This window comes from Hypanus sabinus, chromosome 4 (genome assembly GCF_030144855.1).
Source record: "Hypanus sabinus isolate sHypSab1 chromosome 4, sHypSab1.hap1, whole genome shotgun sequence".
NCBI lineage: Eukaryota > Metazoa > Chordata > Chondrichthyes > Myliobatiformes > Dasyatidae > Hypanus > Hypanus sabinus.
Window position 1 is genome coordinate 19,486,179 of NC_082709.1, and position 246,519 is coordinate 19,732,697.

A 246,519-nucleotide genomic window follows, 5' to 3' on the forward strand; every position below is an offset into this window, starting at 1 on the left:
TAATATAAATTACTGTAATTGCACATTGTACATCTGAACAGAGATGTAACGTGAAGGGTTTTACTCCTTATGTATATGAAGGCTGGAATTAATAAAGTCAATTTAATTCAACCTTGATCTTGGGAAGGTCCATTTAGTTCACTGGAATATATTCTTATTAATCCTTCTATTGCTTCCTTTATGATCTGATCTCTCCTTTTGATTTGCTCATCCACAACATCATCTGATGAATCCTCTGTATCTCCACTGACTCCTTTCTTTTCGGCCACCCATTTATGCAGCTGGGCTTTGGTTTTTGTATCTACTTTTACAAGCAGCTTTTTGTCTCCTACTTGATGCTCATGTAATAATCTTAATGCACACAGAGTAGATTCGGGTTCTTTATACTCATAAAAGCCAAATGCTTGCAGCTCTCCTGAAGCTCCTTGAATTCTCTTCCAGTTTAAAACTAAGCCACATTTCACAAATAACTGCCTGATTAACACATCAGAACCATTCTCAGATAAGCTGCCTACAAATCTGCTGCAGTCAGGCCACTGCTCTTGTTATTTTCACAATTCCTCTGAGCTGCACTGCCTTTCCTTGCTGCAATATGTTTTCCAACTGGAGGTACAGAGGCCGGCATCAACACCAGCTTGTTCTCTGTTAGGCAGTGGTTCATGGTGTTTGGCATGGAGACATTTGTGGCATCATTCAACACCTTTCTTAATTCACTTTCACTTGACTTTGTTGTGGGGATGTGGCATGCAACTGGTGGATGGATCTCCAATCAAGTTATAGTCATCTCAGTCAATCATACTCCCACACTGCTGGTCCTCCTGTTTTTACCACAAACAAGCTCAATGTGGCTTGTTGGCAGTTCACAGTTATAAACATCATTCCCACAGGAGTTATCTTTCTCCAGTATAACTTCTTAATTGGACATCTGCAGGCTTTAGCTTAGTACCTTTGAAATGCCATTCAAACTCATTTTGTGGAATGACCAAAACAGCTGTGTGTCTAACTCCATTTTAATTTATTTCCATACACTTCTGGCATAAGCCATATCGCTTGCCTATTGTTAATTTTCACACTTACATCTCAAGAAAACACAGTCCTGTGCCACTTCAAAGTACATTTATTATCAACGAATGTATAAATTACACAATCTTCATATTTGTTTGCTTACGCACAGCCACAAAACAAGGAACCTGAAAATTAAACACAATGAAGACCAACCTCAAATGAGCACAGAGAAAGAGAAAAAAAAACACTAATCATGCAAACAATAGAAGCCAGCAACAACAACAGCATTCTGAACCAAATGAGTCCTTAGATACAAATTTCCAGAGCGGCCTGGAGTAGGGCCAAAGCCTTGGTGTTCAGTTCATCATATTCGGACAAATTGCCACAAAGTTCGCAGATTTTCCATCAACAGCAAGCAGACAAGCGTTCCTTTTGAACTTCAACTTATATCTTTTTCTCTTCTCTGTGCGGTCCATTTATTTTTTTCTGCCCAACATTCTCTTTGTATTTATTCTACTTTGTTGCATTTTCTGCAAGTTTCACCATTAAATCTGCAATTTTTTTGGTGTCCATCAGCCCTTGCCACAGCAATAACACAATTTGTGCAGCCATGCTGGTTTTTGTTTGGATATTGCAATTTTGTTCACGCTCACTTTCATTCCTGACTGTACTCAATTATGTCCCAGTCTGTGGGTTCCATTGAAACAGTGATCTCCTCTGCTCCTTCAAATGTAAGCTGTGTTTCAGATAGGAGCCGTATTTAAATACGTTCTTTTAAGATTCCACAATCTAAATGGTCTCTCAGTGCTTTATTAAGCCCATTACCAATCAGACAATGCTCTGACAATCTCTTCAACTCAACCACATATGCTGAAGTAGATGTCCCTTCCTTTTGATTCCGCTTATGAAGCTGAAAGCATTCTACAATCTACAATGGCTTTGGTTTGAAATGTTGCTGCACTACTTTTACAATAACAGTTACTTTTACAATAAAAGCTCTTTTCTGACGGTTTGTTTGGAGCAGTTAAGCTTTGAAGCAAACTGTATGCCTTTAAACCCAATGCACTCAGCAAAACTGGCACTCTCTTCTCACCGGCTATTTCATTTGCTCCAAAAGATTGTTCCAATAGCTCAGTATATATGATGCAATTACCTGGTGCGTAATCAAGCTCGTCAATCTTTCCAATGCTGCCAGACATTTCAGCTTTTATTTATGATTATTATCACCAGGTACTTACTCTTAATGAGCCCATGAATTCTTCTGTATTCTTACCTTTTTTTTAACTCAATCATGTCTTCCCTTCCAAAGAACATATGCTGCTCTATTTTTTTTTGTAACTCAACTGTCTGCGTGTGCTGGGCAGCCTATTTCACTTGACGTTCCTTGTTGTGTTTTTTTTCTTTCACAGCTCCTTTAGTGTAAGCTATGCTTCATTTAGGAGGCTGTGCAATGTGACAGGTGAAATTAGTGGTCTTGTAGTTAGGGATCCTGTTGGAAAAAGGATTGATTGAGTATCTCATGCAAATGAAGGATGCAATAGTTTGATCGAAGACCAATTTATTATGCCTAAATAATGGCGACTACATTGGGATGAGGGAGGATTTAACTAGTATACACTGGGAATACAGGATATATTGAGGAATATTGAGTGGGACAATTGAGGAACAGTAGAAGACTTTCAAAGAGATTTCTCACGGTGTTCAACAAAAGTATATTCTAGTTAGAAGCAAGGACAGGAAGGGTGGGGAGAGCCAGCCTTGGATAACTAAGTAAATAAAAAAAGGAATCAAATTAAAAGCTTGTGCGTACAAATTCACCAAGAGTAGTGGGAAACTGGAAAAGTGGGAAAACTTTAAAAGGCAATGAAGAACTACTAAGTGAGCAATAAAGAAAGGAAATATAGATTATGAATATAAACTAGCACAAAATTTTAAAAAAGTAAAATTATTTATAATTATATAAAGCGGAAGAAGTGGCTAGGTTAATGTAGGTCCTTTGGAGGATGAGAAGAGGGAATTGATATTGGGTAATGAGGAAATGGGACAGGCTTTCAATGACTATTTTGTGTCGGTCTTCACAGTCCAACATGCCAAAAAAGGATGTTATGGATGTGATGGGAGGTGAGGACCCCAATACAATAGCTAACACTAAAGATGTAGTGCTGAGCAAACTTGTGGATCTGAAGATAGATAAGTTCCCTGGTCCTGATGGAATGCATCCCAGGGTAATAAAAGAAATGGCAGAATTTACAGTAGAGGCTTTGGTGATAATTTACCAAGATTCTCTAGACTCTGAGTGGGTCCCAGTGCATTGGAAGATGGCAAATTTCACACTACTGTTCAAAAAAGGGTGTTGGCAAAAGGCAGCTAGCTATAGGCCAGTTAGTTTAACAGCTGTAGTTGGGAAAATGCATGAAGCTATCATTAAAGAAGAAATACGGAGGCATCTGGAAAGAAAGGGATCCAGCAGGCAAATGCAGCACGAATTCAGCAAAATCAGGTCCCGTTTGACAAACTTACTGGAGTTCTTTGAGGATATAATGAGCGCAGTGGATAGAAGGGAACAGATGGAGCTAATTTACTTGGATTTTCAGAAGGCATTGAATAAGGTGTCATATAAAGACTTACACACAAGATAAGGTTGCATAAAGTTGAGGGTGATAAGGAAATGGTTAACTAATAGAAAGCAGACAGCTGGGATACATGGGTGTTACTCTGGCTGTCAATCATTGGTGAGCGGTTTGCCGCAGAGGTCGGTGCTGGGCCCGTAGCTGTTCATGATATGTATTAACGACCTGGAAGAGGGGACCGAGTGTAGTGTATCTAAGTTTGCTGATGACACTAAATTGAGTGGGAAAGCAAATTGTGCCAAAGATACAAAGAGTCTTCAGAGAGATATAGATAGGTTAAGTGAGTGGGCAAGGGTCTGGCAGATGGAGTACTATGTTGGTAAATGTGAGGTCATCCACTTTGGAAGTTAAAATGGAAGAGCAGATTATTATTTAAATGGTAAAAAACTGCAACTTGCTGCTGTGCAGAGGGAGTTGGGAGTGCTTGTGCATGAATCACAAAAGTTTGGTTTGCAGGTGCAGCAGGCTATCAAGAAGGCAAAAGGGATGTTGTCCTTCATTGCTAGAGGGATGGAATTTAAGAGCAGGGAGGTTATGCTGCAATGATATAGAGCACTGCTGAGGTTGCACCTGAAGGACTGTGTGCAGTTCTGGTCTCCTTACTTGAGGAAGGATACACTGGCTTTGGAGGTGATGCAGAGGAGGTTCACCAGGTTGATTCCAGAGATGAGGGGGTTAGATTATGAGGAGAGATTGAGTCACCTGGGACTGTATTTGCTGGAATTCACAAGAATGAGAGGAGATCTTATAGGAACATAAAAAATTATGAAAAGGATAAATAAGATAGAGTCAGGAAAGTTGTTTCCAATGATAGATGAGACTAGAACTAGGGACATAGACTCAAGATTCAGGGGAGTATATTTAGGACAGAGAAGAGGAGGATCTGCTTTTCCCAGAGAGTGGTGAATCTGTGGAATTCTCTGCCCAATGGAGCAGTGGAGGCTACCTCAGTAAATATATTTAAAACAAGATTGGATAGATTTTTACATAATATGAGAATTAAGGGTTATGGGGAAAAGGCAGATAGGTGGAGATGAGGCCATGGTCAGATCAGCCATGATCTTATTGAATGTCAGAGCAGGCTTGAAGGGCTAGATGGCCTTCTGCTGCTCCTATTTCTTATGTTCTTATTAAGTTGGAACATTTCACTGTGACTGAATATGTCAGTAGCCATCTCGGTTCACTTTAAAAATACCTCATCACCAATGTTGTGTTTTGTAACATTAAACTAGTTCAAAGGAAGACATGGGAGTCCAAAATGTGAGTCTAACTTTGAGTTCTCTTTAAGTGAGGTACTCATGGATCATGTGGTAGAGTGCTGACGGATTTATACATTTAATCCATAATGAATTATTTCAATGCTTAAGAATGCTTAATCAAACTATATATACTCAAGATTACTCAAATATTATAGGAATAGCAAATACACAAAAATGTACATCTCAAAGACTGCAACCGTTTAAGAAGACGAATTACCAGCACCTCCCTAAGGGCAGCTAGAAATGGGCATTAAATGCCATCTCACTCTGCAAAGTCCACATCCGTTGAATAACATAAAAACATGCTGAATGCTTTCAGCATTTTCTCTTTGCTCTATATTATTTTTTAAAAGCCAGCATTTCAGTTCTGTCAATATTTGGATTGAACTGCAATCTCCAGTAATCTGATAATTTCTATATATAATTGGACCAGACAGCTTAGTCAAGAAGATTGGAAGAAATACTGCCACAGAGCTAACAAAATCCAAGTTGGATTCAGTTCGAAGAGCTGAAATTAAATCTGCAGAATGTTGCTGTGGAAACAAGGAAAGGAAATCATCGCAGTATGATTTGCTTCTTCTTGAATATTAACTCAGGATCAAGGTTATAACTGATGAAGCCTATATGGAGCCTGCAAATCCTGCCACAAGTTGGTGAGGAGGTGATTGATGGCAGGAAGGCAAAGGGATAGCTCGGGAGATGGTGCAGTCCTTGCATTGTGCACACTGGCACACTGCATTCACATTGATCCTCATGAATGGATGAGCTTATCCTTGCCATCCCCAAATGCTCTTCTCCTTTTCAAATGGATATCACCAGAGATTGCCATGAGTTGGTGAGATTTAAATTTTCTTTAGGTGCTATTGAAAATGCCTTTGAATCGTTTCCTCTTTCTTTCTGGTAATTCCTTGCCATGATAGATCTCATGAGAGGCATGCTGATGATGTGGCCTGCCTACGAGAGCCAAATAAACATTTAGATGTTTGCAGATTAGGTGGCATCAAGCTCTGATGTCTGGGTATCTACTTAGGTCATGGTGGTATCACAAAACATAGGCGAGCTGATCTTGCAGCAGGAAGCCAATTAAAACAACTGGAATTAATCAGCTTTGCAGGATTAGTTTATTAACTTTCTCGTAGGGCAAGTTGAAAGTGCAGGCTGTTTAAAGGGCCTTTGAATGAACAGAAAAATTAACTCAATGATCAAATCAAATCTGTGAAATCAAAATCACAATGACTGAGGAGGAAATGGAAGATAACGTAGATGAATATACCTAATCAAAAACAGAAAATGAATTAAAGATAAAACAACGAAGATTAACAAAGAAAGTAAAAAACATGAATGTTAAAAGAACTGACTTTCTATATTTGAGATAATTATTTTCAGATTATTTGATAACACAATAATAACATTTCACCTAAAAGCTGCTTCAGTTTGATAGGATTGGTGAGCGTCATTCATATCTCTCACACAGATACAACTTCTTACTAGACAATCCACTTAAATAGTGAAATAGCAGGTGAGATGCTGTTCCACTGAAGTCATCTGTGACAAAAATCAACTCAGATGTTACTTTTTGGATCTTTGGTTTATCTGTGAAACTGTCCTCATTAGTAATTGTCACACTATATATTTATGAATAATGCAGCATCACTTTCCCCTCTGCCATTCTGATTGGAACATACATGAATGGATCACCAATATCACGTAGACTTTGCCATCTCCTATTGTTTGTCCTTGAGATTGATAGTACTTCCACTCAAAGCTCCACAATTCCTTATTTGAACTATTTAGTCTGATTTTCAGTCAGCATTGATAAATATTTTGGTTATTGATAGAAGCTCTTACAACTGCTTAGGCCCCCACAGCACTTCCATGGATAGTTATATTCCAGTCACCCAATTAAAAGAAGATTATTATAGCACTAGCCAATGGTGTAGTGGCATCTTCACCGGACTTCGAGGTGAGCAGACCAGGGCTTGAATCTGGTTGGCTCCTTGCACGCTTTCCGACCATTCTGGGTTGAGCATTGAGCTAGCAACTCAGCCTCATAAAAAAAAAGTCAAAAATGCTAAAGAAGCAGTAAGGTAGTCACCCGATGCACCGCATGGCATGGAAAGGAACAACAACGATGATAGCATTAGAACGTATAGAGAGGATATTTATTCCATTGTTTCAATGCTGGAGATATTTGTAATGAGCAAAGATTGCCAAGTGGAGTTGTTTTCCTTGGATCACAGGCTGAGGAGGAAATAAATGCAGGTGCACAAATGATCAGTCTTAGATTGGGTAATTAGGAGCAACCTATTTATCTTGGCAGGAAGTGGATAACTTGAGGGCTATTTAAAGTAATATTTTTTTAAAAAGCAATTAAAGAGGAATTAGGCTGGTTATTTTCATGAATATGTTTGAAAGAGTGATGGGTGCAGAAACCATTATCATGCTTATAAAGTACCCTGATGACCTTTCAATATGCCTCAGTTTACAGAACTGATTGAAGGTGAGATTATTCTGAATCACTTGTTATTTTTGTACAGTAGATTAAATAGCCTCCTAGCATTCTATTGACTTTCATTGTTCTATGTTACATTGTTCCACGTCAATTTATTGCTGAAGAAAAAGAAAATCATTTTATTTATTTGTTTGTATATTCACTCATTTTTTCACTCATTTATCTATTTACTGTATATACTTATCTATCTATTGAGAGATACAGCATGAAACAGGCCCTTCCAGCCTATCCGGCCATGCTGCCCAGCATCCCACCAATTTAACCCTAGCTAATCACAGGACCAACTAACCTACTAACCAGTGCGTTTTTGGACTGTAGGAAATAACTGGTGCACCCAGAGGAAACCGATGCCCCCATAGGAAAAATGTACAAACTTTCTTACAGAGGTCATTGGAATTAAACTCTGAACTCTGATGCCCCAAGCTGTCATAGTGACATGCTAACTGCTACTCGACCATAGTGCCCCATTTTAATGAACAGCTTATTCCAGGAGAGTTGTGTCCTACCCAAATCCAATCCAAGAGAATTAGACACATTCAGTCTACACTTAGTTATCAGTAAAATGATGGTTGATGTTGTGGACAGAGCAACCAAATAGTACTTAGTCACCAGTCATCATTCTGATGCCCATTTTAGTTTTTATTAGATATGATCCATTCCAGGCACTGTCAGTTCTTGAATCAAAGCAAATAATCTGCTAGAAAATAAATGGAATGACACTGTGGATATCATTGTCAAAGTCAGAGATAGTAATTACTGTATATAAGTGAACACTAATGAACATTGAGCAAACCCGGATGAGTGTAACGTCACTGAATTCTCTCTCTGTAGAATAGGTAAGGGCTAGCTATCTTGAACTAGTGTGCAGTAACCTTCAAGTATACAGTCAAATCTTCCATCAGCAAGAACATTCAGTATCATTCAACCTGGTTGGTGGCCCCCAATCACCTAAGTAGTATCTATAACAAGGAGAAGTCCAATACTTGGAAACATTGTTTTGATGTAAGTTTCTAGAGTCGTAGAGCAATACACACAAAGCAAGAAGGATGCTGGAAATATCCAAAGAAACGGACACTAATTATGGGCCACATGATGCTTTTTTAGATGTCATTATTGTACCTGCTGCAACCACTCTGTCTGGCAACTTGTTCCATATCTTCACCAACCTCCATGTAAAAATGTTGTCCCCTAGGTCCCTTTTAAATCCTTCTGTCATCTAAATCTATGTGCCTTAGTTCTGTACTCTTCTACCCTTGGAAATGACTATTACCTGTCATGAGCCCTGCAGGCCTCTGCAGCAAGCCCGGTATTTATTAATTTTGCCTTAACTAGAGCCATTAAGCTCATGGTTTACTGTGGGTCTTGTCAAGTTAAGTGTGACTAGTGTGAGTTTTCCACATTCTTTGTTTATTTAAAGTGGACTCCTACTTAGTGCTGATCACAGGATCCTTGTGTTAACATGATTCATCTCACAGTGTTGCTCGTTTATGCCGCTGATGTTCTGTTGGCTTTCCTATGTATAAATTCTTGTTTCCATCTCTGAACGGGAGTCAGTCATTTCCCCCACACCTGGATTCAATCGTTGCCAACACTCACCATGACGGTTACCACCAACCTTGCCTATGGCTTCTATAATTTCAAACATTTCTGTTAGTTTGCCCCAATCCTTTTACATTTCAAGGAATAAATACTCTGGCCAAACTCTACTTATAACTCTCACCCTTTGGCCAAGCAACACCCCTGTTAATCCTTCTTTTAGCAGGGTGACTAAAGCTGTTCACAATATTCCAAATGTAGCCTAGTCAATGATTTATACAACTGCAACATAATGTCCCACTTCCTATCCTCAGTACCCTGACTGAGGACAGGTGATGGTGTTTATGTGAAATGTTAACTGTGCATCCCTCCAGCTGATATATGACCTGATATGTGACCTGTTAAGTGTTTCCAGAATTTCCTGATTTTATGTCACATGCTCAATAGATAATTATTTTAACTGGCATATATCTTTAGACAGTCCACTAGAATGTCTCGTGAAGTATTATATGAACTCATCCATAGGTATTGAGAGATCCAACTAAATATTTTCACTAAATATCAGAAAGTTATTTCACTTTATATTTGTCCAAGGATGATAAAGGTAATTTTACACCCACACCATAAGTGGATATAAATTTAGCAACATGACATTGATTTATCTTACCCATATTTAGAAATCGTTAAACACTAGATATCCATGCTTGAAATGCTGGTTGCATCAATCATCACAGTTCACATGACCTAAACCAATTCCTACTCAATAATTCAATCTTTATAATAGCAAAAGTTCCTTTCCTTCTCTGTTATGAATCAAACAATAATAAAGTAACATCATAATAAGTAAAACACATCCATATACCAAAACGTAATGTAATAATATTTGTTGTTCTATGTGGTATTGACTTCTTTGAAGTTAAAACAGATTTTGTTCACTAATTGATTTTCTGTTTTGTTGCAAATTTACGAACAGTCCGCAGCTTAACAATCAATTTTAATTACTTATAAACAACTGATTAAAATTGAGATCCTGTGATAGATTCCCAGTCTACAAAACCAAGTTATTTATGTACATTTTTCAGCATTGTAAAATAAGTATTGCCTTGGGCTTTGATAATCATGTCAGTAGATACTTCATGATAAATGTATATAATTTAAAACTTTGTTCAGCCTTCTCCAATTTTCTTTTCAGTGTTCTCTTTTTCTTCAATTTAAGTAATGTTTTTGAAATCAATAGATAATCTGAATTCTTTTGAGCATGATAAGGTCAAGCATCCTGATCCAGAGAAGAAGAGAAGTTTCTCCAAACCATAGTTGGTATCTAGTTATGTCTCATTTGTGATTTCAAGTCCTAATATCTTGAGAGATGAGAATCAAAGACTAGTACCATTGTTGGGATTGATATGGTTCAAATGTTATGAAATCAAACATCCATAAACCCGTTATGTTTTCATGTGCAATTTGATTCTTGTTGATTGGTCCTTGTTGAAGATTTCCTGACAGCTCTGCTTTCTTATTGAATTCTTTTGGCTAATTCTACATGTGTTTTTTTCTTATCACCACAACGCACTCGTGACTGTTGTGCTGTTCCATGAAGCTGAATTGTGGTGAAGTAGCTGCCTTCTGCTCCTAAGTGCTCCCACATCTATTAATTTATTTATGTTTCACAGAAATAGAAATTGTTTTGAAGTAGTCTTTCCCCCCCAGAAGCAGTTTTCACTTGAGAGATTAGAACATCATGTGTGCATTTAGAATTTATGTAAATCTTCCATGTAGATCTTGCATCATAAGCTTATGTGGAATGGATACTATGTTCATATTACTGATCTCTGATTGATTAAAACAAAAACAAATGTGTAGATCTTATAAAAGCTGTTGATTGTCTAACTTCCACAGAGTTCCCACTAGACCTTGGCTACTTTGTCAGTCATATTGATTTAATCTTGAAATATTGGCAGTTGTAGCAATTTAGTGAGAATGAAATGGATGATACTAATGGGTTTAACCTCAAGGAACTGAGACAGCATTCACTCCAATATATTTGGTACACCAAGTTAGCTCACTGTTGGCAATCAATGTCTGAAACATTGAGTTCTGTAGAGAAGTGTTCACCTCCAGTTAGCTTATTTATTAGGTTTACCAGGCATCTTCTCAATGCCAAAATGATTACTTTCATGAGAAGAAGAAAATCATGGACTTCTCTTAAGCAACTAATTTTCCTTTTACTCCTAAGCTTTATCTCATCTTTATTACTTACCTAATTGGGCCCAGGAGTGTACCAGAGCAGCAGGATCTGGGTCCGAGAGTGAGGAATGACCAGAGGATCGGATGATTTAAACAGCGGACCAGATTGAAAGGTCAGTGTGTTGGAGCCAGAGGCAAAAGACGGGCTGATTCAGCCCATTACTCCATGAAGTTTACCTGTATCTGTATTGAACTGAGGCTGTGGCCCATAATTAGTGGGCTACTTGATCGGCTGCAGCGATGATTGACTTTGTGGCTATGGACTCACTTTCATGAACTTCAGTTGAATGCTTGCTTTTCTGTTTGCAAGATTTGTTTTCTTTCAGTATGTTAGATGTTTAACAGTATTTTTTATGGGTTCTATTGAGTTACTTTGTTTTGTGGCTGCCTGTAAGGAGATGAAGCTCAAGGCTGTATATAGTATGCATACTTTGATAATAAATGTACTTTGCCTTTGACAATGGCTTTAACTTACAAGATCTAATTCAAGAATTCACAGACAGCTGCATGAATAATGAATAATTCATTATTATTTAGAGCAACATACCAAATACTGGAGAAACTCAGCAGGCCAGGCAGCATCTATAGAGAGAAATAGTCGTCATTTTGGGCTGAGTCCCTTTATCAGGACTGTAAAGGAATGAGGATGAAGCCAGAATAAGGAGGAGGAATGATGGGAAGGAGCACAAGTTGGCAGATGATAGGGGAAGCCAGGTGAGAGTGGGTGAGGAAAGGATGGGGTGAAATAATAAGCAGGGAGAGTATATATAGAAAAGATAAAGGGCTGGAAAAGGAATTTGATAGGAAGGGAAAACAGACCATGGGAGAAAGGGCAGGAGGATGGACACCAGATGGAGATAATAGCAGGAGCGGCGAAGGGAAGGGGTTAAAAGAAAGCCAGAATGGTGAATAGGAAAATAGAGAAGGGGGAGGAGGAAAAATAACCAGAAATTGGAGAAACCTATGATCTTGCTTTCAAGCTGAAGGCTACTGAGTCAGAACATGAGGTGATGTTCTTCCAAAATGAGGGTGATCACCAGTGGCAGTCATAAACTGATAACAAGATTATAAGACTTAGGAAGGGAGGAGGTCCTGGAAGCAGAATACAGGAAGTTAGGAAGGAAGCTGAGAAGCAGGACCTTAAGGGTAGTAATCTTGAAATTACTGCCTGGAAAGACCTGGAAAGGATTCTTAGAGACAGGATTTACCAGCATTTGGAGAAGCATAATTAGATTCTGGATAGTCAGTATGGCTTTGAGAGGGGCCAATCATGGCTCATGAACCTGACTGAATGCTGTGAACAAGCGTCAAGACAAATTGATGAAGATAGAGTGATAGGTGTGATGTATGTGTATTATAGTAAGCTGTTCGGCAATGTTGCTCATTCAGAAAGTCAGGAGGCATGTGGTATACAAGGAAACCTGACTGCATAAATTCAGAATAGCTTGCTCACAGTAGGGAGAGGGAGATAGTAGATGGAGCATATTCTGCCTGCAATTAGATGTCCTGGGATCTGTTTTGGGACCCCTGCTCTTTTTGATACAGTATTTATAATTGACTTGAATGAGGAAGTGGAAGGATGGATGAATAAATTTGCAGATGTCATAAAGGTTGGTGTTGTGGATATTTGAAGGTTGTTATAGGTTACAATGAACTATCGATTGGATGCCGAGCTGGTCTGAAAACTGGCAGATGGAAATCATCTGGAAAAGTGGGAAGTGACTCATTTTGGAAGATTGGATTTGAAAGCAGAATACAAGGTAAATGGCAGGTTTCTTGGCAGTGTGGAGGAACAGATGGATCTTGGGGTCCATGACCATAGATCCTTCAAAGTTCCCATGAAGGTTGATAGGGTGGATAAAAAGTTGTATGATGTGATAACCTTCATTAGAATTGGGATTGAGTTCAATCACCATGAGGTTATCTTGGAAATATAAAACTCTAGTTAGACCACACTTGGAGTATTATATTCAGTTCTGGTTGCTTCACTAAAAGAAGGATATGGAAGCTTTGGAGAGGATGCAGAAGATATTTATCTGGATTCTACCTGAATTAGAGAGCATGAGGCCACGTTGAGGAAACTAGGCTTTTTTCTGTTTGGAACGAAGGAGATTGAGAGGTGTCTTGATATGGTTGAATAAGATCATAAGAGGCATGGATAGAGTGGCAGCCAGTGCCTTTTTTCCCCTAGGGTGGCAATAGCTAATTCAAGAGGGTATAATTTTGAGGTGATTGGAAGAAAATATATTGGAGATGTTAGAGGCTGTATTTTTACACAGAGTGGTAAGAGAACTGAATACACTGCTGGGATGGTAGTAGAGGCAGATATATTAGATCCATTTAAGAGACTCTTAGACAGACACGTGGATGAAAGAAAAGTAAAATGCTATGTGGGAGGGAAGGGTTAGATTGATCTTAAGGTAAGTTCAAAGGTCAGCACAACAACATTGACTGAAGAGCCCCTACTGCACTGTACTGGTCTATGTTCTATAACTTCTAGAAATCAGAAGTTTAATGGAATTTGCTCAACGTGCTTGGATGAATGCAGTTCTACAGTGGCGAGGAACCTATGGCACATGTGCCGGGGATGAAATGTGCAAATATTTTGTTGTCACTGGCATGCAGTGCTGCCCCTCGATGTTTTTTAAACCCCACCCGTAATAAAAAAAGTACATAATGATTGCCTTCACTGCCAAATGAAGCAGCAAATTATTTTTTACAATCCAAGAGCAGTGAGAAGATTCTATTAGCTGATACATTTTCAATCTTCACAGAGCTGGGGTGTGCATCAGTATTTAGATAGTAAGCAGTCACAATGCTAATCCTATTTAGAAATTATGGTATTTTCCATTGTCTTTATAAAAGAATTAATATTAACAATATTAACAATGTACCTATCTAAACTTCTCTTGAACGTTGAAATTGAAATCAGATCTACCAGCTGTGCTGGCAGCTTGGTCGACAGATCCCACCACCCTCTGAGTGAAGAAGTTTCCCCTCACGTTCCCTGTAAAATTTTCACATTTCACCCTTAACCCATGACTTCTAGTTGTAGTCTAACTCAACCTCAGAAGAAAAATCCTGCTTGCATTTACCCTGTCTATACCCCTCTTAATTTTGTATGCATCTATCAAATCTCCCTACAATCTTCTACATTCTAGGGAATAAAGTTTTAACCTATTCAATCTCTCCTAATGGCTCAGCTCCTCCACACTCAGCAACCACTTTGCAAATATTGTGAGTACGCTTTCAGTCTTTCCTTGCTAACAATTAGCCACTTTGGTCCTTGAACGTAGATGCAAGAAAACACTAAACTGTCAAACTGATAATTGAAAGGAATCAGACAATAAAGGCCTTGAATCCATAATAGACCCTGCAAAAATTCTCAGTTTACAGCACTGTACAACCATGACAATAAGCTTGAAAAATGTTATCCTGCTTTCTACAATTTGTATCTGAATTTGCTTCAAGTGTGATGTTACATCTTGGATAGCTATACACACATTGACTTGTGTATGTGCAACTGCTAATATATGCTAAAAAAGAAAATGCCTCAGTATGCTGCACAACCTAATTTTTTCTGACTTGGTTACTCTGTTGTGCTGTACTCTCCTTCTCTTTGCTCAAACCTGCTGTAGAAAATACTGCTGTCTGCACAGTTTCAGTTGCTTATTAACTCTCGTTGAAGTGAAGAGGAAAGAGAATAAAGTTTAATTGCCAAAGTAGAAAATGTTGATACATTTAGAGCAAAACAGACTAACTACTTATATATGTTAAAAATCAGTACCTGTGAGACTTACACTAGAGATGAAATGTCCCTCCCTAGTGAAGGCTTGACTAGTTATTATTGTTCTCTCAGCCTATATCACTGTGATGGCATGGGCTTGTATTAATTGGTTTGAAACATCTCTGCAAACCTGCAACTGACACTTTGGATAAATAGCTCCCTCAGAAAAAAAAAATCATTATAATTAAAGTGCTAACATTAAAGTTCTGAATTGCCTCTTTCAAAATTTTCTTTTCCTATTTGTGGGAGGTTTGATCAATTCCCACACAAATTAGATGAAGCATCATATAAACGTTGAAGTGTAACGGGAAAAAGGTGTTATTCCTTGACTCATCTTCGATAATTAGGTAGCTATTATTTGCAGACTTAAAGCATATTTACTAGCAAGTTCAGAGAATTGAATATGCCCAGGGAAAAATAACACAATTAACCATTACTTCAAGTTTCCTACCCATTACTGGTTTCTTTTTAAATGTGCTCTCCTACTGTGCCAAACACTCATACTTTAGAAAAAGGAGTAAACAGTATGACCTCTCAAGCCTGCTCCACCATTCATGAAGTTAGTAGCTGATCTTCTCCTTCATTAACATTGTCTTTTCCTGATAACCCTTTAACACCTATAAATCTGTTGATCTCTTCAAAGTACTCAAAGGTCAACCTTCCACAGGCCTCCAGAGAGTGCCAAAGATTCATCCCCCACCCTGCATTCACCATATACTTTTCTGGAGTTATTGAAAACAAGGTATGGTGCTAGTGAATATTGCCCTCCAGGGAGGTGGGTGACTGATCATAATAATGACATAAGGCAAGTTGTACATGCCTCACTGGATGTAGCATCTCCTGCACTGGTTTACCAGGATATGAACAAATTGCTGTTAAACCACAGATGAGACTGACTGGCAATTTATAAGACCAGCTTATGATCAGGATCTAGAGTCACTATTGCAGAGGATATTCTGTTTTTTTATACTTCACAGTTAAATTTCATGTAAAGCTCAAGCACTTGGTAAAATTTGGTAGAGCATTTGCAAAATCCCTTCTGTTTAATTCTGGCGAAAACCCCCTACCTGCACCCCTTGGATATTTATGGCCTACTGCGTCTATGGTTGAATCATTCTAATTCCTGGGGTCTACCATCACCAATACATCGAAGTGGGATAAACACGTTATGCCCATCACTCGGAAAGCCCAGCAGAGATTGTTCTTCCTACACTAATTTAAGAAACAAGAGCTCAGGGCTCATTCTGATCAATTTTCACTCAGCCATTATTGAGAGTATTGTGACCACCTTTATCACCATTGGTTTCCCACCACTTCCTCTCTCTCCAAGTCCAGGTTGCAGTGAGTGGTCCACTCAGCAGAGAAGATATTGGCTGTCAGCTACCAACATTAGAAGACCAGCTCATTGTCAGAGTGAAGAAAAAAAGCAGAAAAAATTACTGTTGACTCTACCCATCCTAGTAGTCACCTATTCACCAAGTTGCCAACAGGAAGATGCTACAAGACCACGATCACCAGGACTACACGTCATCTCAGAAGATTCTTTCCTGCAGCTATCAGCTTTTCAGAAAACTCATTCAGGTGTGATACCTTAACTGTTTATGCACAACATCCATTAAATGGTCTTCCCTGTTCTGCTTGTTCAGTTACTAATATTGATTCTTTTCATATGCTCACATTTAACTTTAATTATTGACATTTGCGCATATGACAGTTCCTCTAATTGTTGATTGCTCATGGCTGCTTGCACTATTGTCTTGTAAATTGCTGGTTGCTAATATGTTGTATTGGGTTCTATAGATTTGCTAAGCATGCCCACAGGAAAAAAGATTCTCAGGGTTGTATGTGGTGACATGTAACTACGTTAAACTTTGAACTTTGTTGTCTGAAATGGTGCTTTATGTTTGACACCGAACCACGATTCTGGTATATTTCACTTACTAGCAATGAAATGATTCTTATTATTGCATAATGCATTTATATACAGAGGCCCTGCATGCAGTCAAGTGATGACAATCAACACGATTATTTACTTCCTCACAATTTTTATTTAAGAATATAGTGCATGTGAATGGTGTGGACTTGAGAGTAGGAAAGGGCATTATTACCATCATGGTTCCAGTAGTGACCAGGATTTTATTGCAATCATTGTTCCTCAAGTTTCTATTTTCTTTTATTTTTCTAGGCTCACAGGAAAACCAGCCAGCACTTTTCATCTCCCAGGCTGCTTCTTCTGACAAATGATGAGTCACCTGTACTTCAAGACACATGATGTCTAGGCCCTCACCATTTGAGAGCAAAAATTCACCTAAAGTGGTCCTACCAGTTCAAGCAACAATTGACAATTGCCACTTTAGAGTCTTCTACAGTATTGGGAGATCATGGATGCAAATCATTCGTTATCCATCATTTCAGGCGTACATTGTGGTAGGTGTACCAAGGCCTGGGTCAACCAACTCCAAACTGTACATAGCTTTCTTATCATGCATATTAGAATTATACCAATCACCTCCATTACAGTCTCTACCACTTCTTCCAACTTCAGTCAGGGCATTGAATAAAACAATGGTGCTCCCAGGTTAATAAATTTTCTGTACTCACAGCTGCTTTCTCAGTCTCCACGATTCCATACTTTGCTGGTGAATGAGAGTTAACTGATTTGGCAGCTGCTACTGTAGCAGGAGTAGATTAATCTGATTATTTATGTGTAACATAAATCTGGGAAGCTTCTCATGTTGTGGGCAGATGGCAGTGTTGTAACAGTACTGAAAGGACTTGGAAGTTGGGGCATCTGCTTCTGAAGCACAAGTCTTCACACTTCCTCCTGGGGCGCTGCTTCCGTAGCCTTTCCTGCATCCACTCTCTCAACTATGTCCTGACACCATCTTCAGCAAATTGAGACTGGCTTTTGTGATGGAAGGGGAGGGATCTCAGGAGGAAGCTGAATGGATCATTTACTCTGCACTTTTAGCCAAACGTGCCTGAGACTGTGGAAGTGGCTACCATGTTGACTTTTCGAAGATGAGGAGAGTGAATATTTTGGTTTTTGGGACATGTCTTATGATTCAGTAAGAAATGCAGCAAGCACTTCAATATAAAAAAAATCATTGGTCACAATTCCACTAAAAACATCCTATGTTATCACACTTACTTAATTACTTCATTAAAATAGGATAACTGCAAATGAAACATGCTAATGTGCTTGAAATAGCAACATTTGAGTCATAGCTCCCAGAAGGGTGTATTGTTTTTGTTCAATTGCATAGCCTGAAGCTTTATGTTGATAGAGTTTCTATCACAAAGTGTGATTAGAAATGCACCATGGTAGCACAGTGGTCAGTTTAAGGCTGTTACATCTCGGCGTGCCAGAGTTTGGAGTTCAAGTCCAGCACCATCCATGAGGAGTCTGTCCATGGTCCCCATGGAATGCTTGTGTTTTCCTGGGGCGCTATAGTTATCATCCACAGTCCAAAGACAAGCCAGGTGCATTAACTGGTCATTGTAAGTTGTCCCGTGATTAGTTTGAGGTTAAATCGGGGTCGCAAGGGTTGCTTGAAGGGCAGGAAGGACCTATTCTGCTCTGTTTTGCTAAGTAAAAGTTATTAAATAAGACTAAAGGGAGTAAGCTGCTAGTAGTTTATCCTCGTGCCTTTTAAAACTCCATTTAACCATTTATTGCAGACACCAGGGTTTGGAGATATTGAAATCTAGAGCAACAGAAATATTCTGTTGGGTGAGCTCAGTAGGTCAAGCAGAGAACAAGCTAGATGGTAATAGTGGGTGAGAAAGGTAAAGGGCTGAAGAAGAAGAAGGAAGAAAACCTTAATATATTTTTTCTCCTTGGAATTTCTCCCTCAATCAGGAATTCTTCAATTTTAATTCTTCTATTAATTTGAATATAATAATTTCAGGAAAATTCATACTTTCAGTGATTTACTTCCCAATTTGCTATCTACACATCTCAATAAGGACTTTTCAATATAACGAGTTACTGAGTGTCCCTGCTCTCTTCCTTTACTCAGACATCCTCACACTCCAAACAATGCTAGAACAACAACTAAAGTGACAAGCTTGCTAAAATTCTCTGATCAATTACCTATCAGATAATCAACAAAACTATTCAAAGTTCAAAGTAACTTTCATTATCAAAGTACATAAATGTCGCCCTAAACAACTTTCTTTAGGGCATACTCAGCAGTTTTATAGAATAGTAACTATAACAGGATCAACCAAAGTGCAGAATGCAACAAATTGTGCAAATGTAAATATATTTAAACAGCAATAAATAACAAGAAAGTGAGATAATGAGATAGAGTTCTTAAAGTGTGATCATTGATTGTAGGAATATTGCAAGGATGGGGAAAGTTTGTATAGTTATCACCTTTTATTCAACTGTTCTTGAACCTGTCAGTGTGAGTCCTTAGGCTCTTGTATCCTCTACCTGATGGCAGCAGTGAGAAGAGACCGTAGCCGGGTTGGTGAGGATCTCTGATGATGGATGCTGCTTTCCTATGACAGTGTGTCATGTAGATGTGCTCAACAGTTGGGAGAGCTTTACCCTTCTTGGTCATATCCTTCCTTTGTTAATTAGAGCCCAGTGATGTTCCAACTAACATTGAACTTTAGAAACGTGGATATAACATAGATCATTCTTCATATCATACAAAACTACATTTACATGAGATTTTATTTACATGTAACAATCATTCACAAAATTCAGAATACGTAAAATTGGAGTGGTTATTTTTGAAAATGCCTTTTTAGAGTTGGAAGTCTAGTTTTGCATATAATTATCTTCCACAAGTACATAAAATAATAACTTTAAGAGGGAAGCTGTTGAAAAAAAAGTAGTCAAATTGTACATGAAGATCAATAATATGTATTTGTCAATTTTCTTACTTTCTTTTCAACCTTATTCCTGTGTTCAATCAACTTTTCCATGCATAAACTACCTGTGGCCAGACAACATTCAGGAAATCTCAGCTTTATTTATAAATATTTTAGGGTTTTACATAGCTCATAATCATACTTTCATATTTCTAGTAGTACGAATTGGGTGCCAACTTAACTAGTACTTTCCTTTTTTTAAAATTTTTTTAATCAGTTTTTCAGAACATTTTACAAATTAAAAACCCCAAATCCCAATGAGGAACATTAAAACAGTGCAAAATTAAGCATACAATAACAATATGTTACAAAGGAAGAGAATTTAGCAAAAAAAAACCCACCTAAATTAAAGACAAGTAAGCTTAGTGTCCTCCCCAAGCCCCACAACACAAGAAAAAACAACAACAACTCCAGACCAACCACAACACAATATAGAGAGTATAAGTCAGGACAGCCAAACTCCCAGACTGTGAATACACTCAGCAACAGAGGGTAATAATGCCTTCTACCAGAAAAAAAAGGAGCTGAAAGCAAGGGACCAAAGAGAAAAAAAGACCCTAGTCAAGAGGAAGGTTATGCAAGTACTCGATAAAAGGTCCCCAGACTTTATGGAACTTTAGATCCGAATTGAGAACTGAATAATGAATTTTTTCAAGGTCCAAACAGGCCATGATGTCGTTAAGCCATTGAGCATGAGTGGGCAGGGCAACATCTCTCCATCTGAGGAGGATCAAGCGTCTAGCCAGAAGAGAGGCAAAGGATAATATTCGGCATTTGGTCGGACCCAGACATAAATCTGTCTCGCCCCAAAAACCGAACAGAGCAATTAAGGGGTTTGGTTCTAGGTGCTGATTCAGAATACACGATAACGTAGTGAAGACATCTTTCCAGAATTTCTCCAAGCTAGGACAGAACCAGTACATATCGATGAGAGAGGCTACGCCCCTCTTGCATTTATCACAGAGCGGACTAACGCTAGGGTAGAATCGAGATAGTTTAGATTTAGACATATGGGCTCTATGAACAATCTTAAACTGTAAAAGGCAATGGCGAGCACAAAGAGAGGTTGAGTTAACCGATTTAAGAACTGAATCCCAGCTCTCCTCAGATAAGGAGATATTTAAATCCTGCTCCCAGGCCATTTTGATTTTATCCATGGGGGCCCGTCGTAAGGCCACTAGTTTATCTCGGATGATTGATATTAAGCCCTTACCTAGTGGATTCATGGAAAGAAATAGGTCCATAGCATTTTTCGCAGGCATTTCAGGGAAGTTAGGAATTAAAGGAGCAGTAAAGTGTTGGATTTGGAGATATCTGAAAAAAGGAGCATTGGGCAGATTGAACTTAACAGAGAGCTGCTGAAAAGAAGCGAAGCGATTATCAATGAAAAGGTCTTCAAAATGTCTAATGTCCTTCCTATACCAAACCTGGAATGCTGAATCGTATGTAATAGGTAAAAAAAGGTGATTATGAGCAATAGGGCTGGAAACGGAAAACCCCTGGAAACCATAGTATTTCCTGATCTGAGCCCATATATGCAAAGTGTGTCTAACAAGAGGATTAGCTATTGATCTGGGCAGACTACTAGGGAGTGCAGAGCCAAGAAGTGCAGAGATAGATAATTCTTTGGTGGAGCTCAGCTCCATCATCACCCAGTTAGGGCACTTGGGTTGGCCAAGGTAGCACAACGTATATTAGCTGCCCAATAATATAAACGAAAGTTAGGTAAAGCCATGCCACCCTCTTTTTTAGATTTTTGGAGATGGATTTTATTAATTCTAGAGCGCTTATTCTGCCACAGATATGACAAAATAATAGAGTCTAAGGAATCAAAAAAAGATTTAGGAATAAAAATTGGGATAGATTGAAATAGTTATAAAAATTTGGGGAGAACATACATTTTAACAACATTAATACGACCTACCAAAGACATAGATAGAGGTGACCATTGTACCAGACTCTATTTTATAGCATATGAAAGGTTGGCAAAGTTTTCACGAAAGAGATCTTTAAACTTCCTTGTGACTGTAATTCCAAGATAAGTAAATTGATTATGGACTACTTTAAAAAGGAGATCATGAAATGTTAGTTCTTGTGCTTCTTTATTAATTGGGAGAAGTTCACTCTTATGTAAATTAAGTTTATAGCCAGAGATCTGGCTAAACTGGTCAAGAAGTGAAAACATTAGAGATAAGGATGTAGACGGATTTGAGAGAAAGAGTAATAAGTCTTCAGCATAGAGTGAAACTTTATGCTCAACACCCCCTCTCCAAATCCCAGTCAATTCAGGGCAGTTTCGAAATGCTATCGCCAAAGGTTCCATAGCCAAATCAAAGAGAAAGGGACTTAAGGGGCATCCCTGGCGGGTGCCACGTTTGAGATTAAATACTTGGGTTTTCTGAAAATTGGTTAAAACAGAGGCAGTAGGACACAGGTACAGCAATTGGATCCAAGAGATGAAACTTTGGCCAAGGTCAAATTTTTCTAAAACTGCAAAAAGGTAGTTCCACTCTATACGATCAAATGCTTTCTCCGCATCGAGGGAAATAACACATTCAGGAATCCCAGTTGGAGGTGAGTATAAGATATTAAATAAATGCTGAATGTTAAAAAAAGGGAAACGGTTTTTAATAAAGCCTGTTTGGTCATCAGAGATAATGGAGGGAATGACGGTTTCTAATCTATGAGCCAAAACTTTAGCTAAGATCTTTACATCAACATTGAGCAGAGAGATCGGCCTATATGAGGAACACTCTGTTGGGTCTTTACCCTTTTTTAAAAGAAGAATAATAGATGCCTCATTGAAAGAGGGTGGCAGTTTGCCAAAATTAAATGAGTCAGATAATACTGAAAGTAACTGAGGAGAAAGAAGAGAAGAGAATGATTTGTAAAATTCTACAGGGAACCCATCAGGTCCAGGAGATTTCCCTGAGGACAGTGCAGAAATTGCAAAAGATATTTCTTCTAATGACATAGGCGCATTGAGTTTGGCTTTGAAGTCAGATGAAAGTGAGGGGATATTCAGATTCTGTAAAAATTGATCAACGGAGATATTGTCATTCAGAGATTCAGAGGAATAAAGCCGAGAATAAAAATTTTTAAATGCATCATTAATTTCTAAATGATCCGATGTAAAGTCTCCGTTCTCCTTCCGGATCTTTGTAATATGTTGTTTTGCTTTGGAACACCTCAGCTGATTGGCTAGGAATTTACCAGACTTATCCCCATGAATGTAAAAGCGACTCTTGCTTTCAAGAAGTTGGCGTTCGACGGGTTGAATGGACAGAAGGTTAAATTTAGTTTGGAGTTCAACACGCTTCTTGTATAATTCAGGGTTCTTAGTTTGGGCATATATTTGATCCAATTCTTTAATCTGGTTAATGAGGTCTAATCGATCTGCACGGGATCTTCTGTTGAGATTTGCTGTGTAAGAGATTATTTGCCCCCTCAGATATGCTTTCATGGCATCCCAGACAATCTGGGATGGCACTTCAGGTGATGTATTAGTGTTAAAATAAAAGGTTATCTGATCCTTAATAAATTTTATAAAATCATCATCCGATAGTAAAGTTGAATCAAACCACCAATGTTTATTCCTCTGAGGGAGACCAGGCAAATTTAGAGAGAGAGTAATTGGGGCATGGTCAGAGATCAGCATACTCTGATAGTCACAAGAGTGGGCAAATGGGATAAGTTGGTTATCGAGTAAGAAATAATCAATTCTAGTGAAGGTATGGTGAACATGTGAGAAAAAGGAATAATCTCTCTCCGTAGGATGGAGGAAACACCATATATCAGAGATACCATAATTAGAGAGAAACGATTGGATAGCTAAGGCAGATTTAGTAGGTAGTCTAGTAACAGAGGACGATTGATCCAAATTGGGATCTAACCAACAATTAAAGTCACCACCCAGTATAAGAGAGTATGAGTTTAAGTCTGGTAGTGAGGAAAAAGACCGTTCAAAAAAATTAACATCATCAAAGTTGGGGGCATACAGGTTTGCTAGTGCAACTTTAGTGTTACATAGTTTGCCAGAAACAATAATAAAACGGCCATTTATATCAGATATATTATTATGGAGTTCAAAAGGAATATTTGAGTTAATAAGAATGGAGACACCCCTAGCTTTAGTGGTAAAGGATGAATGAAAATGCTGACCTGTCCACCTTGACAAAAGCTGGGAGTTATCAGAACAACGAATATGAGTTTCGTGAAGGAAAGCAATGTCAGCTTTGAGTTGTTTGATATGTGAGAATACCTTCCTCCTTTTAACAGGGTGATTCAATCACTTTACGTTCCAGCTCACGAATTTAAGTCCACCAGCCATTATCGATTACTAATGCATAAAAGGCAGAAGGCATATAAAAAGTCAAGCAGTACAATAGCAGTCTGGGAGCAGAGATGTAAACATAGATTCGTAAAATCAAAACATATACATGTCCTGAGCAATAAAGAGATATAATATATATAGTGAGTGATGTTGGAACTAGAAAACCCACCCCACCCACACAACCCAAAACTGGACGGCTACCAAAACAAGTAGCTAGCTCTACCAAAAAAATTAACCCAAATACAACTTTCAGATCTGTGTCATTAACAGCAGTTCCGTGTAAATACTATAATAAATAGTAACTAGTTTATGCACTAAAAAAACATAACTACAGATTAGAACACCTTCTGCAGGAATATAAAACTTAATACAGAGAAAATCGGAAGAGGACCAAACCTAATCTGCCAGCGAAAAAATTATAGAAGAATAAAGTAAGAGAAAGGAAAAAAACAGGGATAAAAAAAAGGAGAGGAAGGGGAAAATTATAAATTCAAGACGAGTATTTATCAACCACTTACAGAGAAGAGAGAAAAAAATTCAGAAATTAGAAAAAGGGGTGAAGAAAAGAAAGAAGTATAATAAAATAAATAAATATAAAAAGAAGGAAAAATAGATCGGCAATTAAACTGTGAACCAACAAACAGGAAGGCCTTCACTGAAGACTTCAAACCTCCAAAACAAGTTAAAATCAGTTGTAGAACTCTGTAGATAAAGTTGTACAACAATAAAAGATAGATTGCACACACACCAAATCCAGGGAGAGATTGTCACCAGCCATTAGAGTTTCGATGAATAATGTCTGAATGATTCAAGTAAAGTCTGAGTCCAGAAAAAGTAATTTTACTACGAGAAGTACTTATCCACCATTTTAGGAGGTCTGATCAGGTTCCGAAGATGGCTGGATAGCCGGAAGACTTGCCACAAATGCTTCAGCTTTCCTTGGCTGACTTAAACCATTTGTATTTCCCAGTGTTAAGTTTGATTCATAGATCAGCAGGGGACCGAAATGAAGGTTTAAAACCACGATCAAAAAGCACTTTCATTGCGCCTTTAAACTCAGCGCACATCTTTAAGGTCTGGGGTGCAAAATCTTCCACAAAGCCAATGGTTGTATCCTGGAAAATAAAGGAACCTCTGCGACGTGCCTCTACGATCAGACGATGTTTTACCTGGTATTGATGGAAGCACAAGATTACTGGTCGCGGGCGGTTGCCCAGAATTCAGGCGGGAACATGGACCCGGTGTGCCTGTTCGAGCTCAGGCGGGTTCGGGAGCAAATCTTTCCCGAATATCTCACAGAGAAACTCGGCGAAAAACTTCACTGTTGATCCCTGTTTGGTGGCCTCTGGCAATCCAAGAATTCTAAGATTGCAGCGTCTGCTGCGATTTTCGAGATCCACCATTTTGAAAAGGAGTTTGTTAAACTTTTCCTCCAAGCTGGAACAGAGAGTAACTAGTACTTTCCTAACGTCAGGAGTTAATTAACAGAGGTTGAAGCTCAGAGTTCCGGAGTTGTTCTTGAGTATAAGAACATGGGGTTAATTTAAGAAAAGCCATATTCATCTGTCACTGTGAAAAACTGGTGTACTTGGCATAGCAATATAGGGGATTGATGCCACAGGTTCTTTAAAGTTCACAGTTTTACTTTTAATGAAATTGAATTAACTGCACAACTGTGTCCTAATTATCTACACAATGCGGCAGCCCCTTTGATTAAAAAAAATTGATACTTGATCTTCCCTTTGCTGTTATTTTTATCTAGCACTGATGTTTATTATAAAGAATTCTTAATGCAATTCAGTGGTTCAATGGTTCAACTTAATGGCAGAGAATGCATGGAGTACACAACCTGAAATCCTTAGCCTTTGCAAACATCCATGACAGAGAGAAAAAGGCAACTCCAAAAGAATGAATGACAGAAGCATTAGAACCCCAAAGCTCCTCTTTCCCCCGCACATGAGCAGAAGCAAAAGCATCAAACCTCAGCTCTCCCCCTTCCCTGATTAATTGTAAAATCCACTCTTTTAGAGTGAAATAAGGAAGATCATTATTTCTGATATGTCTATCCATGACCTCCTCTACTGTCAAGATGAAGCCACACTCAGTTTGAAACAGTAGCCTCCAACCTGATGGCATGAACATTGACTTCTCTAACTTCAATTAATGCCCCTCCTCCCTTTCTTACCCCATCCCTGATTTATTTATTTCCCCCTCCCCTTTTTTCTCTCACTCTGCCCATCATCTTTGCCTGTTCTCCATCTCCCCCTGCTGCTCCCCTCCCCCTTTATTTCTCCCTAGGCCTCCTGTCCCATGATCCTTTCCCTTCTCCAGCTCTGTATCCCTTTTTTCCAATCACCTTTCCAGCTCTTAGTTTCACCCCACCCCCTCCAGTCTTCTCCTATCATTTTGGATTTCCCCTTCCCCCTCCTACTTTCAAATCTCTTACTATCTTTTCTTTCAGTTAGACCTGACGAAGGGTCTCGGCCCAAAACATCGACAGTGCTTCTCCCTGTAGATGCTGCCTGGCCTGCTGTGTTCCACCAGCATTTTGTGTGTGTTGCTTGAATTTCCAGCATTCGCAGATTTCCTTGTGAAGGTCATAAATTATTACAGATTAAATGCAAGTTTTGCATTAATTTTCAATGTATATTCTCCTACATTTGTTTTGCATGTAGGACATGATTATGGGAGGATAATGATACGGAGAGCATTTATATTTTTTGTTGGATGACACATTCCTGCCATATTCTACATGGATTAATTACTGCAATGTTTTCTTTTGTAATGTTGCATTCCTGCTTACTGCTTCTATTAAATACAGCAAGTGATTAGTCCACATTATTTTCATGCAGCAAGCAGATATATCACACTATAGCAGACCAAAAGTAACAGCAAATTTATCTCACTTCCACATGTAACAACCATGCCTCAAACTACCACCATTTTGCTGCTCATATGCTTGTAGTGCCAATTAGCATAGTTACCATGGGAACATTAGTGCAAAGTGATACTCATGTCTAACATGCTGAGCTCTACATTAGTGGGCAATAGACACCATCAGTCTAATATCTTTCACCAGTTATCTGAGTAATTGACAAAACACAGCATTTCTTCAGGGTAACAATACATCACTTGTAATCTGAACTTTCGAGGAAGTAATTGGACTGCCAGTGAATTTTTTTGCCTGAAATAAAGCGCACTGGTGGAATGAAATGCAAAATCTCATGACTCCACTTTCACCAGAACTGTGCTGACTGCTGAACTCGAAGCAATAACTTTCCAAGTGTTCTTGGCATCAACCTGCAATAGACTTGGAAGTACATTTATTGGAGTCTTAACAGTTGTTTTAGAAATCCACTCCAAAGGCATCATTAACTAGTTGAAGCTGATCCTGCACTTACCCAGTTGGACTTTAGTAGTCTAAATACTGTTAAATAATGACAACTAGAGACACTACCTCATCTATAAATTTGTATTTAATTTTTCTCTATTAAAACCTGCAGGAGGTAAGCTATTATTCCAAGATCTACAATCATTCAAAGAAGATCCTTGGCCCATAACCCACCTACAATAGTTTTTTTTTTGAGATTACAGGCACAAATCTGAGTGGATTTTGTGCCAGTTGTTTCATAATGCCTATTTTACACTTATTTTCAGCATTACATAAATTGTGAAGGACACTATTTTACTTCTGATTTTTTTTATGCCACTTTTGTGAGCACTCGAAAACTGATTAATGCCCAGATGCTCAGCAGACAGATTGTAGGTTTCCATTTCTTCAAATCCTTTCTTTTTTTGGTAATTCAATCATAATAGCAGAACTTGAATTAGCTTTATTATCACTGACGTACAGTATGTTATGAAATTTGCTGTTCTGCAGCAGCAGTACAGTGCAATACATAAAATACTATAAATTACAATATATATAAAAATTAGAATACTTGACAGCAAGATATTTTAATCACGCGTAGTACCATGTACACAAACACACCATGCATTCATTAAATATTTTGGCATATTCCCTACTTGTCAAAAGTTTGCCTTTGAACATATACATTAATGGTAGAGTGTGTGTAGAAATAGAATACCATAGATATACGTAGCTGAAGTGATGGTACAGAAAGACAAGCTTTAGCTCCTTAGATCTTTAAGACTGCATCAGAACAGAGCTGCGACCAGTGTTCATCGGAGGAGGATTTGGAGATGATGGTACAAAAAAGTTAGCAAGAGATAAGTAGCACCAGGAAGAGTAATGAAAGGGGAAAGAATCAAGAGATAGTACGAATGGTCAAGGATGGGGTTACAGTTCATACAGTCAATGTAAACACAAGAAGTATGTTGCATAAGGCTGGTTTGCTTCAGGTACAGCTACCCATGTAAAATTACATTGTTGATGCAATCATAGAAACCTGGTTAGTTTTTGGTAGGAGGACTGAAAAGAAGCAATGTGAATAAGAGGGCACAATTCTAAATAGGATACCAGAACAAAGAGATCTGGAGTTACATGTACATATTTTTCTGGAAACAGCACAGTAGGTTAAAGAAGTAGAGAAAAAGACATACTTATTTCTCCTCCTTTTAAGCAGAGGCATTAGTACAAGGAAGTTAGGATGGACTTTTATAAACCAGCATTCTGGCTACAATTGGAATAGTTGCATCCAATTTTGGGAGCAAAATTTCAAAAACATACAAATAAGAGAGGGTCATTCAATTTGCTGAGTTTATAGTATAGGTCTCCCAACAGTCAGGAGGAATTAGAGGAACTGATAAATCAGCAAATTGCAGGAAAAAAAGCTATTATAGGGTTATAGTACTGAGGGATTTTAACTTTCCAAGTCTTTATTGTTCTTGTATTAGGGTAAGAGCCACCGATGGGTTGGAATTGTTTTGTGCGGTCAAGATAGTTTTCTGAGACCAAAGGAAGAGATTTACTTAACATAATCTTAGGAAACAAACGTAGACAGGTGGTGGAAGTGTTGGCAGTGAGCACGATGGGGACAGTGGCCACAACTCTGTAATTTTCAAGGTAGTTACAGCAGGGGATAAGATTAGTTCTCAGGTTAGTGTTCTAAACTGGGGAAGGTTGATTTTGATGGTGCCAGAAAGAACAGGGAGACAGCAGATTGTGAGAAAAAGCTTTTAGAAAATCAACACCTGCCATGTGTGGGACTTGTAAAAGTGAGTGGACAAGAGCTCAGGGACATTCTGGTATTCTGGTGAGGGAGAAAAGAAAAATGGCAGGATTAGGCAACCTTGGTTGACAAAGGTTCCTGAAATGTTAATCAGGAAGAAAAGGCTGCAATTAGAAATCAAGTGAGTCCTTTGAAGAATATGGAGATTATAGGAGAGAAATAAATTGGAAGGACTAAAAGACGCCAAGAAACATCATTGGCAGATAAGATTAAGGAAAATACCAAATCATTTTATAGTTATACTGTATTAGGAGCAAGAGGCTAGCTGTAGAATGATTTGATCCCTTTTGGACCAAAGTGGTAACCTCTGTATGAACCAAGGGACGTAGGTGGGGTTGTAAATGAAAACATAAAGGACGTAGAGAAAAGTGAGTACAGGGAGGGATATATTGATTTTTTTAAACAATGTAAATATTAAGAAGATTGTGGTGTTAAACACTTAGGAACACATTAATACATAAATTAATACATAAATACAAAAATACACATTAACACATAAATTACTATGGCTGGCATAGATTTTCCCAGACACAAGGATGCCAGATATAATTCTAGTCTCAGACCCCTTCCTTTTCAATCCTGATGAATTGTCTGGCCCAAAACATTGCCTGTTTATTTTTCTCCACAGATTCTGCCTGTCTTGCTGAGTTCCTCCAGCATTTTGTGTGTTTTGTTTGAGATTTATCACTGAATGCTGTTGGAAACAATGAAGAAGATTGTTGTGGCACTGATAGAGAATTTTGCAGCTTCATTAACTTCAGGTGTGAACTAGCAGAAGGCTAGAAGACAGTTAATGTTGTTCTTTTATTTATGAAGGGCAGCAGGGTTGCACAGAACATAGAATATGAAACAGTACAGCAAAGGCACAGGCCTTTTAACTAACAATGTTGTGCTGAATTAATTCAGAATCAGAATCAGGTATATGTCACTGGCATATGTCATGAAATTTGTTATGCGGCGGCAGTATATTGTAACACTTAATAATAAAAAATTGTAAATTACAGTAAATTAGAAGTTAATTAAATTAGTGAAAAAAGAGAAAAAAAAGTAGTGAGGTAGTATTCATAGATTCAAAGTCCATTCAGAGATCTGATGGTGGAGGGAAAGAAGTTGTTCCTGAATCGTTGAGTGTGTGTCTTAAAGTTCCTGTCCATCTTCCCTAATGGTAGCAATGAGAAGTGTGCATGTCCTGGGTGATGGGAGTGATGGACTCTGCCTTTTTGCGGCGTCACTCCCGGACACTGGAGAGGCCGGTGCCCATGATGGAGCTGACTGAGTTTTCAACTTTCTGCAGCTTCTTTAGATCATGTGCAGTGGGCACCCCCACCATACCAAAAAGAGGGCAATGCAACCAGTTAGAATGCTCTCCACAGTCTATCTATAGAAATTTGAAAGTGTCTTTGGTAACATACCAAATCTTCTCAAACTCCTAATGAAATACAGCTGCTGTCATGCCATTTTTGTAAATGAAAGGTTGGGTCCAAGATAGATCCCCACAGATGTTCACACCCAAGAACTTGAAGTTGCTCCCTCTTTAATTATTCAACTAATAGTTGCAAGCTTAACTAAACTAGTCCAGTTCACCTACAGAAATCCATATCACTCCATTACCTGCATATCCATATGCCCATGTTATGGATTTTGAAACAAAGCAAACAAATAAAGGGAGGCTTTTCTGGTTGCTGGCCTGTGAGTAGTGGTGTTTCACAGGGGCCTGTGTTGGGACTGTTTCCTTTTATGTTTTAGGTCAAGATTTGGATGACAAATTTAGTGGCTTTGTGACCAAGTTTGGAAACAATACAAAGAGAGGTGCAAGGGCTGGTAGTGTTGACAAAGCAGGGAGACTGCAGAAGGACTTAGACAGATCTGGAGAATTGGCAAAGAACTGGCACAAGGAATATAGTGTATGCACTTTGGTAGAAGGAATAAAGTCATTGACAGGGAAAAGACAGAGAAAAAAATTCAAAAATCAAAGGTACAAAGGAACTTCAGAGTCCTTGCACAGGATTCCCTAAAGGTTAACATGCAGGTTAAGTCTGTGGTGAGAAAGGAAAATGCAATATTAGCATTCATTTTAAGTGTACAAGAATATAAAAGCAAGGATGTAATGCTGAGGCTTTATAAGGCACCTAAGAAAGGATGTGCTGATACTGAAAGTTTCTAGAGGAAGTTCATGATAATAATCCTGGGAATGAAAGGGTTAGCATATGAGGAGCTTTTGAAAGCTTGGGTCTGTACTTACTGGAACACACACAGAATGCTAGAGAAGCTCAGAAGGCCAGGCAGCATCTAGGGAAAAGAGTATACAGTTGACGTTTCGGGCCAAGTCCCTTCATTAGGATTGGAAAAAATACCAAAGTCCAAAGTAAAATTAATTATCAAAGTACATGTCATCACATACAACTCTGAGATTCTTTTTTTCTGTTGGCATATTTTACAAATCTATAGAACAGAAACAGAAAATCTAAGCATCAGGAATTATTAATTGTAACAAACTGTGCAAATGCAGGATGAAATAAATAGCAATAAATAACAAGCATGAAATAACGAAATAAGAGAGTCCTTGACTGAGTCCTTAAATGAGTGTAGCTATCCCCTTTTGTTCAAGAGCCTGATGGTTGAGGGGTAGCAATTGTTCTTGAACTTAGCAGCAGCAAGAAAAGAGCATGGTCTGTGGGGTGAGGACCTTTGATGATGGATGCTGCTTTTCCATGGAAATGTTTCAGGTAGATATGCAAGTGTTTGGGAGGGTTTAACACATGAGGTACTGGGCTGAATCCACTACCTTTTGTAGGAATTTCTGCTCAAAGGCTTTGGTGTTCCTATACCAGACCACAATACAGCCAGTGAGCACACTTTCCACCACACATCTATAGAAGTTTGTCAAGATTTCTAATGACATGCCGAATCTCTGCAAATTCTTGAGGAAGTAGAGCCACTGTTGTGCTTTTTTCACAGTATATTTATATAATGGGTTTAGGAAAGATCCTCTGAAATGATAAAACCCAGGAATTTAAAGTTACCGACCCTCTCCACCTCTGATCCTCTGATGATTACTGGCTCATGGACCTCTGGTTTCCCTCTCCTGAATCTACAATCAGTTCCTTGTCTATTGACAATGAATGACAGGTTGTTGTTATTACACCACTCAGCCAAGTTAGAGCAAGAAGGTGGGGGGAGGGGAGGAAGAAGTACAAGGTGATAGGTGACAGGTGAATCCGGGAGAGGGGGAGGGGTGAGGTAAACAGTTGATATGCCATAAATCCTTTACTGAACGTGTGTTGGTGTGCTGGCTGTCTGTCATTTCTGATGATGCAGTAAAACCTGTATGGGAGGAGTTTTATAGTGAAAAAGCCATTTCACAGGGGCTGTTTCATTCTCCCAGCCTCAAAAATCTTGATCCAATGGTACAAAAATTCATCATGACTGGAGACTTCCTCAGCTGCAGTGGATAGCCGTGATGCCTTCTGTACCTTGACATGCCCTTTGCTTCCCACAAAGCATTGCAACATCACCTTCTTGGCCATTGGATCTTGTAATTGATCTCATCTGCCCAGTCTGCTGGAACTGGCTTCGAATGCTAGGGTAGGCATATCCCTATCTCACCGAGGTTGGAGGTCCCCTGCTACCCTCACTCAGTTTAATCCACCTATCAAGGTATGGCCACTGTTGCATGCAAATAGGTGAGAGCAGGGTGGCAGGTGGGGACCAAAGGTGGATGAACTGCCCCTGGGTGGAGCGCGACATGCCCTCCAGAGCTGCTACCACCCCCCTGGACACCCCATACTGTATGAAGTTGCCCCAGAGCAACCTCTTTAAACGTGGGGATGTACTTTTGTACATTTTATGGCCTATGTTTCCTCATTAACTTGTGTTGCAGTTCCCTGGGACACCTGCAATTCCTCTTCCATTGTCAGCACTTGCTGAGGGCTGCTTAAAAACAAGGTCACTCCCAGCATCTCCCAGCATCTCCCTTCCATTCTGCAGCCAGCACTACCACACCACACATCACCTTTTACCCCTTTACCTTAACTTTAATTTCATAAGTATCTACGGTTTGTAATTCCTACCGTGGCCTGACTTCCTTATATTACTTCCTGAGAGCCGAGGTTGTAACAGCTGTTACGAATATAGGTTGTAAATATAACAGTTATTGTGTATATTTAAAGTGGAGGTTGATTGGTTCTTGATTAGTAAGGGCATCAAGGTTATGGTGAGGAGGCAGGAGAATGGGGTTGAGGTGAATAATTAATCAACCATGATGGGATGGTGGAACAGACTCAATGTGCTGAATAGCCTAATTCTGTTCTGATGTCTGACGGTCAAAGTACCTCTATCATGTCTGCCTCCACTACCACCCCTGGCACACATTCCAGACATTCACCACTTTCTACATCAAACACTTGTCCCACACTTTTGTGAAATTAACCTGCTCCCACCTTAGATGCAAGCCATCTAGTGGTGGATATTTCAATCCTGGCAAAAAGAAACCGGATTTCTACTCTACTTGTGCACTTCATAGTCCTAGAGTTTTCTATCAGATCTCTCCTCGGCTCCGCAGCTCCAAAAAAAAACAATTCAAGATTGTCCAACCTCTCCTCATGGCACATGCAGTATAATCGAGACAGCATCTTTGTACAACTCTTCAGCACCCATTCCAAAGCCTTCCTAGAATGAGGCCACCAGAAAGGAATGCAATACTGCAGGTGCAGGATACCCAAAGTTTTATAAAGTTGCAACACAACTTTCCGTCTCTTGAGCTCAATCCCTCAAACGACAGGCATTTACTTCCTGGCATTGTCTAGGTTTTACTTCCTGCCTTATCGACTTTTGCAGAGCTAAGCCAGTTCATTACAGGCTGGTAAGCCTTACACCAATTGCAGAAAAATTATTGGAGGAAATTGTAAGGGACGGGATTTATATTCATTTGGAAAGACAAGGATTGATTAGGAAGAGTCGAAGTGACTTTGTGAGAAGGAGATCCTTTCTCACTAACTTGATTGAATTTTTTGAGTGAATAACTAAGGAGAATGATGGCAGAATAGTAGATGTTATCTTTATGGACTTTAGTAAAGCATTTGAAGCAATGATTCATTTGAACAATACTATAAAATACCTCCATTGAAATAATACCCTCTGCATTTTGGTATCAGTGGATTAGAAGTGATTTTTTTACATCCAGCTTCCATATTTGCTCATTTTATCAGCTTATCTTGTAAAATTATGATAATTTTAAGGAAATCTATATTTACAAACTCCTGGTAATGGTCACAGTATGGGAAGAAGCTATTTGGCCCATTAACTGAATTATAGGCCCTGTGACATCTGTCCAGTTGCGCAAACCGGTGATAAGTCTGCATGGAGACTGTGAGGTCATCTGCATCCAAAACAGATCTCAGCACTTCTGCTCTTCAATACCCTGATGCAGAAATTTGGAGCACATTAACATGCAGACCAGTAACCAGTGTAATCTGGCCCAGTGTTACAGTGGCTAACGAAATTACACAGCACACCATAGCACAAACTAGCTTAAATTCACAGGGCTCATTGAAAGTAGTTTTAATCATTAAAGCATAATAGTATAATTAATTATAATTCCCAAGTTGTCCCTCTTTCTGTGATATAACCTGTACAGAAGGCATGAATTGTTACCTGAAGCTCTTTTATAATTCCAAATAAATTTTGGAGACAATAGTGCTTCTCTTTTGTCAAATTCCTCAGAAATTAGGTTATTTATTTATAGTTCGGAACATATGACCAATTTCTTCTTGAATCATTTCCTCTAGAAAAATAATTGGACTAACTCCAGATGAAGAGGGGGAAGCAGATAATAAAGCTGACAGACTGCAAGAAAGCAAAGCAAAGGGTGTGGGTGTAGCTGTCTGCACAGAGAGATTCAAAAGTTAGGCGATGGATTTTACTTTGAGTCTTGACAAAAAGATTGAAAATGGACTTTGAACTTTGAACTTTATTTAGATGCTACCTGACCCGCTGAGTACCTCCAGCATCTTGTATCTTTTGCTCAAGATTTCCAGCATCTGCAGAATCTGTCATGTATATGAAGCTTATGTGTTTTCCCTGTGACTGTATGGGTTTGTGCCAGAGCTTCACTTTTCTCCCAGATTCTGTTGCTGTACAACGAGATTAATGGTTAAAGTATGTCTTAATGTAAGTATTGAAAAGAGTTACTAGGCTTGCTCAAGATTGGTGGTGTTGGGGATAGTGCAGAGACTGGTAATGGATACAATCAGATATAGATTTGCAAATATGGTTGGAGAAATGGCAGATGGAGTTTAAGCCAGCCAAATGTGAGGTGTTGCTCCCTGGAGGGTCAGGAGCAGAGGGGTCTTTGTTCATTGCTCCCCTGAAAGTTGCTGCACAGGTTGATAGAGTGGTTAAGAAGGCATAAGGCAAGTTTGCCTTTATTCCTTGAAGCACTGTGTTCAAAAGTCAGGAACTTATGCTGCACCTTTATAAAACTCTAGTTAGGATGCATCCTGCGTATTGCATGTGGAGGGGGTTTACCAGGATGCCGCCTGGCTGCAGAAGGCCTTTGCTACAACGAGAGGTTGGAGACACTTGGGTTGTCTCTGTGAAGCGGTGGAGGGTTAGGGTAGATCTGGCAGAGGTTTATAAGATTATGACTGGCCTAGATCGTGTAGCCAGACAATATCTTTTTATTCCCAGGGTTGAAATAACTAATACCAGAGGATGCGCAATTAAGGTGGGAGGGGGTAATTTTATGTGTAGGGCAAGTTGTTTATGCAGAGTTGTGGGTGCTTGGAATGCATTACCTGGCATGGTGGAAGAGGCAGGTACATTAGGAACTTCTAAAAGACATTAAATAGGCACATGAATGAGAGGGAAATCAAAGGATCTGGGCAAAATAGATTAATTTAGTTGGCTATTTGGTTACTAATTTAATTGGCTTGGCACAACATTGCAGGTTGGAGTCCCTATCCTGTGCTTCACTGTTCTGTGTTCACCACTTGTTCAAGTTCCGATATATTCTCTGTTGTGTAACACTGGCCACATGGGTTGCTTTACCCATAACAAATTCCGGCTGTCCTTAAATACTCCAGGCTGGCCTTCTGTGGTGCCAGCTTAGACAGGTAAACAGCATGCAATATGATCTCTGAGCCTGTTTTTGAGGGCTGCCCAATCATCCCAGGGATGCTTAATCACATGGTTTACATCAAGAATGATCTACTTAAATGGTTTAGCAATTTTCATGCGAGGTCTGCTTATTCTCTGCTAACAAGCTCAGTTGAAAATAGCATAAAGGATGAAGATAAATCAAGTATGGATTTTTGTATTCTGTACACAAATCACAGCTAGTTTAATTTTAAAATACAGAAAGATTAATGGTATACCATCAAACAAAATATCTTAATCATTCTTGAGCAGCATTATCAATCACCTCAGGAGGGTTTAAACTAGTTTGGCAGGGAAAAGGGAACTAGAACACCAGTTACGAGTGGGGGGATAGAAAGGAAGGTAGATGTCAGGTCCAGTAAAAACAGGCATGAGCAAAGTAATAGACATGATGGGAAGGATAGTTTGAAGTGAGTGTATTTCAACGCTAGGTAAACACAAAGTGCACTGCAGATGCTGTGGTCAAATCAAGACGTACAACAAAGCAGGTCGGGCAGCATCCATTGAAAGGAGCAGTCAATGTTTCGGGTCGAGACCCTTCATCAGGACTAAAGAAGGAGGGGGCAGGGGCCCTATAAAGACGGTGGGGGAGGGTGGAAATCCAATCGGAAAGATCAAGGGGTAGGGGTGGGGAAGCAGGGAGGGGATAGGCAGGAGAAGTGAAGAAGGAATCTAAGGGGAAAGCACTATGAAAACACATCGGCGACACCTGACGCAGATTGGGGGACCGCTTCGTCAAGCACCTATGCTCCGTCTGCCACAACAGACAGGATATCCTGGTTTTCACTCACTTCAACTCTCCTTCACATTCCCATTCAGATATGTCCATACATGGCCTCCTCTACTGCCATGATGAAGCCAAACTTCAGTTGGAGGAACAACATCTCATCTGCCGTCTGGGTAGTCTCCAGCCCCTTGGTATGAACATTGAATTCAACTTCCAGTAATTCCCTCCCTTTCCCTTCCCCCATCCCACCTTCACTCTGTCTCCTCTTCTAGCTGCCTATCACCTCTCATGATTCTGCCTTCGACTACTACCCATAGTGCTTTCCCCTGAGATTCCTTCTTCACCTCTCCTGCCTATCCCCTCCCTGCTTCCCCTCCCCCACCCCTTGATCTTTCCTCTGATTGGTTTTTCACCCGGCACATTCCACCCTCCCCCCACCTTCTCTATAGGGCCCCTGCCCCTCCCTCTTCAGTCCTGACAAAGGGTCTCGGCCCGAAATGTTGACTGCTCCTTTCAACAGATGCTGCCCGACCTGCTGAGTTCATCCAGCTGGTTTGTACGTGATGATAAGATAGATTCTTGGCCTCCCAATCTACGTCATATTGACCTTGCATCCAGCTTTTTTGTACGTTTCAATGCTAGGTGTACTGTGAGTAAAATTATGAACTTAGAGCATGTGCAACACACACAAAATGCTGCAGAAACTCAGCAGGCCAGGCAGCATCTATGGCAAAATGTACAGTCAGCATCTTGGACCAGTCCTGCCAAAGGGTCTCGGCCCGAAACACTGACTACTTTTTTCCACAGATGTTACCTGGCCTGCTGAGTTCCTCCAGCATTTTGTGTGTGTTGTACAAGCTATGCAGCATCTGTTGATTTTCTCCTGTTTGGTATTTAGAGCATGACTCATTATGTGGAATTATATTTTAGAGACTTAGTTGAGAGAGGACCAGGAATGGGTGTTTAATGTCCCAGCGTTTCAATGTTTTAGAAAAGATAGAGAGGGAGGCGAAAGAGTTTCACTACTAATCGGGGACAACATCACAGCAGTACTCTGAGGGGACATAACGGAGGGCTCGTCCACAGAATCTATGTAGCCAGAACTTAAAAATAGGAAGAGTGCCTTCACAATACAGACCCTAAGTAGCCATCGGACACTGGCCCACTCCAACAATGGCTACTCCCACAATGAGAGCAGCTTGTAGCTGCAGGGGAGTTGCTGGCTGCAGTCACAATTTATAGACAACAGTGACAAGATAGTAGTAGAAACCAATGCTAGTTTTAGCCCCAGAGATCTGAATGCAGATGCACAAAGGGTCCAATGACCTCACAGAACTGTTCTAAGTGAGTGAATCCATCTCTAAATGTCATGTCTCCTAAATGCACCGTGGTCTCTTGTCTGCCTTAAATCTCACAATATTCCTCCTAAACATAGTAAGGCTGAAGATTTCTTGGCTTGCTCATTCTGTCAGTAAACTGGCCCCATTATAGGCACATTTCCCAATCACAGGAAAGACAAGGTGGTAGGTATTGCAAGCATAAGCAGTTAACCAGCAGGAAGAGACACAACTGCTTCACTGTATCTTGTGAGCAAGACAATAATCATTGTTATTGCAGTCCATTATAGAAACTGTGGGCATTAGCTGACCTAAAATCACCACAACCCAAGGAAAGGCTGCCTCCATTGCAGATTTTGGTCTAATAGCATGCAAAACTTAAACAAGAAGGGAAGCTCGGCCTGGCTGCTTAGAAGGAGGCATTCAGAAAACATAATCTGAGGTCAATAAAGCAAGGACAGCTGCTGTCTCACAGCTCCCATGACCAAGTGAACTTTGGAACCCAGGAGACTGCAGACACTGGAATCTGGAGTAAAAGCAGTTGCTGGAGAACTTGGCAGGTTGAGGAGATCAGTGCGAGAGAAGGAAAGGAGGAAAGGACATTTCCAATAGAATCCCAGCATCATGCTTGTAGAGATTTTCAACCTGAACCATTAACAATCCCTTTCCTCCCACAGATGCTGCTCACCCCATTGAGTTCTTCCAGCAGACTGTTAGTCGTTCTCAATCCTGTACTGGTGCCTGGGCAGAGTTTGCCCATTCTGTCTATGAATACTCTGGGTGCTCAGGTCTCTCCCCATATCCCAAAACTTCTCTGGGCAGTTAGGATAATTAGTCAATGTAAATTGTCCCATGTTTGTGGGTGATGACGGAATCAAGGAGGTATTGATGGGAATGTGGGGAGCACAGTAATCTGGAAGGCAGATTACTATCTGGAAGGCAGATTACTATCTAAATGGAGTCAAGTTAGGAAAAGGGGAAGTACAACGAGATCTAGGTGTTCTTGTACATCAGTCAATGAAAGCAAGCATGCAGGTACAGCAGGCAGTGAAGATACCTAATGGCATGCTGGCCTTTATAACAAGAGGAATTGAGTATAGGAGTAAGGAGGTCCTTCTGTAGCTGTACAGGGCCCTGATGAGACCCCATCTGGAGTATTGTGTGCAGTTTTGGCCTCCAAATTTGAGGAAGGACATTCTTGCTATTGAGGGAGTACAGTGTAGGTTCACAAGGTTAATTCCCGGAATGGCGGGACAGTCATATGTTGAAAGATTGGAGCGACTGGGCTTGTATACACTGGAATTTAGAAGGATGAGAGGGGATCTGATTGAAACATATAAGATTATTAAGGGATTGGACACACTGGAGGCAGGAAGCATGTTCCTGCTGATGGGTGAGTCCAGAACTAGAGGCTACAGTTTAAGAATGAAGAGTAGGCCATTTAGAACAGAGATGCAGAAAAACATTTTCACCCAGAGAGTGGTGGATATGTGGAATGCTCTGCCCCAGAAGGCAGTGGAGGCCAATTCTCTGGATGCATTCAAGAGAGAGTTAGATAGAGCTCTTATAGATAGTGGGGTCAAGGGATATGGGGAGAGGGCAGGAATGGGGTACTGATTATGTATGATCAGCCATGATCACAGTGAATGGCGGTGCGGGCTAAAAGGGCCAAATGGCCTACTCCTGCACCTACTGTCTATTGTCTATTGTCTAAAAGATGGTATTAGTGCTAACAGGCACTTGGAGAGTCAGCATGCATTAAATGGGCGAATGAGCCTGGTTCTGAGTTCATTGATTCAATGCCTCCATGACCCTACTACAGAAAAATAATCCATGGTGGTCAGATGAAACTTAAAAGAAGACTTCCTTTCTTGCCTCTTAAATATACCCACACACAAATATGTCAGTTGTGAGAATAAATGTCAAAAGATAGGGATGTAAATACAACTTTTCTGTGCATTATGCAGGTTAATATATGTACAATAATTTGAACAGATTTCCATGCAAATGATGCCCAGGCTAAAACAGCATTTATAAATTATTCCCCACCCTGCAAATTATTTGATGTTCAAATTTATAAATTTAGCAAGACACCTCATTAAAGTAAGGAAGGCAAGGGAGAGCACAGTTCAAATCTACCAGAATACCTTCAAAGTGTAAATATGTAAATGAGAACAGCGATTGGAACTTCAAACATAAAAACCGCTTAATAGCAGTAAGATTGAAAAGATCTCAAAATTACTGCTGCCACATTCTAAATATTATATAATTAATTGAGATGTCAGGATTCTAAGACAGTAAGTGGAATGTAATACCAAAAACAAGATTTGCGTTGCTAACCTAATTGCATATGTGGCAGTAATTTTTTTTTTCAATGTATCACAAACACGGGAAAATCTGCTGATGCTGGAAATCCAAAGCGCTACACACAAAATGCTAGAGGAACTTAGCAGGCCAGACAGCATCTATGGAATAGAGTAAACAGTCGATATTTTGGGCCTAGACACATCATCAGGACTGGAAAGGAAGAGGAACTCCATGGTTTTCTATCCCCTCCTATCAGATTCATCCTTCTCTGGCAGTTTAACTTTTTCACAAATCAATTTCCCAGCTGTTTACTTCACTCCCTTCCCCCTCTCCCAGTATCACCTATCACCTTATACTTCTTCCTCCTATCCCTGCACCTTCTCATTCTGACCTCTCCACTTCCTTTGCAGTCCTGATGAAGGGTATCGGACTAAAACGTCAACTGTATTCTTTTCTTTAGATGCTGCCTGGCCTAATGAGTTCCTCCAACATTTTGTGTGTATTTTTCTTGTTTTTTTTTATTGTGTTTTATTTTGTGCTGTATCAGATCCGAACTAACTATTATTTAGTTCTTTACACTCATGGATTAAAATGATAATAAGCAACCTTGAATCTTGAAACTTGAATATCCACATAAAAACTACTCCGCTAAATGTGATAGTAACTTTCCGAAAAATATCATATTATTGAAATTTCTGTGATATGATCAACTGTTTTGATGAGAAAAAGGTTCTCATTATAGCTTATTGTTGCCATAGGCATACATATCCAAGCTATGAATACATGGAAGTTACCCACACAAAATGCTGGAGGATCTCATCAGGCCAGGCAGCATCTATGGAAAAGTGTAAACAGTCAACATTTCAAGCCAAGCCGAGACCCTTCATCAGGACTTAGAAGGAAGGGGGAAGATGCCTGAATGAAAAAGAGGTTAGTGTTTTGCAGCATCAGCTGTACAATAAATTACAAACATGCCAAACATAAGTTAACATAGACTTATATGTCATACATAACTGCAGGAACAAACTGAAAGGCCACACAGAGTTTCAAATATATATTAAAATTTTAAAAACCGATGTGTACCAGGACACCAGTCAAAACTGATCTACTTGAGCATGAATTTCATGCAGCTTTGGCATTCTCAGTTTATAAGATTACCAGTAAAGCTACATTTTGAAAACAGAATGGTGGTTACAGAAAGATGTAATTAAGTAACAGACTAGGCCCAGATTAGAGAATAAAATGATTCTCACAGGTCTAACAATATATCCAATTTTCTGTTACAGCATTAGGGTACACAAGAGCATAATTAATGATGTTCCTGAAATTTGGATGCTGTTACTACTGCATTCTGAAACAATGAGCGCTGGTAATGACAGGACCCAAGTGTGGAGGAAAGGCAGACTCCAATGTAGAGATGGTGACCACAGTTTGTTCATTAGAATTCCAACAGAACATCAGTGCAGAGCTGAGCCACATCATGAGATGTAACATTCTCAAAACTAGGACTCCACAATTAGTGCTCGCCAGGCATCTACTTAAATAATACAAGTAACACAAAATCCCTGAATCTATCAAAATAAACTTTACAACTTTAAACAGAAAGCGCCAAGTGACTGCATCACAAAGAGCGCATTGCTCAAGTAAAAACATTAGGAACTCTAAATGATTAATAACTTTCACTAAACAACAATTAATCAATTCAGGTCTTTTAAAAACCTTGGAGCCCAACACTCTCCAGCTCCCCACACAAACTTAAAGAGCTCATTATAACATCCTCGTCTCTACTTTTAGGCATGATAGGCAGCACAATCCACATCCCTATTTTCTGGTTATTAGCCCTCACTATATTTCCCCCACAACAATAACATACACATGTGTAAAAAAACAGAAAAAAAAACATAATAGCAGCGGTCAGGTTTGAGAGGGTGAAAAAGAAATATAGTTTAAGACGGTGTTAGGTGTTTCAAGTTGATTGAAGAATCTGATGGCAGTGGGGATGACGTTGAGATGTGGGTCTTCAGGTTCCTGTGCCTCCTGCTTGATGGCCCAGATGGTGTGGATCCAGATGAGGGATGTTGCCTTCCTAAGACTTCGCCTCCTGTATATGTCCTCAGTGATGAGGGGGCTGTATCTATGATGGAACGAGCAGAGTCTCCACTCTATGTAGTCCCCTGTGCTCTCATGTAATGGACTTTTCACAAAAAGTTGTGATTCAACCAGTAAGCATTTTTTCTACTGTACAACTGTAGTAATTTGAGGGACCAGAGAGTTTGAACTAAAAATAGAAAACCTATTTTTCCTGCAGGATATTTAATAATAAATGTGTTTTTGTAGCTATACAAGTATTTTGTTATTACTAGTTAAAATACAAAATGGTTTGATCAGAACTGACAAAAGTAAACGCCAACATCATTGAACAAATCCTGAATAACCCAAGGCAACACACCAAAATCAATAGGTAATAAAAAGAGAAATAAAATTAAATTTCTATCTTCATTGAAGGCAGATTGCATAAATAAAATAAATGGAATAAATGAGTAAAATAAATATATTTTAACTATATTTTGTGCAGACCTGATGGAGGCTTGGTGAAGGAGGCGGAGGAAGTGATGGAGTTGAAGAGTTATGGTGATTAGAGGGTCTCAATATCAGATGAAGGACTGACTAGTGGGGCTGGAGATCTGGCAAGAAAGAACCAGACATCAGATGTAGACTTTCGCAGTTATCTTTTCATAAGACCAAACGACACGAGTAGAATTAAGCAATTTAGCTCATCGTGCCAGTCCTGCCATATTTTTCCAGCAGTTCATGGGAATTCAGGATTCCACAATCTGAAGTTCTCTTGACTTACAATTAATATTTACTTAATCCTTTGCTTCTTTAAATGAATGTCATTAAACATGATACCTCTACACAACACGTTCTAGTTTGATAGCTGTGAGCCTGTACTTGCTGAAGTTTTGAAGAATAAATGGGGGATAGCTCTCATTGAAATCCATCTAAAGTTGAAAGGCCCAAATAGAGTGAATGTGGAGAGGATGTTTCTGAAAGTGGAGAAGTCCAGGACCAGAGAATACAAGGGTGTCGCTTTAGAACAGAGATAAGGAGGAATTTTTTTTGCTAGCTGGTTGTGTATTTGTGGAATTCGTTGTCACAGATGGTTGTGGAGGTCAAGACATTGGGTATATGTAAAGTGGAGACTGATAAGTTCTGGATTATTAAGTCCATCAAAGGTTAACGGAAGATGGAAGGAGAATGGGATTGAGAGGAATAATAAACAGGAACATGTGCATCCCTTGCCTTCTGAAGTCAATAAATGTTTTATTTTGTTGACATTGAGAGAAAAGTTGTTGTCATTATACCATGTCACTAAACTCTCTTTTCTTTCCTGTAATCTGAATCATCATTATTTGAGATTGTGTCCACTACACTGGAATCATCTTGTAGATGAGGATGCAACCTTGTGGAGCTCCAGTGATTTATATAAGTGTAACTGCCTACTCTTATAGATTGTAGTCTGATGTTCAGAAAGACAAGGATCCATTTGTAGAGGGAGTTATTAATTCCATGGTCTGGAGTTTGGTGATGAGCTTGCTTGGAATAATAGCTTTGAAGGTAGAACTGTAGTCAATAAACAATAGTCTGATATGGATATATTAACTGTCCAGATGCACTGAGATTAATCCAGGGAGATTGAATCTACGGTACCTGCTGTGGTAATGAACAAATTGCAGTGGATTGATATTTTCTGGAAAGCTGGAGTTCAATTTGAAGTCTAATTGTCATTCAACCATACATGAGTACCCATGAGATCATGTTACTCCAGGGACAAGGTGCAAAACACAGTACCAGCAGTCATACACAGCACATTTAGCACATATAAGATAGCAGGGAAATCCAGTCACACAAAAAATTACAGTCCATGTCACTGAGTCCATGAATGTTGTGGCAGTCTGCCTTCAAACAAACACCTTGGGGCAACATCGACTCCATCAGCAGGTCACACAACACTGCCTCCAGCACTCCGCTGGAGCGCTGGACTCCGATGCCTCTCCAGGGCAGCTGCAAACAGGCAACACCACAGTTTGAGGTCTAGTTCTCACTATGACTGAGGCCTTGCAGCTCCCCTGCCATTTGCCAATAAACCAATGAACTGTGCTTGCAACATTCCACACAAACAATGTTCAACAGGGTCCTGCAATCACAAGGAAAGCAATTAAGACGATCACTCACTTTTAGGCTGCACACCGGCTTCACACACGAATGCCTTTCTGACACAGTCAGCAATGCGATCCATACCAACTCCAGTTCCTTCAGTTTCTCTGCCAACGAACAAATCGCTGATGGGTTAGATCTGCAGTACTTTAAGTTCTTAATGTCCAGCAGGGTCTTGCAATCACAAAAAAAAATGTACTGCTGCCGCAAACAACAAATTTCCTGACATATGTCAGTGGTAATAGACCTGATCTGTTTCTGATTCTGGCTATTCTGGTGATGGCCGTACCAACTCTCTCTAGGGTCAAGTGCAATGACTTCTTCAGGAGATCGTAAAATTGCTAGTTTGTTTAGACAGTTCCAAAGTGCATTTCTTAAAGAGAAATTACAGGCTGCAGATTGCTGTCATTGTAGTTCAGAGTAAGTATATCTAACAGAGTGGTGGAAGCAGACATGACAGCAGTGTTTAAGAGGTTCTTAGAGAGACACATGGATGTGCAGAAAATGGAAGGATATGGATTGTGTACAGGCAAATGAGAATTAGTTAAATTCAGCATTATATTCAGCACAGCCTTTTCAGATCAGAAAAGCCTGCCCTGTATTGTACTTTTCTATGCTCTACCTGAGGACCAATGAGTTATTTTGAATTTATGATCTACATTTGTTTGTCATCAAAAGTACAATTGGTCCAGTTTGTATCACCTGAACCACCATGAGATTCTCTGAAGAATGGGAATTAATTATCAGTTAGTAATCTTAGAGTTAATTAATTCCATGGCATGTCTTTATTTTGTGGCCGTCTGTGGGAAGACAAACTCAGGGTTGTAGACTGCACACATATTTTGATAAGAAGTGTACTTTGAATCTTTGAATTTCTCTATTTTCAGGAACAATCTAAAGCTCCATTTTGTTTGGACTTCGTTTTCTTTATTACTGCAGACATTGAGACCTAGAATCTGACTTAATTCCAGCGAGCATGTGTGAAATCACTCAGGTAGAAATAAAACTCCGTGTTAAGTGAACTGCTGGTAAGTTCAGGATTCTAGTGGATGTATAAATGAATGTGAAAGCTGAGAACACGTACCCATTAGGGAACTTAGGACTTCAATCTGAAATTAGAGTCTCTGTGGAGACCAGTACTGGAGCTCAAGGATGTAGAAATTCCTGTCCAGCTAGAAAAGGATATCTATTCCAGCAGTCTGTTTGTAGAGTGGATTTGACACAGGAACAGCAGTTCCATTCATAGGAATGGAGGGAAAGTACACGAGGGTCTAGGTTTCAATTATTTTTGTTTTCAACTGTTCAAGTTAATCTATTTTCATAATTTTATTTAAGTAGCTCATGAATATCTTTGAAGTATTCTTGATATCGGAATAATTTTCTGGCATTCACTGCTTTTTATAGCTTTGACTGCCAGCTGCCAAGGACATCATTCAATGTTTTATCAGGAGCATATTCAAGCTGAAGATGGAGCCAGTCTTATCCAGGAAATTTGGCAGCCTTAGAAGCAGTCCACTTTTTCAAGAAAATCTGCACCAAGGAAGTATAGCTCTTTGTCTTCCTTTGGTAATTCCTTGTTATTAAGTGGATCTCTTCCAATCCACTTCTGTTGCACTCTAAGTTACTGATGAGGCTAATGTGGTATAAAACCCTAAGACCATAAGACATAGGAGCATAATTAGACCATTTTGCCCATTGCATTTGCTCTGCTCTTCCATCAAGGCTGATTTACTATCCCTTTCAACTCAATTCTCTATCTTCTTCCCATAATCTATGGTGCTGTGGCGGCTCATTTCCTAGCGTATGCGAACCGACTCACAATTAGATAGCCTACGGGGGTTTGCGAGCACAGAGCTTTGGAGCCTCTTCGCCATGGGGGGCCGGTTGACAGAGGCTTAAAAGTGAGGCTGAAGTTTTCGAATAAAGTTTTTCCTTCGACTGCAGTTACCGACTCCGTGTCGTAATTTTAGCGCTGCTTGTAGCACACCGCTACAATTGGTGACCCCGACGGTCCAAACGATTTTTGGACCAGAAATGACCGACGCCGCCTCTGTTCATGCGGTTTCGTTGAAACTGCCGGGTTTCTGGACACAGCGCCCGGACCTATGGTTCCAGCAAGCCGAAGCCCAATTCCACGTTCGCCGGATCACCTCAGAAGACACCCGCTACTACTACGTGGTGGGCTCCCTCGACCAGGACACAGCTGCCCAGGTCGCGGAGTTCGTACAGTCGCCCCCGGTAGACGGCAAGTACACGGAATTCAAAGCCCTGCTCCTCAGGACTTTCGGACTCTCACGGCGCGAGCGGGCTGCCCGTTTACTGCACCTGGATGGCTTGGGCGACAGACCTCCATCGGCTTTAATGAACGAGATGTTGTCTCTGGCCGAGGGACACACAGGCCTCATGTTTGAGCAGGCATTCCTGGAGCAGCTGCCCGAGGACATACGCCTGCTGCTGTCCGACGCGGATTTCAGTGACCCCCGGAAGGTGGCAGCCCGGGCGGACTTGCTGTAGAACGCCAAAAAGGTGAGCGGGGCGTCCATCGCACAGATCTCCCAGCCACGCTCCCAGCAGCAAACCAGTCCAGGCCCGGCCGCAGAGCCCACTAACCCCCGGCCCAATGACCACTGGTGCTTCTACCACCAGCGGTGGGGCGCAGAAGCCCGCCGTTGCCGCCCGCCCTGCAAGTTCCCGGGAAATGCCAGGGCCAGCCGCCGCTGATGGCTACGGCGGCTGGCCATCGGGATAGCCTCCTGTATGTGTGGGATAGAAGGTCAGGACGCCGGTTTTTGGTCGATACTGGTGCCGAGATCAGCGTTTTACCTCCGACAAGTTACGACACTCGCAGCAGGGCACCGGGTCCCCCCCTGAGGGCCGTGAATGGCAGCACAGTAAGGACCTATGGCACCCGTCAGGTGCAGCTACAGTTCGGCTCCAGCCAGTTCACGTGGGACTTCACACTGGCCGCCGTAGCCCAACCGCTTCTGGGTGCGGATTTTTTGCGGGCTCACAGCCTGCTGGTTGACCTGCCCAGGAAGAGACTGGTACACGCCGAGACCTTTCAGACGTTCTCCCTGGGCGCGGCCCAGTTGCCAGCCCCTCACCTCGGCTCCATCACGCTGTCCGACAACGACTTCACCAGGGTCCTGGCGGAGTTCCCATCGGTTCTGGCACCGCAGTTCACAGCAGCCATGCCCAGGCACGGCGTACAGCACCACATCCCGACACAGGGACCACCCCTCCATGCCCGTGCTCGGCGGCTTCCCCCGGACAAGCTCCGACTGGCGAAGGAGGAGTTCCAGAGAATGGAGGAATTGGGGATCATCCGGCGGTCCGACAGCCCCTGGGCTTCCCCCCTGCACATGGTGCCCAAAGCGACGGGGGGCTGGAGACCGTGCGGCGACTACCGCAAGCTGAACGAGGCTACCACACCGGACCGCTACCCTGTGCCGCACATTCAGGACTTTGCGGCAAACCTGCACGGCGCCCGGATCTTCTCCAAGGTCGACCTTGTCCGAGGGTACCATCAAATCCCGATGCATCCTGACGACGTCCCCAAGACGGCTCTCATCACCCCGTTTGGCCTCTTCGAGTTCCTCCGCATGCCGTTCGGCCTGAAGAATGCCGCACAGACGTTCCAGCGGTTAATGGACGCGGTGGGACGGGACCTGGACTTCGCGTTCATCTATTTGGATGACATCCTCATAGCCAGCGGCAGTCGTCAGGAGCATCTGTCCCACCTCCGTCAACTCTGCGCCCGACTGAGTGAGTACGGTCTTACAATCAACCCTGCCAAATGCCAGTTCGGACTTGATACCATTGACTTCCTGGGCCACAGGATTACTAAAGACGGGGCAACCCCTCTGCCCGCTAAGGTAGATGCGGTCCGCCACTTCCCCCGACCCACCACGATCAAAGGCCTTCAGGAATTCGTAGGTATGGTCAATTTCTACCGCCGCTTCCTCCCTTCAGCTGCCCGGATCATGCGCCCCCTGTTCGCCCTGATGTCGGGTCCGAGCAAGGACATTACCTGGGACGAGGAGTCCGCCGCCGCTTTCGTTCAAACGAAGGAAGCTTTGGCTGACGCCGCAATGCTAGTACATCCCAGAATGGACACCCCTACCGCCCTCACAGTGGACGCATCAAACACGGCAGTCGGTGGGGTGCTGGAGCAGCTCATCGCAGGTCGCTGGCAACCCCTGGCGTTTTTCAGCAAACACCTGCGGCCACCCGAGCTCAAGTACAGTGCTTTTGACCGGGAACTGTTGGCGCTCTACCTGGCAATCCGGCATTTCAGGTACTTCCTAGAAGGTCGGCCCTTCACCGCGTTCACGGACCACAAACCGCTTACCTTTGCGTTTACGAAAGCATCCGACCCCTGGTCATCCCGCCAGCAACGCCACCTGTCCTACATCTCTGAATACACAACGGATGTCCGGCACGTCTCGGGTAAGGACAATGTCGTGGCGGATGCGCTCTCTCGCCCTACCGTTCATGCCCTTTCCCAAGGGGTAGACTTTGAGGCACTGGCAGAGGCACAGCAGGTAGATGAGGAGATTCCGAGTTACAGGACTGCAGTCTCTGGTTTGCAGCTCCAGGACCTCCCCGTGGGCCCAGGTGAGAGGACCCTACTCTGTGACGTCGCCACCAGCCAGCCCCGTCCGGTCGTCCCCGCAGCCTGGCGGCGACGTGTTTTCGACTCCATTCATAACTTGGCGCATCCCTCCATCCGGACAACTGTCCGGATGGTTTCCAGCAGGTTCGTTTGGCACGGACTCCGCAAACAGGTCAGTGAATGGGCCAGGACGTGCATGCACTGCCAGACGGCCAAGGTTCAGCGGCACACCAAAGCCCCACCGCAGCAGTTCCATCCCGCCCACCGGCGTTTCGACCACATTCATGTGGATATCGTGGGCCCCCTGCCAGTGTCGCGCGGAGCGCGTTACCTCCTGACTATCGTGGACCGGTTCACAAGATGGCCAGAGGCGGTCCCGCTCACCGACACCACCTCCGAATCTTGCGCCCGAGCCCTGATCGCCACCTGGATATCCCGCTTTGGTGTACCAGCCCACATTACCTCCGACAGAGGCGCCCAGTTCACCTCCAGCCTGTGGTCAGCTATGGCCAGCCTTTTGGGGACTCAGCTGCACCACACCACTGCCTACCACCCACAGTCGAACGGGCTAGTGGAGCGTTTCCACCGTCACCTGAAGTCGGCCCTCATGGCCCGCCTGCGAGGAGCCAACTGGGCGGACGAGCTTCCCTGGGTCCTTCTCGGCATCCGCACAGTGCCCAAGGACGACCTGCACGCCTCGTCGGCCGAGTTGGTATACGGCGCGCCCCTGGCCGTCCCCGGGGAGTTCCTACCAGCCCCGAGGGGGCAAGAGGAAGAACCCGCTGCAGTCCTGGGCAGACTTCGCGAGAAGCTCGGTAACCTGGCCCCCATACCCACTTCACAGCATGGGCGGCACCCGACCTGCGTACCCAAAGACCTACGGAACTGTAAGTTTGTGTTTGTACGAAGGGGCGGGCATCGGCCACCGCTGCAGCGGCCATACGAGGGGCCGTTTACGGTGCTCCGGAACAACGGGTCCACGTTCGTGCTGGACGTTGGGGGGAAGGAGGAGGTTTTCACGGTGGACCGCCTCAAGCCGGCCCATGTGGACCTGGCGCAACCGGCCGAGTTTCCGGCGCCTCGGCGCAGAGGCCGACCTCCCAAGCAGGTTCTGGCCCAGGCTGTGGACATTGGGGGGTGTATCGCCGGTTCTGGGGGGGGGTTATGTGGCGGCTCATTTCCTAGCGTATGCGAACCGACTCACAATTAGATAGCCTACGGGGGTTTGCGAGCACAGAGCTTTGGAGCCTCTTCGCCATGGGGGGCCGGTTGACAGAGGCTTAAAAGTGAGGCTGAAGTTTTCGAATAAAGTTTTTCCTTCGACTGCAGTTACCGACTCCGTGTCGTAATTTTAGTGCTGCTTGTAGCACACCGCTACAGTGCCATTGATATTCAATAACCTATCAACCTCCACTTTAAATGTACCCAATGACTTGGCATCCACAGCAGTTTGAGGCAATGAATTCCACAGATTAATCAAACCACCCTTTGGCTAAAGAATTGCCCCTCATCTCTGTTCCAGAGGGATGTCTTTCTGTTCTGGGGCTTTTCCCTTTGGCCCTAGACTCCTCCACTGTAGGACTCTCCATGTCCACACTGTCTAGGCCTTTTAATATTCAATAGGTTTCAGTAAGTTCCCCCACCCCCCATTCTTCTAAACTCCAGCATGTACAAGCCCAGAACCATGCTCCTCATATATTAACCCTTTCATTCCCCAGATCATTCTTATAAACCTTCTCTGGATATTGTTCATTGCCAGCACATCCTTCCATTGGTAGGGGGCCTAAAACTGCTCTCAATACTCCAAGTGCAGTCTGACCACTGCCTTATAAAGACTCATCATTACATCCCTGCTTTTATATTCTAGTTCTCTCAAAATGAATCTTAACATTGCATTTGCCTTCCTTACCACCACTTATTCTGCATGTTAACTTTTAGGGAATCCTGCATAAGGATTCCCAAATCCCCCTGTACCCCTGATTTTTGAATTTTCTCCACATTTAAAAAAGCATCTATGGCTTTATTCCTCCTAGCAAAGTGCATGACCATACACGTCCCTAAATATTCCATCTGCCACTACTTTTCACATTCTCCTAACCCATTTACATCCTTCTGCAGACCCTCCGCTTCCTCAACACTACCTGTCCCTATACTTACCTTTGTATCATCTGTAACATGACCACAAAGCTGTCAATCTTATCATACAAATCATTGACGTATAACATGAAAACAAGTGGTCCCAACACCAACCCCTGCAGATGAACACTATTCACTGGCAGCCAAGTTAAAAACGCCCTCTTTAACCCCATTCTTTGCCTCCTGCCATTCAGTCAGTATTCTATCCATGCTAGTGTCTTTCCTGTAATAGCATGTGGTCTTGGTTAGCAGCCTCATGTGCAACAACTTGTCATTGGCCTTCTGAAAATCCAAATAGATCTGCTAAGTCTGCCAGGTAGGAAGGTGGGTAGTCCATGAGGTGCTGCACTCCTCCTGCCAATTGCACAATCCTTCTGAGTGCGTTCAGTTCATGCCATGGACCTGAAGTTCTCAGTGCCAAACTGAATATTCCTTCATCACTTTTAGTGGTCATGGTGGCAATTCTGCATTGTTTTGAAGAGGCTTTGAGGACATTCTGGAATTGTTTTCTCAATGCAGAGCTCACAGTAGAATCTGTATTTCGGGAACCTGGGGTTGGGATAGAAATTAATATGTTCAAATGCAAGGCCAAGAATGCAGGAGAGAGGCATATATGAAGCAGCTTTCTTGACAAGCCTCCACCACACTCTTGCAGGCTGATCCCAAGCACTCCAATCACAGGCGTAGGGAGATCACACGAGCAGTCCTCGTACACACAGACTTCGTTCATAATGCATATAGTTGGCATGGAAACCATTGGTGGTGTGTCTTCGCAGCATTTTTTTCTTCCTGTGAGGAATCAGCAACACTTTTGGGGATTCCATGTCAATCATCAGGGTACATGTGGGCATTTGAAAAATTCCATAAATATTTCAGAATCAGAATCAGGTTTAATATCACTGGCATATGTTGTGAAATTTGTTAGTGGCAGCAGTACAGAGCAATAAATGATAATGTAGAAAAAAATAAGTAAATTAATTACAGTAAGTATATATATTGGTATATTAAATAGTTAAATTAAAAATAGTGCTAAAACAGACATAATAATAGTTAGGTAGTCCATTTAGGATGGCAGAGGGGTAGAAGCTGTTCCTGAATCACTGAGTGTGTGCCTTCAAGCTCCTGTACCTCCATCCAGACTGTAACAATAAGAAGAGGGCATGACCTGAGTGATGGGGATCCTTAATAATGGACATATACTTTCTGAGGCATCACTCCTTGAAGATGTCTTGGATACTGCATAGGCTAATACTCAAGATGACTAATTTTACAACTTCCTGCAGCTTCTTGCAATCCTGTGCAGTAGCGACCAGCGCCACCCCTTCCCCCCCACCCCCCACACCAGACTGTGATGCAGCCTGGTTAGAATGCTGTCACCTGTGATTTTCGAGTGTTTTAGATGACAGACCAAATCTCCTCAAAATCTTAATGAAATGTAGCCACTGTCTTGCCTCCTTTGTAGCTGCATCCAGATGTAGGGACCAGGTTTTTTCCTCAGATCTTGACACCCAGGAACTTGACATTGCTCATTCTCTACACTTCTGATCCCTCTGTGAGGATTGGTTCATGTTCCCTCGTCCTACCCTCTCTGAAGACCACAATCAGCTCTTTGGTCTTACTGACGTTAAGTGCGTGTTTGTTGCTGCAGCACCTCTCAAGTGGTTGGTGTATCTCGTTCCTGAATGCACTCTCATCTCCGTCTACGGCTTTCATTTTATTGTTTGCCCAAAATGTCTCAGATTTGCTTATCCTCGAACACAGCCCTCATCTCTGTCCACCCAATGTCCCAGAAACTTCAAGATAGATCAGAACATCAGTAAACTGGAGGCCTCCCACTGTTCAGCAACTCACTTACTCAGAACACTTCAGCAGAACCTACGGCACAGTATATCAGAATCAGAATCAAGTTTGTTATCACTGACATATGTCATGAAATTTGTTGTTGTGTGGCAGCAGCAGAGTTCAAGAGATTAAAAAAATGACAATATGTAATGATAAGAATAGAATCAATAAATAACGAATGAGTGGAATAGTGAGGTAGTGAGTGGTAGCGGATGCCCATTACAATTCTAGCTCCCTGCAGTAAGGGACCAGTTTTGCCAGTAATTGGCTGGTCGGGAAATAGTAGCTCAGTAATCTTTTGTCAGCTCTGCCACTTTCTAACTTGAACGAAGGGTGAGTACTGTTCGATATATGAGTTGAGTGATCTGATCTGTTTCAGATTTATAACTGCGTCATTATCACACATTCAAACCTTTGCTAATGGCAGAGGTTATAAGGTCCATGATTTGCCATTATTTCTCCCTATCCTTTATTAAGTCATGATGTTGCTTCTCACTTTTCCAGGATCAAGGAAACATCGGAAGTTTGCCAATAATGCAACCCAGTAGTGCAGCAGCTACCAGGTTTATACCTGCGGAATGCAGTCTATGAAGCAGAGAGGCTCCGCACATTCTCTTGGCCTTCTTACTTTATTTTAGCGTTTTGTAAGAAGCAAAATAAATTATTCTATGACAGAGTTTGAGACTGATAAATGGTGAAGAAATTGAAGAAATTTCTACAAAATTTGTAAATCAGGTACTTTCATCATTGGTAGCTCATAATTTATCTTTATGTTCATTGAAAGTGATATTATCTTCGAGTGAAACAGATGAAGGCCCATTCATTTTACATCTTTTCCAATATTCATTTCCCTTGAAATTAATATATCCTATTGGACAGAATTCAAATAACACTCAAGAATTTTACTTAACCAAACTTGAATCATTGTTCATTTCCCAAACATTCCAGGCAAGAAAATGCCTTTCTTTGCTCTAAACTGTTTATATGCTAACTATTCCATACTAAGTAGAATGTCTGCTTTATTTATACTCATCATCATTATGTGCCCTGTTGTCTGATATGACCATAATTGATCTTGGCAAATTTTCTCCAGAAATGGTTTACCATTGTCTTTTTCTGGGCTGTGTCTTCAAAAGACGAGTGACCCCGGCCATTATCAATACTCTTCAGAGATTGTCTGCCTGGCGCCAGTGGTCTCATACCTAGAACTTGTGATGTGCACCAACTGCTCATTTGACCAGCCGCCACCTGCTCCCATGGCTCTACGTGACCTTGATCAGGGGCTAAGCAGGTGCTACACCTTGCCCAAGGGTGACCTACAGCTTAGCGGAGGGAAAGATCATATTACACCTCCTTTAATAGAGACTTATTTTCACCCCGCCACCCATTGTCTTGAAAGTAAACCCAGAAGTAATATTTGAAATTATAGAAGCATAAATCAAAATATAGACCATCCCTGGGTTACTGATCCAATTCTTCCAGTCATCCCCACTTCCCTGCCTATCTCCATACCCTTTGATGCCCTGGCTAATCAAGAACCTATCTATCTCTGCCTTGAATGCACCCATTGACTTGGCCTCCAAGCTGCGCATGGCAACAAATTCCACAGATTTACCACCCTCTGACTAAAGTAATTTCTCCTCATCTCTGTTCTATATGGATGTCCTTCAATCCTGAAGTCATGCCCTTCTGACCTAGAATCCCCTACCTTGGGAAATAACATTGCTATTTCTAATCTGTTCAGGCCTTTTAACATTTGGAATGTTTCTATGAGAGTCACCCCTCATTCTCCTGAACTCCAGGGAATACAGCCCAAGAGCTGCCAGACGTCCCTCATATGGTAACCCTTTCATTCCTGGAATCATTCTCGTGAACTTTTTCTGAACTGTCTCCAATGTCAGTATATCCTTTCTAAAATAAGGAGCCCAAAACTGCACACAATACTCCATGAGCAGTCTCACAAGTGCCTTATAGAGCATCAGCATCACACTCCTGCTCTTATATTCTATACTCTAGAAATGAATGCCAACATTGCGTTTGTCTACTTCACCTCTGACTCAACCTGACAGTTAACCTTTAGGATAATCCTGCACAAAGACTCCCAAATCCCTTTGCATCTCTGCATTTTGAATACACTCTCCATCTAACTAATAGTCTGCCTGTTTAATTCTTCCATCAAAATGCATGACCATACACTTTTGAACATTGTACTTGATTTGCCACTTCTTTGCTCATTCTGCTAAACTATCTAAGTTTCTCTGCAGGTTCTCTGTTTCCTCAAGACTACCCACTCCTCCACCAATCTTTGTATTGTTACAAAGGATGAACAACTCTGATGGGCAGAAGGGTGCAGAGTGGCCCATGTCCCCCCCCCCCTTTTTGGAGAATCACAAATCGCTACTATTTTGATGCTACTAACAAGGAAGTAATCTGCCAGGGCAGTTGTTATTGATAACAGCTCATGAAAGTTAATAAAAGAGAGACACAGCTAAGGTGGAACATCTCCTACTGACAAAAACCATTGATTTACTGCTATTGTCTTTTGGAGAGGATTGTTTACTTGGTACTGTTCTATTCATTGAAACCTCTCAGCGGACAACCAGAGTGGGCTGATTTGATGGGTTATATCATCCCAACCTGATTGACACCTGAGACCCCGTGAGTAGGGATAAAAGTGAGGTCTGGGTAACACCCGTGAGATGCACCAGGAGAAATGCTAGTGAGCATCAGAACCCCCATGAGACAGGGTGGGAGATCGGAGACTGAACAAAGGGTCGGTAAATTTTAATGCACAGTGTTTTGTAGCGAGACCGGTGGGGCTTGTGTGTGTGTCCACCCTTGCCTGGGTGACGAGTCCACCACGGAAGAACGGTCTAGCTAAAGGACGGAGGTGTCATATGTGAATGGCCACAACAACAATGCATCGACGGATCAAAATCGTAAAGGAAGGTTGGCAAGATAATAGCTGTTACTGTTCACACGTTCTCTCTCTCTCTCTCTCTCTCTCGCCAACAATTGCAACACATTGACAAACAACTACCGCAGCCTGCATGAACTGAACTGAACTTTATATTTCCATCTGACAATTCATTATCCCCTAGACAACAATAGAGCTTGTTTCATTAGTGATTATTATTATACCCGCACTTTTAGGTTTAGTATTGATGACGTATATTCTCTGTATATTTGCATTGATATTATTTTGTATATCTTTGCTAATAAATATTGTTGAAAATAGTATCTCCAGACTCCAATGGATACTTCTATCTTTGCTGGTAAGATGCAGTTATGGGGTACGTAACAGTATCATCGGCAAATTTAGCAAGAAATCCATTAATCCCATAGTCCAAAACATTGACATCCATCATTAAAAGCAGCAGTCCCAACACTGACCCCTGTGGATCTCTACTGGTAACTGGCAGCCAGCCAGAATAGGATTCCTTTATTCCCACACTTTGTTTTCTGCCGATCAGCCAATGCTCCACCCATGCTAGTAACTCCCCTGTATTCCATGGGCTCTTGCTAAGCAGCATCATGTATGGCACCTTGTCAAAGGCCTTCTAAAAATCCAAGTACATCATGTCTACCGGCATCTCCTTTATATACCCTGCTTGTAATTTCCTCAAAGAATTGCAGTAGGTTTGTCAGGCAGGATTCTTCTTTCAGGAAACCTTGCTAGCTTTGGCCTATCTTGTCATGTGCCTCCAAGTATTTTGTAATCTCATTCTTAACAATCGATTCCACCAACTTCCCAACCACTGATGTCAGGCTAACAGGTCTATAGTTTCTTTTCTGCTGCCTCCCTCCCTTCTTAAATAGCGGAGTAACATTTGCAATTTCCTAGTCATCCAGTGCAATTCCTGAATCTATCAATTCCTGAAAGGTCATTCCTCATGCCTCCGCAATCTCTCCAGCTACTTCCTTCAGAACCCAAGGGTGCATTCCATCACATCCAGGAGATTTATTCATCTTCAAGCTTTCTGAGCACCTTCTCAGTCGTAATTTTCACTGCACATACTTCACTTTCTTGACACTTTTGAATGTCCGGTATATCGCAGGTGTCTTCAACTGTGAAGACTGATGCAAAGTATGTATTCATTCAGTTCCTCTGCCATCTCTGCATCTCTCATGATAACATCTTCAGCATCATTTTGGTCCAATATCTACCCTCAACTCCTTATATACTTAAATAAGCTTTTAGTATCTTCTTTGATATTAGTCGCCAGCTTCCTTTCATAATTCATCTTTTCCTTCCTAATGACCTTCTTAGTTTCCTAGTACAAGTTTTTAAAAGCTTCTCAAGCCTCTATCTTCCCACTAGCTTTGGCTTCCTTGTATGCCCTCTCTTTTGCTTTTACTTTGGCTCTGAATTCACTTGTCTGCCACAGTAGTGTCCTTCTTCCATTCGAAAATTTCTCCTTATTTGTAATATATCTGTCTTGCACTTCCCTCATTTTTCAGAGGAACTCCAGCCATTGCTGCTCTGCTGTCCTTCCTGCTAGTGTCCCTTTCCAGTCTACCTTGGCCAGTTCCCTTCTCATGTCATCATAATTCCCTTTATTCCACTGAAATACCAACACATTGGAATTTAGATTCTGCTTCTCCAATTTCAAAGTGAACTTGATCATATTGTGATCACTGTTCCCCAAGGGTTCCTTAAACTTAACCTCTCTTATCACCTCCGGAACATTCCACGACACGCAATCCAGCACAGCCAATCACTAGTGGGCTCAACACCAAGCTGTTCTAAAAAGCCATCCCTTAGACATTCTACAAATTCTCTCTGTTGAGGTCCAGTACTGGCCTGGTTTTCCCAATCCACTCTCATGTTAAATTCCTCAACGATTGTCATGACATTGCCCATCTGACACGTCTTTTCTATTTCCTGCTGTAATTTGTAATCCACATCCCAGCTGCTGTTTGAAGGCCTGTATACAACTGCCATTAGGACCCTTTTACCATTCTCTCTCTCCTGTGTGCTGTAATCCTCAACATTAAATTAATGTAATTCATTAAACTGAGGAAAATTTAATTACAATTCAATGCAAGTCTAAAACACAGTACGATGATTAGTACAGGAAGTGGAATGATTCACATTTTCATAGTACAACTGCTTTGCTTGGAATGCCCATATAGTGCAGAATAGTTTGGCTTTAATCTCTGTCTAAACTGTGTCCATTTGACTAGTAATTTCTAAATGTGTGCTATCATCAATAGCATATAGGTATGTCATGAGGCCAGCAGGCCATTGCAGCATGCTATTGAGGTTGGGCTCCAAAGTTTCTAGAACACCTGTATTTGTTAATTATTGTCTTACTAGAGTCATTAAACCCTTGTGCTTTCTGTTTAATCATGTTAAGTTTATTTTGACTGACATGGGTTTTCTGCGTTTTGTGATTATTTGAAATGGACTCCTAATTAGCGCATATTGTGGGGTCCTTGCTTGAGAATGGTTCCTCTTGCAGTGTTGTTGGGATGAGGAATTGGAATTCCTCCGTATCAACTCTGGTTTCCTTCTCCGCACAACAGTGTGTGTTCCTTCACACCTAGGTTCTGATATTGCCAGCACACACCGTGACAAGGCTTCAACCTACGATACATTTCTGCAGGGTCTCCCAGCGTCTAGTTTTGAATCAACGATGAATGATCCAGACAAGCCTTGGAATCTCTCACCATTCCACCAGACAGTCAAAATAACATGACAATTAATATCATCCTGACAAAAAGCAACTGATTTCTCTCTGCAAGTTTCAGCTTGCTTCCTAGATTGCTTCTACAACATGCTTCCCTCTCTTCACATGCACTTACACCAGAGCTCAAAAACAGGGAGGACTGTGACCTGGAGAAACAAAAGAGGAAGAAATATCAAGGCAACTGGAAGAATGAAGACCAAAGGAAGAAGAATAAATTCTATGAGATAGGAGCTTGCTAAGCCTGATTGGAGTAGGTTGTTTGTGGGCAATTGGGAGGTTTTTTAAAGGTGAGTTAGTGAGAGCTGAAAGTCTGCATGCTCCTGGATCATGACATGTTGAGATATTATGATAAAGGGGCCTAGTACAACATCTCCAAGTATGTCTACTTCAGGCTGTTGCTTAACTGATTAAGGGACAACTCTCCTGGTGAACACCAGCCCTCAGATATCCTTGGGAAGTAATTTTCAAGGATGTAAGAGAATTTGATATACCTAACGTAAGTGCCAGATAATTATTATGGTTTTATTCATCTCTGCTTCTTCTCTCTATTTGGATATGCCACTCTCTGTGCAAAAGGTATAAATCCATTGACGTCATCAATATGTGCCATGCCAATTGACGTGAACAATCACGGTCTATCCATGACCACATTATTCTTTGAAAATTTTCCCAGAGAAGTAGATCGCCGTTGCTGCTTTTGGGCAGTGCCTTACAAGACAGGTGATCACAGACAGTAGCATTACTTTTTGGAGATTGCCTGCCTGCCAGTCACATAGCCAGGACATGTGATATGCACCATTTGCTCATACAACCATTCGCCACCTCCACCCAGGGTTTCATGTGATCTTGATCGGGGGGAGAGGGGTTAAGCAGGTACTACACCTTGCCCAAAGGTGACCTGAAGGCTAGAGGAGGGAAGGAGTGCCTTACACTTCTTTGGTAGAGACGTATCTCCACCCTGCCACCCCCCAAAAAAAATCCATAGACAACAAAAGTGATAAAGAGCAGAATACCGGTGTGCAGTAGGTATACATCCAGTAATACCTGACATGTACAATAATGTCTCAATCTGAACAGCAAAAACATTATGTCAGCATGTGTCATGGAGAAAATGCTGCAGTAAGTTTCAGAGAAAATATCATCTGATCCTCTGTTCAAAATCCAATTTTCACAAATGTTTAACGTCAAAATTGGAAGAGCTATTACCAAAGAAATATAAATATAAATAAAATTAACAAACACATAATATTATAATTTCAGCCATCTATGCATTTTCACAACGCTAGGTTAAATAAATGCATCTTTGCATTACTTTTCAATCACTACTACCATGTGTTTCTCGAAATAGGAAATTGATTTGGCTGAAAAATGCTTGAACCCCCAGGGAAACAACCACAAACAGGAGCACATTATTATTGATTAAAGAAGTTGGAGCTGGGCCAGGATTAGCTGTTCTACAAAATTACATTGACACACAAAATATGGATCACTTTGTGAATGTTGCTTAACCTGTTTTCAATACATTTAATGTAATACAGTACTCTGTCCTGATTACTAATTTAAACCATATAGTCATACAACACAAAAACAGGCCCTTCGACACATCCAGTCCATGCTAAACCATTTAAGCTGCCAAGTCCCATCAAACTGCACCCAGTCCATAGTCCTCCAGAACCCTCCCATGTACCTATCCAAATTTCTCTTAAACGTTGAAATCAAAATCATATCTACCACTTGCGCTGGCAGCTCGATCCATATTCTCAGCACCCTCTGACTGAAGAAGTTCCCCTCATGTTCCCCTTAAACATTTCACCTTTCACCCTTAATCCATGACCTTTTGTTGTAATCTCACCCAACCTCAGTGGAAAAACCTGCTGGCATTTACCCTACCTATACTCCAAATAATTGAGCATACCTCTATCAAATCTCCACTCAATCTTCTACATTCTAGGGAATAAAGTTCTAGCCTATTCAGTCTTTCCTTATAACCCAGGTCCTCCAGCAACATCCTTACAGATTTTCTCTGTACTCTTTCAACCTTACCTTTACCTTTCCTGTATTTAGGTGACTAAATCTGCATGCCATACACCAAATTGGGCCTCACTAGCATCTTATACAACTTCTACATAACATCCCAACTCCCATGTACTCAATACTGTGATCTATGAAGGCCAATCTGCCAAAAGATTTCTTTACTTCCCTATCCGTGACACCACTTTCAATGAATTATGGACCTGCATTCCCAGATCCCTTTGTTCTACCACACTCCTCAATTCACTGTAAAAGACCTACCCTGGATGGTTCTCTCAAACTGCAAGATCTCAAATTTGTCGGCCATTTTGCAGCCTGTTTTTTCCATTTGGTAGATCTCACTGCAAGCTTTAATAGTAATCGTGCTGCTCAGTCAGGACAGACTTGAACTGGTCTAGTGAGCCTTCATGGGTGGAAATGAGGCATAAGAAAGACATGACCATGTTAATAGAGCTATGTTATAGAACATCCGACGGACCATGGGATTTAGAGAAACAAATTTGTAGAGAGATGACAGACCATTGCAAGAAACATAAAGGAGTTATAGTGGTAGATTTTAACTTACCACATATTGACTGGGGCTCCTATACTGTAAAAGGTCTGGATGGGATAGGGTTTGTCAAAAGTGTTCAGGGAAGTTTCCTTGCCCAAAAGTTTCAATGAGAGATTGTGCAATTCTTTATCCGCTATTAGGAAATATGACAGGGCAGATGATAAAAGTTTGTTTAGGGGAATACTTTGCACTTAGTTATCACAAAGCCTTTTTTCAAGGTAATAATGGGAAAGGATTGGTCTGGTCCTCAGGTTGTGATTCTAAATTGGAGAATATCCAACTTTGATTATATCAGAAAGATTTGGCAAAAATGCATAGGGACAGGGTGTTTTCTGGCAAATGTGTACTTGGTAAGTGGGAGGCCTTCAAAAGTGAAATTTTTAGAGTAAAAAGCTTGTATGTGCATATCAGTTCCACCGACAAAGCTTCACTGGGCAAGTCCTAATGAGATGCTTTTTAATGCATACTTGCTGACCTGTGTGAGCCACCTCTTCTCTCCGATTGGTTGCTATTCAGACATGGAATTCAGGCCAATATATGACATGGAACATGTTAAGCTTAAGTCAAATATATAAAACTGACCATGTGGCGAAACTAATAGACTGTTTAGGAGGTGGGAAAGTAAGTAACATTGGGCTTGCCATGTGTAATTAGCCCAATCCACTTGGGTGCAGGAAACTGCATTAGAAATTCATTCTTATGTCTCATTATCATTGCTGGAGCTTCAATAGATATACCCATGTTAGCCTAATCATTTATAAGTACTCTTCAACTTTGCAAATGGCAGACATGAGGTAGGACAGCAAGCAATAGTAAACAAACTTGTAGTTGACCAAATCGAAGAAGGTAACAAATTGACATATAGGAGAAAGTTTGAAAAATGTGGTTGATGGACACCACAACAATAACCTCTCACTTAATGACAGCAACACAAAAGAGCTGATTATTTACTGCAGTAAGAAGAAGTGGAAGTCCATGAGCCAGTCCTTGTTAGGGAAATGGAGGTGGAGAGGGTCTGTAGCTTAAATTCCTTGGCCTCAACATATCAGAGGACCTATCCTGGGACCAGCATGTAAGTGTCATCATATAGAAATATCTTTACTTCCAGAGAAGTTTGTGCTGATTCAGCATGTCACAAAAACTTCTGACAAACTTCCATAAATGCATAATGGAGAGTATCCAGCTGGTTGCATCACAGCCTTGTATGGAAACATCAATGCCTAGGAATGAGAAAGCATACAGGGAGTGCAGAATACTGCCCAGTCTATCACAGCTGAAGCACTCCCCACCACTGAGTACACTTAAATGGGGAGCTGCCACTAGAAAACAGCATCCATCATCATGGAACACCACCAAACAAGTCATTCTGAATTCTCACTACTACCATCAGATAGAATGTACCAAAGTTTTGTAAGGTCCCACACAATCAGGTTCAGGAATAATTGTTGCCCTACAACTGTCAGGCTCCGGAACTGTGGATATTTGCATTCAGAACTATTTTGAACTGATTCTATGACCTACAGACTCACTTTCAAGGACTCTTTACAACTTATCTTCTCAGAATTATTTTCAATGTCACACCTCGTCTTCTTTTGCACATTAGTGTTTATCAGCCTCTGTCAGTTCAGGTATAGTTTTTCATAAAGTTCTAATTTTTTCCTGTAACTGCCTGCAAGAAAATGAATCTCAAGGTAGAACAGTAGATTCCAGTTAATTGGGACACATCAGGACCAGTATATTTTGGCACAATGAAGTGGCTGGACTAATTCACTGAAGTTTTGTGGAAATAATTTAAAAGGTCTAAAAAACAACAAACCCCATTTAACTGAGTAAGAAATTATGTATTTAAATGAAATATATAACAAATTAAAGCACTTACAACAGTACTATAAAATATGTATTACTTCCCAATTTTTATTGACAGAGGAATTCATCCAGTGTACACTGCCATGTTCTTTTGATTGACTATAAACAAACAAAATCAGCACTAATACTTGGTATAGATAATGGACTGCCTTCGTACAATCTTTAATGATTGCATCCCACAAACCTTCACTTTCATTGTAACATTCAAGATGATTGTCGAAACGTTCACATTCTTCATAGTGCCTAACTTGTTGAAGTAGTGAAATACAAACGTTTGTAGTTTCATTTGCACTCTTGGCTGTTTTTGGCATCTTCAGGCCTGAGTGATTGAAACTGCCATGAACAGTACAGGTCTGAATTGTCTTACTGCTTATTTCTTGCCAACTATCAGCGACAAAAATCATTGCTTTTTAAACACAAGCATACACTATTTAAAAACTGTTCACTCTAAATACGGTATATAGTCTAATGGCCCTACAAGCACACAGGTCTGACGCTAGTTAGAAGTAATTCAGCAGTAGTCTCCTATATCAACTAAGCAGCATAGTGTCCCAGGTAAAAGAAGGGAATCCCAGCTATTTTCTCAATTAATTTTTATTCTTTAATAGTTATCCTCAATCAGCAGCTGTTCCAATTAACCAATGGCCCAATGAACCAGAATCCACTGTAGATGATGACATAAAGTATATGTAAAGTGACAGTAGATTTATTTTGAACTTTGAACCTCGACCTGCAGCTTTCAAAGGGAAGTTACTTTGTGCAGCACATGGTAGTAGAACTTTTGCAAATGATGGCACAAGGTTACAGGTGGATATGTTTTATTACAGCAGGAAGGTAGATATTTTCCTTTGTTAGGGGTTCAAAAACAATAAAGCATTGATTTAAGGTGAGAGGAGGAAACCTGAATGGGGATCTGAGACTAAACATGTTTTACAGGTTGAAATATACAGCTCATTGCCAGAGAAGGTGATGAAACTAGATTCCATTAAAATTTTTAAGGGACATTTAGAAAGGCAATTGAACAGGTAACACACTGAACAATATAAGCTTAAGGAAGCAGAGGACAAAAAAATACAGTTAATACAGTTTGACAAAAAGTTAGATGTTGATGCGGTGGGTGGGCTAAAGGACCTGTTTCTGTGCTGTACAACTCTGTGAGTGACCTGTCATTCCTCTAATGCAGCACTGTCAATGAGGTGAAGAGAAAGAGAAACATCTTCTACTGAGGGAGCACAAAGTCATTAAAATATATAACCAAGTTCCACTGAGAGCATAATACTATGGAAGACAACATCAGGAGCCAAACACTAAAGATGTAGATCTATTATAGGAATTTTAATGCTCTCACGTGGTTAGTCAATTCAGTGGAATATCTTCTTTTCCCTCTCTCCTGCACTTAGCTAAAAATCCAACCCTCACATGTACACATCAACACACACAAGATGCTGGAGGAACTCAGCAGGCCAGGCAGCATCTATAGAAAAAAGTACAGCTGGTGTTTTGGGCCAAAAACCTTCGGCAGGACTGGAGCAAAAAAAGCTGAGGAGTAGATTTAAAAGGTGGGGAGAGAGAAATGCAAGGTGATAGGTGAAACCTGAAGGGGGAGGGATGAAGTAAAGAGCTGGGAAGTTGATTTGTGAAAGAGACAGAAGGCCATGGAAAAAAGAAAATGAGAGGATCACCAGAGGAAGGTGATGGGTGGTCAAAGAGGTAAGGTGAGAGAGGGAAGAGGGGATGGAAAATGGTGAAGGAGAGGTGGTGTGGGGGACATTACCGGAAGTTTGAGAAATCAATGTTCATGCCTTCAGGTTGGAGGCTACCCAAACAGAATACAAGATGTTTTTCTTTCAACCTAAGTCTGGCCTCATAATGACAGTGGAGGAGGCCATGGATAGACATATCGGAATGGGAATGGGAAGTGGAATTAAAATTGATAGCCACTGGGAGATCCTGCTTTTTCTGGTGGAGCATAGGTGCTCGTCAAAGCCATCTTCCAATCTATATCAGGTTTCATCGATATACAGGAGGCCACACAGGAAGTACTGGACACAGCGTATAACCCCAACAGACTCACAGGTGAAGTGTCGCCTCACCTGGAAGGACTGTCTGGGGCCTCGAATGATAGTGAAGAAGCAGGTGTAGCACTCGTTCCACTTGCAAGGATAAGTGCCAGGAGTGAGACCAGTGGGGAGGGATGAATGGACAAGGGGGTCACATAAGAAGAAATCATGACAGAAAGCAGAATGTGGGGGGAAAGGAAAGATGTGCTTGATGGCCATCTCCAACGGAATCCCATCACCAAGCACATCTTTCCGTCCCCCAGTCCTATCCTCCGTCTGCCAGAAAAAGTTGGATCTCCCAACAGCCACCCATTTTAATTCCACTTCCCATTCCCATTCCGATATATCTATCCATGTGCCCCTTCACTTTTCTATAGATGCTGCCTGTCCTGCTGAGTTCCTCCAGCATTTTGTGTGTGTTGCTTGGATTTCCAGCATCTGCAGATTCTCTCTTGTTTGTGACTGTCTTATATCTACGTACCTCAGTTTTTATATATTACCAGATCATCAGTCATGACAGGTGCATCTCCTGAATATATTAACTGACATTCACCATTCCTTCTTTCTTGCAGGGCAGTTGCTGCCAGCTGCAGCAGATTGGGTAACCATGGATTGAAGATGGAAGATCTTGGGTGTGGTCTTGAGCTCTCTGGAGTCCTTACCTCCTTCACACTGTTTCTGTTCTTGCTCCTTTACAGAGTGGCTTGCTCTCTCTTTCCCTGGGTCAGTTTGAGTCATTATTTAAAATGCAATTAATTTCTGAAATTCCCTATTCAGATATCAACAAAATCACCCTATTCACCATCTGCCCACCCACACTGTTCCTACCACATATCTAATACTCATGCATTGTGAAAGAATTTTAATTGTCGATGTACTACAATGATAATCCCTGGGTTTCAGGGAAAACTCACATTGTAAGAAATTTAGAATTCTAATGATAATATGTGCCCAATAAAGAAAAAAAGTATCAGTTATCAATATACCTCAGCAAAATATTATATGACATACATAACATTTGGTTCTGTTCATTTTAAGATCAGAGATTCTTCATCAATAAATCCCTCATCTAAATACTCAAAAAGTGACATCCAACTAAATTAATTCAGGTTTTTTGCAAGTAAGCTCTTTTTCCATATTGAGCTCTGATGGATGCCTGACTTAATTTTGACCAGACTGCATTTTCAGCGGGACTCACTGCAGATTCAAAGCAAAACAGATTTATTTTCAGGAAACCTTCACACTATTTAAATGGCAACACCCTCAGAATTTTCCTTGAATTATTAATGGTCAGTGGCCGTTCTAGATACACCTTGAATGAAATGTTTTCAGGAAGTATAACTCTTGATTCCCATCAATTTTTGCACACAGGAGAGTTTATTCTTCAGGCCTGTTCATAAAATACTTCTTTTCTCATGTAAGTGGAATGAACTCTGCTGAAATGAGATTTCTCAACCTTTAACAGGTTTCCATGGCTATGATATAGATATTTATTAAGTGGTGTCAGAGGCAACGATTTTTAATATGCATGATGAATCTGAATAGAGATAAATGAGTGAATCGTGTTCAGAGATGAAATATAACAAGCTTTATGGAAAGTAATGAGAGCACTTAATTGCTATCTCCTTTTTAACGGTGCACATGTTTGCAAAAGAGCAGACATCATGCATAAATGAGCTTAAAACATAATTATCCTTTCGAACTTGTGTGGTTAGTGGATCTTTCACAGTCTGTGGGTCTTTATACAAAGATTAAATTGTTACAGGGATTAATTATTATTTATTTTGTGTGTTACATCTCCAAAAAGACAAATAAGTAATTTTTCTCCAATAGATGACTTATTCAGTTGCTCATTTAATTTAGTTATGACTTAACCATAGATATTTAAATCTTAAAAATATATAGCTCACTCCCCCTCTATCTCCATCATCTTGTTCCCCCATTCTATGATTACCTTTATTTATTTATCTGTCTATCTATTTACTTAGAGACACAACATGGAACAGGCCCTTCTGGCCCAACAAGCCATGAACCACCTATTAATCCTAGCCTAATCACAGGACAATTAGCAATAACAATATTAAGCTACTAGCTGGCACGTCTTTGGACTATCAGAGGGAACCAGAGCAGCGAGAGGAAATCCATGTACACACTCGAAGAACATACAAACTTTCTTTCAGTGGATGCCGGAATTGAACTCTGAAGTCTGGAACACTCCAAGCTGTAATAGTGCCCCATCTCTTTACCTTCTCCTACTTCCTGTACCTGATCCAGTCCTTTCTCCCTTTACACCTCTCCTTTCCCTTCATCTACCCTTTCCTCCCTTTCCCACAACCTCACTCCTTTCTCACCTCCCTCGTCCCCTGTCCTTACTGCTCCCACTGTCCTCCCTCTTCCGTCACTCTGATCTCCTCTCCCTACACCTACTGATTTATATATCGACTTTCCTCCGTTTCTCCCTCCTCTTCTATCTCTCCAGTCCAGCACTTGTTTCATCGTCATCATGTGCCGTGTGGTATGACGTAGGTGATCACGGTCTATGACCATGATTCTTCTTGGCAAATGTTTCTACAGAAGTGGTTTGCCATTTCCTTCTTCTGGGCAGTGACTTTACAAGATGGGTGTCCTCAGCCATTGTCAATACTCTTCAGAGATTGTCTGCCTGGCGTCAATGGTCGCAGAAGCAGGACTTGTGATATACACCGGCTGCTCATATAACCATCCATCACCTGCTCCCACAGCTTCACAGATCCTGATCAGAAGGCTAAGAAGGTGCTACACCTTGCCCAAGGATGACCTGCCGGCTAGTGGGGGGGGGGGGGGGAGGAGGAGTGCCTATTACACCTCATTCACTAAAGATGCATCTACACCCTACCACACAACCACTTCCTTTTGTGGATTGTTACTGATGTCTGCCAAATATCTCTTCCTCCGCAGAAAAATGCACAATGAAAAGTGTGGAAGCATATTGTTTCAGTGTGTGAATTGTTTTTAAAATTCTAACATTATATGTTATTGTTAACATGTCTTTTGTCTTGATTTTTCCTTCTCACTTCATTTTGCTTTACTTGAAACTTCTTTTTATTCTCAAAAGCTGGGTGTCTCACTTTGTCTGCAAAGTTAAATGCTAAAACTGGAGAACAGAAATCCATGCTATCTTAAATGTATCTACTTATGGTTCCTCAAGAAGCTTTGAGGATTCTGCAACCCCTCTGATTTCAATTCATGCTTGTTAGTGAGACTACTACTCTTGAAAGGTTCTGCTTTTAACCTCAGGAGAGTAAACGGGCAAATAGAGGCAAGAAGGACCACATTCACCAATATTACAGAGCACTGCTGGTAAGTTAGAAAGACAAAGGCAGCCTGTGTAGCCACACTTTTATAATCACTCTCTGAGAGATTTATCATGGAAGCCCCTGTGATCACTGATATTCACCCATCACTGCTTCCTGATCAGCCTTGTGACTCTCACCACAATTTCCTCACTACCACTCTCATTCTCAAGCACATGAACTCTGGCACCAATAACAACTTGATACAAGAATGCAACTACTGCGTCTCAAGAGCCCCTCCTGCATAACAAACACAAAACCTGCCAGGCTGTATTAAAAGAAATCTTCACTCTGTGAAGGTAAAACCCTTCAGTGTTTCGAAAAATCTGCCCTTCCAATTTCTCAGCTGGAACTTCTCCCTCTCGATCTATTGCCCTGCAATCATTATCAGCATTATTTCCCTTTATTTTCCTGAAATGATATGGAAGTCTCCATATCTAATTCATCCGCACCTCTTCGTGATTTGGAACTGGAATTGGAATTGGTTTATTATCATCACATTGATGCACCATCAATAACTCTCTCTGAGACGTAAAGGCGAGATATCGGCTTTTATTGACTGGAAGAAGGAATAAACAGTGGTTGACCACCGTACTACATCCTGGAGACTGAGAGGCCAGGTTCAGGCCTCAATCGCCTTTATACCAGGGTCTGTGGGAGGAGTCACGGGAGCAGTCAGCGGGGGCGTGTCCAGACAGGTATATGTAGTTCACCACACACATGTATTGAAGTACAATGAAAAACTTGTCTTGCATACTGTTCGTACAGATCAAATCATAAACACAATAGATTTTGCAGATGCTGGAAATCTAAAGTAACACACACAGAAAATGTTGGAGGAACTCAGCAGCATTTGTGGAGATCTATCTCTCCTTGCTACAGTCAGAAGTTCACACCTGCTTCAAAAGAGCAAGAATTATACGTACCCAAGAAGAGCAGGGTGGTCTGCTTTAATTACTATCATCCAGTAGCACTTACCACTATGGCGATAAAGTGCTTTGAGAGGTTAGTCATGGCTAGAATTAACTCCTGTCTCAGGACCCATTGTAGTCTACAGTGGAGGTATCTCATTGGTTCTTCATGTGGCCTTGGATCACCTGGACACTACAAATATCCATGTCAAGATGTTGTTTATTGACTACAGCTCAGCATTTAAAACAATTATCCTAAAGGTTTGATCTAAAAGCTCTAGAACCTGGGCCTTTGTACTTCCCTCTGCAACTGGATCCTCGATTTTCTAACCAGAAGACCACAATCAGTGCAGATTGGAACTAACATCTCCACCTCATTGACAATCAACATTGGTGCATCTCAAGGATGTGTGCTTTGCCCACTGCTCTACTCTCTCTGCAGCCATGGCTGTGTGGCGAAGCACAGCTCAAGTGCCATCTATAAATTTGCTGACAGTACAACTATTGATGGTAGAATTTCAGATGGTGACAAGAGGGCGTACAGGAGTAAGGTGTATCAGCTGGTTGATCAGTGTCATTGCAACAGCTTTACACTCAACAGCAGTAACTGATCATGTACTTCAGAAAGGGTAAGAAGAGGGAGCACACACCAGTCATCACTGAGGGATCAGAAGTGAAAAGAGTGAGCAATTTCAAGTTCCTGGGTGTCAGTTTCTCTGAGGATCTAACCTGGATGCAACATATCATTGCAGCTTCAAAGAAGGCAAGACAGTGGTTATATTTCATTAGGAGTTTGGGAAGATTTGTTATGTCTTCAAAAACACTCGCAAATTTTTATTGATGTACAATGGGGAGCATTCTAATAGGTTGCATCATCATCTGGTATCAGGGTTGTGGTAGTGGGGGTAGAGAGTTAGTGCCCAGGAACAAAGTAAGCTGCAGAGAGTTGCAAACTTAGTCAGCTCCATCATGAGCACTGGCCTCCATAGTATCCAGGACATCTTCAAGGAATGATGCCTCAAAAACTCAGCATCCATCATTGAGGGCCCCCATCACCCAGGTCATGCCTTGTTCTCATTGCTACCACCAGGTAGGAGATACAGAAGCCTGAAGGCACACACTCAGTGATTCAGGAACAGCTTCTTCCCCTCCGCCATATGATTTCTGAATAATGATCACTGAACTCATGAACTCTACCTCACTACTTTTTTATTTCTATTTTTTCACTACTTATTTAATTTAATGATCATATATATATAAAATCTTGTAATTCAGTGTGTTTTCTATTATGTACTGCTGCTGCAAAGTCAACATATTTCACATTTGCCGGTAATATTAAACATGATTCTGATTCAGAGGAATAAACAGTCATGTTTTCAGGCTGAGCACCTTCATCAGGGTTGGAAATGTAAGGGGTAGAAGCCAGAGAGATCAAATCATTGAGGTAGAGTAGTGCAAGCTGAAGCAATAACAGAATGTAGAATAAAGTAAAATAGCTACACAGAAAATGCAGTGCAGATAGACAATAACTATCGAAATCACAATGAAGTAAATTGTGAGGTCAAGGGTCCATTTTATTATTATCAGGAACCACTCAATAGTCTTATAACAGAGGAAGGTGCTGTCCTTGAGCCTGAGAATTTCAGGCTATTTTCTCATTTTTCTAAGGGGAGTGCAGAGAAAGGAGAATGGAGTGGGTGGGATCTCTGTTTTACAGGAGCAGTGAGTATAGACAGAGTCTGTGGAGGGCTGACTGGTTTCTATGATGTGTGGAGATGTACAGTTTCTTGCGGTCACTGGTAGAGCAGTGACCATACCAAGCCATCATGCCTACAGATAGAAAGCTTTCTATCATGCATCACCTATAAAAATTGATAAGGGATAATGGGGTATGCCAAATACGTTTAGCTTCTTGAGGAAGTAGATGTGCTGGTGAACTATTTTGACCATGGTGTCTGAATGATTGGACTAGGACAGGCTATTGATGCTGTCCTCTCCTAGGGACTTGAAGCTCTTATCTCCTCTCAATGTCTGCACTGTTGATGTAGACAGGAGCCTGTGTGCCATCCCCCTTCCATTATTTCTCAATGATTTAGTCACTTTGGTCAAGATAGTTATTCCTATCAAAGACTCAGTTGCTCTGTCATCCTCTCTGTGAAATTACCAGCTTGTATTTCCTAATATTTTGTGAACAACATATTTTAAGATCTAAAGGTGAGCATGTAAATCTCGGATGGTACCAAATCTGGCAAAATCTGACCATGGGTTGTACAGAAAATGTTGGTATCCGAGAATTAATTAAGATAAAAGGGGGAGAAATGAAAGCTCATGGATCTTTAGCACTGACTAAATCATTAAAATAACTCAGCTTCACATTACAATCTGTTATCTGATCATTAGTTACCTTTCAATTTCATTAGCTTTTCAAACTATTTCTCCACTTATTCCAATCACGATTAGAGAACACCAATATAATGTGTAGATTCCTGCAGAAACATCTTAATTTGTTCCAATAAATTTAACAATGGCTTTCACTATAAATATGTGTAATATTTATGTAATGTGCAATTATGTGATGCTGAACTTCTATTAGACATTATTCAACTAATAAAATATTTCATAATCACTGTTGCTAGACACAATGAAATCGGGACGTTACAATTATAGATGTTCGCTACACTATTAATGTGATACATTGTTACAGGTGGAAAGATGAAATATAAAACTGCATTCAGTCCCTGAACCAAAGTAAAGTGTATCTGCTGAAGTGTCTCTTCCTCTATTAGTCTTTGGGAAATGTTCACATTCAGATTTATAATATATGGAGGAATATATAATTTAAAAAGTCTTTTCCACTAGAGTTACAATTTGGAAAATTGCCTACTTATTTAGCAGACAGTGCAATACCAATGTGTGATGCTTCCACTTTTCAAGATACAACATCAGCATGTTATTCTCTGCCCTCTTCCCTCGAGCATTCAACCAGCATTCGAGCATGGAGTCTCTATCAAGCTGGGCACAGAGAAGTCCTTGGCACAGAACTCACCAGGCACATATTCTACTTTGTTGAAGGTTTTTGGACACTTTTGATTGTGAGTTGAAGCTTTGCTCCTGCTGAGAACATACCACAATTGAAACATGGTGGGACAGAAGTTCATTATCTGTGTTCATTTGTTATGTGCCGTGTCGTGTGATGTCAGCGATCATAGTCTTTCCACGTCCGTAATTATTCTTGGCAAATTTTTCTACAGGAGTGGCTTGCCATTACCTTCTTCTGGGCAGGGCCTTTACAAGACAGGCCACGCCATTCATTATCAATACTCTTCAGACGTTGTCTGCCTGGCATCAATGGTCACATAAACAGTACTTGTGATATGTGCCAGCTGCTCATATGACCATCTGCCACCTGCTTCCATGGGTTCACATGACCCTGCTTCACCTCGCCCAAGGGTGACCCATAGGTAAGCGGAGGGAAGGAGCACCACCTTTTCCATCATCACATGCCTGAAGTGAGTGTGTGTGTGTGTGTGTGTGTGTGTGTGTGTGTGTGTGTGTGTGTGTGTGTGTGTGTGTGTGTGTGTGAGTGTGTGTGTGTTTTGAAATCAGTTTCTATAATCCTATTCTATTAGCCCCAATAGAAATGTGGAATTGAATTTACAAGGAGGGTTTTTTCCTTATATTTATCCATTATTCAGGATCTGGGATACGTCACCAGGCCCAGGTTCTCATACCCGTTATGAAACACCTTTGGAAAGGCAGTGTTGAGAACCTGCTGGAATAATGCTGTTGAGCAGCAAGCCCCAGAGTTAACAAGAACGTGGTCACGTACTGTTACGACAGTGCAGCCTGTGCTTTTGTTTAGGAATTTGCTGCTAGCAATCTTCACAAACACCCGAAGCCCTTATTTTGCCTGTTAGTACGTAGATCGCAAGTGTGGGACACCCTACAGAAGGAACCAAGGAAAAAGTAAGCACATGGGAGCAATCAGTTGATTTTTAAACAAGGTTGAGATATGCAGTGATGCATCCCATACCACCCCCACCCCTGCTATTAGAATTATAGGACAGAAGTGTAAAGATTAGAAGGAAGCTCTAAACTCACCCTCTTTGTAATGGCCCTTTATTCTTGGGTCATTGCTATTTACTGATCACCTCGATATGATCAACTGAATAGAATTCTGAAGTTCGAAAGTGTTGTTCAACTGCTAAAAATGCATCACTGACATTTTTGATAGTCTTCAGGTGCACGTAAGTTTTTGGGGGAATGAGCTAACACTAGGCAGTTTAGATTTTATGGGAATGGGGTAAGAATCAATTAACTTTCAGGAGCAGAGAGACTTGCATGGGTGTAAGGACTGGGAAAGTGCAGAGAGGCAGGAACAGGTAGTGGAGTGAGTGAGTATCCAAGATACATGGACTGAAGGTAGCAGCATGAGCTGCTGGAAAAGAAAGCTGACTTTGTAGAACAAGAGAAGCAAGGAGAAGATGATAAATCTTGGTAACATACTTAACAGGGTGTCATTGATATATTGTGGTCAATTCTGGGCAAAATATAGAGAAATATTGAGAAAAAAATCTGCAGCAATGCCATGATCTCCTATGCGCTGTGCTTGCAGCAGATTGAATAATCAATTTACAAAGATAATTAGATAAATACTTAAAAAGGAATATATTGTTGATTTATGGGTAAAAAGTAGAATGAAATTTATACCTCTTAAAGAGACATCATGGGCACAGAGAGCTAGAGGCTTCCCTTTTGCAGTATTTTTCCATGAATCTAAATTGAGGTGAATTCACAGATCATCTTTGCCAAACATCTGCTAAATTCATTGAGATAGATTTCTAGCATTGATGAGTACTAATATGCTTATGTCAGAATTGTTTAATATAGATCTTTTACCAATGAAGTTACATTATTCTGTGGATACGTAATAAGTACAATAATACTGTAGAACTACTTCAACATATAGTATAATAGGGAAGAAACTGAGTTACTTACAGAAAATGTTATTTGGGTTTCATCTTTGTGGTAAAATGATTAGAAATTGCATGTTGTATTGGAAACTTTCTCAATTCATATTATATACTTTTCAAAAGAATATAGTATAACAATGCACCATTTTGTCAGGGGTTCCCAAGCTGGGGTCCATTGCTTAATGATATTGGTCCATGGCATAAAAAAATGTTTGGTAGCCCCTGAGTTAGACTGAATGGACTCTTAAATACTTGCAGGTGTCAATTCAGTAATCAGGAGAGATGACATGCAAGCAGAAAATGTAAGATTATAGTATCACACTGGTACAAATGTAGACAATCCTCTGAAGCTCATTTTGGTGCAGTTAAAGAGAAGACTGCACCACATCTGGTCTGTATTAGAATGGAACTGTATGTTAGTGTGACACAGCATGCACAGAACAATGATTCCATTCTCCAAATTTGCACTGTTAAATGAGAAGAATCCAGTGGAATCATTAAAGCTACTCAGTCACTAGAGAACGTTGATAAAAGAAACCATAGGGAACATCTCATGCATAATTTATGTAATGAAAAGCTATAACACAAATGACATCCTGTTACCTTGAACCAAATACTGAATTGCTCTTAACAATTTCATCCTTTGCATCATAATTAAGCCTTAAATTCATTTTTCAAAACATTATTTTGTAATGGCATTAACCAGTAAAATTTATGGCCACATGTATTCAGGTACTTGAGGAGGATTTTTTTTCACTCATTTGTGAAGTGAGCTGTTGGCGTAAGTGGTGGGTGTGGGTTCGAAGGTAATAGTTAAGAGGGGTTTGGATAAGTGCATGAATGGGTGGTGCTTGAAGAGTGATGGTCCAGGTGTGGGTCAATGGGATGCGGCAGAATAACTGTTCAGCATAGTCTGTTACTGTGCTGTGACGATCGACGTCTGTGTGCTATGTAAATACAGTGCTTCATCATGTGGAAATTATTAGTAGAATTATAGTAGCTGTTGTGGGTTTGATTCCCTTTGGGGTGCTGCGCAATGTTCCATTACAAATGCTGAAAACTAATATTCTATTCCATTGGTCATCCATGCTAAGGTTTCCTAGCAACAATCTATTTTCTTACTGTACCACTATATCTCCAGAGCCTCTTAAGTAACTTGCCCTACAAAGGTTAGGTAAGGTTTTGTTAAAGATTTATAATGTAGTTAAAAGTAGGCATCTGAAGTAGAAATTTCTGACATCTCCAATGGACACATACATTTAGTTCTTACCTTGCAATATGCAAACTGCAATCATTTGAAGCATTATGACCCTTCTTCAAGTCAGGGTCTCAGCACAAAATGTGGGCTGTTTATAGATGTTGCCTGACCTGCAGAGTTCAGAATTTTGTGTGTGTTGCTTTGGATTTCCAGCATCTGCAGAAAATCTCATGTTTATAGTAAAATCTATGCTAATATTGCCCAATAGTGAAAATAACATAACAGGGACCAGAGCTGCACAGCATTAGTTTTTAGCACTAGGTTATCACATTGTACTCCACGCTGGTGTCAAAGGGTACAAACTACACATTTACAAGGGGCTTGGCCATAAGCCCTGAATAACTACCTACAGAATCAGAGCAGGAAACTTATGTTGTTAGTCAGTCTGCACTTTCAAAGTGACATCAATTCAGCCACTTGTGAACTCCACAGTTTAAATCTGTGCCCTAAGCCTATCTTGGCCAAGCAATGCTGAGCAAAATGGAGGATTCCCCATGACAGCTTCTTAAGGAATCACTGACAGGTTACTTGCTAGCTTATATACTTTGGCTAATTGGCCTAATGCATTTGATTTTGAAGCCTTCTGATGCACTTGAGTAGATTGGAATTGCTACAGGTAGTGATCTGAATAGTGTGGTAGCACATTACTGTTGGTTTTGGAGCTGATTCTGAACCAAATTGATTCCAGTTATGGATGACCTAATAGAGTTTCTTCTGAAAATTAGCAAACTGAGAAATATTCAGCTGGGAAAGGAAGGAAAATGAAGTGGACAGTTTATTGTGGTTCAGAATTACTGAGAGTCTTTAGGGAGAAATTCTTTTCAGCAAGAATCAATAGTTCCAATACCTTCAATTCAGAGACGGACTGTGACTGAAATTTGCAATGCTTACTATTCCTATAATAATTGGTCTACTCTTTGAATTACAATGGGTCTTAGGTGATTAGTTATTGCTATATAGCCTGAAATTAGCAGGCAACATCTTAAAAACATTAAAGATTATTCTGGAAGTTTTGAAAATGATCAAACTGAACATATAATTGACACTTAAGTATGTTTATCTGTGGCAGTTACCCCACTTAACATGCATAATAGTAGAGAACTACATTGCCAAGTACTTTTGAAGTTTCACTTTATTAAAAATACACGATATCCAGAGTTTGGGCTTGGAATTTAAATCATCAAATTAAATTCCAAGCCTAAATTCCAATGTTATGGCTGTACATCAACATTTTGTAGTCTGTAAGAACTGAATTCCCAGGGTGCAATGAACTGGATGAAAAGCAGCACTGAATCTGCTTAAGGTCTAGGAGAGTTTGTCCAAGGGCAGATTGATAAGTTGTCCTAAGTCTGGCAGTAAATGAAAGCAGTAAGAATGTATAACTAACAAGATGTTCATAGTATTATCCGTAGCCATTACGATACCCAGAGGCAGCAGGCATAATGACCAAGTTGAAGAAGGCAATTCTAGCTATGGGTGCTAGGTAAATATTAAGTCATGAATTAGGCATCCTCAGAGAACAGAAATTCACATTTTTAAAGTGAAGATAAACTAAGTACAAATTATACTGTTTTTGAACACTGGATTATTTGATGACCAAACAATTAAGTACTTCACAAGCTCCAGGAATTGTGAACGCAACTGTATCGCATCTGATTTTATGATGCCATGTCTGTTTAAACAGCAATATATTCTGCTTTCTATTTATAACTTTTCAAAGCACTAAAGTGAGGTTAATCTTTTATTATATGTTTCCTTCGAAGTTTTATTTTCAGTAGATTTATGCTGTCAGGAGAAGCAACATATTGCTATTGTTAATACTTTCATTTGTTCTGTTTCTGTTCATAAGGCCAATGCATTTTTCAATAGTTCACTTTGCTCTTGTTTATTGGTCTTTGATCATCCATTATACATAATGTCTGCCATTGTGCATCTCAGCTCTGTACTTCAGACTATTCAAACACAACCAATTTGAAACTGATTCAGCTGACAATAGCACAATACTCTTCAAGTATTTCAGCACAAGAACCATTCTCTGACTAAAACAGAAACCATTCAAATATTTAGACCTTCAATCAGAATTTGAGAAGGACTTACTGGATGGAGCAAACACAGTTAAAGTGGGAGTAGCATCCATGAAAATGGCTAAGTTGCCAAATCTGGGCAAAATGTATCTGAAGCTGTTAAAATACACATGGTAAGAAATTAAAGGAGCGCTGACTACTTTTTAATTCCTCCCAAGCTACAGGCATGGAGTTAAAGAAGTGGAGGACTGCTAAAATTGTACTACTGAGAAAAGTGAGAAGTCAGAGAGTATTATCCACAGGTCCCTCTTGGCTAGAGTTAGAAACAAGTTTTGCTTTTGCTTTAACTTGTTAAGTGAGGATTAACTCTCTTTGACCCGAAATGACAACTTAGTTTATCGTTCCGCATATACTGCCTGAGCTGCTGAGTTTTTCCGGCATTTTCTGTTTTTATTTCAATTTTTTTCCTGTGTCTACAGTTTACTATATTTTAATTACAGGTTTAAGTTTGAAAATATTGAAATCCTGATGGGCAGCATGATTCTTGGTTTGTACTGTCCATAAGAGCATTAGACATTGGAGCTGAATTAGGCCATTTGGCCTATGGAGGCTACTCTGCCATTTGATCATGATTGATCCATTTCCCTCTCAACACCATTCACCTGTCTTCTCCCCATAACCTTTCACACTCTGACCAATCTAGAAACTATCAACCTCCACCTTAAATGAGCTGGCCTTCACAGCAGGCAACAGATTCCACAGGCTCACCACCTTCTGGCTAAAGAAATTACTCCTCATCTCCATTCCAAATGGATGTCCCTATATTTGGAGATTATGCCCTCTGGTCCTAGACTCCCCCACTACAGGAAACATCATCTCCACATCCACTCTATCTAGGATTTTCAACATTCAATAGGTTTATGGAAGTCAGATTAACCTGAATTTGTTAAAAACTTGATTGAACTCTTTAAAGAAGTTCCGCAGCATGCATGTAGCCATAGATTTTTTTCATGACTTTTGACCAAATCCCTTTTGACAGAGATAGTAATATCCTATGGGATCCAAGAGGCAGTGGAAAACTGGATTCAAAATTGGGTCAGTGCCAGGAGCAAGGGGATTAGCTGGCAGTACTTTTTGATATATGAAGCATGCAAAAGAAGTTTGCACATAATATAAAAGTCAATAATGAAAAGGAAAGCTTGAGGCTGCAAAAAAAATAATTTGCTCAGTCGGGCAAGAAAATAGCATACAATTCGAAAAATGTCAGGCAATGCATTTGATACAACGTGCCAAAGGAATATATAATATGGGGGAGGGATGGTGTATAAAGAATTGTGGAACATATTTCTAAAGACTCTTACTGAGGATAGATCAATAAGTTAATTTATTGAAAAGAATACTTTATTAGTCAAGAAACAGGTTCACCATGCTATTGATTCAAAAGTGACAAGGATCAGAAGTGTGTGTAGTTGCTCTAACTAAGAAGTAAAGGGAAGCTGAAAGGTCTGAAGGTAGGTAAGTCACCTGAACCAGATGGACTACACCCCAGGCCTCTAAAATCGGTGGCTGAAGAGATTGTGAAGGCATTAATAATGAGCTTTCAAAATCACCAGATTCTAGAATGATTCTGGAGGACTGGAAAATCACAAGAATCACTCTACTCTCTAAGAAGGGAGGTAAGCAAACTACAGAAAGTTATCGGCCAATTAGAATGACTACAGTGTTTGGTAAGATTATAGAGTCCATTAAGAATGAGGTTTGGGGTATCTGGAGGGACACAATAAAATAGGCTGAAATCAGGATGGTATCCTTAAGGTGAAATCATGCCTGACAAACCTTTTGGAATTCTCTGAATAAATAACAGGCAGGATAGACAAAGTAGAGACTCAATGAATGCCATGTCCTTGGATTTTCAGAAGATCTTCTTACAAATTGCCAAACATGTGACTGCTCAAAGCCTATTGGCATTACAGGAAAGATATCAGCATGGACTGAAGATTGGCTGATTGCTAGAAGGCTAAGATAGGGAATAAAATGGGCCTTCTCTAGTTGGCTGCTTATGACTAGTCATGTTCTGCAGGTGTCAGTGTTAGGGACACTAAATTTTCCATGATACGTTAACAAACTTGATCGAATTGATTAGCTTGTGGGTAAATTTGTGAATGATACAAAGACAGGTGGAGAGGCTGGTAGTGTTGTGGAAACAGGGAGTCTTCAGAAGGACTTGGACAGATTAGGAGACTAGGCAAAGAAGTAGCAGATGGTATACAGTATAGGGAAATATATTATCATGTACTTTTGTAGAAGGAATAAAGTGGTAGACTGTTTTCTAAACAGGCAACAAATTCAAAAATTGGGGGTGCAAAGGAATCTTAAGGTTAATTTGCAGAGTGAGTTGCCAGTAAGGAAGGCAAATGTAATGTTAGCATTCATATGGAATATAAAAGCAAGGATGTAATGCTGAGACTTTATAAGCCATTGGTCAGATGACATTTGGAATATTATAAGCAGCTTTGGGCCCTATATCGAAAAAAAGCATGTACTGGCTTTGGAGAGGGTCCAGATAAGGTTCATGAGAATGCTCATGGGAATAAGAGCATTATATATGAAGAGCATTTGATGTCTCAGGGCCTATTCTCACTGGAGTTCAGAAGAATGAAAGGGTGATCTCATTGATAACTACCAAATATTGAAAATTCTTATAAAGTCGACATGCTGGGGATATTTCCAATAGTGGAAAAGTCTAGGATCAGAAGACATATCCTCATAACACAAGAACATCCTTTTAGAATGGAGATGGGGAGTAATTTCTTAATTGGATGGTAATGATCTATACTATTCATTGCCACAGACAGCTGTGAAGTCCAAGTCATTAGGTACATTTAAAGCAGAGGGTAATAATTTCTTGATAAATAAGGGTGTTAAAGTTTATGGGGAGAATGCAAGAGAATAGGATTGAGAGTAATAATATATCAGCCATGATCAAATGGCAGAGTAGGTTTAATGGGCCAAATGGCCTAATTCTGCTCCTATGTCTTATGATTTTATATTTATACAATCATCAAATCACAGGAAGCGTGTGATTGCACTGGAGAAGCTAACGGTGAGACTTAAGGATGTTGTTGAATGGAAAATGGCAACAATAAGGACAAATAGAAAATTAAGATTATTTCCTTTGGAGCAGAAGAGGCTAAGGGAAAAAATGAATTAAAATGCACAGGATTTTAAGCTTCACAAGTGGAAGAAATTATAAGGATTTAGCAAGAGGGATCAAAAACCAGTAGTCAGAGTTTCAAAATAATTGGTAGAAGGAAAAGAGAAGAGGTGAGGAATCTGTAAATTTCTGTGTGAGTATGAAGGTGCAGTCTGTACCTTGAAATAGTGTTTGATGCAGAAACACTCAACATTTTTAAATGGGACTTAACGTACCTCAAAGAGCCATGACCTACAGAGATATGGCCACTTCTGGCAGGTGAGATTAGGTAGCTTCTTTCATGATCAGCACAAACACAATAGTCCAAGTGGTCTCTTTCTGTCAAATACTTTCCATGATCGTATGAAATGAAATTTTACTGAGAAAACAAGTTAGGAAAGGAAAATCTGGGTCTTGCCAGTAATGATCCACTCTTTAACACAAAGACTCACAGTATCATTCGCCAAAATGATTTGATTTTCCATGACTCAGCCTTGATAGAATGTTGCTATTTTACACGATGTTTTATTTGTATCAATTTTGTTTAAGATAGTTTTATTAACCCACACTTCGGCTTAAAAAATTGGCTCCTTTACATCCATTATTAGGTGCTTCTGATACAAATATGCTTTATTTTGTAGTGATATGTAGATTATTGAGGATGACACACTCGGCATGCCAGAAGTATACAATGTAGGCAGATTATGACGTCAATTCTGATGACTGGATGCCAGTATTGGTGAATTGGACTTCAACAATGAAGCAGATGCTATGTGTTCAGTTTCCTTTAAAAGCCTAATATTTAGCAGCAGTAAACAACCTTCCAACCCCGCCACTGGGAAAATTTAAAAGGATAATCAATTAGTTTCCAGATTTGCTTCAGACTGGTTTAAGAATCAGTATCAGGATCAGATTTAATCTCACCAGCATATGTTGTGAAATTTGTGAACTTTACAGCAGCAGTTCAATGAAAAACATGATAAATATAGTGAAATATACTTCGTATAAATATATCTATTGAATAGTTAAGTTAAAATAAGTAGTGCAAACAAAAGAAATAAAAAAAAGTAGTGAGTTAGTGTTCATGGGTTCAATGTGTATTTAGAAATTAGCTGGCAGAGGAGAAGAAGCTGTTCCTGAATCACCTAGTGTCTTCAGGCTTCTGTACCTCATTTCTGATGGTAACAATGTGAAGAGGTATTGTCCCAGGTGAGGGGGGTCCGTAATAATAGACGTCACCTTCCAAAGGTACTGCTCCTTAAACATGTCTTGGATACTACAGAAGCTAGTTCTCAAGATGGAGCTGACTAATTTTACAACTTTCTGCAACTTACTTCAATTTTGTGCAGCAGTACCCCCTCCCCCATATCAGATAGTGATGCAGCCAATCAGAATGCTCTCCGTAGTACATTTGTAGAAGTTTTCTACGGTTTTAGTTGACAAACCAAATATCTTCAAACTCCTAATGAAATATAGCCACTGTCTAGCCTTCTTTAGAGCTGTATCAATATGTTGCATCCAGGTTAGATCCTCAGAGATATTGACACCCAGGAATTTGAAATTGCTCACTCTCTCCACTTCTGATCCCTCTATGAGAGATCAGAAATAAGTGAGTGGTCTTTGGAGTTAGTTAGCCTTTTATATATACCTGGCAGAGTGCTGAGACTCCCACATCTGCCAACAGTTTGGCATCTAGAAAATAAGATCAGAAGTGGGGATGGGCATTGATGATTGCACAATACTCCATTTCATGTGCCAGTCCTCAGCAAATTAAGCTGCCCATGCCCGCATGCAGCAAAGCTTCATCACACCATTGTATGTACAAGGAAGTGGTAACACCTATGCCAAAGAAGTGCCGGCTGTGACCATCTCCAGAAAGAAAGAATATAACTAGGTAAATAGTGTTACTATTGCTGACCTCACTCACAATCAACATGATAGTGTACAGTCTACAAAATCAGCAGAAACAGTCACAAAGCAGTTTCTACACTTCTAGGTTTTCCTAGCTGGAGGGCAGGGGACATCAATAACATTGCAGTTTACAGAAATGTCAGTGTTTTCACTGCAAGGGGATAGAATTCATCTTCTTCTCCTCTGACAGTGAACTATGAGCAGCAAGTGCATATAAATCTATCAGCTTTAATAAAGCTCAGTGCAGAGTCCGGATGTTCCCTGGTGAGTTACTCACCTCCAAACTCTTATTTCCATCAAGACACATGTCAGGGCAGTGATGGAAAGCCCTCTACTTCTTTCATCAACTAAAGGTCCAAAAGTCCTCAAGATCAACTTCAATAAAACAGCCCACTTGACTGGAATCTCAACAGCTTGCCGATGGATTTATCCAACCCCCCTCCCCCATAACCAGTATTAAATCCCCTCACTCCAGTGTTAAATTAGACAATAGACAACAGACAGTAGGTGCAGGAGTAGGCCATTTGGCCCTTCTAGCCAGCACCGCCATTCACTGTGATCATGGCTGATCGTACACAATCAGTACCCCGTTCCTGCCCTCTCCCCATATCCCTCGACCCCGCTATCTATAAGAGCTCTATCTAAATTCAAATACAAAAGTACAATGTGCCTAGGATAGTTTATGATATTGGCATCTGCGCAAAACATCTGGTCCCATTGCAGAAGGATGGAATTCATCTCCATTTCCTCCGACAGTGGACCGCGAGCGGCAAGAGTATATAAGTTCCTCAGTTTTGCAGGCTTTCTGAGGATGCAGTATGCATTGATTACTTTCCCATCTCGTTGAGGGTGCTATGTTTGAACCCTAGTATGACTCATAATTATGAGACCTTTCCAAACTTTTATGTGCATCTGGCCTGCACACATTATGGCAGTTACTTAGTTTCCAGTAATGAAGCTTGAATCAAGGCAGCAGTATCTTCATCTTTGATCTAGCACAACTAACCAAATGTTTGGATGAAGATGTGCTTTATTTTTGATATACCACATCTAATCAAAAGTAGTAAGTAGGTATGTAAGAGCTGTTTTCTGACTATCTGAATGTAGACTCCCATGTTAAATCCAAGTACAAAAGTAGAATGTGCATAGAATAGTTTATGATATTTGCATCTAGCCAAAAGCTTGGAAAATTGTTCCAGTATATTCAGTTCTCAAAAAGCAAAAACTAACTTGATTCAGCTAATTACCAGGCAATCTGTCTCTTCTCAGTCCTCATGATAATTACAAAAGGTGTCTGTAACGTATATGAACCTCTGGGCTCCTGATCTTTAGAGTATTAACAGGCAGACAATGCAGATAATACATGGGAGACACAGAGAGCTTTAACAGGCCTATCTGGCTTATTGTGATTGCATGAGGTTAATGGACTTGAGTATGATATAATTTTATCATATTTATATACTACACTGTTCCCTACTTCAAAAGAAAATAAAGAGTGGAACTTGCTAACAATATTTATACCATTATACAGGTAAGTTTAACTCACTAATTGGGTTGCAAGCTTTCCTCAGTATTTGTATGAGGCTGAATTAATTAGTTCAACTGGTTGAGTGGTGTCACAATTAGAAACTTACACTCAACATCAACACAACAAAATAAATGGTGTTGTACTTCAGAAGGGGAAGTCAGGAGCACAAACATCATTTCTCACTGAGGGGTTAGTGATGGAAAGGTTGAGCAGTTCCTTGTTACCAATCTCTACAGAGATCTGTCCTTGTCTGGAGGCTCTGTTGCATAGGATCTTCCATGGAGATAGTTAGGAGCACCAGGATTTTTGGAGTACACATCACAGATGATCTCACCTGATCACTGAATAACACATCTTTTGTCAAGAAAGCACAGCAGATTCTCAACTTTCTGAGAGATTGAGGCAAGTGAGGCTCCCTCTCCCCCAGCCCTCCCCCATCAATTTTTATGGGAGCACCATTGAGACTGTCTTGATCAGCTGTATCACCATCTCACTGCAAGACCCTACAAAGGATTGTGAGGACTGCTGAAAGGATCACCAGGGTCTCTCTTCCACCCATCCGAGATATGATAATAGCATTAGGACAAGACCTGCTGGGATGGAAAACAACTTTCTCCTGGAAGCCATGAGACTACTGAACTCCCTGCCACCACCCAGGTCTTGTCACATTTGAAGCACCAATAGCATTACATAGTTTACTTTTTAACTGTTGTCATAAATGCTCTATGTGCTAGAAATATAGCAAAAAAGGATTCCAAGGGGTGCAGTGGACTAAGGAGGCGTGTATGATCACAGCCAGGAAGTGTCATGTAGGGGAGATGAGCAGGGGTGGACTTTGAGAAACTATGACAGGTGCATAACAGATGGAGGCAGACAAAGAGAGAGAAGGAGAAAATGAAAAGAAAAACAACAGATGGAGCACCATGGGGGGAGTAGAGTGTAAATTGGAAGACAGCTGCAGGAGGGAAATAAGCAGGAACAGAAAAAGCTACCAATGCTGGCTTTACATAATTGAAAGAGTTGAGAATGGGAACCATTGGAGGAGAAGGGAGGGGTGAATGGCAGCTGGAAGTAGATGGGGGTGAGGTGTTGGGTCACCTGTGTGTGAAGTGGGTGGATGGAGCCACGGGGGGATGGGGAAGGGGTCAAAGAGAAGACCAAGATTGGTTAGAAGGGCTGTAGGAAGAGTGGAAAGGGGAAAAATAATAGGAGGACTGGAGGATCAGAAAGAGAGAGCGGAGAGTGGGGAAATAAGAAGTATTGCCTAAAATAGGAAAATTCAGTTTTAATAGCATTGAACTTTAGACTATCCAGGTGGAATATAACGTGTTGTTCCTCTAGTTTGCGCTGGGCTTCATCCTAGCAGTAGAGAAGATCAAGTATGAATAAGTCAGCGTGGGAATGAAAAGGGGAGTTGAAATGATCTGCAACTAGAATTCAGAATGGCTATTGTGGACTGAGCGTAGATAACTGCAAACTGTTTGCTGAGTCTGTGCATGGCCCAGCCGATGTAGGTGCCACATCCAGAGTACCAAATGTAGGCAGACAAAGTTGAAGGAAAGTTGGTGACCCCATCAAAAAACACAAAGCCGTGAGACAACTGAACTCCCTACCACCACTCAGGTCTCAACAATTATGAAGCTGCAGGAGTGTTAAACTGTTTACTTCTCAACTTGTGCTATAAATACACCTTATGCTAAATGCCAATCTTCAGAAATATAATTTATTATTTGTTAATTTCAAGTTCAATTTTATTTTTCATTCAACCATATAATGTGGACCATCAATAAGACAACATTCCACTGGACCAATTTGCACAATATTATTTGTGGTAGGATCACTTCATGTGTTGTGTCTGTGTTATATGTACTGTGTTACTGCATCATGACCTGGAAAAATGTTGTTTCTTCTGGCAGTATATCTGTATACAGTTGAATGACAAAGAACTTGAACTTGAACATAGATGTCAAGAGTTTGCATAGGGTGGTAGACTGAGCTAACTCTACCACAGGCACAATCCTCTCAAATATTGAGGACATCTTCATGAGGAAGTGCCTCAGGAAGCTGACGTCCATCATTACGAAGTCTCAGCATGTAGGACATGCTCTTTTCTCATTATTTCTCATTATTTAGGGAGGAGGCACTGGAGACTTAAGGCCCACATTCAATGAATTAGGAGCAGCCATTTCCTCTCCATCATCAGATTTCTGAATGGTCCATGAACCCATGGACATTAACTCTTTTTTTTTGCACTATTTATTTTGTAATTTACAGTTATTTTATTTCTCTGCACTGCACTGTTGCCATAAAATAATACATTTCACATCATATAGGACAATGATAAAAATCCTGATTCTGGATCTTATAATGTATTGGTGTTGCAACCATCCTTCAAAAATATGTTCAAACTTTTAACCTTCTCTACAGTGCTCTTTGTATCATATACTAGATCAGATCTATACACCAACCTTTCAGAATTTCTTACTGACTTTGATCTAAGAATAGCCAATTGCTTCTTCCTTTCCATAGCTGCTGACGGACCTGCTGAGTTCTTCCAGCATTTTGTATGTATTACTCTAGATTTCCAGCATCTGCTGAATATTTTGTGTTTATGTCTAGCTTCTGTTTCTTCTTCCCTCATTCCTGTGTGTGATCCACCTTCACGAGCTGAAGCTGCAGTGGAAATACTATTGTGAGGTTTGGAAAAACCCTGACATAGTATTGGAACATGCAAAGGACTGGGCATATATTGCCAACTACTTCGGCCTTGACAATGGCCTCAAACTTGACAATGATTTGTTATAAACCCTATGCATCTACCTTTACACCAAGATCAGCCATCGCTGCAATAACACATGTAGTTTTCTAGACTTTAACCTTAAACTTGTGAATTCTTCCGAATGCTCACTCAATTATTCTTACATCTTCCGCTGCTGAAGTTGATCTTAAAGCAAAATCTGTATTGTATAATGGTGCTGGACTCCTTCAAAAATGTTATCCTAAGTGATCTGAAATATATTGAGCAGAGGCACAAAGCAGCTTGGGCAAGAACATAGCTCTATAGATATTAATTGTTGGATGGTGTTGCCTTTATTTATTCATGTTTAATTGGGCATATATATCCAACTTAGGAAAGACCTTGATCCCTACCAACCTAACAAACAAGTGTGGAAACACAGAAAAGATGTTGTAAGGCATCATCAATAGAAAGGGAGTTAATGTTTCAGATTGATGACCTTTAATATTGTTGATGATCTTTCATCAGAACTTGAAAAACTCATTGCTTTCATAAAATTGTCTAGTTTACTATTCTGCACCACCCTCTTAATATTTTTAATTTAATGCTTTCTTAGTTTATTTACTAAGAACATTGACCATAGAACAGTACAGCACTGGGACAGGCCCTTCAGTCCACAATGCTATGCCAAGCCAATTAAATTAGTGATCAAATAGCTAACTAAACTAATATTTTCTGCCTACACAATATACAGATCATTCCATTTACATCACATTCATTCTTTTTGTGCAAACTCAATCTCACCAATTGTTTTTGTCACTATAACCCTCTGATAAGACTCATGAATTATCTTCTCGAATGTCTGCACCAACTGATCTCTTACTCTTCAATTTATTTCTCCAGTCCATCTCAGACAATTTTTTATATCATCGTAATAATCCCTACAAAATTTTAGCACATTAGTAAATGTATAAGGTGTGGTGGTCTATGACTATGAATTACAGAGATCTGATGCACTAAGTAATGGCTGAGGCTACAGCAGTAATTGGTAGGATACCACATTTTAACATTAATTAACAGACTTTGAGCATGTTTTTTGGATTCTTAAAAGTCTTATGATGCTGTATTTTTGTTGCTTTGGCAATATAATCATGACAATGATTTCTACAGTTATTCCTTCCCAATGTCGTTTTCCTGCAGACTTTGCTGCTTTCCAAATTCCCTCTTTGAAGAGGACATCCATAGTCTTCTCTAAATTGTCAGTGAAGGGTTTCCAACTGTAGTTTCCTCCACCAGTTGGTCACAAAATACTTTTTGATGGATGTTCACTATCCAGGGCCAGGGGCTCTTTCTTTTATGCCAATCTCAGCTTTCTAGCATAGCAGTTGAAACTTCTAGAGATCAAAGGGTTGCTTTAAGTAGGATAAACTTCCAACCAATATTAGTTATTGAGCTTCTTGCAATAAAAAGGAGCCAGTCTTCAGTTTTAATTTAAATTGCATGCAATAATGCATTTGAAGTTAAAAGGACAGCTTTGCAGACAAATAACACTCTCTATAGAACACAGGATGCTGGCCTATAACACCTGGGCTGGTTGCTCAGAGTGGCAGTGTAAAACAATGGGGTTATTCAATTGGGCTTGCTTCAAACCAGATTAACACTGGCTAAATTATTTAATTCAAGAAAGCTTGTAGAGCTGCTTCATACTATCACTTAGCACATCAAATAGGAACAACACCTTATATACTGGCTGGGTAGCCTCCAACCTGATGGCATGAACATTGACTTCTCTAACTTCCGTTAATGCCCCTCCTCCCCTTCTTAACGCATCCCTGACATATTTAGTTGTTCATTTTTTTCTCTCTCTCTGTCCATCACTCTGCCTGTTCTCCATCTCCCTCTGGTGCTCCCCTCCCCCTTTCTTTCTCCCTAGGCCTCCAGTCCCATGATCCTTTCCCTTCTCCAGCTCTGTATCACTTTTGCCAATCACCTTTCCAGCTCTTAGCTTCATCCCACCCCCTTCGGTCTTCTCCTATCATTTCACATTTCCCCCTCCCCCTCCTACTTTCAAATCTCTTAGTATCTTTCCTTTCAGTTAGTCCTGACTAAGGATCTCAGCCCGAAACGTCAACAATGCTTCTCCCCATAGATGCTGTCTGGCCTGCTACGTTCCATCATCATTTTGTGTGTGTTACATCAAATGGCTGATGTGTTAATAATTGGAGGGTTTGTATGCTCAGAGAGTGAATTTCACAGCATTAATTGTAGAAATCATGAAACTCTGTCTTCAGAAGTTTTTAAACAAATTTGTGTAAAAAGATATCTGAAAAAATCATATACAATACATGTGAAGTCACCCAAATGGCAGAAAAATAGCATAAATGTAGAGACAAGTCAGGCTTATTAGGAATGATCTGAGAACATCAAGAAGAATGACAGAAAGATAGGGGACTAGGATCGATTCCTCGGCCTCTGATTCCTGTGATGGACGATTTGATTGTCTGCAACATATTGGTATGTTTCTTTTAGCTTATAGGAATTGCACCTGTGTTTTTGAAATTCTTTGTGGTTGAGAAATTGTTTGCAATTTGGAATTTTTTAAGATAGAAAACCTCTGTGAGTCTTTAAGGTATTTTAAGAATCTTGTCTGGATTTAAATGTGTATCATTAAAAAATAAATGAACTGTGTTTGAATTACTTTGTTAGCTGGAAGTATCTCCTTCTTGGTAGGTGGGGGCACTGCTCAATAGAGGGTATTGGTAGCTATTCCCACCTTGGAGGATAAGCAGGGAAATAAACTAGTCTTAGAAGAGTAGATAATTATAATATAACCTCCCTTTAGTAAGGGTATATGTTGTTATCTATATTGGATAGGGCTTAATATCTTTACTTGAATTTAGAACATTGCTGTCAACAAACCAAACACCATTATTCCTTCCCTTAAAGATGTGCAGCTTAGCTGTGATAAGCACACTAGCTTGAACTGTTAGAGTTAGACCCTATGGAAAGTACCAGATGTTTTTGAATAATTGATGATAAATTTACCATGCAAACACCATGCGTGGCCCAGATCAGGTGTGGGTGATCACACATCACAAACCCTGTGTTTGTCTTCCGGAACTATCCTGCTTAGCCTTCTTGGATTTTACTTATCTATTCAATTGGTTAGATTTTTTTTTTGCTTTTAATCACCTCAGATGAGGTACAAAAAAAAATTTAGATTAGTTTCATATGATTTCTGGCACAACAAAAGATTGCCATCAATATTATTATAAGGGAAAATTTTAAAATCTATACTTGTTTATTTTCATATTGTTGATTATAACCTGATGCAATGTTGGGTCAGCTATCATAAAACAAATGCAAATCACTGCTGTACTTCTAAATCTGCTATATATCCTAGTAAATAAAATAATGCCATCAATAACCTTAAAATGATATTAGTCATTTATTACAAGTACAATATGTTTCAATTATTTTATTCCTGAAAACAACTAATCAAAAAAAAGCCATTTATTAAACTATTCCACTCCTCTTTTTTGTAATCCTATTTGTTTAAAAAAGGGTTAGCTATATCCTGAAGAAAAGAGTTTAAGCACTTGAACAATCATGGTGGCTGATCAGTAATCACACGGCAAATGGCTGGAAGGATCTAAAAACTAGAAGTCCAGGTAGTTTTGAAAATAAAGTTGAAGGACCTGCCTTATTTCATTTTTTAATAAAGTGCCAACATCTCAAGCATTATGATTCTTCTTTAAGTCTTGAAGAAGGGCGTCGACCCACAATATCAACTCTTTGTTCATTTCCTTAGATGCTTCCTGACCTGCTGAGTTCCTCCAGCATTTTGGGTCTGTGTGTTGCTCTGGATTTCCAGTATCTGCAGAATTTCTCATGTTTAGGTTTTCAAACATTATCTGTCAGTTAGGAAATTATTCTGTAAGGAACATTGATATAAAATATATATTTAAAAACTCAATTGCCTCCTGCAAGTATTGCAGTTTTTCTCACCTCCTCCTTCACTCACTTCCGGTCAGATGGTCCTTCTTTCATACGACTTCAGTATTCACCCAGGCATGCTTGGTTCCAATTTGACCACGTCTGCGTCACTATTGCAGGCACTGAAACTTTGGGACAAGTATAGGAGAAGTGTTCTACAGTTGAAATCTAAGGGTGCTATAAGTTGCCTTGCAGAAGTGGCCGCATTGCAATTAATTGATGTCAACATACAGTACACTTGATCATTGTGACAGCACATATCTCTTTACAAATATGAATCTAATGCACACAACTTGAATGGAATTTTTCACCATTGCCAAGACATATGTATCAAAAAATCCTAATTCATCACAGTTGAAAATTCAGCAAGGGTGGATGCTAGAATTCTATAATAAACTACCAATTCAAACGAGAATGTCATAGGCAAATTGGAGCTGGCAAATCCCTAGGTTTTTGTGTAAGGTAAGGGAGGAGATTAATGGGCCTCTGACAGAAATTTTGAAGTTCTTTCATCCCATATATGAATTGCAAGATGACTGGAGCAGAGGAAATGTAAAAAGAAAAATGCAGCCAGATATTGGACTGCAAACTGTTGTTTATTTCAGCACCTCACAACAAAAAATGTACTTTCACAAAGTGAAAAGCAAAGAGACCCGTTCTGAGTAGAAATTTGACTGGATATTTCCTGGTATGAGTGATGTTTACAGATAAAATTTAGTTTTCATACCAGAAATGTTTGCAGGTGCTATTCCCTGTGTTGTGCAGCAGCAAAACCAGGGAAGTGGACTGAGTTACCAAACAATGTCCACACCAGAGCAAACAGGTTTCACCACACCTGTGTTGAATTACGGTAGATCCCATAATTAATTTCTGTTCTTTGTATTCCCCATTCCACTATTTCAAATAACAGAAGGCACCATCAGATGCACCATCTGAGGATGGGGAGGTTGGAGAACAAGTGGATTCAGCTTGTAGGGAGTTTATGAGGAAGGATAGACAGATGATAGAGCAAAGGTGCACTCAGCCTAATGGTTTGAGATGCGTCTATTTTAATGCAAGGAGATCATAAACAAAGCAGATGAACTTAGAGCATGGATCAGTGTGTGGCACTACAACGTTCTGACCATTACAGAGACTGAGAAGTCTCAGGGGCAGGAATGGCTGCTGAGTGTGCCGGGCTTCAGATGTTTCAAAAAGAAAAGAGGGAGACAAAAGCTGTGTGGGGCATGGCATTGCTAATTAAGGACAATGTAATGGCTGCAGAGAAAGGAGTCTTGGAGGGATGGTTGACTGAGTTAGCGTGGGCAGAAGTCAGAAACAGGAAAGGGGGCAATAAATCCACTGGGTGTATTTTGTAGACTCCCGCAATAGTAATATGGATATCAAGGATCAGATAGTGATGCAAATTCTGGAATGGTGCAATAATAATAGGGTTGTTGTGATGGGAGATTTTAACTTTCCTAATATTGATTGGCATATCATTAGCTCAAAGGGTTTATATGGAATGGCATTTGTTAGATGTGTTCAGGAAGGTTTCCTGATGCAATATGATATATAGATAAACCAAGTAGAGGAGAGGCTGTACTTAATCTGGTATTGGGAAATGAACCTGTTCAGGTGTCAGATCTCTCGGTAGGAGGGCATTTGGAGGTAGTGACCACAACTCTATCTTTTTCACCATAACACTGGAGAGGGATATGAGCAGACAATTTGAGAAAACACTTATTAGGGATGGGGGAAATATGATGCTATTAAGCAGGATCTTGGGTGCATAAATTGGGAGCAGATATTCTCAGGGAAATGATGGCAAAAATGTGGCAAATGTTCAGAGAATATTTGCATGGATTTCTAAATAGTTATGTTCCATTGAGGCAGGGAAAGGATGGTGGAGTTAAAGAACCATGTGTCACGGTCCCGATTGTTTATTCCCTAGTTTCCTCTAATTTCCTTTGATTAATTTCCCAATTGCTTCTTATTTTCTTTGACAATGGCTCACCTGGTTTCCATCAGGACCTGCAGTATAAGAACCCCAGCATTACAAACCATAGTTGCTAGATCATTGGTCTTTTTCCTGTGTGATAACTAATGTTTCTTGACCACTTAGAACCATTTGTTCTAAGTTTAGCTCCAGTTTCAAGGTTTACCTATGAGACTCCATCTCTCTGAGTCATATCATGGCTCTGTGTCAAGATCCCTCCTGTTTGCTGTTCAGCATTTACACCCATGTAAGCATCCAGACTCAGTCTCCATGCCTGTGTCCTGCACGAGTTCGTCTCATTCGCCACATTCCAATGAAACACCATAGTGTACAAAGCATGTAGAAAATCTAGTTAAGAAGAATAGAAAAGCTTATAAAAGGTTCAAGAAACTAGGTACTGTTAGAGCTCTAGAAATTGACAAAGTTGCTAGAAAGGAATTTAAGAATGGAATTAAGAGAGCCAGAAGGGGCCATGAGAAGGCTTTGATGAACAAGATTAAGGAAAATCCCAAAGCATTCTACAAATATGTGAAAAGAAAGAGGATAAGACATGTGAAAATATGTCCAATCAGGTGCAATAGTGGAAATATATATAAGGGGTCAGTTAAGGTAGCAGAAGCACTTAACAAATACTTTGCTTCAGTATGCACCAGGGAAAAGGACATTGGCAATTGTGGGGATGACTTACAGTGGACTGAAACACTTGAGAGTATAGACATTAAGAAAGAGAATGTGCTGAAGTTTTTGAAAAACATTAAGTTAGATAAATCACCAGGACCAGATGAGATAAACCCCAGGCTACTGTGGGAAGTGAGGGAGGAGATTGTTGCGCCTCTTGTGATGATCTTTGCAGAGAATTGGAGGGTTGCAAATGTTGTTCCCTCAAGAAAGGGAGTAGAGATAACCCAGGAAATTATAAACCAGTGAGTCTGACTTCAGTGGTGGGCAAGTTGTTGGAGAAGATCCTGAGAGGCAGGATTTATGAGCATTTGGAGAGACATAATCTGATTAGCGATAGTCAGCATGGCTTTGTCAAAGGCAGGTCGTGCCTAACGAACCTGGTTGAATTCTCTGAGTATGTAACAAAACTCATTGATGAAGGTAGAGCATGGATATATTGTATGTGGGTTTCAGTAAGGCATTTGGTAACGCTCCCCATGCAAGGCTCCTTCAGAAAATAAGGAGGCATGGGATCCAAGGAGAACTTGCTTTCAGGATCCAGAATTGGCCTGCCCACAGAAGGCAAAGGGTGGTTGTAGGTGGTTCATATTCTGCATGGAGGTCAGTGACCTGTGGTGTTCTGCAAAGATCTGTTCTGGGACCCCTCCTCTTTGTAATTTTTATAAATGGCCTATATGAAGAAGTGGAAGGGTGGTAGTAAGTTTGCTGATGACACAAAGGTTGGGGGTGTTGTGGTTATTCTGGAGGGTTTTCACAGGTTACTGCGGGGCATTGATAGGGTGCAAAACTGGGCAAAGAAGAGACAGAAGGACTTCAAACCAGATAAATGTGAAGTGGTTCATTTTGGTAGGTCCAATTTGAAGACAGAATATAACATAAATGGTAAAACTCTGGCAGTGTGGAGGATCTGGGAGATCTTGGGGTCCATGTCAATGGGACACTCAAAGCTGCTGTGCAGGTTGACAGTATTGCTAAGAAGACATGTGATGTGTTGACATTCATTAAATGAAGGATTGAGTTCAAGAACAGTGAGGTAATTTTACAGCTATATAAGATTTTGGTCAGACCCCACTTGGAGTACTGTGCTCAGTTCTGGTCACTTCACTACAGGAAGGATGTGGATGCTATAGAGAGAGTGCAGAGGAGATTTACAAGGATGTTGCCTGGATTAGAGGGCATACCTTATGAGAATAGGTTGAGTGTACTTGGCCTTTTCTCCTTGGAGTGGCGGTAGATGGGAGGTGACCTGATAGAGGTGTACAAAATGATGAAGGACATTGATCATGTGGATAGACAGAGGCTTTTTCCCAGGGCTGAAATGGCTAAAATGAGGGGGCATCATTTTAAGGTGCTTGGAAATAGGTACTGAGGGGATGTCAGTGGTAAGTTCTTCACACAGAGAGTGGTGGGTGCATGGAATGCACTGCTAGCAACGCTGGTGGAAGGGGATACTATAGGGTCTTTTAAGAGCCTCTTAGAAAGGTACATGGAACTTAGAAAATAGAGGGCTATGCAGTAGGGTAATTCTAGGCAGTCTCTAGAGTAGGTTACATAGTCAGCACAACATTGTGGGCCGAAGAGCCTGTAATGTGCTGTAAATTTCTATGTTGTATTTAATGGTTTGACTTTAAATTCCTCATCTGTCATGTAAGAATACCAACTTGTGTCTTCCGATTAGTAGTTCAAAGCTCTTGGTATTAATTCAGTAACTTAAAGTAGTTTTAGTTTTCATCCTTAGCTGGATTCTAATTTTCAAGTCTTCATTCCAAGTAGAGATTTTTGAGAAAAAAGCATCATCACTTTTAATATCCAAAATCAAATTTTCATTTAAATTTGTTAAGTGTCAGCCATTTTTCTGCATTATTATTAACACATAACCCACCAGGGCTGCCATATATGATACAGGTTAAGGTGATATAGGCATTTCAAATATCTAGTTCCCTTATGAAATTCATTTTTGATTTAGTTAATGTCACTACTGGTGATACTGGTTTTTAATGCCTTAGTCAAAAATTCTATATTTTCTACTTACAAAATAGTACATTTTCCACTAATCCATTGCTGGAAACTACAGTGAGAACTATAGGCTTGTTATCATGTGGTGCAGCTTTCATATCTAATGGTTGGTGAAGCCCTCTAATCTTTGACAGAATAACTGTATTGCAAGTATGGAAAAGTTGTCTGACCTTAGGTGGTACTCAGCCAAGAATAAAATACTCTGACTGGCCAGATGATGGATGTTCCCTCACAAACTTACTGACACCATGATAATGCCCCAGCTGCTCCCTCGGAATCAAACCAGCCACATCTGAGTTCTTCCTCACCTGTGTTCCGCTGTTTCTAATGAGCTGGTCCGACAGCTGCCAGGTCACACAGTCAGAAGTGACTGAGGTGTCTGTTATACATGGCAGGCAGTTAGAGAAGCTACAGTTGAATCAAATTGGCGAGCAGAGCTACTGCCTTGGAGCACCAGTGACCAGGATACCTTCCTGACCTCCTGTGCCATATGGGTGCAGCTTCTTCCTACATCTCAAAGATTTGGGATTTGGTAGTTTAATTGGACACTGTAAGCTGTCAATAATGTGCAGGAGAGTTTTAGAAACATTGGTGGGGGGGGGGGGGGTGGTGGTACGTGATGTTGAAGGAAAGTTAAGAGAATGATTGTGGAGATTAGTGTAGGATGGCTGTATCATGGTCAGCTCAGTCTCAATGAGCCAAAGGATCTTCGTCCATTCTGAGCGACTCGTTGATATTCTTTCATTCGCTTGTTATGTGCCATGACGTATCCAACAATGACCATGATTGTCATTGTCTACAGAAATGGTTTGCCATTACGTCCTTCTGGGCAGAGTCTTTCCAAGTCAGGTGACCCCAGCCATGATCAATTCTCTTCGGAGGTTATCTGCCTGGCATCAATGGTTGCATAACTAGGGCTTGTGATGTGCACGGCTACCCATACGAGCATCCAACACCTGTTCCCCAGGCTTCACATGACGCTGATCAGGAACCCAAGCAAGTACAACACCTTGCCCAAGAGTGACCTGCAGGCTAGCGGAGGGAAGGGGCTCCTCACACCTCCTTCGATAGAGACATAGCTCCACCTTGCCACCTGAAAGCTGATATTACAAAATGGTGATACTCTGCATAAGGCCTTAGGAGCTGAATTAGGCCACCCATTCCACCGAGTCTGCTCTGTCATTCTATCTCAACCCCATTCTTCTGCTTTCTCCTTATAACCTTTAACGCCCTGACTAATCAAAAACTTATCAACCTCCAAATTAAATATACTCAATGAGTTGGCCTCACAGCTGTCCATGGCAATGAATTCCACAGACTTACCACTCTCTGGTAAAGAAATTCCTCCTCATGCACCTATTCTGAGCCTGTGCCCTCTAGTTCTAGACTCACCCACTATAGAAAACATTCTTTCCACATCCTCTCTATCTAGGCTATATTTTTAGGTTTCATAGGTTTGATAGGTTTCAATGAGATCTCCCCCTCATTCTTCTAAACTGCAGCAAGTACAGGCCCAGAGGCATCAAGTGTTCCTCGTATGATAATCCTGACATTTCCTGAATCATTCTCGTTAACCTCCTCTGGATTCTCTCCAATGCCATCACATGTTTTCTTAGATAAGGGGCTTAAAACTGCTCAGGATGCTCCTGAGTGTTGAGACCTGCTGAACGATCTGGGTCGAAACGTTGACTGTACTTTTTTTCCATGGATGCCGCCCGGCTTGTTGAGTTCCTCAAGCATTTTGTGTGTGATGCTTGGATTTCCAGCATCTGCAGATTTAGTCTTGTTTCAGAATACTCTGTGCAGTCTGACTAATGCTTTATAGAGCCGCATCATCACATCTTTGCTCTTATATCCTACACCTCTATAAATAAATGTTCATGTTGCATTTACTTTCCTTACCATGACTCAAACTGCAAGTTAGTCTTTAGTGAATCTGCCACAAGGACTCCCAAGTCCCTTTGCACTTCGGATTTTTGAATTATTTTCCCACTTAGAAAACAAGCGACACTTTCATTATTTCTACTAAAGTGACCATAAACTTCCCAAAGCTATATTCCATCTGCTATTGCTTTACCTATTCTACAAATCTGCCTAATTCCTTTTGCAGATAGAATCATAGAAAACCTACAGCACAATACAGGCCCTTTGGACCACAAAGTTGTGCCGAGCGTGTCCCTACCTTAGAAATTACTTGCCTTACCTATAGCTCTCTATTTTTCTAAGCTCCATGTACCGATCCAAAAGTCTCTTAAAAGACCCTATTGTATCCGCCTCCACCACCGTTGCCGGCAGCCCATTCCACACACTCACCACTCTCTGAGTAAAAACTTCCCCCGACATCTCCTCTGCACCTACTCCCCAGCACGTTAAACCTGTGCCCTCTTGTGGCAGCTATTTCAGCCCTGGGAAAAAGTCTCTGACTATCCACACAATCAATGCCTCTCATCATCTTATACACCTCTATCAGGTCACCTCTCATCCTCCGTTGCTCCAAGGAGAAAAGGCCGAGTTCACTCAACCTTTTCTCATAAGGCATGCTCCCCAATCCAGGCAACAGCCTTGTAAATCTCCTCTGCACCTTTTCTATGGTTTCCACATCCTTCCTGTAGTGAGGTGACCAGAACTGAGCACAGTACTCCGAGTGGAGTCTGACCAGGGTCCTATATAGCTGCAACATTACCTCTCGGCTCCTAAATTCAATTCCACGATTGATGAAGACCAATACACCGTACGCCTTCTTCACCACAGAGTCAATCTACGCAGCTGCTTTGAGAATTCTGTGGACTCGGACTCCACGATCCCTCTGATCCTCCACACTGCCAAGAGTCTTACCATTAATACTATATTCTGCCATCATACTTGACCTACCAAAATGAACCACTTCACTCTTATCTCAGTTGAACTCTGTCTGCCACTTCTCAGCCCAGTTTTGCATCCTGTAAACATCCTGCTATAACCTCTGACAGCCCTCCACACTATCCTCAACATCCCCAACCTTTGTGAAATCAGAAAACTTACTAACCCATCTGTGCACTTCCTCATCCAGGTCATTTATAAAAATCACTAAGAGTAGGGGTCCCAGAACAGATCCCTGAGGCATATCACTGGTGACCAACCTCCATGCAGAATTGACCTGTCTGCAGCCACTCTTTGCCTTCTGTGGGCAAGCCAGTTCTGGATCCACAAAGCAATGTCCCTTTGGATCCCATGCCTCCTTACTTTCTCAACAAGCCTTGCATGGGGTACCTTATCAAATTCCTTGCTGAAATCTATATACATTATATTTACTGTTCTTCCTTCATCAACATGTTTAGTCACATCCTCAAAAAATTCAATCAGGCTCATAAGGCTCAACTTGCCCTTGACAAAGCTATGCTGACTATTCCTGATCATATTATGCCTCTCCAAATGTTCATAAATCCTGCCTCTCAGGATCTTCTCCATCAACTTACCAACCACTGAAGTAAGACTCACTGGCCTATAATTTCCTGGGATGTCTCTACTCCCTTTCTTGAATAACAGAACAACATCCGCAACCCTCCAATCCACTAAAACCTCTCCTGTCCCCATCGATGATGCAAAGGTCATTTCCAGAGGCTCAGCAATCTGCTCCCTCACCTCTCACAGTAGCCTGGGTACATCTAATCCAGTCCCAGCAACTTATCCCACTTGATGCTTTCCAAAAGCTCCAGCACATCCTCTTTCTTAATATCTGCATGCTCAAACTTTTCAGTCTGCTGCAAGTCATCACTACAATCACCAAGATCCTTTTTCATAGTGAATACTGAAGTGAAGTATACATTAAGTACCTCTGCTATTTCCTCTGGTTCCATACACACTTTCCCACTATCAGACTTGATAGGTACTATTCTTTCACATCTTATCCTCTTGCTCTTTGCATACTTGTAGAATGCCTTGGGGTTTTTCTTAATCCTGCCTGCCAAGGCTTTCTCATGGCCTCATCTGACTCTCCTAATTTCCTTCTTAAACTCCTTCCTGTTAGCTTTATAATCTTCTAGAACTCTAACATTACCACCCCCCAACAATTCTAGTTTAAACTCTCCCCAGTAACCTTAGCAAACTTCCCTACCATGTTATTTGTCCCCCTGGGATTCAAGTGCAGCCCATCCTTTTTGTACAGGTCACACCTGCCCCAAAAGAGGCCCCAATGATCCAGAAATCTGAATCCCTGCCCCCTTCTGCAATCCCTCAGCCACACATTTATCCTCCACCTCATTCTATTCCTATACTCACTGTCAAGTGGTACAGGCAGTAATCCCAAGATTACTACCTTTGCGGTCCTGCTTCTCAACTTCCTTCCTAACTCCCAGTAGTCTGTTTTCAGGACCTCTTCCCTTTTCCCACCTATGTCGTTGGTACCAATACGTACCACGACCTCTGGTTGTTCTCCCTCCCACTGCAGGATATCATGGACACGATCTGAAACATCCCAGACCCTGGCACCTGGGAAGCAAACTACCATCTGAGTTTCTTTCCTGGGTCCACAGAATCGCCTATCTGACCCCTAACTATAGAGTCCCCAGATTCCCTGATTTCTCAACAGTATCTGCACCTTCACCTATGTTTGTAACATCTGCAACATGGCCACAAAGCCATCAACTCTATCATACAAATCATGGATATATAATGTGAAAAGAAGCAGTCAGAACAACGACTCCTGTGGAGCACCACTAGTCTCTGGCAGCCAACGGAATAGGCCCCTTTTATTCCCACACTTTGCTTCTGCTAATCTTCTAACCATGCCAGTATCTTTCCTGTAATACCATGGGCTTTTATTATGTTAAGCAGTTTCATGTGTGGCATTTGTCAAAGGACTTCTGAAAATCCAAGTAAACTACATCCATTGACTCTCCTTTGCCTATCCTGTCTGTTATTTCCTCAAGTATTCAAAAAGATTTATCAGGCAAGACTTCTCCTTAAGGAAACCCCGATGGCTTTGGTTTGCTTTATCATTTGCCTCCAAGTACCCTGAAACCTAATCCTTAACAATCTACCCCAACATCTTCCCACTGAAGTCTGACTAACTGGCCTATGATTTCCTTTCTTCTGCCTCCCTCCCTTCTTAAAGTGTGAAGTGAAATTTGCAATTTTCCAGTCCTCTTGAACCATTCCAAGATCTAGTGATTTTTAAAAGATCTTTACTAATGTCTGCACAATCTCTTCAACTATCTCTTTCAGAATCCTGCAGTATAGTCAATCTGGTCTAGGTGACCTGTCTACCTTCAGAACTTTCAGCTTCTTCTTTGTAACGGCAGCCTCAATCACTTCTGCTCTCGGGCAATCTCAAATTTCAGGCAGTCTTCTTATGCCTTCTACACTGAGGAGTGAAGTAAAATACCTATTAAGTTTGTCCTATTTAAGTAAAATACCTATTAATACCGGTTATTTCTTCGTCACCAATTTCTACTTCTCCAGTGCCATTTTCCAGCGGTCTTATATCCACTCTCACTTCTCTTTTACTATTTATACCTCTTAAAAAAAAGTTTTGGTATCCTCTTTTATATTATTGGCTAACTTGCCTCCAATTTTCATATTTTCTCTCCTTATGATTTTTAGTTGCCATCTAATGGTTTTTAAAAGCTTCCCAATCCTCTAACTTCTCATTAATTTTTGTTATATTATATGCCCTCTCTTTTGCTTTTATACTGTCCTTGACTTTCATTGTCAGCCACAGTTGCCTTATCCTCCCTTTAGAATACTTCTTCATCTTTGTATTATATCTAACCTGTGCCTTCCAAATTGCCCCACAGTATCTCCAGCCATTACTATTCTGCCATCATCCCTGACAGTGTCCACTTCCAATCAACTTTGGCCAGCTCCTCTCTCTTTTACTCCACTCTAATACTGATACATCTGATTTTACCTTCTTCCTCTCAAATTGCAGCATGAATTCTATCATATTAATATCACTGACTCCTGAGGATTCCATTACCTTAAGCTCCTTAATCAAATTTAGTTCATTACACAACACACAATCCACAATTGCCTTTCCCCTAGTGGGCTCAACGACAAGCTACCATTGAAAATTCATCTTGTAGACCTTCTACAAATTCCTTTTAGGATTCAACACCAACCTGATTTTTCCAACCTACCTGGATATTGAAATCCCCCATGAGTATTGAAACATTGTCCTGATTATTTGCCTTTTCTATCTCCAATTTTAATTTATATGCCTCATCTCGGTTGCTCTTATGAAGAAACTCCATTGGTCAGGGCGGACCATGGATGTTACCTCCTTGTAGTACGATATGGAGAGCAAATTGTTGCCCATACAGCAGATTCCCTGTCTCTGTACAACTGAGAAATCCAATGGAATGGCAAAGCCTGATACATTTTGGCACCAGCAGCATTGCAGGAATTACCAGTCAGCGTTGAGCTCAATGCTAGGGGCTGCCTTGCTGCCTTAGCTCTGGATTTTTCCTTGGGGTTTACTCCCAAAGCCTTCCCCATGAGTGAGGCAGCAGAGATTTGTGATCAGAGCTTTCCTTCTCCTGAATTAGCTGCCACCCATGACCAATGAGCTCCATCTTCCTGAAGAGATTGGTTTAAAAACACCAGTAACTCGCCTTTGCCCCTTTCCCTGTCAGTAGAAATGGATCCCCTGAGCTTAGTAGCTAAGCTACACTTATCCCCTCTTGCCCTCCCCCCAGGCTATGACAAACTTAAGGAACCATTTTAACTTCTCTTGACTCCACCTGCATCTTCTACATCTTCTGATCCTATGCCACCTCTTTTAAAGGATTTGATTTGACTTTTGTCTTCTCAATACAAGTTGTATCCTTGGATGTTAACTCACAACACTCCTTTCAGCCAGGACTCAGTGATGCCCATAATGTTATATCTGCCAATCTCCAAATGCACTACAAGATCATTTACCTTATTCTGTATACTGTGTGTGTGCAGTCAAATATAACATCGTCAGTCCTGTATTCATTACTCTTTTTGATTTTGCAGACAATATAGTGTCAATATAGAGAAAGTTAAACTGAGTTAATATTACAGATAGATGAACTTACAGAATAATTGGCCAGTTCTCATACCAACAAAGAAAGCAAGGTTCCTAACAACTTAACCTCTATCTTGCTCTTTGTTTTAGCAATCATTTCTAATTTGTGTCCTATTATTACTGTATCACTAGACGATAGGAACAATGTATAGTTATATTAATATATCAGATTATGGCTTAACTTTCTCTGCTCTAGGGAAAATCCTCTCTTGTATCTCTTGGTAACTGTAGCCCTGGCAACATCGGGGTGAATCTGTGCTGTAATTTTTCCAATCATTACGTACCCTTCCTGTTACAGGGTTTTCAATATTGTACACAATACTGTGTATTTGAACTGCAGCCTAATTAAAGTCATGCACGTGATCAATTCTACCTCTTTGCCTTTACATTTTATGCCTCCAGCTGCAGAATTCACTTTTCCTTCTTACGAGCTATGTTTGCACTGCCAAATTTAATAACCTGCCCACACATCAAAGTAATATTGCTCCTTCATTTAATTAAAAATATTGTCCTTTGAAATAAATATATTTTCTCTACTCACTAACCCCCTCTGCATCTTGCACTTGATACATGTGCACTTGTGAAAAAGGCCCTTGACTTACATAAGACTATTGTGGATGATTACATCAAGCTTGTGGCTTCATTGAAACCTAGCTTGCATATGTAAACTTCTCTTTTTGGGTGTTAGGTACCAGCCTGACCAATGATGCCCACATCCTTCAAGAAAATAAAAATAAATGACACCTCATCCAATCTATCGTAGTAATGTTCTGGCCTTTTTTCATAAATTAAGCATTTAGGCTCCTTCCTACTCCTTTTTCACATCCAGTGAATTTGTTCCACCTTTAAATAAGTTCCTTATTCTCTAACAGTGCTACCAATATCATACCAAGTTTTACACCAAGCAATACACTCATAAAGCTGGAGGAGCTAGAAAAATAGGGAAATTCTAGGCAGTTTCTAGAGTAGGTTACATGGTTGGCACAACATTGTGGGCCCAAGGGCCTGTGATGTGCTGCAGATTTCTACGTTTTTATGGAACTCAGCAGACTAGACAGCATCTACGGAAAAGAGTAAACAGTCAACGTTTCGGGCCCAAACCCTTCATCAGGACTGGAGAATTTTGCTTTTCACACCAATACATTTATCAATGCTTTCCTTAGAAAATTGTGGTTGGTGAAAATTATAGTAGCAATTAGAATTATTGATCAAGTTTCTTCTCAATCCTAATTTCAAGATTTTTAAATTCAAAATGCAGCTAATGGACATAATTCTAAGAGCTCATGGCCAAAATAAATACAAAAGGTTAGTAAAGCTCTATCTTGGATTTTTTTAAAGATATCAGCCTGGAAATATTGCTGCATAACTTCAATAGAAACTGCTGAGCAGAGAGCACATGCAAACATCTAGCTGAAAATACACCAGCCAGCTAGGTATATATATGTCTGTGTGCAGGTTTCAGGAGTATAGAATCTCTCCTTTCTGACTAGAGAAGAACTGGGTGGAAGTTAAAAGAAATTGGGTTAACTTACTTAGTGCCCATTATGCCACTTGGCAGGGAAAGTAGTGTTCAGGGCTTCCCTCATCATGTCAGTAGCATCCTCTCTGTTTTCACTGCTCTCCTTCATGCAAGTCCCGGGTGGAGACTCAGGAATACCATCACACTTAGATGCAGAAGGATTCATCATTGCTGTTTCCGTAACAATTTTGTTTTACCGATCCAGGTTGTTAGCCCTGAGCTGAACCCCCAAATCTGAAGGACTGGTGGACCACTCTTTACTCTATCTACCCTTCCACCTGCTTGGCATGGTTGATCCTACCAAGAGTCAAAGCATAAAGCCCTCACTCCAACCTACATAGCTCTCTGGGCCAATGAGGCCCACAAACCTCCAAACCTCATGAAAAGGTTATGGTCCTTGAAAGAATTTGGGTCAAAATGCACTTTAAATTGTGCTTCTTAAGGATTCCATTAAAGTTTCTAGTACAATGAATTTCTATATTTTTCCTATACAGCGCTGTAATTGAACATGTTTTATTTCCATTAAAAAATAATGTCATGTATTGTGAGTGCTAACCTGGTGCAGTTTTATTAATAAAGGTGAAAAGTCGGTTATCAGCAAAACTAAGCATTGCTAATAATATACAGTCCATCACTTACAATCAGCAGGACTTTAGGTAATAACTAAAATAGCCATACTGGAACACATCTAGAAATATTGATGTGCACAGTGTAGTTCCTTAGTAAATTAAATATTTTTAATGTGAAAAGATTATTCAAATGTGCAAATATGCTTTTTACACTGAATAAAAAGAGTATAATTTGAAGACCACTGCCAAACCAGCACAACTGAGAGTTTCTCACAGTTTTGTCCTGGGGTTACATCAAACTTGAGTGGACTTTAGGAAGGTACAGATGAACAATTTTCCCCCACTTGAATACATGGCTCCTTCATAGAGAAAGTTAAATGTATCAAGTTCCTGGGAATTCACATCACGGACGTCTTCACCTGGTCACTTAATATCACATCCTTGAACAAGAAGGCAGAGCAGCATCACCACTTCCTAAGAAGATTGAGGAAAGTGTGGCTCCCCTGCCCCCCCTTCATCTTAACTACATTTTACAGGAGCACCACTGAGAGCATCCTGACAAGCTGTATCTCCATCTGGTATGGAAGCAGCCAATCATCGGATCCAGAATTCCCTGCAAAGGACTGTGAGAATGGCAGAATGGATCATAGGGTTCTCACTATCATCAAATCATCAATTGGGAACATTTATCAGGAATGCTGCATACGCAAGGCTCTTTGTAAATTATGGATCCCACCCATCCACCCAGCATCTTCTTTGACTTTCTACCATCTGGCAGGAGACTCCAATGCATAAAAACAAGAACGGTCAGAATGGACAGAACAGATTAACCGGCGACACTTTGAATACGACACAGCAGGTAGTTCAGAGGCCTAATGGTTAATCAGTTCTGCAGCTTACTATATTTAATATATGCACTTTCCTTTGTTCATTTGTGTGCAATCCATCTGCAGATTTCATTCTTACTTTCGTAAGTTATCTTGTGTTATGTACAATATGCATACAACGGTACTTTACACCCTGGTTTGGAGAAACATTTTCTTGTTTGACGATATAGTTAAATGATATGACTTGACTTGAGTGACTTGAAACATAAAGCATCTCAGGATATTTTCACCTTGCACCTAATCCACTTAAATTTATAATTCCCCATTTTTCCCCAGAGTGTTGAAAATAAGTTGAATAAACCAGAAACTTGTCCCCAAAGTCTTCAAATGTTAGGCATTATGTTATTTTTAGAATGCATTTTCCATTTAGTCTGAAACTCCAGAGGCTGTTAAATGCACCAGAATATTTAGTCTTTTCTTGATTCTATTGCACTCGCTCAAACTGGGTTTCTCACTTTGGTGTTGCAATTACATGTTTTTATTACCGCAGAGTACATTCAAAAGGCTCCAGGGTGTCATGGAAATCAGGAACCTTGATTTAGTTTTTGCTGAAGAACCATATTTCTACAATGAATAATGCTAACTGAGCATGTTCAGATAAATAACAATTCAATTTCACTACTTCCAGCAAAAGCTGCATGCGGAAGGTTTCACAGAGGGCAAATATTTAAAATTCTAATTTGTTAACAACCAGGATTTGAATGCTAGTCTGACTTCAAATACATGTGGATTTTTCTCTCATCACTTCCTTGAGTAAATTATGAAGAATCAGATATCAGAGTGATTTTGACTGCCATGTTATTAGATTAGTTGTTCTTTTTTCACTTATTTCAATTATCATTTCTTGAAAGGGGTCGATAATGAGTGTTTAATCCAATATTGTTTACTTAGTAAAATTAAAATTAACCCTAAGAAATATTTCAGAGGTTTCTACAAAGATCATAAATTCTGCTTTGAAGATGGAATTGTGTAGCTATTAGTTGCTCATTAAGATTCTCCTTCTTTAAAAGAAAAAATGCTAAATAATAGATCCTTCTGTTGTAAGAGTTGAGTGTAGAGTTTTTCCATGATCTCACATAATATTCAAAAGTAGAAAGAGAAAATTAATTAGGGCAAATCTTGGGAGCCTGAGGCAGAACGTAGCTATTATTTTGACATGTAGCAATGAAGCTCTGGTGAAATAAGTAATATCATGTTCCTTTCCTTTTCTGCAAGTTTTACATTAGGGACTTATCGAACTTTATCCTTATCCAATATTATTAAAATTCCCGAATTTGTCCCACCTCCCCTTGGCCAAAATAAATTTGTGTTCCATTTCTAACACAAGAATATCTGCAGATGTTGGAAATACAAAGCAACACACATGAAATGCTGGAAGAACTCAGCAGGTCAGGCAGCATCTATGGAAAAGAGTAAACAGTCGACATTTTGGGCTGAGACCCTTCAGGGCCCCTCAGGCATTCAGGTTCGTCCAGCAGACTTTTGTGTTCAAGTTATTTACATGTCATAACTGCTGTAATTGAATTATGCGATACAAGGTGAGTCTTTTTTTTGTCAGTCAAACTCAATAGTGGTCTGCAAACATTCCAAAATCTGTCCAAAACTGTCAGGAGATGATAACTAGGAACCACAACTCTGGAGTGATCTCAGGCACTGAGCACAATAGATTTTCCTACACAGGGCAAATCATTGGTTTTATTACTTGATAACATAAGCTCTTGACCAATGGAAAAGGATGTCTGGGTCAATATTTTTTTACAAGGAATGGTAGATACCTGGAATGGACTGCCAGGAATAGTGGTGGAATTAGATATGATGGTGACATTTAAGAGTCTTTTAGACAGACACATGGAGTATGCAGGGAACGGAGGAACATAGATCATGTGCAGGACGATGAAATTTAGCTTAATTTGGTATTGCGCTCAGCACAGATGTTGTTCTCTAAGTTACAGGTTTGGACCAACAAGCTCTTATATAATTTGCCTTTGCTAATAAAAGAAAGCATCCTTTTTTGTCTTTCAAACATCTCATTATCTGTCTGGTTGCCTTTAAGGATTTGTGGACTTTCTATCCAAGGACTTTCTGTTCCTTCAACTCTCAGTAAATTGTTAGTTATTATATATTCGCTTGGCCTGTTGAGCCCTTTTGGCAATTTTCTTTTCTATCCAAACCAGAGCATCAAAATATTCCCAGGATTCAAATCTCCATATATTAAGAATGTTCTGAAGACAGTGGGGACAAAACTAACTGTAACTTGTCTATTTGCTGTCTTGAACCTGACTCTACTACACTTTTTAATGATTCTTAATATTGTTTTCAATTCTGTTAGAAAATTATAAACACTTCCCTTGGAACTGGACCCCCAAAGAGGATCACAACCTTGTCATGGTTTGAGCCTGAATAATCCAGAGGGCTCTGTTGGCTGGAGTCAGGGCTTTACACTTTGGCTCTTGGTAGGGTCGCCCATGCTAAACAGGTTCAAGGGTAGAGGACAAGCCAAAAGTGATCCACCGGTCCTCCAGGTTCAAGGATTCAGCTTAGGCTAACAGCTCTGACTGGTAAAATAAAATTGTTACAGAATTGGCAATGAAGGAACATTCTACATAGAAACATATAAAACCTACAGCACGATACAGGCCCTTCGGACCACAAAGTTGTGCCAAACACTTCCCTACATAAGTACTATTAGGGTTACCCATAGCCCTCTATTTTTTCTAAGCTCCATGTACCTATCCAAAAGTCTCTTAAAAGACCCTATCGTATCTGCCTCCACCACCGTTGCCAGCAGCCCATTCCACGCACTCACCACTCCCTGTGTAAAACGTTTTATCCCAAAATCTCCTCTGTACCTACTCCCAAGCACCTTAAACCTGTGTCCTCTTGTGGCAGCCATTTCAGCCCTGGGAAAAATCCTCTTACTATTCACATGATCAATTCCTCTCATCATCTTATACACCTCTATCAGGTCACCTCTCATCCTCTGTCGCTCCAAGGAAAAAAGGCTGAGTTCACTCAACCTGTTTTCATAAGGCATGCTCCCCAATCCAGGCAACATTCTTGCAAATTTCCTCTACACCCTTTCTATAGTTTCCACATCCATCCTGTCTGACCAGGGTCCTATATAGCTGCAACATTACCTCTCAGTTCCTAAATTCAATTCCACGAATTATACATCTGAGACTCCATCCAGGACTTGCATGTTTGACAGTAGTGAAAACTAAGAGACTAAACTAAACTACTGACATAATGAAGGAAGCCCTGAATACCGTCAGAGATGGAGCACCTCCATTGCAGCCCTACACGCCTGCAGCGTAACAGCTTCAAAATTGCTCTGCCAAACTGCTACTGGGAAAGCTAAACCTTGATAGTGAGGTACTAGCTAACTACAGGTCTAAATAAGATCTCCCTTTTCTGGGCAAGGTTCTTGAGAAAGTTACTTTCAGCTAACTCAACAACATTTTGAATGAGAACAATATTCTAGAAAAGTTTAATTCAGGCTTTGCAGCAAACCACAGCACAAGACAGCTCTTACCAAAATTGTTAGTGGCCTTGGGCTCATCACTGATGCCAAGAGTATCCCAGTTATAATTCTCCTAGAGCTAAGTGCTGCTTCCAAGATAATTGACCAGAACATTCTTCCAGGTCACGTTAAAAACTGAGCTGGCCTCTCTGGTAATGATCTTAACTGGTTTTGCTCACATACAGTATCTTGGAGAATTTTTTTTGACTGGTTTGGAGATCAGTTTTCTAAAAGATACACTGTACCTTTGGTCAGGGAAGCTGCCTAGGTCCCCTACTCTTCTCCTTATATATGCTCCCCTTAGAAGACATCATATGACAGCATAAACTTGATTTCCACAGTTACACAGCTGACACACAATTGTCCATCTCGGTTGAGCCTGATGAGGATAGCACCCTGTCTTCTCTGACTTCTGGTGTGGCTGCAATAAACAAATAGGTCAGCAATAGGTCTAATACTGGATCAGGCTTGTAGTTATAGTAATGTATGGAGTCTTTTCTGAATTTGTCTTTTAAAGCATGATTTTGATGAATGGTGTTTGCCATTTGGTTGTACCTCTTACAATCAGATTGAGTTAAACTGCAGCAGGACACTGTAATGTGATGGATTTTTTCTGGTTTATCTCATCATTTTCTATTTATCATCTTGAATATGTTGGTATTTTATTATGTATGTTTGATTTTCTTTGGTATTAACCACCTGGTTCTGCACTGTCATAAGAAATCCTTCCATTTCTGGGAAGAATTCTCTAACTCTGAGCCAGGCGTTCGATGCTTCCTTTTTGGAATTTAGTCTGCACAAACCATCTTCCATGGGTGTTCGTACTCTTCCACTGTTCCACTTTTTCTTGTGTAGCAATAATGTCTTCATTCTTCTGGGTTGTGCTTTCATTTAAGTTTAGAGGTGTTTACTTCAGAATTGCATATGCTCATCTGGAGTACTGAATACTGCTTTTGTTGATGAAAATATATCCTGAGAAGTTTCATCCGGCTGTTGTGTAATTTTTTTTATGTTTCTTATTCCTTTTCTTCCCTCTGTCCGAGACAAAATTAATTTAAGTCTGTTCGAGTGTACAAAAAGATTTTTTTTTTTTAAATTTGTCATATCAGTTCTTACTTTTCTTTGTAAATTTTCCAGAACAGTCTCAGCCCCAAATATTATGCCAGAAGAATATGTTAATATGGGTATAGCAAAAGTCTTCATTGCTTTTGTTATATTTTTACCATTAAGCTCTGTTTGGTAGATTTTCTTAAACCTTGAAGTAAATTCTGTCAAAAATTTTTCTTTTATTGTACTATGATCTTGCTTTCTTTGTTAATATCCCAAGTATTTATATGTTTCACATTCATGCATTGGTTGTATTGTATCCTGCTGCTCTGTTTAATATTTAACTAACTTCAATGCACCTTTCTTTATGTTTAATGTTCTGCACTTATCTGGTCCAAAGTTCATGTTTATATCTTTAGATAATAGTTTTACTCTTTGAATTAATTGAATTAGCATCAATGAAGGAGCGTATAATTTTTAATTGTCCATGTGTAGAAGAGGTGTCAAAGTTTTCTTTATCTCTGATTTGATACAGCATTTCGTCCGATTCACCAAATAAGAGAGCGGGCTTAGAAACTCTCCTCAGAAGATGCTTCAATTTGTTTTGATAAAGGTGGTTGGTCTTTTTTGGTTGTTAAATGGTAGGGTGATTATAGAACATCAATGCTGCATCAGATGTTGGAACTTCATAACTATTGGGTGTAATTTACATACATTAAGAGCTTCTGTTAACCATGAATGTGGGACAGAATCAAATGTTATTTGGTAGTCAATATAACAACATGAAAGATTTCTGCTTTTTATTCAGGCTTCATGTAGAATCACAGATTCTATTATCATTAGCTCTTTACATCCTTCCATCAAACCATTAGATATAGGATTAGTCCATTTGGCCAATCGAGTCTGTTTCACTATTCCATCATAGCTGAACTATTTTTCCAATCAGCCCCAATTTCCAGCCTTCCTCTCTTCATGCCCTGAAATTAAAAATCTATCAAACTTTGCTTTAAATATACATAAAGACTTGGCCCCCACCACTCACTGTGGCAAAGAATTCCACCAATTCACCACTCTCTAACTAAAGAAATACCTCCTCATCTCCATTCTACAAGGACACCCCTCTATTCTGAGGTTACGTCCTCTGGCCTTAGATGCTCCCTTCATAGGAAACATCCTCTCCACATCCACTCTATCAAGGCTCCTTAACACCCTCAGTCCTGTATTTACCCTTTTTGATTATGTTGACTTTTTACATTGCAACTCATTCTGCTGACTGCAATTTTACCCCATCATCAACCTTTCCTTGCTAGGAGTCTCACTCCACACTGCCTCTGTTTGTAAACCAACTACCTCATCTTCAGCACTATCACTCTGGTTCCCATCCCCTGCCAAATTAGTTCAAACCCATCCTAACAAATCTAGCCATTCTACCTGCAAGGATATTGGACCCCTTCGGGTTCAAGTGTAACCCATCACTTTTGTACAGGCCATACCTTCCCCAGCAGAGATCCCAATGAATAATAAATCTGAATCCCTGTCCCCTGCATCAGTTCCTCAGCTGTACAAAGCATCGTATTCTTACCTTCACTAGTACGTGGCACAGACAGCAATACAGAAATTACTACACTGGAGATCCTGTTTCTCAGCTTTCTATCTGGCTCCCTAAAGTCTCTCTTCAGGACATCCTCACTTTGTCTACCTATGTCACTGGTGCTGATATGTACTAAGACATATCCAGCTGAGAATGCTAAGGACACGATCTGAGACATCCCTGATCCTGGCATCAGCAAGGCAACATACCATCTGGGTGTCCCTATCATGCTCACAGAATCTCATCTCTGTTCATCTGACTAAGGAATCTCCTATCAACACTGCAGGCTTCTTCACCTCTCTGCTCTTTAATTCCACAGCACCAGACCGTGTGCCAGAGACCCGGTCACTGTGGTCTCAGTAGGTCACCAGACCCAGTAGGTCGTCCCGCTCAAGTCATATACTTATTATTGGAGTCAATGGCCACAGGTGTACTCTGCAGTGGCTGTGCATTTCCCCTCCTTCTCCTGACAGTCACCTTGTTACCTGTCTCCCTAGGGGTAACTACCTCCCTGTAGCTCCTGTCTATCACCTCTTTATTCTCCCGTATGAGTCAAGGGTCATCCAGTTCTTTAATATGTTCTCTCAAAAGCTGCAACATGCGTTTATCTGGGAGACATCTCTCAGACTTCCCACATCCCACACAGAGTACAAAACACTGCTCCTGGATCCATTCTCACTGTACTATGCCCTAGTAGAAGAGGAATGAACAAATATGAGCAGAGAGAGAGTAACATGCAAGACCATTTACCTCATCCAAACCTGAGCAACAACCTTGTGCTCAACATCAGTAAGACGAAAGAGCTGATTGGGGACTTCAGGAAGGGTAAGACGAAGGAACACATACCAATCCTCATAGAGGGATCAGAAGTGGAGAGAGTGAGCAGCTTCAAGTTCCTGGGTGCCAAGATAGAGTTCTTATAGATAGCAGGGACAAGGGATATGGGGAGAGGGCAGGAACGGGGTATTGATTGTGTATGATCAGCCATGATCACAGTGAATGGCGATGCTGTCTAGAAGGGCCAAATGGCCTACTCCTGCACCTACTGTCTATTGTCTATATCTGAGGATCTAACCTCGTCCCAACATATCGATGCAGTCATAAAAAAGGCAAAAATGCGACTATACTTCATTAGGAGTTTGAAGAGATTTGGAATGTTAACAAAAACACACAAAAACTTCTACAGATTTATGGTGAAGAGCATTCTGACAGGCTGCATCACTGTCTGGTATGGGGGGCAGGCGCTACTGCACAGGACCGAAGCAAGTTACAAAGTGTTGTAAATTTAGTCAGCTCCATCCTGGGTACTAGCCTACAAAGTACCCAGGACATCTTCAGGGAGCAGTGTCTCAGAAAGGTAGCGTCCATTATTAAGGACCCCCAGCACCCAGGACATGCCCTTTTCTCACTGTTACCATCAGGTAGGAGGTACAGAAATCTGAAGGCACACACTCAGCAATTCTGGAACAGCTTCTCCCCCTCTGCTTTCCAATTACTAAATGGACATTGAACCTGTGAACACTACCTCACTTTTTAATTATATATTATGTCTGTTTTTGTACAATTTTAAATCTATTCAACATACACATACTGTAATTGTTTGTTTACTTTTTTCTTCTATGTTATGTATTGCATTGAACTGCTGCTGCTAAGTTAACAAATTTCACGACACATGCTGGTGATAATAAACAAGATTCTGAGTCTGACTGGCTTAAGCCTAATGAGCCAAAAGCATTCTAAAGACTGGCAAACACACAAGAATGGCCACTCAGTGAATGGCAGCTCTGCTAGCATCTGAGTTCTGTTTACTGCATTGGAGAGGGTTCAGAGGAGGTTCACAAAGATGATTCTGGGAATGAAAGGGTTATCACACAAGGAACATTTGACAGCTCTGAGTCTGTACCCACTAGAATTTAGAAGGATGATGGGAGATTTCATTGAAACCTTTGGAATGTTGAAAAGCCTAGACCAGGGGTCGGCAACCTTTACCACCGAATGAGCCATTTGGACCCGTTTCCCACAGAAAAGAAAACACTGGGAGCCACAAAACCCGTTTGACATTTAAAATGAAATAACACTGCATACAACTTTTTTTTGCCGTTATGCTATGTATAAACAAACTATTTATGAAATCGATGAATTCCTGCAGAGAAAACGAAATTACATTTCTGCATGCAACAAAAACTTTTTGAACTCCAAACAAAAGACGTTGGGTTGAAGGTTACTTTTAAGTAAAATACTCAATGTCTATTTGAGTCCTTCTTGTATTTATGAAAAACACCGAACTTAAATTGTCCGCCAGCAGCAAACCAAAAATAACGTCAGCCAGCTGTCAACCTGAAAAATAAAAGTACTATTTCACTGAACAATGAAAAAATTTGAATACACGTAAAATAATAGGCAATTAAAATATTTATCATACTTGGTTAATGGGATTTCTGCTCCTGGACCTCAGCGCACAGCGTCTGCACATCAGGGCTGGATGACGTCACCTTCATATTTACACAGGATCGCAAGCTGTCATCTGTGAGGAGTGCGCGATGTTTGTTTTTAATAAAGTTCATGTTGGAGAACACCTGCTTACATACGTATGTGGATCCAAAGATCGACAGGACTCCAAGCGCATACTTTTTAATGTTTACATAAATGTCGGGGATAGCATTCTATGTTTTGAACACAAGTTTGTCCGGTTTGGGGTGGTTTTCAATATCACTCCATTTATGATTCTGAGCAAGAACGGCCTTCTGACGGGCAACATCTTCAAGGTCTGCTGTCAAGCGTCTAAACTTGGACACCCATATGTCTTTGTCGGCTATGTCGGCCAGTTCCATCTCAACGTCAGATTGACTCACACCTGCTAATGCAGTCGTATTCAGTAGGGATGGATCGATGCTTAGGGGAGTGACTGGGAAGGATAATATGTTTTTTTCCTCTCTGAACTCACAGAAGCGTTTCCCAAACGATGTTTGCATTGCGATGATTGCAGAATGTAAATACTCGAATTTATCATGTCCTGAGCTTGTTTGAACTCTCTCAAATTGGGGAAGTGAGACAATGTGCCTTTCTGTTAATCTCTGGCAAGCACTGTCAACTTGCGCTCGAATGCCAAAACATCCACCAACATGTGCAGGGCTGTGCGTCCTTTCCCCTGAAGAGCTGTGTTCAGCATGTTCAGGTGCGCTGTCATGTCTACCATGACGTGTAGCTTTTACAGCCACTCTGGCTGTTCCAGCTCAGGAAAGATGAGCCCTTTGCTGCCCAGGAAAGTTTTCACTTCTTCTAGACATGCGACAAAGCGTTTCAGCACCTCCCCTCTGGACAGCCACCGGACTTTGTTGTGCAGCAGGAGATCAGAATATGCGCTTTCCAGCTCATCCAGTAACAAACGGAATTGACGGTGATTTAAACTTTTTGCCATTATTTTATTGACAATCTGAATGACAACATCCATTACTTCTGTGCATTCCGGAGGAAATGTTTGAGCGCACAGTGCCTCTTGGTGCAAGATGCAGTGAAAAGTCAGCAGCTTTCTGTCCAGCGACTTCTGCAGTAAAGCCACAAATCCCTTGTGCACTCCTGTCACACTTGGTGCCCCATCAGTAGCTACTGACACCAGGTGAGTGGTCTTTATTCCTTTGGCTCTTAAACAATTCAAGACAGCCTCACAGATGTCCTCCCCCCATGTTTGGCCTTTTAGAGGTATCAACTCAATCATTTCTTCCTGTGGCCCGGCAGAGTTTACATACCGGCAGAACAGCGCTATTTGTTCAATATCACCTTTGTATTTAGACTCGTCACAGGCAATCGAGTAGGCCACAGCTGAATTGATGTTTTTAATTTGCTGTCTTGTGATGTCTTCTGCCATTTTTATGGTTCTGTCTTTGACAGTCTTTGCAGAGAGGGGCATATCCCTGATTTTCTGCACAATTTCACTCTTGTTTTTAAAGTCCGTGAATAGATGTTCTGAAATCTTAATGCAAGATTCTTTTATATATTCACCATCTGTAAACTGCTTCCCGTGCCTGACTATATCCTGAGCGGCAACAAAACTAGCATATGTCGTTGATTTTCCAGACTTCATCCACTTCTTGAAATGATTTTTGCTCAGATCAACCTTCCGCATCAGTTCCGAAACGGCTTTTCTTCTCTCATCTCCATCCGGATATTTTTGAGCAAAGGCTGCGTGTTTATTCTGGAAATGTCTTGCGACTTGCGACTTTTGACTTTTTGGTGTTTGCTAGTTTCTCATTGCATATTAAGCAATATGCATTAAGTAAACCAGTCTCATCAGCAGTGAAAGCAAATGAATCTGCCCATGTATCATTAAATGTTCTGTTTTCTTCAGTCACTTTTCTTTTTTTAGAATTTTCCATAGTTAGCCTACCTTGGATCGAAAAATTAAAGAAATCGCGCACTGGCGGGTGTCAGGCATTGGCAGTGGTGACGTATATTAATAGCGACAAAAAACACGTTTTATTTAGATTGTACAAGATCACCATAATCTTCAAATTTAGAATTACATTTCAAAAACTAACAAACTAACATAAAATACATTTTAATTAAATACATCATTTATTTTCCAAAGCCACGGGGAGCCGCAGCACAGAGGTGAAAGAGTCGTGGGTTGCCGACCCCTGGCCTAGACTGAGTAGATGTGAAAACGATGTTTCCCTTGATGGGGGAGTGAAGGAGAAGAGGGCACAACCTTAGGATAGAGGAGAGTCCATTTAAAAAAAGAGGTGCAGACAAAATTCTTTAGCCGGATGGTGGTGAATTTGTTGAATTTGTTACTACAGGCTGCTGTGGAGGCCAGGACATTGGGTGTATTTAAGGCAGAGCTCGATAGGTTCCTAATCGGACACAGCATCAAAGGTTATGGGGAGAAGGCTGAAGAGTGAGGTGAGGGGGGGGGAAGGATCAGCCATGATTGAATGGCAAAGCAGCCTCTAAGGGCCAAGTTGCCCAATTCTTCTTCTATTACTTATGGTCTTTTATTGGCCCTTTCTAATGAAACCATCTTGCTGATTGGCTGCTCCTCAACTCAGAGAAACTGCCATCAGGAAACTCTGCCTTTAAATTCATGATCACCTTCCTGATTAAAAAGTAGCGCTCTTTACACACCCCTGATGTGGTTTGTCCGACTAATACCCTTACGGCATTCTTTCTGCTCTTCTGTAAGTAGGTTGTGGTTATCTAAGTGAATATTGTGAGATGCATAATGTTACAGTTTTATAGTCCTGTAGTCCAGCACAGGTTTCAACCTACTAACAATGCAAACTGCATATCCTAGTTCAGCATGAACTTCTATGTGCTGCTGAGCTTTCCCAGTGCATCTCAGTACAGGTGAAGCACTTCCATTGTAGTTGTTAGGAAGTAGTTGGGACATTATTAAGTTCACCTTCTAATTTGATATAATGAATTTAAATTCAATTACTTAATTTTTCAAGTGCATGAAAATGTTTCTTAATGTCTTAAAATTTTAATGCATTTTAATAGATTTTCAGTCTCTATCAATATTTGTGAAGTGTGAACTTTGACAGCCAATAAATCTAGGGTTTGGACTAAAGCAATTCTATGATTACTAGGCACACGAGTGAATCTGCAGATGCTGGAAATAAATAAAAACACAAAATGCTGGCAGAACTCAGCAGGCCAGACAGCATCATGAGTTCTGCCAGCATTTTGTGTTTTTATCTATGCTAGCCACATCTGCACAGGTAAGATCTATAATGAAGTATTTCAGTGTACTGGGGGGGGGGGGGTGGGTCTTCCAAACTCAAGGCACTGATGATCAATAATTATTTATATATATTTATTTTGAAAAAACTTACACAAATGGGCATAGAATGACTATTAATAATTACACTATTAAATGGTTTCTATTCAGCAAATAACATCTATGTGCAGCTTTTGTCTGTACAATATTATAGTAATTTAAACTCTGCCATTTCTATCAGCAACTTGAAGTATGCACCGTCTTATTAATGCCAAACAATCCTTATTAATATTTTAAATGTGGCTCATTATGGTAATTATATTTCATGTTGTCATGTTGTGATTTTCATGTTATTTGTTCTTTTGTCTCATTTATCATCAAGTCTTCTATTGCTCAGCTTGGTAGTACAACCTAAATGTATTACAGTGGATTCCAGTTACCTGGGACACATCAGGACCAGTGCATTTTGGCCCAATTAAACAGCTGCCCCAGTTAGCGGAAGTTTCGTGGAAATAGTTAAAAAGGTATATATAAAAAAGACAACCACCATTTAACTGAGTAACACATTATGTATTTAAATGAAATACAGATCAAATTAGAATACTATCAACACTACTATACTTCTATAAAACTGTGTATTAGTTCCTAATAGCTATTGAAATAGGAATTCATCCAGCATACACTGCTGTATTCTTTTGATTGACTGTAAATGAACAAAATCAGCGCAATCACCTAGTGTGGATAATACACTGCCTTCATACAATTCTCTCAATGATTGCATCCTCCAAATCTTCATTTTTATTGTAACCATCAAGATGATCAGTGATACCATCAAATTCTTTGCAGTTTCCAACTTGTTGAAGTAGTGCAATCATTTTATTTTCACTCCCAGCTGTTTCTGGCATTTCCAAGCCTGAATGCTAGAAACTGCAGTGAGCAAAACTGTTCTGAATTGTCTTATCACTTATTTCTCACCAACTATCAATGACAACAATCAATGCCTTTTGAACAGAAGTGCACACAAATGATGCTATTTAAAAAACTGTTCACTCTACACACAGTTGTAGTAACTAATGGCCACACAAGTGCACATGTCTGATGCTAGTTGGAAACTGTTCAAACAACATTTTCCTTCCCCAATTAAGCGGCATAATATCATAAATAAATGAAGGGAATCCCAGCTATTTTCTGATTAGTTTTTGTACTTTAAGAAATGTCCCAAATAAGTGGCTGTCCTGATTAATGAAAGATCCAATTAACCAGAATCCACTGTATATAATAATTATAGATAATGCGATTCATTTATGAAGATTTGATATCTCCAATCCCTTTTAAAACAGAAATGTAAGGATAGCTTTATTTCTTAGGAAGTTTAATCTATACTACCACAATAGGCAGATCAAATTGAGATCCAGGTTCAATTCCGACCTTGGGTGCTGTCTCTGCAGATTTTCACAGTGATGCTATGGATTCTTTTCTGGGTGCTCCACCTCCACCTATAAGACAAAGACATGCAGGTTGTTTGATTAATTGGGCACTGTTAATTGTCCCTGGTGTTTCAATGAAGTGACTTGTAAACCTCATCCACCAGTGATGAGAGTTAAAAAAGGTAAAGTAAAAAACTATATTTTATAAAAATCCTACATAACAAGACATGCATTTTGAGTGTCTCACAGAAATAAATTGAAAGCTCCCTGTCATCCTTCATTTCTTCAACTTGACATTGTTACGTTAGCAGCTCCTTTGACTGGACTAATCATTTCTATTATTCTGTTATTGCGACTGCTTTTCCAATCTTTCAACCGGACAATAGGATTCTGTTAACAGCTGCCGTGACATAGAAGCTGCTGTTATCTCTTTTCTAAAGGAGAACCTTGGAGAAAATGCCACAGGTAATTGGAGTGACAGCATTTGATTATATAAAGGCATTTTCTTGAGCAAAAATTTGAATAGAAAATTAAAGTAGGAGACTATATCACAGTACACTCTGGTAATATCGTCAGATTTTGTGTATTTATTGACATTGTATTTATATTCCAACAATTCATTGGCTTATAATAATGGTTTGATGTTCCTTACTTTCAATCACATGCATACATATCTGCATACTTATCAAAATTAGTTCATTAAATATAGGGTTAGGCTTTAGATTCTTCAGCACACTTGCAGAAATTTATTCTGCAGATAAAAGTGGGAGAGTTTTTTTAGACATGTTGTCAAATTAATGAGCTTTGCTTCAATGCACAGTGAATTCAGAGAAAACAAAAGAATTATAGAACAAGAGACTAGACAATCTCAAAGACATATGGAAGCAGTGAGCAGACATTTTAAATAAAGTAGTAGATGTTTTATACTGAATATATTAAGTGTAATAAACATTAAGGGGGGATTGGAGACTCAAGACTGCAAATATTGAAAAGATTTATTTATTATTGAGATACAGCATGGGAGAGGCCCTTTCTGCCCCTTGAACCAAGCTGCCCAGCAATCCCTTATTTTAATTGTAGCCTAATTATGGGACAATTTACAATGACCTACCGAATGTTACATCTTTGGATTGTGGGTGGAAATCGGAGTGCCCAGAAGAAACCCACACAGTCACAGGAAGAACATAGAACCTTCTTATAGGCAGCAACGGGAATTGAACCCGAGTTGCATGTACCGTAAAGTACTAAGCACTATGCTACCGTGCCACCCAACATGGAAAATGGAGCAACACACAGAGTGATAATGAAACTCAGCAGCTGAGGCAGCCTCTACAGAGGGAAATAGACAATCAACATTTTGGGTCTAGACTCTTCATCCAGACTGAAAGGTAAAGGGTAGATGGCCAGTAAAAATATGCAATCTCCTCTCTATCTCTCAGTCCATGGGTCAAGAAGAAGGGTCTCAACCTGAACTGTCAACTTTCCATATCCCTCACAGATGCTACCCGGCATTCTGAGTTCTTTGTGTGCTGCTGCTTTATGGGTAGGTGATATCTTTCACATCTGTGCAGAGCATCCTGTCATGGAGGGTAAAGATATAGAAGAAATATTAAATCAGGAACAAGTGTCCATTTGATGCAGGACACAAAAGTGGGAAAGTACTGAATAAGGGAGTGGGAAAATAAGGAAAAAGAAAAAGTGCTGTAGGAAGGGAACTGATTTCATAAAACTTAGTAGATTCAAGGAGAATAAGTTAATGAGCCTTGACTATATGTAGATTGGGTTATTAGAGAAAATGAGAGAGGAGAGGGCAGATGTTCAGGCTGCAATTTGTCATTTTGTGCTTGTATATGCACCATGGACTCAAAGCTAGCCATGTTAACATCTCACTGTATTCAGGGAAAAGTTGAGTAAGTCTATTACAAACAAGTTGGTTTTACATTGTTTCTTGGTAAATTTGCCAACGGGTTGGTTAAGAAGATAAAGCAGCACATTGCTAAAGTGAACATGGAGCATGGAGCCTTTCAGCCCATGATGCTCTGCCAACCTTTTTAAGGTTCAAAATTCATAAATTTATTATCAAAGTAAATATATGTCACTGTAGTGTTCTCGCTCTGGTGTAAGAGAATGCCGAACTAAACACCAAGGTAAACCGTAGTCAATGAAAACAGGATCGCAGTAAGATTAACCATTTACTGTTCACTCTTCCTCATTAACGTATGGTAAAAACTGTTGACAAAACAATACAAGATTTGTACAGTATTTGTTTCCTTCTTGATATCACATTTACATCGTAAATACTTGCAAAAGTAAAACTACAATTACATTACATTAAAGTGCAGCATACAGTCAGAATCTACTTATGCCATTGACTGCTTTAAATACACTTCAACACAAACTATCCGCAACTCTTTAACTAACGAAAACATAAACCTTATCAACCGTCATTACTTTTAACAGAATCAGCGTTAACATTTTAATTCAACATATCGATTATCTCATGAACTTACGGCATTGCTTCACTATGTTTCTAGTGAGTAGAAAGACAACTTTTCTCGCGCTGATCCTGCACATGTGAGCCTCCTCCTTCCCGTCTCTCCAAACCAGTATTTTCTCACAAGATGCAGCAAAACCGGATGTGACGTCATCGCATGCCATGATATATCACAGACAACGAATTTACTTTAAACAATCCTAACTTTAACTAGAAAAATGCTAACAAACGAATTACTAAAGCGAAAATAATTTAAACTAAACAAATGCCATAAAGGCAACACACTCCCCGCTTGACCTTTGTAAGGTCACAATAAACATAATACAAAACTTCAGCCTCTAAATCAGTCATTAGGTAGAAGTAGAATGACTTCTGTAACAGGCCTTTGGTAAATTTTCACATCACCTTGGTCGGTAGTTTTCAACTCAACCTTCCTGACATGTCCATCCTTACTTGGGAATGTGGCAGTGATTCTGGCCATTGGCCAGCTGTTGCGGGTGATTTGCTTGTCCCTGAGTAGGACTAAATCTCCAACTTGAAGATTCCTGCAGGGTTCTGTCCACTTTTGTCTGTGTTGCAACAAAGGTAGATATTCCTGTCACCAACGAGAATGGAACTGATTTGCCGGAGCCTGGACCTGTCTCCGTTGCTTTGTGTACAAATCCTTATCGGAGAAGTCCCCTGGTGGAGGGGGAGCTCCTGCCTTCTGTGTAAGGAGCATTGATGGTGAGAGTATGAAGGGGTTTTCCGGGTTGGAAGACACAGGTGGAAGTGGTCGTGCATTTATAATGGCTGTGACCTCTGCCATTAGTGTGCACAGTACCTTATGGGTCAATCGGGTGCGTTGCTGCATCTCAGGTTTCCTTTTCAGGTTTTTTTGCAAGGACATGAACCGCTTGACTGCCTGCTCTTTGTTGTTTGGCAAGCACTGGCGTGGTTCTCTGAAAGGTAGTGGGGCGACCCAATTATTTGCTTCGTCTCTGAAGACCTTGGTGTCCATTGTTTTTAAGAAAATGGCATCTTGAGCTGATGGAGCAAGTTTATTATCATGCTCGGTTTGAGCGAAGACTGACTGACCCAGTGTCTTGTCGGTTACTTTACATTTGTTAAAGCCTTGTTGTGCTTCCTTGATACGCATGAAACTTGTGCAGGGTTGAAAAATTGAATGGCGGCGACTCTCTAGCACATTGGTCTTGAATGTGTTAACTGTCAGTTTGTGTACAGTGCCCAGGCACACCTCTCCTATCACCACGCAGCCCAGATCCAGGCGTTGCACAAAGGGGGCGTCATGTGGTCCATTGACCTGCTGCCTAACCTTGTGCACCCGTAGAACATCTCTTCCTAATAGCAGGAGTATTTCTGCTTTTGGATCCAGTTCTGGGATGTGTTTGGCGATGTGGTGGAGATGTGGCTGGTGTAGCACCGCATTTGGCGTTGGGATCTCAGTGCGGTTATTCAAAATTTCATTGCACTCTAAGAGTGGAGGGAGACAGATGACGACTTTACCATCCAGGGACTCGAGCTGGAAACCTTCTGCCTTCCTTCCATAAGTTTCCACGCTGCCTGAGCAAGTTCTAAGGTAGTATGGGAACTGATTACTCTCAATGTGGAACAAGTCAAAGAACTCTGGTCTGACCAGTGAGCGATTGCTCTGATCATCCAGAATTACATAGGCTTTGATGGCCTTGTCTTTGGCTCCCTTAGGGTATACCTTAGTGAGGCAGATCTTTGAACAAGAACAGCTTGACTGAACTTGACCGCAAACTTCTGTACAGCTCGAGCTGACAACTGTTGTCCTGGAGCGAGCCTCTCCCTCCCCACCACCCTGTTGTGGGGGTGAAGGAGCTTTGTCGGTTTGCGGTAAAGGGCCGATCGTGATTAGTGCTACTACATTCCGGGCACTTCACAGAGATCGTACACTCTCTAGCAAGGTGAGAGGTCGAGGAACAGCATTTGAAACATATTCTTCTCTCCTTGAGAAGAACCAACCTCTCTTCAAGGGGTTTTTCCCTAAACGTTCTGCATTTTTTGAGGGGGTGGAGTTTGTTAAGCAATGGACAATTCTTGCCAGGGTTGTTGTTAGTTGTAAAGGCTTCAGTCTTTTAAGCACTGAAACGGGTTTATTAATGTTGAAATTATTCGAAGAGGATTTATCTGGCTTGGTGTAAATTGTACTGCTTCCTGGACCCATGATGCTAGGGTCGTTTCGCTTCTTCGCCTCCTTGCACACAAACCTAGTGAAATACTCGAAGGGAGGAAATCGACCATTGTTCTCTTCCTTGTACTCTGAGGCAACAGATATCCACCTTTCCTGCAGCCCAAATGGAAGTTTATCCGCAATTTGTCTAATCCCGAATGAAATATCTTGGTATACTAGACCAGTTGAGTAGCCATCTTCTTTGGCGCCTTGAATCTCCATGAGTAAATCTCCGAGCTCCCTTAACTTAATGTGGTCCTTGGCTGACATCTTAGGAAAATTTTCCAGCCATCGGTATAGCGCCACTTCAATAACTTCGGGGGCTGCATAGCCCACCCAAAGTCTCTCCCATGCTTTGCTTAAGGCTAGCTTGGGGTTGTTGATGTACACTGAACGTATGTGTCTCACCTGTTTGCATGATTCTTTTCCCAGCCATTTTGCCATAAGATCCAACTCTTGGGTTGCTCTGAGCTGGACTCCGTCGATAGCGTTGGTGAATGTGGAGTAACATGCACGGTAATTTTCAGGTTTATTGTCAAACTGATATAATCCTGAAGTGACGAGATCTCGTCATGCTAAATACTGTGCCATGGGTTCAACTGCAAGTGGCATGCGGGCTGTGGGAATATGTCGGCGGGTATATGACTGAGGGCGTACATCTGTTATGGAATTTGCTTTTCTGAATTCGGCCTTTGCCTCTCTTCTCGCCAAATCTGGTAAGTTTTGTGTCGAGAAGTATTTGTCATCAGCCCTTTCGTTCTTGAATTCATTGCAGAGTTGCAAGGGTAAATTGTCTTCCTCGGATGGATGTGATGCAAATGGGCCTCTCTGAGACTCCTCATGAAGCAGGGTGTTATCAGATAAGTATGGAGAGGAAGAATGAATCTTCCAGTCTATTTGAGATCGGACATAGTCACTTGTGCGTTCCAATCTCATCTTTTCTGAAGTAGATTTTACGTCAACCAGATCATGCATTTCTTCAGCATCTTCTATTAACTCTGCTTCCACCCTGGCAGCTTCTGCTTCTTGGTGTAGTGTCAGCACTTCTAACTCTGACACTATCCTTGCCCTTTCCAACTGGTTTTCGGCTTCTCTGGCAGCCGCTTCCTTCTGGTTTTTGGCTTCTCTGGCAGCCTTTTCCATTTCTCTGGCAGCTGCTTCCTTCTGGTTTTCGGCTTCTCTGGCAGCTGTTTCCTTCTGGTTTTTGGCTTCTCTGGCAGCCGCTTCCATTTTCAATTTTGTTTCTTGTTTGGTGTAGAACACTCGCACCTTGGTGGCTTCTGCCTTAGCTCTTGCATGGGTAGCCTTACTTGATGATGCCCTACTGCCCCTGTCACTGGTTGGCAATGACTTGATGCTGGATTGAGTTGTCATTGCAGAATTTGAAACACCTGATAATGTCGCCTTTTCACTGTAGTGTTCTCACTCGGGTATAAGAGAATGCCGAACTAAACACCGAGGTAAACCGTAGCCAATGAAAGCAGGATTGCAGTAAGATTAACCGTTTACTGTTCACTCTTCCTCATTAACATATGGTGAAAACTGTTGATAAAACAATACAAAATGTATACAGTATTTGTTTCCTTCTTGATATCACATTTACTTCGTAAATACTTGCCAAAGTAAAACTATAACAACTACATTACATTAAAGTGCAGCATACAGTCAGAATCTACTTACGCCATTGACTGCTTTAAATACACTTCAACACAAACTATCCACAACTCTTTAACTACCGAAAACATAAACCTTAACAACCATCATTACTTTTAACAGAATCAGCATTAACATTTTAATTCAACATATCAATTATCTCATGAACTTACGGCGTTGCTTCACTATGTTTCTAGTGCATAGAAAGACAACTTTTCTCGCGCTGATCCTGCACATGTGAGCCCCCTCCTTCCCATTTCTCCAAACCGGTATTTTCTCACAAGATGCAGCGAAACCGGATGTGATGTCATCGCATGCCACGATATATCACAGACAACGAATTTACTTTAAACAATCCTAACTTTAACTAGAAAAATGCTAACATACGAATTAATAAAGTGAAAATATTATAAACTAAACAAATGCCATAAAGGCAACACAGTCACTTTATACCACTAATGTGCAAAACAGAAAAAAAAACAACAAACTGTGCAGAAACAAAAAGAAAGAGAAAAAATAATAAAAAATGAATAAGCAACGACTACTGAGAACGTGAGAGTAGAAGTCCTTGAAAGTAAGTTCATAGGTTGTGGCAACAGTTCAGTGAGAGGGCAAATGAAATCGAGTGACATTAACTTTCTGGTTCAAGAGTGTGATAGTTGAAGGGAAATAACTGTTTCTGAACCTGGTGGTCTGGGCCCTAAGGGTCTTGTACCTTCTTCCTGATGACCGTAGGGAGAAGAGAACATGGCCTGGATGAGGTGGGGGGGGTGTCCTTGATAATGAACATCACTTTCCTGCAACAGTAAGAGGTGCTCAATGGGTGAGAGGGCTTTACCCATGATTGACTAAGCCATATCCACTACTTTTTGTAGGATTTGCCATTCAAGGGCACTGGTGTTTCTATAATAGGCCTTAATGCAACCAGTCAATATACTCTCCACCACACCACACATCTATACAAGTTTGTCAAAATTTTAGAAGTAATGCCAAATTTTCACAAAGTTCTAGGAAAGTAGAGGCTCTGCTGTTCTTTCTTTGTAATGGCACTTACATGCTGTATTCAGGACAGGTCCTCCAAAATGGAAACACTGAGAAATTTAAAGTTGCTGATCCTCTCCACCTCAGATCCCTGAATGAGAAATGGTTCATCTACTCTAACCTGCTTTACCATCAATGTAACCCTTCTCTCCTACATAGCTTTCCATTCTCCTTTCAGCCATAGGTCTATCTATCTTAGCAACACACACAAGTAGATTTGAAAGATGGGAGGAGGAGAGAGAGAGAAACACCAGGAAACTTGAAGGGGGAGGGACGAAGCGAAGAGCTAGGAGATTGATTGGTGAAAGAGACAGAAGGCCATGGAAGAAAGAAAAAAGTGTGGGGGTGGAGGGAGGGAAGGAGCACCAGAAAAAGGCAATGGGCGGGCAAGGAGATAACACGAGAGAGGAACAAGAAGATGGGAAATGACGAATGGGGGATGGAGGCATTACTGGAAGTTAGAGAAATCGATGCTCATGTCATCAGGTTGGAGTATCTTATTGGTCCCTGATGTATCAGGTGCTATCACCATCCTGGCATTGCCTTCCTGACTCTTAGCACTCTCTGCATGAAAAGCCTATTTCTCCCCTAAGCCTTAGACCAAAAGGTTATTCAGCCCATCAAGCCTGCTCTGCCATTCTGATTTCTTAAAAGTCTCAACCTCATTCTCTTGCCTTCTTCCCATAACATCTGACACCTTTTCACATGACTATTCTATTTCACGTTGCAACTTGTACCCACATCCTGGGCTACTGTTCAGATGCCTGCATATAACTCAAGGTCTTTTTACCTTTGCAGTTTCTGAACTCTACCCACAAGGATTCTACATCACCCAATCCTGTCATTCTAATGATTTCATTTCATTTTGTGCCAATAGAACCCCCATCCCCATTGCCTACCTGCCTGTCTTTTCAATACAGTATGTATCTTTGGATGTTAAGCTCCCATTCTTTCAGCCGTGACTCAGTGATGTTCACAACATCATACGTGCCAGTCTCTATCTGTGCTACAAGGTCATCTACCTTATTCCATATTCTGCATGCATTCAAATATAACACTTTCAGTCCTGTATTTATCACCCCTTTAAATTTTGCCCCCATGTTACTAGAAGTTAAATTCTTACCCCTTTCTAAATTTTTTGTCTTTTTGTTTATTCTGGAGACTTTCGTAATCCCTCCTGCATTGTCCTTCTCTTTTAGCTAATCCTCCCTTTTCCAAACCTTCCTCCATTCACTTTATGAGGATATCCTCTGGTATTAATCATTGTCCTGAGCACAAATGGCCATGGTTGTCCACTCTATCTATGCCGCTTATAATTTTATGCACCTACATTTCTCATAGGGCTGTAGCATATCCTCAGTTAACATACAGGACAGTTATTGTTTACCATGAAAAGGATCAAATATTCACCAACAAGAGAAAATAACTTTAAAGTTCAAAGTAAATTTTACTATCAAAGTACATATATGTCACCATATACAACCCTGAGATTCACTTTACTGTGGGCACACTCAGCAAACCTATATCAGGATCAATAAAAGTTCATCTGGACTGTAGAAGAAAACAAACTGTGCAAATGCATATATAAATAAATAGCAATAATTAATGAGAACTTGAGATAATGAGATAAAGATTCCTTAAAGTGAGGTTATTGGTTGTGGGAACATTTCCGTGGATGGACAATTGAGTGTAGTTACCAATTTCATACAAAAGCCTGATAGTTAAGGCATAGTAACTGTTCTTGAACCTGGTGGTGCAATTCCTGAGGCTTGTGTAGCTTCCCCCTGAAGGCAGCATTGAGAAGAGAGCACGGGCTAGGTGGTGGAGAGTCTCTGATGATGGGTCACCATTGTCCTATGACAGTGTTTCATGTAGATGTGCTCAATGGTTGGGAGGGCTTTACCTGTGATGCACTGAGCTGAATCCACTACTTTTTTCAGGATTTTTCATTCTAATGCATTCTAATGCATATCGCCACAATAGGACATCGGCAGACTCAATCTCAATAGCTCTCCACAAGGCTTTAGACTAATTGGACAACACAAACACTTACATCAGGATGCTGTTCATTGACTATCGCTCAGCATTTAATATCATCATTCTCACAACCCTAATTGAGAAATTGCAGAACCTGGACCTCTGTACCTCCCTCTGCAATTGGATCCTTGACTTCCTAACTGGAAGAACACAATCTGTGCGGATTGGTGATAACATACCCTCCTCACTGATGATCAACATTGGTGCACCTCAGGGGTGTGTGCTTAGCCCACTGCTCTACTCTCTGTATACACATGACTGTGTGTTTAGGCATAGCTCAAGTACCATCTATAAATTTGATGATGATACAACCATTGTTGGTAGGATCTCAGGTAGTGACGAGAGGGCGTACAGGAGTGAGATATGCCAACTAGTGGAGTGGTGCCACAGCAACAACCTGGCACTCAACGTCAGTAAGACAAAAGAGTTGATTGTGGACGTCAGGAAGGGTAAGACGAAGGAGCACATACATACCAAAGTAGTTACAAAGAAGGCAAGACAGCAGCTATACATTATGAGGGGTTTGAAGAGATTTGGCATATCAACAAATACACTCAAAAACTTCTATAGTTGTACTGTGGAGAGCATTCTGACAGGCTGCATTGCTGTTTGGTATGAAGGGGCTACTGCAGAGGACTGAAAGAAGCTGCAGAACGTTGTAAATCTAGTCAGCTCCATCTTGGGTACCAGCCTACAAAGTACCCAGGATATCTTCAGGGAGTGGTGTCTCAGAAAGGCAGCATCCATTATTAAGGACCTCCAGCACCCAAGGCAAGCCCTTTTCTCACTGTTACCATCAGATAGGAGGTACAGAAGCCTGAAGGCATACACTCAGTGATTCAGGAACAACTTCTTCCCCTCTGCCATCGGATTCCTAAATGGACTTTGAATCTTTGGACACTACCTCACTTTTTTCAATATGCAGTATTTCTGGTTTTGCATGCTTTTAAAGAATCTATTCAATATACATAATTGACTTGTTTATTTATTATTATTGTTATTATTTTTATTATTTTATTATTATTAGTTTATATTTTTTCTCTGCTAGCTTATGTATTTCATTGAACTGCTGCTGCTAATTAACAAATTTCACATCACATGCCAGTGATAATAAACCTGATTCATATTAGGACATGATGCACCCGTCAATACACTCTCCACTACACATCTATAGAAGTTTTTCAAAATTTTAGATAGTTGATATTGAGGAAAAACCTGTAAACAGAACAAAAAGTTGCACCTTTACACACATATTTTAAGCTGAGGAACAGAGATGCAATAAGAGAGGAATAAGTGTGTTAATGTACAGCTGGAGGGTGAAGAAAGGAAGTAGTTCATTCAGTGTCTTGCTACAAAGGTTGTTCACATTATGCCAGAGAATATGAAGTGCATCTGGCTGCAGCTCCTTGAAGTCCATGTTAGGGATCTGGAGCAGAAACTGGATGACCCTCTGCTTGTACGGGAGAGTGAGGAGATAATTGATCGAAGTTACAGGGAAGTAGTCACCCTGAAGCTGCAGGAGGTGAGTAGCTGGGTGACTGTCAAGAAGAATGGAAATGTAGAAGTTAGTTTTGGATACTGTTGTAAAAAAATACTTTTTATAACAACGATTAGCGAGGCACGGAGAGATCTGTATTTACTGGCAAGTACCTTTATTGTTTAAACTGACAAGTACGTGAATTCATACACTAAATACCTTGTGTGCACACCACTAAGTATCCCTGACTCTCCTGAATAGTCGAGGAATAGCAAAAATATTACCTGGACAAAGGAGTTTATGCTGGCCAGGCATGCCTCGTTGTCCCAATTCACACAGGGTTGCTCACGCTTGCATCCACTTTCCTATCCATTCCTTATCAATTCAAATATTGCATTCCAGTGTCATTGGCCACAGGTTATGTGTCTGTCCTTTAGCACCTTGTTATTGGCCCTGCTCCAAGCCAGCTTCCATTTATTGCCCTCTTCCCATCAAGTGACAGTTAATAATTTATGGCTCTTTGTTCTCAATCAGCAGTGAGCTCAAATCACTCCAGGCAGGCCCCCAACTCCAACATTCACAATCCTGCATATTATAGCCAACCAAAGAACATCTCGCAAAGAACCTGTTATTTGGAAATGACCTCCAGTCCAGCAGATTACCTGAAGTATCATTGGGTCATCTTTAAAACATTGATCAAGCCCAGCATGTCAAGCTCACAAAATGGAGAATAGAGTGTCTTCACAAAATGGCAGCTTTCACTCCCAGGCTTGTGGCAGGAACAAGGCAATTAGTCTCTTTGCTTCCACTGAGCTTGATTCATTTGAATTCACTGATTTGAAGACTGCCATTCCTACTGACCAACAATACTTTTGTGGGGGATGAACTCCTGGGAGAATGCCACGGTGACCAGGTTACAGGCACTGAGCATGGGTCTGTGATGCAGATAGGAAAGAGAGAGAAGAAGGGACCGGTAGTGATAGGGGGCATAATGGTGAGGGGAAGAGACGGGAGATTCTGTGGACGTGAACAGGACACCAGATGGTATGTTCTTTCCCAGGTGCCAGGGTCAGGGACGTCTCAGATCCAGTCCGAAACATTTTATACAGGGAGGGGGAGCAGGCAGATATCTTGGTACATGTGGTACCAGTGACATAGGAAGGAAAAGCAGTGGTCTTCGAAAAAGAGAATTTAGAGAGCTGGGTAGAGAGTGGAGAAGTAGGAGCTCCTGGATAGTAATTACTGGATTGCTGCCTGTGTCACGCGCCATTAAGAGTAGAAACAGGGTGATTTGTTAGGTAAATGCGTGGTTGAGAAGCTAGAGCAGAGGGCAAGGCTTCAGGTTCTTGGATCATTGGGAACCCTACTGGGGGAGTTATGACCTGTTCAAAAGTGACAGGCTGCACCTGAACCCAAGGGGAATATTCTTGCGGGTTTGTTAGAGCTGTTGGGGAGGGTTCAAACTAATTTGGCGGGGGGTGGGGGTGGAATAGGACCGATGGTAAAAAAAGTAAAGACAACGTGCAGTCAGACTGTCAGGAAGGGCAGGTAGGTGATGGGAATAGTTTCAGTCAACAGGCTGAGTATCAAAACATTAGGGATGCAGAATCAGAAAGGATAGCAAATCCAGTACTCGAGATGTTGTATCTAAATGTGCGTAGTATAAGAAACAAGGCGGATGATCTTGTTGCACTATTACAGATTGCCAGGTATGATGGGTATGGTTGGGAGCTGAATGTCCAATTTTACACGTTATGTCAGAGGGATAGGTAGAGGGTGTGGTGTGGCTCTACTGCTAAAGAATGACGTCAAATCAATAGAAAGGTGTGACAAAGGATCAGAAGCTGTTGAATCCTTGTGGGGTGAGTTTAAGAACTGCAAGGGTAAAAGGACCCTGATGGCAGTTATATACAGGCCTCCCAACAGTGGCTGGGATGTGGACCAGAGATTACAACAGGAAGTAGAAAAGGTGTCTCAAAAGGCAATGCTATGGTAGTCATGGGGGATTTCAACATGCAGGTCGATTGGGAAAATCAGGTTGGTAATGGATCTCAAGAGAGTGGGTTTGTTGAATGCCTAAGAGATGGCTTTTTAGAGCAGTTTGTCTTTGAGCCTATGAGGGGATCTGCTATACTGGCTTGGGTGTTACGTAATCAACTGGAGGTGATTTGGGAGCTTAAGGTAAAAGACTGTTAGCAACCAGGGATCAAACATGATTGAGTTCAACTTGAAATTTGATAGGGAGAAAGTAAAGTCTGATGTAGCAGTATTTCAGTGGAGTGAGGGAAATTACAGTGGTATGAGAGAGGAGCTGGCCAATGTAAGTTGGAAGGAGCTGCTGGCAGGGATGACAGCAGAGTAGCAATGGTATGGGATTCTGGGAAAAGTGAGGTCCGAGCAGGACTTACGTATTCCAAAACTGAAGAAATACTCAAATGGTTAAAAAGTACAACCATGGCTGACAAGGGAAGTCAAAGCTATTGTAAAAGCAAAAGAAAGGGCATACAACAAAGCAAAATGGGAAGACAGAGGAATGGGAAGCTTTTAAAAACCTACAGAGAACATCTAAAAAATTATTAGAAAGGAAAAAAAAATATGAAAGCAAGCTAGCAAATAATATCAAAGTGGACATTAAAAGTTTTTTCAAGTATGTTAAAAATAAAAGAGAAATGAGAGTGGATATAGGACCACTAGACAATCAGGCAGGAGAAAAAATAACGGGGGACAAGGAGATGGCTGATGAACTAAGTGTGTATTTTGCATGAGTCTTCACTGTGAACGGCACCTAGCAATGTGCCTGATGTTGTAGAATGTGATTGAAGAGACGTGGGTGCAGTTACTATTACAAGAGAGAAGGTGCTCAAAAAGCTGAAACACCTAAAGGTACATAAGTGACCTGGACCAGATGTACTGCACCCTAGGGTTATGAAAGAGATAGCATTAGAGATTGTGCTGGCATTAGAAATGATCTTTCAAAAATCATTGGACTCTGCCATGGTGCCAGAGGACTGAAAAATTGCAAGTGTCACTCCACTCTTTAAGAAAGGAGGAAGACAACAGAAAGGAAATTATAGACTAGTTAGCTTGACCTCAGTGGTTGGGAAGATGTTCGATTCAATTGTTAAGGATGAGATAATGGAGTACCTGGTGACTCAGAACAAAATAGTACAAAATCAGCGTGGTTTCCTTCAGGGAAAATCCTGCCTGACGAACCTTTTGGAATTCTTTGAGGAGATTGCAAGTAGGATAGATAAAAGGGATGCAGTGGATGTTGTATATTTGGACTTTCAGAAGGCCTTTGACAAGATGCCACACATGAGACTGCTTACCAAGCTAAGAGCCCATGGTATTAGAGGAAAGTTACTAACATTTTAGAGCATTGGCTGATTGGTAGGAGACAGCGAGTGGGAATAAAAGGATCCTTTACTGGTTGGCTGCCAGTGACTAGTGGTGTTCCTTAGGGGTCAGTGTTGGGACCACTTCATTTTATGCTGTATATCAATGATTTAGATGATGGAATGAATAGATGGCTTTGTTGCCAAGTTTGCAGAAGATATAAAGATTGGTGGAGGGGCAGGTAGTGTTGAGGGAACAGGTAGGATGTAAAATGACTTAGAAAGATTAGGAGAATCGGCAAGAAAGTGGCAAATGAAATACAATGTTGGAAAATGCATGGTCATGCACTTTGGTAGTAGAAATAAATGTGCAGACTATTTTCTAAATGGAGGAAAAATTCTATTTTCTAAAATAGAAAATCCAAAAATCTGAGATGCAAAGCACCTTGGGAGGCCTTGTGCAGAACACCCTAACGGTTAACTTGCAGGTAGAGTTGGTAGTGAGGAAAGCAAATGCCATGTTAGCATTAATTTCAAGAGGTCTAGAATACAAGAGCAAGGATGTGATGCTGAGGCTTTATAAGGCACTGGTGAGGCCTCACATTGAGTGTTGTGAACAGTTTTGGGCCGCTCATCTTAGAAAAGATGTGCTGACATTAGAGATGGTCCAGAGGAGGTTAACAAGGATGATTTCAGGAATGAAAGGGTTTTCATATGAGGAACTTTTTTGATGGCTTTTGGTCTGTACTCGCTGGAATTTTGAAGGATGAGGGGGATCTTATTGAAACCTTTTGAATGTTGAGAGGCCTAGACAGAGTAGATGTTGAAAGGATGTTTTTCATGGTAGGGGAATCTAGGACAAGAGGTCACAGCCTCAGGATAGAGGGGTGTCCTGTCAAAATAAAGATGCAGAAAAATGTCTTCAGCCAAAGAGTGGTGAATTTGTGGAAATTGTTGCCACATACCTCTGTGAGGGCCTGATTGTTGGGTGCATTTAAGGCAGAGATTGATAGGTTCTTGATTGGATATGGCATCAAAGGTTACGGGAAGATGGCTGGGAACTGGGTTTGAGGAGGAGAACAAAAAGGATCAACGATATTTGAATGGCGGAGCAGACTCAATGGGCTAGATGGCCTCATTCTGCTCCTATGTCTTATGGTCTAAGCCACAGATCATAATTATTCAATGGAACACAGCAAAGTATTCCACTTTGGAGGAAAGTTTTCTTGTGACAAATGAAATTTGGCATAAACTCACAAATGAGAATAGCAATTTTATATAAAGAAAGTGCACAGGGAATTTTGTTCTGCACTTCTATTCTGCATGCAAGCCGTCTAGCAGTCAGAATTGGGTAAGACTATAGTGGGGGAAACATGGCAAGTCTATGGAGAAAAAGCTGATGGGAGCTACTGGAGACTTCCTTTTGCCGAGAGCCAGTATCAACAAAGTAGGCAAAATGGCTTTCCCCTATGGCAATACTTCAGGTAGATGTGCTCAATGTTTGGGAGGGTTTTACACGTGAGGTTCTGAGCTGAGTCCATTACCTTTTGTAGGATTTTCTGCTCAAAGGCATCAGGTACCAGGCCACAATGTAGCCAATCTGCATACTTCCCACCACACATCTTTAGGAATTTACCAAGGTCTTTGATGACATGTGGACTCTCCGCAGACTTCTGGGGGAGTAGAGGTGCTGTTGTGCTTTCTTTACAATAATATTTGTATGATGAGCCTTGGCCAGGTCCTCAGAGATGGTGACACCCAGGAATTTAAACTTAGAGCCCTCTCCACCTTGGATCCTCCAATGATTAGTGAGTCATGGACCTCTGGTTTCCCTCTCCTGAATTCTACAATCAGTTCCTTGCTCTTATTGATATTGAGTGAGAGGTTGCTCTTATTACACCACTCAGCCAAGCTTTCAATCTTCCTCCTGTATGCTGATTCATCATCCTATTTAATACAGCCCACAAACTTGTATGTGGTGTTGGAGATGTACTTAGCCACACAGTCATAGGTGTAATGTGAGGAGAACGGGGGGGGGGGGGGGGGGGCTAAGTACACATGCCTGAATTGTTCCTGTGCTGATGGAGATTGTGGAGGAGATGTTTTTGCCAACCTAAACTGACTGGGGTCTATAAATGAGGAAATCCAGAATCGAATTGCAGAAGGACGTATTGAGGCCCAAAGTCTTGGAGTTTACTGATTAGTTTTGAGTGGATGATGGTGTCCCGAGAATAGTGACCGAGTGACACTCATGATAAATTAGTTAGTGTGATAACGTGGATGCATCTATTATATGAAATAAAGTATTCGTCTTGCTTTAGCAAGGAAGCTTTTAGAAAGCACCATTTTTGTGTAAACAAAATCTATAAAAAGCTGATCTGGTTTATTTTGAAACGTCGTACTGCAATAACATTGAAAACAACAATGGTCTGGTTACGTATTGAAGAAAATACAATAAGTACCCTTCTAGACTTTTATTTGTTTTGTTTAAAATTAAAAGAGAACCATATAATCAGACCACTGACATAAATTTCCCTCAAAATGAGAGTCAATGGCAAGTGCATTTTGAAATTAACAGAACTATTGTTAATGCTCAAAAAGCCAGGAGAAGTATGTGATTAAGGGTAGGAGGGAGGTGTGTACAATCTTTGGAAATACTCATCAATAGCACTGAAGCTATTATGGATGAAGACTGCACGACTGGAAATAGAACTGATTCCTATTGAAATAAAATTCCCTGTTGAAATTCGTCTGGGTTCCTTACTATGAAAGAACACCTACAGTATAGATTTGTGAGTGATTGTTTATAATGGTATATATCAGAATCAGAATCAGGTTTAATATCATCAGCATATGTTGTGAAATTTGTTGGTTTTGTGGCAGCTGTAAAAGACATAATTAAAAAAACATAGAATTACAGTATATATTTAAATTTAATACTTAATTTAAATAAGTCATGCAAAAATTAGTGAGGCATGTTCATTGTTTCACTGTCCATTCAGAAAATGTAAGGATTAGTTTTTTATTTGTCATAAACCTGAGCACCCAGAGGAAACCTACGTAGTGACCGGAATAACATACAAACTCCTTACAGAGAACAGCAGGAATCAGATCCCGATCACCCGAGCTGCTATAGTACCTCAATTTGTGTTGCAAGTTGAGAAGTGCTACAGTCTGGGTCATGCTGGTCCCAGCTGGTATCTCATGATTACCATCTCCTACACCTCCAGCCCCAGTCTCACCTCCACAATCAATGATTGGGGGCTGCATGATTATCAGAGGTCTGAGGCCTATCCACAGCAGCAGTATTGTGAGGCACAGTGCACCTTATCAGGCAGCAAATTGTGGCTTGGCCATGGATTGCCCTACGATGCTCCGGCTGTTCCTACTGATTTGACATACAGTATTCAGGAACGAAGAAATTAAATAATACAAAAATGGAATTCTATAACTTCTCTCAAAAGCACAGTTACTTATTGTAAAATATTAAATGATGAAAATGGATTAAGCAAAACAAACCTTTGTAATGAAAGTTAATTGTCCCATTCTAAAGGCTGTCCATCATTATAATTTACAATGGAGACAAAGAAAGACCATAAGACATAGGAGCAGAATTAGGTCAGCTGGCCCATCTAGCCTGCTCCGCCATTCAATCGTGGTGATCCTTTTTTCTATCTCCTCCTTATCCCCAGTTCCCAGCCTTCTCGCAACCTTTGATACCATGTCCAATCAAGAAACCATCAAGCTCTGCTTTAAATGCACCCAATGACATGGCCTCCACACCTTCATGTGGCAACAAATTCCACAAGTTCACCACATTTTGGCTAAAGAAATCTCTCTGCACCTCTCTTTTGAAAGGGCAGCAATAATGACCTCTTGAAATGAATGCTCACATGGCATTTGCCTTCCTCACCACCGAATCAACCAGCAAGTTAACCTTTAGAGTGTCCTGAACAAGGACTCCCAAGTCCCTTTGCATCTCAGATTTTTGGATTTTCTTCCTGTTCAGAACCTAGTCTGCACATTTATTTCTACTACCAAAGTGCATGAACATGCATATTCCAACATTGTATTTCATTTGCCACTTTCTTGCCCATTCTCCTAATCTTTCTAAGACCTTTAACGTCCTACCTGTTCCCTCAACACTACCTGCCCCTCCACCAATCTTTGTATCATCTGCAAACTTGGAAACAAAGCCATCTATTCCATCATCTAAATCATTTATATACAGCATAAATAGAAGTGGACCCAACACCAATCCCTGCAGAGCACCACTAGTTACTGGCAGCCAACCAGAAAAGGATCCTTTTATTCCCACTCGCTGCTTCCTACCAATCAGCCAATGGTCTAACCATGTGCGGCAACTTGTCAAGGGCTTCTGAAAGTCCAAATATAGAACATCCACTGCATCCCCTTTATCTATCCTACTTGCAATCTCCTCAAAGAATTCCAATAGGTTCGTCAGGTAGGATTTTCCCTGAAGGAAACCATGATAACTTTGTATTATCTTCTCCTGTGTCACCAAATACTCCATCACTTCATCCTTAACAATTGACTCTAACATCTTCCCAACCACTGAGGTCAGACTGGCTGGTCTAGAATTTCCTTATTGCTATCTTCTTCCTTTATTATAGAGTGGAGTAATATTTGCAATTTTCTCATCCTATGGCACCATACTAGAGTTCACTGATTTTTGAAAGATCATTTCTAATGCCACCATAATCTCTAATGCTACTTCTTTCAGAAACCTAGGGTGCAGTTGCTCGAGACCGGGTGACTTATGTATCTTTAGGTCTTCCAGCTTATTGAGCAGCTTCTCTCTTGTGACAGTAACTGCACCCATTTCTCTTCCATCACATAGTACAACATCAGGCATACTGTCAGTGTCTTCCACAGTAAAGCTGACGCAAAATACGCATTTAGTTCATCAGCTATCTTCTTGTCCCCTGTTATTATTTCTCCTGCCTGATTGTCTAGCAGTCCTATATCCACTCTCATTTCTCTTTTATTTTTAACATACTTGAAAAAGCTTCTAATATCTACTTCAATATTATTTGCTAGATTGCTTTCATATTTCATCTTTTCCCTTCTAATGATTCTTTTAGTTGCTCTCTGTAAGTTTTTAAAACCTCTGTCTTCCAACTAATTTTTGCTTTGTTGCATGCCCTTTCTTTTGCTTTTACAATAGCTTTGACTTCCCTGGTCAGCCACGGTTGTACTATTTTACTACTTTAGTACATCTTCATTTTTGGAATGCAAATATCTTGCACCTTACTCATTTTTCCCAGAAACAGAAGCCATTGCTGCTCTGCTGTCATCTATGCCAGCAGCTCCTTCCAGTTTACTTTGGCCAACACCTCTATAATTTCCCTTACTCCACTGAAATAGTGCTACATCAGACTTTACTTTCTCCCTATCAGATTTCAAGTTGAACACAATCATTGTGTGATCCCTGGTTCCTAACAGTTCTTTTACCTTAAGCTCCCTAATTACCTCAGGTTCGTTACATAACCCCTTATCCAGTATAGCTGATCCCTAATAAGCTCAACGACAAACTGCTCTAAAAAGCTATCTCTTAGGTATTCAACAAACTCACTCTCCTGAGATCATTTACCAACCTGATTTTCCCAATCGACCTGCATGTTAAAATCTCCCATGACTACCGTAACATTGCCCTTTTGACGTGCCTTTTCCATTTCCTGTTGTAAACTGGGGTCCAACTCCCAGCCACTTTTGAGAGGCCTGTATATAACTGCCATCAGCATCCTTTTACCCTTGCAGTTTCTTAACTCAACCTACAAGGATTCAACATTTTCCGATCCTATATCACATCTTTCTACTGATTTGATGCCATTCTTTACCGGTAGATCCACATCATCCCCTCTGCCTACCTTCCTATCCCTCCGATATAATGTGTGATGTGTAAATAGCAGATGTTGGAATTCAAAGCCACAAACATCCTGTGGGAGGAATTCAGCGGGTAGAGGAAGAGAAATTGTCAATGCTTCGGCCAAAACCCTCATCAGGACTGAGAATGGGGAGGCAAGATGACCAGCACAGAGGAGAGAAGGGGAGTGCCAAGAAAGGAACTTGAGGCGAGCAGTGTGTTATGGAGGTGTGTAAGATGACGTGCAGGATTTGCCAGGTATGGGAGGGAAGCAGGATGGTGTTGCAAGACTCCTGTTGGAGGGAGATCAGCAGGAACACAGAACTGTACCAGTGCTGGATTTAGATAAGTAAAAGAGGTGAGAATGGAAAGGTGAATGACAGTTTTAACTGGTGTGTGGGAAAACCTCTATGTGAAAATGGGACCAAGATGGATGAAAGGGGTTGTGGGAGAATAGGATGGAGGACAAAAAAAGAAAGGACAGGGTGATCAAAAGGAGAGAGGGGTGGTGAGAGGAAAATAGAAAATGAGGTGGGGAGTGTTTGCCTAGAATAGGAAAATGCAAATTCAAGGCATCGAGTTGTATACTATCCAGGCAGAGTATAATGTGTTGCTCTTCCAATTAGTGTTGGGCTCCATCCTGGCAGTAGAGAAGGCCAAGGGTGGACAAATCAGTATGGGAATGGTGAAGGAGAGTTGAAATGATGTGCAACTTGAGCTCAGGATAGCCACTGTGGACAGAGCATAGCTCTCTGCAAAATGGTCACTGAGTCTGCACATGGCCGAGCCAATGAAGAAGCCATACCCAGAGCATCAAATGGAGGAGACAAGGTTGGAGAAGATGATCCTTAGTTGGTGAGTCCACCGACAAACACCAGACCATCAACACCCACACTCTCACAAACCTCATCACATTAGGAGATCTCTCCTCTTCAGCATCTAACCTGATAGTGTCTCAACTCCCCCATTCCCTCTTCAGCCTCTTACCCAAGATCCACAAATAGAACCATTTTGATAGGCTCTTTGTTTCCATCTGCGCTAATCCTACTGAACTAAACTCCTCATACCTCAACTTATCCAGTCTCCCTTTGTCTAATCCTTTCCCATCTACTTCTGGGGCACCTTGTATGCACTCCACTATTTTGAGTGGTTCCATTTCCTAGACCTAATGCTTCATCTTTACTAAGAAAGCCCAGTTTTTATACACCTCCATCCTTCATCAGGAAGGTTTAAAAGCCCTCTGTGTCTTTTTACAACAAAGATCATCGCCACTACCTACTGAACTTTAAACAACTACTCTTTTGATTCCTCTCCAAATCAAAATCTAGTCTTAGGCACCTGCATAGGCTCCAGCTATGCCTGACTTTTTGTTGATAATGTGGAACAGACCTTCACCAGTACCACTCCCCAGCTCTGACTCCATTACATCAATGACCACACTAGTGCTGCTTTTTGCTCTCAAGCAGAACTCATCAATTTCATCAACTTCCACCCTACCCTCAGATTCACATGGATAATTTCTGACATTTCTCTTTCTTTTTTTGATCTCACTGTCTCCATTTCAGGATACAATCTATCCATTAGCATTTATTATAAATCCATTGACACTCAAAGCTGCTTGGACTACACCTTTTCCCACCCTGTCTCTTATAAGAATCAAATTGTTTTCTCCCAGTTTCTCGATCTCTGTCTCATCTGCTCTTGACATAAGGCTTTCTGCTGAAATGCTCTTCCTTTTTGGAAAGCGTAGCTTCACTGCTGTTGTAGTTGATGGACCCCAATCTCAAATTTCCTCTGTTTCCCGTACATGTGATCTCATGCTTCCTCATCCCAGACGGAGTAAAAATAGAATACCCCTAGTCCTCACATTTCACCCTATGAGATTCCACATCCAGGACCCATCGTGTCTGCCAGCTGCAACGTGATCCCAACATCTTCTTCCCCCCATACTTTTCACTTTCTACTGGGACTATCTTGTCCTCTTATCGCTCCACACCCATTCCTCCCTCATGCTTGTCACTTTCCCTAGGCTTGCAGTAGTGTAACACTTGTCCTTGCATCTCTTAACCATCCAAGAGAGGCTCAGGTTCATGTGCAGCTCCTCCGACCTCATCTACTGCATTTAGTGTTCCCGATGTGGCATCCTCTATATCAGTGAGACAAAGATTAGTCTCACCAATTTTTTTGTAGTTTACAAGTCTGCACACCTATCACTTCTTCTCTAGTGGTTTATATTCTCATCTCTTTCAATCATCCAAATCCAGCTCTGGTAGGACTTTGTGTTTCAACAGCAGTCTTCCATCTTCACATGCCCCTCCAACCACCTTGCGCTATTATTTTTTTTCTCTATTTTCCCCTCTCTGTCTGCCTCCTACCTCAGGTTTTCAACTTCATCCTTGCTCTCCCCTTACCCACACATCATCTCTCACCACTCCTCAGGCACCACGTGCCTCAGAATCTTTTCCTACCACCAGCCTTCTCTTTAAACTGGCCACCTCGCTGCTTCACTTTCAGTCCTGATATAGCGCTTCAACCCAAAATGCTGAGCATTTCCTTCCTCTCACAGATGCTGCTCGACCCATTGAGTACCTCCAGCAGATTGTTGCTCTAAATTGCAAAGCAGTCTGGAACACAGATGTACCCAGACTTGGCTTCTGGCATATTCCATACAGTCACAAGCCTGGAAGTAAAACAGGTTACAACTAGCCAGCAGTTTCTGCAGAGCTATGAGACACATTACAGCTCAGAGTTCCCCATATAGATGACAAGATTCAAATTTATCATCTTTCTAATATTGGAAAACTATTTTTCCCCTGTGTATTCTTTGGCAGCCAAATTTACCACTCCTCCTCAGTGATGTTATTACTTCCTGAAGCTCAGATAATGGATGCTTCTACAGAAAAGTTATTTTATGTTTTATCAAAATCAGGTTTATTATCACCTGCATGTGATGTAAAATTTGTTAACGTAACAGCAGCAGTTCAATGCAATACATAATCTAGCAGAGAGAGAAAAAAATAAATAAAATAAAACATAATAATAAATAACCAAATAGATCAATTACATATATTGAACAGATTTTTAAAAATATGCAAAAAGACAGAAGTATTCTGTATTTTAAAAAATGAGGTAGAATCAAAAGCTTCAATTTCCATTTAGGAATTGGATGGCGGAGGGGAAGAAGCTGTTCCTGAATCGCTGAGTGTGTGCCTTCAGGTTTCTCTACCTCCTACCTGATGGTAACAGTGAGTAAAGAGCATGCCCTGTGTACTGAAGGTCCTTAATAATGGATGCTGCCTTTCTGAGACACCACTCCCTAAATATGTCCTGGGTACTTTGTAGGCTAGTACCCAAGATGGAACTGACTAGACTTACAACCTTCTGCAGCATCTTTCAGATCTGTGCAGTAGCCCCTCCATGACATGTTAAATCTCTTCAAACTCCTAATAAAGTATAGCCGCTGTCTTGCCTTCTTTATGACTACATCAATATCTTGGGACCAGGTTAGATCCTCAGCAATCTTAACACCCAGGAACTTGAAACTGCTCACTCTCTCCACTTCTAATCCCTCTATGAGGATTGGTATGTGCTCCTTCGTCTTACCCTTCCTGAAGTTCACAATCACCTCTTTCATCTTACTGACGTTAAGTGCCAGGTTGGTGCCGCGTCACTATTCCACTAGTTGGCATATGTCACTTCTGTACACCTTCTCGTCACCACCTGAGATTCTACCAACATGGTTGTATTGTCTGCAAATTTGTAGATGGTATTTGAGCTATGCCTAGCCACACAGTCAAGTGTATATGGAGAGTAGAGAAGTGGGCTAAGCACACACTCCTGAGGTGCACCAGTGTTGATTATCAGTGAGGAAGATTAGGTTATCTCCAATCTGCACAGACTGTGGTCTCTCAGTTAGGAAGTCTTTTTAAACATTCAACTAAATTAAGAAACAATCGCTCAAAACAATTAAATGTGCCTTATTTTAATCAATTAATGAAATTTAAATGCAACTTATTAATCCCCTACAAAGCTATATTTCTGCATTGAAATGAATGTAATCTTTCAGCAGGCTGTTTTCACTAGGGGATAAAAGGAGGTGAACAGTCCACTCTAAGAAGTCTAATGTTCGGGTACAGCAAAGAACACACTCAGGAAGTTCAGGACTTGTACTAAGACACAATATGCTGCAGAGACTGGAATCTTAAGCCACAAACTGTGAGAGGAACTCAAAATTCAAAGTACATATACAGTCTGTCACCATATACAACCCTGAGATCCATTTTCTTGTGGACATACTCAATAGATCCATTACAGAATAACCACAGACCACACCAACCTGGGTGTTCAACCAGTGTGCAAGAGACAACAAACTATGCAAATTAAAAAAAAAGAAACAATAATAATAAATAAATAAGCAATAAATATCGAGAACATGAAATGAAGAGTCCTTGGAACTCATCAGATCGAGCTGCATTTGTGGGGGAAAGAAATTGTAATACAAGAGTGTGTAGATGGATCTGGGACAACTCCAAATCCATTCCTTTGACCTACTAAGTTCCTCCTGCAGTTTGGTTTGGCTCAGAAGTTGCATATTTTGATATATTTTTTCAGCTATTTTGAGCTTCCTGACACTTCTGAATGGAAAGGCTGGCATTTCTCAACAGAATCTGGGCAAATTTTTCTTTGATGTTATGTTTTTTTAACTCCAGAAATTAATTGAAAGAATAACACGGAGAGACCTGGATAAATGAGTATTCTTCATTTTCTTTAAGCAAGGTGCGTACTTATGATGTGATGGTGTGATGACATATGCCATTCATGTACTTTTACATATAACCCATAATGAATTATTTAAATGTGCAAGAATGCTAAATCAAATAATATATTTATAATGTTACTGAAATATTAATTACATAACAGTGGTTGTCCTGGTGAGCTGTTATTAAGTAATTTATTGTGTTATAGTCACATTGCTTTGACTTAAGATACTTTCTGTGTAATGATGGAAAGAATTCAAACAAGACATTAAACAGAATATTATTTTCTTTCAGAAATGGTCCAATACAAACTATTCACAAATTTTTAAGTAAAGTTGGCCTTAAATCAGAATAGCTACTTGTTTTTATCATTTTTTAATGTTAGGTCCTTGTGGAAATATTCGATGTCCTTATGTTAATATTTTATATGGCTGCATATCAAAATGCCTTGTATAACACAATGCTTTAATTATCACTTCTAATGACCAGGCTGAAGGAGAAAAGAGAGTGGAAGCACTTTTCATCAAGGAAGGAATCTGAATGGTGGGAGTTATAATATAAAGCCAGTTGGTAGTAATTTACCATCAGTTTGTGCTGAATTCTTGAATTGCAAAAGAAAGAAGACACAGATAAGCGTCATCTTCGGACCCCAAGATGTAAACATTTGTTATGGTAGGGCAAAAATTAGCAGAAGTGTGATGAGAACTGCAATTATCATAGGAGATAATAATCTACATATTGATTAGGTAAGATAGCATAGGAGAATTTGTGGTGACTTGAAGATTGCTTCCTAGATCAATATACACTCAATGTCCGCTTTATTAGGTACAACTGGACAACATGTGTCATTAATACAAATATCTAATCAGTCAATCATGTGGTAGCAAATCAATGCATTAAAGCATGCAGATATGGTCAGAAGGTTCCGCTGTTTTTCAGACCAAGCATCAGAATGGGGAAGACATGTGACCATGGAATCATTGCTGCTGCCAAATGGGCTGGTTTGAGGTTCTCAGAAACTGATTATCTCCTGGCATTTACACTCTAGAGTTTACAGAGAATGGTGCAGAAAACAAAAATCATCCGGTGAACAGCAATTCTGTGGGCAAAATTGACTGGCTAATGAGAGAGGTCAGAGAGTAAATTTCCCTGTGACCTATACTGCTTACACTCCCTTTGGATCTCCCCCAAGGTTCTACATCCACCTTTGGAACACTTCAAGTACATTTATTATGTATGCAATATACAATCCTGAGATAAGTTTATCTTGGCTATAAGATTCTTAACCCATATAACTCTATGCAAACATCAAAGGCATTCACCCTATTATATGCTGTACATAGTTAGAGATGGAGATCCTAATGCAGAATAGAGCTGTATTATGCTTTGTGACTATGACTTCATAATTTGACATGTTGGCCTTAAAGGGACTACAGAATGGCCCATCTGGTTAGTCCTAAACCACATTACATTTGTCCACAGCCTACTAGTCCTAGTGAAGTACATAGCTAAACTAATTCAGATTATAACATTTAAAAAAATATTCTGAAAGGCTACAGAGAAGGGAACCAAGAGATGGAACCAGTGAGTTGCTTGAACAGCAAACTGGAATGGGCACAATAGGCTGAGTGCCTCCCTTTGTGCTGTAAGTTGGCTTTGATTGTAACATGAAAAAGGTTCATCAAATTTCCACCAGTCCACATGAATCAGGGATAATTGCTCTTTCTTATCTTGGATTATTCCCATATATTTCCATGGCTGGATTAGGAAGTTTTGTGTGTACTAGAGCATATTTTCTGTTTATCCTATGGATATTAAGAGTAGGCCAAACACATGTATATTTTATCTAATTTAAGAAGTGGGATTATGACCACATGGTTGATTCAATGTCACATAGGTCAAGTATAATATAAATAACACCTAGGTATATTTTGAGATCATTAATAATTGTAAAGGGATATAGAAATGTCAGGCTGCATTTGTTATGGTCACAATGGTATAATTGGTAATTTAACTATCGTATGTAAAATCTATGCTATACTTCTTGTACGGCACGATTAAACTATGTAGCTGCCTTTCGTTTTAAAAGTGATCAGTCTTATTGGAGGAATGTCCACTGCCATAAATGTTATTTATCATTAATATTATTTCAAAGGTTAAAAAAGCAGTACTTGCTTTGATATTGTCAGACAAATGGAGATGTAAAATAATAAAGTGAACATCCATTTCTGTGTTAACTGGCAAAAATAAAAAAAATCCGTCATCCTAACAATATTTAACAATGCACATATTTCACATCATTGACTTCACAACATAATCCTATTTCTATAATGTCTTCTGTGCTTTGCTTGATGATCACATTGCAACATTTGTCACAGTTAAATGTCCTCATTGTAAGTGTAGGTCAATGACTCTGTTTTCTGATCGTTTATGCTGTTGATGCATTTGAAAGTTCATACTGAGCTGTGACCATTGTAATCACAGGTGGAAAGTTGGCAAAACAAGAGCAAATTTTTTAAAAGGTTGAATTGTTGAAAATATGCTAATATAGTTAGGAATTGCATGGGAAATGAATTCAAGATTGATTTAAGAAAACAATCATTTAATTTAAAAATGTGAAATTAATATTACAAATAAAGAAACTTGTATCATTTCAACCTTTTTTATGTTGTTTGTATTAATCCAACAGAATTTATTTTGGATTACATTTCTTTGGTTTATATTAAATTTGGATTAAATAGAGGCATAGTAATTTTAAATGTGATGTATTTTGTAATCTCTTATAATTTTATAGTTATTTTCTTTATGATATGTTTGAGTTATACTTTGCTTGGAGTTATCAAAGTATCATTGTTCTCATCTGCTATATCTGTCATATAAGTCTGCAACATTGAAAACTATTTTAATTTTTGTCTCAACGCACACAAAATGCTGGTGGAACACAGTAGGCCAGGCAGCATACAAGGACAAGTACTGTCGACGTTTCGGGCCGCGACCCTTCGTCAGGACTAACTGAAAGGAAAGGTAGTATGAGATTTGAAAGTAGGAGGGGGAGGGGGAAATGCAAAATGATAGGAGAAGACCGGAGGGGGTGGGATGAATCTGAGAGCCGGAAAGGTGATTGGCAAAAGGGATACAGAGCTGGAGAAGGGAAAGGATCATGGGACAGGAGACCTAGGGAGGAAGAAAGGGGGAGGGGTGCACCAAAAGGAGATGGAGAACAGGCAGAGTGATGGACAGAAAGAGAGAGAGAAAAAAGGGGGGAACTAAATATATCAGGGATGGGGTAAAAAGGGGAGGAGGGGCATTAACAGAAGTTAGAGAAGTCAATGTTCATTTTTGTCTCCAGTTTCTCAAAGCCTCCAAAATACTGTATGGTAGGACATGAAAATTGTGGTGATACCATGTGTAAGAACATGATTGGAGAGAGTTATGAGCATGCGCAAAAATAATAGGAAGATCTGCAAGCATGGTGCTGTAAGGCATGTGCGGTTGTTGCTGTTAAATAAAAGTCTTATTTCTTCCAGAATTATAGTTCTTCATTAGAAACCCACAGTACACATTAATATAACGAACATAACATGGTGTCAAAAGTCAGTCTGGAAGAATACTACGTTACCTAACATTGGAGAATTGAAGATAATCGAAAAGAGTTCAAACTGTTTTGGTGTTTGCTAACAGTTTTGCAAATTGAAGGGCTGCAACCTCCACCAACACTTTAGTTGTCTGGGATCGTGGCTGAGAACTGGAGAAAATTTAAGCAATGTTTTGAAATTTATTTGTCGGTGATCAGAGCAGATAGAAATCTGGAGAGAACGAAAGCTGCACTTCTACTCCACATAATAGGTGAAACGCAGTTGAGGTTTATAACCATTTTACTTTTAAAAAGGGAGATCATTTAAATCTAAAATTGATTATGAATAAATTTGAAGCATTTTGTATACTGATGCGTAATGAGGCATATGAGCAGTATAATTTTGTTACATGTTGGCAGAGAGCTGCTGAAACTATTGATCAATATGTTACTGAGTTGAGACACTGGAGTAAAACATGCAAGTTTGGAGAACTGACAGATCTCTCATTAAGGACAGAATTGTTTGTGACATTCTGGATAATGGTCTGAGAGAAAGACAGTTAAGAGAACAAGACTTAGGCCTGGAAAAAGCTTTGATGCTCTGCAAAGCTTCAGAAACCGTGATGTCACCGGCATTGAGAACTGCAATGTACATGCTGTGAGAAAGTGCGAACATATTAGAAAAAATAATAAAACAAGAACAAAACCAACAGAGAGCAAGACACCATCTGAGAGAAAAAAGCTATGTGATCACTGTGGCCAGCAGCATCGGCCAAAAGAGTGTCCAGCATATGGGAAAATGTGCAACAACTGCGGTAAGAATAATCATTTTTCACGCTGTTGCAGAAGTAGAAAGAAAATAAAACCCATAAATGCAATGCTTGAAAATGAACGTGAGGAGTTTTATTTCAATGTGCTCTGTAAAAACAAACACAATAAAAATGACTGGACTATTCCATTGCAAGTGAACCAAAATAATATTCTGTTTAAATTGGATACTGGAGCACAAGTAAATGTTCTTGCAAAATCTGAGTTTAATGCATTAAAGCCAAGACCAAAGTTACATAAGACAAATATAAAAGTGACTGGGTATTCAGGTGCAGACATTCTAATTAAAGGAACATGTGTGGCAAAAGTATCACAAAAAATATTGTGCACACGCTTTCATTTGTGGTGGTGCCAAAGAATGTACAGTCAATACTGGGTTTATCTGCCTGTAAGAGACTGAATTTGGTGAAAAGAGAGTTAGTCCTGGACAGTGACACAGCGTCAGAATACAGTGACTTGATGAAAGAGTATGAAGACTTGTTCAAAGGGCTTGGTTGTCTTCCAGGAGAGTACATGATTAAAACTGACAACACAGTGCCACCTGTAGTACATCAAAAGTGCCTTTTGCACTATGTTATCACCTGAAAACAGAGCTTGACAGAATGGAATGGCTAGAAGTCAGAAAGAAAGCTCCCAGACCCATCCCTTTGTTACCAGCATCTGACAAAGCATTGCCACCAAATTGCAAAAAAGTTGCAATTTTGCCCTCTGGAAGTAACGCACTTGCATCATGGAAATAACAACGAAACACAAGAACTGTGTGAACCACTGAGCAGGTCTACTGGTGTTTGTAAAGCCCCAGAGAGACTGACAGGGACATGTTAAATGATGCATTTGCTTTGGTCAGTGTTGCTAATTGTTTTTCTTTTTCAGGAAAGGAAGATATGATGATATCACATGTAAGAACGTGATTGGAGAGAGTTCTGGGCGTGTGCAGAAATGATAGAAAGATCTGGAAACATGCCACTGTAAGACACGTGTGGTTGTTGCTGTTAAATAAAAGTTCTATTTCTTCCAGAATATGGTTCCTTATTAGAAACCCATGGTATGTATTAATATAAAGAACACAGCAGAAATATGTAATAATTTCACTGGTGACATTATTCCATTCCATGTTCAATTGTAACATCCAGTGACAAATGTGGTAAGAAAACCAGTAAAATGTATTTGAGAGTTACAATGAAAGTTGCACAACAGCCAGTAATGATATCTGGATTATAATTTCTTATCACATTTTGCTCAAAAGAACTTCATCACGAATGTGAAAATATATTTCAGTTCCAGTACAAATATAATGTGAATTCTCACAGAGAGTGTAGGACATGCAGAGCTTAGTGTGTAGGCAAAGTTGCAGTCACGTGCAGCTCTATGAATGATGCAGATCACTCACTTTAAAACTGTCATTAAGAGATGATGTGAAGCCTGCTTCCCACTGCAGTTCAATAAGACCACACTACAGTGGTCTGTAGTTAGAGTAAACATCAGGCCGTTATATTTCATTGGTTTTTGCTTATCACAATCTTCTTCACAAATAAAAGCTCCCATTTCATTTGACAGCAGGTAATCATGCTAATTGTCAGTGTTATCCATTTTTTCCATCACTGTTGTTATAGTTTCTCACTAACTGCTCAAATATATTGCATGTTGTTACTTGATTGTATGAGCAGCTGGTGCATATTGCTGAAGAGTATTGATAATGGCTGGGGTCACCCATACTGTGAAGATAACGCCCAGAAGAAGGCAATGGTAAACCACTTTTGTAGAAATATTTCCCAAGAACAGTCAGGTTCAAAGACCACGATTGCCGATGTCGGATGACACGGTAAATAATGATGATGATGGTATTGCTACTTAGCGAAGTTACGTGACTAAATCTTCAGCACCCAATCATACAGCCAATGAATAATAAAATTCCTTACTAACACTAACTCTAGGGTCAATAATAATGTAGAATGGTGCAATCCTTGTATGGCCATGCTGCAGGTTTTAACAAGTTGGATTTGCAATTCTTCAGGTAACATATGCACGCTTTCCACTAATCATTGTTGCCTCATAATTACAAACACATGGATAATGTATAGTATCCAGGACATCTTCAAGGAGCAGGACCCCACCACCCAGCACATGCCCTCTTCTCAATGTAGGAGATACAGAAGCCTGAAGGCACACACTTGGCGATTCAGGAACAGCTTCTTCCCCTCTGCCTTCCAATTCCCAAATGGATATTGAACTCACGGACACTACCTCACTTTATTATACACTATTTTTAATTTAACTATTTAGATATATACTTACTATAATTGATTTATTTTTTTCTATGTTATCATTATACTGCTACTGCTAAGTTAACAAATTTCACAACATGTGCCGATGATATTAAACCTGATTCTGATTCTGATAATGTTGAGCTTATGAAGCAAAATACACACCAAATTATAATTCAAATTCTTGCACTGTGCTCTATTCTAAAGGGATAGTTAAAGCTAATTTGATATTAGCTTTCAGTTATTTATTTAAATTTCTGTTGAATGGGAAATTATTTGCAGGACAATTTAGGCAGCATGGTGGTGCAGCTGGTGGGGTTTATGTGCCCACGGGTGCCATCTTGGTGGAGTTCACTTCCTGTCCCTGTGACCAAGTCAGTGGAACTGTCAGGTTCGGCTGGCAGTTTTAGTCTAGTGGAAGACAGTCTCTGGCCCCACCAAACTCGTGAAATCTCATTTGTGTGGATGCTGCATGATGTTACCATTACGAATCAGTACCACAAAATATCTGACAGTACACCATATGCAATTAAATGACTGAGCTTTGTAATTCTTAATTTGACTATAGGGTTAGTAAAGAAAACAAAAAGATAAAGGGCCCATTTTAATGAAACTGTCTAGTGTGCACATTGGAGCTCAAAATGTTCCCATCCGTCAGTTCCCCATCGAGTTCCACTGGGTGCCATCGACTCCAAGCCACACTCCACGTTCACTCCATCCTGCAGTCTATGACCTCACCATTCTGGCATCTTCTCTCTTCATCTTTCGCCAAAAAAAAGATCTCAAACAACTTGCTCTCAGGAACACATTCAGGAAAAAAAAAACACTCCCTTCATTGGACGGCAGAACGTTCCAAAGCCCCATTATCACTATTCATAATCCAAACACTGCTGCTACAGACCAACAATTTCATTAGCAGTGAAACCTTTCCCAGGGTGTTACATAGGCTTTCACCACGTGCTGTGGTTTCTTCTCTCATCCAAAAGATGAGTGGGTTGGAGTATTACTTTTTAATTGTAAATTGCCCCTCGTGTGCAGGTGAATGTTGGCATTGGGGGGTATGTGAGGAGAATAAAGTATAATTAATGCAAACAGGAGCTTTTTGGTCAGCAGTGACCTTTTGAGTCAAAGGGTCAGTTTCCACCCTGTATGACTGTATGATTCTGTAAGACTCTGTATGTATGTAAGACTCAGAGCTTGAGAAGGAGAGGATTCGTGGGCTTTTTCAAGTTTTTTTAAATGGTCAACCAATCAGGAGTGGAGGAGCTGAAGACACTATGAAAGAAGTTTCGTCTAGCAAAATAACCGTCGCCGGAGTGGACTGAGTTAGAGTGGGATGGCTTTGGCTCAACAGGCAGAGGCAAGGGTAGGTTCCAGTGAGTTGTTTTTCTTTTGTGTCTCATTCAATTTCTTTATTAACCAGTAAGTTTAAAGAGAATGCCAGGTAGGGTGTTGGAATGCTCCTCCTGCAGGATATGGGAAGTCAGGGAGACTTCTGCTGTCCCTGACAATGACACCTGCAAGAAGTGCATCCAGCTGCAGCTCCTAACAAACCACGTTAGGGACCTGGAGCAGGAGCTGGATGACCTCCGGATCATTCGGGAGAATGAGGAGTTTATAGCTAGCAGTTTCAGGGAGGTAGCTACGCCAAAGGAGCAGTGCACAGGTAATTGGGTTACCGTCGGGCAAGGGATGGGGAAAGGGCAGGCAGAGCTGGGTTCCCCTGTGGCCATTCCCCTCAACAACAAGTATACCGATTTGGATACTGTTGGGGGGGGGGGGAATGACTTACCTGGGACAAGCTGCTGCAGCTGGATCTCCGGCAGAGTCTGGTTCTGCAGTGCAGAAGGGAGGGAGGAAGAAGAGGAGAGCGGTAGTGATAGGGGACTCGATAGTTAGAGGTACGGACAGGAGGTTCTGTGGTCGTGACAGAGACTCCCGGATGGTTTGTTGCTCCTGGGTGCCAGGGTCAGGGATGTCTCTGATCATGTGCACAGCATTCTGAAGTGGGAGGGTGATCAGCCAGATGTCATGGTACACATCGGTACCAATGACATAGGTAGAAAAAGTCAGGAGGTCCTGAAGAGTGAGTACAGAGAGCTTGGTAGGAAGTTGAAAAGCAGGACCCTGAGGGTGGTAATCTCAGGATTTCTACCTGTGCCACATGCCAGTGAGGGTAAGTATAGGATGCTCTGGAAGATGTGGCTGAGGAACTGGTGCAGGGGGCAGGGTTTCAGATATTTGGATCATTAGGACCTCTTCTGGGGCAGGTGCGACCTGTACAAGAGAGACTGGTTACACCTCAACTACAGGGGACCAATATCCTTGCAGGGAGGTTTGCTAGTGCTATTGGGGAGGGTTTAAACTAGATTTGCAGGAGGATGGGAACCAGAGTGACAGAGCTGATAGTGGAGTGAGGATGAGAATAAATGAAGTTAAAAGTTCAAGCAAAGTTACAAATAGAAGGGTTGTGTGTGGTGGTAATAATCCTCTGGAGTGTGTCTATTTCAATACGAGGAGTATTGTGGGGAAGGCAGACGAGCTGAGGACATAGATTGCCACATGGAATTATGACATTGTAGCCATTAGTGAAACTTGGCTACAGGAGGGGCAGGACTGGCAGCTTAATGGTCCAGGGTTCCGATGTTTCAGACGTGATAGAGGCAGAGGAATGAAGGGTGGGGTGGTGGCACTGCTAGTCAGGGAAAATGTTACAGCAGTGCTCAGGCAGGACAGATTAGAGGGCTTGTCTACCGAGGCCACACGGGTGAAGCTGAGAAACAGGAAAGGTATGACCACATTAATGGGGTTGTATTATAGACCACCAAATAGTCAGCAAGAATTGGAGGAGCAAATCTGCAGAGAGATAGCAGACAACTGCAGGAAACAAAGTTGTGTTAGTAGGGGATTTTAGTTTTCCACATATTGATTGGGACTCCCATATTGTTAAAGGTCCAGACAGGTTAGAGTTTGTAAAATGGTTTCAAGAAAGTTTTCTAAATCAATATATAGAGGTACCAACTAGAGAGGATGCAATATTAGATCTCCTATTAGGAAACGAGTTAGGATAAGTGACGGAAGTGTGTGTAGGGGAACACTTTGGGTGTAGTGATCATAACACCATTAGTTTCAACTTGGTCATGGATAGAGATAGATCTGGTCCTCGGGTTGAGGTTATAAACTGGAAAAAGGCCAAACTTGAAGAAATGAGAAAGGATCTAAAAAGTGTTGATTGGGACAGGTTGTTCTCTGGCAAGGATGTGATGGGTAAGTGAGAGGCCTTCATAGGAGAAATTTTGAGAGAGCAGAGTTTGTATGTTCCTGTCAGGATTAAAGGCAAAGTGAATAAGAATAAGGAACTTTGGTTTTTGAGGGATATTGGAAATTTGATAAAGAAAAAGAGAGAGATGTGTGATAGGTATAGGCAACAAGGAGCAAATAAGGTGCTAGATGAGCATAAGAAGTGCAAGAAAATACTTAAAGAAATCAGGAGGGCTAAAAGAAGACAGGAGGTTGCTTTGGCAGTCAGGGTGAAGGATAATCCTATGAGCTTCTACAGGCATATTAAGAGCAAAAGGATAGTAAGGGATATAAGTGGTCCTCTTGAAGATCAGAGTGGTTGGCTATGTATGGAACCAAAATAAATGGGAGAGATCTTAAATGGTTTTTTTTGTGTCTGTATTTACTAAGGAAACTGGCCTGGAGTCAATGGAAATAAGGCAAACAAGAGGCGAGGTCATGGAACCTATACAGATTGAAGAGGAGGAAGTGCTTGCTATCTTGAGGCAAATCAGAGTAGATAAATCCCCAGGACCTGACAGAGTATTCCCTTGGAACTTGAAGGAGACTAGTGTTGAAATTGCAAGGGGCCCTGGCAGATATATTTAAAATGTCGGTATCCACGGACGAGGTGCCAGAGGATTAGAGGATAGCTCATGTTGTTTTGTTGTTTAAAAATGGCTCTAAAAGCAATCTGGGAAATTATAGGCCGGTAAGTTTGACGTCAGTAGTAGGTACGTTATTGGAAGGACTACTGACAGATAGGATCTACAAGTATTTGGATAGACAGGGACTTATTAGGGAGAGTCAACATGACTTTGTGTACTGACAGATAGGATCTACAAGTATTTGGATAGACAGGGACTTATTAGGGAGAGTCAACATGACTTTGTGCATGGTAGGTTATGTTTAATTAGAGTTTTTTGAGGCAGTCAACAGGAAAGTGGATGAAGGGAAGGCCGTGGATGTTGTCTACATGGACTTCAGTAAGACTTTTGACAAGATTCCGCATGGAAGGTTAGTTAGGAAGATTCAGTCGCTAGGTATACATGGTGAGATAGTAAATTGGATTAGACATTGGCTCAATGGGAGAAGTCAGAGAGTGGTAGTGGAGGAGTGCTTCTCTGAGTGGAGGCCTGTGACTAGTGGTGTGTCACAGGGATCAGTGCTGGGTTCATTGTTATTTGTCATCTATATCAATGATCTGGATGATAATGTGGCAACTTGGATCAGCAAATTTGCTGATGATACAAAGATTGGAGGTGTAGTGGACAGTGAGGAAGGTTTTCAAAGCTTGCAGTGGGATTTGGACCAGCTGGAAAAAAATGTGCTGACAAATGGCAGATGGAATTTAATACAGACAAGTGTGAGGTATTGCACTTTGGAAGGACAAACCAAGGTAGAACATACAAGGTAAATGGTAGGACACAGAGGAGTGCAGTAGAACAGAGGGATCTGGGAGTACAGATGCATAATTCCCTAAAAGTGGCATCACAGGTAGTTAGGGTAGTAAAGAGAGCTTTTGGCACATTGGCCTTTATAGATCAAAGTATTGAGTATAGAGTTGGAATGTTATGGTGAAGTTGTATAAGACATTGGTGAGGCCAGATTTGGAGTATTGTGTGCAGTTTTGGTCACCTAATTACAGGAAGGTTATTAATAAGTTGGAAGAGTGCAGAGAAGGTTTACAAGGATGTTGTCAGGACTTGACAAATTGAGTTACGGAGAAAGGTTGAATAGGTTAGAACTTTATTCCCTGAAGCGTAGAAGAATGAGGGGAGATTTGATAGAGGTGTATAAAATAATGATGGGTATAGATAGAGTGAGTGCAAGCAGGCTTTTTTCCACTGAGGCTAGGGGATTAAAAAACCAGACGACAACGGTTAAGAGTGAAGGGGGAAAAGTTTAAAGGGAGCATTGGGGGAGCTTCTTCACATAGAGAGTAGTGGGAGTGTGGAATGAGCTGCCAGTTGAAGTGGTGAATGCAGGCTCACTTTTAACATTTAAGAAAAACTTGGACAGGTACATGGATGAAAGGGGTATGGAGGAATATGGTCCAGGTGCAGATCAGTGGGACTAGGCAGAAAAATGGTTCAGCACAGCCAAGAAGGGCCAAAAGGCCTGTTTCTGTGCTGTAATGTTCTATGGTTCTATGTTGATGCTGCTGAACCATCTGAGAGTGGGGCTACTTGGATGCCATTAGTAGAATGGCTTTATTCTGTATTGTATCATTTTATGATTCTGATATTTTAAAGTCAAATTCAAAGTAATATAAACGCATGGTGCCTTTAGTTAACTCCACCATAGATGGTCCAAGCCTGACTGTGAAAGAACGAGGGTTGGGCATGAGGCGCGCATCCCCATCACATAAAAGCCTAGAGCTAGAGACAACAAAGACCTCATTCCTGGGAGAGGAAGGATCTTTGCTTAGAACAGGTATGAAGTCCTGTGGTGAAAGCGAATGCCACGGTGACAGTCAGTCTTGCACTTCCCAGAACAGAGGAATCCGGTAAGCTGCTGTCAGCAGCCTCTGCCTCAGTACGAGTGAGGGGCTCAAGGGGAACCATTTATACCTACCGCTTACTGCAATATATTCATTCACATGCATCCAACAGAATTTTTTACTTCACAGCATGTCAGTGTTTGTGTTGCTTTACAATTTAATAATGAGTTAGATTTGCTCTTGTATAATTTTTCTGTCTTTGATTTGGTTTGTTCTATTTTTGTGTAAACTTCTCTTTGAAAGCCTGTTGTCTTAGTAACAGATAAGTATTTAAAAGAAGCAGTTACTACAAAGCAAGACATATATTTACGGTTTAATTACAAATATTGAGAAATGTCATGATCTAATGATATTTTAGATTACTTGTTTAAATCACAATAAACCAGGGTGCATGATTCCACCTAGGATGACGGTTATCAAGTTGAGGAGTGTATTGATTGCAGCCACATTTATTGTGGCACATTTTGTCTCAAGTCAATACCTTAATAATAGTTCATGTTTAACCATAAATATTGATTTTAATTACCATTAAGTGATTTGAATTTCATTTCATTGCCTCTATTTTGGGAACTCGTCTTGATTTCCTTTTTATCACAGAATTCCAAATATTGATTATTTAAATAATTCAACAGAAGAAAATTCATTATTGAGCAAGAAAACAAGGAAATGAGAGCAGAATTTAGACAGAAGGGCCCTCCAAAATGCCAACATTCAATAAGACCTTGGATAATACCTGTGGCCTCAACTACCCTTTTGTTCCATCCTCAATTCCTTAACCTGTGTAATATTTATCTATCTCCATCTTAAGAATATGTAATGATCAGACCACTTTGAATACGAGAAGCAGAGTATTCCAGAGATTCACTACCCTGAGACAAGAAATTTCTATGCTCTTCAGTTTTATATGACTGATCCCCTCTTTTATTTGTTAAGATACAGCACGGAACAGGCCCTTCTGGCCCCTCAAACCCTGCCACCCCACAATCCCCCTATTTAATCCTAGTCTAATCATGGGACCATTTACAATGACCAACTAACTACCAACCAGTACATCTTTGGACTGTGGGAAGAAACCAGAGCAATCAGAGGTAACCGCACAGTCATGAAGAGAACATACAGACCCCTTACATCCAGCAGCAGAGTGCCTATACTGTAACCCCTTTTTAGCTTTGACCCTTGTTTATAACCCTAGCAGTGGTGAAAACATGTCAGCATCTACCTCGTCCTTAGGATTTCATACGTTTCAATAGATTATCCATTATTCTTCTAATGCTTAGGAAAACTGTTTTGTCTCTCCAGATAAAATCATCCTCTCATCACAGGATTAGCCTGGTGAATCTCCATGACTGGTCCTCATATCGCCTCATGAGATTCTTTAAAATATTGTCCCTTGTGATACGGATTTATGAAAGTTTCTCCATGCTGTTTGAAATTACTTACTCTGCTATCTTAGGGACATTTGCAATTTTCTCCATGGTAAGACTGATGCAAAATCCTGACGAAGGGTCTCGGCCCGAACCATCAACAACGCTTCTCCGTATAGATGCTGTCTGGCCTGCTGTGTTCCACCAGCATTTTGTGTGTGTTGCTTGAATTTCCAGCATCTGCAGATCTCCTCATGTTTGATTTTGCAAAATCTAATGTTTCTGTGACTTCTTTGTTTCCAGTACTAATTTAGCAGCCTCATCCATATCTGCATGGGGGGTTGTCGCTGGAAAGCAGCATCCATCATTAGGGACTGCCACCTCCCGGGACATGTTCTTTTCTTCAAGAGGAAGAAGGTACAGGAGCCTCAGGACTCACATCACCAGATTCAGGAGTAGTTATTACCCCTCAACCATCAGGCTCCTGAACCAAAAGGGATAACTTCACTCAGCTTATCCCACCATTGAAATGTTTCCACAATCTATGAGCTTATTTTCAAGTGCTTTTCATCTCATATTCTTGATATCTATTCAGTATTTATTTACTATAATTATTTGTTTTTATTTACACAGCTTGTTGTCTTTTGCACACGTGTTGAACGCCCAAGTTGGTCCAGTCTTTCATTGACTCTATTATGGTTATTACTCTATTGTGGATTTACTGATTATGCTCGCGAGAAAATGAATCTCAGGGTTGTATATGGTGGCATATATGTACTTTGATAATAAATTTACTTTGAACTTTGAACATATGCCTTAGATGTTTTCTTCTTACTTGTCTTGAGGAATTCTTAAACACAAGTTTTCCCTCAAAATCTATGTCATTTATAGTCTTCCATTGCTAGATCAGAATCAAGGGATGAGAAGGGGAAAGAGTTCCCGGGTGTCAATATCTCTGAGGATCTATCTTGGGCCCAATGTATTTTTGCATCTACAAAGAAGGCAGGACAGAGGCTATATTTCATTAGGAGTTTAAGGAGATTTGGTATGTCACTAAAGATACTTGCAAATTTTTACTGATATACTGTGGCGAGTACTCCAACTGGATGCATCACTATCTTGTACGGCGGGGAACACGGCACAGGATCAAAATTAGCTGCAAAAAGTTGTAAACTCAGTCAGCTCTGTCATGAGCACTTGCCTCCCTCACATCCAGTATATCTTCAAGGAGCGTTGCCTCAAAAATGCGGCATGCATCATTAAGGACCCCATCATCCAGGTCAGGCCCTCTTCTCATTGCTACCATCAGGGAGGAAGTACAGAAGCCTGAAGGCAAACACTCAGTGGTTCAGGAACACCTTCTTTCCCTCTGCCATCCATTTTCTGAATGGACATTGTACCCATGAACACTATCCCACTACTTTCTCTTTTTGCACTACTTATTTAATTTAAATTTTTAATATATCTACTTCTTACTGTCATTTACAGTTTTTATTATTATGTATTGCAATCCACAACTGCTGCATAACAACAAATTTCATGACGTATGCCTTTGATACTAAACCTGATTCTGATTGTAGGTCCTTAAATCTTCCCAGTCTTCTGGTGTACCTCTCAACCTTGCCACTTTATATAATCTAATTACTTTTCAATTTAACTACATTGTTGACCTCCCTTGCTAACCGCAGGTTATGCCTTACTCAGGGAATCACCGTTTCTAATTCCCTGCTGGGTACTATGGACTAGCAGTTTGAATTTAGTACATAGAAGAGGACAGAGCAGGAACAGGCCATTTCTGCCACTGTTCATCTATTAATTTTTCTCCAATTTCATCACAGATATCTCCATCTTCATACCACTACAAATGTCCTCACTTAAGTTAAAGACAATGGCTATAGTCCTGTGATGTTCACTTTTGAACAACATCTGGAATTTTATGTTGTGGAGCCTCTCCTCTAGGGATCTTTAACCTTGACATCCCTTATTAATCCTTCTGCACTATTCATAACCAAATCTAAAATTGCCAGTTTCTGAGTGGCTTCTAAAACACTTACTGGTTACTTTATTAGTTGTGTCCTGTACCTAAGGAAGTGGTCATTGAGTGTATGCTCATGGTCTTCAACTGCTGTAGCCCAACTACTTCAAGTTTTGACATGCTGTGCATTCAGAGATACTTGTCTGCACACCACTGTTATAATGCATGGTTATTTGAGTTACTGTCGTTTTCCTGTCACCTTGAATCAGTCTGGCCATTCTCTGACCTTGCACATTAACAAGGCATTTTTACCCACAGAACTGCCTCTCACTGGATGTTTTTTTGTTTCTCTCTGTATACCCTAGAACATCTGTGCATGGAAATACCAGGAAATCAGCAGTTTCTAACACACTCAAGCCATTTGTTTCTGACTCTAGCAGTCATTCCACAGTCAAAGTAAATTAGATCACATTTCTTAGAATAAGAAATATTCTTACTTCTAAGAATAATGAGGAATAACTTTTTCACCCAGAGAGTTGTGGATCTATGGAATGCTCTGCCTCAGAAGGCAGTGGAGGCCAATTCTCTGGATGCTTTCAAGAAAGAGTTACATAGAGCTCATAAAGATAGCAGAGTCAAGGGATATGGGGAGAAGGCAGGAATGGGGTACTGATTGTGGATGATCAGCCATGATCACATTGAATTGTGGTGCTGGCTCGAAGGGCTGAATGGCCTACTCCTGCACCTATTGTCGATTGTCTTCCCCAACCTGAACCTTTTGACCATCTCTGCATGCTTTTATGCATTGAATCACTGCTACATGATTAGCTGACTAGACATTTGCATTAACAAGCAGATGTACATATCTACCTAATAAAGTGACTGCTAAGAGTATGTTTCAGCTGTGTCCAAGTGAGGGCTTACAAATATATTCATATACAACTTTGAATCTGAATACAGGGTTAATATGTCGGCCTATTCAATAGTGAATCACAAGTATTGTTTGTGCTTAGTTTAGATTTTAGCCACATATTTTGTGTTTGATTTAAACAGAATGTTGCTCAGTGTCTTTCTTCATTAATATTCTTTTGGAGTAGCAGTCCCTGAACAATAACTTGATAGTTTGCTCTATATTTCCTGCCTCCTTCTCATACATTGTTGATAAATGTTATTTATTTGTATGGTTCTTTTATGCATGTTTCTCTTGTAAAATGTCCTGTTTAAATTGACCAGATGGACAGACAATCTGGTCTCAAGCCTCTGCCAGTGTGGTTTCGGCACACAGTGCCAAGAGTTGACTGCATCTGTTTCGGGGTGGGGGGGGGGTGGAGGTTTCAAAATTCTCTTCCCAGAAAGTACAGCACAGTTTTAAATCTAAGCACTAGGAACCTTGGAGTTTTACTTTACATTGGTAAATATTTATTAAACCAAATCCAATATTAGAAGCCACTGAACAGAAATATTCAAGAATTATTTAAGGACGTAGAACCTCAGACTAGGTCATTCAGAAGATTGCTCCATTAGAAGCTGGCCATCTGGCCCTTTGAGTCTGATCTGCCATTCATCAAGATCATGACTGGTCACCTTGTCATTTAGATCATGTGAAACTAATTCCTAATTGCTGTCAGTTCTTACATGTTCCTTGAGTAAAAGCACAATTACAGAACAATATTAAATTAATTAGAGTAATTAAATTAAGCCAGCACTGAAGTAGTGAATAATCAAAATTTATGAATCTGGATTATCCTTGGTTCAAATCCTACCTGTACTGAGATCAGATGGAATTGATTTCGGGCAGAGATCTGAAGTGACAAGAAAATGAAAGAATCCTGGTTTATGCTCTCAGTATGTGCCCAGATTAGTTAAAAATCTGGAAAATGTATCTGGGTTAAAAAAAGTGACAATGAAGCCTTAAGGCTTTTGTAAACCAATATAATCATGTCACTTATGTGCATCAGGGTTGAAATTGACTGAAATTGATTGATCTGTTTCTGAACCTAATGAATCCATTGCAATTCTTCTAAGTTAGGATATCTAAGAATTTGCAATAAATGCCAATTTTGGCATCAGCAACTACAAATTGAAATCAAAATATACACTAGTTTCAGAAAAAGTAAATGTTTATGAATAAATTGAATTGTATTGAATTGATTTAATTACTTATATCCTTCATATACATGAGGAGTAAAAATCTTTACATTTCTGTCTAAATGTGCAATGTGCAATTTATAGTAAATGGTATGTACAACAGGACAGTCAATATAACATAGAAATACAATTGTATCAGCATGAACTAATCAGTCTGATGGCCTCGTGGAAGAAGCTGTTCCGGAGCCTGTTGATTCTGGCTTTTATGCTGCAGTACTGTTTCCTGGATGGTAGCAGCTAGGACTGTTTCCGGATGGGGTGACCCATGTCCCCAATGATCATTTGGGCCCTATTTACACACCTGTCTTGGTAAATGTCCTGAATAGTGGGAAGTTCATATCTACAGATACGCTGTGCTGTCTGCATCACTCTCTGCAGTGTCCTGCAATTAAGGGAGGTACAGTTCTCATGCCAGGCAGTGATGCTCTCAATTGTGCCCCTGTAAAAAGTCCTTAGGATTTGGGGACCCAATTATCTCTGAAGATCAGGCTGGATTTATTAAAAATTGTTATTCATCTTTCAACATCAGAAAATTGATTAATATTATTTATACTCCTTCATCCAAAATACCATGTGATGCTGAAAATTAGATGCTGAAAAAACATTTGATAGAGTTGAATGGCCATATTTATTTAATACTTTGCAGCATTTTAATTTTAGTTCGAAATTTATATCATGGATTAAGTTAATATATTATAAACCTTTGGCTTCGGTTTTCACCAATAATCAAAGATCTCCTTTTTCTCAGTTATTCCGTGGTATGAGGCAAGGCTGTCCTTTAAGTCCTTTACTATTTGACATTGTTTTGGAACCTTTAGCTATCGCCATTCGTGAATCACCTAATATTGTGGGTATTACTCATGGGGAAGGGACTTATAAGTTATTATATGCTCATGATTTGTTACTATACATATCTGACCCTGAGAGATCTATTCCTGCTATTTCATCCTTGCTTGCTCAGTTTAGTAGCTTTTCTGGTTACAAACTGACTTTTAATAAGAGTGAATTATTTCCATTAAATATGCAAGTTCCAATTTATAAACACTTACCATTTAACGTTGTCACAGATCATTTTACTTATTTGGGTATTAAAATTACCAAGAAACATAAGGATTTATTTAAAGCTAATTTTTTACCTTTAATTGACCAAATTAAGCAACTTGCTACCAGGTGGTCCCCATTATCTTTGTCATTGGTTGGTCGAATTAATGCTATTAAGATGATAGTGTTACCCAAATTTTTTTATTTATTCCAAGCACTACCAATTTGTATTCCTAAATCTTTTTTTGATATTATTGATTCTAAAATATCTTCGTATCTGTGGCAGAATAAAAATCCTAGACTAAGCAAAAAATATTTACAGAAGCCTAAGAAGGAGGGCGGTTTGGCTTTGCCAAACTTGAGATTTTACTATTGGGTAGTCAATATTCGATATTTAATATTTTGGACACAAGAATCGATTATAGCATCTTGCCCACAATGGGTCGATTTGGAATGTAAATCTGTACAAGACTTTTCATTGTTTTCAATTTTAGGATCTTCACTTCCTTTTTCTTTATCTAAATTGAATAAACAAATAACTAATCCCATAGTTAAACATACATTGTGAATATGGTTTCAATTTTGTAAATTTTTTGGTTTGAATAAGTTTATCTTATCAAGCCCTATTATATCTAACTTTTTTTTCGACCCTCTTTTATGGATCAAGCCTTTGTATTATGGAAAACAAAAGGTATAACATGTTTTCGTGATCTATTTTTAGATAATAGTTTTATGTCCTCTGAACAGCTATCTAATAAATATAATTTACCTAAATCTCATTTTTTTAGATATTTGCAAGTTAGAAATTTCTTGAATAATACATTAGTCTTTTCCAAAATTCTGTCCAATGGACATTACGGAAAAATTTTTAGCTCTGAATCCTTGCCAGACAGGTTTAGTAGCCACCATTTATAATATGATCATGAAAATACAGCCAGAAGTATCAGAAAAAATTAAGAAGGAATGGGAAAAAGTGTCTTATACCCACTGAGCAGTGGGAGAAAATTTTACAATTAGTCAATTCCTCTTCTATTTGTGCTAAACATGCCCTAATACAATTTAAGAATGTACATAGGGCTCACATGTCCAAGGATAAACTTGCTCAATTTTATTCTCATGTTAATCCAACCTGTGATAGATGTTATTCTGAAGTAGCTTCATTGACCCATATGTTTTGGTCTTGCCCCTGTCTGCAAAATTATTGGAAATATATTTTCGGTATTATTTCAACAGTTCTGAATATCAAATTTCAACCGCATCCTATTTCTGTAATTTTCGGTTTACCAATGGTGGATAATAGTTGTTTATCCCCCTCAACCCGGCGGATGATTGCATTTGTCACATTAATGGCAAGAAGACCTATCCTATTGAACTGGAAAGAAATTAATCCTCCAACTATATTTCAGTGGTTTTCTCAAACTATTTCTTGTTTGAGCTTAGAAAAAATTAGAAGTGTTGTTTTTAATTCTTCAGTTAAATTTGAAGAAACTTGGAGACCATTTATCCACCATTTTCATATCAGTTAAACTGACTTTTCCTAAACCCTGCTTCTTTTATCCTTAATTATTTGGATGGAGGTGCGGAGTTATTGACGCTGCTGTGTATATTTGACAAAATGCAATGGCCCATGTTGGTTAGGTTTTTTTTTCTTTTCTTCTTTTTTGGGGATTTTTTTCTTCTTATTTACTCCCTTTTTTGTAATTACTATGAGTTTGGGAAGTTATTATATATGGATTATCATCAATATGAATGGATATTTAACCTACTAATTATGTACTTTCAAACTGTCTGTATTCATGTTTCATTTATGTTTGTTTAAAATTAATAAAAAGATTTAAAAAGAAAGAAAGGATTTGGGGCCCATACCAAACTGCTTCAACCATCTGAGGTGAAAGAGGTGCTGTTGTGCTTTTTTCACCACTCAGCCACTATGTACAGACCAAGAGAGATCCTCAATGATGTGTATGCTGAGAAACTTAAAGCTGTTAACCCTCTCAACCCCAGATCAATTAACACCAATGGGGGTTAGCCTGTCTCCATTCCTCCTGTATTCCACAACCAGCTCCTTTGTTTTTGCGACATTGAGGGAGAGGTTGTTTTCTTGACACCACGTGCATGTACAATGCAGATGGCAATAAATAAAATTTCTATATCATCTTTAGGCACTGTAAGACATATTTCTGAACCACTTCCTTTACTACCCATAGATGATATCCGCTACCCAAAATGTACCTTTGCAGAATAAAACAGGATAAGGACAAGTGACAAGCTAAAGAGTACTCACAGTGCATTCATGCATCGATCATTCCTTGTGAAAGCACTTATTTTATAACAGCATGTGGGATAGAACAAATGAGCCTTGTTTTATGAAGTACTGTGCCAGTTCATGATTATATGAAAGGAATGAGAACTTTCTCGTAAGAGTCTCAAAAATGTACCAAAAGACAGCTATAAGTACAAGCTAAGTTGCTGCAACTCGATTTACATGCATAACATACAATCAATCATGACAATCTGAAATTATATTTCTTTCAGGTTGACAACCCAACCACATATCTTCAAAAGAATACTGGCTAATGAATTACAAGAGAGTAAGCAGCTGATTACTTAAGAAAGATGACACCACCAAGCTAACACAACTAACAATATTGTCACCATATATTTATTGAATCTTCATTCCTATCAATCCCAGTAAAATGTGGCTGTAAAATCTAACACAGGTATTATAGGGATTACAGGCTTCTTGGTAACCATTCCCAAACTATGGCCTCTACCATATAGACAAACATGAGAGGCAGGTTTATGGGAATCCCATCACTTTCGATTCCCGATCCAAGTTATATCTCACCTTGATGTGGAGAGATTCATCATTGTCACTCAACTGGAGTCCTGGAGCAACTTCACCACACATTGTGGACCTGGAGGGTTTCTCACCATCATCTTAAATGAGATTTTAGCAACGTGCACATCAATGACTGCTGGACATCTATCTGAAAGCACTGACTTAGCTGTGGCTTCCAGTTTGGATCTTTCGTATTTAAAAGCCAAAGCTAAGTCAGTGCAGTCAGATTAGCAGTTCAGTATTCTTATTCCTTCAGCGGTCTGATCAGGGCACGACTGCACAAGCTCATGGACATCAGCCGGTGAGAACAGTGAGAAGATTTTAAAAGGAGACAGCTTAATAGAGCGGGTGCCAGGAGCAGGCGACAGAGTAGAGGGAGTCAGAGTAGGAAAGCTTCGGATCAATGGGTCCAGGCGAGGTAGGTTACCTGTGTAAATTACAGACAGGAAGTTTGTGTCTGAGGCCAGTGTTCTGTGCTCGGTGTCAGATGTGGGAAGTCCGGGAGACTCCCAGCATCCCTGATGGCCACATCTGCTCCAGGTGCGTTGAGCTGCAGCTCCTTAGGGACCGTGTTAGGGAACTAGAGATGCAGCTCGATGACCTTCATATGGTCAGAGAAAGTGAGGAGAGGAGCTATAGGTAGACACACCAGGGCCTCAGGAGACAGATGAGTGGGTAACAGTCAGGAGAGGGATGGGCAGGAGTTAGAGACTAAAGAGTACCCCTGTGGCTGTTCCCCCTTGACAATAAGTACTCCTGCTTGAGTACTGTTGGGAGGATGGCCTACCTGCCTTTCTATATTCCTATTTATCATTTCACTCCAGATACTTGTAGAAAGCACCATATCACCCATATCCACCACCACCTTCTGTATTTCTCCCATCTTACAGCATGTATCAATGTTCAAGCTCTTTGTACCTTTAATTGCACTCTGTTCCACTTCCTCCTTGCACGTTGTAAGTGCTTTACAATATTTTTTAGCAACCTTACGGAAGATTGGGGTAGCTCGGTAGCTAGCACAATGCTTTAGAGTACCAGCAATATGGGTTCGATTCCTGCCACTGCCTGTAAGGAGCTTGTACGTTCTCCCTGTGACCGCATGGGTTTCCTCCAAGTGCTCCGGTTTCTGCACACTGCAAAGACGTACCAGTTGGTAGGTTAATTGGTCGTTGTAAATTGTCCTGTGACTGGCCCAGGATTAAGTCAGGAGATTGCTGGCTGGCGTGGCTCAATGGGCCAGATGGGCCCATTCCACCCTGTATGTCAATCAATCAATCAATCAATTAGATTTGTTCATTTATCTCAAATAAGGTAATATTAAAAAGTACCTGTTAATTCAAGTGTTCAATGAAAATTGATGAAACAGATACAAAATAACATTATGAAATAGTAACAACAATCATCCAATCAAAAACCCAGAAAGGCTAGTTACCCAGCTGACTAATTATCATGCAAGTGTAATTATCAATTTTAAGTCTGAGAGCAAAATAATTAAAAGGTATTAATTGATATAGATCAAAGGCAAATGTGTTTGTCGCAGATCAGCATCACTGATTTCGATGCCACTGAATAATGCAACCGGCTTGAAAGTCAATCAGTTTTATGTTCAATCTTAAACTTGATGCTTGAAACCATTGTTCTATTTCACCTCTATTTAAAACTTAGAACAAATCACCTTCTACATTCTTGATCAAATTATGCATTACGTTGTACAAGTCTGCAAGAAATTTCAAGTATTAATGTTTATTGTTATTTTTGTTCCTATTCTGTATTGTAGGAGCCATGTATCTGTTCTCTATCTGCACTGTATCTGTGTTGTATGTTTATAATGTTTATTATTGGAAGTGGTCACATGAGTGAGACGTGGTAAAAGCTAAGGGAATAAGTTACATGTTCTTATTTCATTGCAGCTTGTAGTTTGGGACTGACGAATGACATTTCTTTTGCTAGATTACGCTCAATTACGCTTCGCTCACACTTGGCTACACTTAAGTCTCATCGTTTCAAGATTGTATGTTTGCTAACTGCTAATAAAGTGTCAAACAAAGGATTCAACTTTTGGAGCGTTGGAGCTGGGGGCACGTCATGCAAGTATAACAAATCCGTAGGGTCAGCTGGTTCTGGCTTGGTTTTGTCACTACATATATGTTTAACAATGAACAGCCACTTGTGTATAAATCTTTCCTGAATGCCTTTGCAGATTAGGTCAATATTTCTGAGTCATGTATTGAACCATGAAAATTTGAAGCTGCATTTATAAGCTGTAAACTATTCCCACTGGGGTTGAAATTAACTGAACATATGAAGGAATAATACAGTTACAAACTTCAACTGCATCGGAAGTCAGTGAGTCATGCTGTACTGAACTCAAGGTCTAACACAGTACATTTATTTACCCATTATATCCTCTATAATTCAATTTATTGTAATTAAATGGCAATACCTGTTCCTCAATCCTTTCTCTAGTGCACAAATATAAATTAGTTGAAAAATACCTTAAAATACAGTACTGTGCAAAAGTCTGAGCTAGGGTGCCTAAGACCTTTACACCGAACTGTATTTGTCAACGTGGAGCTGAGATCAAGCTTGAAAGTATGGCAGGAGCAAAAGATGTTGGGAATGGCGAGGGTGGGGTGCATGGGAGGTGTGTGGGACAGGTGGCAGCAAAGGAGTGCCAGTGGTGGGTGGTGGCGCGGGTGCAGACACACCCAGCCATGTGACACCAGGCAAGGTCCTTTGATTCCAAGCAATTGTTTTTTTTGATCATTACAAAACCTTTCTCTGGTGCTTCACACTCCCTCCCCTTTTCACATACAGGATACCCCTCTTCCCACTCTCAGTCCATAATACAGAGCGATATCAGAATCAGGTTATCACCACTTGCATATGTCATAAAATTTGTTTTTTGCAGCAACAGCAGCAGTACAATGAAATATATAAAATTACTACAGTACTGTGCAAATACATACATACACACACACACACACACACCCAATGTTTGCACAATTCTGTAAATCTGGAAAGTAATCATCATCACAAATTAATTTTTGGGAATCTTTTTCAAAAAACATTTTTAGACTACAAAAATCGTTTAATTTTAAAGAACTATTGATAACATATTTCAGATTACAGAATTGTTCTATGTTTTGATGCCAATACTAAATTACAGAAGCATTGAATTGTTGCAGCACACAGAGAGCACTTTCAAACCACTGACCTCATGCTGGCCCTCTGTAAATACAGACCAATTAGTTCTATTCTGCACTCTCTCCAAAGCCCTGTATTTTTTTCCATCACAGCTCACAGGTTTTGTATTGAAAGAGTGGATTAATTATGAATCCAAATCTTTTCAGGTCTGGATTGTAGACTAAAGTCCAGATTATATCTGACCAAATCCAACTCAACCGAAGAAATAACTTAACTCATAATAATCTGTGCTTCGTGCCATACTTCAAGAGCTTTGAAGAAAGTATGGATGGAGATTCATCTGGCAATGGTCTTGGAGTACATTATAACATAGAACATATTACAGTACTGCACACTACAGGCTCTTCAGCCCACATTCTTGTGCTGCTCCATATAAACATGCTCCATAATCAACCTAACCCTTCCCTGCTACACAGCCTTTCATTTTTGCATCCATGTGCCTTTATATATATATATAATGGGCTATATATACCCCATTATATCAGACTCTACCACCACACATGGCAGTGCAGATCAGATACATACTTCTCTCTGTAAAAAAACACCTCTGACATCTCTCCTAAACATTTCTCCACTCATAGTAAATGGATGTTATCTGGTTTATGCTTTGTAACTCCAAAACATAAAACTGATTTAAAGGAAAAGGCGAAGAGTCCAAAGTGGAACTCTAACTTAGATTTTACTTTGAGTCAGGCATGGATGTATCACGTAGCAGCATAATCACGCACACCATTTACATACTTTTATGTATAACCTGTAATGAACTATTTAAATAAACAAGATTGCTTAATCAAACAGTATATTTACAATATTGCTCAAATACTGCTGAAATATGAAGTAAGATGCAAAGATTCAAAGCACAATTATTATCAAGGTTGTATAAGTTATACATCTTGAGAATTGACTGCTTACAGGCAGCCACAAAGCAAGAAAAGGAGTATTCTTTTATCAATCCTTCTATTTCTCCTTTTACGATCTGATCTCTCCTCTTGGTTTCCTCACCCACAACACCATATGATGAATCCTCTGTTTTTATATAAACTCTTGACTCATTTCTTTCTGACCTTCCATTTATCCAGCTGGGCTTTGGTCTGTGCATCTACTTTTACAAGCAGCTTTTTGTCTCCCACTTGAAGTTAATGTAATAACTCTAATGCACAAAGAGTAGATTCGGGTTCTTTATACTCATGAAAGCCAACTGCTTGCAACTCTCCTGAAGCTCCTTGAACTCCCTCCCAACTTCAAATCAAGCCCCATTTTGCAAGTAACTGCCTGATTAACATATCAGGGCTTTCTCAGATATGTTGCCTCTAAAAACTGTATAGTCACATGACTGCTTTTGTCACTCTCATGACTGCTCGGAGCATCATGGTCCTTCTTTGGGTCAATATGCTTTCCAACTAGAAGCTCAGAGATTGGCACCTACACCTGTTCTGAATCAAGTTTACTATACTGGTATGTGATGTGAAATTTGTTAACTTAGCAGTGGCACTTCAATGACTTTTCATCGACTACAGCTCTGCCCTTAATACCATCATTCCAAATAAACTGATTCCTAAGCTCCGGAACCTGGGTCTTAGCACTCAGATCTGCAGCTGGATCTTCAACTTCCTCACAGACAGGACCCAGGCTGTAAAAATAGGGGACAAGCTCTCCTCTACAATTACTCTGCGCACCGGTGACCCACAAGGCTGTGTACTCAGCCCCCTGCTGTATTCACTGTACACCCATGATTTCCATCACACTCAATATACAAGTTTGCTGATGACATCACAACTGTAAGCCATATCTTGGGTAATGATGAGTCTGAATACAGAGAGGAAATTAAGAACCTGGTGACATGGTGCAAAGACAATAACCTATCCCTCAACGTCAGCAAGACGAAGGAATTGGTTGTTGACTTCAGAAGGAGTAGCAGACTGCACAACCCCATCTATGTCGGTGGTGTGCAGGTGGAACAGGTCAAAAGCTTTAAGTTCCTCAGGGTGAATATCACAAATCACCTGACTTGGTCTAACCAAGCAGAGTCCACTACCAAGAAGGCCCACCAGCACCTTTACTTCCTGAGAAAGCTGAAGAAATTTGGCCTGTCCCCTAAAACCCTCACTAATTTTTTTAGGTGCACCATAGAAAGCATTCTTCTAGGGTGCATCACAACCTGGTATGGAAGTTGTCCTGTCCAAGACCGGAAGAAGCTGCAGAAGATCGTGAACATAGCCCAGCACATCACACAAACCAATCTTCCATCCTTGGACTCACTTTACACCGCACGCTGTCCGAGCAGTGCTGCCAGGATAATCAAGGACACGACCCACTCAGCCAACACACTTTTTGTCCCTCTTCCCTCCGGGAAAAGGATCAGGAGCTTGAAGATTCGTATGGCCAGATTTGGGAACAGTTTCTTTCCAACTGTGATAAGACTGCTGAACAGATCCTGACCCGGATCAGGGCCGTACCTTCCAAATATCCGGACCTGACTTGCACTATCTTACTTCCCCTTTTTAATTTTTCTAATTATGATTTATAATTTAAATTTGTATTATATTTACGTCGATTTGTACTTCAGGGAGAGCAAAGCGCAGAATCAAATATCGCTGTAATGATTGTACGCTCCAGTATCAATTGTTTGGTGACAATAAAGTATAATGAATGCAATACATAATCTGGAAGCAAAACAGTAAAAATAAATAAATAAATAAATTGATAAATAAATAAATAGATTACAATACATATATATTGAATAGATTAAAAATCATGCAAAGACAGAAATAATATATATTAAAAAGTGAGGTAGTGTCCAAGGGTTCAATGTCCATTTAGGAATAGAATGGCAGAGAGATAGAAGCTGTTCCTGAATCACCAAGCCTGTGCCTTCTGGCTTCTGTACCTCCTACCTGAAGCTAACAATGAGAAAAGAGCATGCCCTGGGTGATGGAAGTCCTTAAAAATGGACTTTGCCTTTCTTTGACACCGCTCTTTGAGAATGCCTGGGTACTTTGTAGACTAGCACCCAAGCTGGAGCCGACTAAATTTACGATCCTCTGCAGCTTCTTTCAGTCCTGTGCAGTAGCCCCCACCCCCCCCCAATACCAGACAGTGATGCAGCCTGTCAGAATCCTCTCCACAGTACATCTATAGAAGATTTTGAGTGTACTTGTTGACAGACCAAATCTCTTCAAACTCCTAAAGAATTATCGTCACTATGTTCCCTTCCTTACAGCTGCATCGATATGTTGGGACCAGGTTAGGTCCTCAGAGATCTTGACACCCAGGAACTTGAAGCTTCTCACTCTCTCCACTTCTGATCCCTCTATGAGGATTTTTATGTGTTCTTTGTCTTACCCATCCTGAAGTTTACTTCTGTTAGGCAACATGTACAGCATGGTGACAGTTGTGGTACCATCCAATACCTTTTTTAATTAACTTTCATTTGACTATATTGCAGGAATGTGGCATACAGATGGTGGGTGGATCTCCAATCAAGTTATAATTGTTTCAGCCACTCACATCCCCAAAATGCTTGCACTTCTGTTTTTACCTCATACATGCCCAAAGTGGCTTGTTGGGTGTTGTATTTCACTGTTACCGATGTCAATCCCACAGACGTATTCATTTCGCCAGTATAAGTTCTTAGCTGGAAATCTTCAGGCTTCAGTTCAATATCTTTGAAATGCCGTACAAACTCAATTAGTGTGAATAACTGAAACAGCCAAGTCAGTGTCCAAGTCTACCATAATTAACTTGTCATTCATATCTAGTGCAAGCCAGATTGTTTGTCTCATGTTAGTTTTCATATTGTAAATCTCAAGGCTATCCAGTCATGAGTCATTCTCATCATTATCAGATTTTTCATCAACATTAGTGCTCTTTTTGAAACTGCAACTTTACTTTCTATCTTTTTCTCTTCTCTGTGTGGTCTATTTGATTTTGTCTGCCCAACATGCTCTTTGTGTGTGTCCTACTTTTTTGCATTTTCTACAGGTCTCACCTTTAAATCTGCAATTGTCTGATGTATCTGTGCCCCAGCCACAACAGTAATATGATTTGTTTGGCCAGGCCAGTTTCTGTTTAGGCACCTAGGGGTGACTTGAGTAGCAGCAGAACTCTCAGTGGATACGATTAAATAATCCTGTTTCAGCCTAATGCAGCTAAAAAGCACAACTTCTTCTAAGGTCAGTACAGTCAACAAAGATGTCTTAATGCATTTAAACATACAATCACTGCTTAAAACTGATGGAAACAATACTGATTGTGGACGGATGAATCTATGTAGGATTCCACGAAGGAAGCATGGTTGCAGATCAGAGATACAAATGCGTTTAACAAAGCGAGGTTTTTAAACTCCCAATACTGACTATAATGCTGGCAAACGTGCAGTCTGTGATGAATAAAGCTGATGATCTCAAAACTAGAGTGCTGAATCAGAGGGACATTAGGACCACGTGAGTCCTTTGTTTTAATAGAGTCCTGGTTAACCCCTTCCATACCAGATGCAGCGATTCAGATCGTCAGATTTAGGATAGATCTACAGAGTCTCTCAAAAGCAGAGGTGGAGGAGTGTGCCTCATGTTCGACTCTTCTTGGTGCTCACATATTTCAGTGCTGTCCCAATTCTGCTCTCCAGGCCTGGAATAGCTAGCAGTTAAGTGCCGTCATTTTTACCTACCGCGGGAGTTCTCCAGGATCACTTTAGTAGCAGTATTCATTCCACCTCAGGCAATGTCAATCAGGCTTCAGATGATCTGAGCAATGGGATCAACATGCAAGAAATAGCACACCAACGTCCTCACCATCGTTTTAGGGGATTTTAACCCGGCCAGTCTGAAAAAATCACTAAGCATTTACCATCAACAGATCACTTGCAATACCAGATGAAACAACACACTTGACTGTTGCTACACCACCATCAAGAACACCTACTGTGCTATTCCATGCCCTCACTTCGGGAAGTCTGATCACCTGGCTGTACTTCTACTCCCTGAGTATAGGCAGAGACTGAAGACTGTAGCACCAGTAGTGAGGACCAAGAAGGTATGGACAAGGGAAGCATAGGAATGCCTACAGGACTGCTTTGAATCAATGGAATGAACTGTATTCAGGATTCATCTTCAAACCTGGATGAGTATGCTGCAGTTGTTACCAACTTCATTAAAACCTGTGTGGATGAATGTGTGCTTACAAACAATTCCACATTCACTGCACTGCACATTCCAAAGTAAAAGCCACAGATGAACCAGCAGGTACATCGTCTGCTGAAGGCTAGACCTGTGGCATTCAAGTCTGGCGACCCAGGCCTGTACCAGAAAACCAGGTATGATTTGTGGAGGGCTATTTCAAAGGTGAAAAGACAACTTTGAATAAGATTGGAGGTGACATCGGATGTACAACAATTCCGGCAGGGTTTGCAACACATTACTTCCTACAAAGTGAAACCCAATAGTATGAATGGCAGCGATGTTACCCAACCAGATGAACTCAACACCTTCTATTTCTGCTTTGAAAGGGAGAATATAGCTACAGTTGTGAAGATCCCTGCTGCACCTGATGACCCTGTGATCTCTGTCTCAGAGGCCGATGTTTGGCTGGCTTTAAAGAGAGTGTACCCTCACAAAGTGCAAGGTCCCAATGGAATATCTGATAAGGCTCTGAAAACCTGTGCCAACCAATTGGTGGGAGTATTACAGGACATTTTCAACCTCTCACTGCTATGGGTAGAAGTTCCCACTTGCTTCAAAAAGGCGACAAATTATACCAGTCCCTAAGAAGAATAATGTAAGTTACCTTAATGACTATCGCCTGGTAGCACTCACATCTACAATGATAAAATGCGTTGAGAGGCTGGTTATGACTAGACTGAACTCCTGCCTCAGCAAGCACCTGGACCCATTACAATTTGCCTTTCGCTACAATAGGTCAACGGCAGATGCAATCTCAATGGCTTTCCACATGGCTTCAGACCACCTGGACAACACAAATACCTATGCCAGGATGCCATTCGTCAAATATAGCTCAGCATTTAATACCATCATTCTCACAATCCTGATTGAGAAGTTGCAGAACCTGGGCCTCTGTACCTCCCTCTGCAATTGGAACCTTGATTTCCTAAGACCACAATCTGTGCAGATTGGTGATAACATCTCCTCCTCACTGACGATCAACACTGGTGCACCTCAGAGGTGTGTGCTTAGCCCACTGCTCTACTCTACATACACATGACTCTGTGGCTAGGTATAGCTCAAATACCATTTGTAATTTTGCTGATGATACAACCATTGTTGGTAGAATCTCAGATGGTGAGGAGCGAGATATGCCAATTAGTGGAGTGGTGTTGTAGCAACAACCCTGCACTCAACGTCAGTAAGACAAAAGAGCTGATTGTGGACTTCCGCAAGGGTAATACAAAGGAACACATACCAATCTTCATAGAGGGATCAGAAGTGGAGAGAGTGAGTAGTTTCAAGTTTCTGGGTATCAAGATCTCTGAGGATCTAACCTAGGCCAACATATTGATGTTAAAGAAGGCAAGACAGTGGCTATACTTCATTAGGAGTTTGAAGAGATTTGGTATGTCAACAAATGCACTCAAACACTTCTACAGATGTACTGTGGGGATCATTCTGACTGGCTGCATCACTGTCTGGTATGGGGGAGACTACTGCACAGGACCGAAAGTAGCTACAGAGGGTTGTAAATTCAGCTGGCTCCATCTTGGGTACTAGCCTACAAAGTACCCGGGACATCTTCAAAGGGTAGTGTCTCAGAAAGGCAGCATCCATTATTAAGGACCTCCAGCACCCAGGCCATACACTTTTCTCACTGTTACCATTAGGTAGGAGGTACAGAAACCTGAAGGCACACACTCATGATTCAGGAACAGCTTCTTCCCCTCTGCCATCCAATTCCTAAATGGACATTGAACTCTTTGATACTACTTCACTTTTTTAATATATATTATTTCTGTTTTTTGCACAATTTTTGAGTATTATCAGCCAGTACTCATGGCTAGTGAAACAGTGAATTAGTCCATTTCTCACCCTTTTTTAACTCGATAAGCAAAGAAAATAAACTTCCCTGAAGAAAAAAATTGCTTCTTTTTGTTTCTAAGTTGATCATTTCTTGCTGCATTTTTTAAAACCTTGAAAGTCTTGCTACACTTCAACAGGTAGGTTGGTAGGTCTTGGGTTCATTTAAAATGTTCTCATCACCACTATTCTGTTTTGTATCTCCAAAACATAGAACTAATTTAAAGGGAAAGACAGAGAGTCTGAAATGAGTGTCTAATTTAGTTTTTAGTTTAAGTGAGCCATGCACGCATCTCAAAACGGCCTAATGACATATTCCATTTACATACTTTCACACATAACCTATAATGAATTATTCAAACATACAAGAATATTTAATCAAAGAATATATTTACAATTTTACTCAAATACTACTGAAATTCACAACAGTCTTGTATTGTATTGGCCATTATAGTTAAGGAAACCAAGGCACTGTATGCATACAATGTCTGTGCTATTTTTAAACTTAGTCATCTCTATTAAGTCACCCCTCATCTTCCTCCATGCCCAAGGAAAAAACTCAAGCTCAAACTTTTCCCTATAAGACATGTTCTCTAATCCAGACAGCATGCTGCTAAATCTCCTCTACACCCTGTCCATAGTTTCCATATCGTCCTGATAATGAGATGACCAGAAATGAATGTGAGATAATGTTACAGCTATAAGAGGTAAGTTTTTCTCATAGAGAGTGGTGGGTGCGTGGAATGCACTGTCAATGACGGTGGTGGAGGCAGATACAATAGGGACTTTTAAAAAACTCTTAGATAGGTACATGGGGCTTAAAAAATAGCAGGTTATGCAGTAGGGTAATTCTAGGCAGTTTGTAGAGTAGGTTAGAGTAGGTTAGTCGGCACAATGTTGTGGGCTGAAGGGCCTGCTGAAGAACACAACTCTATAAATGTGAACTGGTCTTTGTTTCAGAGTGCTCAAACATAACCTCACAGCTCTTGAACTCACTTGCCTGAGGAAGAATTGTTACACCTAGCTGGTATTTGGAATCTGGAAAAAGCTCTCTGAATGGGTTGTGGGTGCAGGTGCTCTCACAACACTTAAGTGTCGAGACATAGATAGCCGTGGCGCAAATACTCGTAAATGGAATTATTGATTAGTACTTTCTAGAATAGACGTGGTTGGCCAAAGGGTGAGTTTCTGTGCTATGACCATCCAAGAATGAGTTTTTTCTGGACATTAGAAATCTGCTCAACTAATTATGGTGAGTAATAAAACAAAAAGAGCAAAGTTAGGATAAGTTTCTATTAAAAAGTGAATTATTGCATCTTTCCTGCTAATGAAATAAATATAAATTAGTATGTGCAGATTCTGTTAAGCAATATGCATTTTAATTGTTGCTTGAAACTGCCTGCTGTTAATTTTTTTGTAGGATTTTGCCACATAAACTTAAAAATGATGGGAATTAAAAAGAATAATCATAATTATAGAATAAATTCAATCAGAATTGTCAACGAGGAAATGAAGGATGAGTTCATAGATCATTTCACTCCCAATTGCCACTCCTATTCTTTCTCTACCAGGTCTTCCAAATGAATGTTAAAACAAAAACATGAAGTCATAAATTGGGGGACTGCTTTGTCGAGCACCTCCACTCCATGTGCAAAAGCAAAAATTCCTGGTGGTTATACATCTGAATTCCCATTCCCATTTCATCCAGGACCTCCTCTTGTGCCATGATAAGGTCACCTTCATGGTGGAGGAGCAACACCTTATGATGGCATAAAATTGATTTCTCCTTCCATTAAAAGCAATTTTCAGTTCCCCTCTTCTTTTTTTCCACTCTGACCTCTTTTCTCTTCTCACCTGCCTCCCCCGGGTCCCTGCTTTCTTCCCTTTTTCCTATGGTCCACTCACTTCTCATATCAGATTCCTTCCTCTCCAGCCCTTCACCTTTCCTACCCACCTGGCTTCTCCTACCATCTCCTATCCCTTCCCCCACCTTTTTATTCTAGCATCTTCTGCCTTCATTTCCAGTCCTGAAGGGCCTGTGCCCAAAACATCAACTGATTGGTAATTTCCATGGATGGTACCTGACCTGTTGGGTTTCTCCAGCACTTTGTGTCTGTTGCTTTTGGATTTCTACAGAATTTGCAGAAACATCTGCCGAATTTCTCATGAATGCCCTGGTAAAGGGAGAGAAACCACCATTCAATCTCCCTCCATTTTGACCCAGCTTTGTTTGGCCATGTTTTCAGCTGAAATCCATCAACGGAGGTTTGGTATCTATTCTGCTGAGCACTTCCACTGATATCAGTTTTTATTTCAGGGCTCAAACATCTGCAGCTTATTATTTGTGTTTGTTTGCAGGAAATCTTCTACAGATTTCAGGTTTTGTTTGCTGCCTTTAATAAACCATTTGCTGAGGCAGTACTCCTATTAACTTCATTCTGTTAAAATATGCACAGGTTAAGCTTCTGGGTGGGATGCCAGAAGTACATTATGATCCTGATCTCAGAACACACAGATTTGTGTCAAAGGAGAATCCACCCCAGGGTTTTGGAGAGAATATCTGGCATGCTCCTTAACTTACTTGTTCCAGTAAATGACAAACCTAGCAAATCCTTTGTGCTCCCTTTGATGATCCATTAATTTAGCAAGTACATGAACCATAATAAGCAGTATTACTGAAAATTGACACTTTGAATACAGTTTTTCACATTTACATTTCAGTCTGAAAGATCAGTGAATTGTAATTATTGTAATCAGACTAAAACTGTTAGAATATGATTTCTTTTTGCAAAGTTTTGTGAATGTTAATTTTCTGATAATTCAGAGCAACTCGCTCGGAAAAATATCTATCTAAGGATGATTGTCCCTATTTTATGAACTTGAACTTCAAGTCACAGAGTCACAGAGCACTGAAACCAGCCTTTCAGCCCATCTAGTTCATGCTGAACCACTGAAACTGCCTACTCACATTGACCTGTACTGGGACCATAGACCTCCATAGCCTTCATCTTCCCCTTAAACCTTTCACCTTTCACCCTTAACCCATGTGCTCCAGTTGCAGTCCCACCCAACTTCAATGGAAGAAGACTGCTTGCAATTACCCCATCTACACCCCTTATAATTTCGTATACCTCCATTAAATCTCCTCTCAATCTTCTATGTTCTGAACAATAAAGTTCTAACCTATTCAATCTTTCCTTATAACTCAGGTCCTCCAATCCCGGCACGATCCTTGAAAGTTTTCTCTCAACTCTTTCAACCTTGAACCTGCTGCTGCTTTGCCTCACTTCTATAGACTCTGTGTTCATCTCCTGAGTAAATATAGATGCAAAAACTCCATTTAAGATCTCCTCCATCTCTTATGCTTCCACACATAGATTACTATTCCAGAGAACCAATTTTGTCCCTTGTTATCCTTTTGCTCTCAATATATCTGTAGATTCCTTTGGGATTGTCCTTCACCTTGTCTGCTAGGGCAACTCCATGCATTTTTTTAGTCCTTTGGTTTCTTTCTTAACTATCCTCTTGCATTTCCTATACTCTATAAATACCTCATTTGTTCCTAACTCTCTATACCTACTATTCACCTCCATTTTGTTTTTAACCAGAGCCTCAGTATCTCTAGAATATCAAGGTTCTCTACACTTGTCACTGTTACCTTTTATTCTGACAGGCACATACAAGCTTTGTACTCTCAAAATTTCACTTCTGAAGGCTTCCCACTTACCAAGCACACCTTTGCCAGAAAACAGCCTATCCCAATCCATACCTGATACCATCCTTTCTGATACCATTAAAATTGTCTTTTCTCCAGTTTAAAATTTCAACCCCCAGACCAAACTCATCTTTTGCATATTTACTTTCAATCTAATGACATTACGGTAGGTAGATTTTAACTGTTCCCAGACACAAACTTCTATCACTTTCCCTGTCTCATTCTCTCATAGCAGATCAAGTGTCACACATTCTCTCATTTGAACTGCTATGTACTAATTAAGGATACTTTCCTGAACACATTTGACAAACTCAATCACATCTAGCCCTTTACAGTATGGGAGTTCTAGTTAAAATAATGTATAGGGAGGCATTGATTGTGTGGATAGTCAGAGGCTTTTTCCAGGGTTGAAATGGCTGTCATTAGAGGGCACAGTTTTAAGGTGCTTGGAAGTAGATACAGAGGAGATGTCAGGGGTAAGTTTCTTACACAGAGAGTAGTGAGTGTGTGGAATGGCTGATGGCGATGGTGGTGGAGGCGGATACAATAGGGTCTTTTAAGAGACTCCTGGATAGGTCCAGGAGCTTAGAAAACTAGAGGGCTATGGGTAACACTAGGTAAGTTCTAAAGTAAGTATATATTTGGCACAGCATTGTGGGCTGAAGGGCCAATATTGTGCTGCAGTTTTTTCTATGTTTCTAAAATGAGGAAGGTTAAACTCTCCTACTATAACTACCTTATCTTTCTTGCAGTAGTCTGTGACTTCTCTATAAATTTGTTCCTATAAATCCTGTGGATTGTTGGGTGGTCTATAATATAGTTCAATTAACATGGCTATAACTTTCTTAGTCCTCAGTTCCACCCATAATGCTTCACTAGACAAGTTCTCCAGTCTGTCCTGATGGAGCTGATGCACAATCAATAACTCACTCTGAGACGTAAGGCGAGATATCGGCTTTTATTGACTGGAAGAAGGAACAAGCAGTGAGTGACCACCATACTACACCCTGGAGACTGAGAGGCCGGGCTCAGACCTCCATCGCCTTTATACCGGGGTCTGTGGGAGGAGCCACAGGAGCAGTCAGCAGGGGGCGTGTCCAGACAGGTATATGTAGTTCACCACAGGAGCACTGCCATGACATTTTTCCTGACTAGCGATGCCACCTGTCCTGTATTAATCTCTCCCACTCTGTCATGTCTAAAACAACAGTACCCTGGAATATTGAATTGCCAGTCCTATCTCTCCTGCAACAAAGTCTCACTAATGGCTTAAATATCATAATTCCATGAGTTGAGCCACACCCTGTGCTCATCAGATTTTGCTACAATACTTCCTGCATTGAAATAAATGCAGCTCAGGATATTAGTCACACCATGCTCAACCTTTCACTTAAGTACACTGAGGACTCAATCTGAGATGTCCCAGGCTGGCACTTGGTAGGCAGCATACCATCCAAGAATCTCATTCTTGTCCGCAGAACCTCCTGTCCATTCCCCTAACTAACGGATCCCCTATCACCACAGCTCTCTTCATCTACCCCCTTCTCTTCTGAATCACAGAGCTAGACTCAGTGCCAAAGACCTAACCGCTGTGACTTTCCTTTGCTAGCTTATCTCCCCCATAAGGTCCAAAGGGATAAACGTGTTCTTGACAGGGATTGCACAGGGGTGCCATCCTTCCTAACTGTCACCCATTCTGCTGTGTCCTGCACTTTGGATGCTACCTATGTATACGTCCTATCTAGCATTCCCTCAGCCTTCCGAATGATCCAGAGTTCATCCAGTTCCAGCTCTAGCTCCTTAACGTGGAGTGTTAGAAGCTGCAGTTGGATGCTCTTCTCGCGGGTGTAATCGTCAGAGACACTGGGGGTCTCCCTGCCTTCCCGCATCCCGCAAGTGGAACATTCAACTATCCTGACCGACGTTCTTGAGTGTTTCTCTTGATTGAAGATATTAAGGAATTTGGTAGGTAGAGAAAGTTGTCAGGGAATTATAAGCAGTTTCATGGATTGGATCAATGAGGGAATAGGGATACAGCAAACTTACTGCAAAGTATTTTATTAGAATCTAACAAGTGATAAGGCGAAAGAAACATAAAGATATGTAAAACACTAAGTCAAAACTTGGGCAGCATAGCAACATGGTAGTTAGCACAACAGTTTACAATACCAGTGACCTGGGTTCAATTCCCATTGCTGCCTGTAATGAGGCTTTATGTTTTCCCCATGACCGCTTGGACCTTCTCCCCGTGCTCCGGTTACTTTCCACGTTACAAAGACGTTCCGGTTTGGCAAGTTCATTGGTCATTGTAAATTGACCTGTGATTAGGCCAGGATTAAATCGGGGTATTACTGAGTGGCACAGCTTGAAGGGCTGGAAGGACCTACTCTGTGCTGATCATCAATAAATATATAAATAAAGCAATGTGTAAAATAATTGATAAAAGAATGAATCCCATGCCCTTTTGCTAAGTGATGCAAATGATTAATGAAACAAGAAGTCTAAAACTGAGTACAGAATAATTAATGGAGCAGCATGCCTTGTGCCCCTCTGCTTGTCAACGACTCCAAATTACAAAGACTGTTGTCTTAGAAGTCTTCAGCGACAATTGCGTTCTGGTCCGAGGACAGAAGTCTGATGACCTTGCTCACTGTTCATACTTATATAATCAAGAAAGCATACACTTCTTTTCTAATTTACACATACCAGTCAGCTAAAACTCTAAAATTAATTATTTTTAATGGTAGTTATATATTGAAATTCTTTCAGTAAACAACTAGTTTCACCTGTTTCCAAACATCTCATCAGTCAAGGCTTTACTTAGCCAACTGAAGTGCTCAGCTTTGAAAAATAAAACAAGTTATATCACAGTTGCTTAATGAATTACATCAAGGTCTCATGGATGAATCAAGAATGTAAGCTGTGCTTGGCTTTCTAACTCACAGGCGTTCTCATTATGTGAATGGACAACTCCATTCCAGGCCAAAAAATCTGTTTTTATCCCTCTCATTAAAACATTGCAAGCACAATTTAAATTAATAAGACACTTTGGATGGCCTACTCTTCTTTAGCCTACTATTCTAATCAGACTGCCGTTTTAGTTGAAAAGCTAACATTTTAAGCAAATTCCAACTTTTTTTTAAATTGGAACAAATTTGATCGATCACTTATGCTTGATTGCTCTAAAGAATAAAGCTTAAGTTAAATTGATCATCCTATAGATGAGTTGCTTTGTAACTATAGAGAAATCAATAGAAATCTTGCCCTGAAAAGGGATGGTCATTAAGGCTGAAAGACCATGCTAATTATACTCCTAAACTCCAATCTTGATGCATAAATGAGAAAACATCCAAAGAGCTGTAGGATGGTCACTGAACTATCAACAAATTTACAGCTTTGTGTTTTTTAAGATTTGAGTTCAAATAATTGCAAGGGTAATACAGAGCAACCTTTAGTTAGGAAACTTGTGTCGTAGAGTGAAAGACAAATATGCAAGAAAATACAAGCTCCTCCAAGTCAGATCGGTGCTCTGTTGACACACAGACTGGAAAGGGCAGATCATGTATACAACATCAATCTCATTAAAACTTTGAGAAGAATTGGTAAGGACAGTTTTCATACTCATTTTCTTACCTGAAGGACAGCAGCTAGCAACTGCTGTGCACCCAAATTGGTGTGCTGTCCAGAAATAATATCAGTTTCAGTATTGAACCCTCAGCTAATTTCAGTTGTTCAAATATGCAGTCTGGGCTCAGGACTGTGTTCAGAGGGAGGTTGGGACAGATCGATACTAAGAGTGGGTGGTGGTTAGAGGGGCCCATGGCTGAAGAAGGGTTTGATTGACAGAGAACTAAATGACCAGAAGGGGACAGTTATATGAAAGGTTCAGGGCCCGGGAATAGAGAAGCAATCAGATAAGTGGCCCGTGTGAAATTAGGGGGTCAATCCATTTAAAGGAACCCACAGTAATTGGAGATGTTGGGCCCTGTGCCATTTTATGGGGTGAGGCATAAGGGATTGCATCAATTGTTTATGGGATTTGAGGGTTGCTTACCATAAAAGGGGTACCAGTCCAGCATCATGTTACTAAAGTATTATTATGCTGTGTTGATAATAATTGTCATTCCCGCATAGTTTAGTGCTGCTTCCCTACAATGCACCAAAGCAGCGTTGCATAAGCAATGACATAACCCCATGCAAAGTCACCTGCTTAAAAGTGTCTCACATTGGGAAATGCCCAGCTGAACTTCCATGATAATACGAAACAAGTCAGCAATGGTCACTGTTTCACATTACTACTTATAAATCTAAATTGAATATTTTTGGAAAAGAAGAAAAATAATGCAATTGAATTTCTGGGCCCAAAACATTTCTAACACAGTAGAAGGCCACAAGGTCCTTCACAGGAGCATTAATGTGGTATATTTGTGAGAAGTGCTGTGCATGTGACATAATATCCCAGCCATATTGTCACAGTTACAAACATGGAACACCCTAGTACAATAAGGCATTTAGGCCTAAGATGGTATGCTAATCTTTTAACCAACTCTGAGGTGAATTTAACCCTTCTGTCCTCATGTCCTTCATTTTTCTTTCATCCATGTGAATATCTAAGTTTCTTAACTGGCTTAATACCACTGACTGGGCATTTCACCACACTCACCTTTCTGAGTAAAACAACTAATCTCTGACATCCCCATTATACTTTCAGTCACTTTAACATTATAACCCATGTTATTAGCCATTTCCATCCTGAAAAAAAGTCTCTGGCTATCCACTCAGTCTACACCTCAGTGTTTTGTATACTCCTGTCAAGTCACTTCTCATCCTCCACCTCTCCAAAGAGAAAAGCCCTAGCTTGTTCAGCCTATACTCATAAGACATGCTCTTTACCAGGCAGCACCATGGTACAACTCCTCTGCACTCTCTCTAAAGTTTTAATATCTTTCCTATAATGAGGTGACCAACCTGAACACAATATTCCAAGTGTGGTCTAACTAACGAGGCATCGTTATCTCACAGCTCTTGAACTCAGTCCCCTGACTAATGACGGCCGTCACACCATACTCCTTCTTCAACCCTATCAACTTGCACAGCAGCTTTGAGAATCCATGCACTTGGACCCCCAGATTCCTCTGTTCCTCCACGTTATCTTTTACTGGCTTCCATTAGAAAGTTACCACGCGTTCTGAAGCCCAAGTTTCTCCCAGAGTTTATTTAATACAATATTGCCAGCTTCAGAACAGCTGCATGCCAACCATCTCAATTACAACTGGTATCAAGGATAGCCTGGTATGGAAACACGAATGCCTTTGAGCGGAAAATCCTTTAAAAGGTAGTGGATTTGGCCCACTACATCACGGGTAAAGCCCTTCCAATCACTGAGCACATCTACATGAAACATTGCTGCAGAAAAGCAGCTTCCATCATCAAAGATCTTCACCACCCAGGCCATGATCTTTTCTCACAGCTGCCATCAGGTAGAAGGTACAGGTATGTCAGAACTCACACCATCAGCTTTAAGAACAGGTATTACCCCTCAACCATCAGGCTCTTGAACTAAAAGGGATAACTACACTCATTTAAGGACGCTTTAATCTTGTTATTTCATGCTTGTTATTTATTACTATTTATTTCTACCTGCATTTGCACAGTTTGTTGTCCATTGGTCCTGTTTACAGTTACTGTTCTATGGATTTGCTAAGTATGCTGTTACGTACTCGTGACACATGACAGTGGAGCCCTTGTCATGTGACTGGGGTTGAAGCTGTACTGGACTTGAGGTGATGGTCTTGTGATGGTGGAATGACGTCATTTTCCCGCCAGTAGAGATCATGTGACGGGTTTTTTTTACAGGTTATAAAAGGTAGACCCCACCCTGTGAGGAGGGGCAGTTTGTGGCTGGATTTGCCAAGTTGACTTCATGCCACGGCGTGTTTGAAGTGATGACGCAGTTTAGTTGAAGGATGAAGTTTTTATTTAATGTCTAAAGTTTAAAAGGTCATTGCCAGCAGGTTCTTTATGATTCTGTTATTTCGCAATTAGAGGAGAGTGAAGATTCAAAGTTGGAAGTTAAAGATCGAGGAGAATCGCTTTCTACGGTGAAACGGGGGCGACCTTTGTTTGATCCTTATTTGGAAGGATTTCGTTGACTATCTTCGTGTTAATCCCTGGGTTTACCAGAAAGGATTGAGGATAGTGAGGAAGGAAAGGTCAGTGCCTTTAAGCCGTTCTGTTTCGTAAATTCTTCGTGGGAAGTTCGACGTCGGGGATCGAAGCAAGCGACGTGAAAGAGAACCTAAATCGTCCTATAAAGTCTTTCCTTTTAAATGGACTGTGAGCATATCGAACTTTTGGCAATACCACTTTAAAGAACTGTTTTGGAATATCACTTTACGAACTGTTTGAACAGCTGCTCAGCAGCTGTTTCCGGTTACGATAGTGCTTGTTTACTTTTGGGGGGTTTGTTTTCTGTGTTTGTTATAAGAAACCCTTGCCGAACTCATATATTTATTGTTGCCTGAATACGTAACAATGCCCACAGAAAAAGAAACTTAGAGCTGAATGTGGTGACATGTATGTACTCTGTTTATTAATTTTACTTTGAATTTTTGAACTTTGAAGTAGCTATTGGTTAAGTATACAGAATCTTAGTTTGATCTGGCTTGCAATTTTGCAGTCTCGATGGAAGTGGTATTGAAGTATGCTTACAAACTTCATTCATCAGCTGGCACAAGCATGACAGAACAGACAGAAAGTATCAGCCAGATCTGCAGTGCCTAAACAGAATCAATATCACGTGAGTGAACATAAATAGCATTACTTCTTGCTACAAATACAATGGCAACTAATCACCTCACAAATGCTTTTCAAAAGAAGAAAGTAAAGAAACAAAAGGCAGCACAATCATCAACCTCCAAATCCCACCTCCCCACAAAAGAAACAAAAACAAATATCCCCTCCCACACAAAATACGAGCAAAATGGATCAGGCACATAGACCCTTAAATCCCTCCTCCTGCACAAAAAATAACAAACAGAGTGGATCAAGCACATTGACCGAAAATCCCCCTCCTCACACACAAAAACTGAGAAGGTAGGGTGAGAAAACTCAGAGTATAAGACTGAGAAATAGTTTACGTGAGCAGAACATGGTTTAATAGGGAATTGGCACCAGATATAAAACTTCAAGCTGCTAGCCCAAGGAGGTGGAAAGCCAACCAGGGAAATATTGGATTTGTCAACTCGAGAGTCTGCAAAGGGTTGGAGAAACGTTTCAGCAAATTGACAGCTGAGGTAGAGCTGAAGTTGTGAAGCATCATGAAAGTGCAGTGAGAATAGACATTGTGATTCAGGGAGCCTAGCAGGTGTCAACTAATTGATGTCTAGTAGGTACATCTTCCTTCATTAGGTAGACTCCTGGGATCAAGGATGATTTATCTCATTCTGCAAGCGTAGAGGCAGCTCATGAGGTCAATATGGGAACTACAGACTATTCCAGAGAAGGTACAAGTGGTGATCCATAGATAGTTGAAGTGTTCAGTTAGTTCCATTCCTAATGCGGAGCCTCTGGATTCTGTCGATGCATGGTCTCAATAACATCCCAGTGCTTCTCCACATTCAGTAATCATGGACAAGCGATTCTCAGGAGTAAGTGTGGATGTTGCACTTCTTTAAGGAGGGTTTGAGCACATCCTTGAATCTTGTCCTCCTTCCTCCTGGTATTCACTTCCTTATTGGGCACTTATAAGGTGCCCAAAACTTTTGTGCTGGGAATGTGAATAACATGGCTTACCTAATGCAGCTTACAGAGTCTAACTAGGGCCTCAGAATAGTAGAGATTGAACCAAACCTGTATCAAGCGTGCTTGTCTCATGCTAATCTTCATCCTCAATGTCTGTTTAAGAAACTTGTACTTGTTTTGAGAACAAAATACAAGCCATTTTTGAGTCGGGTCTCAAAGTTTGTAAAGTTGGCACAACATTATTGACATGATTGTTTATCCATTTTCATTTTCTGTTTATGTTTCCTTTCTTCACATAGAGTTTGAATTTTTTAAATATTTATCTCTCCTCTCTCTTTTGTGACTCATCACAATTTAATGAAAGGCATAAGTGCCATCTAATGTTGGCAGAATCTCTGAAGGTGATCAGGAGGTTGAGTGGTGTCAACTTTGTTTCAGTGCTCGAAAGAATAAAGAATTGAGTATGAACTTCAGGAAGGAAGTTAGGAAAATGAATGATATTCTCATGTCCTCACTGAGGGGCCAGCAGTGAGCAACTTCAAGATCAACATTTCAAAAGATATATCTAGGGCCGAGCACAGTGATGCAGTCACTAAGGCAGCCACACAAGCTCTGCTTTGTTAGGTATCTGAGGAGATTTGGTAGGCCAATAAAGAGTCTACAACATTTCAGAGTAGTTGTATCACAGCCTGGTATGGACTCTGCACCACACAAGCTTGCAAAAGCTTGCAGAATTTTAGACAGCCAGCTCCATCACAGGTCTAACTCCCCCCAGCATCGAGCATACCTTCAAGAGGCAAGCCTCAAGAAAGTGACAGTATTGTTTTGCTCACCATCTGAGGCATGCCCTCTTCTCATTACTACTCCAGAAGGATGGCATACGAGGCTGAAGACCTACAGTCAATGATTATTGACCAGCTTCTTCCCCTCCTCATCAGATTTCTAAATGCTCAATGAACACCACTTTGTTATTCCATTTTGTGCACGATTTATTTAGCTTTGTAATTTATAGATTTTTATGCCTGCTGCAGCAAAACAACAAATTTTATGTCATTTGTCAGTGATAATAAATCTGATTCTGCTTCTGATTCTGAGAGATTCATAAAGCAGGGCCTGCAGGAACACAAATGCATCATTATGGAGTGAAGAGAAAGGACTAAAATTGGTAGTTGGAGTAGGAAAGAGAGAATCAGAAGTAAATTGAATAAGTTCAAGAGAAAAAGAAACAGAAACATGAGGAGGTGGACCATTCACAGAATTCAGGCGTCAGCATGGGGATTTGAATGTGATACCCTACAATTAATGTGACAGTATGAATCTTTCTGGCACCATCACAGTTTAAGAGTACATTTCTGAAGAATGGTTTCCACCTACAAATTGAATTACTTTAAGAGACAAATTACATTTGCTTAAAGCACTATTAATGCTGAAAATGCAAAGATCTAAAAAGATGAAGGTTTGGGCAATTATGGCTTAAAAAAAAGCCTAGATATTTGCTGGCTTAAAGAGACAACTGATATTATAACTGTATAAAGGATTCTGGTGCAATGACATTTCTTGCACACTACAATTCTGTTCAACTATTAATGTGCATACAAATCCTGCCACCACATTCTCAATGCTTTAGAAAAGAAGTTCAGCCCCCTGAACTTACAGGAAGTCTGAGCGAAAGAGTAAGATTTGTACAAATTTGCTATTGTAACCTATCTTTGCATATAATCAAAATTTACCATTTAAATAGCTCAGATCCTTATAAAACTTAATATCATAGTATCCTGATATGCAATTCAAACCTATACATCCTCTCATTGAGCCTCTATCACTGCCAGGCCAGACTAAAAGCAAACCAGAGAAACAGCACTCTATACTCTGGGTAGTCCCCAGTCCAATGGCATAGACATCAAATTCTCCAATTTCAAGTAAGCTGCAACATTTTTGTTCCTTTACATCTCTTTCTGAACCACCCAGTCCTCACACACACCCTTTCCCTTCCAAGCAACCTCCCGTCACCCACACCTCAGCCCTGCACTACCCAATTTCCCTCCCCTCCTCCACCTGGTTCCATATGCCTTACACCTACACACCCAACCCACTTGCTCCCCTATCCACCATCCCCCACCACCACTTCGAATCCTCCTAACATCTCTCCGTTATCTGGTTCCACTCATCACCTCCCTTTCTTATCAGATTCCACAATCCGCAGCCCTCTGTTGCCTCTACATCACCCTTCTGCCTCACTTGCTATCTCTATCCTTCCTTCCCCCAGTTGACTCCAACTGCCCATCAACTCCTCCTCACATGAATTCACCTATCAGTTGCCAGCTCTTGCTTCCCCTCTGCCCCCTCACCTCCTTATACTGGCTATCTCTCTTTTACCCTGTCAATCTGAATAGTCTGGGCACAAAATATTAACCATCTTTCTGCTCCCACAATTGGTATTTCAAAGCAACAGAAGAGGAAAAAAAGAAAATTAAAGAACACTTCTTTAGTGACGGTTGACAGTTTGGCTCAAAACCCTATATCAATCATGTGGATAGTCAGAGGCTTTTTCCCAGGGCTGAAATGGTTGCCACAAGAGGACACAGGTTTAAGGTGCTGGGGAGTAGGTACAGAAGAGATGTCAGGGGTAAGTTTTTTTACTCAGAGAGGGGTGAGTGCGTGGAATGGACTGCCTGCAACGATGGTGGAGGCGGAAACGATAGGGTCTCTTAAGGGGCTTTTAGATAGGTCCATGAAGCTTAATAAAATAGAGGGCTATAGGTGAGCCTAGCAATTTCTAAGGTAGGGACGTGTTTGGCACAACTTTTGTGGGCCGAAGGGCCCATAGTGTGCTATAGGTTCTCTATGTTTCTATGTTACATCAGCTCCTTGTCTCTTTAAAGCAGGGCTTCCCAACCTGGGGTCTGCAGACCCCTTGTTTAATGGTATTGGTATTTTCCATGGCATAAAAAAGATTGGGACCTACTCCTTTAAAGTCATATGAATTTTTCCATTGTCCACTGTTACCCTACACATTTCTGCAGGGTGAAACCAGATGTGTTGGTGCTTGAAAAGACTCGCAGCATACTCTAAATCTTTCATGTTGTTACCACAAAATAAAATTAATGCTGGACACCCTCCTTCTTCTTCTTGGGCACTCTAACAAGAATGGGGGTGACTTGTTACCATTCCGGTCCTGTGAGTACTGGCCATTGAAGTCTTCTGGAGGGGGGTTGTTCATCATCAAGAATGAATAAGTCTAGCACCTGATGTCTTCTCCTATGCAATACATAAACATCTTGTGGTCTGCTAGATCACTCCAGCAAGAAATAGCACACGATATTCATCAGTGTATGTACCTCAATCCTGGAAGCCACAGCTGAGCAGCTGGTGCACATCACAAGGCCTGCTTGTATGATCACCGATGCCAGGCAGACAATCTTGTAAAGACACTGTCCAGAAAAAGGCAACGGCAAACCACTTCTGCAGAAAAAATTGCCAAGAAGAACCCTGGTGAAAAACCACAATCTCCCACGCTGTACATCACGTCATGTAAAGATGATGATGATGACAAATGAGGTAAAGGAGGATTTGTGCTCCAGTGTGACAGCAAAACCCAAACCCACATCACAGAGGGAGACAAGTTTCAAGGTTCAAATGTATTAATCTCACATACATTAAAACATAAAGTGAAATTTGCCGCTCGTGTTAACAACCAAAAGATCTAAGGGTGTGCTGTAGGCAGCCCGGAAATGTTAAAATACATTCCAGTGCCAGCATAGCATGCCCACAATGCTCAGCAGTACAACACGGAACACAACAAAACAAAATACAACAGCAAAACAAGCCGTGTTGCTCCCTCCTGCAGATCCTCCGACCGCAGGACTGGCCATCATCAGATTTTGATTCAAACTTACCAACATTGGAACCTCAGCTTTCCTACTGGACATGCAGAGGTTCACAGACATGGGCTCGGTCCAATGGGCCTTGACTTCTAGACTTCCAATTCAGCCTCAGGCAACAAACAGATCTAGGTGTCTTCAGCACCAGGAGGTTAATAGATTCATAGAGTCATAAATAACAACAGCATAGAACAGGACATCCAGAATGTGCTGAACAATTTAAAATGCTTACTCTCAGCAACATGCACATGGACCATAGCCCTCTATACCCTTACTATCCATGTACCTATCCAAACTTCTCTTAAACATTGAAAAAGAGTTCACATCCACCACTTGTAATGGCAGCTCATTGCACACTCTCATGACTCTGTGAGTGAAGAAGTTGCCCCTCATGTTTCCCTTAAACATTTCACCTTTCACCCTTAACCTATGACCTCTAGTTATAGTTTCACCCAATTCCAGTGGAAAAAGCCTACTTGCATTTAGCCTATCTATGCCACTCATAATTTTACATAACTCTATCAAAATTCCCCTCAATCATCTATGTTCTAGGGAATAAAGTTCTAACCTATTCAATTTTTCCTTATGATTAAGGTCCTCCAGTCCCGGTAAAATTCTTGTAAATGTTCTCTGCTCTCTTTCAATCTTATTTGCATCTTTCCTATAGGTTGGTGACCTAAACTGCACACAATACTTCAATTAGACATCACAATGTCTGAAACAACTTCTACAAAACATCCCAACTCCAGTACTCAGTACTCTCGTCTATGAAGGCCAAAGTGTCAAAGCTTTCTATATGACCCTATCTACCTATGATGACAATTTCAAAGAATTGTTGTATCTGTATTCCCAAATCCTCTGCTCTACTGCACTCCTCAGTGCACTACTGCTCACTGTGAAATACCTCCCCTGGTTGGCCCTCTAAAGTGCAACACATCGGTTGTTTGCATTAAACTCCATCTGCCATTTTTCAACCCTTTTTTTCTAGCTGGTTCAGATCCAGCTGCAAGCTTTGATAGTCTTCCTCAGTGTCCACTACACCCCTAATCCTGCTGTCACCCACAAGTATAGGTGTAAAATACTAGCAACGAGTAATCAGTAAGGTCAGCAAGTTGCTCCTCCTTTCAGAGTAAGTAATGCATACTCTTGTCATTAACAGCAACGGAGGTGAAAAGAATTTGGTTCAATAAATTATTTTAAAATATTGATTGTGAAGTATATTTAAAATATTGCAACATGCACTTATGAAGTTATCCTAGAGTTTATCTTACTTTGAATAAAGTTGGTAAAATTTACAGTCATAGCTACAAGTGAAGAGATTACTCATCTCTAATTAGTAGTCACACATTGAAACATTTTCAAAGAAATTGCAGCCAAAGTTGTCTTATTATTTATTGTATGCTATACATTGCTTTTCCATCCTTGATTCACTCAGAAGTTTTATTTATTAAAATCAGTTTTCTGCACTAAATCTGTCAAGAAATAGATATGCTTTGCTAGTGTTGACTTAAAGCTTCACAATAGTCATTACTCTTTGCCCTCACCGTTTAGTGTTTCCAAGTTTAGATTATTTTCTCCTCTCGGATAAATGCATTTATTTATTATTTCATTACTGGCTTAAATATATGTATTTGCATAATGTGCAGACAGTCAGATGATGCTCACAAATCAAACAAAACATTACATCTGACTGCTAGGCATTGGGTTTTCCTGTACAATTGCAGTAGCCATGAACAGATGTTAAGTCTTCCTGTAGTTTCTGTAGTTTCCTGTAAGGCCAGTCCAGATTGTCTCCTGCTCTTTGGCTCATCCAGCACCCCGATGCTCAGAGGCAAAATTGAACCAGTATTTCTTTTCTAATGAACTCACAGCAAATGTGAAACCAAGCAGGACCTTCTCTGGCCCTTCTGTTGAAATACTGGCAGCCTATTTAAAATTGTGTTCAAACTGGGGATGCAATTTATTTCTTCCACAGAAATAAGCATGAATAGCCTTAGCAATTATCTTGTGCTTTCACGAGATACAACTAAATTACAGGCATTAAGTCAAACATCCATTGCTTGTTTTCTCAGACAATGTAATATTCTCTTTATTACTAATTTACAAGATTCACCGAATGTAGTATTATTGACCCAAGGCACTGTCATCAGCTCTGGTGAATATACATTTGCTTGACAATCACTTCAGCTTTGTTGGCAATAAAATGATCAGTGGCTTTACAGTTCTGCAAAGGAAGAGTAATTTGATGTCAAGGTTATTCATGAACTCTGAAATGTTACAACTGTACCTTACACTGTTAAGAATTTGTCATTCTCAACATTTAAAAAAACAAATTGATTTGCTTAATTGCACAAAATGAGACATTAAGGCTAATATCCAACAAGATACAACAAATTAATCTATGCATCAACAATTACTAAAGTGGCAGCTATTGTGTGGGCAGGGAGGACTGGGAATGGATTTCAGTAAACACAGTCATGTGAGGTATAAAATCCAACAAATATTGGAAATAGAATGAGTCCATCAGCATACAAGAGGAAAAAAGATACATTAAGGAGGAAACTTTTCATGCTATAAACTGAAAGTTTTATCTCTAGCAATGAACATTCATCATGAGGATTTGTTTAAGCTCCTCTTTCACTACTTTCAAGTGTTTCTTCATTACCTGAGTATTAGATAATTCATATTTTATGATAATATGTGTTCTTTCATCCTGAGAGCAAAATGTTCACTCTATTGAAATTATAAACAATAATTGAACCAGTATGACTCTTCTCTGAATTCTTTTCATTTGATTTTACCCTGTCACTCTTCGGTATTTGTGATGGTCATTTCCAATCTTCGATCTTCTATCTTAGTAGAATTTTTTTTTGTACTTTAATATAGCCAATGTATTCACAGCTATGGTTCTTGCATCATTATTTCTGGAGCTTCAATCATTAGTTTCACATCTCGATCCTTTTAACTTTCCCTTACTTTACAATGATTTCTAAGCTCCCAGACTGCCGTGCATGAGCTAAAACTTCCCGTAACCAAATTCTGGAACTATAAAAGCCCTGCTCAAACATCTGCATCATTCTTTCTCATCAAGTATGCCTAACTTCTTCGCTGCACGCACAGGCAAAACAAGCTTGCAAGAAGCTGTGGTATTCTTTATGACATAGATTAACATTCATTTCTCACATCATCAACATCTCCTTACTCTTATCTAACATTTCACAATACACTTACTCTCCTTTGACACCAAAATTCTATTCTAACCTGTTAAGTAAAGACTGGTTACAGGAGTGCCAGCCATCGGGAGTACTTATACATTTGGTTCCATTGAATTTAGTGAAATTAATTGTGTTGAAGCAGAGTGCAATTAACTGCTCGTGCTAACATTTTGAGGTGAGTAGACGTGGATGAATTTTCTCCAGTCTCCTACTCCCTCTATCCCAGACTTTGATTTCCAGATGCCCCTGCTTGCTCATCGTGGCTGACCTCAATTAAATCTGAACTGTCTGATCCCGACTTCACGTAACACCGTGTCTAGATCTACAACTGTTTTATAGCTTAAAAAATGGAATGAGAATGAGAGGAAAAAGTGGAGAATTTATTTCAAGTGCAGTTTCTCCTTATAAGACCAACATAAAATATACTTCCTTCGTAAACTCCTACTTAGTCACTTTTGAAGTAATTACTAATTCAAAAAGAAGACCTGAAATCTTAACTTCAGCTTGCCAAATTTGTGGATAATAGGGTGGAGTATCAAGAGAAGATATACAGCTATAAATGCTGTGTCTTTCAAACAAAGGCAACAATTCTACAAACACAAAAGAGGGCTAATAATTATACAAACAAAAGATGAGAAAGTTGAATAAAAACAAGACTACAGGTGCAAATTCCAAAGGCGGAATACAAAATGAATCAGAGTGGGCTCAGTGATAACAGATTTTGTGTTGAATGGAATTGTTCAGGAAAATTAACCCTGTACTCTAGCATGGATTAATCAATTTCCTTGCTAGGTGGACATGGAATGAAGCTATTCTCTATGCTGATCCCAATAGAGCTTTCCTTAAGAAATTGTATCTCTGTATTCTGACATTTTCAAGTCAAGTTCAAGTTTATTGTCATCTGACTGTACATACATGCAACCAAACGAAACAACGTTCATCCTGACCACAGTGTATCCACAAAACATGTATCACAGAGCACATAAAACAAAATATTACCAAAAATAATTTAATAAAATATAATTCAAATTACATATAGTGCACAGCACAGGTAAACAGTAAGAAGTGCCTTAGTGATGAAAACTCGATGGTGGTATGGCACTCATTAGTCACAGCCTGAGGGAAGAAACTGTTGCCTAGTATAACCATCCTAGACCTGATGCTCCTGCATCTCTTTCCTGATGGTAGTGGCTCAAAGAGATTGTGGAATGGGTGGTAGGGATCCTCAACAACTCTTCAGGCCCTTTGTATTCAACTGTCCTGGTAAATGTCACAAACAGGGGTGAGAGAGACCCTGGTGACATTTGTCTTTGGCGTACATTGAAGAGAACTAGTTCCATTCCATAATCCAGCAAAGTTCAGCTACCAGCTCCCCTTCATCATACAAAACTGAACGCCATCATCAAATTCTTGATCATCGATTCCCCTCCTTCCTTTAGTTTTAACCATCAATGAATCCCCTCTCCCAGCAACTCTAGCCCCAACTTCCAAATGAGGACATGAGCCTTGAAATTCCCGGTCCTATACACTCAGATCCTTATACAGACTTGGATCTCCACAATCATTTCTCTTGTGCACTCGTCAAAAAGTGCAAGGAAAAATGGTGGAGCAGCAGAGCTTCAAGAATCTGGAATGGGGTTTAATCCAAAATTCTGGTGTTCAGTTCTTTGAGTTTCCTTGTTCTTTCTGTAATGGGATGGGTCTCTCTTGGTGCTTAGATTTTCTCCCACATCCGATAGGCATTAACAGGTGAAAACCAGGCATGGGCCATTATCAGCTATAGAGCATGACACTGTTACAGCTCGGGGCTGTGGAGTTCAAAATTCCGTTCCTGCACCCAATGTGAGACGTTTGCATGTCCTTTCTGTGAGCGTGTGGCTTTTCTCTGGGTGCCACAGTTTCCTCCCACACTCCTCAGTTGTATCAGTTAGTAGGCTAACTGGTCAATGTCAATTGTCCCGAGATTAGACTAGGGTTAAATAGGTGGGAAGCTGAGTGATGTGGCTCTTTGGGATGAAGGGAGGGTCTGTAACACTCTGCACCAATAAATAAACAAACAAGACAGTTTAATCATTTTAATTATTTTATATACCTGAATATAATAGACATTTAGAAACTATAGAAATTGAATAACCCACTTGGAGTAGTTCTGGTCGCCTCACTACGGAAAGGATGTGAAAGCCATAGAAAGGGTGCAGAGGAGATTTACAAGGATGTTGCCTGGTTTGGGGAGCATGTCTTATCAGAATAGGTTGAGTGAACTCAGCCTTTCCTCCTTGGAGTGACGGAAGATGAGAGGTGACCAGATAGAGGCGTATAAGATAATGAGAGGCATTGATAGTGTGGATAGTCAGAGGCTTTTTCCCAAGGCTGAAATGGTTGCCACAAGAGGACACAGGTTTAAGGTGCTGGGGAGTAGGTACAGAGGAGATGTCAGGGGTGAGTTTTTTACTCACAGAGTAGTGAGTGCGTGGAATAGGCTGCCGACAACAGTAGTAGAGGTGGATATGATAGGGTCTTTAAATAGACTCCTGGATAGATACATGGAGCTTAGAAAAATAGAGGGCTATGGGTAAGCCTAGTAATTTCTAAGGTAGGGGCATGTTCGGCACAACTTTGTGGGCCGAAGGGCCTGTATTCTGCTGTACATTTCCTATGTTTTCATGAATTAAATAATTACATTAAAAATGTAACAAAATCGTACTAATATATGAACAAATGCACTCAGTAGCCACTTTATAAGGTACACCTGTATACCAGCTCGTCAATGCAAATATCTAATCAGCCAAGTATGTGGTAGCAACTTAATGCATAAAAACTTGCAGACATGGTCAAAAGGTTAATTTGTGGTTCAGAGCAAACATCAGAAATACAATCTACATGACTTTGACGGCACCAGATGGGGTGGTTTGAGTATCTCAGAAACTGCTGATCTCCTGGGATGTTCATGCATAATAGCCTGTAGAGTTTATAGAGAATGGTGCAAGAAACAAAAGAAAATCCAGTGAGTGGTGGTTCTGTGGGCGAAAATACTTCATTAATGCGAGAAGTCATAGGAGAATGGCCAGAAGGGTTCAAGCTGACAGGAAGACTAATAACAATGTGTTACAACAGTGCTGTACAGAAGAGCATCTCTGTATGCACAACATGTCAAATCTTGAAGTGAATGGGCTACAGCAGCAGAAGAACACCCCATATTCCACTCCTCTACCTCATAAAGAGGCCACCAAATGTATAACTATTAACACTAACTTGTAAAGAAAGCAACTGATCATCCTCTTTGGCCTCCTAAATCTGTGGCATACAATTCTTGCTGAAATTAATAACGAATTCCACTATTTTACTCTATGCGGACAGACATCAACAATGGGGAATATTAGTAGATTCAACTTTCTGACTCTTTCAGACCTCTGCATTTCAGAGAGCATGTGTAAAAGTCTGGGACTGGCTTTCATTCCAACAGCTGATTGCTGGTGATTCTGATTACAAACTGCTAGCAGTCATTATCAGTATCCAGCCCATTATGCTGTACCACAAATAACATTAGAGCATTGCTTTTACATTCCTCTCTCTTTGGCAAGAAGTAATGTTCATGAATTTCTGCCCTGCAATAACCTGTAAGTAATCTCAAGCTCATACTGAAATGTCACAAACAACAGATTGCATTACCAATGCTATTCCCGATAACGTGAGCCATTAATTCCAAGTGTTATATACAAGAGACTGCAAAACACATTCCAAATCAGAATAGATTTCACTTCTCTTTCTTTACTTAAAACAATCTCAGATATTTGATCACTCCAGCTGTCCTAATTAATACAGTATTCTTCAAAGCTGTTTAATTTATTCTTGATAAAAGAGGACTGAGCATTTCCTGGGACTTGTGCTTATTTATTTCCGTACACCATGGTAACCATCACAGCAAAGATCTTATATAAACAGTTTAATATCTGTTGTTATGTTGAAGTACACACTAATTTTACATTTCTTGAAGAGGGTTAAATGCCAAATTTGTAACATTCTATTAAAAGTGCTTGATGTATTGAACATCAAAGAAGTTTCGACAAAATTGCTTTTGAACTGTCAGAGGTAAGAACTTCGACTTACATCAATAGCTGATTTAGTTTCTGGGTTTTGAACGTCAACAGTATTCAGAGAATAGCACCTAACTGATGTTGAATAAATCCTTTACCACTTGCAAATTACTGTACCATAACAGAACTAACTTTATATAATAATTCTTGAAGAACAGAAGGACCATTGGATAATGGTATGCTAAACAAGATTTGGTCTCACTGAAGCATCAATGAGCAAGAGCTTTGTAGAGATATCATGTAGCTCTTGAATCATCACCTGAATGGGAGAATAATAGAAGCTGTCTGTTGGTTGATTGAAATGACCAAGAATGAACAAAATGCAGAGATTAAAGTCAAAGTCAATGTCAAAGTACATTTATTATCATGATTCGAAAAAATAGTAACAATAACAAACAATACATAAAGAATACAAAAGAACAAAACTACCAAATTTGCTAGGAACAGAAAATGATCTTACTAGTGTAAAATGGTATCTGCACAGTGTGGTCATTCTACCATGTGTCCGAAAGATCATCTGTTCCCCTGCATATACACACACTCTCGTCCACTTTCTACCTCCTCTACCAAGATCAAAACCTTAGTACAGTACAAAACAAGAACCCTCACCTGCATCAGCCACAAGGCAGTATAGAAACCTCAGCTAAGTCCACTGAATATGACTATATATGATGTGCTTGGGCAAAACAGATTATTCCTCAAGCCTGGATCAGTTAGAGCTGTGTCACTTCATTGAAGGTTAATGTATCAAGATTCAATACTTTATTTAGAACCCAGCTAAAGACCAGATGTCATTGGTACTTGCTTCAAGTTGAATGATGATGTAATTTTTTTACTCATGTTGTATTAAGTTTATGTAATTTATATTTATCATGTTTGTAACATATCTGCTGCAAAAACAAAGCTAAATATCATGGCATTGTATATACCTGATATATATGTCCATGACAATAAACCTGACCTTGAAGTTGATTTGGGTGACAAAATCTATAAGTCCGCTCAATCATGTTGGTCATGGTCATTTCGGGTATTTTTTTACATAAGACCATAAGATATAGGAACAGAATTAGCCTTTGAGCCTTTGGGCCTTTGAGTCTGCTCAGCCATTTCATCATGGCTGATCAATTTTCCTCTCAGCTCCAATCTCTTGCCTTCTCCCAAAATCCCTTCATGCCCTGACCAGACAAGAATCTGTCAATCTCTGCTTTAAATCTATGTAAAGATTTGGCCTCCACAGCTGCCTGAGGCAAAGATTTCCACAGATACTCTCACACATCCCTAATGTGTTTCCATGCTTCTGGACAATGTACATTCTCCTTAACTGAAGCCAATCACCCAAGAATCCTGAAGATGTGCCAGCCAATCAGCACTGGGCTTGGATGTGCCAACCAATCAGCAGCTGGGCACTGCAATCTTGGAAGTAAGCATGCAAATTAAAATTGCCATACTGAAATAAGCCAACATAACAGGCATGGGGTAATCACAATTTTTGTGAGCATTTTCCTTGACTATCAAATTTAGCTGTTGAGAGACAGAATGTATTAACATCGAATGTATTATCAAAAAGCTGAGAGTAGTGGTGCTCTAAACAGAAATATTTGCAAAATATATTGAAAATGTGTCTGTTCTTAGGTTTGGTTACGACATTTTCATTTCAATACCACTGATATTGTAACATACTGCAGCTAATAATTTGAGATTTTTCATTACATACTTGGAAGAAAACATTTGTCGAGTGCAGATGATTGTTATTGCTATAAAACGGTTCTGTATTCTCACTGTACTATTTTTCTCAAACACAGATTATTTACAGCTCAAGATTATAATATAGATTCAACTCAAAGCACAAATATTATTTCAATAAGAATGATAAACATTTAGTGATCTCTTTCATTATCCAAGGAAAGAATTCTCTGTAGAGAAAATACAGTTTTCCCATGCATGAAAACTAATAGGGTTGAAGCTTCTGTAATGCTAAAGAAAACCTGTGTGCACACCTTTAACAATTGATGAAACAGTGGACTGTGCAAAAAGCTCTTGATCAGCAAGGAAGATGGGAATTCTTCCTGACAGTAATTGATTATATTCCAATCCACAGAGGAAGAAATATCAATTGACATAGTGAATGTTATTGAATCATCAAAGACTAATGAATTGAAATATTAGAAATGATTTGCAAACAGTCCATGCTTGACATAAGGTCAAATGTTTTAAATAATTATGAAGTCAGAGCTTGCAGTCTACGGTAAAATAATACAGTCATTCAGTAGGAACTGTCTAACAAGGGTTAGAATATAACTACCTGTAGGTAGGTAACCAACTGCAGCAGCTGCATAGGTTGATAAAATGCAGAATCATAATGCATTGAATCAATCATTGATGGTACAGTAAGAACTCAATATCTTTCATCAACAATTGAAAACACCATCCTAAATAGGCAATTTCCTTTCATAAGAACTTGGAATCATAAACTCCTTTAGGAAGGAATAGCTCTGGATATGGCTTACTTAGTGAAAATTATTTAGTCTGTAATGCAATATTACATAAATTTGTACATTCTCAACTATGACATGTATGATTTATTAGTAAACCATACTTCACTGGTTCACTAGGATCTATTATAACATTTGCTACAAGCTGTGTGTGTGGTTTATACCTATCTTCCTGATTAATCATTCCTCAGCTGAGTATGAATACAGCCAAATGAAGCATTTCTCTAGGACCAAGGTGCAAAACAGACCACCAACAGTCACACACAGCACTAGGCCCATATAAGATAGCAGTAAAATATAGTCACAAAAAATGATTCAATGTTCCTCTATTTTGAACAACAGTTGGAAGAAGCACTGAAAATGTAAAGAGCACAGAACCTTCTGCAAATGACTTCAATGCCAAATACAAAGAGTGATTTGGTAGGACTCCTAATGGAACTGGGTGAAAGTTGTCACTATGGGTCTGTGATATGTGGTGAGCGAACAAACAAGATGTATAATTCTCACCTCGAGAAGAAATTACAGATGTTGAGAAAGAATGGATAGTCTTCACACTGAACATTATCCATTGAGCTAAATAGATAGCAAACAGAATACGAGTCTTCAAGAGCACTGCTATTCTTATTGATGGAATGGATCAGTCTGTGAGTGTTAAAGCATTTAACCAAAGTACTGGAGCTTTTATAATCATATTCAGCCAAGTGTATGATTCCCTTCTGATCCCACCATCAGAGACCCATCTCCAGCAAATTTGATTCAGTTCCAAATGGAACAAAGAAATGGCTGAGGTATACTTGCGTTGTTAGGAATTATTCTAGGGTTATGTGAATACAGCAGATATTAATTCAAACAAGAACAGACTTCAGTTCTTATCATAAATGTAAGTTCAGTATACTTGCAATTAGCCTTCCGTTCTTATTGTGAATTGAACCAGACAAAGCGATTGCATATGTAACAGCCAAACATTAAGACAATGGGATTGTGTTAATTCGCCTGGATCAAAATTGATAAGTTATTTGCAACATTGGGTCATAAGTTCAAACTGGCAGACCAGACAGGTGTTGAAACTTAGCATATCAAACATAGTCACAGGTATAGGCAACCAATAGTTTTTGTGGACTTGCCGTATTTGTGCACTCAGAGTCAGCCCTGACAACATTAATTTTGGGTATCTGGCTCTTTGTCATCAAAAGGTTTTAGAATATTTCTGTTAATTAGCTTCTAATTAATTGTGTTAATTAGATGTTTGGACTTATGGTGGTGCCAATTACAATGCACTTCCAGTGTGTATCTCAAAGGAACTATTTGTGAACCTGAAGTATCGAAGTAAACAATGTCATTATATCTATTGAAATTGTATTGAATCATCTGCTGTTGCATTTGATCTCAAGGGTATAAAGATGATCTCAAGGGTACATTTGGGTTTGTGAGCCTCTACTGAGAGTGTCTCCAGAATGATTTCTTCTTGTTGTGACAAATAAAAACTCGTATATGCCCAACTTCAGTGTCTCTCTAGTGACTTTGATCACAGGCACAGCAGAACCTAGCTTTGCCTGTATGGCAGCAACTTTAACTTCCAACTCATGAAAGAAAATTGTCCTAATGTATGCAGTACACAAAAAGATTCATAAATCTAATTGAACTGATATTGAAATGCAAAGCAAAGAGTGGATGCTAGAATTCTAAACTGAAACAGAAAATGTCATAATTATTCAGCAAATGAAACAGCATCTACGAAGAGAGAAAAAAAAGTTTGCACACAGGGTTGATGACCTATCATCAGATGCAGCTAGTTACTGGTAAATCAATCAGCAAAATGACAGAATGAATTGTCAACAGAGCTTCCAAGTGCCATTTGCCAAATTGTGTTATAGCTGTGTCCCTATTATCATATTTAGTGTGCCTTGTGTGCTGAAGACTTTTGCACTGTATTGTAGTTACTGACAAATCAATAGTTACAGCAACATGATGGAATGAATTGGCAAGAGTTTCTAAGTGCCCATTACTCATGATTACTCAATAATACTGAGCTGGAGCTCAGATGAGCGCACTCAGTTCAACATTCAACATGGACCAAAGATCTGAATTTTAGATGTGAAGTGAGTGTGACCAGCGGTAAAGTAGTATTTGACTGGGTGTAGATTCAGGAAACCTAAAAAAAAAGGCAAAGCATGTGAAAAATATTCTAATTGTTAGTCTTTCAGAAAAGGAGATACGTTTCAACTTCTCCAGTCCAGGATAGCATTGCAGGAGTTTGTCAGGGGTCAAACTGGTTAATATCTCAGATTGTTAAATTAGGATAGGGCAGATTTCTATGAATTGTTGTTTTGTTTGATCATGACAGGATATATGTTGAAGTAGAGAAATGTACTTCACTTAGTTAAAATGATTATTTAATAATTAGTTTCAACTTTTTGGGGAATAGGCTAAAAAGATCTGGAGGTAATGGTAAACCTGAAATAATACAAGTAACTGACTGAGGTGTGGTGGAGGAGGACAGTGTCAGAACTCCAGAAATGTTCATTGTCTTGAGGTGACTCCCAATCCCTGTGGGTGTTTTTCTATGAACTTTCTCTTAAGATAATGATGTTTATTTTCTTGGCATGGAAGGTTAAAAATTTCTGCTAAGAATAAAGGAGGAAAAGCAAAATCAATCTTATCCATACCCAACATGTAGTGAATGTACCTCTTTCAGTCAACCGAGGACTGCAAATGACCATATTCTCTCACCCTTTCATTTAGATTCTTAACCTCCTACATCCCAGACACCTCGGATGTCCTCTGACATTTTTAATATTTCTCAGATTCCTGGTCCTAAATGGCTCATTTCTCCATGCATATCCAATTCTTCTATATCTTCATCCATCATTAGCACGCCCAGAGGGACATCCGCTTTTTCCTGGATTAGCTACTTTCATCATCATTCAAATTCGCCACTATGAATTTGTTTTCACATTGAACAATCATGAAAAAATGAAACCGATTTGATTGCGCTGATGCTACAGTATTATAATGTATCATAATTGTAATGGACTCTCATGTTATTTCTAGGTAATATAGAATGTAGAAATGGCATTACTTGTCTTTATAACACTCCTTTATTAAGGTAGTATGCCACTTCAACGTTTTATGTTGCCTAAAAATGTGAATGTAGTAAAATGAATGGCTACACAGGACACAATTATTTTTGGAAGTGTTGTGGCGTCAGGAACATTTTTTGTTTATGATAGACTGCTTGGAGTGGAACACAAATATAATTGCATCATGTTGGAGAAACAAGAAATTCTTTAATTGTGTTTAATTGCATAATGGTGGCGATGTTTTGCAATTGTTCAACTAAGCCAAAAATGCTTTGTTGATTATTTTTGTTTGTACTGGGTGTCTGGGGCTTCTCGCTTAAGTAACCAGCAATAATGAGCCAGTACTGATGGATTCCCGTTGCCCTGACACCAGTTCTCCATTGCTGCAATATTGTGGTGAAACATTTCACCAAGCTCGTCACTGGCAGTGCTAAGACTTGCAGGGAAGTAGTTTAACTGGGAATGCAGAACACGATTCTTTAGTGACCATGTTGCATTTCATGGTTTTCTATACTTGAAGCATGTTGTCAACCACCTGCACTTACTTTGGTGTTCTGTAGTTACCAAGAAAAATTTTAACAACATCCTTAAATGCCTTCCATGTGATTTTTGCTAGTCCCACCAGAAGTTATTTTGAATTGCCTGTCATTGATGACCTGTTTGATTTGTGGACCAACAAAAATGTCTTCTTTAATCTTGGTATCAGTTATTTTGAGAAACATCTGTCTCAAATATTGAAATCCTTCACAGAAATGTATAGCACTTCTAAAACCTGTCCTGCCATGTAGCATCCACCCTGCCTAAGGATGCCTAGACAAGATAGAAAACTTTGCAGCTTGCATTGTTGGCAACATTTTGGTTGACTGGAATTAGGAATTGAAATAACAGATATAGTCGATTTTTTTAAATTGGTGCCTGATAGGGAAATGCCATAGTGATTTTCATGGTCAGCAGCCTAAAATCCATTCGATACACCCAAAAATATTCAGGAAGCAAAATCTTTATTGCCCAATTTTATCAATAATTAGCCACTTGATGCCTTTGATGAGAGAGCAATCAAAATTCGAACTCCTTGAGAACCTTGTGCAGAGGACTGCTTTCAGACAGTCTAGATGTCCGAAGTATCAACTATTGATTTCCTTCTACAGATTCTGCCTGAGTTCTTCCAGGAGCTTGTTCTTTTTTAACTTGTTATTTATTTACTTATTTAGAGACACAGCATGTAACAGCTTCTTCTGGCCTAATGAGTTGCACCGCCTAGCAGCCCACCTATTATCTCTAGCCTAATCACAGAACAATTTACAATGATTAATTAACCTACTAATCTGTGCGTTTTTGGAATGTGGGAGGAAACTGGAGTATTCGGATGAAATCTACACTTTCACGGGGAGGATGAGCAAACTCCTTACAGATGACACACACAAAATGCTGGTGGAACACAGCAGGCCAGGCAGAATTTTCTTCCTATAGATGCTGCCTGGCCTGCTGTGCTCCACCAGCATTTTGTGAGTGTTGTTTGAATTTCCAGCTTCTGCAGATTTCCTCGTGTTTGCTCCTTACAGGTGATGTCAGTATTGAACTCCAAACTCTTTGATGCCCTAAGCCAGGGGTCAGCAACCTTTACCACTGAAAGAGCCACTTGGACCCGTTTCCCACAGAAAAGAAAACACTGGGAGCCGCAAAACCCGTTTGACATTTAAAATGAAATAACACTGCATACAACGTTTTGTTTTGCCTTTATGCTATGTATAAACAAACTATAATGTGTTGCATTTATGAAATTGATGAACTCCTGCAGAGAAAACGAAATTACATTTCTGCATGCAACAAAAACATTTTGAACTCCGAAAAAAAGACGTTGGGTTGAAGGTTACTTTTAAGTAAAATACTCAACGTCTATTTGAGTCCTTCTTGTATTTATGAAAAACGCCAAACTTAAATTTGCCGCCAGCAGCAAACCAAAAATAACGTCAGCCAGCTGTCAACCTGAAAAATGAAAGGACTATTTCACTGAACAATGAAAACATATGAATAAACGTAAAATAATAGGCAATTAAAATATTTATCATACTTGTTCAGGTTGACTCACACCTGACAATGCAGTCGTATTCAGTAGGGATGGATCGATGCTTAGGGGAGTGACCGGGAAGGATAATGTGTTTTTTTCCTCTCTGAACTCACAGAAGCGTTTCCCAAACGATGTTTGCATTGCGATGATTGCAGAATGTAAATACTCCGAATTTATCATGTCGTGACCTTGTTTGAACTCTCTCAAATTGGGGAAGTGAGACAATGTGCCTTTCTGTAAATCTCTGGCAAGCAACGTCAACTTGCGCTCGAATGCCAAAACATCCTCCAACATGTGCAGGGCTGTACGTCCTTACCCCTGAAGAGCTGTGTTCAGCGTGTTCAGGTGCGCTGTCATGTCTACCATGAAGTGTAGCTTTTTCAGCCACTCTGGCTGTTCCAGCTCAGGAAAGGTGGGCCCTTTGCTGCCCAGGAAAGTTTTCACTTCTTCCAGACACGCGACAAAGCGTTTCAGCACCTTCCCTCTGGACAGCCAGCGATAAAAACACGTTGTAGCGGTGTGCTACACGCAGTCAGTAAACTGCAGTCAAAGATAGCTTTATTCGAACGAAACAGCCTTGCTTTTAAGCCTCCCTCAACCCACCCCCCATGGGCGCGGATGCTGCAAAAGACACGTACTCACAAACCCCCGTAGGCTATCTCCTTTAGCCTGAACGCTGGCTAATTGTGAGCCGGTTCGGATGTGTCTGGAAATTTGTCACCACAACGTCTTATTTAGATTGTACAAGATCACCATAATCTTCAAATTTAGAATTACATTTCAAAAACTAACAAACTAACATAAAATACATTTTAATTAAGTACTGACCATGTAGCGGTGTGCTACACGCAGCGCTAAAATTACGACACGGAGTTGGTAACTGCAGTCGAAGGAAAAAACATTATTCGAAATCTTCAGCCTCACTTTTAAGCCTCCCTCAACCTGCCCCCCATGGCGCAGAGGCTCCAAAGCTCTGTGCTCGCAAACCCCCGTAGGCTATCTAATTGTGAGTCGGTTCGGATGTGCCAGGAAAAGGGTCACCACAACCAATTATTTCCCAAAGCAACAGGGAGCCGCAGCACAGACGTAAAAGAGCCACATGTGGCTCCGGAGCCGCGGGTTGCCGACCCCCGCCCTAAGCTGTAATAGTGTCATGCTCACCGCTACACTACCATGACAGTACATCTTGGGGGGTGGGGGGGAGTATGAGTTGTTATCACCCTATCTATGTTGAGAAATTTTTTGCTAAATAGGAAAAAGAGGCTGTCATCTGTTTTTAACTGTGAAGTATAAAGCTTATCATAAACATCTTAGCTTTATTAAAAGAGGTATTGCTAACATGTTATCGAATATCACCCCAGGTCTAGTTATCATTTTTGGAGGATAAGGTTGTAGGAAACTGGAGGACAAATTTATGATTCCATGACATATGCCCCTAGATAAAAAGTCATGACAAAGATATATCAGCAAGGATGCTATGAACGTTGAAACCTAAGGCCCAATAAAAGTGTTATCTCCTGATAGGAACATTGCCAGGACTGTTAAAAATGAAGGAATATATTTGGTTTCAACAGCATTGTTCAAAGGCACTGAAAATCATTAATCACACCAGCAGTGATGAATGGCATCCAACATGAAAGATCTTCACCATCCAGGACATGTTCTTCTTCACTTCATTCCCATCAAGGAAGTGGTACAGGGTAAATGGTCCTTGAATGAATGCATAAATACCACTTCACTATTTTGTTCACTTTTCCCACTATTTATTATTGTAATTTGTAGTATGGCCTACTTCTGCTCCTATATATTGCACCGTACTCCTCCTACAATATGGCATGTGTCAGTGATAATAAACCTGATGCTGAATACCCATCCACTCTAACATAATAGTATCAGCATCAATTACTGAATGAAGGCTGGCTCTGCAAGTGTTGAAGGCAGTTTCTCACTACTTCCATGTTGGAGGAGATGGAATATAAATTCTGTGCAAAGCAGTTTGTAATAAGGGGCTGGAGACATCAAGATCCCTGATATGGAACATGGGCAATTTGAAATCCATGCTAGTACACTGAGTCTTTAATGGACAAACCCATAATCCTTCTCCTGTACCTTCCTCAAAAATTCACCCTTTGAACTGGCAGCAGGAATAATATATCGTCTTTTGTTTTTGAGAGCTGGCACCTGAGTGTTTCTTATATACTTCTAAGGAGATTGCAATATTGGTATTAGATATGCAGCAGTTCTTGACTTTTTTTTTCTGGTTTAGCAATGTCCAATATTTTTTTCCATTCTGAATACTCCTAATTCAATAATGTAAACAGTTTTTCATCTAGAAGTCATGGTAGACAATTTTGAGAATCTTCATTATGAATGGGACAACTAAAAGATTATATTAGGTCACATACTCATTCGTTCATTATGTACCATGTCATATGACGTGGGTGATCATTGTCCTTCCATGACCATGATTATCTTGGCAAATTTTTCACCAGAAATGATTTGCCATCTTTACAAGATGAGTGACCACAGCCACTATCAATACTCACCTTGGACTGTCTGCCTGGCACCAGTGGTCACATAACCAGGCCTTGTGATATGAACTGGCTGCACATATGACCATCAGCCACCTGCTTCCATGGCTTCAGGTGACCCTGATTAGCAGGCTAAGAAGGTGCTACACCTTATCAAAGGGTGACCTGCAGGCTAGTGGAAGGAAGGAGAACTTACACCTCCTTTGGCAGAGACATATCTCCACCCCTCCATCCATCTGGTCTGAACAGATTAGATAGGGCAAAGTTATTTCCCATGGTAGGGGAGTCTAGGACAAGAGGGCATGACTTCAGGATTGAAGGACGTCCATTTACAACTGAGATGCAGAGAAATTACCTTAGTCAGAGGATGGTAAATCTGTGAAATCTATTGCCACAAGTGGCTGTGGAGGCCAAGTCATTGGGGGTATTTAAGGCAGAAATAGATAGGTTCTTGATTAGCCAGGACATCAAAGGGTAGACAGGAGAGACAGGAGAGTGGGGATGACTGGAAGAATTGGATCAGCCCAAGATTGAATGGCAGAGCAGACTCAATGGGTTTGAATGGTCTACCTCTGCTCCTATATCTTATGGTCTTATGATCTTATAGCACATGAGCCAAAGGTTTTGCTCTGCAGACTTCTGTAGAGAGTAGAAATCTCAGAAAGGGCATACATGAGAGCAGATAAAAGGTGCTCAGATAAGAGGACCCAAAAAGATGGAACGTCAGGCCATGGATATAAGGGAATATTTCTGTCAAGAAGTGTATCTGAGGACATTGGCAGTGTAACAAGCAATAACAAAAAATTAAAGCAGCATGCACAAGATGCTGGAGGCACTCAGCAGACCAGGCAGAATCAATGGAAAAAAGTAAGCAGTCAATGTTTTGGGCCAAGACCCTGAATCAGACTGGAAAAGAAGAGAAGTCAGAGTAAGAAGTTGGAGGAAGGGGAGGAAGAACTACAAGGTGGGAGGTGATAGGTGAAACCGGGAGAGGGGGAAGGTGTGAAATAAAGAGTTGAGAATTTGATTGGTAAAAGAGACAAAAGGTTGGAGAAAGGGAAATCTGATAGGAGAGGACAAAAGACTGTGGAAGAAAGGGAAGGGGAAGGAGCAGCAGAGAGAGGTGATGGGCAGGTATGGAAACAAGTTGAGAATTGAAGATACCATTCTGGAACTTTAGAGAGGGTAGATACTTTAATTAATGGCAAAGACCTTCAAAGGATTGTGCAGATACTTTAAGTAAATTAAAATTTTGAACATGCAACATGCTCTGTCACATGTCATGAACACAAGGGCTCATATTAGAAGCCTAAAGGGTTGTTGGTGAGTTACTATGCATGACAGACCCAATTGCCTTTAGTGATTAGATATTTGATAAAATTCCATAGTGCATGAAAACTTTGTGCCTCTGGATAAAAATTCTAGGTTCATAACTTCCTTAAAAACATTTTGGATGATGGGTTAAGTATTTTTGTAATATTGTATATGACTCTGATTTTGGAGGCTTGAAGCAAAATCTGTCACAATGCACAACAAATTGCTGCCTGAGAGGGACAAGACCTGCAGTTTTCCAAATGCACACAAATCTATGCAAATTTAGATGGATCTTAGAAAAATATTCTCATCATATGTATTATTGATTACTGCAATAAAATATTCATAAGAATTTGGCTCATAGCACCTACTTGATCAGGCAATGCAGCAAAAAGGAAATCTACAATGAAAAATTCTACTTAATTAGGAAACCATGCTATATACTTCAATTAGCAGAGAACTATCATTAAGTCTTCAGTATAATACTGCATCAAACAACAAATACTAACTTTCTTCAAATGTATTACTTTCTTTATTGGTTTGTGGATTCCTTCTGTAAATCAATGGAGAAGTGCCTTGAATAGTCTTATTTCTGGATCTGTTCTGAGCTTGAGTTGGTGATATTTTACGAGACTTTGGAATGCAGGTTTTTTTGTTATCAGGATTGCACCGAATGACGTTTGTGCACCCTGGCTGCTGAACCTTTATGCTTTGCACCTCATATTCTTCAAATTTAGCATTACGTTCTAGCAACCATTTACAGAGCAAGAAATGGGATGTAAACCTGCACTGCTGCTCACTTATTCAGGAAGCTAAAGCAGGACTGTTCTTGGAGTAAATTGTCCAGTATGCATTTTGGAGTGATGTTGTCTCCACTGCCTGTGTCTTTTCTGCATTGACCACACCGTTTTTAATTCATTTTTGGGACCTGAGTATCACTGCAAAAGCCAGAACTTATGACCCTTCCCTAATTACCCTTGAGGAGGTGATGCTGAGCCACCACCTTGAACTGCTGAAGTTCTCCTGGTGATGTTGGGTAGGGTCTTCAAGGACTTGGATCCACTGATCAGAAGTAGAAAGAGTGAGCAGTTTCAATTTCCTGTGTGTCAATATCTCTGAGGAACTAATCTGGATGCAATACATTGATGCAGCGTTAAAGAAGGCAAGAAAGCAGCTATATTTCTTTTAGAGATTGAAGAGATTCAGTTTGTCAATGAACATACTCAAAAACATCTACAAATGTACTATGGAGAGCCTTCTGACTGGCTGCATCACTGTCTGGTATAAGTTGGGAGGCAGGGCTACTGCACAAGATCAAAGTAAGTTACAGGAACTTGTAAAATTAGTCAGTTCCATTATGGTTACTAGCCTCTTTAGTATTCAAGACCACTTCAAGGAGCAGTGGGCATCCATCACTAAGGACCCCCACCACCCAGGATGGGCCGTCTCCTCATTGTTACCATTGGGAAGGAGATACAGAAGCTTGAAGACACACATTCAGCAGTTCAGGAATAGCTTCTTCCACTCTGCCATCCAATTTCAAAATGGACATTGAACCCATGAATATTACCTCACTAATTTTTATTATTTCTTTTTTTTGCACTACTTATTTTAACTTACCTATTCAGTAGGCATACCTATACTTACTACTAATTCAGTTTCTTATTGCTTCTCCATGTTCATTTACCATGTATTACATTGTACTGCTCCTGTAAAGTTAACAAATTTCATGATGTATGCTGGTGATATTAAACTTAATTCTGATGCCGATGATTAAGTCAGGATAATGAATTGTTTTAACACAAACCAGCCTTCACTTTTACCACCATGAAAACAATTTGTCGTATTCTGTTTCACCATTCCCTTCTACCCCACAAAGAATATATGTGACCCAGCAAGGTAACAGTGGAAGTCTGAGCTCCACTTGAACACAGCTTCAAGATAGTGTGTGTGGAAATATATCCTGAGCTATCCCTGAAGATGTATTTTAAAATATTTAAGCTACAAAAAAAGTGCATTGAACTCTTAAACTCCTCATGATGTGAGAATAATGTTGCCTTTATGAGCAGTACATCAAATGAGTCACATAGAGTGGGAGTTTCCTGAACAGATGCATTAAGTTAAATAGTTATTGACTAGAAAATTAATTATATCAGTTTCCAAACAGCAAATATGCAGGCTTTTAATCAGAGCACGAATGGAACAGGACATGACCTTAATAGAGTAAGTGTAAATTCTAATTTAAATAAAGACACCCACACAACAGAGTTTAAATCCAATACTTAGCAATCCACCTTTGCTAATCCTATACACCATCTTTTCTGATTGTTTGAGTAAATTGAACTAAGTCCAATAATTGGTTAAGTAGTACATGTTGATCTTTTGAATTAGTTAGTAAACAGTGAACAGCAATTCTATGTTGTTAGGCTATACCTGTTATAAGGTTAAATATTAGTGTGTGAGAACAATTTGAAAACTGATTGGGAAACCAATTGCTGTCGAGTTATGGTACTATAGGGCGAAGCTTGGAATGCCTTGACAAGGAACAAAATAACAGGATGGCATTCCACACTATCTAAAAGCATACCTACTAGCCACCAAAGTCAAATTTGAGTTCATTGTCACAATGAAAAACTTACTCGTAACAGCATCACAGGCGCATAGTATCTAGAATCAAAATTGGATTTATTATCACTGACATATGGTATATTATAAAATCTGTTGTTTTGCAGTAGCAGTACAGTGAAATACATAAAATATACTATAAATTAAATGAGAACAAAAATAGTGAATTTTTTGTTCCTGGGTTCATTGTCCATTCAGAAATCATATAGTGGAATGAAAGAAGCTGTTCCTAAAACATAGAGCATGTGTCTCCAGGCTCCTCTCCCTCCTATCTGATGGGGCGACATGGTAACACAGTGGCCAGCACAACACTTCAAAGCAGCAGCGGCCCAGGTTCATTTCCTGCCACTGCCTCGAAGGAGTTTGAATGCCCCATAACCTCTGGCTGCTCCAGTTTCCCACCACAGTCTAAAGACGTACTGGTTAGTAGGATTAGATGGGGGGGGGGGGGGTTGCTGGGCGGCACAGCTTGAAGAGCCAAAAAGGCCTATTCCACGCTCTATCTCAATAAATAAATAAAAGTAGGAATCAGAAGAGGGCATGTGGTCGGAGACTTTAATTATGTATGTTGCCTTTATGAGGAATCGCCTTTTGAAAATGTCCTTGATAGAGGGGAGACTAGTGCTCATGATGGAACTGATTTTACAATCCTTTGCAACTTTTTCCAAACTATGCAGTAGCTGATCCATATCAGATGGTGAAATAGCCAGTCAGAATGCTCTCCAGAAATCTTCTAGTCTTTGGTGACGTACTAACTCTTCTCAAACTCCTGATGAAATATACCCACTATCATGCCTTCTTCATAATTGCATCAAAATATTGTGTCCAAAATAGATCTTCAGAGATGTTGACACTCAAGATCTTGAAACTTTTCACACTTTTCACTACTGACCCAATGAGGACTGTTGTGTGTTACCTCAACTTCCCCTGCCTGAAGCCCACAAGAAAAAACATAAATTAAGCATAAATTATAAACAGTTTTTACATGAAAGCACAATTAGAACATCAAAAATGTCCATCTTACTGCAAGACAATAGAAGTGATCATCGTTCAGCTAAATTGTAGTGATTAGGATTTTGCCAGGTGCTTTGAAGGGAAAGTGGGGTCTCTATGGCTGGGACAATAAAGATCTGAGGGAGGCTGCTACAGTCATAATGACTCTGCCGATGGCTATGGTACATTAGTTCCAAAAGGTAGAGATGTAAGTGAAATGAAAATGTAGGAAGACTGAAAATGAATATTTGAAGTTGAGGATAAAACAGAGAAGGCAAAGATGGGAAGATAGTATGGGAGGTAGTGAGTTAAATGTGTGAAAAAAATCTGGTGGAATGTCAGGGAGTTAATTGCAACTTCACTGCTCTCCAGATCCCTCCCTATCCCAACTCCAATTGCTAGAAGAGGTAAAATTGATTTTAGGCCCTCACAGGTTTCACCCACATAATTAGTAGCACTGGTACCCAGTCTGGTGATAACATGTAACTAGGATCATGGCTCTTCTCCAAATCAGAGAATAAGAGAAGAATGAACGACAGATCCAGTAACAAGACTATCTCTTGCTCACTATTCTTGTATTAGCCAACCAGCTTTGAATAAAGTGAAGTTTGTTGTATTGCTTGAGCTTGTATATCCATACAAGCTTGAGCACAGGAAAGTTGCAGAACAATTTTCTCCTCATTAAAATTACTATGTGTTTCTACACTACTCCCAGTTGGAGCAATGACCACTATGTTGGTTTGTGGAAAAGATTTTACAATTCCGGTTCTAGCATTTCTGAAGGGAGGAAGGGTCTTGAAGGGTTTGCATGGAATAAGTCAGAGGACGAGAGAAAACTGAATGAAAGATATACTTAACAACAAAATACTATTAAAGCCGTCTCTTCTACAACTGAGAGAAAATGATTACAGAATGATTTGCTTATTAATATACAGTACCATGCTCCATTACATTTGCAACCTCTCAGTTAATGAAGTAACTCAGTCCTGCTAGCAGCAAAGACTATGAACAGTCTTTGACCTGTAACAATTTCTGCTTCTCTTTCCAAAGATTTCCCCTGTCCTGCTGATAATTCCATGTGTGATTTTTTTTATTTAAGACTTCCAGCATTTGAAGTTCTGTTGAATTTTAAGTGCAACATTCAAGCATGGGCTGACAAATAACAAGTAACATTTGCATCACTGAAGTGCCAGGAATTAGCCAAGTTCAGCTACTTACCATTGATATTTAATGGCATTGCTATTGCTGAGAGCCCACCGTCAGTATTAAAGGGGTCAATATTGACCAGAATCTCCAATAGACCAGCCACAGACACTGAGCTAACTCTCAATCCCTGCAAATCTTGCATGAGTTATTCACCTCCAGGTATCCCAAGGCCATTTCATTAGCTACAAGGTATACTTTAGAAAACCAAAGTCAATAACTCTAAAGAAACTCAACAATGTCTATGCAAAGGGGCTTATTTGATTCATATCATATAAACCGTGCCGAGCATGTTATTCACTCCATCGCTGACACACTGTAGCTGTTGTGTGCACCATCTACAAAGCACAATGTAATTACCTGCCCAGGCAGATGCCTTCCAAACAAGTGATTCTACCACCAAGAACAGCAAAGGCCACAGGCAGGCAGGAACACCCCCACAAACAGTTCAGCCTCCCATGTTCCTAGCACCAATCAATCCTGTAGAATTCACGGATCTACATCCTAGAATTCTGAGCCCATGTGTAAGTTTTTTCACTAGAAGCACTGCAATGATTTATTGGAGTTTAACCACTGCAATGATGTATTGGAGTTGAACCACCTCTGCCATTAAATGCATAAGATTCAACATGGAAAGAAGGTAATTAGAATCAAAACAACATTGAAAACATGTTTAGTGAGAACTAGAGTGAGGGTAGGATTGATCAGGGATAAAGAGGATGTACCTCAGGCTACTGTGGGAAGCAAGGGAAGAGATTGCTGCAGATGTACCTTTGGCAATGATCTTTGCAACCACACTAGCCACAGGAAGATCGGAGGGTGGCAAATGTTATTTCTTTGCTCAAAAAAGTTATTAGGAATAACCCTGGGATTATAGACCAGTGAGCCTTATGTCAGCGATGGGTAAACCATTGGAGAGGATTCTTAGAGACAAAATTTACAAATATTTGGTGAAGCGTAATTTGATTAAGGGTTGTCAGCGTGGCCTTGTGAGGGCCAGATCATGCCTCATGAGCCTGACTGAATTCCTTGAAGAAGTGACAACACAAATTGATGAAGGTCACATGGTGGATGTGGTGTTCATGGATTTTAGTCAGATATTTGACAAGTTTCCCCATGGTAGGCTCATTCCCAAAGTCAGGAGGCATGGGACCCAGGGAAACTTGGCTGTGTGGATTCAGAATTGGCTTGCCTTTAGGAGGCAGAATGTGGTAGTAGACGGAGTGTATTCTGCCTGGAGGTCGACATTCCTCAGTAATCGGTTCTGTGACCCCTGCTCTTGTATGATGTTTTAAAATAAATGATTTGGATGAGAAAGTGAAAGGGTATGGTAGAAAATTTTCAGATGACACAAAAATAGTTAGATTTGTGGATAGTGTAGAAGGGTGCTGTAGGTTAAAATTGGACATTGATAGGATGCAGATCTGGGCTGAGAAGTGGGAAATGAAGTTCAATCCAGAAAAGTGTGAAGTGAAACACTTTTCAAGGTTGAATAAAGTCTGTCTGTCTGAATTTGAAGACTGAATCTAAAGTTAATGGTAGGATTCTTAATATTGTGGAGAAACAGAGGGATCTTGGGGTTCACGTCCATATATACTTCAATGTCACCATACAAGTTGATAGCATGGTTAAAAAGGCTAATGGTGTTTTGACCTTTATTAGTTGGGGGATTGAGCCCAAGGGCTACAAAGTAATGTTGCAGCTCTATAAAACATGGATTAGGCCACACTTCAAAGTATTGTGTTCAGTTCTTGTCACCACATTATAGGAAGGACGTGGAAGCTTTAGAGAAGGTGCAGAGGAAATTTACCAGGATGCTGCCTGGACTAGGGAGCATGTCTAATGAGGATAGGTTGATCGAGCTACGGCTATTCTCTTTGGAGTAAAGGAGGATGAGAGGTGACTTGATAAAGGTGTATAAGATGTTAAGAAGTTCAGATAAGAGTGTCCTCCCAGATAAGAAGTGACAGCCAGAGGACTTTTCCCAGCGGAGAAATGGCTAACTGGAGGCAACATAATTTTATGATGATTAAAGGAAAATATAGGAGGGTTATCATATGTAGGTGTGTGGAACATGTTGCTGAGGTTAGTGGTAGAGCCAGATACATTCAGGACATTTAAGTGACTCTTAGCTAGGCACATGGATGAAAGAAAAATGGAGGGCAATGGGAAGGAGTAGGGCAGATTGACATTAGAATTGGTAAAAAAGGGTGGCAAAACATCATGGGGCAAAGTCCGTGTACTATGCTGATCTGTTCAATGTTTTAATAGATGTTGAATACAATACAGCAAAGTAGAAAATGATTGCATGTTATACAGGAGCAACAAATAGAAAATTATACTACTAAATGTCATTTCTCGGAAAGCAAATACATTTGGCTCATTGAATCTGTTTTAATACTTTCTCCAAATTAGCTACTGATTTCAAATCCACTCTCCTAATACCCAAATGTGTTAGTTTTCATCACTTCTGGATGGGAGGTAGCTGATTGATTTTCTTGGCACAGATCTCTCAGTTCCTCCCTCTGGTATCTTGGAGAAGCTTCATGATATAAATATCTTATGTCTTTATTTAGCATTGGTAGACTTATTTTTACAATATGCTCTTAAAAATGTACATAAAATCGTGTTTCGGTTCTGAAATGTTGGTCTATCTTGTGCCACAATGAGACCACCCTCAGCACAGAGGAGAAACATCTTATATTCCTGATGGCATGAATATCGGTTTCTCCTTCTGGTAAAACAAAATTCCTCCCACTCCCCTCTTCTTCTATTCCCCACTCTTGTCTTTTTTATCTCTTCTCACCTGCCTATCGCATTCTCTGGGGTCCCCTCCTACTTCCCTTTCTACCATGGACCTCTCTCCTCTCCTATCAGATTCCTTCCTCTCCAGCCCTTCACTGTTCCCACCCATATGGTTTCACCTTCTAGGTATCCTCCTTCCCTTTCCTCCTCCACCATTTTATTTTGGCATCTTCCCCCTTCCTTTCCAGTCATGAAGAAGGGGACTTGACCCAAAACGTTGACTGTTTATTAATTCCCATAAATGTTGTCAACCTTGCAGAGCTCCTCTAGCATTTTGTGTGTGATGCTTTATAAAACCACGTGTCATTTCCAACCTTTCGTGATCTTGGTTATTTATAATTTGCTTTTCACATCTTCTGTGTCACGGGAATGATTGTTTGTGTAAATTGGCAACTGGAGGGGTTTCTAATTGTAAGAAAGGAAAAGAAGGTGGCAAAAGAAAAACTTGCATGAGATATAACAATCAGCAAAAAGGATCTTTATCAAAATCCATTTTGGAATTTGTCCTGTTGTATGCTTTTGATATTATTTTAAGCTGTCCTTTAGCTCCTTAGTTATCAATAGCTATTTTAGAGAAAAGCTCTGGTGTTGTGTGTATGCACTGTTTCAATCCCACACTGTGTTATGGTCCAGTCCAGATCCCGGTCCGCAGACTCTGGACTCCGGGTCTTGTAGCCGTCCCTCCTTTCATGCTTAAGCCCAAATAGGATCATCTTGGCTTAAGGAGGTGCACCTGAGACCTGACAGCTGGCAGGTGTATATATAGGGGCTCTGGGAGTGAGTCTAGTAGTCTAGTGTTTTTTTTAAATAAAGGTGTGTCTTGTATCTGCCTGTTTTGACCCTGACTTGCAGTAACCACTGTTAATCATCTAGTTCTCCAAGTCTGTTCTTGTAGTCACCCTGGACTGAGCTCCCTTCTGATCCCTTACCTCTGTTGGGTAAGCAGGCTGGACTGCTGTTGCCTGGTGGGGGACCCTGACCCTGTCCTACCCCTTGCTTCTGATGGGTTGTACCCTGCATCCTGCCCAGGTGCCCTGTGACCTGCCCAGGCCCCTGTGTTCCTGCCTGTGAGGCTGTGCCCTGCCCAAAAGTAATGTGGCCTGCCCAGGGGGCTATCCTCCTGGTGTTCCTTGTCCCATAGACCCATCCAGGGCCCTGCCTTTGCCATGAACCCTCTGAACCCCAGGATCACCTTTGCATGCCATGGTCTCCCCATTTTGTTCTATCCTTTAGTTCCTGTCCTGTCCCTAGTACTTCAGTGCCTGTGTCCTGCATTTGGGTCCAGTCTCCATGTCCCCTTGTGACACATTGTCCTTCCTGTGCTGTTCCTACTGTTCTTGATGTTGTACATCTAGTTTACTATGAAGCATCCCAGAAATATCAGCCTCACTAGAAACTAGCCATTTTGCTCTTTCAAAACTATACTACATCCAATAATATTGTGAATTGGAAGAAAATATATTTCTCTAGTACTATTAACAAAATGTAAAATTACAGATTGCTAAATCCTTTGCAACACACACACACACACACACAGTGCTGGAGGAACTTAGCAGGTCAGGCAGCATCTATGGAAAAGTGTAAGCAGCTGATGTTTTGGACCAAGACCCTTCATCAGGACTGGCTACACCCTTTGGCTGTTTGATGCCATAAAATAAGCTTTATTTGGATCATAATTAGACATTTAGATGCACTGTGGTACAGTATATGTCAGCAGAGAGCTTAGCATCCATTATAATTCAAGCAACATCTGCATGCTGCAGTGGGAACCCAGCTTGCCAATGCAGACTCCAGCTTGCAATATAACCAGAGGTTTCAAGGGGGTGTTGATGTTCTAGCAGATGTCCTCCAGTCAGCCATTAGCTAACCAAACTAGACTATTCCTTCTCAGGATAAGAAGGGGCAGTCTACTACTTTTATGCACATCTAGAATCTCCTTGACTTCAATCATCTATCTGCTTAATGCAGCTACAGGCAGAGAAAGCATGGAACACAGAACATACTTTGGAGCAGTACTTTCGGCCCACAATATGCGCTGAACTTATTAATGTTGTCACAAATGAGAAAGTCTGCAGATGCTGCAAATTCAAAGCAACAGATACAAAATGCTGGAGGCACTTCGGGAGGCCAGACAGCATCAATGGAAAAGCGATCGACAGTTGACACTTCAGGCTGAGACTCTTCATCCCAGAACTGAGATAGGCTGCAGGAAGGTGTACACTACACTAATTAGTCAGCAGCTCCATACTTTCAGTCATAACTGCACCAAAATGTTTATTACTTTGAAATGTTTTGTTCAAGCTTTCTTGTAGCAGAATTTTTACCCCAACATCGGTCCATCCCTACTCCCTTCACACCACATACTTCTAAAGTGGAGTCACTGTTATGATTTCAGCAGCACAATAGCCAGTTTCTGCACTGCAAACTACTCAAAATGACAATCAGATATTAAACAGATGAACAAGCAGGATAGCTCAGATCCTAAAGACAGCTCATTTCTTGTATGTTCAGCATTTTATAGCAAGGTGCACTAAAAGCAAGTGGTGGCTATGCAATAGTAATTGAATCTGGCTCAGAATATATCTGTCCATCAAAACATATCCACATGTGCGGTTGGAGAACCACCAGAGTGCAATTAATTACTCCCTCAACTAGAAAATCTACACATCTGCACTCGCAAGGTGAAAGAGAATGCATGAATTCCCTGCTCCTCATGTAGGCAACAGAAAGCTACAAAATGAGATTCAGTTTACACCAACAGTATCCTCAATGATCCAGGGGCTGGGATGTTCAGACTTAGAGTAACCTTAACTTCTACAAGCAAAGAAGTACAGACAATAATGGGTGACTGGTGCTCTCCTTAAGCTTTAAGCTCTGAAAGGGTTGTTCCTCAACTAACTGAGGCTAGGAATATGGTGTTAAAAAGGAGAGAAAAAAAAGTATGTACTTGCACACACACAAAATGTTGGAGGAACTGAGCAGGTCAGGCAGCATCTGTAGAGAAGAGTAAACAGCCGATGTTTCAGGCCAAGACCTTTCATTAGGAGCCCTGATGAAGGGTCTCGGCCCAAAATGTTGACGGTTTACTCATTTCCATAGGTGCTGCCTGACCTGCTATGTTCCTCCAGCATCTTGTGTGTGTTGTTTTCAATTTCCAGCATTTGCATGTTTTCTTGTGTTTGTTTATCTGCACATATTTTGTAGAAGGAACTTGTTGAATGCCTATGAGATGGCTTTTTGGAGCAGCTTGACCCCACTAGAGAAAAGGCAATTCTCGATTGGGTGTTGCCAGATTTGATTAGCAAGCATAGGTGAAAGAACCCATAGGAGGTAATGATCACAATATCATGGAATTCACCCTGCAGCCTGAGATTGAGAAATTAAAGTTGGATATCTGAGTATTATAGTGGAGCAAAGGGAATTTCAGAACCATGAGAGATGAGCTGGCCAAAGCGGATTAGAATGGGACTCTAGAAGAGATCATGGAACAGCAGCAATGACTGGAGTTTCTGGAAATAATTCAGAAGTGCAGGACTGGTTCGTTTCAAAGAAGAAGAAGCAATCTAAAAGGAGGATGAAGCAACCAAAACTGACAAGCAAAGTCAAGAGCAGCATAAGTGCAGAAAAGAAGCCATAAATACAGCAAAACTTAGTGAGAAGTTAGTGGATTGGGAAGCCATTAAAAAACAACAGAAGGCAACTAATAAAAGCAAAAAAGAGAGAAGAGATTACAAAGGTAAACTAGGCCATAGCATAAAAAAGGAAACTGAAATCTCTATCAGATATATAAAGAGCAAAAGAAAGAAAAGACTGGATATCGAACCATTGGAAAGTGACATTAGAGAGTTAGTAATGGGGAAGAAAGGAATGGTGGACGAACTAAATAAGTATGTTGCATCACTCTTCACTCAGGAAGGCAACAGCCAGAAATTCAAGAGTGTCAGCAAGCAGAAGTGAGTTTAGTCACTGTTACTATGGAGAAGGTGTTTGGGAAGCTGAAAGGCCTGAAAGTGGATAAATCACCTGAATCAGATGGACTACACGCCAGGGTTTTGAAAGAGGTCACTGAAGAGATTGTGGCGGCATCGGTAATCATTCAAGAATCACTAACTGCTGGAATGGTTCCAGAGGACTGAAAAGTTATAAATGTAACTCCACCCTTTAAAAGACTGAGGCAAAAGAAAAGAAATTATAACTCAGTTAGCCTGACCGTAGTGGTTGGGAAGATATTGTAGTCCAATATTAAAGATGAGTTTTCAAGATACTTCAAAGTAAATTTATTATCCAAGTACATATAGGCCACCATATACAACTGAGATTCATTTTCTTAAGGCATTTGTACTGAATAAATCCACAATAGAATAAAAACCATAATAGAATCAAGGAAAGACCCCACCAACACACGTGTCTAACCAGTGTGCAAAAGACAACAACTGTTCAAATACAAAAGAAAGAAATAATAATCAATAAATGAGCAATAAATATTGAAAACATGAGATGAAGAGTCTTGGAAAGTGGGTCCTTAAGGTGTGGGAATATTTCAATGTTGGGGCATGAAGTTATTCCCTTTGGTTCATAGCAAAATAGACACATTATAAAATAGGCTAAAGTTAGCATGGTTTGCTTAAGGGGAAATCTCACCTGACAAATCTGTTGAAACTCTTGGAGGAAATAATAGACAGGATCGAGAAAGGAGAGTCAGAGGATATTGATTACTTGGATTTTGAGAAAGCCTTTGACAAAATGTAGTACATGAGGCTACTAAACAAATTAAGAGTCTATGGTATTACAGGAAGGATACTAGCATAGATAGAGACTGGCTGACTGACAGAAGAAAAAGAATGCAAATAAGAGGGGCTTTTCTGCTCGACTGCACTGACTAATTTTGTACTGTAGGGGTTGGTTTTGAGTCCGATACTTTTCATATGGTATATTAGTGATCTGAATGATGGAACTGTTTCTGACCACATTTGTCGATGATACAAACATAGATGGTGGGCAGGTTATGTTGAGAAAGCATGAAGTCTGCAGAAAAACTTAGATAGATTAGGAGAGTGGGCAAAGAAATGACACACGGAATACAGTGTATGGAAGTGTATGTTCATGCACTTTGGTAGAAGGTATAAAGATTTAGACTACTTTCTAAATGGGGAGATAATTCAAAATTGGAGGTGTAAAGGGACTTTGGAGTCCAAGTGCAGGATTCCCTGAAAGTTAACTTGCTGGTTGAATTGGTTGTAAGGAAGACAAATGCAATATTAAGATTCATTTCAAGAGAACTAAAATATAAAAGCATGAATGTAATGCTGAGTCTTTATCAGGCACAGTTACTGACTTTGACCTATATTTAACTTTGAGAGTTTATTTAATAATAATACTTACAATTTCATTGCTTTGGTGAAATTTAGTTATGTATGACTAAGCATTAAAAACAGAGATAACAAGTATGTTTTTTCAATCTGATTTTATTAGATGACACATTTGCATTCAAGCCATTGTTTTTAGTATCCTGGTAATGTCATGGGGGGAGGTGCTGGGAGCAGACCCAAATGCAAGACACAGACACTGAACTACCAGGAACAGGACTAGGCGTGAGAAGGAAGCAAGGAAAGTGGGGAAGAAACAACACTGGACATGACACAGGCCCTGGACGAGTCAAGGATTCCAGGCCTGGGCTAGGACTTGACTAGGACAGTGGAACCAGGACATGAAACTGGGAACCAGAAGCCTGGGCTTGGACTCCAAGTCAGAGACTGGGCAAGGACCCAGACCCTGGGTCTTGGCTCGGACCCCGGAACTAGACGAGGACATGACGAGGCTTGGGTATGGACTCTGAGCCAGAGACTGGGCAAGGACACAGAACCTAAGTCTTGACTCGGGCTCGGACCCCAGAACAAGGTGAGGACATAACGTGGCTACAGGATGAGGAGAGGCAACGGGACTGGTAATGAGACTCCTGGACGGGACAAGGGAACCCCAACACCAGGCATTCCTGGTAATCCCGGGCTTGGACAGGACAAGGCTCTTGGACGTGGCTGGGACTGGATGAGACCCCGAAGCCTTGACTTGGTTGAGGAAGAGACAGGAATGCAGAGCCTTGGTTGAGGGAGAGACAGGAACATGGAACACAGAGCTGGGACCCCTCCTTGGGTACAGGACATAGGGCCGGGACTCATTACACTGAATGCAGAATACGACGAGGCGGTCCCAACGCAAGGTAGCAGCAGATAGCCGGAACAACCTAGCGAAGACAAGGACACAAAGATGGTTCAAAAAAACAAAAGACAGTTCCTTTTCTTGCTCCAGTGGTTGAACTTGACAGCAGCGAAGGTGAGGCTCTAGGAGGAAGGTGAAGGGAAGGGAAACAGACAGGGGGTTTGGACAGGAACAATCCAGCAGCCAGAGGCTGACTCCTGAAGCTATTTATGAAGCCAGCCTGAACAAGAATCAGCTGCCTCAACGGAAACTGGGGAAAACCGGAAAACCTGGAATAAGGAACATGGACCGGACCGTGAACCGGAATGCAGATTTCACGGACCAGACCATGACAGGTAATTAAGCCTAAATATCAGCTTTCCAGTGTGCTTGCTGCACTGTACTTTGTTCTTGTCCAAAGTCATGAATGTAAAACCGTCTTAGTCAAACTGAACAGAGCACCATATAAACCACACCTGGACTCAGGTCTGTCACTGAAAGCCAGTGCTGAATTCTGAAGTGCAAAAAGAGTCAGTTAGTCATGGTCAGCAGCTTTTATCTAGAAATAGAGTGACTGCGATAGAACATAGAACTGTACAGCTCACTACAGACCTTTTGGCCCGCGATGTTATGCTGAACCTATTTTATAATCAATTTAACCTTCAGAAATTAATGCAAGAAATTTAACTGCATGCTTGCAGAGAGTTAAGAAAATTGACCGCGCTCTTTGCAGTCTGAAAACTAAATATTTTTAAGCATGGATGTTAATAACATTGCTATTATTGGCTACACAACTCCCAATCCTATCATTGTCAGCCTTTGGGTTAACTATTGGTGAAGTTATTTAAAAAAATTTCCATTATGAAAATCACACAAAGACATTTTGTAAGTAATAAGAGATGAAATCATGTCTAATATAACTCAAATAAAATGCCAGAAAAATTGCTATTGATAATACATAATGCAGTGGAAGAAATTGCTATCAACTATGTCAAGGTGCATAAATCATGCATAATGACATTAGTTACTGCTTCTACTGCAATTTCCTCAGGCACTTATGGCAACTTAATGACATAGGTCCAAATATATTGTAAATGCTTTTGTGTAACGATAATACAGGGTTGAGTAAACCTTACTAAATGCCTTAAAAACACAGGCACATAGGAAATAGGAGCAAAAATATTGCCCTTCATACCTGCTTCACTCTTCATCACGTTCATGAGTGGTCTAATCTTGGTCTTAACCTCACTTTCAGAATCAGGTTTATCATCACCGGCATGTGACGCGAAATTTGTTAACTTAGCAGCGGCAGTTCAATGCAATACATATTATAGAAGAGAAAAAAAAGTAAAATAAAAATAATAATAAATAAATTACAGTATATGTATTGATCAGATTAAGCAACATGCAAAAACCAGAAATACTGTATATTATAAAAGTGAGGTGATGTTTAGGGGTTCAATATCCATTTAGGAATCGGATGGCAGAGGGGAAGAAGCTGTTCCTGAATCGCTGAGTGTATGCCTTCAGGCTTCTGTACCTCCTACCTGATGGTAACAGTGAGAAAAGAGCATGCTCTGGGTGCTGGAGGTCCTTAATAATGGATGCTGCCTTTCTGAGACACCGCTTCCTGAAAATGTCCTGGGTACTTTGTAGGCTAGCACCCAGGATAGAGCTGACTCGATTTACAACCCTCTGCAGCTTCTTTTCTGTCCTGTGCAGAAGCCCCTCCATACCAGACAGTGATGCAGTCTGTCAGAATGCTCTCCAAGGTACATCTGTAGAGATTTTTGATATGCCAAATCTCTTCAAACTCCTGTCAAGTATAGCCACTGTCTTGCCTACATTCATATGTTGTGACTAGGCTAGATCCTCAGTGATCTTGATACCCAGGAACTTGAAACTGCTCCCTCTCTCCACTTCTGATCCCTCTATGAGGATTACTATGTGTTCCTTTATCTTACCCTTCCTGAAGTCTACAGTCAGCTCTTTCATCTTACTGACGTTGAGTGCCAGGTTGTTGCTGAGGCACCACTCCACTTATTGGCATATCTCACTCCTGTACGCCCTCTCGTCACCAACTAAGATTCTACCAACAATGTTTGTATCACCAGCAAATTAATAGATGATATTTGAGCTATGCCTAGCCACAGAGTCAGGGGTATATAGAGATTAGAGTAGTGGACTGAGCACACACCCCTGAGGTGCACCAGTGTTGATCGTCAGCAAGGTGGAGATGTTATCACCAATCTGCACAGATTGTGACCTTCTGGTTAGGAGATTGAGGATCCAATTGCAGAGAGTGGTACAGAGGCCCAGGTTCTGCAACTTCTCAATCAGGATTGTGGGAATGCTGGTATTAAATGCTGAGCTATATTTGACGAATGATATCCTGACATAGGTATTTGTGTTGTCCAGGTGGTCTGAAGCCATGTGGAGAGCCATTGAGATTGCATCTGCCATTGACCTATTGTAGCAAAAGGCAAATTGCAATGGGTCCAGGTCTTGCTGAGGCAGGAGTTCAGTCTAGTCGTGACCAACCTCTCAAAGCATTTCATCACTGTAGATATGAGTGCTATTGGGCGATAGTCATTAAGGCAGCTCACATTATTCTTCTTAGGTACTAGTATAATTGCTGCATTTATGAAGCAAGTGGGAACTTCCGCCACTAGCAGTGAGAAGTTGAAAATGAATACTTCCGCTAGTTGGTCAGCACAGGTTTTCAAAATCTTACCAGGTACTTCATCGGAACCTTGCACCTTGCGAGGGTTCACTCTCTTTAAAGACAGCCAAACATCGGCCTCTGAGACAGAGATTACAGGGTCATCAGGTGCAGCAGGGATCTTCACAGCTGTAGCTATATTCTCCCTTTCAAAGAGGGCATAGAAGGTGTTGAGTTCATCTGGTTGTGTAACATCGCTGCCATTCATGCTATTGGGTTTTGCTTTGTAGGAAGTAATGTCTTGCAAACCCTGCCAGAGTTGTCATACGTCCGATGTCACCTCCAACCTCATTCAAAATTGTATCTTTACCCTTGAAATAGCCCTCCACAAATCATACCTGGTTTTCTGGTACAGGCCTGGGTCGCCAGACTTGAATGCCACAGGTCTAGCCTTCAGCAGACGATGTACCTCCTGGCTTTTGGTTTGGGAATGTACAGTAAGTCTTTGTGGACACACACTCATCCACACAGGTTTTAATGAAGTCGGTAACAACTGCAGCATACTCATCCAGGTTCGAAGGTGAATCCCTGAACACAGTCCAGTCCACTGATTCAAAGCAGTCCTGCAGGTACTCCTGTGCTTCCCTTGTCCAAACCTTCTTGGTCCTCACTACTGGTGCTGCAGTCTTCAGTCTCTGCCTATACTCAGGGAGTAGAAGTACAGCCAGGTGATCAGACTTCCAGAAGTGAGGGCATGGAATAGCACAGTAGGTATTCTTGATGGTGGTGTAGCTATAGTCAAGTGTGTTGTTTCATCTGGTATTGCAAGTTTTCTGTTGATGGTAAATGCTTAGTGATTTTTTCAGACTGGCTAGGTTATATTCCCCTAAAACGATGGTGAAGGCATTAGGGTGAGCTGTGTCATGCATGTTTATCCCATTGCTCAAATCATCTGAAGCCTGATTGACGTTGGCCTGATTTGGAATGAATACTGCTACCAAAGGATGGCACTTAACTGCTAGATATTCTTGGTCTGGTGAACAGAATTGGGACAGCACTAATATATCTGTGCACCAAGAAGAGTTGATCGTGAGTCTCTCTACTTTTGAGAGCCTCTAAAGATCCATCCTGGCGATGTATAGTGCACCTGTCAATCTGAATCACTGCATCCAGTATGGAGGGGATTAACCAGGATTCCATGAAACAAAGGACACACGTGGTCCTAATGTCCCTCTGATTCAGCACTCTAGCTCTGAGATCATCAATTTTATTCACCAGAGTCTGCACATTTGCCAGCAAGATAGTCGGTATAGGAAGTTTAAAACGCCATTTTCTTAAACACACTTGTAACCCCGCTCTGCACACACGCTTCCTCTGTGGAATCCTAAATGGGCTCTTCCAAACACAATCGGTGTTGTTTCCATCAGTTTTAAGCAGCGATAGTCGGTTTAAATGCAGTAAGACATCTTTGTTGACTGCACTGGACTTGGAAGCAGTTGTGCATTATTGCTATATCAGGCTGAAACGTGACTATTTAATTGTATCCATTGAAAGTACTGCTCCTACATGAGTCACGCCTAGGCGCCCCAGAAGAACTTTACGTATCATTATCTAAAAATCTGTTTACTTAGCTTAGTATATATTCAAGCAGTCAGCCTGTACAGTTGTCTGGGAGAAGTTCCTCCTCAAATCCAGCCTAAGTCAGCCACCTGTCCTTCTCAAACTATGCCCTCTAGTTCTAGATTCCTCCTGAGGAAATACTATCATCTCAGCGTCTATATACATATCTTATCAATTTTCCTCAGCTTTTAGTAAACCTCACCTCCCTTTCTTCTGAATCTCAATGATTTCTCAGAACCTGCTCAATAATTCTTTGTTAGAGAACCCCTTCATCCCAGAAATCAAACAGGAGAAGTTTTCTTGAACAGTCCTCAATGCGGTTATATCCCACGATGATGGTATAGTAGGGTAGAGATTAGCACAATTCCTTACAGCACCTGCAATCCGAGTTCAATTCACACTGCTGTCTGTAAGCAGTTTGTACGTTCTCCCCACAACAGCGTGTCCTTCCACCCACAGTCCAAAGACATACCAGTTGATAGGTTAATTGGTCATTGTAAATGATCCTGTTATTAGGCTAGTGTTAAATCAGGGGTTGCTTGGCAGCATGGCTTGAAAGGCCGGAACTGTATCTCAATAAATAAACAAACAAAATAAAATTTAAAAAAACTTCAATGCAATATTCCAGGTCAGTTTTCACCCTCTACAGTTGGTTTAAGACTTACTACTTTGGCACTTTACCCACCCCCCCAACCCCCCCATGCCTCACCGCAGGAATAAAGTACAACATTCCATCTGCATTCCTAATTATGAGTTGTAGCTGCATGCTAACTTTGTTACATTTATGAGAACACCCAGATCCCACTATACAATACCAGTCAATAGTTTCCTTCTTTTATTCAATATTTGTTTTTCTATAATTTTTGACAATAATATGAAGATGCTTGTTTATTTTCACTGTTTAAATATCACCCTTATTTGCATTCTAAGTTATCAGTAAGAGTTGGCAGTTTAAACTATCAACAAAGCTACTTAACTCATGAAGCAGCTTCCATCAGCCAGCATCTGTTTTATCCTTTTCTTTCAAACAGCCTTCTTCTGGAAACTTCTGTCACCACACTCTGTTGCAATATGAGCCAGCATCTTGTCACACAAAACTATGCTTAAAGCGGTGACAGCGTTAAAGGAATAATTGTGGTAATTATCTTGGGGGGACCATTAACAGAAAGTATACCATTAACAGGTTTTACCTTCCTTTGACAGCAGGTCAAAAAAAATGGATTTCTTTTCTATCTTTATTCCTGTAATAAAAAATGAAATTGTACCATGAAGTAAACAAAATTTCTCAATGTTAGTATGTGGATGTATACTTCTGGTATGCCAACAAACGTGCCCTAAAATAGATATGATGTACTAAGAATGGTGACGGGCACGTATCAATCCTTACTTTTGAAATATTCAGATTATTTTAGAGCAAGTTATTTTCCATAGCAGAAATCTAAAGTCCCACATGCCTAATTAACAAAAACTGTAATTTGAATATACTCTTAAAATGTAATTCTCCTTCAACTGACAATAATTCTCACATGACCACTTTGATTCATTTCCAGTCCAATGTACTTAAAACACTTACACAGAACTGGTTGCCTTTCTATTCACTAAACTTCATAGTGGAGGTTTACACCATTCAATTCCGATTCCTATCCATTATTGTTTACAACTACATGTCCTCCTGTCTTTGGCCTCGAAAAAGTTGTGCTGAATGGATACATAGCTCAAGACTGTTTAGAATTTTTGCTGCTTCAAGCTTCCTTTTGATTCTTCCAAAGAAAGCAACAAAAACTGTTTGTGTTGAAGTAGCATCTTCAATGTGGCAAAAATCCTAAGCTCCTTTGTGAAACACTGATCAAACAAAATACGGCATTGTGATTAAGCTATAGGAAGATATCTGAGACTAGTTCAATTCAGTTCCCATATTAATGTACTGCTTGGTTGTCATATTCTATATAACAACTTCAGGACATTATGGATATTATCTCAAAGTCTATTAATAATCTTATTTCCATACAGTCACTCCTTATTGAAGTTATTCTCAGCAATTAGGGTTGTGTCACAATGGACAATCATTCAAATATCACATCGATATATAATCAAAAGCATTAATAGCAAATTATAAAATCTACATTGAGAATTTCTTTGGAGATTTTCTTGATAATTCATCCACAGAGTATCATCTTATGCCTTATTAATAGGATTCTGCATAATATATCCAACATCAGACTGACAACGTGGGAATGTTGGTCATGGAGTCACCTCAAGTTTACATGTGCCATTTAGGTTGTAAATGGTCTACATAAATCTTAAGTTGTTATCCTTCGTTAACAAATTTTCAAATTATATGGATCAATGATAGATAAATAGAGGTGAAGCACATCTGAATGATAATCCAACTGAAGATGGGGCAAATGCCGACTTCCTTTCCTATTATTCATACTTCTCATTTCTACTTAACACAGCTGATACTTCTTACTGAAATTATCCACAGTAGGCTGAGAGTGCAAAAGCAAATACTTAAAAGTCCCATAAAATTACAGTTAAAAATGGACGGATAATAAAAAAGTCAGAAGAGCAAGAGGAATGAGAGATCGAGTTAGCCACACAAGCATTCAGTCTTAAGTGAGATATGAGACTGGAATTATGTTGCCAGCTTTATATCACTGCATAGAGGAAACAGCTACTCATCAACATGAAAATGGTAAAACAAAGGCCATTGGAGATAGTGTGCAGATGAAATTGCAAAGCAACCAAAGTGTTTTGACATAGCTTAAGACAATGCAAGCTGCAATTCATGAATGTAGCCTCCTTTCAGGAAGATATAAAACATCAAAAGAAATTAATTTGTAAAAGTAACTATCAGTTACTCTTCCATTTTTAGCGTTGTGATCTTCAGAGCCAGAAGATATTCTAGAACCTGGTCCAAGCAGTGTTAATTAATTCTTTAAAAACAGTTATTTCAAGGATTATTACTTGAATTAAAGGAATCAAATATATAATGAATAACAAGTGTAATAACTCCAAATGCATTATGAAATTTGTTCATCTAGTAGCATTTCAGAAAGGCACATTTAATGTCATAACAGAAAAAATTCAAGTCTTATATTGGTGCAAAAAAGAAATATTAATTTTTCACCATAAACATAAAGAGGTTGGATGCATCTCAGGAGGAAGAAATAATGGACCATACTTCTCCACCAATATTCAGGACAATTGGTGGGAATTTCCTTAGAAATCATCAATTCCATTTCCGCACTGTAGCTTTTTCTTGCCAACTTCTCTATTTTCTTCATCAAATTCAACTACACTCAACTACAGGAACAACCTACACGAGTCAATTAACTTACTAACATGTCTTTCAGATGTGCGAGGAATCCAAAACTCTTGGAGGAAACTCAGGATGTGTCAACTGATTAACATGCACAGTCCACCCAGGAAGCTTCCAAGGTCAGGATGAAATGGGGTTAAGTGGCAGCAGCACTAACTGTGGTCCCACTCTGCCACTTACATGAGAATCAGACTCAGGTTTAATATCACCAGCATATGTCGAGAAATTTGTTGACTTTGCGCCAACAGTACAGCGCAATACATAATAATATAAAAAAGTGAATTACAATAAGTATGTAGAAATTGAATAAGTAATGCAAAAAGAGAATTTTTTAAAAAATAGGGAGGTAGTGTTCATGGGTTCAATGTACATTCAGAAATTGGTTAGTAGAGAGGAAGAAACTGTTCCTGAATGTTTGAGTGTGTGCCTTCAAGCTTCTGTAACTCCTTCCTGATGGTAGCAAAGACAAGATGGCATATCCTGGATGATGGGGGTCTTTAATGATTGATGCTACCTTTTTAAGGCATGGCTCCTTGAAGTTGTCCTGGCTACTGTAGAGGCTAATGCTCATGTTGGAGCTGACTAAGTTTACAAGTGTCTGTAACTTACTTTGATTCTGTACAGTAGTGCTCCCCATACCAGACGGTGATGCAGCCAGCTAAAATGCTCTCCACTGTATATCTGTAGAAATTTCTGAATGATTTCGATGACATACCAAGTCTTCTCAAGATCCTAATGAAATGTAGCCACTGATAGGCTTCTTTGTAGCTGCATCAATATGTTGAGCCCAAGTTAGACCTTTAGGGATATTGACACCCAGGAACTTGAAATTGCTCACTTTTTCCACTTCTGAGCCCTCTTTAGGACTGGTGTGGGTTCCCTCACCTTACCCTTTCTGAAGTCCACAATCAGCTCTTTGGTCATACTGAAGTTGAGTGTAAGGTTGTTGCTGCATCACCACTCGACCATCTGATCTATCTTGCTCCTGTACGTCTTCTCATCACCAGCTAAAATTATGCCAACAATGGTTGTATTGTGAGCAAATTTAAGATGACATTTGGGCTGTGCCTAGCCGCACAGTCACGGGTGTAGAGAGAGTACAGCAGCATTCTACTGAATGCCTCCAAAAGTCCTTTCATTTGGAGTTTGCACATATGCATGAAATTTGCCAGGGAAAGGAAAAACTACAGAAATAACTGCTCTGCTATACGCCACTTAGCAAAACCAGCATTTTAATATTCTTGAGTGACAAATGACATCATCCTTATCAATTATCTTCTTCATGTAAATAGGCAGTAGACCGTTCAGATTTTGAAGATAATTTTTAAGCAAGTCTTCTGTGATACGTGCCAAAGACAAAATTAGTGTTTTCTTGCTGAAATAGATTTCTGTTTACTTGAGTGCTTATTTATTAGCTTTTGATGCCATGAAGTAATATTTGTTTCTTTTGAGAGTCAATATTATATTATTGCTAAAACTGTAAGTAAACAAAGTACTGACAAAAAAGCAGGGCTAAAAATTTAATTTGGTTGTGCATTTATTTAATAGATATCTGCCAGTCAATTGAATTGAATTCTAAAATCTATCAGTAACTATAATCAGCCTTCCCATGCACACATAAAACATAATATGAAATTCAATTACTGGTAAAACATATATCCGTTCACAGGGACAGCTGGGCAGGCAGCTGTGATGTCCATTGGCATGTAATTTACATCTGATGCCACTGAAACAACTTTGGATTGTGCATACATATCGAAGATAGAATGTGGGCTTCACCAGTTGATTTTAATGGGAAGATGAATATTGGAGTCCTTCCCTGGGCTGTTGCTATGGTGCCCAACCCCCAAAACAAACATGAAATCATTTCCAATTAACTCCATCTGTCCTATGTTCCAGCTAAGGCCTTCTGTTTGCTTTAGCATTGGTGTCTGGTGCAGTAGGCAGGTGAGGCAGGTGTGGTATTAGGTGGCCACAAGTGCAGAGATTTCAGCCTCCCTTACTCCACCCCCACAAATGATGACCTCCAAATCCACAATGTCTAACTGTCCATCTGAGAATGACTTCCAAATTTGTTCCAACTTTCCTATATAAGTTTGTTGTTTTCTGGCTCAGGGCTTGAAGCAATTATTCCTGTTGTAAAATATTGTTTTAAGAGCTCCTGCCACAACCAGGGACTGCATATTTAACAATGTGCTTCCCAATATTCAGCCTGTCTAAAAGTCCAGGAAATGCTCCTCTTCTATATCTGAAACTTTGCAAGTTAAATGCATGAGAGCATTATACTCTGTTACCCTGTAAATAAAAACTGGTGTCAGCATCCCATGCAATGTCACCTGTTAAAAATTCCAGCAATACCTAGCAATACCTAGCAGATACCTGGCAATTGAATGAAATACAGAGGCATTAATGCCTTCTTGTGCATGAAACACAAAAAGTTAACTGGCTGGTGCAGCAAGTTTTTAGGAAGGTAAATGCAATAGGAGATTAGAAATAAAGAAGGATTATTACAGCTATACAGGGTATAGTTTACTGTGTGCAATTTTGGGCTCCTTATTTAAGAAAGGATGTGCTGACATTGGAGAGGGTTCAGAGAAGATTCACTAGAATGATTCTGGGAATGAGAGGGTTAACATATGAAGACCATTTGACCACTCTTGGACTGTACTCATTGGAGTTTAGAAGAATAAGGGGGGACCTCATAGAAACAATTTGAATGTTGAAAGGCATGGACAGAGTGGATGTGGCAAAGTTGTTTCCCATGGTGGGGGAGTCTAGTACGAGAGGACATGACTTGAGGATTGCAGGGCACCCATTCAGAACAGAGGTGCGCAAAAATTTTTTTAGCCAGAGGGTGGTGAATCTATGGAATTTGTTGCCACGGGCAGCAATGGAGGCCAAGTCATTGGGTGCATTTAAGGCAGAGATTGATAGGTATTTGAGTAGTCAGGGCATCAAAGGTTATGGTGAGAAGGCGGGGGAATGGGACTAAAGGGGAGATTAGATCAGCTCATGAAGAAATGGCGGAGCAGACTTGATGGGCCGAATGGCCAACCTCTGCTCCTTTGTCTTATGGTCTTATGGTATTGATAAGGTTATACCTACAGTACAGTATCGGTCTCAGTTAAGAAACGGCATATGAGATTTGGGGAGAGATCCAGAGATTCACTAGGCTAATTTCTGTGATGAGATGGTTGTCCTATTATGAGCAGCTTAGAAGATGGATCTTTATTCTTCAGACAGCAGAAACATGAAGAACGATGAATTGAATCCTATTGGGAGCATGACAGATGTTGAGAAGTTTCCACTAGTAGGAGAGTCTTGAACAAGGGAAACTAGTTGCAAGGTGATTAAGAAATCCTTTAAAATCTGTATGTTTTATTTCCCAACCTTGGGAAATTGTGAAAATGAGATCACTGAGGGTATATGAAGAGGAGTTACATAAATTTTGGAAGATCAGTCAATTCAGGGCTATGGGAAACAGGCAGAGAGGAGAATATGAAACTTGAAGCAGATCAGCTACGAACATATTGAACAGTAGGACAGATCTGCAGGGACAGGTGGCCGAGCTGTGCTTTTATTTTCCTGTGGTTTTGTACTCAACTTCATAGTGATCAGAATGTAAAATTAAAATGGCCACTTTGCACTACAAAGGACAATTTTGAAGTAATTGGGTTCCTTCTCGTATAATTTATGTTTAGTTTATGTTTTTCTCATGAATGTATCTGTAATGATATGTGCCTGTGATGCTGCGATGCAATTACACAAGCCTTAGGACCCACACCATGAGTCTCAGGAACAGGTATTAGCCTATGTTGGCTCCCACTGTTTACTTCTTTGATTAGAATATTTAATTTTTACTTTATTTGCAGTTTAATAATTATCTACTTGTATCTTAAGCAGTTCTTCTATGTATATGCAAGTTTAATATGCCTCTTGTGGTTAAAAAGTATAATTGTGGAAAGCTCTGGAAGCTTCTTTGGTCTGCATTATTTGAATAATGATTTACCTACTGAATAACACACACAAAATGCTGGAGGAACTCAGCAGGCCAGGCAGCATCAATGGAAAAAAGTACAGTCGACATTTTGGGCTGAGAACCTTCGGCACTACTGGAGAAAAAAGGGCTGAGCTGTAAATTTTAAAAGAAAGGAGCAGGGGAGAGAGAAACACTAGGTGATTGGTGAAACCTGGAGGGGGAGGATGAAGTTAAAAGCTGGGAAGTTGATTGATGAAAGAGACAGAAGACCACGGAAGAAAGAAAAAGTGAGGAGGAGCACTAGAGGGAGATGATAGGCAGGCAAGGAGTTAAGGTGAGAAAGGGAAAAGGGGGATGGAAATGGTGAAGGAGGGTTGTGGGGAGCATTACCAGAAGTTTGAGAAATCAGTGTTATTGCCATCAGGTTGGAGGTTACCCAAATGGAATATAATGTGTTGTTCCCCCAACCAAAGTGTAGCCTCATCGTGACAGAGGAGGAGGCCATGGATAGACATATCAGAATGGGAAGTGGAATTAAAATTGGTGGCCACTGGGAGATCCCACTTGTTCTGGCAGATGGAGCGCAGATGTTCATTGAAGTGGTCTCCCAATCTACAGCGGTTCTCACTGATATACTGGAGGCCATACCGGGAGCACTGTACATAGTAAATGGCCTCAACAGACTCACTCACAGGTGAAGTTCACCTCACCTGGAAAGACTGCTTAAGGCTCTGGATGGTAGTGAGGGAGGAGGTTTAGGGGCAGTTGTAGTACCCATTTTGCTTGCAAGGATGTGCCGGGAGGAACGAATGGACAAGGGAGTTGTGTAGGGAGCGATCCCTGTAGAAAGCAGAAAGTGAAGTGGTGGGAAAGATGTCCTTAGTGGGGATCCTGTTGGAGGTGGCGGACGTTTTAGAGAATTATGTGCTGGACATAGAGGCTGGTGGGATGGTAGGTGAGCGCAGGAGGAACCCTATCCCTCATAGGGTGATGGGAGGATGGGGTAAGAGAAGGTGTGCATAAAATGGAAGAGATACAGTTGAGGCATCTGAATTTGAATGGATTTTTTTCCTTATCTATGGGTATAAAATAGCTAAATACAAAGCAGTACTTCTTATTCTTAGTTCTTTTGACTACTCTTTGCTTAGCAGACTTTTATCACTGTCTGTTTTAGCTTTCCTTTGTTCCATTAACTCTTAATAAAATGACTGTGAAGCTACAGCTTCTTCCTGACTTCTGAAAGAAATGTGGATTAAAACATCAGGATCTAACACTTTCAACCATCAGGTTCCTGAAGTAGCATGGATATCTTCATTCACCAGGACTATATCCTGATTCTACAACCTGCAGGCTCATTTTCAAGGAATCCTAGCAACTGTTGTTCTCAGTATTAATTTTATTTGCACAGTTTGTCTTGTTTTGCACGTTGGTTGCATGTCAGTATTTGTTTATGTATTTTTTGCAATGCATTTCTTTTTGTCTTGCAAATACCTTAAAGTAGTATATGGTAACATATGGACTGTGAAAGTAAATTTACTTTGAACTTATAAACTTTGAGTAAGTGTTTCATTGCACCTGTGCATACATGTCATTGTGAATATGACAATGAACTCACTCACCTTTGTCTTTGACTTTGAAGTGCTCGCTCATGACACTGCAAAAATAGAAGAAATGCTTGGTACAAAATTAAATGGATATTGAAGTGCTAGTTTAATCTGGCAATGGGATTTGATAGTAATTGTTCTTAGAGATTGAGGCAGATGAAGAATTTATGATGGGTGTATGTGTTTTCTCATATTTGTACAGTTTAATTCATGCCACATTACATGAGTTTTACTCACTGAATTTGGAATAAGCAGGAAAATAGTTTGAGTCAAGGAAATGGAAAGGAAAACAATATAATAGGAAGTGCTTTTTGAATGTTAGGATAATGCTATGATTTGGGGCAGAGAAGATGGATCTTGGGTTTCTAATGTTTTAGTGGCTAAATAACAAACAGGTTGTTACTGAACATAAAATGCATTTATGTCCAGGCACAGATGTTCTTTATCAACAAAGAACCCAAAAAGTGCAACAAAAAAACAGGCATGAGAAGAGTTGAAAATAGACTGTTAGTTAACAGGTCTCTTCTGTAGCATCATATGCTTTTACTGATGTGGTAAACAGAAGATCTGTGAAAAGATTGCCTTCCTGTGATCATTTGGGGACAAACCCATTACCAACCACCAAAAGCATCACTAAGAAAAGCAGCAGTTTGTGCCTACATGGATTAATGTAGAATAATAAGTGTGGAATTATACTTTTGAGAAATGTGCTATATTAATTGAGAAATATTACATGAACTATAGCTAAATAATAAAATGCATTATTACCATTTTTCTAAAATAAACTTTATATTACTTGCTGATATATTTAATGAAAATCCTTTGAAATAAGATTTATGTAACTTCTAATTTCAGTTGTTTACTCTGGCTTTTGAAAAGGTTCAAATGTTCATCACTAAAATTTTAAATCACTTCGGTAGATTTACCATGCTGGCAGAACTCCAGCAACCTCTCTTTGATGTGACTGTCAGCAGAAGCAGAGACTTCTCCCTAGGAATAGCACTTGACTAGAACACTTTAGAAGCAACTTCAACAAACCGGCAACAAGTAACAACTTGAACGTAGTTACCTCATAATAAAAACAGATTTTGCCAGTCATTCTTTTGTGTATTCAGAGCTTGATGACTCTGATATTGTCAATAATTGATATTTATCCAATTTAACAATCGGATATGCTTATGTAAGAAGTTGAAAAATCCAATGCAAATTACAAAATTAAACTAAACACAGAATGTAATCGTTAGATAGTTATCTATATCATATTCTGGTTATGTATAAAGAAGCATATGACGCAATGCAGACAAAATTCAAAGTAGATACATATCATTCACTAAATATGGTCATAGAGGGGTTCAGTAGAGGAACAGGCCCTTCAGCCCATCATGTCCATTCTGACTATCAAATATCCTCTATATCATCCCAAAGCATTGTAAGATTGATTCCATAGCCTATCATGTCTTGACAATTGAAGTGATATCCAAATGCCATTAAATGCTGTGAAAATAACTACCTTCACTAGTTTCTCAGGCAATGCTTTCTAGATTGAAACCACCCTCTAGGTGAAAAGAATTCCTCAGATATCCTCGAAATCTTCAATTTCTCTGATTAATCCTATACCTTCTAAATATTTCTACAATGGGGTAACTTTTTTTTCTATCTGAACTATCCATGCCTCTCGAAAGTTTGAATACCCCTATCAGGGTCTCCTTCAGCTTTTTCTTCTCCAAGCAAAATACAGCCAGTCTATCCAGTTTCTCCCAGTTGCTGAAGCATGCCAGCAATGTTCTGATGAATCTTTTGTACAATCACATTTTCCGATAAAATGGCAATTGGAACTGCACACAATTTCCAGCCTAACCAATAAAAAATGAAATTTAACCAAGACCTTTCTGCTTTTATGCCTTATGATCTGGCTAATGAATGCAACTATCCCATATGCCTTTCTCACCACCTATTTATGTATACTGCTAACTTTAGAGAAGGCCCTACCATTCATGGTAAATATTCCACCATTATTAGACTCCCAATCTCCCCCCCCCCTTCCCCATCACCTTACACTTACCAGGATTAAATTTTGTCTCTCATTCCCCCGCTCATTTTACCAGTTGACATCAACCCGTAACATAAAACTGCTCTTACCATTGTCAACTACACCATCAATCTTACATATACATATTGCCTCATGTCTACTTAGTTAGTAACAATACATATAATAACTGCACAACTTCCGCCATCTCCAAAGGGTCCCTACCACTAAACGTATCCTTATCTCCCCCACCTCTGCTTTCTGTGGGGATTGGTCCCTCCACAATTCCCTTGTCCATTCATCCCTTCCCACTAATTTATATTTGCACATTTGCTTGTGCAATGAAATAACCTATTAGAATCATTAAAAAACTATTACTTGTCAGCCCATTCCAGATTTACTTATTGCTGTGTCAAGACCTCACAAAAACTTACAGAATATACCGATTTGTCCAAAAAGGTTATTTGCAAGATCAATGTATAAGCAAAGTTTCAGTCATATCTTCCAAGAGTTTCACACCTCAGAATTTGTGACACATTTCAACAAAGTGATGCCCAGACATTTACTGTGTTATGATCCCAGCCCCCTCCTTTGGGAGAATCGCAAGAGCACCTGTCAAAGGGGGGGGGGGTCAGTAGACCCAGTAGGAGAGAGAGAGAGAGAAACGTGCCAAATTGCACGTCCCACCTGGGATGCAGAATAAGACGACAGCGACTATTGTCTCATGGAGACCACGTGAAAAGCCCTCGGGCAAGGTGGGCTGGTTGAGAGAGAGATTGCATCATCCCAACCTGATTGACACCTGCAACCCCGTGAGGAAGTATAAAGGAGAGTCTCAGGGGGACAGCCCCCTCAGACGCACCAAGAAGACACGAGAGTGTTCCCACAGCAGCGGGAAGCCATTCTGAAGGAAGCCACGTGCGTTAGATTCCGGGATTGGAATTTGTGGCTGGAATCACAGAAAACCGCTTTTAACTAACATCGGGGAGAGGAAACCAACGCTCCCCCAATTTCACGGAAGCTTTATCAAGACTCGGCAAGTTCTTTCTCTTCTCCCCCAATCTCTCTCTCTCCGTCGCCCCACGTGAAACCCAGCGATTTTCAAAGGGCTGAGGCCTGCAGACTTTCTGAGTGACTTTTATATTTCCAACGGACAATCTATTAACCCCTAGACAACAGCAGAGCTCACTTCTTAATGATGATTATTACTATACCCGCGCTTTAGATTGAGTGTTGACGATGTACACTATCTGAATGTATGTATTAACCCTACTTTTGTGTCCCTTTATAAATAAAAACGTTTGAAAATAGTGACATCAGACTTCAACGGACCTCTCTATCTTTGCTGGTAAGTTCTCCAGTTACGGGATTCGTAACAACTGAAACCAGGTTTGGTTTATAAATCACCTGAATGTCCGTCATTGTAGACTTTGATTCTATTTTTCTGCATTTACGTCACGATTCAAACATCTAAAGAATGTAATCCCCACCTGGAAATATAAGATTCCCTGGTAAACACTTCTGATGTGCCCAGATAGTATTGATGAGCATGTTAAATACCGATGGATCCATAAGGCTAACTTAAATTCAGAAGTCTCTTTTTCTGTAATCATTCTCTTTCAATTCCTGTAATCACATAAGTAAGAAGAGTATGGTTAACTACATGCATTAGCCAGATGACTCTGCAAAAGCAATTTGTAGCCCATAGCTTTAGTACTGCAGCGTGTCTCTGCCAATGTACAAACCATGAGGAAACTGAGGGGAGAGAGATGAAGTTATTGTTCAGTGATGCTTTTTTTTCTCAGATATGCACTCCACTCCTCCTGGTTATTGAGAATACACACAAGTCATAATAGACTAAATAGGGATCTAAATGTCTGGGTCCAGGGCCCACAGCCTTGAAAATACAAATAGTTAGAGACAATTAAATACCAATAGATGAACTGTCTAAGCAAAAAGATGCTGTTAAAGAAACCTCAGAGTGTTCAAGAATTAGTTTGTTCACAAATGGCATTTCATTTCTCTATGTAGTGAATCTGTTTCAACAGGGGAACAGAGGGAGGGGAGTTTTGTTCTTTCCCAAAGGTAACTCCATTGGAAATACGTAACTTCAATGACATTGTCTATCCTGTTGAATTGAAATCTTATTGTAAGATAGCTCAATTTTAAACATTGAAATGATGTCTGGTTACTTTGAAGGTAATTAGATCAGTAATGTAATATAATAGAATTGTATCAAAGAACAAACACAAATCCCAACACAACACATTCAAATCGCTGAAGAAACTCAGCTGGTCAGGCAGCATCTATGGACAAGGTTGGATAGATTTTGGCAAAGTAAGGGACATAAGATTATGGGGAATAGGCAGGAAGGTGGAGCTGGGTCCATGGCCAGATCAGCCGTGATCTTATTGAATGGTGGAGCAGGCTCGATGGGCCAGATGGCCTACTCCTGCTTCTGTTTCTTATGTAAAAGAGTAAACACAACATTTCGAGACTGGTCAGGGTGTTGGGGCTGGAGGAGAGGGACAGACCAGCATTCTGCTCACTACTCATGAGTTTTACTCATCTCTGGGCTGAACTAAGGTTGTGACCTGCAACTGACAGGCACCTGGGTCAGGTATGACTGGCTTCGTGGCTGTGGACTCACTTTGGTAAATTTCACTTCTCAGTATTATTTGCTGACTTTTATTGGTTGCACAATTAGTTTTTCTCTGCACATCCTGATGAAGGACTTCAGCCCGAAACATCGACTGTTTACTCTTTCCCATAGGTGCTGGCAGGCCTGCTGAGTTCCTCCAGCATCTTGTGTGTGTTGCTTTGGATTTCCAGCATCTGCAGATTTTCTTGTGTTTGTGACACAGGTACCAGGCAGGAGCCGAGAGAGCTGAAGCCCTGTATGCTCAGGCACAGAGGGTGGAGGTGGGGGCAAAGGGGTGAAACATAGCCTTACATCAAAGGGAAGCTAATATTGTTCTTTCTGAAAGGTACAACCTCACAACCATCAGACCAAAGGTCAGTCAGCTGAATGAGTGCACAGGGCTTCACTCATGTCATTCACACCATGGCAGCATCTACCACATCATGGTCACCTTAGTCTCTCAACTTGAGCAATTTCACTGCAGACACCACCACCCTGGCACTGGTGAGACACAGTGATGCCTTACTGGCAGTAAACAAATCTACTAACTTCTCTATTAATCACGCTTTTTCTGGTAAATGATCACTTTAATCAATAGCCTGTAAGTTCCCTTTTGGTGTTGTGCTTTTGAAGTGCTTGTACAACCTGGCCATTTTGCCGTGTGAACTGAAGTCTCGAAGGTGCCGGATGGTTGAAGTGTAGTGCGTATGAGCCAATTCAAGGTAGCTGGACCTGCGCCCAGTAGCAAGGAATGAACCCAGGTTTGGCCAATTTAAGTGTCGGGCCAGATTGTAAAGGTCAGGGTGTCAGGGCTAGAAGAGAAGCTCACTGCTCACGAAGTTTACTTGCCTCTACACTAAATAAAGCTGCAACCTGCAACTAATGGGCACCTGGATCAGCTGTGACTGACTTCATGTCTGTGACTTGCTTCTTGGCTGTGAACTTCACTTCTCAATGTTATTTACTTACTTTTGTTATTTGCGTAATTAGTTTTTTCCCCTCTCTCTACACATTGGATGCTTTTTGGTCTTTCTTAATGGGCTTTATTCAGTTCCTTTGCTTTGTGGCTGCCTGTAAGGAGACAGAGGTTATACAATATATAGTATACATATTTTGATAATAAATGTACTTTGAACTCTGAATTAGTTCTCATCGTTTATGACCACCCTGAAACAGACATTTATTTTAACCCAACAGTCAGTAATTCAAGATTTGCCCGTTATAAAATGAGAAAGAGTGAGACGCTCACCAGCCCTATGCTAGTAATTTTCTAAGTTCCAAAGGGCTCAAGAGAATATAAGGCCAGTACAGCAACAAATTCATAACTGCTGCTCTAAAGAGGATAAAATCTATCCTTGAAAATGTTTCTCAGAGATTCAGAGTGCACCAAGAAATTTGTTTTTCATATTGTTGCATGATATGCAAGGAAGCCAATCAGTCCAACAAGTTTATGTTTACTCACAGCAATCCTATCATTCCTTTCCTCCACTTATGATGACATGAAGGTTGGTGATGATGTTAATAGTTGTCATAGGTCAGTGGATAGCTTTCAGGGGTTACAACAGGATGCTGCAGAGCTGTGCTGTTCAATCCATAAAGGTGCAAAGTAATATACTTTGGAAAGTTGAATTTGCAGGCAGAGTACAAGGTTAATGGCAGGATTCTCACCCATGTGAAGGAAAGGAAAAATCTTAGGGCCCACATCCATAGATCTTTTAAAGTTGCCAAGCAGGTTTATAGGGTAGTTAAGAAGGTGTCTGATCTGTTGGTCTTCATTAGTTAGGGGACTGAGTTCAAGAACAGCAAAGTAATGCTGCAACTCTATTAAACTCTTGTTGGACCACACTTGCAATGTTATGCACTGTCCTGATCAGCTGATTATAGAAAGGGTGTAGAAGCTCTAGAGAGGGTACAGAGGAGTTTGTTAGGATGAGAAGTGACTTTCTAAAGGTGTATTAGATAATAAGAAGCATAGATAGAGTTGAAAGCTAATGCTTTTTTCAAAGTTCAAAGTAAGATTTATTATCGAAGTACGTATATGTCACTATATACTTTTGCAAGTCTTATTTTCTTGTCGCTATTCACTGAAAATACAAAGAAACTCATTGAATCAGCGAAAATCTGCAAGTAGCAACATGGACAAACAACCCATGTGCAAAAGACAGCAAATTATGCAAATACAAAAACATAATAATAAATAAATAAATAAATAAATAAATAAATAGTAAATATCAAGATCATGAATGGCAGAGTCCACAAGCTATAGGATCAGTTCAGTGTTGGCGTGAGTGAAGTTATCCACTCTGGTTCAAGAGCCTGATGGTTGAGGGGTAATAACTGTTCCTGAACATGATGGTGTGGGACCTAAGGCTCTTTTACCTTCTTCCTGATGACAGCAGCAAGAAGAGAGCATGACCCTAATGGTGAGAGTCCCTGATGATGAATACTGCTTTCCTGTGACAGCGCTCCTTGTAGATGTGCTCAATGGTGGGGTGAGCTTTACCTGTGTTGAACTGGGTTGTATCCATTACTTTTTGTAAGCTTTTCTATTCAAAGGCATTGGTGTTTCCTTACCAGGCTATGATGCAACCAATTAGTATAGTCTCCATTGAGCAGTTTAAGTAGAGGCACTGTCGTGCCTTCTTTGTAATGCACTTACATGCTGGGCCCAGGATTCTCAGAAAAACTAACGGTGAGGAACTTAAAGTTGCATATCCTGTCCACCACTGATCCCCTGATGAGGACTTGACCACAGATATCCTGCTTCCTCCTCCTGAAGTCAACAATTGGCTCTTCGATTTTGTTGACATTGAGCAACAGGTTGTTGTTGTGGAACAACTCAGCCAAATTATCAATCTCCTTCCTGTGTTCTCATTCATCACCACCTTTGGTCTGGCCAACAATAGTGATGTCTTCAGCAATGGAACTCTGCTTCGCATCGCAGGTGGGTACTCTGACTGCCAAAGGGAGATGTTAAAGATATCAGAAAACACTGCAGCCAGTTGATTAGCACAAGTCTTTAGTCCCCAGCCAGTGTTCTAATTTGTTCTGTATTTAATTTAAATACATACATGTTTACTCAATTAAAGTGTAATTTGTCTTCTTTATATCTTTTAACTATTTCCATGAAACTTCAATTAATTGAGGCAGTCACTTAATTTGGATCAAAATCTACTGGTGCCAATGTTTTTCAATTAACCAGAGACAAACTGTATGTATTTTTATTGTAATTTATAGCTTATTTTTATTATCAAGTATTGCATTGTATTGCTACCACAAAACAACAAAACTCACAATATATGCCAGTAATATAAAACCTGATTTGTCCATAAAACCATTAGAACATAAAATATAGGAGCAGAATTAGGCCATTTGGCCCATCAACTCTGCTGCACCACTTCTTGGCTGATCCACTTTTCCCATCTGCCCCAATATCCTGCCTTCTCCCCATGTTCCTCCATGCCCTAACCAATCAAGAATATATCAATCTCTGCCTTAAATATGCATGAGCACTTAGCTTCCACAGCCACATGTGGCAAGGAAATCCACACATTTATCATTCTCTGGCTAAAGAAACTCCTCCCCATCTCAGTTGTAAAAGGACACTCATCTATTCTGAGCCTGTGTCCTCTCCTACCATAGGAAGCATCCTCTACACTTTGACTCTATCAGGTCTTTGAACAATCTATAGGTTGCAAAGAAATCACCCCTCATTCTTCCGAATTCTAGTGTAGAGAGCCATCAAATGCTCTTCATATGACAAGCTATTCAATCCTGGAATCATTTTCATGAACTTCCTTTGAACCCTCTCCCATGTCAGCTCATCCTTTCTTAGGTAAGAGGCCCAAAACTGCTTACAAAACTCAAAGTGAGGTCTCAACAGTGCTTTATAAAGCCACAACATTCCAGCAGCAGCATCCGTCATCAAAGATCCTCATACCCCCAGGCTGAGCTGTTTTCTCACTGTTGCCATCAGGTAGAAGGTACAGGTGTCTCTGGACTTGCACCACATGGTTC

General features: G+C 40.3%; 3 long non-coding RNA genes across 3 annotated transcripts; 2 read left to right on the forward strand and 1 right to left on the reverse strand.

Moving 5' to 3' along the window:
* Positions 1-11,088: 11,088 nt before the first annotated feature.
* Positions 11,089-18,162, forward strand: LOC132392211 (uncharacterized). Its single transcript, XR_009511446.1, has 3 exons — positions 11,089-11,299; positions 16,309-16,554; positions 17,159-18,162. It is a non-coding gene; the product is annotated as an uncharacterized LOC132392211 (long non-coding RNA).
* Positions 18,163-35,276: 17,114 nt separating this feature from the next.
* LOC132392212 (uncharacterized) lies at positions 35,277-41,814 on the forward strand. Its single transcript, XR_009511447.1, has 3 exons — positions 35,277-35,396; positions 37,360-37,458; positions 41,670-41,814. It is a non-coding gene; the product is annotated as an uncharacterized LOC132392212 (long non-coding RNA).
* Positions 41,815-119,142: 77,328 nt separating this feature from the next.
* On the reverse strand, positions 119,143-243,575 carry LOC132392213 (uncharacterized). Its single transcript, XR_009511448.1, has 3 exons — positions 243,472-243,575; positions 241,352-241,487; positions 119,143-119,838 (listed from the first exon to the last, which is right to left on the reverse strand). It is a non-coding gene; the product is annotated as an uncharacterized LOC132392213 (long non-coding RNA).
* Between the last annotated feature and the right edge of the window lie 2,944 nt (positions 243,576-246,519).